General features: G+C 54.8%; 3 protein-coding genes across 4 annotated transcripts; 2 read left to right on the forward strand and 1 right to left on the reverse strand.

Moving 5' to 3' along the window:
- The first annotated feature begins 11,863 nt into the window (after positions 1-11,863).
- KCND3 (potassium voltage-gated channel subfamily D member 3) lies at positions 11,864-195,093 on the forward strand. 2 transcript variants are annotated; one of them, XM_054565007.1, is made up of 8 exons: positions 11,864-11,894; positions 18,629-19,806; positions 184,749-184,911; positions 190,582-190,683; positions 191,032-191,121; positions 192,651-192,707; positions 193,826-194,073; positions 194,778-195,093. In XM_054565007.1, the coding sequence occupies exons 2-8, from the start codon at positions 18,701-18,703 to the stop codon at positions 194,977-194,979; spliced, it is 1,968 nt and encodes a 655-aa protein (XP_054420982.1). In that variant the 5' UTR covers positions 11,864-11,894; positions 18,629-18,700; the 3' UTR covers positions 194,980-195,093. The 2 variants fall into 2 exon arrangements, with proteins under 2 accessions (XP_054420982.1, XP_054420983.1); XM_054565008.1 differs by lacking the exon at positions 192,651-192,707.
- A 7,936-nt stretch (positions 195,094-203,029) lies between these two features.
- Positions 203,030-211,627, reverse strand: DDX20 (DEAD-box helicase 20). Its single transcript, XM_054565009.1, has 11 exons — positions 211,314-211,627; positions 210,813-210,907; positions 208,938-209,106; positions 208,236-208,350; positions 207,972-208,114; positions 207,694-207,832; positions 207,535-207,593; positions 206,592-206,674; positions 206,082-206,187; positions 205,863-205,964; positions 203,030-204,654 (listed from the first exon to the last, which is right to left on the reverse strand). Exons 1-11 carry the CDS (start codon positions 211,606-211,608, stop codon positions 203,492-203,494), a joined length of 2,469 nt encoding a protein of 822 aa, XP_054420984.1. The 5' UTR covers positions 211,609-211,627; the 3' UTR covers positions 203,030-203,491.
- A 12,935-nt stretch (positions 211,628-224,562) lies between these two features.
- INKA2 (inka box actin regulator 2) lies at positions 224,563-235,833 on the forward strand. The gene is made up of 2 exons (XM_054564718.1): positions 224,563-224,653; positions 234,711-235,833. Exons 1-2 carry the CDS (start codon positions 224,597-224,599, stop codon positions 235,554-235,556), a joined length of 903 nt encoding a protein of 300 aa, XP_054420693.1. The 5' UTR covers positions 224,563-224,596; the 3' UTR covers positions 235,557-235,833.
- Positions 235,834-243,578: the final 7,745 nt, after the last annotated feature.

The following is a 243,578-nucleotide window of genomic DNA, read 5'->3' on the forward strand; positions in this document are numbered from 1 at the left end:
CATTCCATACCCTGGTGTCTTGGTTGTCCGGGGTTCGCTTCATCCCCTCGGTCCTTTGGCTGATTCCTTGTCCTCTTTCCAGACTCAGCTCAGATGTCGTCTCCTCCAGAGCGTCTTCCCTGAGCCCTCTGCCTGGACGGCGCGCCCCCTGCCCGTGCTTCCCTCGTGCTGCATCCACACCCCGACACACGCACTGGCTTTGTTACCACCCCAGCTGTGTGGCACTCGCCTCCGATTCTTCATCTCTGAAGAGAAATAATAGCAGCTCTGCCCCATGAGCTCGCTTTGAGAATGTGCAAACTGAGCTTCTCTTCACCGCCCCCCCCCCCAGGCTCCAGTGACCCCAGATGAGGTTTAGGAAGCCAGACCTCAGCGCAGAGGTCCCAGCAGGCAGGGCCTGCGCCCTCCTCGGCCACCACTGACAGTCCAGCACAGCAATTAGTGAATGTTCAGTAAGTATGTGTTAAATGAATGAATGGTTTAATAAGTGTTTGTTGAGCTAATGTTACTGGATGAAGACCTATTCATTCAATTTAAATGTTTATTAAATGCCAGGCTCTGCTCTAGGGCTCCCCTGCTAATCTTTAGGTGGGATGGGGGCGTGCAGAGAAGAAAAAGCAGACTCTCTCTCCTGGGCGAAATTGCGCCTTAAGCCAGGACTTTAATTCATTTTAATAGCATGTGAACAGAGTGAAATGGGAAGTAAAAAAAAAAAATCTTCCTAGGGAAGAGCTGTCTGTGGGTTGCTCCCCTCACACATCCCTCGACACCGTCCCACGGCGGAGAGCAGCGCTGTACTTCACTAAGGAGCTGTGTTGTGCTTCCTTTTTTGTCCATTTCAGGAATCTGTAGCAAGGAGCCAACCTCTAACGTTGAACCTGTATTTGCAAAATAACCCAGGCATCAGTTCAGTTGTCACGCGCTCACCGCTCTGGGGATTCCAGTCTGGCTGGTGGGAGGAGCGCCCATGCAGGCGTCAGAAAGGACAAGAAATTGCCTAACGTCTTTAAGCATATGGTTGTTTGGCCCCCCACCCCCCACACTGAGCCCGGCTGTCTCCATTCTTTATGACTCTGGGCATGATTTAACACGTACGCTAAAAAAATGGAAGAACAACTTCTTAAATTTGCAGTAAATGTATTGTTCAATAGATTTGATTTACTAGTTAGGAGCCCTGGAACAGCTGCCCTGGCGATATATTGCAGTGCTGCCTCCGGAGCTGGAGTCCACTGCTTCCGCCCGCTCCGATCCGCGATCTGCGATCCCCGATCCCCGTAAAGAGAGCCCTGTGACGGGGAGGCCCCCACGTGCCCGGGCACCGGCATGGATTGCAACTGCCGCGCCCTGGCCTGTGTAGCAGGTCCCCTTCTGAGTGATGAGGCCATGGCAGGTAGGAGGTGGGGGACAGGGGCTTGTCCCGTGGACTTAGTGGCATTTGCTCTGACCGGTTGGTTAGGATCAAGCAGCAGAGGCATCTGGGCATCGCGGATTGTGAGGGATTCGGCGGGGCCCATTTGCCTCCCTGGAGATGCTGCGGAGGAACTGGATGGACGGAAAGCCGGTGTGCGCACGCGTGTGCCCACGTCTGTGCGTGAGAATATGCGCACGTGTGTGTGTGGGTGTGTGAGTGTCTAGGGAAGGCCCTAGACTCATAGTTTAGAGAGATTAAGAAGGATTAGTGTCTTGAAAAAACCTCCACGAGATGTCTTTTGTTTTTGATTCATAAAGGAACGGCAAGCCCCTCCTCCCTGTTCCCTGGGGAAGACTTGGAAGTGTGGAAAGTTCTGGAGCTAGTGGGGCAGGTGCCATGGGAGACGAAGAGGAGCCTGTCCCAAGCTGAGGGCAGGAAAGGCCTCCTGGGAGATGTGTTTCCGAGCTTGGTCTGACATGCAGGCTCAGCTAAGCACCGGCGGCGGCGGGGGCGGGGGCGGTGCCCGGGGAGGACAGGGTTCCCACGGAAGGACCAGGCCCAGCGAACACCCCGGGAGAAAAGCAGAGCCCGCAGTTTGCAGACCAGCGGTACTTTCCGCGTGGCCAGAGCACAGGTGCCCGGGGCCCTGGGGTAAAACGTGGGGAAGGAGGAGCAGCAAGCATTTGCTAACAACGGGAGGCAGGCCAAGGGGTGTTGCCTTAATCCGAGGGGCGCTTATAGAAGGATTTCAACCAAGGGGCCGCATGGCGGGTTTGTGTTTTGCAAAGATGGCTTTGTGTGAAGAGTGGAATGAAGTACTGGCCTCCTTGGTTGGCCTTCCATTTCTGGAAAATTTCTTGGGCATCCCTAGCCCAGGCCAGGAAACACGGCCCTGGGCCCTCTGCTAGTGTCCTGGTGTCCAACGCTCAGCACCTGCACAGGCATAGCCCAGTGAGAAAGGCAGGAGGCGCAGTCCACTGCCAGGCAGGACCCATACTGCATGAGGAGATCATAGCAAAGCATGTGACTAATGAGGACAGGAGGACCTCAAGGTTAGAGCTGAGGGTTACATGGAGGAGGCAGGAGCAAAGACCCACAGTCTGGGGAGAGGGGGAGGCCCGTTAGGCCTGAGGCAACCTCATCGCTGGCTGGACCACCCTCAGCCCTTTCATGAACTGCACCCCAGCTTTTTGGTGGGGATCCGGGGAGAGGTACGTTGTGAATGCCAGGTCGATCAAGACAGCATTGTCCATTGGAACTTTCTATGATGATGGAAATGCTCTCCACCTGTTCTGTCCAATGGGACAGTCATTAGCCACATATGGCTATTGAGCATTTGAAAGGCAGCCAGTGCAATTAGGAAACATTTTAAATTTTTAATTAATTTTAATTTGGATTAAAATGGCCTTGCATGACTAGCAGCTATCGTGTTAAACAGCAAAAACCTATGACGTGAAATTCTTGCAGACGGTTCTATCAAATGCTGAACATGTAGGAGATTGTTGTAAGGAGTTCTTATTTCTTGTACCTGAAGCCAGTGTGGTGCAGGGCAAGGCTCTGAATGGCAGTGTAGTCGAACTTACAGTTCAGGTCCCATCTATGCCCCTGTGTTGCGCAGGGTAGGATTACTGCTTTGACACACACTGTCCAAATGTCAGTGGTTTACCGTAATGAAATAATAGCAAAATAAAAGTTGATTTTTTTTTTTTTTTTTTTTTTTTTTTTTACTCATTTCACAGTCCCACAGAGCTTCGCACAGGTCTCTGCTCCACACAGTCATCCAGGGAACCAGGCTTCTTCCCTCTTGTCCTCGAGACTCTCTCCATCCGGCCAATGGATGGAGAAAGAGACAGTGCATGCTGGATGGCCCCAGATGCTTCTTAGGGGACTGGCTTATACTGCCTTGACCAGAACTTAGTCACGTGGTCAAACCTAACTGCGAGGGGTCCTGGGAAATGTGATCTAGCTATGCCCATGAAAAAGAGGAATTAAGTTGGATTAGCATCCAGTCAGTCTCTGCCATGGGTACATACTAGCTGTGTGACCTTGGGCCTTCATTTCCTTATCTGTCAGATGGGAGTAAAATAAGAATTGGTAAAGGTTAAATGTGAAAAATGCAGAGTCCAGCTGGGAGTCGCGGTTGTGGGTCTCGCCTCTTAGCCCGGGTCTCATTTCAATGGCTGCACAGCAGCCCTGCCAACACCAAAAAGCTAGCGCCCACAGGCTCCATGGCATGGCACTTCCCGCGTGCCCCTCCTCCTCGACAGTGGACGGGGGCGGGCGTCAGTAGGCCTGTGGACTTGCCTAACCCAAGGGCTACCCCTGGGGTCCAGAAGCAGATACTGGCCGAATGTCCTTAGCAGTATGGGCAAGGGCAGGAAGGACGTTTTCCCTGGAGGGTGGGCTTTGTTGGCCATAAGCAGGGTGCAGTTACTGAAATATTTACAGATGAAAATATATGACATCTGGAATTTGCCTCAAAATTTATTGGTGGGTTGCTGATGAGGAGGGGTATAGAGAAAACACGGTTGGCCCGAGCTGGTGATTATCAAAGCCAAAGGATGAGTATATTATACAGTTCTCTCTTCTTTTGTATGTGTTTGAAATTTTCCATAAGGAAGAATTTTTAAAGAGCCATGAGGATCCTTTTTAATGAGGCTTTGCAGAGAAGTCCAGAAACCTCTTACGGCCCTGAAGTACAGGGACAGCAGCTGTATTGTCTTTGTTTAGTTGCTGACGCACCAGAGCAATGAACAGTTTTGCAGCTGGGTATCCCACAAGCCCAGGGAGGCAGAAGCGCCCAGCCCAGCCTTGAGCTCTGGAGGAAAAATTCACTGGAATATGAACATCATAGATGTGCAGACTGGGAGAGGCCTTGGCGTTCGTGAGCTGTGCCTGTTTACCAAGAGGAGGGTGGTACAAAAAAATTGGTGCACAGATCTTAATACAATGCTTTTGCATAGGTGGGAGACTTGATTTTCTAGCTGCAGAATTCAGAAACAGCCCACCTTGTTGTCTGTGGTTGCATTAAAGGGGTCAGGTTTACAAGTGGACAGTGGCTGTGGGGGCGGGGAGAGCCTCCCAGCTCCCCTGACCTCCCCCGGACTCTCATGGGTACCTAAAATCCACCTGGATTTTACTGCTTTGGCTCAAAGCTTGTGTCCTGTTAAAATGTGAATACTGGACCTCTGGACAGGATAGTCATCTACATTTTAGTTTAAATGATTCTAGCAGTTCTTGCTGAGGAGGAAGGAATCGGGGGGAAATAGGCATTTGAAACGTAAGGCTGCAGAAACAAAAAGCCACAGGATGGAGAGGAGCCAGCAGAAAAACGTGCTGGCTCAGGGAATCATGATTTGAGGTCTTAGCTAAATCATGATTTTATTTGTACTTACTAATAGGAAATGTCTGGGACATACCAGTGCCCATTAGATAGATAAAGGCAGACCACTCCTCAAAAAAAAAAAAAAAAAAAAGTATGTTCAAACTTCTCTGATTTCACACATTTCCTGAGGTCTCAGTATGAACCACCACCCCATGGAGAGAATTTGAGTGACTTTCCTAAACTCCTTCACAAACAAGCGCTGTAGAGAGCTGTGCCCAAGGCTTACAAGAGCTAGTTTCGAACTCATGTAAACTCAGCTATAATATTGTAACAGCCAATATTTGTATTTATAAAGGCCCATGAGACATACGATATATCGTCTCTAATTTGGTCCCCACAAGGCCTCCCACTTCACAGGCGAGGAAACAGAAGATCAGGGAAGTGAAGCGACCTACCAAGGTCACACAACTTGTACATTAAAGTCAAGATTTGAAGCCCCGTCTCTCCCAGCCCCATGTTCTCACCACTAAGCCTCCACTGTCCCAGGTTTCATAATGGGAGTTTCACACAATTTTAAACTTCCAAGTCCAGCAAGCTGTGGTTCTGGCATCTCTTTGAGCCAAGCCAGGGTTTTGGCTAATGGGCATGTGACCGGCTCCCACGCTGGGGTTCATGGGCAGGCACGGTCGCAGCTGCAGGCAACCAGGTACCCTGCTGACCAGATCCTGGCTGTTCCCAGGGAGCTGACATGGGGGGATGCGATAAGATATTCTGCCAGAAAGGAGAGAAGAGAGTTCCCTGAAAACCAGACCTGTTCAGGGGCAGAACACAGGCCAGGTCCCCGCAAGCAGCACCGACGGAGGCCTGTTTGTAGACCTGAAAAGGCTCGGGGTCGGGGGGGGCCTTCAGGGCTCTTTTCAAATCGATTGGCCCCACATTGAATGCCCGCACTCCCTCTCTCTGCTCTCAGGCCGGTGCACAAGATCAATCCGATGGGATCTGGAGGTTGACCAGCTGACAAATTTATTGCACATCTTCAATTACACACACTCAAGGGAGCTATGTGAATGAAAGCTGAATAAATTCCTAACACAAATTTATTGAGCGTCTGCAATGTGCCAAGCACTGAGCTAGTACTTTCAGAGACGGCTGGGAAATGGTCCTTGCCTTAAACAACTTAAAGCCAGAGAGTGGGACCACCATGCAAACAACTAAGGTAATGAAAACTATGTTTGAGGAGCGATGAAGGACTGTGGAAGCCCAAGTGGGGAATGGGGGTAGACTTGACCAATAGTCTTATGTGACCTTTGAGCTGGGTATTAAAGGTTTTAGGCTGAGCGGAAGTTTGCTAGAAAGACAGAAGGCAATAGGAAGTGACGAAGGGTATTTCTGGAAGATGGTACCACATGTACAAAGGCAAGAAGGTATGAAAGGATGCGCTTTTGTCAGGTAACAGGGAATAGATCTATGTGCTGGGAAGAAAGGTGAGCATGTGAGTGGAAGAAGGTAAGGCCAGAAGGGAAGTGAGGGAGATGACACGGTTGGAACAGGGCCTTTGACAGCAATGACCCGCTGCGGCAGGTTGCGGTACGGTAGTGAGGTGGAAGCCAGAGGAGGCTGTGTGCAGAGCCAGAGGGGCACGCAGGCAGCTGGGGGACCCCGGGAAGGAACGTCCGCATCGGCGTGAACCTGAAACCAGTGGCGTCCATCAACTCCCCAGGGAAAAGGACAGACGAAGACACGGAGAAGGGCAAGGACAGAGCCCTGGGAGCCATGAGTGCACAGGCAAAAGAAGCCACCAGAGGAGAACTAAGTACCTGCAGCCTCTGGCCATGCTCCTTCAAACTGTCGCTAGCAAAACACTGAGCCAACAAGTAGGGTGTCTTTCTTCTTCCCAGTGCCCACGCCCCCTCCTCAGCCCCGCTGTCCTCCTCCCCTTCCCTCCTCTTCCCTCACCGAGCCTCTCCCTCTGAGGGAGGCCTTGATGAGCAGAAAGCCCGCGCTGTACCAGGCTCTGCCTCCCCAGGATCTGCCTGGGTGGGAGCGGGTGTCAGGCTGGCAAGGGCTCCTGCAAAGACTGACTCCGGGGCTCCAGCGGGGCCCGTCGGTGTGGCCCACCTCTCGTTCGCTGTAACTGGCCTGTGCACTGTGGCTGATGAGATGGCACCCGGGCCTCCCCAGCGGGGTTGGGGGAGCAAGAAGTGGGGGCTCTCCCGCTCCCTCAGGAAGGACCAGAAGCATCTGAAGGCTGTGAGAGTTCAGCCACCAGGGCTACTGATGGTGGGCAGTACCTGCTGGCCTGGTTAAGCTGGGCGATCTGGGCAATGCCCAGCAAGCAACCTCTGGCCTTCCGAATCCGGGGCAAAGCTCTTCGGCATTTCCAGCACCACCGCCTCCCTCACCCTGGGAGACGAGAGAAAGGCAAGGCTCCGCTCAGCTTTGGAATTCCTCTGGAAGACGTCATCCCGAGGACAACTCAGAGGGAGCAACCCCAGCCTGGACGCACGAGTTCCCCCCGCCCTCCCCACGGACGCCAAACCCGGGAGAGCCAGCGGAGCCAGGGCAAGAGCACCCTCTAAGGGGAGACCTCCTAGCTGACTGTGGACCCTCTATCTGACTGCGGGGGCCATTCTACTCTCAGAAGAGAAAAAACACCAACGGCCCAGGGGGTGGCAAGATAGAAGGTCCTGAGGGAAGGTTTGAGGGCCAGGTGTCCGGAACAGGCTGCCCCCCAAGCCCCCCAAGCCCCCCGTGCTCCAACCACTTTCAGTTTTTCAGTGCGTCAAATGGTGGCGATATCTACAGTGCAGGTTACTGGAGAGCCAGCAAGGGGCTCCTCAGCTGAAGGCTGCTATGCCAAGACCAATGCAATTCAGGGATTTGCAATGTTGCTTTGGATCCCTCAGTGAGCCTTCCTGTGCGTGGACATTTACAGCTCCCCCTCCGGTTGGTGGCCTCCCGAATCCCTAGCTGTGTGACCTAGGGGAAGCTGCTTAACCTCTCTGTACCTTAATCGGGTGCTCAGGGGTTGAGACAAAATGGATTCTGACGACCACTGAGGAAACATTTACAAGGCCAGGTGTGGGACTAGGGATAGGAGACAATGGCAGGATCCAATGGAGAGGACACCAAGGCCAAGGGGAGACTCGGGGAATGAGGGGCCACCCCTATGGAGTCCCTCCTGGGTCTCCACTTCCATGAAGCCTTGCTGTGCACGGGCAGGTAAGTAGGAGAGGGCCGGTCCGTAGACGGCATCGAGGGTGCTGGGACTTCCTCCTGCAGCATAAGAGCGGCCCCCAGGAAGTGGCCCAGGGGCTGTGGCCCAGCCTCTTCCTTATCCCCATCCATGCGGCTCTCTATTCCTTCACCAGAAGTCTCCGTTCTGGGGCTTAGGGAATCGACCATCTCAACAAGGTGAACTTGACCCATTGCAGGCTGTGGCGTTTACATAGTTATGTGTGTGTGGAGTGTGTCTGCCCGTGTGCACATGCAATCCAGCGGTCCCGCGTCTTCCCCGGGCCGATTTCTTCACCCTTCCCGTGTGCACCCCTCCTGCCTTGAACAACAATGACGACCAACAGTTACATGAGACTCCCCATGTCCCAGGCACTAAGTACTCTACCTGTGAGAGTATGATCTCGTCAGGTAGGTAGTACTACTTATTGCCACAGTATGGCAGGTGAGGACATTGAGGCACACACGTTAAGTAGCTTCCTGAGGATCACACAGCTGGTGAGCAGCAGAGGCAGGTTCTGACCCAGGCAGCCCGAAAGTGGGCAGCCTGCAGTCCTCAGATGGGTGGTCCCACCCTTCTAGCTCCTACCCCACCCTGGGGCACCTTGCTGAAGTGGGACAGCCACAAGCAGTGAGGGCAGGAGCCACACGCTTCTGGATGCGCCGAGGCGCAGCTTCAAACAGTGAGCTTGAGCAGACCGGCCCCAGGAAACAGGGGCTGCAGACTCGGAGCTGGGCGGCTGCCCAGTGCACGCAGGGACGAGCTCTGCAGAGGGCGGCCAGAGCCGCGGGCCTACAGGAGAGTCCCACGTGCGCACAGCTTGGAAAGGACATGCACACAGACAACAGTTGTCCGCAGGAGCACTGGCTTTAAATAGAAAAGAGCCTGAAATACACCCTGAGCACGCTCTCTCTCACACACATATTCACACACACACACACACACACACACACAAAACATGGGAGGCCAGCGAGTGGCTGAACAAATGCCTCTGCTGTGTCGGTGGCAAGGGGAGGAAACCTAGTGCCCTGGCAGCTCCTGACTTTCTGTTCCTATTTAAAATGTCTGAATTGGGAGCATCGACAAGCTCCCAAATTAGCTTTTTAAATAGAAGCTGAGAGTTAAAGGAAAAGCGGCCGTGTCATGGGGGAAAAGCAAGTGAAAATCCCGGCCAGGCCAGGCCAGAGGCAGAGTGGAGCGGTGGGGAGGGGGGGCGGGGCGGGGGCTGGGTGGTGCTGGGAAGAGAGAGTGGGGCTGGGGGAGGCCAGGACCTGCAGGCAGGGAAGCATCTTCTGTCTGTCACTTGCTCACTCTTGTTTTCCAGGTCACCTGGTTGTGAGAAAGCCTGGTAAATAAAACCCACACTGGCCTAGAGTAGGAATTCAAGTCTTTCATAGTTTCCTCTAGATGTTCCCGACAGAAAGGAGAGTATAGTCTACAGCTCTTTCACTTAAATGAGAAGATGAAAGCATAGGAGGAATGGGGGCCAGATGTGTGGGCAGGGTGGGTGCCTAAATCTGTGCCCTGTCTTCAAGCAGGGCCCACAGGGTGCAGGACCAAGCAGTGTCGCGTCAGCTGACCTCTCTGGAGGGGAAAGGATGCTCTCAGCCAACGGTTCCTAGCAGCATCCCAGCTTCCGGGCAGACCCAGCTGCTGAGTGCCCCCAAGATGCAAAAACAAAGACAGGAATGCACAGGAATTCAAACCCTGGCAGAAATAAAGCACTGGGTGTTAACTCTCCCACGTTGGGCCTCGGGGGAGTTGATGACTGAGCGCCCCTCCTGGGCTGGCCCACCCAGTGTCTGAGCGCTCCCAGGGGTCAGAGCGGTGGAGGCGGCAGCCGGCAGTCCAGTCGGTAGTGAGAAAATTAACTCTTCCCCGGAGGGAGGGGAGGAGCGAGGAGGGAGCAGCGCCGGGGCCTTCCGTGAATTCTTCCCCCGTCTGCCAGGGAGTGGCAGTGTTGTTAATCATTATTACTGTATGCAAATCAGTATGCAAATCCCACACGGCTCCGGGACTCCAGGCAAATGCTAATACGGCCCACGCCCACCTCTTGAAGGGCCAATTGTGCACCTTTCAGACCGACACACTAGAGGGGGCCTTGGGGAGAGTGGGAGGAGTGACGGAGAAAGGGGCTCCCAGCTCCCGCGGGCCACAGGGGCCTAGATCGCAGTGACCTGCCCCACCTATTTATTTACTGGGAACGGGGTAGGGGGTTCTCACAGGCCAGGGCCCCCTTCTGCGCCAGGGAGGTCCTTTCCCAGCCCCTGCCCGAGCCAGAGCTGCCCTTTCAAGCACACCCTCCCCTTCTTCGCACACCTCGCTTTCCGCTCGGCCTCGCTCTGAGGCACGCATCTCTCGGCGCCCAGAACTGGGATCGCTCAAGCCGTGCGTTTCGGTCCTTGCAGCCCGGTGCCCGGCCGAGATCCCGCATCCAGGGCATCGAGGCCGGAAACACCGGGAGATTTCGAGCCGTGGGTCCGCACAGTTGGCAGGGACCGAATCCTCCGCGCGCGGCGGGTGCGAGCGCGGGAGCCTGGGCCGGAGACCACTCTCCCGAGGAGCTCGGGGCTCCAGCCGCCGGGCCCTGAGGCACGTGCCGCCCGCCCGCTCCCCGTCCTGGGCCGAGGCACCAGGCAATGGGGATCCAGGGGCTTCGCGGACGGACCGAGGGACTGGGCGGACCCGGGCTGAGAGTTCCCATCCCCAAGTCCAGGCTTAAATCTGGGTACTGCGTACACGTGGCGGGACAGGAGGGCGAATCCCTACCTTCAGGTGGTGGCCCTCGCGCTCTGGGAGGAGAGTGGCTCTCACGTGGGGTAAGGACAGAATGCGCCCCCAGTCCCCCAACCCCGGGACCTGTCCGGTCCCAGCACACTGAGCTGACAGCGCCGCGAGCCGGAAACCTTGCGCGGCGGCAGATTCCACTTCGCCAGGTGGCTGGGCTCGCAGCAAAGGCTGGTGTCGCGTGGACAGTCAATGAGAGAAAGACACCCCGATAGGTCCCCACATACCCCACGCGCACACACACTGGCTCTTCCGGCCACCTCTTCCCGGGGCCCCACCACACACGCCCCCGAGCTCACACTCACGCCTACTCCGCGCTCCGCCCCCACCCCCCAGCTGAGCTCACCTTGCCACGCTCACCCCGGTGCCCACCCTCGGCGGCACACGCGCTAACACCCGCGTCGCCACACTCCGCCACCTCCAGGCACACCCTAGGATTCCTCCAGTCGCCCGTGGAGCCGCACCAGGCTCTGCCTCGCCTCCCCGCCCCCTGCCCCCGCTCACGCGCGCGCCCCTCTAGACACACGCACACACATGCACTCACACCCGGGCGCGGGGAGTCACTCCCCCTCACACGCCCTCGCCCTGGGCACCGTTCCGCGGCGAGCCTCGGGGTCCTCCCCATCTCTCTCCCTGCTGCCTGGCGGCCCCGCGCTCCCGAGTCGGGCCTGAGCCGCTCGCCAGCGGGGATCGGTCGGGAGCCCAGGGCGCAGTCTCGCAGCCTCCCCCGGACTCCTCTCTCCGCCCCGCCCGCGCCGCGCCCCCACCGCCTCCCCCTTCAGGAGAGGGACCTCGCCAGGCAGCCCGTGGCCCGCCGGGCTCCGCTCCGCGCGGCGCCGGCAGCGGCGGGGGCAGGGAGCGAGCGAGGGAGCCGCGAGCCCGCGAGCCCGCGAGCGGAGCGGCGAGGCGGGGAGGGGACGCGCTGCCGAACCGGGGCTGGGGCGGCGGGGGAGGGAGGGGCCCGCGGACAGACGGACGCACGAACGGACCGAGAGAGGGAGGGAGCGAGACTTCGCCGCCGAGGAGGCGGCTGCTGGGCGCTCCCCTGCGCTGCCGGGCGCTCGGCGCCTCCGCGGCCCCCGGCCGGAGCTGCCTCGCGCGCGCGGGGCGCGGGGCCCGGACTTGCTTCGCCGAAGGTAAGAGGGACGCGACCGAGCCTTCTGGAGCCACGAAGTGTAAGGAGCGCGGCTCCCACGCCTGTTGCTCCGGCTGCCCACGCGGCACCCTCCCACTCCCGAGCCCGGGTGGGTGGGCGCCGGGGCGCCGGAAGGGTTGGGGGTGGGGCCGGCGCCGTGGGGGAGCAGGCAGCCGGCCCGGGGGCGTCTGTTCGCTCGGGCTGCGGAGCCACCCCTTGGCGGCCAGGCGATGGGAGGTTGGGGGGTGGGGGTGTGAACCTCTGCCCTCTTTCCATTGGCCTGCCTTCCCGCGGGGTGCCAGAGGCAGCGCCCCGGGATCCGGCGGCAGGTGGCGACGGCTTGCTCGGGCCCCCCGCTCTTTGTGAGAAGAGGAGAGAAATGGCTGAGGTCGGAAGCGGGGAGCAGTTTGGGGCGCTTCGCAAAGTTCTCCAGCCTGGCGAGCCGGCGGTGTGCCTGCCGGAGGCCGGGGGCCCGCACCTCTGGTCCTGCCCGACGCCGCTCTGCCCTGCGAGCTCTGCGAAAGGCCCCCAGGGGACAATGGGAGGCCAACGCGACCCGGGGAGAGGGATCGAAAGACTCACTTTGAGAGGTGTTTACACTGGGATGGGGCGCGGAAGGGACTGGGCGGAGAAGTTACCTGGAACCAACTAAATTCCTGCGCTTGCTTAGTGTTGACGTTTGAATCCCGTCCAAGATGTCCTGCTTTTTTTTATCCCGGGCAGCCGTGACATGTCAGCAACAGGCTGAGGTTCCGGACCTGGGATCTTAGGGCAAAGGCTCCGCTGTATTTCTTAAGAGGGCGTCTGAACTTTCTCATGATCCTAGGCACAGCGCGATCTGTTTACAAGAGCCGGCGAGGGTTGCTCTATGGTGCGTGTGGGTATTTTGCATGAATGTGCGTGACGGTTAAATTTATGCCTTATTTACTGTTACTTAAAGGGCACCTGGGTGTTTTATGTCTGTAGAAAGGGGGCCTGGGCGTGCTCGAATTCAGTGCAAAGCATGTGTGCATTTCCTCATGTGGACATGCTGGCACACGGTCAGGGACTGATGTGCTTATTCTTCCTTGTCATTACTTGAATGCAACAAAATGCAAGTACACGAGAGGCCCTCTGAGGAAGAAAGATTAGGAGCGTCTTCTCTTTTGCTGTGGAGGAGGCTGGAGACGAAGTAGCGAGAGAGTTCAGGAAAGTGCTCCGGTCAGCCTAGGAGTGGCACTGTGGGAGAAGAGGACCTTCGCGTCCCCGGCCCGCACCCCAAGGCTCCCGGCTTGGCGTCCCGTCAGTTCCAGGCCTGCCCACAGCCTGTGGCTGCAGGAGAAAGCCCCCTGGGGTGCCAGGACCCTCCGCCCCCCGCAGATGGGCCCGCCCGGGCCGCAGTGACGTGATACAAAATTGTGGAAAGTAAAAGTTTCCAGGGAGGCTCTGCGCTCCCAGCGCTCTGCCGAGGTCACTGAAGGGCAGACTTTGGCAATGTGACCGCGTGGCGGCCTTGAGCCTGTCCTCAGGTTGGGCATCAATCCCCAGGACAGGCTGTCGAGTCACTTTGCCCACTTTTGGCCCTCTCCCTCCCGAGCAGAAGCTATTTAGCAGGGCTGAATTTTTACAGCAGGGGAATTTGGTTTCCCTTTTCCAGGATAATTTTTTTTTTTTTGCCTTTGTCATTTCAGCACTCACCTGTTTTAAATGTCTCTTCCCCAGCCTGCCCCCACCCCCATCTTTCCCACTGTCAAACTCTTCTGCCAAAAACAAAAATAGCTTCAGATGTTTCATTTGTAAGGCGTCCACGTCCTAGTAAAACCTTGGCATCTGAGGCATGTGCAGTGCCATTGGCTGGAAATGGGGCCGCGCTGTTGTGGCTGTTGTAGGAATTCATACCCAGGTCGGCTCCGGGAGGTGTTGGTGCCCGTCGGGGGGCCCGCGCTGCAGGGACAGCCACCCAGGAGCCTCCTCGAGCCGGGCTGTGCCTGCAGGGTTGTGTGCAGGGTATGGCTGGTGGCGCCGTGGGCATGGCATCTAGTGGGACACTCTTCCTCCCCTTCCAAACCCTGGACACCCCCGCCCACCCCACCCCCTCCGCGACATGCACACAAACACACTCACAGAGAAAGTAGCAGTGGGGTAATTGCTCCTTTTTTTTTTTTTTTTTTTTTTTTTTTGTACATTTTATCAGGGGAACAGGGCTTGAGGCTCTAGAGACAGCCTGGCTCTTTCCTGCCCTTCTTTGGGAAGATTGTCCTGAATTAAAGCACAGGGTAAAGTTTTGGCCTTGGGACCAGAGGCTTTTATGATGGAAATGGGTGGTTTTTCCCTCCCCAGCTCTCACTTATTCACCTGCAAGCAGTGGATAAAAAGCCCATGGCCCTTGGAGACGAGGAGGCTGGTTGGGGTGGAAAAGCTAAGGAGATGGGGCTCGGCCTGGCCGGGGAGGCGCCGGGCGCTGAGTCTCAGGAGTCGGGGGAAGCGGCACTGGGAGAAAGGAAGGAGAGGGCATCGTCCTCTCAGGAGCAGGTCTGTGTGTCCGGCTCGGCCAGGAGGCCACGGGGTGTCTCCTGGCTCTTGGTCTTTGCCACTCAAATGCCTTCAAGGTCCTGCCTCTCCCAGCTCCGTTCCAGGACGAAGAAGGGATGTTTAAGGGTTTGGGGTCCAGGGCCCAGAGCCTGGGACCCTGGCCCCCTTTACCCTCAGGGGTTTGGCGGGTGGGCCCGGCCTCCAGTGGCCTTGGGTTCTGAGCGATGCAGGCTGTGGGCCCTGTTCTGGGCACCGGTCTCATCTCGAGTTCCCAGAACTGCCTCTGCTAAGAAGAGGCTCCCGCTCACTCCGTCCCCACAGCAACAAACCCAGATGCTCTACTTCCTGCTCTGCATGGCTGACACTTATGAAGAGGCCTCAGTGAGCCCTGAGCTGCAGCCTGGGTGTCCTGGATCCGGCGGGATCAAGGTTCTCACAGCCAAGTGACTCCGTGTCACCTTCTTGTCCAATTCTCTGATTTCGCAGGTGGGGGTTGTGAGGCCCTGAGGGTGACAGTGACTTGCTTTTGCACATTCACACAGAACGGACACTGGAATGCAGGGCTTCCTGAGCCACCTCTTGGCCACCCGGGATGGGGCGAAGGGGGGCCCTGCTCCCTGCTCTGTCCTGGGGCGGCATCAGGACCCGGCTGGGCTACACCTGGGTCAGGAAAGCCATTTGGCGGTGAGCTGATCAATGGCCCGTTGTAGGGAAATCGTCAACGCCTGGCTACCGGGAACAGAGCCACTTGGAAGGAAACTTTCTGGGCCTTAGTCTCCTGACCTGAAACTTGCAGGTGGAAATGCCCACATCATAGAATTTTTGTGGGGATAAATGAAATGTTTGCTACGAAAGTGCCTAAAACAGGATCCAGGGCTTTGTTAGTGCTCAGTAAATGTTAACTAAATCTGAATCAGAATGATCTGCTACCGAGGTTTAAATCGAGGGCTTGCTTCCCAGGCTTCCCGTGCTCCTTCGATCAACTAGCTGAGTGCGTGCTGTGGACAACACTTTCCCCTAGCAAGCCGAGGGGAGTGTGGGGGGTTACTGGGTGCGTTTCCTGACAATATGAAATGCACGTGGCACGCCCCCAGATCCCCTAGCAGGGGCCTGTGGATCACCTGCTGCCGTGGATGGATGATTCTTGTTCTTTCCTCAGTTCCCAAAATCAAGAGCTCATTAGGCCTGTGCTGTCTTTCTGATCCTCTCAGTGGTGACATTTACAGGGAATGTCCCTGTCATTCCTGTTGTCTTCTGTGGTGTCTGAATCAACCTCCCTTTATGGGGGAGCAGAGGAACCTGTGAATAGTCTCCTTTGCACACAGATGGGGAAACTGAGGCAGAGGTTGGCTCCTTGAGAAAACTTGACTGAGGGCACAGTCGGCCACAGGCACATAAATTGGATTCTTTTGATCCAGATCTGTCCTCAGAGCTCACTGTCTGCTTGGAGAGATTACGCCCACCTCTGCAAACCTCTGGAATATGTTAGCGAGGTGTGGAGCAGAAGCGACGGAATGCACGCGGCGTCTCTAACATTGGGGCTCGCAGTCTGAGCTCACAGGCCAAGCACCCACTGATTGCTGCACTGTGCTCCCTCCTGGCTTGTCAAGTAAAAATGGAGGCGTCCTGATCTTCACCCTTAAGGAGCTTAGGGTGGATGGGTAAAGCAGGGCCGTGGCCTGCCTGAGCCCTTGACCACGTTGAGGCTGCCCGGGTCTAAACCTCTCAGCCCACGTGTTACATCAGTTAGTACGTCTCCTCATGCCTCGTCTTCCTCACCTGCAGGACGGGGACAGCAGTGGCTGCTGGAGGGGCCGGCTGAGGCGGCCCACGTAAGCGCGTGGTGCTATGCCCGGCACGCAGCCGGACCTCCGCAAGCCTCCGCTGCGGCTCTCCTTACAGGGAGCCCTGGAGGAGAGGTGAGCCTGGCTCGGCGTGTGGTGTGGGCTCAGGCTGCCTGCGGCGCGGCCCGCGCTCCGCCCCTCCCCGGCAGCGGCCTTCCAGGCTCTCCTTCCCCGGGCTGCTGTGAGGAAGGCGTGACGTGGCCCACAGGAGACAGTGCAGTGCCGGGCCCACGGGAGCTGCTCGGCTACCGTTAGCCGTGGTTATTAGTAAGACATGCAGAAAGCGTCTATAATCCAGGCCAGAGGGTGACGGATGCTAGAAAAGAGGGGCGAGCCGTGCTGGGAGCCCAAAGGAGGTGAGAATCTCATTGCGGGATGCATCCCAGCAAGCGTGAGGGCCGGGAGGGATTCTAAGAGGTGGGCTGCAGGGGAAGGATGTTGCCAAGAGAAGGAAGAGGGCCCAGGGACCGAGCCCCACGTGGTCTGTTGGGAGCCAGCCTGTGGTCTTGCTGCCGGAGGCTCAGATGGGTGCATGGGACAAACGATGAGCTAGGACCCGACCATGGAAGTGCTGGAAGGCTGGGCCGGAGGGTGTGGATTTGATTTTGTAGGCTGTGGGGCAGAGCACCATCAGAACCTTGCTTTGGGGAGATGTCTCTGAGCAGAACAGGTTTCTGGGAGTAGGAGAAATGGGCTTGGGGGTTGAGAAGACAAGCAGGCCAGGGGGAGGGAGGCCTGAGGGAACTGGGGCCCTGCTGAGGGCAGCAAGAGCTGCTATCTCATTATTTGACGACTCTCTGGGTGGGGCAGTGAGGACAGTGGCCGAGGCAGCAGCTGGAGTCAGGGATGCCGAGAGCAAGGGGTGAAGGGCAGCTTCTGACAAGAAGGGAGACCTGGGCTAATCCTGCCCCGTTTCCCAGGTGTCCAGGTGCAACAGGCCAGTGGCAGCTCCGCAGCGAGAGGAGGGAGAGACCTGGGAGTCCTAGCAGGGCTGGGAGTCGGGAGAAGGAAGCAGGTTCGACAGGGAGAGACGAAGCTCAAATCCCACTATAAGATTCACCTCTGCCTCATTTCTCTAAACACAGAGTCAAACCAACTGCATCCCAGAGGGTCCCGAAATTCTGAGTCAGGATGGGTTCTCAGTGATCAATTTAGGATTCGTGAACGCAAGTGTGTGAACCCCAAACAGTTTCCCGCGGCTGTTACGTGTGTTTCTGTGTCACCACATGTCTATCTGCAGATGGTGTGCATTTGGGGATTGCAGAGTCATCTCACTACCGTCTTTAAAAAGCCAGATCTGGGAAGGTAAATCTGTTTCCCAAAGCCAAATATAATTCTCCGCGCCATTGTTCCCTCCGTCCAGGCAGGCGAAGGGAGCTGTGCACACCGTGTGGTTCAGCGAGCGGGGGGCCAGCTCCGGGGGAACTGCCGAAGGCGGGCTGGGGCCAGGTGAACGAGGCTGGCATGGGGAAGAGTGTTGTTACATAACCCACGGGAGCTAAGGCTGGTGGGCAGATGGAGACGGGTGGCGACGAATGGAGATGGCAGTGAGTGTGGATCAGCTTCCTCGGGGAGGGAGAGGGACAACGCATGGAAGGCAGGTGACCAAGAATCCAAGAGTCCCTTACAAGGCGGGGAAGGGACGCTGCCTAGCCTCTCAGCCTCTCCCGCATCTTTCTGCCGTGGCTCTGAGGGTCGCGATTGGACACTAGGTGGCTAGGTGTCCCAGAGAGTAGGACTCCAATGGGGACAGCCGTCTGCCTGAACTTGGGGACAGAGCTCCACCAGGCCCCGGGCCTCCTGGAGACCCCTGCCATCTCAGAATCTCCCAGCCCTGGATAAGCCCAGCCTCCTCCTCACTGGTGAGGAGTAGAAAGAAGGTCTACCGGGTCTCCTGCATCCACACCCCATTCCTGATTACCCTGGTGGGTGAAGAGTGAAATAAAAATTAACATGTTTATCCCACTTTGAAATTCGTTTAATGAGAACTCATTTACCCTCTCCCAATTTAAACTCATAATAACGCCATAACCTTTCAGAGCTGATTATTTCCTGGGCCTTCCCACATCTTCCTGCTAAGGGGGCTTTCCCTCCACCTGCTTCTGAGCCCTCCCGGAACCCGACAGTTTGTCAGACAGTCAGCAGCATCTAGTGTGTCCCACACTGACACACTGCCCCGTGCTAGGTGCCCTCCCACAGGGTGGGAGGCAGAAAAGATTCAAGTCCTCTGTCTGGGGTGGTGATTTCGGTTTAATTAATCTGCCTTCAAGACGTCCGTTAGCTGCTTCCCTCCCAAGTGACCCTTCCCTGGGTCCCATGTCCCACCTGGATGTCAGTCATGGACTCACCCAGTTCTCTGCTCTCTCCTCCTGTCTCCCAGGGGTCGCTGAACTAAGTCCAAGCTGGTGCGCACAGTGTCCGCGCAGGGGCCGGCCCAAGAGCTGGAGTCACCATGGCGGCGGGAGTGGCAGCCTGGCTGCCTTTCGCACGGGCCGCGGCCATCGGGTGGATGCCCGTGGCCAACTGCCCCATGCCCCTGGCCCCGGCCGACAAGAACAAGCGGCAGGACGAACTGATCGTGCTCAACGTGAGTGGGCGGAGGTTCCAGACCTGGCGGACCACGCTAGAGCGCTACCCAGACACGCTGCTGGGCAGCACGGAGAAGGAGTTCTTCTTCAACGAGGACACCAAGGAGTACTTCTTTGACCGGGACCCCGAGGTGTTCCGCTGCGTGCTCAACTTCTACCGCACCGGGAAGCTGCACTACCCGCGCTACGAGTGCATCTCAGCCTACGACGACGAGCTGGCCTTCTACGGCATCCTGCCCGAGATCATCGGCGACTGCTGCTACGAGGAGTACAAGGATCGCAAGCGGGAGAACGCCGAGCGGCTCATGGACGACAATGACTCCGAGAACAACCAGGAGTCCATGCCCTCGCTCAGCTTCCGCCAGACCATGTGGCGCGCCTTCGAGAACCCGCACACCAGCACGCTGGCCTTGGTCTTCTACTACGTGACCGGCTTCTTCATCGCCGTCTCGGTCATCACCAACGTAGTGGAGACAGTGCCGTGCGGCACGGTGCCCGGGAGCAAGGAGCTGCCGTGCGGCGAGCGCTACTCGGTGGCCTTCTTTTGCCTGGACACGGCCTGCGTCATGATCTTCACCGTGGAGTACCTGCTGCGGCTCTTCGCTGCGCCCAGCCGCTACCGCTTCATCCGCAGCGTGATGAGCATCATCGACGTGGTGGCCATCATGCCCTACTACATCGGCCTGGTCATGACCAACAACGAGGACGTGTCGGGCGCCTTCGTCACACTGCGGGTCTTCCGCGTCTTCCGGATCTTCAAGTTCTCGCGCCACTCGCAGGGCCTGCGGATCCTGGGCTACACGCTCAAGAGCTGCGCCTCCGAGCTCGGCTTCCTCCTCTTCTCCCTCACCATGGCCATCATCATCTTCGCCACTGTGATGTTTTACGCGGAGAAGGGCTCCTCCGCCAGCAAGTTCACGAGCATCCCCGCCTCCTTCTGGTACACCATCGTCACCATGACCACACTGGGGTGAGTGGGTGCCGGCGGCCGGAGCAGCGCCGGGCTGGGTGGGGCGGTGCGGCCCGGACGGTGTCAGGCGTGCGTCAGGGGCGATGGGGCGGCTGTCCCACCCGCGTGAGGAGGGGAGGTGGCCTCCTGGGATGAGGGAGGCATATGACTGGTTTGTTGGGGTACAGGAGTGGCTTGCTCCGAAGCGAGCTTTCTTTTGGGGTGTTTCATAGAACTTAGAAAGTTAAGTCACCATTTCTTTTTTGGGCCCTGCATTCTGTGCATGTGGGGGCGGGGGAGCAATCAGGGCATTTTTATATGCACCTGTGCACATAAGGGAGAAAAACAGGGCGGCAGGTGGGAGGAGCAAGGCTGTGGAGTTCTGGGAGTGTCGTAAGCAGGGGACAGATTTCCATGAGCAGGAGACTCTGAGAACAGTCCTTTGGGAGCCTTCCTGCATTTGCTTGGAGAGTATTTGCAGGCTGTTTTCGCTTTTGCCTTACTTTTCCCTTCCGCTGCCCCAGATGCTCCAGGGTGCAGCAGCCCCGAGCAGACTTTCTCCAAGTGACTCTGAACTTGGGCTTTCTGAAAAGCGGGGCACCCCTTGTGTTTCTTCCTCACTGGAGGAGGAGCCGTCTTGCTCTCTCAGCCAGATTCTCTGAAGGACCTGGCCTACCTGGGCAACAGTGAGATGGTCTGAGGGAATCATAGCATCAGGCACACAAGCAGCAATACCATTAACGGGAGGGAGACAGGCGCACTCGGCAAGGTAATAGGTGGCTCTGTCTCCCACACAGTGCACGGCGCAGAGGTCCCATCTCCAGCTGAGGCCCTAGAAATGTGTGTGGGGGGCTGGGATGGGAGACTGCCCATCAGGAGGCTCAGGAAGGCGATTACCATCTTCCCCCAACAGGATTAGAGCCGACGGAGGCAGCTTTGGGGAGATGTGTGTTTCTTAGGGTTCCTGCTGCAGCCGCTGCAAGCCATTGAAGCTAATGCAAACCCCCTTCACAATTCATATGCTGGGTCTGTATTTGCTTAGGCCAGGAAGCATTATTATATTGCTGATGGAGAATTCATGAAGCTTTTTATTTGGTCTTTGACAATTCAGTTGGTGGCGTCCTGGTGATTCGATTTTTCTCCTGGCTGAAACCCTGTGGCGCTGGTGTGAGTTTTTCTGTAGCGCTGCAGGTGCTCGCTTATTGGGAATGACTGAGCAGGTGACAGGACCTCTTAAAATTATTACATTTGGCCCTGGCCAGGTGGTTCAGTCTGTTGATGCATCAACGCGTACACCAAAAATGTTGTGGTTTGATTCCCAGTCGAGGTGCGTACAGGAGGCAACTGATCAATGTTCTCTCTCTCTCTCTCTCTCTCTCTCTCTCTCTCATCAGTAAAGCATATCCTTGGGTAATGATTAAAAAAATGAAATGGTTCTATTTGTCATTCTGCCACACTGGAGGAAGGGCAAGGGGTGTCATTGTCCATCTGTGAAGGCTGCATTGGATGGGGTGCTCCCTTCGCCTCTTGTCTGCCTGACAGAGGTTGCCCTGCCCCCTCCTCCCACTCTGACCCGCACACGTCTTCAAGGGGCTGCTCCCAACCCAGAGCAGGAAGAATGTCTGGTCATTTGACCTCGTCTTTCTGGGCTCAGGTGGCACATGTGGGCTTTGGGGCACCATGGGATGTGAGGGATCGGATGAACTGGAGAGCGTGCCACCGTGTCAGGGGAGGTCGGCGCCCATGCCTCTTGCAGGCTGACCCTGGCCGCCCCTTTCCCTTCCTGAAGGGGACCTCGCCCATGGCAAGGACCCGCCGGCTGTGCTTCTGATGTGACTAGTGCTCTCCAGGCCCCCTTGGTGGGATTCATGATAGCAGAGCGATGGCCCAGACGGCCAGGGGAGAGAACAGAGTGAACGTAGGCTTGTTCCAGAGGACGGCAGTGGGAACGCCAGCGGCCACCCGCCTGTTGCTCTGCACTATCAGTAGAGCAGCGTGTGTGTGTCTACCGCATGTCAGCGTGTGCCCAGCACTTTTCATATATTATCTCCTTAAGTCTTCACAACAGCCGTGCAAGGTACGAAAAATTATTTGAAGGTGAGGCTCAGACAGGTTGGGTAGGGCCGATTTCCAGCTGCCAGTCTGGCTGTCGCCTCCCTGTGCCCTTCTCTTTCTGTCACAGTCCGCCCTGAGATGACAGGCCACCCTGTCCGATCGCTGTTCAAAACAGGCTTCAGAGACGGGAGTGCTCCCCCTGCGGCACTGTTCCCGTCACACGGGGGTTTTATAAATGAAGCATTTCCTTCTGGCACATGGAAACACCACCTCCCAAGGGATGGCTGTTTCCTTAGGAAATTCCAGTGTCTTCCTGTTGCTGGGCAGACCGCGGATTTCCTTCAGCGTTCGCCCTGCAGGTCGAGGGGCGAGTCCATCATCATGGATGGACAGTATTGGACTCACGTTTGCTTTCTTGGGGGAGAGCAAGAAGGCTGTGCCTGAGAGTGAGGACGAAGAGGAAGGGAGGGGCCTGGTGGGAGAAGCGTGCTCTCCTGGCGGTGGGCTCCAGCCCTTCCCGCGGGCATTGGGATGTCTCGGAGGAGAAGCTGGTGGGCACGGACGGAAGCCTGAGTAGTGTCTTCCTTAACCGCGCAAGCGCAGGGAAAGCAGGCTTTTCCTTCCCCTCCACTATGACTCGTGTTGCCCAGTGCTGGGTTGGCTGCTTTGACTTTGACCTGAGTTGCCAGTTGGAACCATCACCAGGGCCACTGCTTGGCTACACATAGCAGGTGCTTGGCAAAATGCTTTTTAAGGGATAAGTCGGTGTGAATGGGGCACCTTTTCCTTTTTGCTTGGTCTGATACTGTTCTTAGTGCCTTCCAGACCTGCCTGTCCACTCCCTACGGTGGACCTCAGATCTGTGCTCTGCCCCAGCCCTGGCGCCCGGGGAGAAAGGAGAGATCCTTCCTCACCTGGTGCCAGGTCTGTGCCCCAAGACTCTCTGCAGCATCGTGGGGGTCTTCTTGCCCTTATTGGAGATCTTACCAATTGGATCCTGGAAACCATCATCTGCCCTGGCTCGCTTCTGTCCTGGGCACCTTCACTGGTGGCTCGTAGGCCTGTGATTCCAGAAAGCCTGTCTTCTGACTCTTTGCACCCCTCAAGGCTGTGGTATGCCCAAGGCCAGTGTTCTGGTTGCTTCCAACAGCTCCCTGCGGATGCTGAGCTCTTCCGTCTGCAGGCGCTCTCCTTCCGCTCCTTCCCCGAGCTCTTTCTCCAGTCTGGAGGGACTGTCTTCTGCTCCTTTGCAGATCGGGGCTGACTGACGGGCCAAGGGCCGTATGGCCAGCAAGGGACTTGACTCTTGCTGACTCTGGTTGCCATCTCTGCCTGCTTCCCGAGGACTCGCTGATTAGTTACTCAGGTGTCCTCCAGGGAGGGACCTCCTGGAGCCAATTACCCCCGTTTATTTAATAGCTCGACATATCTTATGCGCACAGAACAATAACAGCTCAGCCACCACCGAGGCTTGAAGGTGGCTTGCTCTGTAGCCTCCAGAGCTCGTTGGGGAGACCCCGGGGCCCGGCCCACGTGTCCCTTCTGCCCCTTGACAGTTGAGCTCCCAAATGCCCCATTAAAGGATTAATTTCTGTTCTCCTAATTGATGCTATAAATAAAACAAATCCTCATTTATCTCAGTTAACAGAGGGAAGGGATACTGCAGAACTCCCAATATTAAATAAGACCAGCACATCTTATTTTGGGAATTAGTTTGGGAATGTATTATGTGCCATAGGTTTTCTTGAAGCCGATTTTCCTCCTTCACTTCGTTTGACTTTGCTTGGTAACACAGTTGGCCTGGTGCCTGAGCTCGTCTGTGGGGGGGCTTTGGGGACGGGCGGGGGAAGAGGGGAACACTCCGGGGGAGCCATGTGAGCAAGCATCCACCAGGGCCCCCGAGGGCCAGCTAGGGGCCCAGCCCCAGGCCCGGGTGGGATGAGGTCCTCTTAGGTATCTTAGGGAGGGAATGGGCCTTGGGCAGGGCCCGGGACAGCGTGGCTCCTGAGGAGGTGGCCCGCGGCGGCCTGGCTGGCTTGCTTATGTAATGAAGACCGGCAGCCTCTGCCACCCATGCCTTGCAACGAGAGAGCTCTGACAGTGTCCAAACATCACTTTAACAAAAACAGAATCAATTTTTACTTCTTCCAAGCATGAAGCAGCCTTCAGGTCATTTGCATTTCCCTTGAAAACACTGTCCTGGAAGGGGCTTGCCTGTGGTTTTGGGAGCGGCAGGAGCCAAACCCGGAGATCGATACAGACACAGCACAGGGCGGCTGCTTGGTCAGGCTCCGGGGTACAGACGCAGCCGGTCTGAGATCGGCTTGTGTTAACCCTTCAGCCCCTGAAATCCTGGCTGCACTGCAGCCTCTAGGTCCTGCCACCTCTCATCCCAACCCCCCGTGCCTTGTCCAGGGACACTGGTCAACGGTGCCCACCTGGACGCTGGTGGGTCCCTGTGCAGGGGGTCTGATCCCAGCGCATTCGCCAGGCACGAATGACCTCAGGGTCTTCTCCTGGCCTGATAGTTTCTAAGTTCTCTGGTGCTGAAATCCCTAACGGAGGGCACAGATCTGCATCCCAACAAGGAGTCATCCGGTAGCTCGAAGTTCATCGAGTGCCTCCTGGGTGCTGGGCAGCACAGTCGGCCCTGGGACTACACAGGCCCCCCCAGTGCACGTCAGCCCACTGTAAGGTACAGGCAAAATGAATTGAACGAGATCAGCTCTCTTCCTTTGAACCAAAACAAAAGAGGGCGGAAGAGCAGTAGACCAAGGGGCCAAGAGAGCAGAGGCCGTTACCCACGCTCTCCCTGCCACCCCAGGTTCCGCCCTCTCTCGGCTTCGTGTCTGGCTAACTCCCATCATCCTTCAAAACTCAGCCCTCCAGGAGGCCTTACCGCCGCTCCGGAAGCTAGGCGCCCCTCCTCTTGACCCCATGGAGCCCTTGACTACTTCTCTGTCTTGCCACCACCCCATTTTATTAACTTTCTCTATTTATGTCCCCCCACCCAGAATATGGGCTCCTCAAGGGTAGAGGTCTGTTCCAAAGATCACTGTCTGACCTGTGCCTAGCACAGGGCCCGGCATGTGGGGGACCTCAGTAAACACCTGTTCCACCCAATAAGCTCATGCCCGGCAGACCCGTCTGCAGCCTCCCCATTTGCTAACGGTCTCCTGGCCATGGTCAAAGCCAATGAAAGTGCTGTCCAAATGTCAGCTAAACAGGATATTTGTGGGCAGGGCACAGATGGGGAGGCCACGCAGGGATGCTCCCGTTCTGATGTCAGCCTGAGCAGGGTTGGGACTTTCTTGCAAGGGAAGGTTAACCCCTTGTTCTTCCCTGTTTCTGGCTACTTGGCCATGTTCCCTACCGCAGACATGGGGGCCAGGGAGCAACAGAAAGGGAAATATAGATAAGACCCTACACAGGAAGTTTCCTCCATCCAATTATTTATTCAACAGATAGTTATTGAGTGGCTCCTAGGCGCTAGGTATACAGCGGCAAAGAAAACAGATAGTCTCCAATTGCGCGGCACTTATGTTCTGGTGGTGGAAAGCAGACAGAACATTGGTAAATAAATTCAGCCTATGAGGCGGCAATTTACACTGCAGAGAACAGGAAAGAGCGAGCGGTGAGTGGGGATACTGTGCGTGGGAGGGTGGGGAGCCAGGGCAGGTTGCTGTGTTACATGGGGTCAGGATGGGCTCTCAGATAAGATGATACTTGAGCAGAGACCTGAGGAATGTGGGTAGCTTGGGCAACAAGCAGCAAATGCAAAGGCCATCGGGCGGGGGGGGGGGCGTGCCTCGGTGTGCTATTCTTGGAACAGCAAGCAGGTTCTCACCACAGAGCCCCAAGAGCAGGGGGAGAGCAGGCAACAGGAGTAACGGGGGAAGCAGCTTGTGCAGAGTGCTCAAGGTCAACGCAAGGACTTTGCCCTTGGCCTTTTACTAATCTTCTTAGGCTGGGAAGGCAGTGGAAGGTTTTGAGTAGACCTGACTTTTATTTTAAAAGGATCACTCCAGGACCTGAGTACTGAAAACATCGCAGGAGAGAAGCTACCACAATCATTTAGGCAAGAGAGGACGATGGCCGGGACTGAGGGTGCTAGATAGCAAGACAATGTGGGAAGAGAGAGAGGCTGCATGTACTTGAAGGTAGAGGTGGCAGGTGGCACCTGCTGGTCCTGCTGCCCCGCAAACCAGCTGGAAGCTTTACCAGCCCTCGTAGCAAGAAACCAGCCCAGAAGACACAGTCCTGAACACCTTCTGCACTCCTGGGAGACACGTGGCACAAGAAGAGGCCTCAAGGTGCTGCAGGATGGCCCCAAGGCCCCGGGTAGCCGGGACCCCAGCACAGATGGATGCACAGCCCAAGAGCCCCCGTTGGAGCGTGGGCGTCTGTGAGCGGGGCTGGCAGTAAGCAGGGGCATCTGTGCCCGGACCGAGGTTTCCTTTCAACCCAGGCAGCACTTACCGAGCACCTGCTGAGGGCTGGGCACCATGCTCACCCCCCTGGGGGACAGCCTTGGCTCAGAAACTGAAACAGAGATGCCACTCTCGATGGCAGTGGCTGGTAAACAGAGGGGCGGGCGGAGAGCCCCAGCCGCAGAGGAGGGGAGGTCCGCTGGCGCGGCTGGGACAGGAGCCTTTTGGGTGCTTCCCCTGGGACGTCACATTAGATCGGTCTTCTGACCCGGCCCTTCAGATTGTTGCAATTTTTGCAAAGGCATTTCCGGGCCGGTGCCCATTCCACAGCTCTGCTCCGGAGTCTTCCAAATCAATCTCAATCCTCCTCTCTCTGTCGCTCTCTGTTTGGTTTTGTTTGGGTTTCCCTCTGTAAACACACCGATAAACACAAACAGGATTCTTCCTGAGGAGCAGCAATTATTCTGCCTGAAAATAGTGTAAATACAAGGCAGCCTGGCCCTCCCTCTCCTCAGTGTTTTCGTTGCTCTCACCCAGGAGGTCCCAGGCCACGCGAGGCTCTTGGCACTGTGCCATTGTGGCTGCGAGATCCTCCTGGGAGGGGAGAGGAGCTGAGACTTCCACCCGCCAACCCCTGTGCTCAGGCAGGTGGCCCTGGGCACCACCAGCCATTTCCAAGAAGCTGACCCTGTGCTTATATCCTCAGCGCTCGTCCTCTGCTGTTTTTCTCTTGTGGGAAGTGGAAACCGAGGCCCCAGCATCTCTTTTGGAAGGTGTGTACAGTGGTGACCTCAAACCCACATCTAATGGCTTCTTTTTCTTTTTCATTCCTCACCCGAGGATACATTTATTGGTTTTAGAGAGAGAGGAAGGGAGACAGAGAGAGAAAGAGAGAAACATCGATCGGGTGCCTCCTGCGTGTGCTCTGACTGGGGATCAAGCCGTGACCTTTCGGTGTGTGGGACGACACTCCAACCAACTGAGCCACCTGGCCAGGGCTCACTAATGGGATCTTGTTTATGACAAGCAGAAAGAAGCTACCGCGATGCCTTTGAGCACCCGGAGTTCTTGGGCAAAAGGCTCAGACATGGTGGCCTCAGGTCGAGTCCAGCCTGCTTTCCTGAGGCCCCTTCTCCCAAACCTGGCCTTCCTCCTCCCAGCACAATGCAAATGAGGGGTGGGCGGGAAGGTGGGGGCGGGGGGGGCGGGGCGGGGAGATAACAGCCTTTGCTGACCAAGACTAGAAGGAAGGAGATTGCATCGAGCTCATGTAATCACATTCCGGGTGTCAGGACTCAAATGAGTGTCATTAAACTGAATCAGAAAAATCGTTTTAATATAAGTGCCACCTCACACACAAGCTAGTTGATGGAGAGATGGATGGGGCTGGGGACGCCTCCTTTGTAAGGCGATGCTGTAAAATCCCATCACCTTCATTATTTCCCACCGAGCCAACGCATCATAATACCCATGAGCAGCAGAACAGCTTGAATTTAATATACAGAAAGTCCAATCAAACAATAAATGGATGGAACTATATAAAGAAACCATTTTCTGGGAGGCTGGCTTCATTCTCTGGGATTCAGCTCCCTGACACATGAAATGTGCATCAATTTTCCCCCACTAATGCAGCTGCCGAGTCACCACACACGCTATTTGTTTGCTTCAGAAGAGGGGAGCGTCGTCTCCCCCCCGCCCCGCCTTATCAGGCTATTGATGCAAATTTGCAAATCTCATTTTCTTGGATGTGCATCCAGTGGTTCCCAGTGGCCCCAGCAAGGTACCATCCTGATGCCAAGAAGGCTGCTCCATCCCAGAACCTGACTCAGTCCCAGTGGCACTCGGTCGCTGTCCTCTTTACACAAAATCCAATTCCGGACACTGCAGAGGGCTGGGGCACCTCTACCCAGGCGGTCACCGGAGAGAAACTGGCCAAAGGCTGGGACCGGGCTGACACAGCCTGGCGCCTGCGGTGTCTGGTAGCCCGGTCTCACCCTGAAGTCACGCAGAGCAGGCATCTCATTGAGGCCTGGATCTCTCCCACCTGCACAATCCCTGCCTCCCCATCCCTCCCCCGACCCAGCCAGCTACTGAGAGGCTCTCCTCACAGGGAACAACCTGATCAGCCAAACAGAATTCAAAGGGCCGGTCGACTCCTTAAAAACTATACGTATCGTAAAGACTATACGTGTCAGACTGAGGGGAATAATGTTCTGTGCCTGATGGATTCTCTCTCCACCATGGTTTTCCCAGCGGCATGGATAACTGAGAACTAACCATAATTACAGGCTTATAGCTGCTGAGAACTATCATTAGTTTATTTTTACTTCTTCCTGGTCACACATACTTGAGCAGAAAAAAAAAAAACAAAACGACTAGGAGAATTAAAGTAAATGAAACGGTATCAGTACCATGGACAGCACAAATCTTGATTCTAGTCAACCAAGGTTATCCAGCAACGAGTATTTGTTGGGGATCTAGAAATAAATGAGACGTCGGCCCTGTCCCCGAGAAGCCTGCAATATAGTGAGGGATTTGAATATGTTTACAAGCACACAGAAAAGAACGGGGCATGTTCCGAAACCATCAGGAAGTGTCGGCACAGAATAAAAGCTTAGTAAATATTTGACGATGAATGAATGATTGGGTCTGCGGAAAAGGTGACATTTCAGCTAGACCAACAACAGGGGGTAGGATTTTGATGTATGGAAATGGGAAATGTAAGTACATTGCAAAAGGGCATGGCGCCCGGGGAGCTTAACGAACATGCCGTTTGCTGGTGTTTAGGGGTATGAGGATAACGGTGAGAGACAAGTGGGAAGGAAAGGTTTGCTACCGACAGGGAGGACCTAAAGTGTTAGGCTGGGGAATTTATTCGGTAGGCATCAGGGAGCCACTCATGGTGTTGCGGTGATTATGCATTAGGGAGGTTTATTTGTACTTGTCGCCTGGACGCGTGTTAGAAGGAAGACCTCAGACATGTCAGCCAGAAGACTGGTCCAGGGAAGAGTTAAAGGAGGTGGGTCCTAGGATCGTCACAGCGAGAAAGGAGAGCAGGGACTAGAGTGGAAAGATCCAGGAGGAGGAAAAGTCGAAGTAACTCTGGAATTAGAAGACAGGCTGGTTAGAGATATGGAGTTGGCAGGCAGGCGGGGAGGAACGGCTTGGCAGGAGGTCGGGAGGAAGGAAGAGACAATGAACTTGGCTTTGCATCCGCTGTGTTTGCCCTCAACCCTGATGCCCTTGAGGCGGCTGGCAGGCAGGTGGGAAGGTGGAGAGCAGCTTTGCAGGGAGAAGGGGGCTAAAGAGGTGGTTTCCAGAATCGGTTGGATCAGGGAAACTGGCTGAGCTTGCCAAGGACAACATGAAGGGGAGGCAGAGGAGGGGGCCGGGGGGACACTCCCTGGCCTCCCTTGGAAATGTCGGTGCCACCTGTGAACAGCTTTGCTGACACTTCCGCTCTGCCTCTCTTCTTGGCCTGTGGACGTTCCCGTCCATACTGTGTGTCTGCTGGAGCTAAAGGTCGTATTGGTCTTCTAAGTAAAACAAGGTTTTCTTTTTAGCCTCTTACAATGATAATTAAATAAACAGCACTGACCCAGGAAAGCAAAATGTATTGATGAGCTTTGCTGAAAAATAATAATAGTAACAGGATCCTTCCATTGGCAAGTGGCTAGGAGACAAGGTCTAAATGGTCACAGACCAGCAGCGGACTGTGCCTGGCCCAGGGTGATGCCGACTCAGATTGGCACAGCTTTTGTGGGTGGCACTGGCCTGCTCCTTGCAGGTCCAGGCCCCAGGGCAGAGCCTTCAGGGACTGAGGACACTGCTAGTCCCACTCATTCCCTCCTTCTCCTTAGAGAGAAATGTCAGATGCACTCCCGGCATCCCTGGGAGCCTCCTCTGGCCTGTCCCCTCTCAGAGATGTCATCTCGGGCCCTTGATAAGCAATGGGGACAGTAATGGTTCAACAACTGAACAAACGTGGGTTGAGCTCTCCCCGTGAGCAAGAAGACACAGTCCTAGGTGACATGTGTCTCTCTGGAAAGAGAGAAAGGGAGTGAGGACTAAATCCCGCAAGGTGGGCGTTAGTTCCCGTTCTACACGTGGGAAGACCGAGACGTTGAGAGTGTAGGTAGCTTGCCCGAGCTCCCACGCTGTAGCTGTAGCTGCATTACTGGATTCAGACCAAGCTTCTGTGGCTCCTTTAGAGTTCGCTGCTGCATAAGGCGGCTCAGCCCAGTAACGGAGGCACCCTGTACACACAGAGCTATGTTTCTGAGTTCACCGAAGTATGAGGTGTGAGTAAAGGGCAGGAAAGCATGCGGGGAAGGTGGAGGAGGCAGGAATCAGGGAAGGCTTCTTGGAGGAGGTGGCATTTCAGCTGGCCCTTGAAAGAGACCAGGTGGAGAAGTTAAATGTGAATGCATTTATTTGATCCCTTATTTAACAAATATGGTGGGTCTGCGTGTGCCAGGCAGCACGCTGGAGGCTGAGGCTGTAGTCGTGAACAGAACAGACAAATTCTCTGGGGCAGGCATTCCAGTACGAGCAGCAGACAGCAAACAAATGAATACATGAGACAAGAATGAAATGTTGAAGGGAAAGCTATAAAGGAGAGAGCGAGAGAGAGAAGACTGGTACGGGAAAGAGAGGCCATCAGCCTGGCCTGGGCCAGAGGGGAGGGGTCGCCGCACAAGAGGGACAGCCACTCCTACCTCACCCCAAGTAAAGCGCCATCCACAGTCGCTTCGGAGTTGGAGCGAGGCCGGCCCCAGGAAGGAAATGATGACTTAATAGCTGTGTTCAAGGCTCTTCAGGGTTGTTCTCCAGGAGGCGGAAAAGCAGCTGTTTGCTGTCCCCCACTGAGGACGGAATGAGTAGAAATAGGCTCTCCGCGATGCTGGAGGGGCCGCTGTCCCTCCTCCGCCTCCTCAACAGCAGCAACAACAACAGCCGATGTTATCGAGCTTTTGTGATGTTCTAGGTACTGTGCTAAACATAAGTTATCGACATGCATTTCCTCCTTTAACCCTCGCGGGATCCCCCCTGACCCATGGGAGAGAGAGATTCCCAGCACCCGTGTTCTGTAGCTCAGGAAGCTGGGGCCGGCTCAGAGCCTGCAGCCGGCGAATGGCGAAGCCGGGGTTCGGACTCCCGGGGGCCTGACCAGCGCTGGCCCTTCACCTGTCACCGAACACCCAGATTTCCCCTGGAGAGGCCTTTTGGGGGAGCCTCCTTCCACAGCCTCTGCCCTGGGCAGCGGAAGGAAGACACAGTACCCCGGTCTCCGCATGTGACAGGGCCAAAGACTTAGGCCTGTTGGCAAAAGTCAGGAGGGTAGAGTGGACACGGGATTGTGACAAAGGAAAGATTGGAGCAGCGGGAGACCGGGCCAGCGGGGGGATCCAGGCTTGTCTGGGCCAACAGAGACAAGCACAGACCCACGCCACAGGCAGGAGGAGAGTCCTTCCCCAGGCAAGCGCGCACTGCGGAAGGAAGGCAGGCAAGGAAAGAAGGGGAGGGGAAACGTTGACGTAGTAATAAGGTTTATGCGGAAAAAAATCTAAGGGAGAGAGAAGGTGGTAAATATGTATAGTATGTAAAGATCCCATGTAAATATCTTTTACAATAACTGTTTAGCATCTCCTACCACCTCCCTCTCTGGAGAAAGCCTGATGCCTGGTGGCTTTGTTGCCCCTATCCTACATCTGGGCGTGGGTGACACCCCCCGCCCCCCCCACCGTGGGCCTTTGGGACTACTAACTCAGCCTTTCAGCGGCCCCCCGCCCCCCGCCGGCCCCGGCCCACCTGAGCGATGGGGGCTCAGCCCTGCAGAGCAGCTGCCGTCCTCCAGTTTCTGGAGTCGATGGAGGCAGCTCAGGTGGTGGGGCCCGTCTGGGGGGTGGGGAGCAGAGCACAGGCCACCCCACCCCCCACACCCCTCACAGGGACCTGCCAGCCTTCAGTTCCAGGAGATGAGGGAAGGGAGGGGGAGGAATGTCAGCCCTGGGGCAGGGTCACAGACCCTCAGGCCTCCATGAGGAGTCACAGTGTCCTCTTTCTTGAGCGCCCCTCCCCCGCTGCCCCCAACTCTGCTGGGTCTTGTGCCATTTTGATGTTGGACTCATTTTTCCTCTTCCCCACCATTTCTGCACCAGAGACACAGAAGGACAATGTGCCCTATGTGACCCTACTTCCCTCGTGCCCCTTCTTACCTGGCCTGTTTCTTTCCTGCCTTCAGAAGCTGCTAGACGTTCCCCTGAGACTTTTGTACCTGAAGCCTTGTGTCCTCATCTTCTGAGCTGAAGGCCCGCTCCTCTGCCCCCTCCCCCTCCAGCAGAAGCTCCTCTCTGGGCCAGCGTGGTGTTGATTAATGAAACATCCGGCACGCTCCGATCTGGGCAGGGCCCACCCCCACCCCCACGCCGCCTGTGTCTGACCTGCCTAACATTCCCATGTAAGGCCAGCTTCTCACGTGAGGCCCGGAGGCTGCAGCACTGGTGCTGAGCTGGTGCTTTCGGCCTGAGCTCCCTCCCTCCTGCAGGCCGGGCCGGAGCCCGCGGCCTGTGGGGGGCGGGGGGCCCGGAGGACGATGGGAAGACCCCAGATTAGGAGTCAGGAGATGTGGGTTGTGGGGCCGCTTCTGGCAGGCTGCTGTCGCTTCCTCTCCGTGGTCCTCGGCGCCGCCTTCTGAGGGGTTGGATTGTTGAGTTCTCACTCACCTCCGTCCTGCCGCGCACGCTGTAGGTCTCTCCCGGTCCCAAGGAAAGCTGATCCGTAGCCCAGGGCCTGGGCGCGCCGCAGCCTGGAGAACCAGCTCTGGGTGGAAGGGTCCTGGAGACCTTCCCACATCCAGTCCTTCATCTCCCAAGAGGCGGAAGTTAAGGGAGTCCTTGTCCGAAGTGGCCGTGAGAAGTGCAAGTCTGCCCGGGGCCTGGGGGCCCTGCCAGGGGGGTTGCCCCAGAGGGCTCCAGGGTGCCTGATGGCCAGCCGACGAGATCAAGGTCAGCAGCCCTCGGCCACGCAGTGCCGTGTTGGGAGAGAAAAGGGGATTATGAAGTCCAGCTCCCTGGGCACCTCTGAACGGGCCGGAAGTGGGGACGGCATCAGGCATCTGCCCCGAGACCATCAGACAGACCGTCAGATTCGTGCGCCCCGCGAACCCTAGATGTGGAAACGGAGTCCCTCGGGAGCTGGACTCCCTTCAACAGCCTTCCCGGTGGATGGCCGGGGGTCTGCCTGACAGGCAGGGCTGACCGTGGGCGCTCTGGGCTGCCGTGCATTCCGCCTTGAGGGTCAGGGATCACAGCCCCCCTCTGTGTATCGAACCCAAACCACCGCCTCTATAAGCCAGAAGGAGGAGGGCTTTGAGAACCCAGAAGGTTCTCTTAGGAAATAGCTCCGGAAGGCAAGTATAATTATGATCAGGGCGTCACTGGAGGACTCAGTGGCAAAAAGACCCTGGGACATCTGTCCTGGCACAGACTGAGAGTGACATAGGCACAGCCCTGGTGGATCCAAGTCTTCCGTGGTGTGGAGGCTTCTTGGGAGCACTGGCTCCTCACGAGGCCCTTTGGGACAATGAGCCAAGGGCCCTCGGAGCCCAGGTGGGCGGGGTTTGGGCCCTGGGAGTCCCCACCCGCACCCCCGCCTTTTTCTCCTCTCCTGTTATCCTGTTGGTCTGTCAGTGGCCCCTTCCCTTCTCTCCTCCCGTTGTTTTATTGCATGGGTTTCCTGCAGAAATGCAAGGGAATCTGTGTATCACTATCCGCACCCGTGTGGGCAGCTTGGCTCACATTACCTGCAGTTATTTGAATGAAACCAGCCATTAAGTGATCACAGTGGACTGAGGAGAGGGTGAGCGCGTGGGCCTCTCACGGGCTTCCTTTCCAGTGAGTAGGGAAGACGAGGTCTGCAGAGCGGGCAGCAGCGTGGGGCCGCGAGGGCAGGGGGCGGGCTCACAGGCCAGGTCAGGGAGTCTTCCGCTAGGGAGACCCTCTCCCTCCCATCACCACCTCCTGTGAACAGCCCCTGTTCGCGTAGGCAGCTCCTCAAAGTTGGGCACTGTGGCCCCGGACCCCAGCTCCCAGCACAGGGCCTGGCACACAGAAGGGACTCAGTGTCGTGCTGGTCCACCGCTGCCCACCAGAGCCCGCCAGCCCAGCTCGGGCCTAGGGAGAAGCACCTGCTCATGTGCGGGTCACATGACCCGAGGGAAAAAGCTTTATTTACATCACACAGGACTGGGCAGTGAGTCAGGGGCAAGTCTCATGGCCCGAAGTGAGGAGGGATGTGCCCAAATTTGGGGTGGAGTGTGTAGCTCTGGGTTGACTCCTGTCCAGGTGGGGCAGAGCCAAGGCCAAGGCGGTCATCAGTGCTGTCCAGCCCGGAGAGAGCACGGCAGAGGCCGAACTTCTCGGAGTGTGCGAATCACGTGAGCAGGTGGGCTGGCAGAGCTGGGAAGGGGAGTGTTCCAGCAGAGGGGCAGCGTTGGAGCAGAGAGGGCAGGGCAGAGGGTCACGGTGCGTGTACGTGCGCAGGAAGGCCCGCTGTAGGGACGGGTGGGGAGGGAGGAGGCCATCCCCAGGGCGAGCCCGGGCCTTCGTTGACACTGGGGCGCCTAGACCCTTGTTCCCTTTCCGTTCATGGAGGGTCAGCCTGCTGGGGGCTGGCTCTCCGTCCCACACCAGAAGCAGCAGCCTGGGCCAGGCCTGGGGCTCATGGTCCTAGGATGTGCCCCCCACCCCCACCCCCACGTCATTGCCCAGAAAGCACCTCTGTGGCTGAAGATCCAGAGACGAATCATGGGGATCTTGTCTCTATGAATTGAGTACTCATGTAAGTGAAAATGTTTGATCTTTTACTCTCAAAAAAGTATGAAATATGTCAAATATACAAAGGAAAAAATCTCATCTTCTAACCAGCGTCTGTGAAACCCCTTCTGCCCATAGAAGTGAGTGCCTGTTTTCAGTGTGGCAGTATTATTTAATGAGACGTATGTTACGGGGCTAACTTTATTTTAATGGGGGGCTTATGTATACACCAAGGCAAGTATATTTTCGTTATAAAAAAACAAGTTAAAATTCTTTTTTTTTCATGTTCTTGTTTAAAATGAAACCTGAACCAGAAAGACGTGACGGTCCCTGGATTTATCGTCCTGTGCAGGGTTGGGGGTGGGAAGGACAAGCCTCCGGGTGCGGGGTTGAATCCGCTGTCGCCCATTCCCAGCATTCGCTCAGCACACACTCCTGCTGCGCTGACCACGCGTGCCTGCTCCCGAGGGCGTGGGATGCCCCCTGGTGTGGTCGCCTGGCACGGGAATAAATCCGATGGGCCGCCATGACGCAGCGTCACGCGTGAGGTGGAGGGTGGGACCACACACCCTTCGGGCGATGGGGAGGAAGGTGAAGGAGACAGTGCTCTTTCTCCAGTGACCCAGCACCCAGGACTCCGCTCTCTGGATCCCACCCAGGTGGGGTGGGGGGACGAGGGCCTCTCTGTTTCCTGACTTTGCGAGAACAGGACTTGGTTCTGTTCTCCGTCCTGTTCTTGTGTCTGCCTCCTCGCAACAGCTAGAATTTTGACAGATAAACTCTGACTTTGTCCAAGAGGGGCACCGGAAATGTGTACTTCCTTCTTCGCTCCAAGGTGGACGGTCTTTTTACTTTAGATCCGTGCTTCCCAGTGTGGTCACCTGGCCGTGCCAGAGGGGCCGGCCAGGCTGCATGAGGCAGGAGGTTGCTGACCAGGGGCCCTGTGGCCCCGACCGCACCCAGCCGCCCCGGGGGCCGAGAGCCGTACGTGCTTCCACCTGCCCGTAACCCATCCTTGCCCACCCGTGCACCGAAGCCCACATGCTGGGAAACTCAAGTGTCCTTGGTTTCACCTCTACCTACCTGGTGGTCGCGGAGTCCCAGCCGGGCCACCCTCGGGAGTGGCCTGCTCTGGCCCAGCACTGCGTGCCAAGGCAGGAAGACAGGCAAGCCCGCGAGTCCGGTACGGTGGCGCAGACGGAGCCTCCGTGCCCTCCTCTCCCTGCCCAGCCCTGGACCGGAGCCCAGGCAGCCCTACTGCTACATAATTGCCTGTTTCCCTTTTTCCGCTGAATTGCAATAGAGTTATAAGCAGCAGGGGATCCGGAGGCGCTGACGGGTGGGCGGGACTGAAGTGGGATAAGGACGAGTTCTCCACGCCCGTTCCCTCCGCACCCCGAGGCTGCCTCGAGGAGGCAGTCGGACGATCTCAGAGGAGCCGACGGCCTGCTTAGATAGAAAACCCCTCCGCAGAGGAGAAATCCTGTGTGTGTTGTGCAGCAGCCGGTCGGGGTTCCTCTCGGCCCTGACTGCCCTCTGGCTGGAAGGCCCCTGGTCACCTTCTTAGCATCTCCCGGGAAGCCTCTCCCGCGGCCTACGCGCTGTCCCTCCTGAGAGGGTCGGTTCGCTGCCTCGGGTCAGCCAGCGCTAAAGCGGGAGGTCTTTAGTCTGTGCGACGCCCCTACCACCCAGTCCATGAAACAACTCATTGCCCACTGGGACTTTGCAGGGCTGTTTATTCTAATAGAAGTGGTAGCAAAACCCTCATGCAGTAGGCCAGGGACTGCCCTAAGTGGTCTGCATTTATTAATTCAGTTTTCACATCAGTCCTGTCAAGTAGGTGTTATTATTCTCCCGCCTTTACAGACGAGAACACTGAGGCACAGGGACATGAAGTGACTTATCAAAGTCACTTAATGGCAACGTGGGGCTCCAAACCCAGGCATCCTGGCTCCCCGGCCAACCCTCGTCACTATGCTAGATAGTCATTCTCATATTCGTAATATTCCTCATCAGTTTCTTTGAGGGACTCTGTATCAGTCAGCTTCTAATGCATAACAAAACGCCCCAGAAATCCAGTAGCTTCAGCCAGAAACATTTATTATTTTTCATGCCTCTGTGGGCTGGCTTGGTGGCTCTCTTGCTCTGGCTGGCTCCGCTGATGTCCTTGGTTAGTCCAGAGAATGGCGTTGCGTATCTGATGGCTGGCTCGCATGGCTCTTGTCTCTCATCATCCAACTCGCTGGCGCAGTCCCTCTAAGTGGCGACAGTCACAGAGTTCCCAAGAGCTACAAAAGAGGTCAAATCCCAAAGCACAAGCCCTTTTCAAGCCTCTGCTTGTGTTACATTTGCTAATGTCCCAAAGGTCCAAGCAAGTCACGTGGGCAAGCTCCGATTCAAGGGGTAGAGAAATAGGTTCTACCTTGAATCTGTTTCTTTGATGGGAGGGGCCACAATGTCCCATTGTGCTGGGAGTGAACACAAAGGGATGGGAAGAATTGGTGGCCATCTTTGCAACCTGTCGAAGTGTTCTTACTGTGAACGATGTGGCCTCAACTTCACCATGTGTGAGAGCAGAGGTTTGGACAGGCTGGGGGTCCCCATGGACCGCAGCCTGGTCAAAAGTCCACGTTGTTTCCATGGATCCCACACAACACAGCGGCTTCCGGTCCCTGGCTGTGGGGCGCAGTGCACCGGTGTGGCTGTGAGGGTCAGGGCTGGGGAAGGCAGCGAGGGGGACGGGATTCCTCTCCGGTGGCACCGACTTCCTCTGTCCCACGGCCCAAGGGGAGGGCCGTGGGCTAGTTGCTTTCTGAGGGTTGTGACTGCTGCTGGCAGTCAGGCCTGGCTTGGCCCAGGAGGCCCCGCCAGAGAGTGTGTCGGGCAGAACATGGCCTCTGAATATGGACAGACCTGGTTTCCGCCCCCAACACCGCCACAGTCTTACAGTGTGACCAAGCGGAAGTCCCCCTGCGAACCTCGGTCGCCTCTTTCGGCAAAGGAGGATAGCCGTGAGCTTTAAAAACAGCGATGTGCATGGAGTGCCTGGGCCAGTGCCTGGGCCAGTGCCTGGGCCGTGTGCGTGCCCCGCGTTGGCCGCCGCCGGGGCTCCGAGGGGCTCCTCTGCCCTTGCCCGTGGGCGGGGACAGCCAGATGAACAGAGCTGTCACTGGTAAATAACTCTTGGCTCGCCCAGGAATACCAGATGGTGTGCCGGCGACTCAGGCCAGGGAAACTCGGGCAGAAGCCGCAGGAGAACAGGAGTGAGCCTGGAGCCGCCCAAGGGCTGGGCTCTGCGGGCACCGCTCACACGGGCCAGGGCGGCTCTGGTCGGGTCCTGGGTCTCAATGATGAGGGAGCTGAGGCGGGAGCCCTGGGCCCAGCCGGGCAGCACCCACGGTCAGACAGCAGCCCAGATCAGTTTATTTCTCAGACGATGCTCTTCCCCTTGTGCCATGAGGCCTTCTGACGTGCCCCTCAGGTTGCCCAGACCCTCCTCGGTGGCTCCTCCCCCGTCTCCATACCTGGCATTGCAGCGTGTCGGCAGAGGGGAGGGGAGAGAAGACACGGTGGGCGCAAAGGGTGGCGGCGGGGAGGGAGCGTGGGGACCGCTGGCAGCCGCCCTTGGCGGTGCAGCCTGTGCCCTCTGCCCGGAGCGGAGGTCAGCTCTGAGAGTGGAGCACGGCTCTCAGGCTCCGAGGAAACAAAAGAGAGAGATGTCCCCATCCAACCAGCCTCCTCCCTTCCCTCACTCAGAGCTGCCGGGAGTGAACGAGGAAACGATTATTTATCAGGGATTGGTCAGGAAATTGGATATATTCAACAAAGACCAGGAAACATTGTGCCAACAGGGTCGGGGGGCGGGGGTGGGTGGTGACAAGGCTGCTGAGAGCACAATGGCCTCGCTGGCGTCAATGTCTGCTTTCTGAGGGACAGCCGAGGACGCCCGCTGCTTATGTGATGAGGGCAGGTGGACAGGCGCTCTGTGGCCAGCCAGCATCCCGGCCCCTGGCAGGTAGGCCAGAGAGGAGCAAAACAGGCTGGAGCCCCGGTCCCTGGGCGGAGAGGGGGCTTCGTCCTCCACGGCACCTCCCTCTTCCCCAGGACCAGAGCAGGGTCCAGGCAGCCTTGCCCGTGCCCCTACCCAGGCTCCTAGCAAATGCCCCACTGCTCCAGCAGGGAGGGCAGGAGGCAAGGCGTGCTCTGGGGGCTTCCCAAGGGGAAAGCAGGTGTTTGGATGGGGTTCCCCCAGTCACTCGCTCACCTGCCCCATTGCCCAGGCCCCGGGCTCCCCTCGGGCTCCTCATTAAGAAATAAAAAGATGAGGGCTGATGGGAAAGTGTTCTGGAAACAGTCTGTTCTGTTCTGTCCCCTGTCCCTGGAGATGTACGCTCATTCCCTCATTCCCATCTTAACGTGAGCAGGGGCTTGAGAGAGTGTCCGTGCAGTGGAGTCAGCTTCGCGTGGACAGCTGCTGAGGCTTCAGTCAGGCGACTCGGTCGTCTCAGCCTGAGGCGGGCAACACGCCGCTTCTCCTGCCCCGAACCCTGGCCCCAGGTTTCCCCAGGCGTTGCCCACCCCCTGTACCTGACTACCATCTGCTGAGGCCCATGCTCTTGGGAATCTGTCTGGGCCTGGCAGCTCCTGCCGGGAGGCAGGAAGGGGACCCAGCCCTGGCTGCTCATTGGGTCCTGCAGTTGTCCCCAGGGCCAAACCTGTTCCCCGTTTGGGGGGTGACTGAGGGCCACATGCTGTCCTCCTCAAAGCTGTGAGTGGGGCTTTAGCAAGTGCCTGGAGGATCGGCATCCTGAGCCAGAAAGGGTCTTAGATTTGGGGGCACTTCCTGTGGGCCCAGATTTCAAGCCCTAAATGGCTAAGGACAGGAGGGCCCTGGAGGGCTTGTTCTGGGGTCTGCTGTGGAAGGAGAGGCTCCGAGGACGTGGGACTCCCCGACAGCGGGGCTCTCACGCCCACCCATCTCTGCACTCGGGCTCCGAGGAAGGGCCCCCTTCTGGTGCTCTTGGTACCGAACATCTGCCGCAGAGCACCCGGCAGGGGCGGTGATGACACAGAAGACGCCGCCCTTCGCTGGTCAGAGCCGCCGGTCTCTTGGGTTTGTCGCCCTTCCCAGCAGCGGGCCGGGAGGGAGTACAGACGTGGCGGCCCCACCGGACCCAGCACGCAGGACTCAGCCAGTGGAGTTGAGTCTGTGGCTCAGTTCACGGGCACCTAGAAGCTTCCAACCCCTGTGACCTTTAGGAATGAGGAAGGCCCCCACCCGTTGACCCTGGGTGGTGGGCGGGGTGAGCCCCACTGGAGCAAAGAGAGGAACAGACCCAGGAGGTGGGGTAGGAGGCATGGGGGAGGGGCTGGGGAAGGGAGGGCCGTTCACCTAAGGGTGAGGGTTTGAGACGGAACCTCTAAATACAAAGCAGGAACTCCATCCCTACATCTCTGTTTACTTGCTCCTGGGAGGAAATCTTCAGTGTTTTGTGGAGAGTTAGGGCTGGTGGAGGAGCACGTGAAAGTGCTCCTGGGAGCGAGGGGCCAGGCGGGCCTCCCCGGCCGCCTCCCATCCAACGCAGAGGCCATAACAGCGAACGCAGCAGGCTCCCCGGCGAGTGGACCAAGTCCAGCTCTTGGGGTGTCAGAACAATCGCTCTTCCTAACTGCTGTGCAGTCTGGCGTCCTCTGTGAGTGTGTGTGCATGTGTTTCCCTTCCCCTGTATGGCTCTGTCACTGGGTGATAAAACAGAACATGAGGAGTGTCATTCGAAAGCAATTACAAGCAAGATGCATAATGGCAGCGCTGGAGAACATGGCATATGGCCTCGGGCAGCGCCGTGCGCGATCTGATCTGGAGATGTTGTCCCTCCCACCGCCGCCCTGAAACACCGGATCAGCTTCACGGAAAGGAAGAAAAGGCCGTCAAAGACCGCCCCCCTCCCCGCACCCCACAAGCTCGCCAGGTAGATGCTGGAGGCTCTGGGGTGGAGCGAGAGCAAGGGCTGCCCTGCAATGCCGACCATCAGGACAGGGCCAGAGGGAGGGAGCCTGCCAGCTCCAGAGGGTAGGACAGGATGGGGAGCAACAGGAGCCCCCAGAAACCCCAAGCTGAGCAGCTCAAGCCTGGAGGGCTTTAGGGAGCTTTGGGGAACACAGAGCGTGGAGACCAAATGGCAACGTGTTCTTATTTCCTCTGCACTGATTCTGGTGGTTCTCCTGCCTCACCCCAGCTCCAGCCGCCCCTGCTCGCCTGCTGCCCGCAGCTCGTCGCTCTGTTCCTGCTTCAGTCCTAAGGGAAGCTCCCAGGGCCTCCTGTCTGTGCTGTTTGTCAGTGACCACCTTTCTCTCCTCTTCCTCGGGACTGGCTCTGCTTCTGGGCACTGGTGCCTGGGCCCCGGGCTCTCTCTTACCCTGGTCTCAGCGCAGGACTCTGGGGGTTGGGGAGGTTTTCTGGAGCTGTGACCCCAGCAGGGAAGAGTACAGCCTGGTCAGGTTGGATGCTTTGCTACAAGTTGAACTAAGAGCCCCCCTCTGTCATACTCAAGAGGAAAACATCTCCCTACCCCAGCTGGGCCATGCACACTCGCACGTGTGAGTGTGCACACCTGAACTTGGCGTCTCTGTGTATGTCTGGTGATGTGGGGACGGCCTATCCCCAGGCTGCCCCGTCATTGGGCAGAACCTGCAGGGTCGCAAGGGTCCTTATCCATGTCCCCTGGAAAAATCCCAGTGACCCCTCCTGTACCCTGCCTTGCAGGACAGCAGGGAATAGGCAGGATGCCCGCTCCAGGGCCGCCCCAGGCTCGCCTTCCTGACCTCAGTGGGGAAGTCCTTTTCTCCTCTTTCCCACCTACTCACAGGCCCTCACTGAGAGGAGCAAATTTATATTCTAAAGGCCAGAGAGTAAGTAGTTTAGGCTTTGTGGGCCATACATTCTCTGTTGCAGCTACTCATCTCTGTTCTCATGGCACAAAAGCAGCCAGAGACAATAGATAAATGAATGGGCATGGCTTTGTTCCCATTTTATTTATAAAGGCAGGAGGTGGAACAGGTTTGGTCTAAACACTGTGGCTTTGTAAAGAGTGAGGGGTGGGAGCCCAGCACCAGGGCTTGCCCTCTACAAATGCCCGCCTTCTCTTGGGGCTCAAGTAACATCTTGCGTCAAAATGAAAACCTTGCATCAGCCCTTCCGTGCATCCTTCCAGTATATGGATGTATACACACACACTTTTCTACTTAGATTCAAACCATGGTAGAACTTGGAACTGAAAAGGTCGTTTTATTCCACCTACTTATTTTACAGGAGAAAAAAGAATACACGAAGGCATAAAGTAAAGCTGCCTGCCCAGGACCATAGTGTTAGGGTGGTTGGTGACGCGGGCCGTGAAAGAATTCACAGAGAGAAGAAAGTGTAGAGAGTAAAGTTTTATTCACTCTCCAAGAGAGGAGAGGGGCCTAGCGTGGAGAGGTACAGCAGCATGAGGGGTGGGGGCTCTGAGCTTTTATTGGATTACAATTGGATTAAAAGAGGGTGAGGGGGTGCTGCTGGGGGGCTGTAACACGAGGCTGCAGGTTGTTCCAGTGGTATCTTCGTGTGTGGCCACATGTGGCAGTCAGTCGCATTCTGCTCTTGCTCTCCAGTAATTTCCAGTCCTGGGGACATAAGCTCAGAAGAGTAAAATGGCAGTCATGTTTAACGAGGTCATAGGCCTGCTCAGCAAATGGCACCACAAAAGCAAATGATGTTGGCTTTGTCCTTCCACACAACACTACCGGTGGTAGAGGTGGGATCATGCAAAGCCCGGCAACTTCAGGGCAGAGCTTCCTCTCTCCCGACTGCCTTGTCCCAGCCCATCACAGCCCTAGAGTGGGGACAAAACAGGACCGAGCCCCAAGGATTCCCCAGGCTGGGCCAAGCAGCAGCACTGTGAGTGTGGAGTAGTTGTGGGGGCCCCCAGGGAGCTGGGGTGAAGTCCTGGAGAATGGACCTCGTTCCTTTCTGGGAAGTGGCTCTGTCTGTCTCATGCTGGGGAGAAGGAGGCCATGCTACCAGGTGCTTTTGCTATCAGTGTGAAACTATGTGAGGCAGAGGAGGCATCATAATTAATGTGCTTTGTTCCACATGCCCTCCCCGCACTGTGATTTGGAGGACTCAGCCCCCACCCCTATCCTCTTAGACATAACACTGAGTTCAGCAAAGCAAGATTGCTTCTCCTTATTTTAAGGAGAGAAGGAGGAAGGAACAACCCTAGTTGTAAATTGGTTTCTTCTCTAGAGACCGTTAATAGGATCTTCGCTTGTCTGGACCTCTATTTTCCTGTTGGCGTAACAGGGAGGTGTCCGGGCAGGGACAGTGTCCCCATTGCAGAGAAACAGGAAGGCCCAGGTCCTCAAGGGCCCAGGATGAGAGGCCAGGTGTCTTGCTTCCTGAAGTCTCCGCCTGGTCCTCCCTTGGGAAGCCAAGTGACCCATGAGTCAACCTCGACTTCGGCTGGCCTGGCAGTGGGGGCGGGGAGGGTGGGGAAAATGAGCCAAACCCACACCTGGTGTTTGGCTGCACCTGCCCTTGAAATTAAGAATGCCGCATGTCAGGAAGAGAAAAGTGGGACTCGAGAGCCCAGGCCAGGCCTGGAAAGGCTCCGGGAGGACGCTGAGCTCACCGCCCAGACCCTCCAATCAATAGGGCACGGCTATTTATAGCATCAGCCCGAGAGAAACTTAATTATGATCAAAAGGAGCTATTTAATACCGTGCTTGCCGAAGACGCAACCTCTTGTCAGTGGAAATTAATCAGCGGCTGCTGTGGGCTCCTGCCCCCTCGGGCTCCAGATCTGGGGAGGTGCCTGGTGGGAGCTGGGGCGCCATCTGCCCCCGGAGCATTGGTGACGTCGGCGCCCTTGCAAAGTCACCTAATGCGCAGTGTCTCCCTCAGGGCTCCAGATGCAGGGGGCGAGGGTCTTGGGTGCCAGCAGGGTGGGAAGAAAGGTTAGGGGAAGGGGATTTGTGACTCAGCGCAAGTCCAGCCTCTCTCTCAAGGCGTCCCATGGGCCTCCAGCCCACAAGCACCTCTGTCTCCTCGTCCTCCTGCGACATTTCCAGTTCTTCCTACATATTTTATACTCTGGCTGGAACTCCGTATGCCACCTCCTAGCCAGGGGGCTTTAAGCTTTCATGTTCTCATCTGTAAATTAGAGATAATAATAGCACCTTCGTCACAGGGTTATTATGAGGACTAGAATGAGTTGCCACCTGAGAACTGAGCCTGGTGCGCGGCAGGCAGGCAGGAAGCGCTGGTTGCTGTTCCTACCCCGGTTACTAGTGGTGTGTTCATCACCTTTGTCGTCCCGGCCAGATTGTGTTTCTGGAGGACAGAAATGGCACTTTTGTACTGGAAGTGGCCTCCCCCAGTGCTAGCCCAGTGCTCGTCCCAGAGAGAGTTTTTAATAAATGTTGGTCCATGTGATTCAAAATCTTCTCTCATTGACTCACTCATTAATTTATTCTAAGAGACTTCATTGAGCCCGCGTGTGCCAGGCCTTGCACAGGACACTGAAGATGTGAAAACCATTCAGCACAGAGGAGCTTCTGTCTCACTGCCTGCTGAGGGCATGGGCATGCAAACGCCCGTGGCGAGGCCACGCGGGAGCCGTAGTGGAAGTGTGGCCAGGCCCGCAGAGGCACGGAGGACGGCTGACCTGCCCTCCAGCAAGGCTGTGGGGGCTTCTGGGAGTAGGCAGTGTGTAGGGCCGGGACACAAAGAACACCGGGGAGGGCAGAGATTCTCAGGGGTGAGACGCGTGTGTGCGCAGAAAGTTAGTACAGTTTCCCCTCTGACCTGCCATTTCACTTTCTGCGATTTCCATTGCCCATGGTCAACTGTGGCCCAAAAATATTAAGTGGAAAATTCCAGAAATAAGCCATAAGTTTAAAATTGTACACTCTTCTGAGTAGCTTGATGAAATCTCACTCCGTCTCTCTCTGTCTGGCTCCGATGTGATTCAGATGTGACGGTCCCTTTGTCCAGCACATCCAGGTGTGTCTACGGCCTGCCGGTCAGTCACTTAGTGGCATCTTGGTTATCAGATCAGCTGCTGTGGTATCACAGTGTTTGTGTTCAAGTCACCCTTATTTTACTTCATGATGGCCCAAGAGCACACGAGTAGCGATGCTGCAATTCAGATACGCTGAGGAGACGCTTCAAAGGGCCTCCTTTAAGTGAAAAAGTGTGTGGGTGTAGGAAAAAGTGATGTACATATGGTTAGGGACTGGCTGCGGTTTCAGGCATCCACCGGGGGTCTTGGAACCACGGATAAGGTGGGGGGATGACTGTATCCAAATCATTCGGGAAAATCTTGACCAGAACCTGAGGGCAACCCCAGGGCCCGCGCCAGGCACTTCTGCCCAGGGGGAGGTCAAAAGTGTAATGGGAGGTAGTAAGCAGTGGGGGACGGGGGGGCGGGGCATTTCACAAACAGAGAAAGCAAAGGAAATGCCCTGAACGGCAAGTTTAGAGTAGAGCCCTGAAGAGAGCAATGGAATCTGAAACAAGGTGCGGGGGGACGTCTGGGGTCTGCAGCCCGGGACATACGCGGGGCAAGGATGAGCAGCCCTGCAGGGAGCTGTAGAGGAGAGAGGACATGTGCTGCGGAGTCCGACCCCCGGGCCCGAACCCCAGCTCTCGCACTAGGAGACAACTTCCCACTTGAACAAGGGCAGCTCCTCCCAGGATGAGAAAGAAGCTTTACTTTACCTCCATGGTCCCCGGGAATCTATCCATGGAGCCAGTTCTGCTGCCGCCCTGGATGAAACCTTGGCCAAGGCCATGACTTCCCAGGTCATTTGCAGGCAACACAAACAGCCTCGGGTCCATAAGGACTACGTCCAGTGCGGGCCAGTAATCACAGCTTCAAGCCCCACCGGAAGTGAAGATGTCTTCCGTGCCTGGGCTCCGCCTGCCACCAGCAGGAACGTCGCCATGGGCGCTGTTTGCTTTTTCCTCCCCCTCCGTATCCGTCAGGGTCCCAACAGCAAACAAATGGCTCTCAAAGCTGGAAAGTTGAAGCGAGTGTCATGAAAGGTCTGTTTACAAGGGTGTCAGCAGCGCTTGGCAGAGCAGACCACCTCCGAGCCTGCAAGTCCAAGGGGAAGTCAGGGGACCCGAGGAAGGGGAGCTACCTGGATAGGACCACCTGAGGGGCTACCATCCTGGGGAGAGGAGCCCACGTGACCGGGCGGGGCAAGGAGAGGCGATGACACGCCCCCACACTGGCAGCCCACACCTTGCAGGGCACAGGGCCCATTGGTGCAGTCCACAGAGACCAGTCTCTACGGGCTCAGGCCAGGAAAGGGGCAAAGGAAGCCCCTCCCGGAAGGGCGGAGCAGAAGGGCAGGGCGTGGAATTCTCATTTCAGTTCTCTAGGCCCAGCCGGTGTGTGAAGCTGACTGCTTCTCCCCTAGAGGGGGGCACTTTTGGGGTTCTTTGGAGACCCTTGCCCCACCCCATCACTAGGAAGCACCTGCAGTTCCCTTAGATGGGGTGCTCACAGCCTTGCTGAGCCCTGAGCGTAGGGCAGGCCCCCACTTCCCTCTGGGGCCCGCCACCTCCAGGCAGCCCTCTAGGCTGTCTCTCTCCAGGTGGAGTCCACTCTGGCCCTCAAGAAACATGCCTTTGCCTGAACACCTGGTACCACCCTGTGAGGCCACGTTCCTTTGCTCCACCTTTGGAGCTGCCTGCAAACACCTCACTGTCCCTTTCAGTTATCCAAGCATGAATCTCCCGAGGGCAGAGGAGCCATGGAAAATGCTCCGAGAAGCCTCAGAGCCCCCACCCTAGGATGCCCCTGAGAGGGAAGCATTCCCAGCACAGCACTGGCCCTCTTCAGGGACCAGCTTGCCGCCTCTGCATGCCTTTTTCTCCTTCTCTCCAGCCTCGTGGGTGGGGAGGGCAAGTGGGCACCTCAGACCCTCCACGGTGGCCTTGCCCCTCACTGGAGAATGTGGTAGAGCCTACTCATGTAGAGCCTTCTTGGAAACTGAGAGTCAAAAAGTCTGTCATCCAGTCGTACTGCCTTTGTGACATTGAAGAAGTACGTTACCCTCTCTGTGCCCCAGCTCCTTGATCTATACAGTGGGGCTCATGGTGCCTCATCAGTAGGGCGTTGTGAGGATTGAATGAGTTTGTTCCTATAAAGCATTTAGATAATTCCTGAAATATAGTAAGCTCTCAATAAAATGTTTTTTACATCATTATTTTCCTTTTCATATGACTGGGAAATGCGTTGGGGAGACCTTTAGCAAGAACAAGAGCCAAGGGGAGGGAACCAGAGCACCCCCTCTTCCTCGCTCTCTCTCTGACCTTTCAAGCACTGGGACAAGCATGGAAGGTTCTGGGTTCCCTCCTGTTTTGCATGAAGCATGCCCTTGGGCAGGCTTCTGCCCAATAATCTCCCTCTGGGAGGAGCTCCCTCCCTCCCTGCCCTGGGTGTGTGTGGGGGGGAGCATCGAGGGGTGTCCTTTCTTTTCTAGCACACTGGATGCCGGGGAGAAGGAGGCAGGGAAATGCAGCTGAGCCCCAGAAATATCTTATTCTTATCAGGAGTTTCAAGTCCTGGTGCACAGTGATGAAGCATGAACCGAGGCTGAATCACCCCATTGGGGCTGTCCCAGGTCCCCCAATTCCCCTGAGCCCGCCTTGCAGTTTCTTTCATTTTCTTCTTAGTACTCATTGTCTTCTGGGACGATGTGGCATGTTTATTTGGTGGTTGATGAAGCTCCCTCCTTTCTCTAGCCTGTGAGCTCCACAAGGGCTGGGAACCTTGTTTTGATCTTCATTGTAGTTTTAGCACCATGGACAGTGCCTGCCATAGAGAAGGCACTCGATGTTTGTTGAATGAATGAATGAATGAATCAATCAATCAACCGATCAATGGGTGCCCTGCTCTTCATGCCTTCAGTGTTCATTATACTTAGGGTGGTCAACACAGATGCCATCTTCACCCCACCTCACCCATTCAACCCCTTGCCATGCAACTGATCATGATGCCCAATTCTAGAGAAATCTGGGGCTCATAGACTGTCAGCCATAGAAACTGCTGGGCAGAAGGTTGGGGTGAGAAGTAGGGTGTGGGAAAGGTGGTGCAGGGGAAAGTGTGTGGCCCATGAACTCAGGCTGATCTGGCTTGAGTCCTGCCTGGGCCACTCACCAGCCACGTGACCTTGGGCAAGTTACGCAGGCCTACGGTTGTCAGCAGAGTATGTGTGCAAAAGATCTCATATAGTGCCTGCACACAGTAGGTGGTCAATAAATGCAAGCTGTTGTGACTGGGCCTTTACTAGTCTGTTTTGCCTGTAGGCCAGAGACATGGGGTCCGCTTTGCACTTATTCTCTGCCACCCCTCTAGCTCTCTGCCATCACAACATCTTGTCACCTCTCCCTTCAAATGGCCTCAAGGAAGATCCCTTCCCCTTGGCTCCCACAGCCAGTTCCCCGGGCCAGGCCCTCCTACTCGCCTGCCTGGGATTTCTTCCTGCTGCGCCCTTAAGATTCACCTTCCCCCGCCTGCTCGTCAAGGCCCGCCTCTTCCTGTCCCGCTGCTCTACCTGTGCCCTGTGCTCCTGCAGCCAGGCATGCCTGCACTCATTGCTAATCCAGTCAACATTGTGTGTGTGTTGTGTGTGTGTGTGTGTGTGTGTGTGTGTGTGTGTCTTTAAATCCTCACCCGAGGTTATGTTTATTGAATTTGGAGAGATAGAAAGGGAGAGAGACAGAAGTTGCCTCTCATATGTGCCCAGACCGAGGATTAAACCTGCAACCTAGGTATGTGCCCTGAAGGGAATCGAACCTGAGACCTTTTGGTGTTTGGGATGACACTCCAACCAACTGAACCACCTGGCCAGGGCTCCGGTCAACATTTTTAAGCACGTGCTGGGCACCAGCATGGTGCTGGGTGCAGGGGAGGGCATGATGGAGTGTCGGTCCTTGGGGGTCTGCCGTTGGGCGGGAGCTACCGCCATATGCAGGGAAGGGTCCAGTGCGGGGAGTAGATGCCACAGCGGGTGAGCAAAGGCAGGGTTGTGACCGCCCATTAGTGGGTCAGGGAATTAACTTAGTGGGTCATGGCCAACATTTAAAAACAATTAAGTAGAGCAGAAGATAAATACCCCAGAATATTATGGGATCATGCCCATAATAAGAGAAAAATGTTTCTCTACAACTATCGTTTCCATTTTCCATATCGACGCGTATATGGAATACAATATATTTCTCATTTTGGGTCATAGTAAAAAGGCTTAGAAAACACTAACCTAAGGTATATGGGTGCACCCGTTCTTGGGGGTCAGGAATCACACCGGAAAAAGGCCTGAAATGTTTGTACAAGCTCATCAGACAGGAGGATGGGGAGACAGGAGCCTTTTCTAGGCAGAAGGAATCACCTGCAAATGCCCGGGGTGGGAGATGGAGGGAGGAGAGAGCAAGCGAAGGAATGAAAACAGGATTATTTTTATTTGTCCCACAAGTCAGAAAACTTTATTCCTGCCTATGTGTCTTTCTCTTGGTGCCGTCCTTCCTCCTCTCCCCAGCCTCCTTGTCCATGTTCCTTCTAAAGCGGGTAGTGTATCCTTCCCAGCATAGCCTGATGCCCTGGCCTCCGGGACTCTGGCCACCCTTGAGTGGCCTGCGTGACTCAGTGTCCAGCCCTTGAGACTCTGTGTTTCCTGCACTTCTGTCCAGTTTTAGAATTTACACTTCATGTTCTCCCCCGGCGTCTCCTTTGAAGGGTCCCCATTGCCATGGAAGGTGGGCGGGAGATTTTGTATCATCTCCACTTTACGGAAGGGAAACTGAGGCCCAGGGACACCCAGGCTCCCTAACCAACTGTCAGTGACAGACTCAGAACTGTCACTGGATTTTCTACCCCCAGACAAAAGTGCTTTTATTTACATGATGTCAGACTTTGAACGTGGGATGCCTGTACTCACCTTACGGCCCAGGTGGCAGTCCCTTGGGGACCGAGGCCAAGTTTCCCCCTTGAATGGCTCCCACAATGCCAGACACTCGGGATGAGGCCCAGAAGTGCTGGTTGTGATTTTTTGCCCACGTTAGAGTATGACATTAGGCCCCAAAGAAAGGGTCGCTGTCATGTCTACAGCAATAAACCACCCACTGCTCATTTTCTTCTCCAGTTCTATGTGCACCTCTTCTCCGCTTGCTCCTCCTCCTCCCCTGGCCTTCCAGGAACGCTGCCCTGCATGCAGCTCCTCCCTCCCCCACCCCCCGCCCTCTCCTGCAACGTGGGGTGAGCCCTGGATGGCGGTAGAGAGGCCAAGGAAGGCCAGAGGGCTTTGGCCACAGACTTGCAGCTAATTGGTCTGAGGGTTTGCAAGCCTCCCTGGGGAAATGGCCAGCCCAGCTGAGATGAATTTCTCTTCAACACTAGGATGAAAAAAATAAATAAATAAAAGAAGTGGAAGAACTAGCAGAATAGCTCAACAGGCAGCGGGAGGGGAAGAAATAAATCCTATGCTTAAGCGTGGGCCAGGTCCCCTGTGCCCTGCTGCCTTCGCGGGCCCCTGGGGGCTGGCTTTCTGCCCCGGCGAGTCACGCAGGGCTCAGTGGGGTGCGGTCTGTTTGCTCCTTTTCCAGGAGCTGGAGCCATTTACAGATAGAACAGTACCACATGAGGCTCTGGCAGGGCACCTCCACGCCCAGCAGCAGCCCTGCGCCCTGAACCAGATCTGTCTATAAAGGCCGAACAGGTGACGGCATAGACCAGCCCGTGTGTCCAGCAGCCACGTGGGCAGCCTCTCCAGAGCGGGAAACCTGGGCTGGCCTTGGCCACTCTTTATCCCAGGGCACACTGGGAACTCGCTAGATGTTTATGGAAGGAATGAGCAGTGGTCAAACAAGGCCCCTTGCAGGCCAGGCCATTACCTCCTGTCCTCCCTCATGTCTCCCTGTCTGCTTATCTAGGCCCCTCGTGGATGTACATACACGGTCCCCATTGGAGAAATGTCATCGTACCCAAGACAAGGTTTATAAAGCGAAACAGAATAATACAACAAATAAACAAACCAAAAAATGAATCCAATGAGTATTATCCCAGCCCAGGATTTCATAGCCTGTGACGATTCTTAGACAGCTGGCCTACCATGGGCCATTCGTCAGCAGTGATAAGAATATGTGGAGTTCCTCCAAACTTTAGCATCCCCCTTGAAAGCCCCAGGTGGAGGAAGGGAAGCCCCCAGAATGAGGCCCCCCTCCTCCCGTTTGCCCTTCAATAAAGCCATTGTCCCAGCAGAGTATTGCCTCAAGAACACAGGCTCTTGTGTCTGAGAACTGGGGTTTGCATCCTGGTCTCACTGATTACCAGCTGTGTGATTTAGGACAAGTCACTTAACCTCTCTGAGCCTTAATTCCATCCTCTATTGAACGAGAATAACAAAAATACAATTGCCCCAGGCCTAAGTGAGAATTGAGATGAGGTTTAAGGACATGTACTGTAACCTCGAACGCGCTGGACTGGCACTTCAGCAACGTGGTATGAGCTTCCCCTGGGGGAGCGCAGACCCCATGAGGGCGGAGACTTGTGTTTTCACTGCTGTGTTCCCAGCACCTAGAACCTCATGACACAGAGTGACCTCTCACACGGTGAATAAATTGAGGACTGACTGGCTGGTTGCCCATTACACAGAACTGGGCAAGTCACCTCGCTCATCTCATGACACTTAGTTGTATGTACATGAGGCCATGGGGCTGCTGAGCTGACAACATATGTAGAATAGCAGCTGCCATATAGTGGACCGTGTAGCGCAGGGGTCCCCAACCTCCAGGCCATGGGCCCATAACAGTCCGGGCCTGTCAGGAGCTGGGCCACACAGCAGGAGGTGAACTTGAATGTAATGTGCTTGGATCATCCCCAAACCATCTCCTGCCCCACGGTCTGTGGATAAATTGTCTTCCATGAAACCAGTCCCTGGTGCCAAAAAGCTTAGATCCCGCTGGTGTAGGGGCCTGCTGCACACACGTTGACACTTTCAATCCTCCCAACACCTGGGAGAGAAAGGGACCCGTCCTCCCTCTGCCCTGTGCCTGCAGAGCCCAGCAGAGTCCCCCTCCCATGGTCCTGCCCTCCGTACCCGCTATCGGTGGCGAGCTGAGCACATGGCCCTGCCAGTGCACAGCGCCCCCGTGACCTTGCCTCATTGGTGGGGCCCCCGTGCCTCACTTCCTGTGCAGGGTGCAGGGTGGGGACAAAGAAAACTCCAGCAGCTTGTGGATAAACACATGGCAAACACAAAGAACCACATAACCGTCTATTCTCACTTCTCAGTATTTAATAATAATCTGCCAGTTTCGGGGGGAATGTTATAAGGAGGATGCGGTGTTCTCAGTCCAGTGAGGCTGGGTGAGGAGGAAGCAGGTTGCCAAGCCAGAGGACCCGGGGACAAGGGTGCACCCGGCAGGCTCCGGGCTGGGACTGTGACTGGCTGTCAGGGAAGGTCTGGCTGCCTCCTTCCGCTGAAGGTGAGGATGGCTCAGGCGGTACCTCTTCTCTTCTGTTTGCTCAACAAATGTCACTGGAAGCACCGAATCAGCTCCAGCCCTGCATTCAGCGCCACCGGCGTGTGAGGCGTTGGCTCGCTGCTCCGCTCAGTTTCTGTCCAGGACAGCTCCTCCCTGACCACATACATCTCTCTCTCTCTCTCTCTCTCTCTCTCTCTCTCTCTCTCTCTCACACACACACACACACACACCATGTGATCAGCCCTCCCCTGTGTTCCCACCCTGAGCATGGGTCCACCACGGCCTCCATGACACTTTGTTGCGTGTACCTGATGCCGTGGGGCCGCTGAGCTGGCGGTTTATGTAGGACAACAGTGGCCATATACTTCGCACGTGTGCGGACCGGGCCTGCTGCTGTACGTAGCAACACACTTGATCCTCAGCAACACCCAGTGGCTGGGTTGCATTCTCCCCTTTTCTCAGATAAGGAAACGGAGGCTCGTTCAAGATCACAGGGTCTGTAAGTGAAGCCAGAGTCTGTGGTGGAGCCAGGACTCGAGCCCAGTCCATTTGACACCAAAACCCATGCTCCTTCCGTCACTCAGAGGCACGGAGGGAGGCTGTGGGGCCCGCGCCCCAACGCCCTGGAGGCCCCTGCCTGGTGCATGTGCCGGGCAGCACCGCAAGGTGGCTTCTTAGCAAGCACTGCTCCCACCGCCCATCGCTGGTCATGGTGCAGGACCTCATTCGAGGTTCTCACGTGGCCGAACATACCAGCTGCTGGGTGACTCGTGTGCAGAAGCCAACCGAGGCCAGGGCTCGAAGCCCCCAGAGCTCTGAGAGACTGAGGGTGGGACACGGTGGGGGCCTGGGCCGAGGCCTGACGACCTCTGTGTAGACGGCCCCCTGGGTCAGCCACACACCTGCCACACTCCTCGTTCCTCTGGGTTCTGCTTCCAACTTCGGATTTACCAGCCATGACTTCGGCATGCTGTATGTAACCTTTCGTGAGCATCGGCGAGCTCACCTATGAAGTGGGAAACAGCAATGCCTGCTTCATGGGATTCTCATGAAGATTGAAGGGGTAGATCATATATGTCAGTCTCTCAGTAGAGAGCCTAGGGCTGGCAGTACATCAGGAGTGGGAGGTAACTGTAGAAGGGCCATGGCATATGCGCTTGACCTTGAAGGCTGCCCTGGACACCCGCTGAGAATCTGTCTTCTGTGCGTTCCCCCAGAAAGCCCGCCTGGGCCACCACGCAAGCCTGCCGCGTAGGGTTGAGGCGGTGTGCCCTGCCGGGGGCACCAGGACGGGGGTGGGCGGGAGCGAGGGTCTGCCCCGCTGTGATGGGCGCAGAGGCCAGCAGCGACCCCGCTCTGTGTAGTGCCCTGCTGCCTGTGCCCTGGGCTGCTGCCCTTCGCTCATCCTGAGCTGACTTCTGTCCCCCGCAAGGGTGCCCAGTGTAGCCGTGGAGAGGGGCTGCTGGGGTTCAGGACTCAGCCCACCACGGCCCCTCCCTCCCTTCCTCCCTCCCTTCTTTCCCCAACTGAGGACCTACTGTGTCGGGGGTGGGAGGGTCGGTGGTTATGAGTCCCAGCCCCGTCTCACAGTGTTCACGGCCGAGTGGTGGTGGCAGGCTCACGGACGGCGGACAGCATGGCCCGCTGTGTGCAGCGGCCGAGGCGGCCGGGCCAGGCACTGCGGGGCCCGGAGGTGGCTGCCACCCACATTGTGGGTTCACCCCGGGCCTCCTGCGATGGTAGCGGTGGGAACGCCCGTATTTGTTCTCTCCCCTTGGTATGCAACCGCCTCCCGGAAAGGTGCTCTCACGTTCAAGGAGGAACGTCGGCTGAGTCCCCTGCGTGTGCCCGAGGGTCCCTCACAGCAGCAGGCAGAGAGCCTGAGGCCCTACTAAGCTGCCGCAGTCAAGGGCACTGTTTGGCTTTTTTACTGTGTCCTAGCCCTTCATCAGTGGGGACTGGAGCCACAATGGCCTCTGCCGTATGCCAAGTGTGCAGCAGTAGTGGGCTCTGAGGGGGCACCGAGGGGCCTGTGTCCTGCCTGTCCCTCTCCCCAGGCTGCCCCTTGGCAGGGCCGCCCCATGGACCTCCGTGAGGACCGAGGGACTCCGGCCTCTCTCCGCCTCCCCTGCCTGCAGAGGCAGCCCCCAGATTGGATTTTTAATGTAGTTCCCCCCTCCCCTTTTGTATTTACATAATAATAAGTCTAATAAATAGTTGTCAAGAAGATGGATGAGGGCCCCATCTTTCTGTTTTCCTGACAGATTTAGTCCTTTATGAAATTCAGCAAAGCAGAGGCTTTTCTGAAGCTAATGAAAGGTAATCACTGGGAGGCCCTGGTTTAGCTTGGAGTCCTCAGAAAGAGCGTGACACTTGGAATCAGCGTCTGTGGCTTCGGGTCGTGGCCACGCCACTCCTGGGCTGCGTGGGCTCCCTGAGCCCCCACCTCCGACCCCTGTGACGTGGGTGAATTGCGCCCGCCCTGCCGCTTCATCAGGCACAGTGATCGTGCCTTGTAAATCCTAATGCATCTCTGGCCGTCACAAAGGCCCCTGGGCAGCCCCTTGCTCTCGCAGGCCTCCTTCCTGCAGGATCTAACCTGTCCAGAGGCCCCACAGAGGCACCAGCCCTGGAGCGAATGTTGGGACTCCCGAGCTCTAGCCTCACTCAGCTCCTGCCTCACGGTGCGACTTTAGACAAGTTCCTCGCCCTCTCTGGGCCTCAGCCCCCGCCCCTGGAAAATGAAGGCATTCCATAAGCCAGCGTCTAGGCTTTCTCCAGCCTCGGCAGCCTCCAGCGCAGCGGGCAGAGCTGGGTGCCCGGGGAGGCGGCAGGGCCCACCTGGGGCTTGGGTGGGGCTGGGGCGGGGCTGGGGCTGGTGCCCCCGGACAAGGAGCTGCACGTCCGCTGCCTCGTCGTATTGGCCTGGATTCTGTCCAGGCCTTTCTGCTGCTCCTGACCTCACTTTGGGGTGAAACCTTCTTACCACTCCCTTCTCCAGTACCACGGCCGCCCCTCCAGCCAGCCTGAAGCGTGGCAGCCCACTTCCCCAAGCTCCATGTCCTGTCCTCCCCGGGGGCCCCTTCCGGGGTCACCCTGCTCCCAGCAGCCTGGGCCCTTCCCTGCTCGGAGCTCTGTTCCTCCAGCTACCTGCCGCTGAACATCCCCCCTTTTACTCTCCAGCGTGGGGGACGCGGTCTGCCCCATGACCTTGTGACTTCACCCCTGGTTCAGTCGTGTGAGGGCTGGGGATAGAGCGCCTGAGAGCACCCACTGTCACACAGAAAGGAGGCTAGAAGTCCCAGCTCTGCCACTTAGTAGGTGGCCTTGAGAAAGTCGGCGCCGGAGCCTGGCCTGCTCGTCTGGAGGATGGGAAGGCTGCAGTTTTTTCCTGACTTAGAATCTCCGTTCCTTTTCCCGTTATTTTCTCCCTCATAGGCATCTTCTTAGGTTTTAGGCTGGGTTTTCCTGGAGACAGAGCCCGAGACCAAGATTTGGGGAACAACGCATGTGGGTGCAGAGCCCAGGTGGCAGGCGGGAGCGAGACAGGAAGGGAGCAAGGCCAGTCCTGGGGTCGGAGCGCTGGTTGTCCCCGGGGGACCTCTGAGGCACACCTGAGAGCTGTCACCCCTCAGACGTCCACGGAGCCTGGGGCACTTGACGCCTGTCTGCTGTCGGCTGTGCCTCGGTGATGCCAGAGCTCCACAGGCAGCAGAGCAGAGGGACCCCAAGGCGCCACCTGGCACGGACCCCAATGTCACGCCCCCATGTGCTGAAGGGAGGTGGGGGGGGTGGCCCAGTGCCCCCCACTCCATGCTAGATTCACTGCCAGATACTTTTCTTATTTCTCTAGAACTGTGCCTGGGACGTAGAACACATTCAATAAATATGTGCTTGAATGAATGAGCAGATTAGAAAAAATAAAGCACGTGAAATTCTTAGCGCAGGACTCGGCTCGTAGTCAGCATCCAATAAACACTCATTGTTTCCATGATCAAATTAAGTCCTCATGGCCTGGTCCCCTGGGCCAGGTGGCAAAGGGCAGAGACGTTTTCCTCTTGCTTCCGAGTCACCAGGGCAGCGAGCTGAAGGGTGCAGGGGCCGTGAAAAGCTGCCGGCCACGCAAGGCAGGTGAGCTGATGAGTATTGGCAATCGGTGAAGGCCCTCCCTCCATGTGACCCCCGATGGGTGGCTGACGGGGCTCTTGCATCTTGCCCCGGGGAACACTCGTCCCTGCTAATTGTGTGTCAGAGGATCGCGGGTTTGTCTACCAAAGGCATCTTCTGTTCTGCTTTCTGAAGCTCACAGACCGTGTTCCAGTTGCAACGCTGAGTCTAGAGCTGCCCCTGCCCAGGGCCAGGGCGGCGGGTCCCCAGGCCAGCTCCCTGCGGGGCTGCGGGAGCCACCTGGCCCTGGCTGCCTGTCAACTGCAGGGATCAGGATGCCATTTGTTCTAATTCTTGTTGACATTTCATTTCACACGCTGTTAAATAAACCTCTCCAGAAGGGACGGCGGAGAAGTTTGCTTTAGCGGGAGAGGAAAAGTAGTGTATCCTTTGGGGTCAAACAAGGCCCTGATTGATTTCCGTGGGGAAAACTTGAGTGGATCTGGAGCCAGACACCCCAGCACCCAGGAGCAGGGCGGATGGTTTGGGCCTGGTGCTCCCACGTCATGTTGCACAGAGGACCGTGTAGCTCCACTGCGTGCAGGGACAGGAGCGGCCTGGAAGAGAGGGGCCTGGAAGGGAGGCCCTGGCCTCCTCTCCCCCTCCCCACACTGAGGCCCTTGAGTCTGAACGGGCCTCAGACGGCTGCCTTCCTGGGCGCTGCAGTGAGTGAGAAGACATGGAAACCCCTTCCGCTTTGATGCTGAACTTGGTCTGCAGCTCTGCTGCCGCCCTGCCCTTCTTTTTATCCCTGAACTTGCAGCTGCTGCTCTCCTGAGATAAGTTGGTCAGAGCGGGGTCCCGCCTCCTCCCTGCCGTGCCTTCCTGCTGTCCTTCAAGAAGTTCTCACCGAGCACCTGCTTCGTGCGGGCGCTGAGCGCAGCAGTCAAGGGGGCAAACGTTGCCCGTGCCCTCACGGGACTTGAAGAAGAGAGACGCGAAGCAGGCCATTACAACGAGGGCTCAAACACTTAATCGGGCGTTGGCAACACCAGGGTGTGGGTGGGGGGAGATTTTTTTTAAAACACTAGCCCCGAGTTCTGATCTAACTGGGGAGGAGCGCGGTCGACCCTCGCATTTTCTCCTCTCTCCGGGTGATCAGTGCGTTTAAGAACGATTGAGTGACATTTTGGCAAATGCTATGAAGCTGCTTTGAGAGAACAAAATCGTGGGTTGAGATCTTACGGGGTGTGGGCCCGCGGAAAGTGCTCCTTGAGGAAGTCGGTTTGGCCTGAGATCAAGAGCACGCTTCAGAATTGTTCGGGGGTCTGCTGTGACTCTCCGGGGGCTCTGGCTCAAATGCAGGCTCTGACTCGGGGGGTCTGGGTGGGGCCTGAGGGGTCTGCATTTCTTATAAGCTCCCTGGGGATGCCAGTTCTGTGGTCTGGGGACCACACGTTGAGTAGCCAGGGTCTGAAGTACGGTTAGGATCGACCTAGGCGGTTGGGGTGTGGTTACAACATGGCAGCCTGTGGGGCTGGGGGACCCACCTCAGGCTCTGGGACCCCCACGGTTGAGATGTAATGAGACCATCACCCCCACCTAGAGCACACGCGGCCCTGCCCTGGCCCGGGCTTCCTTAGCTCTGGGACTCTGTTCATCGGAGAAAGAACCAGAGCCTTCCCCGCTCCCCGCCTGGCAGGCTCACCCGGCCTCTCATTCCCACCTGGGACACTTTCCACCTTGTGACATCATGGGCTGATGAGGAAGGCAGGGCCTGGAGCCAGACTGCCTGGCTTTATGTGCTGCGTCTGTTATCCCCGGAAGTACAGGCTCAAACAAGTTCCGCGTCGCCTCTCTGTGCCTCATCTCCTCGTCTGTAAATTGGGAGGATGTGGCAGTCAATGAGTTAATACTTAGCACAGCTGTTCCTGGTATGGACTGAGTCCTTAATAAATGTGGGGTGTTATTTTTAGTTGGTATTATTCGCTCCTCCTTTCCTCCGCCCCTACCAAACACACACACATGCACGTGCACACACACGTGTGCACACACGCTTCCCTTGCCTCTACCCCCTGCCCATCCTGCCGGGGAAGCCGCTGCAGAAACTTCCGGCCCGACCCAGGGCTCCGCGGCCGCTGTGCCCCTCACCCTGCGCTGTGCCTGGCTGGCTCTTCCTCCTTTGCAAAAGTCAGCTCACATCCCTCCTTTGCTCAGAACCTCGCGTCAACTTAGAGTAAAAACCGGAGTCCTTACCTGCCTGGAAGGTCCCCTGGTTCCCTGAGGTGCCTCCTCCCCGGGGCTGGGCCTTCCCCAGGGAACCCTCACCGCTTTCAGGTTTCTGCTCAAACGCCCCGCGTATGTGCAGGTCTCCCATTAGCACCTCAGCGGAATGTGCCTCTCCGCCATCGCTCGCCACCCCGTCCCCTGCACTGTTCCTCCTCACAGGGCTCGTCACTGTCACCGTCTGACATGTGTCTTTATTGATTATGTCGCTCCCGACTCTCCAAGAACACAAGGACTCCTCTGTTTTGTTTACTGTTGTGCCTGGCTCCCAGCTTGGCACGTAGAAGGTGCTTAATACATGTCTGTTAAATATAGGTCTTACACGAACGAGCAGAATGTCTGGCAGAAAACAGGCATTTAACGCATCTTGAACGAATGAATGAACATCCACAGGCTCAGCCCAGACCCTGCCCTGCGGCAAACCCCTGGCCTTCTCTGGCCCTGGATATCCTTGCCTGTAAAATGAGGGGTTCCTCCCATCGCGAACAGCCCGCGATGCTGCCTTTTTGTGAGGGCTGAAGTCAGCGAGGAGTCCCGTCCGGCGGCCTGGCCTCGCGGGGGAAGTGAGCTGACATGTTGGGAAGGCAGGTTGGGGTCAGACTGCGGGGACTGCTGCGCTTTGGGCTTCGGCGTCATCCCAGGGGCAGCGAGCAGTTACCGAAGGTCGGGGGGTTGGGGTGTGGCTCCACCAGTGTGGCACTGCCGCAGGACTGATGGGGCAGGTGAGCAGGCGGGGCCGGGAAGGGCAGTGACTCTTGACCTCCGTCCAGCCTCCGTCTCGTCACCCTGCCGACGTGTGCGTTTTCAGGCCTGCCCAGGCCGTGGAGGGAGAGGCCGGCTGACCCATTTCCAGGCTGGGGGTTGAACCGCGGGTTGAAGCCTGTCCCCTTCTCTGAAATGTTCCTGGGAGTCAGGCCGGGGAGGTCAGGAAGCCCGGCCTCTTGTGGCCTCTGGTCCTGTCCCTCGGCGGGCGGGGCTGTCCTGCCCGTGGTAGACCTGCAGGCGCGCACCTGTTACCCGGGGCACGGAAGGTTCTGAGGGGTGGGGCCCGTGTGGGGCAGCCAGCCGCCTGTCCCGGTCCCGGGAGTCGGCCTGAATTCCACGGACATGCAGACACGCCTCTCATCCTCCTGGAAGGGTCAGCTGCCTGTCACCCAGTCCACGCCACGCGCCCCGCAGGGCCCTGTGCCCCCGAGCAGGGCCGATGGAACAGAAAAGCCCAGGGACCGGTCAGGCTTCGGCAGGGTCCGTGTGAATGGGGACGCTGCGCGTGGAGAGGCTGCCAGCCAGGGCGGCCACAGGGTCACTGTGTCTGTTTCCAGGAAGGGACTGTCCTGAGCCCCTGGGAATCGGACTCACTGGGTCCACAATGTACTCATCCCACCCCTCGGCTCCCCTCCCCCAAACTGCTCCTGGCCCCTTGCTCCTCATCTCTGCAGGCGGCCCACTGCCTGGCCAGGAGGTGGCCCCCCCCCGCAACCTGCCCAGCCAGCATCTCCCTTCCCCGTGCCCAGCTGCAGCGCACCTGCCTGCTGCGTGCCTTCTCGCGAGGCCGACACGCGCACTCCCTGCCCTCTGCGCAGATCCTTGTCGTCTCCCGGGCACAGTTACTCCACCCCCTTCCGGCTGGGCTTCTGGTCTCCGGTCTCGCCTCATCCAGCCATTTCATGATGAGTTGCAAGAACATTCATGAGCCACTCATTCACTCAATAAGCACTTGTTGAGTGACTCATGTGTACCAGGAACTGTGCTAGGAACTGGGTGAACAAGAGGGCTCTGTATCTAGTAGGGGGGACAGTGACCCAAAGTCACACGGAAAATTCTCCAAGTGCAGGGGAGGTTAGAAGCACCGTGTGGAAAGGGTCGGAGGGCGAAGAGTGTTGGCAAGGGCTCTGATCAAGTCGGGGCCTCCTTGAGTGGGTGACAGTTAAGCAGGCCCTGAAGGGTGGACAGATCTTAAACGGTGGTCAAGTGGGGACTTGTCGAGGTGGCCTTCCCCTCAGGTCTGGCTGCCCCTTACCACCACTCCAGCCAGCTCTTGTCTGTCCACCCTCTGCTTCTTGGTGCCTGCTGCCTTTGCTCTTCCTGTCCCCTCTGCCTCGAGTGCCATCCCCCTCTCCTGCCCTGGCCACCATACTCACCCTCAGGCTCAGACCCCTCCTCTAGGAAGCCCACCGGATTCTCCAGTTGAGCAGTGGCATCATGCCTATCTTGTCCTGTTTTCATCCGTGCAGAGGGCTGCTTCTTCCCTGCAATGCTACCTCCTCCCTGACCCCTTTGCTCACCTACTGCTGGCATGTGAGGGAGACTTGCTAAATATTATTAGACTGAACAGCCTGAACTGAAAATCATGCCCAGGCTGCCAGGAAGTGGTCACCAGCCCAGCCACGCAGGCTCCCAACCCCGAGCGGACCGCTGCCCCAGGACACAGCTTCCCTTCACACGTGGGATCTCTCTGTCTCTTTGTCACAGCATAAGCCACACCGAGCCACCCTATGCATGCGTGTGAGCACGTGTGCATGTCCATGTGCAATCAGCAAACCCACAGAAAGCACAATTTATCAGGATAAGATATTCCCATGTTTTCTGCATGAATTAGAGCAGGCCTGTGCTGTGCATTTTGCTATTTTTGTAAGGCAGACTTGCGGAATATATTTCCCTGCAGCACATTTATTGGGATAATTACGTAGGGGGCATGTATGGGGGTGAGTAAAAAGTGGATTGGGGTGTTCTGTGCCAAGGGCGGGCGTGCTGTTCTCCCTGTGGACACGCTCGCACTCCCTGGATGCGCAGCCAGGGCTGCCGGACCCTCGGCCCCGACCCACACGCCTGGGTAGGTCACGCTGGCCCGTTGGTTCGCAGCAAAGAGCACAGGCTCTGCTCCCATGAGATGAGCTTTCAAAGGGCACGAAGGGCCAAGCACAGCGTCCAGCAGAAGGCAGAGGCCGTCAGCAGCTTCATCGTTGTCACCGTTAGTATTGTGGCCATTTTAATTATTATGCAGTATGTCATTATTATTATTATCACCAATTGTATCACCAAAATCCCCTGTTCGTTGTGCCCATTATACTCAAGATTTGCATTTCCCAGGGGGAAAGGATATGTTTTTCTCTCTGAGCAATTACAACTAAATAAAGGCCGATATCAAAATGACTTCATTCATGTAGATAGCTCTCAACATGAATGAGTAAAAGCAGGCAAGTCAGTTATCCGGGAGTGCGGCGAGCAGGTGGTTGCACAAATAACCTGAAAAGCCAAGGGTGTGGGCTCCACGGCCGACTCGGAAATCTCTCTGCAGTCAGAGCATCACTGGGTCCGGTTGGGCCAGTGTTAAAGGTTCCGGCTGACAATGCATCCGAAGGACCTTGTTGTAAGGTGGTTGAAGGTACGAAGGGTCCCACTGGCATGGACTCTCGGGGTGGCATTTCAGCGAAGGTCTTTCTTGGGCCATTGAGCACCCGTTTAAAAGCATAGGTGTTGTGTTTATGTACATGCACTGTGTTCCACACATGCTGAATGTGTGGATGGATGTGGCTTTCAGTCTGGTGACCTCCAGGGATCCCTTCATGCCTCCGTTTGAAGAAGAGGTGACACTTATCAGCCAATTGACGTGGATCAATAAACAATAATAAGCAGAATAGCTAACCGCTACTGAATGTGAATCCTGAACCAAGCACTAAGTACTCTCAGTGTACTAACCCATGAATTAGGGACTGTTCGTATCTGCTTTCCATGGATGGGGAAACTGAGGCAGGGCAGGCTGAAGCACTTGCCTAGTTTGCCAATTGGCAGGTGAGCAAATGAGGACACAGAGTTCAGAGCCTGTGCCCACACAAGCACAGGGCAGGCACACACATGTACGCACACATGCACATACCACAAGCACCCATGCTGAAAGCCTGCTCGTACCCATGCTCCCACACACCACATACCCTCAGGCACACGTGCACATTCACACCCACACACATACATGCACACACATGCACTCACATGGAAACCACTCATACATACACGCACATGAGCGCTTTCCGGCAGATTTACATCCCTTTTTCCTTCTTACTAAGAATGACATTGACATTTCCAGAACACCCACCAGTGTGGCAGGACTATAGTCTGAGATTAATGTCCGGAGTCCCTGTCGGTCAGAGGGCTGCGTTCACGGGGACTGCCTAGGCCCCCCACGCCGGGGGCTGAGGCCCCTCGCTGTGGCCAGCATCTCCTCGCTCTGGTGTCCCCGATCCTGTCGGTGATCAGCTGCCCTGACCACATGGCAGGCCGTCACTTTAAGGAACATAGAACGTGGGCTTGTGCAAGCCCCTGTTGGCCAGGCCATGCCATTGACTCAGGTGCCCCTCAGGTGCCCCCCTCAGGCCAGAGGGGGTTGGCGTGGAGGCTGGGGGCTCATGGGCGGGGGGCGGGGGGAGTCGGCATACCCCGGCCCTGCAGCACCAGGAGAATAGCCTCCCTCCAGTGTCCCTCGTGCCATTTCCAAGCTGTCCCCACACCAACAGTGGCCCAATTACAGGCTGGAAAGTGCTGGTTACTGGGAAAGAGTATAGCATGTTCTCCCCGGGACAAAAGTTGATGTCCACTTGGGGAAACTGGCGCCATCAGGACACAGGGCAGCCTTGACCTCAGAACCTGCTGTCCCTCCCTTTGAAGCTGGTACTGCCAGCCCTCGGCTGCCACAGGAGGATACACAGCCTGTTCAGTCCCTGCCACCTCCCCACACACCCAGGGGCTCGTGGGCTTGGAATAAAAATTCATCTTTGGAGCTGCCTTCAGAAGAACATAATCAAGAGAGTAAATCTTCCCCTGAAAAACCATAACATGCGTCGTCAACATCAGAGCCAAACAGAAGGGGATTCATGTGATCACACCCCTCCAGTGACGTGATGACTGGGAGGCGGCTGTGTTTTTCAGGACAGGGGCTTCTTAGCCCTGGGCGGCGGGGGCGGGGGCATCAGAACAGCTGCTTCTAGTCAGATGGGGGGAGGCAACATGGAGTTCTGGAACCCCACTCTTGCCCGTTGCTCCCCCATCTCCACAAAGAGCATTGCACAAGTCGTTTGTGCCCCAGTACTTCGTTCCCTCATCTGTAATGCAGGAGCAACCCTACAGAATTGCTGTGATGTTAGATGAAATTAAATCAAGCAATGGCTGTAAAGTGTCTAACACAGTCAAAACTCACCAAGTTTGCACTGTGTTCCGTTTTTTAAGAGCAGCATAAAGTGTGGGTTTGAACCTAGGAGAGCCTTGGAGAGGAGGGGGTGGCGGGGAGGCCTTGGCAGTTCCCGGGCGGATTCAGAAGCAGGGCTTGTCTGTGGTCACGCGGACACGGTCTCCGAGCCACATCGGAGAGGCAGCGGCCTCATCCCCATCCTACAGCGGGAGTCGCCCGAGGCCCAGCGTGGAAAAGCACAGTCCTGGCACCGGGTCGAGCTAAGGGAGCTGGTAGCCGGACCGGCCGAGACTTCCTCGGAGTATTTGCCTCTGTGACTTCTTGTTTAAAAAAAGGAAGAAAGGAGTGAGGGGGGAAGGCGTTTCCCACATGCCCCAGGCCAACGCGGTGGAGGAGATGATGACCACCTGGGGGGCCCAAGCTCCTTCCTGGGACACTGAAGGCCTGTTTCTAGTCACAGCTCTGCTGATGCCTCCTTGAGGGCCTCCAGCTTGAAGGCAGGAGCTGCGGCAGCTTGTTTGTGCCTCGATGGCCTGCCTCCCGTCCACAGTGTTTGCTCCCACAGGCAGCAGGCTTTCTTTGTCCCTCGTGTGTGTGGCCTTTCCATGGGTACAGCCTCGTCTCTCAGGAAATGGTCCAGCAGCGGGCCAGGTGGGGTCAGCTCTGGGGGGGGCCCTCCATGGACCTGAAGGCCGTTCTACATGAATCCTTGGGTCCTTCTCACTGTTGTGACCCCATGACCCTGAAGGCCCACTGTGCACATCTAACAGTAACAGGAACGCAGCCGACCTTGGTCAGGACAGGCTGTGAGGCAGGGACTCCCAAGTGTATCTAAGGCCTCATGTCCTTTAACCTCCATGCAGATCCTGGAAGGTTCTGTCGTCAACCCAATCTACAGAGGAGGAACCTGGGCCTTGAAGAGATTGTGTCCCACTGAAGTCACGCTGCCGGCATGTGGCAAAGCCCGGAGTCGGACCAAGTGTGTGTAACTCGCTACACCCCGTGGTCTCCGTGGAGCCAAGCATTAGCAGTTAGAATGGGCTGTGACTTCTAGGCACATTCCGAACCTGGAATCCAAGCCCCGCCCAGCTGCGAAGCATTGCCCCTCCTCTCTGCACCTCTGTGTCTACTTGAAAACCAGGAACTCGGAATGAAGCCAGTTAGAGCTGCCTTAGACACATGCCTCCCAGCCCCTGCCTCCCACCTTCCAACTGGGCCCTTGAAGTGATCTACCAGGAGCCACTGCAGGGAAGAAAGGCCACCCCTGCTCCTCCTGTCACAGGGCCCCTGGGAGGGTGAGGGGCCAGTGCTGAGCGCGGGGAAGGGCTGCAGGAGGAGCCTTCCTCCCAGTCTGCTTCCATTGACACCCGTTTGTTCAGTGCCCCCTGCCTGGGGCACAGTGCCTGGGTAAGGGGAGGTCGGGGAGAGTTTCCGCAGGGCTGGGGACAGAGCAAATGCTTTGATCCAAATTACTTCGGTGCTTTTATATCGTGACTGATTTTTCCGTGACAAGTACAAATTAATATGACACAGACGCCAAAAGGGAGTGCGGAGGAAATGTCTAGTAAAAGTCACCTGTGTTCCGTGGGTTTAATCATGGAAGGCTTCCTGGAGGAGGAGATTTAAAAATGGGGCTCCGGAAAGCCCATCAGCTTTGAAAGGTGCACCTTGGCCTCCTGCTTCTTTTCCCACATTCATGCTACTCCTGATGGGCGCTGCTGCCTGGAGGCCTCCCTGGTCCCCGCCTGAAGAGGCTCTTCCCCAGAGCAGCCTCCCTTGACGTCTGACAGAACGTCGCTGTAATTCTGCCTCTGCTCTTCCACCAGAATTCAGCTCCTAACAGGAGGCTCCCATGGAGCCCCGGGGGAGTTTTCTTCAACGCTGCCCCTACCTCGACCCCCTTTTTGAACTAGAAAAGAGAAGAGAGAGACTAGCATCCCCACGTTGCTGGAGGAGAAACTGAGGCCATAAGGGTTGCTTTCTTTTTTTTTTTTTTAAGCCATTGATTGACTTGATCATAGGATGATTCAGCACAGAGTCCAGCCAGAAGGCCACTTGTCTTTGTCACAGCTGGGGGCAGTCAGTGGTTGCTGAGCGGCCCAGGGCCGAGAAGCGGAGCCAGGCGCGAGCCTGGGGACAAGGCGGGCAGGAGCCAGAGGCCCCTCGCCCTGGCCCGGGGTGGCAGGAGCTGGTACATGGCTCTGTCGCTGACTCGGCTCCGCGGCCGTGCAGCATTCTCTAAGCAGTAGCCTGTGCCTTCCCACAGAGAGGGAACTGAGTGACGGCTTTCCTGTCCCTCGGAGAAAGAGCGCGGTCAGGTGTCACGTTAAACTGAGAAGGCCTTCGGGCCCCGTGAGTCTGGGTTCCGCAGTCACTGAGGCGGAGAGTGAATGAGACTCTCTTTTGGGGTCCCCCGCAGCCCCAGGATTCTTGACGGCTAACAGCGGGCCCTCCCCTGTTCACTGTCACCTCCGTCTTCAAGCCATTTTGCTGTGAATCCAAACCCAGTCCCAACACAACTTACAGTGTAAAAAACAAAAAAACCAAAAACAGTGAATTGCATCAAATCACCTCGCTTTGGCCTGCATTCCGGCAGCCTTTCTAAATCTGCCTACCTAATTAGCTTCTTCTCCTAACCCAAAATATGATTAAATCTGTATTAAAAATATCTGTGCAGAGTCGGATCAGACACACCTGAGCATTTTCTAAATTTAGCAAAGGACAATAGGCTCTGGGTTACTTTAATTGGGTGCAGGATTGCTGCAGGAATACATTTTAATTTGGATTTCCAGAGCATTTCTCTCTGTCTCCTGCTTTTAAATTGCGTAGCAGAGGAAGGGGGAGCGCGACGGCCCGTTCATAACTGCCCCCGCCCCCCGGCTTATCTTGCAGCTGAATGAACCTCTCGGCTGGTGGAGGAGGGGGCAGGCGAGAGGCGTTCCCTCTGCTCAGCTCAGCTCAGCTCAGCTCCGCCCCGAGCCCGGCTTTGACAGGTAGTGAGGCACAAGCAGGATGGGCCCGGCTGAGCGGGAGAGACAGTTGTGGGGAACCCACAGCATCTTCCGCATTGCCCAGCTTTCCCGGGGAGCCCGCAGTATTTCCCACCGCTCGTAGGAAGAGGTATCGCTCAGACTTGAGGAGTAACCTTTTAGTTGGAACAAGCACAGGAAAGGAACACTTTCGACCTGGAGGTGTGTCCCCAAGGCTCTACTGGTTTCTTTGCTGAGAAATAAACAGTGATTATTATGATAACGGTAATGACGTCCCCGTGGAGACGCCAAGGTGGACTTCTGACAGCGGGCTTGAATGAGTTCCCTGACTGTACCTGTCGCCCTCCCTCACTGGGGAGAGACAGAGGCCTGGGACTCTCGCCATCTGCGAACCACTTGGGAGCGGTCACCCGGCCGGGAACGCAGAGGAGGCCTGGCTGCCCGGGGACCAGAGGTGGGCAAGGTCGCGGGCTGGCTGCAGTGAGCATGCCCAGCTGCCCCTCAGGGTTCTCCACTCCCTGCTGGAATTCTTAGACCAGGTGCTTGCAACTGATTTTCAATTTGCAAAGCAAAACACATTTGCATTAATCGGAAAAATCCACAGGAAGGACTGTTTAGATTTGAATGCAGCTGCCGGAGCTGTCAGATTCCAAGTGTGCAGGAGGCTCTATTAACCCTGATGCCGTTGCCGCTTGTTATCTCCCCTCTGAAACGATCGTCTCGTCTGCGATGCAGAGATTTCCTCCCCTGGTCCCAGGCTGGGTGGCCTTTTCCTCAACACTGGAAGGTGGAGGGAGGGAGGGCTGTCACATGCTATGTCCCACATCCCACAGTGACATCGCTCCCAGCGAGAGCTGTGTAGGACGTGGGATGAGGTCTGTGCGGGGCTGCCGTGAGGCCCTGGGGCCAGGCCACCCGGGGTCGCCCGGGAGCTGGACTCAGCTCCTCCTGTGAGACCTCGGTCCCTTCTGCCATACCATTCCCCGCGGGCTCTGCCCGCTGCCCGCTCTGCCCTGGCTTCCTCCCTCCTTGTCTGCCCATCGTGTGCAGAGGGCGAGAGCTCATCTGACCCTCAACTTACTCAAATGTGATCAGGGTGGTGAATTTGTCCCCAAACCAATTATACGGTGCCTTCTGAGGCCATTAAGGAGCGAAGTCAACAGCCAGGTCCCCTGCCTCGGTGGAGCTTCATGGTTATGCCCTGCATTGAGGCGGAGCATGGGGCACTGGCTGTACCAAGTGTCCCCGAGAAGGGGAGGAGGAGAGAGGCCCCCTTGGAGACCTTAAAGGGAGGGGGCCCCAGGGGGCTGAGCCCCGCGGGAGCTGGGGAGCCTGCCACATCATGACCCCTCCCCTGCTCTGCTGTTCACCTCACTCAGTGGGTCTTTGTTGAGCACCGAGGTGCGAGGGGCTACTCTAGTCACTGGGGGTAGAGCAGGGCCAGCCCTCAGCGGCGTGGTGTCCCAGTGGGGTTGCCAACCTGGAGCAACACAAGCAAGAGCAAGAATCTGTCAGGCGGCGACCCGTGCTGTCTGGAGGCCTTTGAAGTAGGGCTGTGGGGTGGAGAGGGACAGCCCGGCAGCTTCCCACGGCGGGGAAGGGCCCCTTCAGAGTTGAGCGGCACACAGAAGTGAGGGAGGGAGCCGTGCTGCAATCCGGGAGGAGGAACATTCTGGAAGAGGGAGCAGAAGTGTAAGCGGGACCAGGCCTGGGACGCCTCAGGCCTCTCAGGGAGGCCCGTGTGGCTGCAGGGGAGGAAGGTGAGAGGGACTGGGTCACATAGGGCCTTGGAGGCCACCATGGTCTGGTCTTCGCCTTCTTGCCGAAGTGCTTATAACACTGTTGTAATTTCCAGCTCACCGCGTCTTTTTTCCAATGAGCTTTTGTTCTCCCAAGACAGGGGTATCATTTATCTTTGCACCTCTGGTACCTAGCACAGTGCCTGGCATACAGTAAGGGCTCAGTGTGTGTTTGTTGGATGGATGGAGGGCTGGATAAAAGAAGGGAAGTGGGGGCAGTGGGGGAAAGAAAGAGATAATGAGTCTAGGCACCGTCATTCACATTTTGTCCTGGGAAGCCCAGTCTGGTGCTCCCTCTCTCTGCCCCCTTGGGTCACAGCGACCCTGCCCTTTCACCTGTAATCCAGGATGGCATTGGCTTTCGATCACATTCCCAGCGCTGGTTTGGGTTCTTCCGGTGCGTATGACCAAAAAGGAAGGCGTGCCCATTCAGGGGGGGGTTTCCAAGGTGGATGATAAAATGACGGGCCCTTTGTGGGTCTGGGGGCCAGACCCCATATGAGAACAGTCTGCAGGCTTCCTGGTGGGGGGAGGGGGCCCTGGGCCCAGCCTCCCCCGCCTCCTCAACCCGCGATCTCCCCCACAGCCCCCTTGGAGGGAAGGCTGCCGCGCCCTGTTGGTCCTGTGTGACCCCTGAGGAGGGCAGCGTGTTGGTGACGGCGAGCGCAGGCCCCGGGAGGCTGTGTGGCAGGCCCGAGCCCTGAGGTCAGAGCTGTGAGGGAACTGTGGACGTTCCCAAGCCTCACTGGAGCTGGAATGCCGTGCTTTGCTCTCCTTCCCTGCCTGTTGCCATTCTAACAGCAGGCCAGGCTAGGAAGGGCCGCCTCCTGGTGCCCAGAGGCAGAGGCCCTGCCGGTACCTTCCGGAAACAGGCTTTAGAACCTAGCCTGTCAGCAGCACCCAGAGCTCTGGGGCAGGGAGGGAGTCAATGTTGGAGCCGCTTTGAATCCTTAGGCTCAGAACATGTGGCTGTTTGCTTTTGGTGCCCAGCAGAGAACGAGAACCGGAAGGCCTACCTGGCCCTCTGCAGGTCGGGGCTAGAAAGCTTATTCTGTGAGTTGACCTAAGGGAGCAGGCTCTGTGAACCCACCACCAGCCAGGTGACTCTGGGCTCCTCGCTTAATCTCTCTGGGTCTCGGAGCCCTTGGCTGGGAAATAGGGACCTGAGAGTGTCCACCCCATGGAGGTACTATGAGGACTAAGTAGGAGAACAGATGGAAAGCACTTAGCATATTAGTGGCCCACAGTAAGTACTCGCTAAAGGCTGTCTGTTGCCTTTTGAGTGAAGATAAATGAAGGAGTGAAGGGAGAACAGGAGGGATTGGAAGAGAGGAGACATCTCCCAAAGGGAAAGCAGGTCAGCTTTCAAGACTTAGAGCAAATGCCATTCATTTTTTTTTAATTTTATTTTTCAATTACAGTTCACATTCGATATTACTTTGCATTAGTTTCAGGTGTACAGCACAGTGGTTAGACACTTACGTACTTTACAAAGTGTCCCCCCCGATATTTCCAGTGCCCGCCTGGCACCGCACAGTTATTACAGTATTATGGTCTGCATTCCCTGTGCTGCACTTACGTTCCCGAGCCTGTTTAGTAACTACCAGCCTGTACTCAGTCTCTCCAGCTTTTTCCCACAGCGCCTCATCCCCTCTCCCCTCTAGAAACCGTAAGTCTGTTCTCTGTACCTACGAGCCTGTTTCAATTTTCTGTGTTTATTTTGTTCTTTAGATTCCAAGTGAAATCATATGGTATTTGTCCTTCTCTGACTTATTTCACTTAGCCTAACATTACCCTCTGGGTCCATCCATGCTGTCGTGAATGGTAAGATTTCATTCTTTTTTATGGCTGAGTAACATTCCATTGTACATATGAGCCATGGCTTTTTTTTATCCACTCATCTATCGATGGGCATTTGGGCTGCTTCCATATCTTGGCAATTGTAAATAATGCCACAATGCACATAGGGGCGCACGTATATTTTCAGATTAACATTTCGGATTTCTTTGAATTTATACCCAGAAGTGGACTTGCTGAGTCACAAGGCAGTTCCATTTTTGATTTTGGGGGGAAACTCCATACTGTTTCCCACAGTGGCTGCACCAGTCTGCGTTCCCACCAACTGTGCACGGAGGTTCCCTTTTCTCCACATCCTCGCCAGCACTTGTTGTTTGGTGATTTATTGACGACAGCCATTCTGACAGGTGTGAGGTGGTATCTCACTGTGGTTTTAATTTGCATCTGCCGGATGATTGGTGACGCTGAACATCTTTTCAGGCGTCTCTTGGCCATCTGCAGCGCATGCCATTGTTGGCCAGCGTGATGGTCCAGCAGCGAGGGGTGGGCACATCCTTGCCTGCATCCGATCCCCGCCCACCGTGATGTGGGGAGTTCAGAGAGGCTCCTTCTATTCCCAGGCAGCTGCCCCTAGTGCGGCAACAGGAAAGCCACGGTCAGGGGTTGAACTGGGGCTCGTCCGGGTCTGCCCTCGTCTGGCTGGACAAGCCGCTTCCCCTCTCTGGCCTCCGTTTTGTCTTCGGGAGAATGAGGGGAGTGGACCGGGTGGCCTCCCAGGTCCCCCCAGGGCTCACTGTGCCTTTCCGTGGGACAGGCACCGGGGAGGCAGAAAAGCGGTCAGACTTCAGACCAGACACATCTGGATTCAAACCCCAGAGCTGCCAGTTCCGAGCTGTGTGACATGGGATGCGTTACTTGCCTCAACTTTAACAATAGGAAGGTCTGGATGGTTAAGTGATTTAATGTATATAAAGTGTTTAAGGCCACCTGGTGTCTGGTCCATAGTCGCTCCATTGGTTGTCACCATCACTGCTGCTCCTTAACTGCTGCCCTTGTATTGTTCTTATGCACTGTCACACAGCAACGTGGCCCACCCCATGGTCCCCCGCCCAGTGGAGGGAACTTTCGTGCTATGGGCACCAAAAACCATGGAGATTCATCACGCACAACCATTTGCTATTGACGTTACGTAAAATTAACCACAAAGTTACCCTGATACATTTTTAATGGTATGCATAATTGTTTTGGATCTGCACAATAATTAGGCATAAATGGTAAGCTAGGCATGTAAATGAAAATAATTAGTATATGTAATAATTAGGGAAAGGAGGCATTTTTGTGATCAGCTGGGAGGAGGGAGGGGGCTGGGAAGGGGGATCGATGGGTGAAGGGGGCTGGGCCTGTCCTTTAATCCCACAGGAGAGGGCTGGTCCCTCTTCCGGGTCCCATCAAGGCCACCCTGCCCCAGGCTCCAATACAAAGGTGTGACAAGCCACTTACCCAGGCACCCTTCGAACACTGGGCTTGTGATATGAAAAGGAAAACATAACTGACCATCCCCGGGAGTTTCGAGGTGCCCATGGGGAAGGGACCCCATTCTGTACCAGGATAGTCAGTGCCTGCAACAGTGGCGCGTGGAAGGCCCCAACCCATGGCCATACCTGCGGAAGGGAGGGAGGGAGGCAGGCCTAGGAGTACCCGTGGGTGAGATGCGGAGAAGCAATGGGAGGATGGGAAACTGGGGGAAAAGAGAGGGAGCGAGCAGGGGTGTGGGGACCCTTTGGGAGGCTCCAGAGCAGAGGGGTGAGGCGTGCAGGCCCCTGGACTGGGCTGCTCGGCCTGACTCCCGTGGCAGGGGGCTGTCCTGTGCTTCAGTTCTGTGCCCTGTAAACTGGAGACAATTAGACTGTGATAAGGAGTAAATGTGTTAATATAGTTAATACACATACATGCTTAGCTCAGGGCAGGGTCCATCATCAGTGCTCAATAAAGCCGTGTGTATGGCCTTGTCCATAAACATTGGCGTCTCCTGAAGCTGAGTCACTTGCTTCTCAGCAGCGGAGAGATGGGCAGATGGAGGGCGCGGCGGGAGGCAGCTCTGACCCCGGGAACCCTTGGTGGAGACAGGACTTGGAGCTTCGGTGCCTCTGGTTCATTCTTTCATTCACTGAGCTCACATTTACGTTCACTGAGCACCCAGTGTGCCCTGTTCCAGGAGCTTGTGGTGCAGCCGGAACGAGACAGAACAAGTGCCCCTTGGAGCTTACAACCTGGCAGGGGAAGAGGGTTCATAAACATAAACACAAGATTCAGTGCGTCAGTGAGTGCCAAGTGCGATGGAGAGCGATTAAGTGGGGAGGGGGATAAAGAGAGCCTGGGGCGGGGGCGGGGGCACCAAGCTGGCCCAAAAGAGTGTGTGGAAGGCCCAGTCTCTCTGCGTCTGCATGCGCGTGTGTGGATGTTGACTCCGTGGCTTCTCTAGGATGAAGATTGACACCCCAGCCCAGCCTGAAGCTGCCCCCTCCCCACCGCCCAGCTTGGGGTCTACACATGGAAGGCAGGTGGCGTGAAATGAGCTGCCCAAGGTCACCCAACTAGTAATCAATTGAGTATCAGGCAGATTGTCCACACGTGAGGCCAGGAGAGTACATCCGTGCGATGGTAACCGCTCACGTTTCCTGGGTGTTGTCCAGGGGAAGCCACGGTGCTAAGCACAGGAGGACAATCTTACATCCTTCGAAGCAGGGATGCTTCTCTTCCCACTTTGCAGATGAAGAAACTGAGGCCCAGAGAGGTTAAACGTTCTTCCCAAAGCCACACAGTTAGAGCCCGGGTCTGCCTGTATCTGACTCCACAGCCTGCCCTGAGCACTGCTAACACTGCTGGTCCAAAAAACCACGAGTAAACAAGGACTTGGAGTGAGTAATGCGCCGAGGAGTGCAGCCTCCAAATTCACGTTCCCAGGGCTCGAGCCCCTGCCTGGCCACTTACTCCCCATGTGACCTTGAGCAAGCCTCGCGACCTCTCAGTGCCCCGTCTGTACAGGGAGGGTAGGAAGAATAACCTGTGACAATGTCATTGTGAACAGTGAGTGAGGTGCCGAGCACAATGCCTGACACAGAGTCAGCACTGAATGTGTCAGCTGCTATTATCAAGAAATGTAGTCATGACTTCCCAGTGCCAGCCCCTCCTGGGGGCAGAGCCAGCAGACCAGGCACAGCAGTGCGGGGCGAGCCCAGGCAGGGGGTGCTGATGGGGACCCCTAACACGGGCAGGGCCTGGGGCTGGGCCCTGGGCCCGGGCGGCGGGTGGCAGCACCCCTCTGGATCAGGCGGAGGCCCCTCTGGATCGGATGGGCCTTCTCGCCTTTGCTTCTCAGCAGGAGAACGTGACTCAGAGCCCTAGCACGAAGTGTTCCGCTCTGACAGGCAGGGATGACCTCGTTCCCCGAAGAGAGCTGTAAACATGGCCGGGCAGAGGCCCTGTTTGCAGCCGCTGTTGTACAGCGCGTCTCTGTCACTGGCATGATGCGGGCACACAGCGTGGGGATGCAGAAGGCTGAGAGGAAAGGGCTCACGTAGCCCTGAGACTGGGGAGCCAGCCCGGCCAGCTCGCCCCTTCCTTGCTCTGCCCGTTCCCCCGTCTGCCGACCGCAGAGGCCAAAGGGGCATTGAGTGGAAGGTCTGAAGCATCGCCTGGGCCTTTCATGCTGGTCCCCGCAAGGGTGAAGTGGCCCAAAACGTGGAGACAAGAGCAGTGATGGCCTCAGGTGCAGGGATCCCTGCCCAGAAGCGCTCACTTACTGAGCACACCTCCGTGTGCGTCTGGCTCCCGTCTGGCCAGGGAGGAGACGGTGATCAGAGGACGCACGTGTCCCTCTTAGGGTCATGGCCAGAGCAGTATGTTTCCCACTCCAGGGGAATTACAGTCAGGTGCATGGGAGCCCATGTCCGGAAGGCGGGCAGGTCAGGCTGTTATTTCTCAAGAGCCCTGTGCCCAGAAATAGCCCAGGTCTGTGGCGGCCGCCTCTCTGCTCCTCCTGAACTGAGAGGGCCCAAGGGCACCCTCCAGGCTGACAAAGACCTGATGCGGGGGGCGGGCATTTTCTAAACTCAAGGGGCCCCGGCCACTCCGCCAGGATGACCGCATCCCCGAGAGGCCCCTGCGCTGAGCTGCCAGCCTGTGGCTGGGTCTCCTCCGCACACATCAGCAGCCAGAACAAAAAAACTCCCGCGCCTGAAGTGTGAACTAGAAATGCTTTTGGATGATCAGGGCAGGCCTGGTCTCCGCCTCTCGACACGGAACGTTCTGCAGGGCCTCATGTTCCCCGGAACCCAGGCTGCGGCCTGGGCGTCGCGCGTACTGCTTCGTTACAGCACTTAGCACTCGCAGTGGCTCTTCGAGGGGAGGGAGCTCAAGTTATTCCCCTTTGTTTCACAGTCTCGCGCATGCAGTGCACACCAGTGCTGGGGAACGTCTGTGGAGTGGCCGGGCCGGGAGGGACGGGGGAAAGGAGGGAAGAGGGAAGGGTGACACTAGCCTACGGTGAGCCACCTCCTGATGGCTGCTCATGCCTCCATATGGATTCCTCCAGTTTAGAATCCCTCTCTGCCTGGCAGCGGACACCCCACACCCTCAGCCCAGCCCCTCTGGCCAGTGGTGCTCACATGGCCCTTCTGCCCACCCACAGCCTTCAGGGGGTGGCAGTAAGGAGGGTCACCTCCTTGCCCGAGCCACAAGCCCCGCGTCTCCACTGAGGGGCCGAGAGCTCCCAAGGAGGGGGGGGCAGTGAACACTCCTGCTGGTTTTTCAGCAACCCAGACGCGTGCTGCCTCTTTATATGGAGACACAGGAAGAGACCGCCAAGATGTTGACCAGTGTTACAATGCCAGAGGTTAGACTCCTGGGGATGAAAATGAGAGGTCATGCGCACACGCATGTGCACACACACGTTAACCTCTCCTTCCCGCCAGCCCTACTGCCCAGGTGGATCCCAGCTGAGGGACGACTGCATATCAACGTCCTGGCCCAGAAGCCTTGTCCGACCCGAAGCTGGTCAGAGAGCCAGAGGTAGTCGTAGGTGGAGCACAGAAGGATGGAAAAATACGGGGTAATCCTAGCTTTTCAGACTCAGCCCTGCGTTGTGGAATCAGATGGCAATGACTGTGCCGGTCAAGGGGAGGAGACAGGAAGCCACCTGGGCGCCCAGGCTGCGTTTGACACTGTGCTGCGCCTCCATGCTCCCACATCTACCCGGCAAGCCCACCCTCTCCATCTACCACGCTGGTTCTCTGCAGAGTCCTAGAGAGCGTGCCTTTGCTTTTGGGATGGTGGCCCTGTAAGGGCCCTTATAGTTGGTGGCGGAGGCCGGGGGGGCGGGTGGAAACTGCAGTTGAGGGGCCCGGCAACGTATGCGCACACCCAGCCAGTGGGGGCAGGGCCAGGAGAGAACCAGGCTTGTTGACTCGTGGCCTGGTGTTTGTCTGGGGCCCGCGGGGATGGTCAGACCTGAGTGAGTGTACCTGGCGCATCCCCCAACAGAAGCCTTAAAGCCAGGACCATTGTCACTGTTTCAGTTACAAAGGGGGGCACTCAATAAATATTCATTGGATAACTTCTATTGCTATCTCATCAAATCCTCACAAGCACCGTATAAAACAGGGGCTGCTCTTCTGTAGATGAGAGAACTGTGGCTCAGAGAGGTTAAGTAACTTGCCTGAAGTCCTACAAGCTGGAAACTGAACTTATATCCAGGTCTGGCTTCAGAGCCAAAATGCACCTGGCTAGGTTCTGGCGCACTTCCTGTAAACCAGGTACTGTTCCTGGCTCTCACGCACACCTACTGGATTAAACCCCCTAACCACCTAGGAAATCAATGCTGTCATTATTCCCATGCAAAGGCACAGAGAGGACAAGTATCTTTCCCAAAGCCACACAGCCAGGAAGGAACAGAGGCCGGGTGTGAGCCCAGACTTTCTGACTCAGAAGAACCCGCCGTTCACACTGTGTCAGGCACACTCAGTAAACATCTGCTAGATGAAGGAGCGGAGGTCCAGGAGTCGCTGCTGGTAGGTCTTCACCCGGCTCTGAGCACGTGGCAGGCTGCCCTGCCTGGGTCCCTCCTCTCCCAGCCACGGCCACGTCACCTCGAGACACGTGTTGAAAACCAAGTGGCTGCACGGGAACTGGCTGGAACCTCCATCTTACCTTAAGTTCCAGGCAGAGTCCCCGGGCAGTTCCTTATAACATCACCCTTCCTTTCCTCCTGCCAGTTGCCACCGGGCTCATGAATCAAAGGTGCCGCCCGTGGCCCTGGGCTCTGTGTGGCATCGCCTCCTTTGTGTGCATCTCGGACAAGCCAGGGCTGCCTGGAGGCTGTCGGCGGCTTCAGGGCAGCTAATCCTTAGAGACAGAGCTGTCTACAGAGTCAGTTTTTCAGCCGCCCTGAGAACAGAATACTGTGGCTGTTGCAGTAGCTTAAAAGAAGCATTTTTTAAATCATTGCTTACCCACAAGTGCTTCCCTGCTATCATCACCAGCAGTTACGCCTTATATATAGGTGCCCACGTTGCCCTTCCAGAGCTCAGAGCCCTGGCTCATCCCGTTAGCCTTCCTAACATCTCTGGGACAGGCGCGGACAGAGTGCTCTTTCAGCTCTAATGCAGAAAGGAAGCGTCAACTCTGAAAATGAGCAGGAGCTCCTCCCGCCCCAGGCATCAGAGACACCAGGAGCTTGGTGATGCTGTCGAGGGAAAACGTCACGGGCAACGGCTGGGAGACTTGTACTCCGAGCCTTCACTCTGCTGTTACCTAGCTGTGTTACCTTGGGCAAGTCATTCACCCTCTCTGGGCCTCAGTAAAGTGAGAAATTCGGACTTAGCTGATTTTTGACTTAAGAAGCCGCGGATGAGAGTGGTTAGGAGCACTTCATTCAGAACCTGGGGCTTGAATTCTAACTGTACCCTCCCCTACCTGTGGCCTTGGACAGCATTCTGTGACTTGCTGATCGAAGTCCAAGTTCAAACTATGGAAACAGAGAGGAAATTTAATGCAGGGAGTGGGTGAGCAGGTGACGAAAAGTGAGGAGCCAGATTGGGGCAGAGAGGTACGCAGAGACTGGCAGGAAGCCGCCGCTCTGAAGGGGACGCTCCCCTTGGCATTACTCCCCCGAAGGTGGAACTATGGCGGCTGTTCGGAGGGAGACACGGAGCACAGCAGAGAAGGGGGAGAGAGGTCCCCTGGCTTCTCGTGTCCTCTCACCCTCCCATCTTCTGCTGGTGCCTCCCACTGGCCGAATCCAGCTGAAAGCCCGTTGATTGGTACAGGAACCCAGGAGAGGTCGCAGGTGAGGGAAATGCAAGGCACGCGTCAGAGGGCTGGGGGCGCGGCAGCTCCCCGTGCCTGAGTTTCTGCACCCATAGACTGGTACTGATGGCGCGCCTGTCCGTGGTGCGGTTGGGAGCATTATGCGATAATGCTCGGAACACCCTGGATGACACACGTGAGCATCTGCTTAATGAGAACTCTTGAGTATTAAGATGCCCCGACTCTGTCCTTGGTCATTGACTAGGTGTGTGTGTGCATGTGCGGGTTGAGTGCCGCACTTCCCTTGAAGGGTGGGGGTTCTGTCCCTCCCTTGAGGAGAGAACCAAGTGAGAAGGGAAGATGTGGAAAAACATCTTTCATCCATTCAACAATGAATCTGAGGCCAAAGGGAGGGAGAGATGCAACAATAACAAAAAAGTAATCTAGGCATAGACTACAGATCAAATGGCTTTTTTTTTTTTGCAATCAAATGCTTTTGAAAATTATTTTAGAGTTTAAATTAATATGCAAAATGGAGCATTTTGTCTGAAGAGACCCAGACCGGAGCTCGCATTTCCCAGCTCACCCCCAACCCTTCTCGTCCGTCCTCTCTCCCTTTTGTCCTCGCAGCCCTTCCTGTCCCTGCTTATCTCACCTCTGGCTTCATGAGCGCTGAGCTTCAGGTGATGTGGGCCTGAGCTGTTCTTTCACACTCAGGTCATTCTGCTTGTTTTTTGCAGCTTCGTTTCTGCCCTTTTCGGGCCCTGCCCCCAGCCAGGTGACCGCAGGAGGCCTGAGCGTGGGAAGACCACCTCCTCGCTCGCTGGGACCACACCGTGCTGAGCACACCTGCCAGGCAGCCCCCGGTGCCTGTGCTCCCTCCTTTGCCCCTTCGGCTAGGGACAGTGGCAGCCTCTGGCCATTGCTATTCCCCCCTGAGTGCCAGGCATCCCTTTTTGGTCTCACTCATCGTGCCCCACTCTGTTATGGCCCTTCCATCAGAACCTTTCGGACCCTGGACCCTCGGAGATGGGCTCTGTTAACTTCCTGGCCCCGACCCAGCGGGTACAGGGGCCAGGATGTGATCAGGCTGTTCGAGGAATTCCAGGACTTTCTTCACCCATAGCCCTGGGCAAGTTACCCTCGTGAGCGCCTTTCTTCAATTGGTTTACAGAGTTAAGAGTAAGAGTCGAGATAAGGAGAGGATAAGAGATAACAATCCATACCTTGTGGGGTCATTATAGAGGCTGAACAAGAAGCAAATGGGACAACGTGTGAAGGGCACTCGGCACAGTGGCGGGCAGTAGGGGCTTGATCGCGTTAGCTGGCCTTGCTCTCTGCAGGCTCCGGGCTCTTCCTTCTGGGATCCCACTTGTGGGTGTGCCAACGCAGCGCCTGGCCCAGGGGCAGCACCCCCGTGGGCAGGGTTTTTGGAATGACGATGCTTAGGTGACGATGATACTTTACGAAGTCTCCCTCCTGGAGCCAGGAGAAGGACTGGGTCAGAGGAAGGGATATCGTGGACAGTGACCTGCCCTTCTGGAGAGGAGCCTGGAGGTGCAGATGCCTGGGGAGGAGCCCCATGTGGTCATAAAGAGGGAAGGGGCCTGTTGCTTGGGATGGCGCACCCCCCACCACAGCTCCGGGGTAGCCTGTGGGGTGCACCTCGAGTGGGCTGGAGTGGCAGAGGACCTGGGGGTGGATATGAGTGAGCCCGGGGCAGCTCCCACCCCGCCGGATGCACCGGCCCAGAGCAGGGCCCACAGTGGGGCCTCCGGCCACCCCTCCAGCTCACACGTGGTCCGGCGTGTTCAGCAACAAGAGACTGTTTCAGAAACGGGAGAGGGACAAGGAGGAAGCGCCCAGCACGGGGAGGCTAGAGCGCTGCCAAGCAAGCTGGTACTGGAATTATTTGCAGTCCATATGCCAATTTGCTTTGTCATTGCCTGGCTATTTTTAGAAGCCTCTGGCGTATCTAGGAAACCAGGATCTGTTGACTGTTTCTTCAGAGTGGGGAGTGTGATTAGTTCCCAGAGCTGCTGAAGGAATGTGTGAGGAGGGCTGTGAGCAGACGACCTGTCGTCCCCTGGGTCAGGACTCACGTGCCGATGGCACCCACACGGCTGCGCGCCCCTGGCCTCCCATGGGGCTGGTTTCTGCCCGGTCAGCCGTGAGTCCGGGGTCTGGGTGACCTTTCCCAGATGGAACATCGGCGGGGAGTGGAGGCCTCCGTTTCAGCTACCAGCTGGAGAGCCCGAGTGGGGTCCTCCCGCCTCCCTAGTGCTTCCCACGGCATCAGGAGGGGCATTTGTCCTGTGGCCTGGGGACTGAGCTGTCCTTCACTTCGTTCCCAAGAAGAAGGAAGGAGAGAGGGGAGGGGATGGTACAGCAACAACCCCCGAGCTCTTAATTGGAGCCTTGGAATATTCCTCACCTCCCCGCATCCAGGTTGGCTCCTTCGGGGACAGTTCTGTTCATTCAGAGAAAAGAGTGGCACTTGTTTCCAATCAATTGAAGCCCTAATGGCCCAAAGATGCCACCTTGGGAGGGAGAGCTGCCTGCTTCTGCTGGGCTAATCCTTTCGTAAGACTGTGGCTGGGGGGACGCCAGCATGGGTTTGACTGCAAGAACCTTAAATTGTGAGATTTTGTATTTGTTAATGTGTAAATTTGCCCAGACTGCTTCAGGGATATCGTCCAATCAGGATTAGGGCCACTTTGGTAGGAGACAAAATGAGGCACTTAGAATAAAATTCAGGGCCCTTTCCCTGGCCTCCCAGACCTTGCCTGTGGGGCCCCTGCCGCCCAGGGCTTTGGCCCCTGTGGCCTCCTTCCTGTTCTCCTGCCTGCCTAATGCCGGCCTCATGCCAGCCTCATGCTGGCCTCGTGCCCGCCTCATGTCCGCATCGTGACCGCCTAGTGGCCTCCTCGTGCCGGCCTCGTGCCCTCCTCGTGCCCGCCTCGTGCCCTCCTCGTGCTGGCCTCGTGCCGGCCTCGTGCCCGCCTCGTGCCCTCCTCGTGACGGCCTCGTGCCCGCCTCGTGCCCTCCTCGTGACGGCCTCGTGCCGGCCTCGTGCCCGCCTCGTGACGTGCCTCGTGCCCGCCTCATGCCCGCCTCGTGCCCTCCTCGTGACGGCCTCGTGCCCGCCTCGTGCCCTCCTCGTGCCGGCCTCATGCCTGCCTCAGGCCCTCGCCCTGGATGCTGCTTCAGCTTCCCCCAGGTCCTCACGGGGCAGCCTCTCCTCATCATTCAGGCCTCAGACAAGTGCCACATCTCCAGAGACGCCTTCCCTGAACACCGACTGTATCGGAAGTTGCCGCACAGCCCAGCCACGCGCCCACCATCAGCTTCTATTTGGTCCCATTACTCTTTTACTTCCTTCATAGCGCCTATCGTTACCTGTATTTATCTTACTACTTTATACTTGTTTATTGTCTGTCTCCGCCATCTAGAATGTAAGCATATTGAGGACAAGGGATGTCTTGTTGATGGCTACATCCCCTGCGTCTAGAAGAGCACCTGGCACATAGTAGGTGCTCGAGACCTTATTGCTGAATGAATTAATGAATGGGGCCTTGGGGCCAGGTGATTCCCTGAACTCAGGCCACGGACCAGTTCACAAGCAGCTCAACACAAGGTGCTATCACAGATGAGTGTCTCCCCTGCCACCCCTGGGACAGTCCCCCTCCTCACCCTCCTCAGGGCCTGTCCCCCAGCACCCTCGACACCCACAGCCCCTGAAAGTGCAGGCACTGCTGTAACGTGAGGTGGCAGCCTTGTGTGGGTGTAACCCATAACACAAAAAATCATCTCATGGCTGGTACTCCCATTCCGTCACCTACAGCTGCGCTTCCTGGTTCATCATTCGCCGTCTCCAGCCTGGAAGATTCCTTCTTATTAGTTCCTTTTGGTGACAAGGGGAATTAGGTTTTTGTTTCTTTGTCTGGGCCCCGTTCAGCCCCACAGTTTCATATTAAAACTAGTCTTTCTATTACGCGCCTTTGCTGATCTCAGTAGCAGTTTCCTTCTGCTCTTTCCAGAGTCCCTGGTACCCCCTGCACTAGCACATGGACTTACTCGCACCCAGGGCTTCCTGTAATGTACGCAAAATGTCCATGTGCCTGTCGCCCACACATATACACATAGTCCTGCTCATAGCCTGGTTCCAGAGCTGCTTCGTCTGATGTGGTCACCCTCGTTCTGTTTTGATGAGTGTTTTCTTGGCATATCTTTTTCCATTCTTTTCCTTTTAGTCTACCTGTGTCTTCGCATTTAAAGTGTATCTCATATAGACAGCATACAGGTGGGTCTTTTATTTTTCAAATCTAATATGACAGTGTTTTCAGTTGAAGTTTTTAGACCACTTGTATTTAATGTAATATGGTGGAGTATAAGTCTACTATCTTGCTTTGATTTTCTAATTGACCCACTGTACTTGGTTCCTGTTTTCTTCTTCTTCTGCCGTATTATATATTAACTGACCATTTTTATAATTCTGTTTTATCTCCCCTGTTGGCTTATTGGCCATAGCTCTTAGTTGTGTTTTTTAGTGATTAATATATACTTCACAATATGTTGTATTGTAAATATAAATATGTATTATTGATTTTAATCCAATTCTATCTTAATTAAATTCTATCATATCAAAGTCTATCTTAAAATAATAGACCGATTCATGAATAGCATGAAGAATCTCATGGCTATGTATTTTCTGATTTGTCCCTTGGGATACAGTAGTCATACATTTTACTTCTACATTTTATACATCTCCATAAATACAGTGAAAAATGTTTTGCTCTAAACAGCCAACATTTTTAGAGATTTCCAAAATGAGTAAAAATGTATTTCAATTTACCCATGTAGCTATTCTTCCCAGTGCTTTTCATTTCTCTATGCAGATTTTCTTTTATCCTGGAGAAGTTTAACATTTCTTTGTGGGCAGGACTGCTGGTGATGAATTTTCTCAGACTTAATCTGAAAAAGTATTCTGCTTTGATTTTTGAAAGATACTTTTGCTAGATATAGAATTCTAGGCTGGCAGTTTTTCCTTTCAGTGTTTGGGGCTGTCGTTTTCTGGTTTGCGTACTTTATGACAGGAAGTTTGCCAATACTGCCTTTGCTCCTCTCTATGTAAGGTCCTTTTCCTTCTGGCTGCTTTTAGGGTTTTCTCTGTATCACAGGTTTCCAGCAGTTTGTTTATGATGTGCTTTGGTGTAGGTTTTCATTTGTTTTTGTGGTTTTATGTTTACTCTTCTGGGAGTTCAGTGAACTTAGGTCAGTAGATTTACAGTTTTCATCAAATTTTGAAAAATTTTTAAGATTTCTTCAAAGGTTTTTTCTGTACTCCCTTTCTTGTTGGGGGGACCTCCAATCACACATATGTTAGATTGCTGATATTCTCTTTGCTTTATTTTGGATATTTTCTATTGCTATATTCTCAAATTCACTGACCTTTTCTTTTAATGTGTGTAGTCAGCTGTTAATATCATTCATTATGTTTTCTTTTTATTTTATTGTATTTCTTTCATTTCTGGAGGTTTTGTTTGGGTCATGTTTATGTTTTCCATTTATAACCTTACCATGTTCACATTTTTTCTACATTCCTGAGCATATTTAGTATATTCGTTGCAGTAGTTTTAGAATTCTTGAACGTTAATTCCATCACCTCTGTTATTTCTGAGTCATTTTCTATTGATTAAATTTTCTCCTGGTTCTTTGTCATTCTTTCTGCTTTTTTGCTTGCTTTGTTAATTTTTTTTTTTTTGAGTAGATGCCACACATTGTGATTTTTGTTTTGTTGGGTCCTGATTACTTTTTCCTCGAAGAGTGTTGTGCTTTATTCTGGCATACAGTTATTTGGGATCAGTCTCATCCTTTCAGGGCTTGGTTTTACGCTCTCTGAGGGTGAGCTGGAGTTGCCGTTTAGCTCTGCTACTGTGGTAGTGACTCTCTGAGGGCCCTACCTGATGCATGTGCATTTATTATAAGGTCTGTCCACTCTGCTCGCGGGAACAAAGGCTTTTTCCAGCATCACTGAAGTTCTGGAAGTTGTTTGGCCTGATTCTTTGTGGTAGTTCTTTCCCCAGCTGATGGAGTTTCACTTTTTGGATGTGCAAATCAGTATTTAGCCAAAGATATCAGGGGGTCCCTTTCAGGTATCCAGAACTCTGTCAGCCTTTCTGCCCTGAACATTTCGCTACCTCAGCCTCGCTGGAGCCTAAGAGGCTGGCTTCCCTTTGGGGTCCCCTTCTCTGGGCCACAGCCTGGAGGCTGGGTCCAGACCGCCAGAGGGTGGGATCGTAGCCCCTCCCCTTATTTGATTTCTTTCTCTTGGGGATCACAATCATGTACTGCTTGTTGTCCAACATCTGGAATCATTTCATATATTTTATATGGTTTTCTAGTTGTTGAAGACAGGAAGGTGCCAGTCCCTGTCATCTGTCATGGCTGGAAGCAGAAGTGACAGTCTATACTCTCGTTATGCTTATTTTAAAGTTAAAGAAACTGAGACACAGAGAGATTAAACAACTTGCCAAAGATAACATTACGCGTAAGTAGCAGAGTCTAGATTTGAATCCAGGTCAGCAGTCCCCACTAAACTATCAGCTCCTTGAGGTCATGAACCTTGCCCTTCTTGTTCACTGCTATATACGTGGCACCAAGTACAGCACCTGGGGCACAATTGGTACTCAATGAACATCGAATAAATGAATGAATAATAGATTGACCAATCTGGGACTGAATGGAGCTCTTCCCAGGAAGGAGAGAGAAAGCACTCGGCCTTTCTTATAATAAACCCAGGTTATATTTTTATAATCCCACGTGAATGGTCCATGCAGAATAATGAGCAAGTCCTGGCGTCTCCCAGTTCCACAAATACTCCTTGAGCTACCCCTGCACGCACCTTCCATATTCTCCTGTGTGGAAGCAGCTGCTGCTCTCTAATACCAAATCTGCTGTCTGGCTCCCGCATGGAAACATATCATTTTAATCATGTACTTGCAAGCCAGGAAGCCAATTTGCATTACAAAAGTTGAATTCCTTTCCCCAGTGGCAGCCCTGCAAAAGATTTGACCTCTTTTTCACTTTTGTCCAGAGCAGAAGGCCTGGGCAAATAGGAGCCCATCTTGGTCTGAGCCATTCAAGAAAATAAAGGTCACCTGGCATAGCACACCCCCGTCCAGCCTCCCTGCCCTACATTTTGGGGGGCAGTGGAGGAAGGGAGCCAGAATTCGCTCTCAGTGGTGCCCTTCTCAGACCTATAAATCGGTTTCAGATGATGGCAGAGCAATTGATTGAAAATTGTATGCCTATTTCCATATCTGCATAATTTTGCATATTTATTTTATGCCCAAATGAACTCATTTGGATTCTCTCATTCCTTCTCTCTCCCTCCTGCTTTTGATGTATCACGAAGGTCTGGCTCAGCCTGGAAAAACTGACTGCTTCTTCTGGTGGCTGTTTTTAGAGAAGAACTGGGTTCTTCTCAGGAGACCTCAAGGCTGGCCCTGGCCCAGCCTCCCGGGATTCACCCCTTAGCTCCACAGCCTGGGCTCTGCAGCCCAGGCGACGTGATGCCCTGGTCAGCTGCGATCTGAGCCCAGCTGTGGTGAGCGGAGGAAGCAGAGACGGTGGGGGCCTGCTTGTCAGGAAGGTTTCAAGCAGACGGGCTGTTGGGCCGCCCTGCAGACGAGTGTCTCCCCAGGGACTAAGCTGCTGTCACTGTGGGTAATTGGATTCTTGCTCCCCAGCAAGACGGGCTCCAGTAACCTTTAGGATTAATTGCTCCGGGCGACCTCAGCTGCCTCCTCTGGCTGGCTGTCTTCTCCAGTCTCGATCAGAAAGCCCCCCTTGATCAGGGGCTCAGTGTTAGGCAGTGACCATGGGGACAGGAATGGGAGCCAGAGACTTCTTGAGCTGAGCCTTGAGAGATTCCCCACAAACGCGGGCAGAGCCCCCACGGCTGCGCAGTGTTGCACCTTGCAGGCCAGGCCTTTCGCGTCCTGGGGCTGCAGGAAGGCTTCAGCTGCTGGTGGCGTGGCGTCAACAGCTGTTCTCCAGAGCAATGCCCGGCTGTCGACCTCCTTTTCCCAGGCGACAACGGCGATGGCTCTCACCCACCTAGGGGTTGAGGAGGGTCTATGAGTCCTGCGGTGAGTGAAAGGCTACGGCTGTGGCTCGCGGGCCACTGAAAATCTTTCATGCTGTGTTCGTCCCAGGGCACAGAACCCAAAACCCAGAGCCCAAGGCAGGGAGAGGGGAGACCCTGCAGTGACACCATCCCTCGCAGCACTGAGCACCTGTGATTACTCGTAGTCACCATGGCCAGCCCTGGCCCGTGTGGCTGTGGCTTCATTGGCTGAGCGAGCGTCGTTCCACAAAGTGAAAGGTCGCTGGTTCAATTCCTGGTCAGGGCACATACCTAGGTTGCAGATTCAGTCCCCAGTCGGGGCACGTACAAGGGGCAACTGACTGATGTTTCTCTCTCACATCGATGTTTCTCTCCCTCCCTTTCTCCCTCCATTCCCCTATTTCTAAAAATAAGTCAGTAAAATATTTTCTTAAATAATGGCTAACGTCTACTGAGTCCTTACCGTGAGGCAGGCGTTTAGCCTGTGCATTGCCTCATTTAATCTTCATGACAGCCCTGCGAGAGAGGTGGTACTGCGATCCCCATCTCAGGACAAACCAGGGGCAGGTCTTTCCAAGCACAGGTGCCTGTTACCGGAGCTAGGGCTTCACCCACTCTTGTCTTTGGGGGTCTTGGCAGCGGGACTTTTCCGTTTCTTTCTGAATGCGGGCGAGAGGGCAGGCGGTGGCCACGGTGACACTGGGGCTCTGTCCTCTCCCACCAAGCTTAGCACAGAGGAGAATCAGCCCCCAAATCTCTTCATAGGAATGACAGTTACAGCATCGAAGGGCCTTTTGCTGTTCTTGTTGCTGTCCACTAGTTGTACCTCCGGTCCCACTCTGGTCAATCATCCATCAACCCACAAACACACAGGAGCACGGACTCAGTGCGCCTCGGTCGCTGCAGAGGGCGACCCCCACCGTGCCGCCACCCTGCCGTCTGCGTGGCTCCGGCATTTGGTGATGAGCAGTGTGTCATTATGAGACTTTCCTGGAAAGCCTGATTGGCCACTCACTTGTTTCCCCTGCCACCTCCCCACCCCCCCAGATGGCAGTGGGTGTTGCCATGACAACATAATGGGGAGCAATCACACCTATTGTGGGGCAGGAATGTTGACGTGCATGAATGAGCATGTGGGGCTGGAGGGAAGATGAGAGAAACACAGACCTCCCTGTGCCCAGGAAGAAAGGAAGTGAATTTGGAATTGAGGAGCCTGCGTCCTGAATTTTAAGTACCCGTGTTATTACTTGTCGGGCCACATCATTCTACTGACAGTCTTACCAAAAAAAGGCACAGGACTGAGGCGTTAGACTCATTTTGAGCCAAAACTTCACCTCAAGACAAAAAAACTCCTCGCTGCTGGCTTTGTCCTTCTTTCTTTTTTCCTCCTTTCTCCCCTTTTCCTTGCGCACAACCTCCAAAAAGTAGGGAAAGGCCATGAAATGGGTGACCTTTTCACATAACCTGGGAGAAGAACGCTGATTTCTTTACTTTTGAGACACAAAATGTTGAATTCAGTCAAAGAAAAACTCAAGCAAGCCCACCGTCAGGCCGGGGAGTCGCTGGAACAGGAGTGAGCCGGAGTTGGTGGGAGGCAGAAAGGCCGCCAGGCGCGAGGCCCGGAGCCCTAACCCCGGCCCTCAATTCCGCTGCGTCTCCAGCGCAGGTAGCAGTCCCAGAGGGGGCCTCCCAGGCCCGTTGCTGGCCCTGGCGCTTACCAGCCGACAAGTATGAACTCAGACAGGTTATCTCATGTTTATTTGCCGCAATTTGGGCTGGAGGAAGATGACGTGAGCTAACTCGGAACACGCCCTAAGCGTTAGCCGTTATTTTTACTGTGCAACTCGAACGCATTGTTCTACCTCGCTGAGCCTTGATTTGCTCACGGGTAAAATGGGAACAGCATTTGCCTCACAAGCAGATATTCGTGAGGATGAAACGCACGCTGATGAGAGAGAGCGTGCCTGGTGGCTGCTTGCCAGACGGACTGCAGGCGCCAAGGAAACATCAGTCAAATGCTGGTCTGTTAGTCTAAGGGGGAAGGTAGTCGAGAGGATCTTAAAACTCCGCCACCCGTTCTTCTGTCCCAGCCCACGTGAACATATGCCTTCAAACAGCCTCTGACAGGCAGTGCTTCATTTTCTCCTCCTCAGGCATGAAATGCGTGCAGTGCTGAGCTGGGCTGAGTGCTGCACAGAGTCCAAAGGTGCAGAGAGGGCATCCTGCCGACCTCGGGCGCTGTCAGGGGAGCGGAGAGGGAAAGAAAAATGCAGGTAAAACCATAGGGGCCGCCCTGGGAGCTGCAGCATCCCCCACACCGTGAAAGGTGCGAGGCCCACAGTAGGCGAGCTGCACATATTTGTGGAATGAATGCATTTAACGAGACAGGCAAAGTAAGTAGAAATACTAAGAGAGGCCGCATATGCTGGGGACATTACAGAGGCAGCGCCCAGTGAGTGCGCGGATGGATGGTCAGGAAGGTGCGGAGGGCACGGGGGTGTGGGCAGGCTTTGGAAGGGTGGAGTCCGCCTGCCAGTCTCCCGCGGGGCCCTGGGATCCCAGGCGGCTCCCACCCACTGGCCTGCCCAAAGGCCCTTGGGTGCCGCTTGCCCCTGCATGCCCACTGCACCTGTGCACAAAGGAAGACTGCGAAGGACGGAGATGAGGTATCTGTTACCGCATAACGAAGTAGCCCAATACTTAGCTCCTTAAAAACAACGAACATTTATTATCTCACAGACTCTGTGGGTCAAGTGTCTAGGCACAGCCTAGTCGGGAGCCTCTGGCTCAAGGACCCCCGTGTAGTCAGAGTCAAAATGTCCACCGGGGCTGTGTCATCAGAAGGCTTGGCGCATGTGGTTGTTGGTCCATCTCAGCCCCTCACCATGTGGCCTGACTCTTGACATAGCAGCTGGCTCCGCCACCCCCCTCGCCCTTGCCAGCCAGGGCAGTTGATCTGAGAGAGAGAGAACGAGCCCGAGATAGACACCACAGTGTTTGCATCATCTTGGAAGTGAGGCCCCATCCTTTCTGTTGTATTCTGTGAGTTATAGGCAAGCCACTCCGTCTAGCCTTCACCCAAGGGCCATAGGTAAGATGTGACTGCTGGGAGACAGGGGTCATTGGGAACCATCTGGAGGACACAGGATACCTTCCATAGGACATAGGATGCTTTTTCTTCTAAGCCCAACAATCAGAAAGGAGAAGCCCAGGACGTTGGACGGAGGGTCCTTTTCCCTTTGTTATTTTGCACATGCATGAAGCAAATACTATCTCCTGGGTCTTCTGAGTCTGAGGACAGCCTCCCGGTGACAAGTCTGTTTCCTTGTGGAGATCAGTCAGATCCTCAGTCTTTCTTGAGCACTTGCACCATATGAAACGGGGCAGATACCACGATAGGTCACTGAACACAAGGCAACAGAAGGCCGAGGCGAGGGACGGCGGGTGGACAGCAGAGTGGAAATGAGATTGGAGATGTTGCCCCACAGAGCGAATTCTGAATCGATCCTAAAAGGCAGATGTCAGCCAGAAGTGGGGGGTGGGTGTTTCTGTTGGAGGGGGTGGGCAGTGAAAGCAGGAGTTCCTAGGAAAGAAAGGCAATGCTTCAGGGCTGTTGGAGTCTGGGAGGAGTCCGGAGTCAGGTCAGGGAGCATGGAAAACTCTGGACGCACAGCTGCCCAGCAGTTAAGTGGACAGCTGCTTCTCTGGCTCCCTTCGGACCCATGTTGATGGCCTTGGTCAGACTGGATGAAGGAGGGCTGCCCTGAGCACAGGTGCGCCCGGAATAAGGAACGATCCGTCAGCAGAACCTGCTCCCCCGGCCCCAGAGCTGGGATGGAGGGGGTGTCTCGGAGCCCAGGTAGGACAGACAAGCCAGGAGCAGGCAACAGTGTCCTCAGAGAGCCAGCCAGCTCAAGGCGAGGGCAGCATTCAGAAACCAGGTCTCTGGTTTGGTTTGATGAGACAGGAAAGAGTTGTGATGGTTTTTTCAATAATACGGCGATGTGCCAGGTGTCAGGAGCCACAAGAATACGACCACTGCCAAATACCTGACGCCAACTCTAAGTCACGTAGACCAGAGAGGATGCAGCTCCTCCTCTGGAGTGGCCTGGGCAAGGCGGTCCCTGATGTGGGCCTCACCACGTGGGTAGGGTGTCTGCTAAGCAAGGCTGTGCTGTGTCCCAGGCAGGGAGGCGGCACAAACGTTCGGGTGTGTTCGGAATTGAGTCACAGATGCTGAGCCCGGCAGCTGGGCGTCAGGGGAACGGACAGAGCAGGGTCCTCCGTACTCCCTCATGCCCTTCAGAGCAAGGAGTTCCATCTTTCTGCCTGCGCGCCCTTTCCTAGCCTGGTAGCTCTTTCTTCAAACTTCTGAGTCTAGGACAGAAAAATTAGCATCCTCTCCTCGCATTGCCCATTCAAGTAAGGGGCCGTCACGAGTACTCTGGGCTCACGGCCCCAGGCACCAGAGCTTGGCCGTGGGGAGAGCTTTGGAATGAGAGTCAAGACACCCAGGTTTCTTCTGGTTCTCCCCCCAGCTTGTTGCTGACAGCTCACACCCCCTCCCAGAGCTGCGGGGTAATAGCGGTCCTCCACTCTGGCCGCCCGCCAGGATCACCCAGCTCAGTGACACCCAGACCCCACCGTGAGGGGTTCTCCGCTAACGTGGGGGCCTCGGGCGGGGCCCAGACATCACTGTTCTGGAAACTGACCTGGGATTCTGACGTGCTCTGGGCTTCCACATGATCACTGAGGCTCTTGAAGCCTTGCCAACTTCATGGGTGACACCCAGAGGGCTGCACACCATGGTCACCTGGGGACTGACAAGCACCCTCCTGACAAAAAATCTCCAGGTCAGGGTGAGACCCAGGGTCTGCATTTCAGGACCTCCCAGGTGTTGCTGGTGCCTCATGTCCATGGTCCAGAGTTTGACAAACACCAGGTGTCCTCATCTGGCATTGGAGGGGGACAACTTGAGCGTGTGCATTCTGTCACTTACTGGAGGTCCTTGTGAAAGGCACTGAACCCCTCCTATCAAAATAGGATTATAGCAATGCCTTACAGGGGTGTGACGATCGAGTGAGGCATTGGTACAAATGGCACTATTGTGCTGTTTTCCTCTGGCCTGGGTATTTTGGGGACATGTTTCTACACCAGAGTGTCCTGCTCCATATCTCTTCAGGCGCAGCACCCAGCACCCAGACCCATGCGGCCATGGACGCTGAATCAAAGGGTGTAGAGAGAGATAATGAAGACCTGGGCCTACTCTGGAGTGCTCCTCAGAAATCCACTAAAAAAACGAGACCACGCAGTTTCTAAATCTGTCATTGGGCTGGTTGAGCTTGAAAGGCTCTGATGAGCTGGGACTGATTCATCCATTCCCAGCGTTCTGGGGAGGCACTCGGAAGACGCCCCGGAGCTGGCCGTTGACTTCCGGGATGAATCCGGCATGCATCCGGCATGACTCCGGCATGAATAACGCAGCCCGCCTCCCCCCCGATCACCTGCAGGTGGCCTGGACACAAAGCTGCTGGCCTGGAGTGGCCAGGGCAGAGGGACAAGCCCACAGCCAAGCCCCTGCCCCCTCCCCACTTGACTGTGCAGGTCACCATGGTGATTTCCTGCCCCCACCCTCCCAGTAGTCCAGGGCCCTATCAGAGCCAATGGGCAGCAGGTGCAGATAAGGGTCTCTAAGCAGGGGCAGCTGTCATGCAGCGTGCCGCCATGCGCAGCATCGATCCTCGCCTGCGCCCGTGCCCACAGAGGACAGGGAGGCTGGGGGAGGAGGGAGCCCTTTCTATATTTAGCTCCTGCACAGGCACATCCCAGTGGACGGCTTCGAAAGAGACTGACTTCCAGCCCGGCATGGGAGGTTTAACATCTTTCAGCCAGGCATGCTCTTCATGGGGCTGTTTTGCCCATTAAGTGTGTTAAAAAATAAAAAGAAACAAAACAAAACAGGTAAACAGGAAAGCAAGAGGGAAGAAAACACAACAAAGCTGATTTATAGCAACAAGGTAAACTGCTCTTAAACTGCGCCACCACCCACCGCCCCCCCAACCCCATCCCTAGACCTGGAGAGTTGGGGGCGGGGGGCAGGCAGGCCAGGACAGGTGTTAGAACAGGAGCTTCCGAGAACGGGGCTCTGCACTGGGAAGCGGGCAGTCTGGTTCCTGAGATGCTGCCCCGAGCAGAGGCAGAGCCTGGGGGCGCTGAGTGTTTGCCCCAGAACCCTAGAAAATGACCCTTCCAAGGGCTCCATATTTGGGAGGCAGCACGGGAGGAACTTGGGCCACTGGAAACCCAGGTTAATGGCCTGACAGCAGGGAGACTTGCTCTGAGCCTCTTGCTTCTGCCCCCAAATCCTCCTAAAGACATGCGAAAGGGAGGCAGCACAGCAGGGGAGCCAGAGGGCCACAAATTGCATGTCCCCTGCCTGGCCGCTCCTGCCCAGGTGGCCCATCCAGTGGCCAGCCCTGAGCTCCCTCAGCCCGGGAGCTGCAGAGAGATAAGCACCTGAGAGATGGAGGCTCTGGCCCCGGGCTTCCCGAGCTCCCAGCAACACAGGCTGGACTTCAGGGGGTGACGACGCTATGGTGTGTGCACATACGGAACGTAATGTTGTACACTTGAGACTTACATGATGCTACTACCCAACAGGACCTCAAGGCAAAAAGCTCAGACAGCACGAATGTTGAGATATTTAGATGTTACAGGAAGGGAAACTGAAGGGTAGACAGCGCGATGCATGTGCAAATGAACATGCGAAGTAGAACTGGGGCCATGGGAGGGGCCGCACAGTGGCCTGGGGACTGTGCTGAAGGCAGCGCCCACCTGGCTCAGGCCTCGCAGCCCCTCCGCAGCCCGCCCGTGAGGTTGGGGGTATCTGGCCGGCCTGGCTTTCTTCAGGGATGTTGGCCACGCCAGGTGAGGAGTTCGGCACCAAGTTCATTATCATTGTTGAAATTTCGCTCGAATCTAGCAGTAGATACCAATGGCCTTGCTGCTTAATGAGCAAGTTAAAAGGCGGGTCAGAAAGCAGGGGCTTCCTCCTGGCGGCTTTCCCTGGGGCCTGACCCGCAGCTGGCATGGGGCGCGCTGAGTGGGCGCCGTCCCCCGGTGGCTTGGCTTCATGTAAGCTGGGACATTCGGAACATTTTGGAATATTTCCCCTCCCCCACTCACACCCCTTTGCCCCCTGACTGTCTCAGGTGCACCTGCGAGGCACTGGCAGCAGGGACCCACCAGTCCCCATGTATCTGCTGTGTCTGACAGGTGTCCTCCGATACCGTAAGCTCCCAGGTGAGACCTGGAGGGGGCGGTGCTCTGGGAGATTCTGAATCTTCGGGCATCTTAATGCTTCAGAAACTAAAGCGCTGGCCATGCATCTACACATGAGGGATCTTACTCCGCTTTGCCACTGCCTGACGGGGTCGTTAGGGTCCTCAGCTTCTCTGGGGCTCCACTGTCGTTCAGATACTCTCGAAGTTCCCTTCCAGCCCTGATCCTCCACGATTCTCACAGGGCACCGTGTCCCCGGAACCAGGAGGGTAGAGGCCACTGGGGGTGGTGCTGACCTCAGGGTGTTCGGAGGGGCAGCCTGGCTCTCCGGCATCCAGCCAGGAGAGGTCAGGCTGGGGCCCCGGTCCGGGGACTGGGCCCAGGCCTGGGTAAGCACTCCTTTCCGTGGAGAGAAAGCAGCCTTGCTCACCCCTCCCCCGGGGCACTGAGAATGTGCCTCTGCCCCGCGCAGGGGCAGCGCTCTGTGTTCCGAGCTCCGCTTTAGCATTTATTGTCCTGACCCATTTTCATGAGTTCTCCTTCTCTAGTCTGGGAGCTGCTCCTCTAATTCATCCGATGTATCTCCATGTCCCCAGTGCCTAGCTAGGGACGTGCGTTGCAGAGCAAGTGAGCTGCGAATATTTGCTGAAGAAATAAATGACGGTTTTGCCCAGAGAACGCAGCCTGTGTCTGTGGCTGTGGCGCAAGCTGGAAGGCGTTTATGCTAATGAGCGTTGAGCTGGCCGCTGCCACTGGCAGCAGCGCCGTTAGGGGTAGCTTGACTCCATGCCTCTGGGTCTGGCCCAGGCCCTCACCCACTGTGGGCACAAGGGCGAGCTCAGTCTCAATTTGTTCAAACCAGTGGGAGGGAACACACCGTATCCCCTTTCAGACCCAAGTGGAACTGCTTAGGTTCTTTGGGACAAGTCACTGTTGAGCCTTAATTAGCTGGTTTTATATCAGCTCTGGGAACCCGAGGTGACTGAATGATAAGATTTTGCTTCTGACTAATCACCAACAAGAGTCACCACCTTATATTGAGTGCTTGCTCTGTGACATCACTGTGATAAATGCTTCACTTCTGCCATCTCATTTGACCCCAGTGACAGCCCTCCTGTATTCATTTAGTCACCCATTAGGCCCATATCTTTGAGCGGTCACCGTTTGCGGGGCACTGGGCATACCGTGGTGTGCCCGATAAACACCACTGTGTTCGGGATTCTCAACAACTTGCCTGTGGTCACAAAGCTCCTAAGGGGCAAAACTACATCTAGAGCATCTGTGTTCTCGGCTGCATCAGGGGGGTGGTGTGCCCACGGCGCACTGAGTGCCGTGGACAAGATAGGCCCGATGCTGCACGTGGAGGTCAAGGTCTGGTCGTAGCAGCCGTGCGGTGCCGCTAGTAACAGTGGTAGTTACTGAGCGCTTCCCGTGGGCTGGAATCCTCGTAGCTCTGGCACAGGTGTGAACGCACTTTGTCCCTGTGACGGCTCGCGAGGAAGATGCTGAGGGTGTGCCCATGACGGTGCACGGGTGATGGTACCCATGAGGGAGACAGCACCACCTCCCATTTGGGCGTGACGCTTCAGCGTGTGCAGAGCATCTCAAACACACTTTCTTTAGATCGTTTGAACCCATCAGCAGGGCTCTGAGGTGGATCGCATTCTCCCCGTTTTGCAGATGAGGGAAACGGAGACCAAGCACTTAAATAACGCGTCATGTATTAGACGCCTGTAGGTAACAGGGGCGGGACTCTGTCAGTCCCAGGTCCACTCACCTCTTCGTTCAGGGCCTCAGTTTCCCCATCTGTAAAACAAGGAAGAACCATGCCTGCTCTGTCCTGATTCCCAGAGAACAGAGCATGGTATTAAACGAATGGTACTTAAAAAGCAGCTAAAGTGAGTTGAGACCTGGGGAAAGAGCTGGGAATAGGCCCCCCACCTCCCCCGGTGTCTCTCCCTGTATTTTCACCACACCCAGTTCAGAAGAGAAGTGAGCTTTGACCCCCGTTCTTGCAGGAAGGCAGTGGATTCTGGGGTTTGGCTGACCTGGGTTCAAACCCTGCTCTGCCCCATAGCAGCTGCGTTCTTGCGGAAGGCACATCACCTCCCTGAGCCTCTGTCCCCTTCCCTCCCACCCAGTGTCACGGGTGATACCCCGCTGTGACAAGGAGAAACAAAGGCTTGCATGAGGAGCTGAGGAGCATCTGCCCTCAGCGAGCACCCGCCTCCAGGTCGTCACTTAAAATCACCATCGCTATTGTCATCTTTAGTCCTGGTGCTGCACATGCCTTAGGGCATGGCCGAGCTGCCTCCTGAACGTCTTCCTCCTGGCACCTCACCAAGCCTTCTTCGAAGACATCCTTTTCCACGCTCGCTGTGGCCCCAGACGGGAGACTAGCCAGGTCCTTAACCCTAGAAGTTCGTAGGAGGTGTGCACACCCCCGGGGACCTACCTCAGCCACCCTGCTGGGCTCTAGCAGCCCCTCCTCCTCAGCTCCCTGCACACCCGGGGGCCCGCCGCTCCCCAGCGAGGCCAGGAGGGGGGCATCCTGGGCATACGGGCGCGGGGTGACTCGGCGGCCCCTGACTCATCGCGCTGCTGAATAATCCTGGAAGGTGACTGACTTAGGGAACATGCCAGTTTGCTATCAGGGCCCGATCACTGGAACGCAGCTCCCCGGGGAAGAGAAAATGAAAAATATGACTAAACTGTCCTCCCACACAGGCTGTCATTAAAACAGCGCTCGGCATGTCACAGATATTTTTGCTCCGTCTCCAAATAATGTGCTCCTCCAACTTTAAAAAAATTTTTTTAAGTTTAATTTTTATTACTGCTTCCTCCGCCTCCCCATCGGGTGTGCACTCTGCTCTGTGAGGCCGCGGGAAGGTAAATGCATGTGCTCCTAGCCCCGGACCTGCCCCACTCCTCCGAGTGAAGGTCCGCGCGCCCCCCGCAGCCTGCTCCGCAGCCTGGTCCCACAGCTGAGGCAGAACCCCCTTCTCTCCCTCCTCCTCCTCCCCCCACCTCTCCAACACACACGTGCGCGCGCGCGCACACACACACAGATGCGCACCGGAGAGTTGACTACATGAGGGCAAGGCTCGCCTCTGATTCATCTCCAGTTCTGCGAACACAAGGCAGCTCCGGGAACACAGCAGAGGCTCAGAGAGAACAGAAGAAATGAAGAACAGAGCGCATGCTCCCTGGTGTGGGAGGGGCGCCCCGGGTGCAGGTAGCCGTTTCTTTATTCGGCTGATATCTGGGGGGCCCTGACTGTGAACCAGGCCCTGTTCTAGGCTCTGCGGATACGACTGTCACCCTGGCAGACGTATCTCCCCATGTTCAGGGAGGCCAAATACTAGTGGGGGATGGGAGGGGGGCAGGCAGGATGAGGTAAGTAATGAGTCAGGCGGTGGTCAGTGGGACCGGGAACAGTGAAGCAGAGAAGGGGGCCGGGGTGTTGGGGTCAGGATGTCACCAATTAGGCAGGGATGGCCCCTAAGAAGATGGTGATAGGGATGCCCTGAGACAGGTGCAGAGAGCTTACACGTCTCCCCTCTCTCTTTTGAAATAACGAATTCTCCTCTCTAAAGGACCATTCTCATCAGCGGTGTTCAGACATCCTGTTATTTCTTTTTTTTAAAATACCTTCCTTTCCCCCATCCTGCCACGTCTTCGCTTTTCCGTAGTTTGCAGCAAATGTACCGGAAGCAGGGCTCCTCGCCCAGCCCAGGGCACGCACCTGCTGCGCCCCTACTTGCGTCATCGGCAAGCTCCCGCCTTTCAGGCACTCAACGCAAAAGCCTGAGAGTCACTCCGTCCACCTGGCAGGAGCTCTTGCTGATCTCCCTTCAGGGCACACGCAGAACCTGGCCGCTTCTCACCATCCCCATCTGGCCCGCTGGTACGGCTGCCATTGGCTCTAGGTTACTGTGACGTCACCTGCCGGGTCCCCACCTGCATCCTGACCCCTTATCTACTTCCCACATGACCCCTTTCACACTGAAGTGAGAGCGCTTTTCTCTGCTCGGAGTCCTCTGGTGAGCCCCCCCGCCCGGCCCCCTCGCATCCAGAGGCGCAGGCAGTGTCACGGGGACCTCCAAGGCCTTCCGCGATCCGGGCCCCAGAGCCTCCCTGGGTGCGTGCAGCTCCCCTCCGGGTCCCTCCACACTCCAGGGAGGCGCCCGACCGCCCTGGGACTCGGCCCTCCGCTGTTCCTGCTGCGTGAAATGCTCCCCACTGCCCCAGGTGTCACGTTCTGGGTGCAGCCCTCCCTGACCTCCCCAGGCCTCTGACACCCCTTCTTCTGCTGTGTCCCCTGTAGCCCTTTCACCTTCTGACATGTGGTCAAATTACTTATTTAAAGAAACCTGCCCTCCCTAGGAGGTGAGTTCCCCACCCCTATCAGGAATCGGCCTTCCGTGCGTGCGTGCGTGCGTGCGTGCGTGCCGGGATAGCCTAAGCATCTGGGGCAGAACCTGCTAGGACTGGTCCTCCAGGAACGCCCAGCGAGCGGTCACTGGTGTCAGGGTCCCGTCGTGTGCCCGTTCCCTGCTCAAGCAGGGCCAGGTCCATCAGTGCGTCCGTGGGGCAGACCCCGCGTCTGTGTCCCATATTCCCGGGCGAACCTCTGTTCACGTACGGTGTGGTGACGTTTTGGCCTGGCCCAGAGAAAGCAGGGCACTGAGTCTAGCACAGCGACCCCCGTCCAGGAGCCACGCTGTCCCCGTTTACCCAGGCTGACCCATCCCACGGAGGCAGGCGCGCAGCCTGGGCTAAAGAGTAATCAGCTAACCGCTGCGTGCCTCCGCTTCCCGTGCACGGAACCAGAGAAAAGCCCTGTGTCCCCTCAGCAGCCACCAGTGAGTGACAGGAAAATGGGTTGCAATGGAACTTGAGGGAGTCCCCAGAGTTCTCCTATATGCCAGTTTCTTCTCAGTTTTCCTCTAAATGTGTGCGTGTGTGTGTGTTTCTCTTTTTGTTGCTGCTTCCCCATTATCCCTTCTCTCTGTAGCCCCTGCAGGGGTTTCTGTCTGTCTCTGTCTTAGGCTCTCACTGTCTGTGTGTCCATTTCCCTCTGTCTCTCTCCAATCTTTGCACCACTGGCCTTTGAGGGCCAGTGCTCTGCCTCCCCACCCCAGGTGCTCCCTGCAAAGTCCTCAGCTCTCCCCTCTGGCCCGTCAGGATCACCACCCATGACGCTGGCCTCTGGTCTGAGCAGAGCCTGCAGCCAGTCCTCCCGGCTCCCCGCGCTCCTGCGGTTTGCTCCGCCAAGGCTCTGGTCCTCCCACCCAGGGTGACCTTGTCCCAGCCCCACACGTCAGTCTGTCTGGGGACCCATGGCTCTTGCCAGGACCTGGGACTTCTCCCCTCTCTCCAGGGCTGACCCTATACTTGGACCTAAGGCACAGGTGGCTCTTCACGGCTTCATGCTAATTTGCTGAGTCTTGTGTGTAAATGGGTTCCCTGGGAAACCCCCAAGTTACAGACCCACTGTGCAGCTTCTTCCTCCAGAGCACAAATTTCCATTCCTGCACGTTCGGACGTGGCTTCTTGTCATAGTTAAGTACTGCCCATCATTCCCTTTTATGGCCAGCATGTCAGACAACTTTATAAAACTTAGTACCAGCCTCTGGTTATTCACTTCCATTTTAGCACGTTTTTTCTTCCTTTTTTTTAAAGTAATTTTTACTTTTAAATTACAGTTGACATACAACGTTATATTAGTTTCAGGTGTACAACCCAGTGATTAGGCATAACACACTCAGTTATCATCCCAATAAATCTAGTACCCATCTGACACCTTACATAGTTATTACAATATTATTGACTATATTCCCTATCCTGTACTTTACATCCCTGTGACTGACTATTCTATAACCACCTTATTCCCTTCTCCTTTTTTACCTATATATCCCCCAACTCTCTTCCATCTGGTAACACCAAAATGTTCTCTGTATCTGAGTCTGTTTCTGTTCTGCTTGTTTCTTTATTTTTTTAGATCCAATTGTTGATATATATGTATTTATGGCCATTTTATTATTCATATTTTTTAATTTTCTTCTTCTTAAAGAAGACACCTTAACAACTTATGTAATACTGGTTTGGTGGTGATGAACTCCTTTAGTTTTTTCTTCTCTGGGAAGCTCTTTATCTGTTCCTTGATTCTAAATGATATCTTTGCTGGGTAGAGTAATCTTGGCTATAGGTTCTTGCTTTTCATCATTCCGAATATTTCTTGCCAGGCCCTTCTGGCCTGCAATGTTTCTGTTGAGAAATCAGCTGACAGCCTTATGGGAGCCCCCTTGTAGGTAACTAACTTCTTTCTCTTGCTACTTTTAAGATTGTCTCTTTGTCTTTAACCTTTGGCATTTTAATTATGATGTGTCTTGGTGTGGGCCTCTTTGGGTTCATCTTGTTTGGGACTCTGTGCTTCCTGGACTTGTATGTCTGTTTCCTTCGCCAGGTTAGGGAAGTTTTCCATCATTGTTTTTTCATGTAGGCTTCAATTCCTTGCTCTCTCCCTCCTCTGGTACCCCTGTGATGCAAGCGTTGGTACACTTGAAGTTCTCCCAGAGGCTTCTTACACTCCACACTTTTTGGATTCTTTTTTCTTTTTGCTGTTCTGATTGGGTGTTTTCTGCTTTCTTACCTTCTGAGTTTCTGATTTTATCCTCTGCTTCATCCACTCCACTGTTGAGTTCCTGCAAATTATTCTTCATTTCAATTAGTGTATTTTCTGACTAGTTATTTTTGTATGGTTTCCATGTCCTTTTTTATGCCCTCAAAGTTTTAAGTTCATCTATTCTTCCCCTAGGTTCATCGAGCACCCTTAAAACCAGTATTTTGAACTCTGCATCTAGTAGATTGTCTCCATTTCATTTAGTTCTTTTTCTGGAGTTTTGTTCTGTTCTTTCATTTGGAACATGTTTCTTCATCTCCTCATTTTGGCAGCCTCCTTGTGTTTGTTTCTATGCATTAGGTAGAGTTGCTACATCTCCTCGGCTTGGTAGAGTGGCCTAATGTAGCAGGTGTCCTGTGGGGCCCAGGGGCACAATCTCCCTGTTCACCTGAGCTGGGCACTCCAGGTGTGCCCCCGCCCCACCTTGCATGTACACCCTCCTGTTATGGTTGAGCCTTGACTGATGTTGACACTTCAATGGGTGGGATTTGCCCTCATGCCTACTGGCTGCAAGGACTGGCTCTGACCACCCTGGAGGACCATCTGTGCAGGGGCCCATCCTACAAAGCAGGACTTAAGTCAGTGGGGCTCTGCTGCCCGCTGAGTCTGCCCCTTAAGTGTCACTTGTGGAAGTGATTGGGTGGTGCTTCAGTGTGGTCTGAAGTTATCCACCATGCACACTGGCTCTGGGCCCTCCCAGGAGGTGCAGGCCAAGGTCATCCACTGCCTGTGTTCTGCCCAGGGCCACCTTGCCTGAGCTACAAAGCTATCTGCAGATGCCTGCTACTTGTGCTGGGCTTAGACATGCCCAGGTGAGTCCAGAAGCTGCAAACCAAGACTGACTGCCATTAGCGCTGGGCCTGGGGTCACTTAGAGAGAGGTACAGGGCTTGCTGAAGCTATATGATGCTTGTTTGAGAGATTTCAGGAAAGACTGACGCATGAGCCCAAACAGGCCATTCATATGGAAAAGCCACTGGAAACAGCTCTGGTGGGTCCAAAAGTTCAGTGGGGCGGAGCCTCAGGGAATCATCAGGATGAGGCAAATAGTGTGAGCCAGCTTGATGGAGACCCAGTCATGGTGCTCACCTGCCAGCTCTCTGGGCAGAGGGCTCGGCAAAGGAACACTGGCCTCTGCAAGCACTTCTGTCTGGGAGGAAACAGCCCCTCAGCCCTCGCCCTGATGCCACACACTTCAGTTCCTCCCCATGTTCCAGCGGCTGCCCCAGTGCAGGAGCTCAGAGGGAGTGAGTCAGAGGAACTGCCTGGGACTCTAGAAGCCCTTTGTCTCCCTTAGCGGCAATACCCACTGGTTTCACAGCCAGAAGTTTTGGGGGCTTCCCTTCCTGGCCTTGGAGCCCTGGGCTGGGAGCCCTCACTCCTTGGGGGGGAACCCTGCAGATGAGATCTCCCTCCTGATTTTCATCCACTGCACACAGGTGTGGGACAAGCTGATTCACATCTCTGCGCCTGCTACCAATCCTAATGTGGCTTCTTCTTTATATCCGTAGTTGTAGGACTTCCATTCAGCTAGGTTTCAGGTGGTTCTGAATGATGGTTTTTGTGTAGTTTAGTTGTAATTTTGATGTGGTTGTGGGAGGATGCAAGTATGGTGTTTACCTACATTAACATCTTGACCGGAAGTCCCATTCTGCCAGTTTTAAATCTGGCTTTCTTGCTGGCTCTTCCTTTTTCCAGCCGGTAGAGGATTCATGGGGCACTTGGGGGAGTCCTTTCCTTTGGGGTGTTTGTTCCAGATGGAAATACCGTTAAGTCCTTGAGGACCGCAGAGCAGGCCTGGCCGGGCCCCCAGATAAAGCGCGCAACAGAGACGTATTTCTTCTCTCCCCTCTCCCCTTCCCCTTTTCTTGTATCACTAGTGTGACCGCAGCTAAGTTCTCTATTTTTGTCATTATCCCCTTCTATCTGCAGACGTTCTTCCCATCCCTCCTCAGCTCCACCTGCCAGAGGGATATTTTAAGGTTGTTGAATCCTTAAATGAGACCATGTCCATGAAGGGACTTGGGGGACTGAAAACATAATAACGCGTGTTCTGTAAGTGCCGTCACAGCCCCCTGGATCCAGGGGCAGCTCTCTGGCTCTGGGCAGTGTTTCTCATTGGCTCTCACCTTTTTGACTTCCAACTCCTCCCCCACCAACCCCTCCCAATGTACCCCCAGGCAAATGTGAGTGAGTAGGACCCTGCCTGCCTCTCATCCCATTGCCAGGCGGTCTCACACGCAGAACTTACTTTCTCAGAAGCCAACGGTGCATTCGGCATGAAACAGGCCTCTCCCATACCATGCAAGAATGTCCTAGTAGCATCATGACCAGGCAGCCTTCACATCTCTGTTGAATGCTGGCTGGGATGGACAGCTCACTCCCTTCAGGCAGTAGGCTTAGTGGTCAAGAATATACCTGTTTGGGGGGGAGGGTCACACTGAGCCACCGTCTCCTGGCTGAGTCACCTCAGGCACCTTTACTTAACCTCTGTAAGTCTGTTTTTCCCTTTGTTAAAATGACCATGAAAAATACGCCCTAGTCAGGGTTATATGAAAAATCAGGGAGATAATGCAGGGAGAAGGGCTTATCGCAGGCCTGATCTTTGTAAGTGCTCAGTAAATGCAGCTATTTTATTATCTCACAAGGCAGCCCGTGCATGGTTCCGAACTGCAACTGGCCTCCGGTAACCTGCAGAGGGCCTGGGCCTGCAGTTTGGAGCTACACAAAAGTTACCTGATCCCCTGGGAAAGGATGTCCCTTCCAAGGTCCGAAGACAGCTTTCATGTCCCCTCTAAGTCTTCCCTTCTCAGATTTATTTTTTTTTTAAAGATTTCTATTTTTAGAGAGAGGGGAAGGGAGGGAAGGAGGGAGAGAAACATCAATGTGTGGCTGCCTCTCGTGCGCCTCCTACTGGGGACTTGTCCTGCAACCCAGGCATGTGACCTGACTGGGAATTGAACAAATGACCCTTGGGTTCGCAGCCTGGCACTCAATCCACTGAGCCACACCAGCCAGGGCCTTCTCTTCTCCAATTTAAGTATCTCTAGCTTCATCACCTATCCTTTGTATTTTTCATGGTTTCCAGCCCTTTGCCATCTAAGACGCTGTCCTTTGTAGATACTTGTCAATTCCAAAACTGCAGCAAAGGGAAGTGAGTTTGGTCTGATTCGCCCAGAGTACAGATGGGACTGCCCTGGATCTGGACACTGTGAACAGCCGACGTCTTCATCAGTGTGTGTTGATGTGTGTGTGTTGATTGGTTGACTTGGCAACCTGCAGCCAACTAAAAACTCCTGATTCTCTTCAGCCCAACCTCCTCGTACTTGCCGAATTCATGTTTTGAACTAATGTAGAATGGACGTTGTGTCTGTTCCATTGCATTGTAGTTATTTTGACCCCTATTGTAGGTTGAAGATGTGCTTTTAATTTCATCACTGGAATAGATAATATATTTCCTTATTTAGAAATCAAGAACTGTAATAGGATAAACTGTAAAACTTTACCACGTACCTCCTCTGCCCAGCCTCCTCTCTCTCCCCACGTAGGTAGTGATTGCGCTTTTAGTTTCTCCTGTGTCCTTCTGGAGTTTCCTTATGCCAGCACAAGTCAGTACTAATATTGCTTCTTATACTCATCTGCTTTTTCCACTACCATAGCATGCGGCACACACAGCTGTAAAGCTTGCTCTTTCTACCTAACAGCGTCTAAGATCCTTTTGTGTCTCCAGTCTTTCATCTGACAGTTTCCTATCTACCAGACTTGGGGCGTTTGTACATAGACTAGGCATTTCATCATTGTCTTTATCGGAGTTGTTGATGGACGCGTGGGGAGCCCAGAGGCCTGTCACCACGGCCGCGCCCCAGGCTGATGCCCATCCATAAATCAACAGCGCTGGGCAGTGTCCTGGCCCATCTTGCTCCTCCTCCCCCTCAAGGATAATGCGCAAATGTGTCAAATGCCTCGCTGAAGGGCTAGATGTGCAGAAGCTTCCTGATTTATCAGTCTGGAACACTGGTTCTCAACCAGACAAGGCTTTCCTCTGGGGGACATTTGGCTATGTCTGGAGACATTCTAGGTTGTCACAACTGAGTGCGTGTGTTACAGGGTAGGGCAGGAAGCCTCTGCGGGCATCCACTGGGTAGAGGCCAGGGTGCAGATACACATCTCACACTGCACAGGGCAGCCCTCTCGCCTCCACCGCTACACACAACGGAGAACTGTCGGGTCTAAGCGTCAGTAGGTGCCAAGGTCAAGGAACATTGACCTAGAACGTTACCAAGAGGAAAAAAAAATTATTAAATTAATTTGGTGTCGCCCAGTCTTCATAAATCCTTGCTGGTTCTCAATCATCACTGTTTTTCAAAGGTTGCGTTAACACACAATTCTCTTTTGGCAAGAAAGAGTCCACTGATGGAATGAAAGGTCACGTCGACTCTCCAGTGTCACGTGGCGGGCCCTCAGACTCCAGAGGACCAAGCTCCTCCAGGGGCGCCCTGCCCCATGGAGATGGGTCAGTGTGAGGGTTTCCTCTCTGACATTATCCCTCCCGTGTCCCAGGACTGCTCACATTCCTGGTGACACCTCCCGCTCCGGCTTCTGTCGCTCCGGTGACCTGCACCACAGCCAGGAGTGACTCAGACTCTGGAGTGCTGGGAAGTGTTGCAGAAATGGCAGCAGCAAGGGGATGGGCACAGGACAGTAGCTGTTTTTCTCTCTTTAAATGTGCCCGTTTTCCACCTAGGGAGGTGCCAATGCCCCCAAATGAACATCTCAAAACCCTTGGCGAATGGCGGGGGGGAGCACTTCCCGCACCTCTTTAGAAGACTAAGCATGAAGAGAACTGAGCAGAAGCTTAAAAGGAGCTGCTGGTGTCCCCAGAGCCCATGGCCCCAGATTCCCATTGAAGACCACAGGCCCAGAGCTCCCAGCCAGGACGGGTTCACATCTGTATTCACGGAGCTCCTACGGCGTCTGCAACGCTGCCAGGGCACAGTTGGTTCAGGGCTAAATAAAGCCTGGAGCCCGCTCTCGAAGAGTTTGCAAGAAGCAGCCTACAGAGTGGAAACCATGAGCTTGGGGCAGATCTACATCCAAATCCCACAGAGATCGTAAGACTGTGTCCACTGGGCACAGCACATAAAGCCTCCAAGTGTCAGTTTCTCCTCTATAAGGATGACAAGAGCATTAGAGACCTCACAGTTGCAAAACTGAAATGAGATCAAGCATTTGAAATGCCTCATGCACGTTGTAAGAAGTCAATATTACAGTTGTTACTGAGTGCTCTAATATCCTAGTACATATATCAGACAGGCAGTAGCCAATAAGCACCACATAAAGGCACAAAGGACAGTGAACACATGAAGAAAAGTCACTGAAGCAGCTGACAGCATTTTCAAGACACTGAACTTGGAGGCCTTGGAGACCTCTCCCATGGCTCAGTAGCTGTGTAAACATGGGCACGTTGCCTTGTTTCCCTGAGCCTATTTTCTTCTTCTTCTTCTCCTTCTTTTCTTCTCCTTCTCCTCCTTCTCCTTCTTCTCCTTCTCCTCCTTCTCCTCTTTCTCCTTCTCCTTCTCCTTCTCCTTCTCCTTCTTCTTCTTCTTCTTTAAATCTATGAAATGGAGATAACAGGACCTACCTAAGCAGAGTAAATATTAAATTAATGCTTATTGCGTCTGAGGTTGAGTTTCAACCAAGGAGACTTCTTGAAGTAGGTAGCACTTGAGCTGAGCCCTGAGGAATAAGGGGGATGTTCATAAGGGCAGAGACAACCAAGAAGATGTCTCAGGGTGAGGTAGGGGCTGAGCAGGAACTCAGGAATGTTTGTGGAACTCTCCAGGAAGTTAGGGACATTAGCTATGGGTGTCAGGCCTTGCTCCACCCTCTCTAAGCTTCCGTTTCCTCATCTGTAAGCAGTAAGCTGCAAGGGGGGGGGGGGTGAGTATTCAGTGAGGTCACGTATGAACGCGGGTAGCTCAGTGCCTGGCATGTGGTAAGGGGTGAATGGACACTTGCTGTTAGACCTGCTTCTAGGCTTGATCTTGGGGCCAGAGGGGCCAGATGGGCTAGTTGCCAAGACAAGGAGAAGGCCAGCGGTTTGGGCAACAAGGAGTCATTACCAGCTTTTGGGAGAAAAGTGGCATGATCCAAATTTTTCTAACTCTTGGCAGCAGAGTGGAGGGCAAGCACGGAGGGAGGGTCCCTAGAGGCTGGGAGACCAGTTGGCCCATAAAACTGGGCCACAGTATAGTCTTCACCATTTACTTACACTGACCTCTAGAGTGAGCCAGGGAGGTTCAGCGAAGCCCCAGGCTCCCGGTGGGGCTGGGCCGGGGTCTCGGCGGGGAGGGGAGAGGCCCGGCCCCTCCCTGCTGGCCTCTCTTCCCCCAGCCTCCCTATGACAGCTGCGGCTCCCACCCCCAGTCCCTGTTTGGAGCAGTGATTAATACAGGTTTAAAATAATCTTTGTCTTCTCCCTTTGTCCGCCCCCAGCACAGCCGCTGCTCTCCTCTCATCCCCTCATCGCTCCCCCACCCCACCACACCTCCAAAACCAGCCTCAGGGCACCTTGCGCTTGGACACTGCCTACACGGTCACCCCCCCCAACACACACACTCCAGACCCAGAACAGACAGCGCACCTTCCCTTCCAAGCCCCTTGGGGGTCTGAGCCTGGGGCAAGGAGACACAGTGGCCAATCTCTCTGCTCACTAACACTGACCTCCGGCAACGAGGGACCCTCACTCCAGTGTGGCATGTCAGTCAGTTCTTCTAGACTTATGTGGAACACCCTGTGCCTCGGTTTCCCCTTTGGTCCTCTGGCTTCTTTTCTTTCCTCCCAAAACATGGCTTCATTTCCTCATCGATGCTCCCAAGTTGGGGGTTGTGGATGATGTCCTGCCATGAAACGGATGAAGAAAACCTGAGCTAAGAGAGATTAAGTGGCCTCCCCAAATGTCAGAGCAAGGAAGTGAGAGGGGGAGCCAGCCCCCAAAGCGGCAGCCGGTGTGTCCCTCCGAAGCTGCAGGGTCTCCGTTTCTATTTCTTCTGCACACCAGGCCCCCGGCGACCTGCCTCCCTCTCTTCCGCTCACTGGAGTAAACGTGGGGAGTGAGAGACAGTTGCCCCATGAGGCTGGCGCAGCGCCTTCGCCTGGCTCCAGCCGTGACATTTAGACTCAGAAGGACGTGTGGGCACGGATGAGGCAAAACAGCCAATAGTGAGTCGAAATGGATATTATGGAAATGTCAAGTTGTGGGGTATGGTAGTTCAAAGGCATGCAAAGATATCTAGTCCACCTTCCTTATTTTACAGAGAGGGAAACTGAGGCCCAGCCAGAGGAAGGGGACACTCGGGGCCATGCAGCTGCAAAACAAGCAGCTGACCTCCGGGCCCTGCTCTCTGCCGCCCCGTCCCAGAGGCCACCCTGGACTCCCACTGCGTCACAGGAGGTGTAGATGCTGCTGCCACGGTTTCTCCCTCCTGGTGACATTAGAGGTGACATCACATTAAGAGAATGTGTTTCCCTAGCACGCAGCAGCCAGAGCCGGGGTTAGGAAAGAAGGGTGCCAGGCGCCAGCGAAGCCAGCCCAGCGTTAAACCTGAGAAACCAGAGGAAAGAAGCTGCATGCAGCAGGCAGCTGGCGGGGACCTCGTGAGCCAGTGTGGCCTCGGGCAGGCGCCCACTGGGCTGCCAGGCTGAACGGTGCATCTCAGAAAACAAAAGGCACTTGCTCTGCTCTGTCTGGTGGGAAAGCACCGATGAGCTCATGCCTGTGCACAGAGAGAGTTGACAAATGCGAGTTAATCCCTGCTCGCTTGCTTGGGATTAAAAAAAAAAAAAGATGGAGGTGGCAAATATGTCACTTTGGGTAGGAGAGGGAGACAGGAGTGTGTTTGATGGTCTGGATGGAGTCAGGCTAAATATTTAATGTTCTTGACAGAGACCTGGAGGGGGCTGTCCCTTTCTCTAAACAGTGACACACAGGCTCCCTTGCTGGGAGACAGAGGAGCTGGCGGCTGAGCCTGCAGAACTGCCTGGGAGGGGACCGAGAGGGACCGGAGGGAACAGGGCAGAGGGTGTGGGTGCAAAGGGCCCGTGCAGCCAGAGGCCGGGGGGCGGAGGAGGCTGGGACCCACCGCATGCTCCCTTTATTAAAAATAGAACGGTTCATTCTTTACATTTGGGATAAAAACCTGTTGTAATTACCTAGCAGTGGGAAAGCAATTTCTGAGCAGCTTTATTGTTCTGCTCCCGAACCAAATGTGCAAGAAAACATCCACCCGGGAGTAGCAGGAGCGAAGATACCAGGCAGTAACTATGATATTTAAATGTTTCTTTCCACAGTCGAAATTTCAATAAGGTTTAAATAAACCATAAGTTGATTTCTCCCAGGATTATTTTTCCTCCTCCTCCTTTATTACTTAAGACATTGTGCTCCTGCACTGCACTTATCTGGCACTAGCAATGAAGTCCCAGCAGGAAACTTCAAAACTTTGTGCACTACCATTTGGAGTGCCTCTCCCCTAATCCATGTCCCAGAGGAGCCAGGTGCCCCCAGCTGGCCGACTGGGGTAGCCTGTGGCCACGGCTCACCTCTCAGATCCCAGAGGTGCCCTGGGTCGATCCCCCAGGCTGGCTGGCCGCTGCTCCTGCAGCTTCTGCAATAGCAGTTGCCAATTTAGAACCCAGCGAGAGCAGCTAAGCTTCTATAACTCCATCGATCGGTCAGCCCTTTGACAACCAAGACTGCATCTCAAGTATCCCGCCACTGAATCTAGCTTGGGTGGGGGTCCTGCCAGTGGGTAGTGTCTCAAATCTCACATCTCCCTTTATTATTGTCATACGTGTAATTCTTTGAATAGCAGGCGAGTTCTAGGCTCAGAGGGAGATGCAATGAAACTATTCTGCCAACAATAAATATCTAATAATAGCTAAAATGTATGTAGTGCTCCTACAGGCCAGCCATGTACTAAGATATATATATAGTCTGTCCAGAAAAAGTCCAGTCATTGTCAATATAACAAGAGTGGTTTGTGTGACATTGATGTAACCTGGCAGGCAAGGAGAGTAGACTGGAATGTGCATATGTGAACAGTGATGACTTCACTGTACTAGTCAGTGGGGGCAGCAGATGCCACTGAGTGAACACGTGTACCACGGAAACTATTCAGATGATTCAGAAGGCTTTGGGGGACAAGGCAATGAGTGCAGGGCAAATAAAAGTGTGGCACAAATGCTTCAAAAGTGGTCAAGAAGAAGGCATGGCAAAGTTGCAGCAAGATCAAGACCATGTTAACTGTGTTTTTCGATTGGGAAGGCGTTTCCATTGTGAGCACGCCCCTCCAGGCCAAACAGTTACTAAGGAGGACTACCTCGGTGTTCTTCATCAGTTGAGAGATGCAATACAATGAAAACGGCCGCAGCTATGGGCCACTGGTAATTGCCAGCTTCATCACAATAATGCACCTGCTCATGCATCATGCCTCATGCAGAATTTTTTGGTGAAACATCAAATCACCCAGGTGACTCAGCCCCTCTCACAGCCCAGATTTGATGCCCTGTGACTTCTGGCTTTTCCCAAAACTAAAATCACCTTTGAAAAGGAAGAGATTTCAGACCATTGATGAGATTCAGTAAAATACAATGGAGCAGCTGATGGCGATTCCAACAAAGGACTTTGCAGAGCATTTTGAACAGTGGAAGAGACACTGGGAGAACTGCGTGAGGTCCCAAGGTGCCTTGTTTGAAGGGGTCTGAAATGTCATTATCCTATGTACAGTGTTTCTTGTATCTTCTTCATTAAGCACCTCTATTTTTTCATAGTGTGTGGCTGGATACTTTCTGGACAGGCCATTTATATATATTTGTATCTATACATATATAAATATGTATTTATATAGATACACACACACACTAGTTCATTTAATCCTCACAACAACCTTGGGAGTGGTTACCACCCCATTTTCCGATAAGGGAGCTGAGATACAAGTAGCTAAGTAACTTGCCCAAGATCTCAGAGGGGGTAAATGTCAGGGGTGGGATGAATCCAGACAGTTTGGCTCTCAGGCTGCCCCTGGTTTCACCTGTTCAAAGCTGCATTGCAGGAACAGCAACCCTGCTTAGAATTAAAGTGTGTGAAATCTTCCAGATGAGCCAACACTGGAATAAATAAGGAAAGCTTGTGGTAGTACCTTCCTTGGAGACCGTGAGGAAGGCAGAGACACATGCCTGGATGAGAGCCCTTCCTCTTAGAGGCAGGACATTGGTAAATATGGCCACCCTGAATTGAATGTGGTCTTCCCCGGACTATCCTTGCATCTGGATATGCAATCAAGCTTCCCTCTCAAAGGCTGAGATCAAGCATGTTCAAACTTTCACACCATATGGTTCTCTTCAGCCCTATAGCACATACAGAGCTGGGAAAGAGTGAAGAGCTCTGCGCATGGACTTTAATTGCAAGCTTTGAAAAATAGGCCGTGTCTAGGAACATTTGGCCAGGGAAGTGACTTCATGCAGTTTCCTGCTCAAGGTTGCATTTCAGGGATCATTAGAGTAATCCTGGAAGCTGAAAGGCAAGAATGTGAATGTATTGACTTGGAACCTTCCCTTGCACACAGAAACCCAGCCCACCAAGCTCCAAGCCGGGTCCCCACCAATGAATATTTATGGTGCTTGTATTAGGGTTCTCCAGAGAAACAGAACCAATAGGAGATATGCATATATTTATTACAAAGCATTGGCTCGCACACTTGTAGAAGCTGAAAAATCCCCAGGTCTACAGCTGGCAAGCAGGAGATGCAGGAGAGTTAATGTGTAGTTCCAGTCTGAGTCCAAAGGCCCGAGAACCAGGAGCACTGAGGGTGTAAGTTCAAGAAGAGCTGGTATTTAATTTGGAGTCCAAAGGCCAGAAAAGACCCATGCAACAGTTCAAACCATCATTTTGTTCTATTAAGCCTTCAACTGATTAGAAGAGACCCACCCACATTAGGGAGGGCAATCTGCTTTACTCATTCTGCCATTCAAATGTCAGTCTCATCCAAAAACACCCTCAGAAACACACCCAATATAACATTTGGCCTACTATCTCGGCACCCTGTGGCCCAGTCAAGTTGGCACATAAAGCTAACCATTACAGGGCCCCTGCCTGGGTGCATTCTCTACCCCTTGTCCTCCAACCATTGTTCTAGAGGCAGGAATGTGGGAAGAGTGCTTAGGGCACCCCATTAGCTCCTCTCATGAGGCTGCCCTTTCTGATGGCCTCCTACATCTGTCATCTTTGGCTGCCAGCTGTGCAGATTAAACCATCTACAACATGATGGCGGGAGTACCTCTCTGTACCCCTCACCCCCTGCTTTTCCTCCCAGACCCCACCCTAGCAGGGGTAATGGAGCAGAGAAGTCACAAGTAGGGAGAAGGGTCCACCCATGGATCCTGCCTTGTTTGTGGCCTTGGCCTCTGCCCTGGGCACCCTGGATGGAAGGGTGCTGGAGTAGAAGCAGAGTCCCCATGCCTCCCCTTTGCTCAGCATCTGAGCTCCTGCTGACTAGAAGTCCCGTGTCTTATTAGGCATAATAGGGCCATATTGTGGCTGGCAGGAAGGAAGCTCATTTCACACTCTGGGTAATGGGATTCGGCAAAGAGACAGGAAGAGGGTCACGTGCATGCCTCTCTGCCTGTTAGTCAGAAGGCTGGCAGTGGCAACAAGCCAGAGGGGAGAAGTGCATACTTCCCTTTTCAGTAACTCAGAGGTGAGCTATTGCTGAGGTTCATATGGGTGTTCCCGTTCCATATGCAGCTGGCCTCCCATCAGCTGGCTCTGTGATGACCTTGGGTAAGTCATGTTACCTGTTTGTGCCTCAGCTTCCTCATTTGAGAAGAATGAGAGTGAATAAGAATGATACGATAGGATAGTTTGTGTGAGGATCAGATAAATTCATACACACACACACACACACACACACACACACACATTATATACACACATTGATTTTTAAATGCCCAGCACATGGCAGGGCCCCAATAAATGTTAGCAATTACTAAATCCCATCGGCTTTCTTTTACTTCCTGGGATTTGCAGATTCCGTTTTCCAAGAGGAAGGTCAAGGACTCTTTTCTCTGCTCCCACTACATGTCCTGAGGCCAAAGGACAATAGCATGGGTTTGGAGGGGTCGGGAATAATACATAAGACCCTCCATTATCACGCCTTCCTCCTGGCATGTCTAACAGAAGAGTGGCTGCGGGTCCTTGATACACAAGGTAGAGCCACATCTGTCCCGCCCTCATGGTTCCCCTCTCCCTCCACACCGCTCCCAGCCATGGAGCTCCTGCATGGTCCTCCTTGGACCTTCCTCACCGGTCATGATCAGATCAGAAGGGACTGATCAACCGCCCTTCCACAGTCAACTCAAGTGTCTTCTCCCCTTTCCCAAGCCCCATGGCCACTTCTCAAGTACATGCACAAAGATGCTCAAGAACTGAAAGCATCAGGGACCCTGGTGTGATGGAATTTCAAGCATTTCTGGATAGAGATTAAGATAACAGAGAAACCTCACCTAAGCTCCACTAAAAATCAGCAGTACTCCAAACAAAGTCGACTTGTGAGCCTAGCACGGTTCCCACAGCATAGTAGGTACTTCTCTAAATGCATTTGAATGAGTGAGTGAGAGAGTGAGTGATGGAGGTCTGAGACAGGGTCCCAGGCCACCTGTGAAGATGGGGGGCCATCCTACCTACCTGGAGGCAGGAAGATGGCAAGGATCCCAGGAGCCCAGCGTGGTGGAGAGTCAGGACCAGGGACAGCTCCCATCATCCCTCTCCCCTCCCCGGCTTCTGGCCCGGAGAAGCAGCTCTAAATTCCCCTCTGGCTTCTCCAGAAAAATTTCCCTTTGGTCTTCTTCCTCCCCTTTTCTTGCCTTCTCTGCCTTGGGAAAAGCATGGTCAGAAGAGGGAGAACTATGTCTTTTTCTACCCCAGGTTTTCTGAAAATAGCCACTAATCCATAAATCACCTTTCTTTGCCCTCAGATAAGTCCCGTGAGTGTCCTGGAGCAGACTGAACCCGCCCAGTTTTTTTTTGCTTGGGCCGGAGTTCAAATACATGCACACCACCTACAGTCCCATCCACTGAAGTCAGGACAGGCAGACTGGAAACAGAGGTGACAGATGGTGTGGATTGCATCCTGGGAATTAACACCTGTCTACAGAGGTGTTAACACCTAGGAAGTGGATAGGGCACACCCTGGGCCTGGGCCAGGGCCAGAGCAGCCACAGGGCAGCATTCAGAACCTCGCAGGCACTCGGCAAATGCACGGTTTGGTTGCCCTGCACCTCTGCCCATTCGTGAGGTTTGTCTGGAATCAATTCCACACAATGGCCCTTGGAATTAGAGAATGTCCCTGGTGCAAAGTCACTTTACAAGGTGTGGAAGCTGAGGCCCAAACAGGTGAAGGCACTTTCCCAAGGGCACAGCATGAGCCAGGAGTCCGGGCACCTAGTGCACTCAGAAATGGCAGCTGAGTGGGTTTAATTCGTGGGGTATCGATTTGACCTAAGGAAAAACGGACACGTGGGGGGCTAGTTTTTCTGCTGGTTGGATAGTCAGCTTCCCGGCCTGTGTGTTGCTGAGCTTCACTGCCGATCCTGAACGGAGAAGGCAGCGGCAGACAGGCGCGCGGGCTGTTTTTCTGCTCCTTCTGTGAATATCCATCAGCCACAACTGCATGTTGAATGGGGCTGTGAGGAACTTCAAGGCCGAGATTATTACATTTGGTACATTATACTTCTGCCAGAGCTAAAAATACCCTCCTGGTGGTTGCTAAGTGCAGGTCTAATGGTTTTCCTTAAAGGAAAGAATGGGAGTCTAGTTTCTCTGAACCCGGAGGCCCGTCGTCCGGGGAAAGGAGGGCATGGGAGTCGTTGGAGCTGGCCGTAAAGTGCTCCGGTACAGGAGCGGCCGGGGCAGCCCCCGAATTCACTGCTCCCCAGTGTCAGGGAGCATCTCTGGGGACCTGTGCCGACAGAGGCGGCGGGCTCCTGGAGGGGGCAGAGCAGGAGATGTCGCTTTCATGGAGAACCCTCCCCGGTCTGCAGGACCCCTCCCTTGGAGCCGGGCATTCTGAATTTTCATTCTTAGAAATCCCATTCTTTCACTGGCCCAGAACGGCCAGTCCCCAGAGGGGCGCCTGCAACCTAGATGTTTGAAAGGGGAAGGGATTGATTCGGTGAAATTGAGCAGGGTTTTGGAACAGCTTCCCTGCCTTCCCTGGAGACAGGATCATGGATCAATGGAGTCTCTCACTTGATAAATTTAAAGCAGACTCGCCAGGCATATAGCCACTGCAACACAGCCCGCCTCCTCTCACCTGAGCCCGCGCTCCCTCTGACTACAAACAACAACAGCAGAGTCCAACTCGGAGGCTTGATCTCCCCTGAGTGGTCCTCTTGGGGCTTCACACATTGTAGCCGCCTGTCTGGGAGCAGTTTCAATGCCTTCCTTTGGAAAAGTGTCTAGCCCGGGTCACTGTGAGCCCACATTGCCCTTCTGGAACCAGGCTGTCTCCCCAGGACGTTTGGTTCATTCTCTGGAGGCCGTTGCCATGGTTGCATCCTCCTGATTACCTTGGACATTGACATTCACGTGTGTTTGTCTTTCCTGGCACAGGCTGATGAGTGGCGCTGGGAGGTGGGTGAGGAGTTGGTTGGGTGGCGAGGGAATCTGGCCCGGAGCGTGATGTTGGAGGCAGAGTTCTCGCAGCTCACAAAGGAGAGGCCCTGGAGGCTAGTTAGATGGCGCTGTGCCCACGTGGCCAGGCTGAGAGCTGAGCTCTCAGAACAAGGAAAGATTTGTATGTCATTGTTGGGGAAGAGGTTGGTTTTCTTTTGCTCATTTTGTTCAGGGGGGCACTGATGAGCTCACCGCTCACTCACACAAGACTCACAGATGCAAAATTCATCTTCAACTACTTTCTTGGGGAAAAAAAAAGAGAGAATAGGGAAAACAAATCTTTATGAGTAAGAACTGTAAGATAGCACTTGACTCACTACACCTGACTCCACAATGCTTTCTGTCACTAAAAATCAATTCTGCCCTCCCAAGATGGAGATCTGCCCCTCAGTAGCAGATGAGCACGTTGAAGAATGGGCAAGATGTGGCAAGGCAGTCCCCCGCCCCCCAAACAAAGAGCTTCCAGGAGTGTCTTAACAAGGCAGTAACTAGTCCCAAGGTAACCGTTTTGAAAGAACAACACACTTGAATGTGTATGTTCTTGGATTTTGTTAAAACAGCCTTCCGGCCTGCAGTTCCTCGAATTAGTTCCTGCCAAGGGTGAAGGGGGGTGATTCATTCAAAACGGCAGAGAACCAAAAAGCTCACTGTTGTTTGACTTCCCATGTGTGGTGTGATGTGTAGATACTGTACATATCTCATTGCATGTTTGCCTTCCTAACTATGCTTTGCTTCAACCAGTATGGAAATGAGCTGGGCTGGCTGCGAGCACATACCTGTTAATGACTGGGTCAGGCTGCTCGGAAGCTTTCTGGGAATGTGGAGCAATGGGGAACCTCTCATGGGACTTAACATTTTATACAGACAATTGGCCTTGTGTGTAATCCACCTGGGTATAATCGAGTGTCTCCTGCAATAGGATTCATTAGGAGCCCAAGAATGAAACCTGCCCCCACCCTAAGCCCCGTCCAGTTCATTTTCTGTTCTGCTGGCTTGTGCCAAATAGTTCATGAATCTTGAGTACCAGCGGCTGCCAGGCAGGCAGCTTTGCATCAGTGGCAAGGGGACCAATCTGTGTTCGCATGTGAACCATACTTTCCCAGTGAATTTCAATAACTTGGAAATGGGCATTTAGCAGCTGTGAAAGAGAAGGTGCGTTAAGTGCTCAGAACAAGTCTATAATGAGCATCTGCTTAAAAGAGACCCTCCAGCCAGATGCCCTGGGCCTGACTGGGGCCCTGAGCTGCAGCTGCAGCTGCACATTTAAATACACTTTGCCTGTCTTCCCAGGTGGAGGAAGCAGCATCTCTTTCCCTGAGGAGTGGATCCGGCCCAAACAGGCCATCTATCATTCAGAAAGCAGAATTTCCAAGACAGACTTCCTTCTGCCCACAATCCCTGGCCCCCAAGTGGGACTACTGGTTTAAGACTCTTTCCTTCAAAAGTCTTTGTCCAGTAACTCCTGCCATCTGTCACACCATGTGTGCCTTGTCCCACATGCCATACCATCACATACCTACTTCATGTGCTGCGAGGCAGGCAGTCCCAAGGAGAGCGTGCCTCACATGTGTGCTGGCTGTATTTGTGTCTACTCCTGTCTGAGTGCCTTCATCCACCCCCTCCCCTTTAATGCACACATGTTTTAGCAGAAGGCAGAGACAGTTAAAGGCAGGCCAGGCTGGGTCACTGCTCCAGGAGACAGTGTCAGGGGTCAGTGCCCCAGGACGGATCAGCAGTATCCCTCCAACACACATGGGGCCCTGGGAGCCACAGAGGGATAAGCCAGGATCTAGCAGGAAAACTAGTCTTCATACTCTGGGAAAACCAAGCACAGCTTCAAGTGCAAGGATCAGAGGCTGGAATGACAGCCAGGCTGCAGAACCAAGAGCTGAGAGCTGAGAAGAGACAAAAGCAGAATAAAACCCATGCCCAACACTGCACCTGGCCCAGATTCCCTTCAGTTTGTATTTGTTGAATGAATGGGAAAGAAGATTCAGAGCAATCTGATTGCTCCCTAAAACTCTGCGGGCATCTTCCCTGATGAAATTGGTGAGCATGCTCAGTGCATGCACAGGAGTGGCTGGGCCAACTTAAAGAGCCTGATGTGTAGTTGGTAAGAATTTGCTCCCTCGTGGTCTCTTTTCCAAGGAGCCCAGCTCAAAACGCCATAAATGTGCTGTTGACTTATTGTCTGGCACTAAGTTTCCTTATTTCCCATTATCTCTCACCCTCATTTCCTTTAGCTCACCCTAAAATGTTGCTTCCTTATCCTAAAAAAGCCCTTTTCCTCCCTAAAATACAAGAAGAGCAGGACTCTCCCAGCTCTCTTATATTTCTGTTCATGAGTTTATAAGAGTCTTTACCAGCACTTCCCCAAGTGTGCTCTGTAAAGCACTGTCCATAGAATATTCATGGTAGAAACGTTTGCAGATCGCGTAAGTTCAGAAAATGTTGGACTTACCAAACAGAATCCAGGTACTTCCATGCACAGTCCCTTGGTCTTTAATACACTGACCAGCCTGCATTTTGTAAGAGGAAAGGCCAGATTACTTCACCCCAGAGCCCTTGCACATGGCCCTTCTTACAGGACTAGAATTCTGCAGAACACACTTGGGAAATCAACAGTCTTTTCCTTTCTTCTTCATTTCTTCAATGCCCTGGTTTCCTTATCTTTAAAGTGGGGATAATAATTGTACTCACCCCATAGAGTTGTAGTGAAGATTAAATGCATTAATACATGTAAAATGTTTAGAAAGTGCTAGGCACTTAGGAAGCATCAAGCAAAGGTTTTATTGTTTTTATTATTGTCTTTGTGATTATTTCTGGCTCTTTTTAATCGAGCTCTGGCCTTCACTACTCTGCCAAACTCGCTCCCTTGACATTTACTGGTCACTTCTCAGCCCCCAAATCTAGTCACCTCTTCTTGTCCCTTCTCTCCTTGGCCTCTGGCAGCCTGTGATGTTCCGTTCTCCCATTCCTAATGCTTCACCCTCTCTGCTTGCCCTTCTCTTGTCAATTGCTCCATCCTGCTGTCCTTCTGCTCCTCTAGTTCCACCTTTCCTCTACTTTACACACATAGATTTTTCCCAAGAATCATTCCTGGGCTCTTTTTTGCTCTTTCTCAATGCTCTTTCCTTAGGAAATCATATCTAACTTCTGAGCTACATCTGCTAATTTTGATGAAGGCAGATGGTACCCAATTAATTTCCTATTTCCAACTCCTCTCCTGAACTCCATGCTGTCTACCTTTTCCAACCATGTGCTTAATCCCTACAACCTTAGCCTGCATCCCTACAACCTTGGCCTGAATCCCTACAACCTTGGCCTGAATCCCAGCAACCTTAGCCTGCATCCCTACAACCTTGGCCTGAATCCCGGCAGCCTTAGCCTGCATCCCTACAACCTTAGTCCCCACAACCCCTCAAACTCTGTGTGTCCTGAGCGGATCTCACAGCCTGAGCCCTTTAGTGCCCTTCTCTCTTTCACATTCCCCCTTTGTCTTGGTGGCATAGCCGTGCTCTTTACCACCCAGGCGTTGTTCCTCCCTGCCTCTTGCCAGGGCCTACCTACCTCTTGGGTTACCACATTGTCCTGGACTAATTTTCTTGTCTGCATTGGCTCTGCCTCTTTCATGGCTCACCCCTTCGCCATGCCTTCACCGCGCTGACCATCTTAACTGACTTCTTAACTGACATCCCGACCACCATCCGTTCTCACCGTGCCTCTGGAAGACTCTTCTAAAAAGCAATTTTTGCCACCTCATATCCTGCTTGAACACATTCAGTTACTCTCTACTACAGTAAAATTCAAACTCGAGGCTTTTCACGGTCTAGTCTCAGCTCTCCAGTGTCCCTGCCGTGACTTCCCTTCACAAAGCCTTCCCTGCCCCCTGCCCCCCCCGACACTGAGTTCTGGATGTATCTGACATCTGCCCGCCCTCTCCTCCCCATCTCAACTGCTGCTCCTTCATCAAGTCACAGTCGCTCTTGCTAGAGGCCACCTCTTGCTCTTCTCCCGGAGGTGAGATTCCTTCAGCGCAGGCTCCATCTCTGATTCATCTGCCTCACATCCCTCATACCCTTCAAACAGGATAGGAACCCAGTTGATGTTTATTAAAGGAATAAATGGATGTATTGATGGCTGGATGGATGGCTTGGTGGCTGGATGGAGACCACCTCTTTCATTTTGCGTGTCTGTTTTCCTTTCACTAAGTGCAATCCCAAGTACCATCTTAGATAAGAGACCCTGCAGCACCATCCTCATTGACTTACATGCCTGCCATTCTAAATCTTCGGCTTGTGCTCCCCTCCCCTGATCAAAGTTCTCTTCACAAGGCACCCTCGCTGAAAGCCCTCCCAGGAGGGCTTCAAATGCCCGTGCCTTCATGATGCGTGTGTCTCCAAAATGATACCGACACTAGCCAGGCCTCTGATTAAAGCCGTAAACCTTTATTTCCCCCAGTAATTTCCTTCAGTGTCAAAGTGACCATCTGTCCTCTTCATTTGGGCTCTGAGTCTGTGGCAGAGTGACTCCGGTGCCCAGCGTCAGAATGAGGGGCGTCAGGATCGGACTGGCAGCCCTCAGTGCCCACCAGGCCCAGGGCCCCTCCACCGGGATTCTGTAGCGGAAAGCCTTCGCATGAAGCCTGAGCCCCTGGCCTGCTAGGGAATCGTAAGTGCTCATTGGAGAAAACGGAATCTGGTGTCTGGGGGAAAATATGAAATAGTAGAAGTGACTTTGGGGATCCTGCTGATGGGGGTTTGAAATTGCCGCAGCTCCCAAGAGGTGATGGAGGCACTAGTGGCCAAGAGAATGTGTTCTGGAAATGAGTTGCTGCGGCCAAGTCCTATCTTAGCCAGGGCCCAGTCAGGAGACAAGAGGCCACCCTAGGTATTTCAAACAGAAGGCATTTAATACAGGGAGTTCATCGCACAAGTGCTGGACAGCTGAAGGAGCAAAAAGGGACATTGGGGAACAGGGCAGGACACAGCGGCCCTCTCTGGAGCTAGGAGGGCAAAAGGGAGGACTTCACTGGAACCTGGAGCTCAGAGGAGCTGACACTCAGACCCCTGAGCCGGGGTGCCACCTGGCTGTGGCTGTCCTCAAGGGAGCCAACAGGCTGCTTCTGAAATGCCCAGAACAGTTAGCAGCTGGAGCCAAGAGCCACCACTGGGGAGCAAGAAGGGCAGGAACAGGAAAAAATAGGCGAGAAGTCCCTCCTCCGCTCTCCCTCCTGCTTCCCAGTCTCCTTCTAATGACTGCTGTTGGCAGAGCCCGGCAGAAAGCCGTTACCAAGGGCGGCAACGGGCCTGGCTCAGAGTAGGGAGCAGACAGGAGCTGGAGCTGGGGCAGTAGGTTAATCGTTGGCACAGCGGTTTGCTAGGCCTGCAGCCTTGGACAAGTGCCTTATCTTCTGTGCTGCTGCTTTCTCGTCTTTAAAATGGAAAGAAAAATCACACCTCCTTCCTAGGATCTTTGAGGAGGTTAAATGACCCAGCACATCGAAAACGCTTGGAGCAGCGTTTGGTACATAGCAAGCACTCGGAAATGTTCACCTATTATTATTCTGCCAGTATGTGTCTCACTTAATCTGCTTCCCATCTCGCTTGCCCCAATAACACACATAATACAGCAATCCTTGATGTTGATTTGATACAAGCCCTTTATTTCAGTGCCTCTGTGTGTGTGTGTGTGTGTGTGTGTGTGTGTGTGTGTGTGTATGTATGTGTTTTCATTCTTTTGGGAGGTAGTTTTGGAGGAGGAGGAAGTGCATGTTTTATCAGATATGAATTCCAAACCTAATCCATCACTTGCTGGCTGTACATTAATCTCTATGAATTCCAACTTCATCTATAAAAACAGGGCAACACTACCTCCTTGCAGGATTCTTACATGAGTTGATTCATGTGAAACTGCCTGGCCCAGGGTCCAGGACCCGGTGGATGCTCACTGTGTTGGTTCACACCTCTCTTCCTTCCCAACTGAGCACTCACTTGGAGCCTTGAGCTTTGAGTTCATTGACCAGATCAGCCAATGGTGTATGCAAGCAGCACTCGCGAGTTCCGTCATGCAGAGGTGGATGGGAGAGGTCTTTGAGCTCTGGTCTCGTCTCTGCCTCTCAACCATGCAGTGATCCTTGTTGGCCCTTTGTCCTTAGCTGCTCTTTCTCTGTTCCCAGTCTATCAGCCGGGTCTCCGAGATCCCTAGGAGAACGTGTGGGCTAGTGTCTGTAACGTGGCCTCCGCCCCAGCTCATTCAGGATCCCGTAGTGACACTGAGGATGGGAGAGGGCGAGGTGATGCTATGACAAAGGAGAGAGTTCAGGCTTCTGGACCAATGTGGCGTGCAGGCGGGTGGGCAGGACGCCTGGGGTCCCACGGGCTGGGGCCACGGTGTTGGGGGCTCTGCTTCTGCCTATTCTGCTGCCAGCTTGTACCTTTCTGTGTCACATGAGCTCACTGGAAAAGGCCTGTGCCTATGAATGTTAGCAGACTTTTTTTTTAAAGGAAATATTATAATAAGGAAAAGAAAAGGGGAGAACGTGGTTCTGGTTTTGGTCAGGGATTGCTGGTGGCTTACTGTGCGTGGGCCTGGGGGTAGGATGGGTGGCTTGTGCAAGGGGACCAGCACGGGACTTAAGAACAGGGGCTTTGGAGTCAAGGCACCTGGGTTTAAATCCTGGCTCCCCCCTTACCATTTGTATGACTCCAGGGTACACCCACCTAAATTCCCCTGCCTCGGTCTCCTTAACTGTAAAATGGGAATAATACCTCAAAGCGTTGTTGGAGAGTTCAAGTAAAATCATGTGAATAAAGCACTTTATCAGAATGTTTGGCGCATAGTAAGTGCTCAATAAATGGAAGCTACTGTTAGTCAGCCCGTTAAAATAATAATGGTGACCCCTTAGAGAAAGCACCCTGCGCCAGGCACTCTGCGGGCACTCCACGAGCCTTCCTCCCCTGAGGTCTTGTAACAGTCCGCTGAGGTGGATGCCAGGATCCTCCCAGTGGGCCAGTGAGCACCATGGCGTGGAGCCAGAGTGGTTCCCGAAAGGCCCCACCCTGTGTGTGTGCTGGAGCCGGAACAGAGCCGGGCCCTGTCTGGCCCCGTAGCCTCTGTTCTTTGCCCATGACACTGTCTTAGCCAACACTAGGATTTCCACTGTGCTCAGAGGGCTGTACAGAGTTCCTTACAAAATATCCAAAATTCTCATTTATTGAGGTGCCTCTGAGGCTTTTCCTGGCAGATCTGTTCTTTGAGTATTTAGGTTTTTTTCACTCTTAGGCATGCGTGTGGCCCTAGGAGAGTGGGGATTAAGTCTCAAAAAGCTAACACTTGGGCGAGTTCTGCCGTCTGGTGACAAGAAGAGCCCATCCACCCCCTCGTGGAAATGGGGGAGAGGGGTCCCCGCAGGGAAAGGATACCGAGAGGACCCTCAGGCCTGCTTTTCTTCTACCTGCACAGTCTCCCCCCGTTATTGCCTGGGATTGGGAAGCCCTGCACATTCAGAAAATACCCAGAAATGGTGATCGTAGAAATCTACCCAAGAGAATTTTCTGCATCAGTAAGTCCTAAGGCAAACCTTCCAGCTCCTAAGGAGCCTCGTGTAGTTCTCGTTAATCAGCAGGCGTGTATTGTGCACCTTCCTGATGCCAGACTCTGGACCACGTGATCTAACACGACCTCACTCACTAGCCTTTCTACCTGGGGACATGCCCAGAAGACGGAGGGCAAGAGGGTGCATGGTGTGATGGTTCCCAGTGACCAGGGGCTGAGGGCTTACTCTGGGCTAGACATCAATCTAAGCTCATATTGTTTGTATCAACTCATTAGCAACCACTATCCCCTGTCCGCAGATGAAAGAACAGGGGCACAGAGAGGTTAGGTAAGTTATCCAAGGTCACACAGATGAGTAAGGGACAGAGCCAGGACTTTAAAGCTATAAGATTATTTTTTAAAACAAGCACACAGAGGAATCTCTCCAAGAAGTTCATTTAAAAGATTGCAGTGCCTTCAAAGGGCCTCCTTGGGAGGCTGCATTCTTCACTCAGTGGCACCAGCGGCGCCGGCTGGTTGGAGGGTACTCTCTGGAAACGGCTGTTAGAGCTGACTTAGGGATTAAATAGGAAAGGCAGCTTTAATCCATTTCAGTCACACCTTGTTTTTGACCTAAAACATCACTGCTCAGCTTCTTAGGCCCTGTGTGTATATTTAAAGAAACAAACAAATCCAGAAAAACAACGCAGAAAAATTAAATGGTATTCTCTCAATTTTGCTGTAAACCCAAAACTGCTCTAAAATAATAAAATCTATTAAATCTCTTACATAAAAATAAGTCAACATATTTCATTTCCAAAATAATTTGTACCCGCAAAAGGAAGGACTGTTTATAATTGAAAAGAAATAACTAAATGTCTTTGAAGGAACTCAAAAAAAAAAAAAAAAAAGAGTCCGAGACTATTTTTGAGTAGTAGCAATGTCACTGGAATGGGTTTGAACTGCTAGAATCTCTACTCTGAAAGGTTGATTCTCTTTCAGATACATCATTTCTATGTTCTTTTAAATATAATTTCCAGTAGCCCTGGAAATTCCCCAGAACCTGCCCCTGTATTCTAGGAGAATGCACGCCTGACCAAGCCCGTCCTGGCTCACCCCCGGTGCAGCCCCAACCCCTGTGGCCATCACTTAAATGTACCAGGGGACCAGGTCGCTCCCGTGCCTCCTTTGCCTATTTGGAAGGTCCCTGTAACAAAATCGGATACGCTCAGTCAGTACTCACTCCCAACTGTGGTTTGGTTTGAGCACCCTGAAGGCAAGACATTGGCAGTTCTTTGAACTGTTGTGTGGGGAAGTTATCGTGTGGTTAAATGAGAAGACGCGCGTGAAGGCAAATGGCAGAGTATCTGGCGTACCCTGGGAACTCGGTAACTACAACAAGGAACCTGGTGCATAGAACAGCTCCAAGTCGCAGCATGGTTCGCCCGCCTGTACGCGGCAGGACCTTAGAGATCAGCACCACGGCCAGGGACATGTTCAGACTAAGGTGAATTGTTGGATTTCCTCCTGTCCCTGACACCCTACCACCACCCCATACCTGCGTCCGGTTTCTCCAATTTCCTGTCTTCTACTTTCTCCCATCTCCACTGCCTCGTATCTGGCTACAGTCTCACATTGTGCCTGTTTTGTGTGTGAGCGTCCTCTCCAAACGTATTGTCTCCTATCTCTCTCTTGCCCTTCTCTTTCCCTCCCCCTCCCCGCTACATGCACAAACGTGTAGGCAGATATGCACACTGTTGTGCTTCTCTTTGGAAAACTGGCCCTTCCTCCAGGTGTGACCTTCTGTGAGGTCAGGGCTGAGGACTACGGCGAGCCACCCTGTAGGGCACACTTTGGGGAACTGCCTGACCTTGCTGAGCCAGGAGCTTCTCCTGGGTCTCCTTTCACAGTCCCAGGAATGTCCTAGTGGAGGCAAAGGCGGCAGCAGCCAGGGACGATTGGGGTCTGAGGGGATGGGCAGGGGTAGGCAATTATTTTCAAACTACATGAAAGGGAAGATCTCCTCTGTTTGTCCATCTTTATTTAAGCCTTAAAAAGCCAGATAACTGGGTCCGAGGATAACATTCAAATTTATATTTTACTAATCAAAATAAGCAAAGGCAAAAAAAAAAATCCCAAATGCCCAAGGCCAAGGTGTCTGGATGGGGACAGTCACCTGTTGCCCATCTGGCAGGAATAGTGTCTTCGCACCTCAGCCTCTCATATCACCCAAGGCTGGCCAGCCTCTGATCAGTGTTTCATGACACTTAACCATGGTCTGACAAGAGTCACACGTGAGGACTGACCGCGAGCCAGGCACTCTTCCACGTGCTTCTTCCATAGTGACTCTTCCACCTTCACAACGGCCCTGTGTGGGTCGACTGCTATTGTCCGCATTTTACAGATGAGGAAACTGAGGCAAGTGAGGCTAAGGCCATACAACTAATAAGTGGCAGACTGAGGACTGAAACTCCAGAGCCTGTCCTCGGAGCGCCTGCCCACTTCCGTGCGACGCCAGGGAAGGCTGTGTCCCGGGAGTGGCCCCAAGTCCAGGCGAGGGCACGTCTCACGATTTCTGACACCGGTGGGACAACGGGAAGACTCACCACGTTAGGTTCAGGGCAAACCCCAATACCCGCTGTACCTTGACGTACACTTTGTCATTGTAAACATTATATTACAAAGATGGAGTCTCTCCAAATTCCCCGGGGTTGGGGCCATCAACACCGGGCCCACGGGCCAGCCGCCTGTGTTTTGTGAATAAAGTTTGATTGGAACATGGCTGTTCTATTCACTTAGTATTGTCTACGGCCTGGAAGCCTCTGCCCCACAGGGACAGAGTTGGCTGTGACAGCCTGGAAGCCTAAAATAACCAAATCCTGGCCTTTTATAGAGAAAGTGTGCCGATCCCTTTGGCCAGGAGCACCCTTTGGCCAGGAGCACCCTCTGGTCAGCGCAGCGGCCGGGAAGATCCCCGCGATCCTGGGCAGGGTCCCCAGGGGCTGTGCCCTCCCAGGGACAGCTGTGCTCCCCGCAGGCCTGAGGAAGCCCCCCCTGCCTCTGCAGCTCAGGGTGGGGCAGGCTGCACGGATGGCGGCTACCCGCTCTGCGGGGAATCTGTGGGCCGGAGTCCTTCTGCTCGTTGGGGATCTCCAGCGCGACTTCAGCCCCGGGAGCCCAAGTGGCAGAGCAGTGCAGTCAAGACAAATCTCCCGACCCCTCGGAGGCTGCCGGAGGCGGCCCCGCTGATGGATGGCACAGGGAGAAACTCTCAGTTGCCGTCTAATCTGTGCCTGAGAAATAAATTGCTCCTGTCACTGGTGTCTGCCCTGGCCCTGCAGGCCCCCGCCCCCTGCCGAGCCCTCCTGCGCCCAGCCCTGCCCTGCCAGCCTGGAAATGCTGCCTCTGGCCGTGGGGACGGAGCGGGCAGGGGCGGGACGAAAGGCGCGTACTGCCCAGCGCCCAGCAGCCCCGTCCTGCCTCCTTCCATCGCCACGCGGAAGAGCGACCTCCTGCGAGGAGGGCCGTGCTGTGGGCCTGCGGCAAGTCGTAGCACCTCAGTTTTCTTGTCTGGAAAAGAAGGTTTTTAAAGAGATCTCATAAGCCTTATTATTCCAAGTTCCTGAGGCTGTGCGGAGGGAGGGAAAGGAAAGGGATTTGCAGGAAGTTTAGAAGAACCCCAACGTCTAAACATAAGTGCCTCCATGTGCCGGATTCTCTGACCCCGGGGTGAGGGCACATCTTCATTCGAGCCCAGAGTGTAGACTCAGGTTGTTGGGGTGATCCCGGACCCTCAGCGGAGCCTCCCCTGGGAAATACTTCCCTTCTCTTTTTAAAGGAAGCTTCCCCCCGCCCCAACGAATTGTCATCTGCGCCACCTGCTTCTCCCGCTTGCCCCCCACCCGTCTGTCCCTCAGCTTTTCACAAGGCTCCCTTGACTAGTGTGCCTACCCAGTGAGGCCCTTTGGAAATGCGAGCTGGTGGGACAGGCTCTACCAGCAGCTCCTGCCTGAAAAGGGACTTCCGTCCAGCATAACAGGGAGACTTCCTTGCTCAGATCGAAACCTTCAGAGAAATGTCCCATCCATAATCCAAGAAGGCAGGGACAGATGCTGGCTGAGATCTGAGCCCCACGCTTTCTCTGGGTGGATGGGAGGGCCTCCGTCCATTGACAGCTGACATCTAGTCAACCCAGGAAGGCTTCATGGAGGAGGGGGAGTTTCAGAGCTACCGGAGGGAGAGGAGAGCTTGTTCGTCACAGGGCAGGGACAGAGAAGGGGTCACCTCCCTGCTGAGGCAGACATAATCACAGCCTCATCCTGGGCACTAAACCAGATCTGTCACTATGATTATACAGCTGCAGCTCAAGGATGGGCAGGGCTGGGAGCGTGGGTCATCCATTAGCAGCGTGGATGGGGCTGAATTCCAGGCCAGCAAGGTGGGGGTGGGGAAGACCCAGATTCTTCTCCCAGGCCCAGAACGCCTCTTCCTCAAGGGGCCGGCCAGATGACGTTGTTTTGTTTCAGGTAGAGCTATCAGCGCCCCTACCCTGCTTTTGATTGGCCGCCTCACAAGGATGACTCAAGTGCCTAAGCCGAGAGACAAGTCAGCTGGTCCCAGGGACAAATCCCAGCTTTGGCATTTATTAGTCACGAGGCCTCAACTGAGCTGCTTATTTTCTTCTCTGAGCTGCTGTTTCCTCACCTGTTAAATAGAATTCACAACAGCTGCTTCTTAGGATTTGGTGGGGGCTTTGATGAGACAACATGTGCCAATGATCTTTCAGAGCCCTGGCACTAAGGAGATGCTCTCAGTAAATTCATGTATTCATCAAACGTTTTTTAAGTGCCCGCTGTATCCCAGGCACCGTCCTGGTAGCTGCAGTTGGGAGGACGTAAGATTGTGGGACCATGTCAACTCCAGGTGTAGCTGGAGCAGGACAGCGCCAATGAGGGGTCTCCTCAGATTGTCCCGATTGTCCTTGGGGTCAGTCCGCTTTCCTGGAGAAGGCAGAGGCTTCCTTCCCCAAAGGGCCAGGGGTGGGGAAAGGCTTGCCCACACCTTCTGGGAGGAGGAGCTCCAAACTCTCATCCAATAGGACCCACCTCCTACGGCTGCTGGGAGGAATGGATGACTTGTGCCGGTCCCATGCTGAGGACAGTGCTGGCACATGATAAAGGCTTGATAAACCTTTTCTTGTGTTGTTTCAGTGGGGCTCAGCCCTCACAGCAACAAAGGGTCCCCTGGCTCCACACTTGCACTGGGGAATGGAATTGCAGCATGCAAGATGCAGGGCAGACACAAGGAAGTACTTCCTAGATTCTGTAAATTCCCTATTCTGTGGCTTCTGGAAAACATAGTCCAGCCCCCAACAATGCCCAGGAGTACAGGAAAGCAGATATTTCAAAAAAAAAATCCTGACACTCTTCTCTTGCCAGGTGGGGCCCAGTGTCCTTCAGGGCCCCCAAGAGGCTCCTACTGAGCTCAGGGAGGCAGTGAAACCCCAAAGTTGTAGGGGCACCCAGAGTCCTTCTACCCATCCATCCATTTCCTTCCCATCAGCAGCAATTCCAAGCCTTCCCCTGGCACCCTGAGGCATCCTCTCTTCTTAGAGAAGATAGTGCTTAGGCTCCTGGAGAGCTTCTCGCAAAGCGACAGGGCAGGCTGTGCACCAAGGGGCAGGGGGCGGGCTCCGGAGAACAGGAGCTTTGGAAGGGTCAGCCCTGCAGGTCCCAACTGGAATGTCTCCCAGCCAGAGCCCAAAGCGCAGCACTGGCACCTCGGCGCCTCGTCGGTCCTGCCAGGGAGTGTGGATCTGCTAACAGCGATGAGAACCAAGAAACATTTTTAAACAGGAGGCAGACATGATCGATTTGCTTTTTCGAAAGGTCACTCTGGCAGCTGGAGAAAGAAGGGGACCGGAGTTGGAAGGAGGAAGGGAGACCAGGGAAAGAGCCACTGCATTGGTGGTCCCAGAACGCTGCGCCGAGAAGGTGGCATTTGAGCAAAGGGCGGCAGGAGGCGGCCAAGGGCTTGTGCCAGGCAGAGGGAGGTGTCGGTGCAAAGGCCCTGCAGTGACCGAGGACCGGGGGGAGCCCGCGCCTGTGGGCCGGCACTGGCCTGGGGGCGGGAGTAGACGCCAAGCTCAGAGAGGCAGGGGCGGCCCGAATCCAGGGAGGCCTTGTAGGAGAGAGGGCCGCTGTCCATCTGCGCGGGACGACAGGCTTCCTGCGAGGCAGGACCCTTCGTGCTAAAGCCCACAAGACCCAGCAATCCAGCCGGCACAGCGGACCCACGGACTTTTAGGGGCCCACAAAGATGTTTTGATTTTAATATTTTTAATCAGAAGGAAAAAATGAATAATGAATATATAATAATCAATCCAGCCTGGATTTTATATGTTTTTATACCAATGCCGTCATTAAGTAGAATTATTCATATTTTTGGGGAGGAGACTATGAAAGCAAAGGACTCACAAAAGTCATAGGCAGCCCGCCGGCCCCGCCGGCTAGTCGCCCCACTCAGTAGGCCTCTGGAGGGACTCGGGATCAGGGCTGTTGACCCCTTTGACAGAGAGGAAGGCTGAGACCCTGAGGGGCGAAGGTGAGGGGGCCCTGAGACATGGTGGTGGCTGGGCCTCGGCCAAGGGCGGGGGTTGGGGTGAGATAACGTCAGGAAGCATTCAAGAGGTGGCGGTGACAGGGCCCGGTGGTGGCTTCTCCGTGGGCTGTGGGGCAGGGAGCGGCGCGGAGAGCTGGGTGTGACGCTCGGCCCGCCAACCCCGGCGGCCGCCGTCGGGCGCGCCCCTCGCCGTGGCAGAGGGGAACAGGGCGGCCGGTGTGTGGCTTGAGCAGGTCACGTAACTCTTTCAAGCATCGGTTTCCTCGTCTCCAACACAGGGCCTAAGCGCTATCTGCCACTGTTATTGTAAGAATCAAAGGACTTTTAAAAAAAAATCCCTCATAAAAGTGCCTGGTGCACAGTAGGTGCTCATAAATACACATGGAACTTTCCCAAAGGTCAAGTTCATTTCCTCCGTTCATTTATACATTCAGTCACCAAATGTTTAGTTTAGTACCTTTCCCTTATGAAAATTCTATCCCAGTGGGAGGGACTGAAAGCAAAGAAATGAACATCATACATTGTTGGGGTGAACGTGTGCAGTTAAGAAAAATCCCGTAAGAAGATGGAGCGTCGGCAGGGGTGCGGGGGGGTGCGTCTTCAGCTAGGTGGTCAGAGGGAGCCTCGCAGAGGAGGCACGTGTGGACAGGTGAGGTCCCCTTCGGCTGGGACAGCCCTTCCACCGAGAAAGGGGGCACCCCTGGCATGCTCTGGGCACCCCTGGATGGGCCCCTTCCCTAAGGCAGCTGAAGGCCCCTGGGGCCCGGGACCAGGCAGAGGTTTGCTCAGGCAGCAACAATGACCAGCTGCCCTTGCCAGCACCGCCCCCACCCCATAGTGATGAATGTTCACTTTCCCCTGCTGCACTGCGGAGCCCCAGAGGAGGGGGCGACAGCAGCTTCCCTGAGAAGGTCCCTCCATCCCCTACGGGAACCCTTGGTCTCTGGTCCCCACCCCCCGGGGCCCAGGCACCCAGGGAGCAGACAAACACCATGCAGGCACCCGCAGGGACGCCACCAAGCCCAGGGCTGCACCAGCCGCCCCCTCCCCCGGGGCGAGGAGCATCTGTAGAAGGGCCTGATGGAGTCACAGCAAGCGCGCCAGGCTGCCGAAGGGCCCACGCGGTAATGGATGGGGAGTGCTTGGTAAGCTGTGAGGCGCTGTACCGATGTCCATTTACCACTTGTAAACGAGTCAGGAGAGAAGGCATGGGATGGGCGCCCAGGAACTGGGTTGGACAGAGGAAGTTAAAGAAGCAGAGAGGCCACCAAGGCCAAGGGGCCATGACAGGCCCAGAAAGACTGGGCGAAGGTACATGAATAAACATGAGACATCCTCCAACTCCTAACTGCCATCAAGAGGTAGACAGGCAGCTGCTGGTTTCTCCCAGGCAGAAAGCGCCCTTCCCTCTCTCCCTGCCCTGCTGAGCTGCTCACCCAGGGGGTGCAGGACAGGGTGCTGCAGGGAGGGCCTCCCTGCCTCCCCAGCCCCCTCCTGCTCACTGCCAGCGGCTGGGTGCAGGCCCTTCGGGGCATGGAGTCAGTATTCACTGGCAACCCACGGCGTTGCCATGGAAATCGGCAGGTAGGGCTGGCAGCCGCCTTCCTGGAGCTGACCCCAGGCTAGGCAGAGGCTCATGATCTGCTGTGCAGGAGGCGAGGCGGCTCTGCCCAGAGGGCAGCTGGGAAAGTAGCAGGCAGGAGGCCTGGCATTAGACAGGAAGCACAGACCACCGGGCAACCCTCCGCTGACGCTTAGATTTGAGCCTGCTAATTGCACACCTACTATGTGCCCTCCCTGTGCAGAGAGTTTCTGCCCATGCTGTCCTAGTGCTACCCCAGGGGGCCTGGGCGGTCAGTGCCACACCCCACAGGTGGGGACGCAGCCTCGGTGAGGGCAGGTGACTTCACTAAGGTCACGACACAGTTCATGGTCCCGGGGCTCCTGAGACCGCATTCTGTGTTCCTTTTCTTGAACCTTCTAGAAATCTCTACCCACAGCTCCTCAGTGCCCACACCGAATCTAAAGTGGAGAGCCCAACACCCCCTGCTGTCCTGCCTCCTGCTTCTCGTCCTGAGTGGGGTGGAGGTGGGAGACCGAGCCCCGTGGCTGTTCCTCAGGGAGGGTGTCCAGAGGGCTCCCGCCAGGTCCCCTCGCCTTCCTCCCCTCCTTGCTCCCTGCTTCCGGCCAGGGTTGCCCATGAGGGGTCCTGGCAACAGCCATGAGGAAGAGGGGAGAGAAACGTGGAGGTGTCCTCATGGCTACGCCCACGAGTCACCTCGGACTGGATCCGTCCCACACTGAAGGCCAGACCTCTGCTCCAGGGGACCCTTCCTACATGAGTCACTCCCCCGGGCCCTGGGGCCGCTCCCCCGTTCATCCCTTTGGCCCAGGGTTGGTGACAGTCCTGTTTTTCTTGCTCTGGGGTCTGTGCTGTCCCCTGTGGCTTCAGCAGACCCTGCCCGCCCCTCTATGGAGGGGCCTTCGGTAGTCTTCCCGGTTACCTTGCTTTGAGTGCGCCCTCTCTCAGTGCTAGGGGGAGGAGGGGGTCGTAGGGATGCTCTAAGGTGAGATGTGTGGGCCTTGCAGACCCAGGGACAGAGAAGGACGCTGTCTCGGGCCGTCCCACGAGGAAGTGGGCCTCCAAGCTTCCCCCGCCCCCCTGCGGCCTGCCCGCTCTCGCTCTTGTAGGATGTAGGATCCTCTGAGGCCCTCCCACGCCCACCTTGCATGTGGTCATTAGCATAAGACACAGACTCTTTGCTCAGAGAGGACCCTTGAGATGCAGCTGGGGTGTGAAGAGTAATTACGGGCTGGTGATTAGTCACCCCTGGGTCTCACTTGCTGGAACATGCCTCTCCGACCTTTGGAGGGCAGATGAGATTAGTTAGCTCTTGGCTAATGGGCACCAAGAACTCGACACGCAGGAGGGAGAGAGGCGGGCTTGCCTGGCTGAGGGGGACAGAGCAGGCGGGGGAGGCCAGGAGGCTGCCAGCAGGCCCCCTGGAGCGCGGCAGGGTGGAGAAGCAGTCCTGGCCTCCGCGGGCGAGGGGACGCAATGGCCTCACTCCCGCAGCCTAGTGGGGTGCTGGGGAGCCCGTCTGCGTTTGCCCTCAGCCAGACTTCCTCATGGGCCTAAGACCTGGGCTTCCCACAGTGGCCCCGGAGGGGATGAGAACAGCCCGGCCAGTTGTCATGGAGTCTGGGCCCAGGGCTGGGAACCAAGCCTGCAGGACTGACCTCAGAGTCACAAGGCCCCAACTCTGCCTATGACACGCTGACCGGGATATACCGAGCCCCCAGGAAGTGCTAGCGGGCTTCTCCAGGAGCTCCCGCGTGCCCTCGTGGCGCAGACCAGGCAGGAGTCCGGAGGCCAGGTCCGCGCGCCAGCCCGGCCGGTAACCAGCGGGGTAACACAGACGGCACTTCCGGTGGCTCCAGGCCTTGGCGCCCCCGTCCCTGAAGCAGAGGCGACACCGGCCCTGAGATGAGCGTGTGGATGCAGGTTTTGGCAGTGGGGGCGCTGTGTTAGTAGCCAGCAGCCCCCAAGAGCAGAGGCACCTGCGTTCCAAGGGAGACGCCTGTACCCTCCGCCCTTACACCCGCTCCCCAGGGAACCAGCCTCCGCCCTGGGGCACTAGCCAGTATCCACCCTTCCCGTGCCCCCCCCCCAGACCTCTCTTCTGACTCTCTCTGCCTCTGAGCTCACGAAAGCCCCTCCGTGAGCACCCACAGCCAAAGAGGAGCTGTGTTCCTGGCCAAGGGGGGGTCTCTTGACGTCTCCATCTTCTCAGGGTGCCTTGAAAACACATCCCCCAGCCAGGGGTGCCAGGTATAGCAAACAAAAAATACAGAACGATGAATGTTTTTAGTATAACTATGTCCCTGCAATATTGGGGACACGCTTCTACCGAAAAAAAAAAATGACTTGTTTTGATCTGCAATTCAAGTTTAACGGAATGTCCTGGATTTTATCTGGCAGTCCTAACCCCAGCCAAGAAGGCTCCCAGACCGAGCTGGCAGCCTGGTGCCTGCGCTGGCGAGTGGCCACGGCCCGAGCAACGCCTGGTCCCCGGCTCGGACCCGGTGAGCCGCCCGGACCGCTCTTCAGTGCCGGGATGTCGGAGGGCCCGCGTTCTCACAGACCCCCACACCCTGTCAGGCTCACAGAACCTTCTAACAGCTATCCGTTCCCCTGATGTCTGGCGAATTAGCTTCCTCGTTCTGCTCTCTCTGTGCCAGCGGAGGGCATTGTAATTCAAAGTAGGGGGGTCAGGGAGGGCCTCTGCCAAGCTGCGATTCGAGCGAGGGCGTGCAGGCGGTGAGGGTGGGTCCGCGGGCAGCGGAGAGGAGATTGGACCCGGGCTCCCGGGCCGGCCGCAGGCCGAATCACACTCCTGCCTGCGTTTCCGCCCCCCGCGCCAGGGTGGAGGGTCGCTGGCCGCCCGTCCCTTTCACAGACATGATTTCATTTCATCCCCACATCAGAACAACCTGAAGGTAAGCTAGCTCTGTTATCACACTTTTCGGAGAGAAGAAATGAAGAGAGCCAACGCGGTGCAGTGACCGGCCCGGAGTGCCGATGTGGGGACTTAAGCCTGGTTTTTCCATTTCCACGTCCATCGAGCACAACGGGAAGCCCTCGGGTCAGGCTGTCTGGTGGCTTCGCATGGCTTATTCGGCTCCCCAAGCCTCGATTTCCGCGCCTGAAACGCGGGGTTAATACTGTGACCTCCTCTTAGATACAACATATAAAATGCCAGATTCAGTACATTCGTCCTGTTTCTGTTATTCTAAGAATAACGGGCTTCTCGTCCAATCCCCCTGGGGGACTAGAGTCACTGTGCGGCCCCGGCTGAGGCAGGGACAGACGCGCGGGGAGAGCAGAGAACGTGCAGACGGAGGATGCGCGCGCAGGCCGACGGCGGAAAGATACCGCCGCAGGCAAGCCCACCTGCGTGAGTGGCGGCGTAAACGTTGCTTCAACTGAAGTGGCGAGACTCTGTGATTGTAATCACACGGGTTTGAGGTTATGACTTGAGCAGTTTCCTTTTTCTCGTGGAGGCGCCAGCCTATTTTTTATGCATGCACAGGCGCTAATTGCGTCCCAGAGCGCGCTCCCCGCCTGCTGGTCTGGAGGTGCGCTGCCATATGCTCGGCGTGCGCGTAATTACCCCGGTGCAGCTGCAGGCCCCTCTGTCTGGCTTATGGATTCGATCTCAGTTTCACTCGCAGGCCGAGAGTCCCACGATTCAGATTTATTAAAATGATTACCCTTTAGCGAGGTGCTGGGGACAGACCGCCGATGCCCAGCGCTGAGTGTGTGCCGGGCCGGCCCTCACCGGCTCGCAGACGGGCGTCCCAGCCACACGGAGCCGGGAGCAGGCCCAGCAGAGCCTTGGGCTGCCCTGCTGGCCGTGGAGCTGTTTTCCGGCGTCAGTCATTTACGGTTCCTGGATTTGTTTTGCGATCCAGCCCCGACCCCGTCTTCTCTCTGCCGACTTTCCTCCAGCCACTAACCCCTCGCATTGTCTTTCCAATAAAGTGCTTTTGGCACCTGGAACAGGGGGTACCTGATTAATATTGAGCAGGAGACAGTTCGTATGACAGTAAGATGAAGGGATGCTCCATTACCCCTGCGGGACAGAAACCCAAGCCAGTGACCCACATGTTCCCTGACCTCCACAAATAGTCACTTAGCCAGATGGTGGCAGCTCTAAAGATGGATGGTTCAGGTACTCTTGGGGCTCAGGGACAAGAGGAGGCTATGGGCAGCCAACCCAAGGAGTTGGCCATTTTCACCGCCCTCAGTAGGTGGGCAGTCGCTCTTGACAAAGGTGTTCTGTGAGGACCTTAGAGCCTCAACAGGCTGCGTCCTGGGTCTCCACTGAGTGGCGAGCCCCCCGCCCCGGCCCCATAGCCACCGCAGCCCTCACAGTGGTGATTCATGCGCCAGCATGGAGCACTCGGCTGTGCCAGACACGCTGGGTCCCCAAGGAGCTCATGTCTACTGGGGAAGACAGATACATAAGCAAGTGGTTGCAACACAGCGGGATAAATACCATGATGCAGGCGTGTTTGGGGAGGTTTGAGCCCACAGAGAACGTGATGAAATTTGCGGGGAGTCAGTGCTGAGAGCGCCCAGACGTTCACTGAGTTCAGATGAGTTCAGGGGCAGGACCGGAGCGCTGACATTTCCTTTATTCCCCAGAGGTCTGTGTGCACGTCTATGCTGAGCATTGTGGGGCTTGTTGAAGACGTGCGATTCCCAGACTCAGGGAGTCTTTGCTTCGGGTGGAAAGACTCCCACTGCACTTGTTTTCCCAGCAGTCTTTATTGAGCGCCTACTGCACACTACAGGCTGCCCTTGACTCAGAAGACCCCATGGTGATTAGACACGATCACTGCCCTGGTCTGGCGGGGAGGCAGACAGACAACCAAAATGCACTGTTAGTGGAATCTGTCTTTCAGAAGAAGAGCATTTTCAAGGTCCAGAGGGGAAGGAACTGTTGCGTATGGAGAGTGAGGGAGAATGGCATGTCCGGGAAGACTTCCGAGGGATGGCGGTGTCCAGCTAGGGCTTTGAAGGATGATTAGGCGTTTCCAGGTCAAAAGTAACTGGTTATAAAGTCAGTGGGGATGGATGATTGTAAGGACATGAGCAGTTGGGCGATACAGGAGGCCGACAGCAGTACAAGCAAGAGATACACAGGGATCCCAACATTGAAGGCAGACCTCCTGGCGCCCCATGACTGTCATGGAGAACAAGCCCGACAGGGTTTCTCGGCCCGAGAGAAGCCTGCCCACTCCCGTCTCAGCGACTGCAGATGGAGCCCGGTGTGGCTGTGTCAGGGGGCAAGTGAACACAGAGCCAGGCTTCTTCTGTCCCCAGTGAGGTCACCAGTCACTTCTCCAGTCCCTTGGCTTCCTCTTAGTTGAAGGCAAACCCGGGGAAGTCACCTGGTACAGTGGGTGTCTGCAGCCAGTGCCAGAGCCAGCCGCGTCCAATGCGCCCACGCCCCCTGTGAGCGCTTGGCCCCTCGCCGTCCTCCCGGACGCTCCCGTTCAGTGTGCCCAGGCGGTGACCTGGTATCTGTGCATTGGAAGGCCCCACAGTGATTGTGATGAGACTGATTAATGACACATCCCTACCTTAGTCACCTGTCCTTTCACAAGGGGGAAGACATGCTCCCAGGAGAAATGAGACCCGCGGGCCAGCTCAGAGGGTGCTACCATCCCAGGGAGCAGAGGCTTGGGATGTATGTCCCCAGACACACTGGGCAAGGGGTATGGGGCTACTGTTTGTCAGGTGGTTTAGTCACTGAAGAAGAAGCTGTTTTTAGCATCAGGCCATTCGGGCTTCTGTAATCAGGGGACAGGCCAGCAGAGGTGCCAGGGGATTTGAAATTCTGCAGAGCCTGTTTGGACTGGACCAGGAGAGGGGACATTCTTGGGCAGGGCTGGCTGGAGGAGGATCAGGTGTTTGCCAGCCCAGCCGAGAAGGGGACAAGAGGAGAAGGTGCTAGGCGTCAGCAGGGAAGCACATGGTGAGGGGCCTCGCCCATCATGGGGCTCCCTGGAAGAGGGGGGGGCTCTCCTTTGCTTGAGAAAGACAAGAGCCTGGCAGGCAAGGGGTCCAGTGGCAGCTCCAAGGCACGTTTGATGGGAGGTGGGGTCTGCAGAGCCCAGGATGAGGGCCCTGGGGCTCAAATCAGGAGTCCTGTCCCAAGGGGGCTGGAGCACCAGATGGGAAATCGGGTCCCCGAAAGAAGGGGCAGAGGGGCCAAAGAAGGAGCCTTATCACAGAGGAGATGAGTCCAGGCAGGGGCCCGGGCCACCACGCTCCGAGGAGAACCAGCAAACAGAGACGCTAAGCTGAGCAGGGCCCAGCCAGGTTCGCGGATGGGACCAGGGCGGAGCAAGGGCGTTCTCAAAGGCACAGTGGGGGCTGTGCAGCCGGCGTGCGGGGGCAGCGGCTCCGTCCACCTGGGACAAACCACATGAGCTTCTCCTTGTCTAACTTGGCCTCCCGCTATCCCCTTCACGCGTCCTGGGGATCCTGCCGGAAGCTCCAGGACACCCTGCCCTGCTAGAGGGAAGCTGGAGGCCTCTGTTCCCTCTGTCCTCCCTCCCCACCTGCTGTGCACAATTAAGCCCAGGACAGCCATTAGCTCGCACTGAAGGGCCTGTATTGATTAAGGATAATTATATTTACTCTGTAGCCGCGTGAGGCCTGGTAGGAATATTTTTTTGTTAATTTGCTGCTGCTTAGCCTCAGGAATGGGGACTGATATGCTAACCAGCAACTAGATCACACACACACACACACACACACACACACACATGTCTTCACTGTTGCTGAATTACTGTAAATGCTCGTCTAGGGACCATGGCATTGTGGGCTGTCCTTCCTGAGGCTTTTATTCCAGGGGGGGAAAAAAAACCAAAAACGAAAACAAATATGGAAGTCGTTGAAGGAGGTTTATATTCTTTGGCTATTTTTATCTTTGGATGAGAGGCATTAAAGTATCCCAAAGTGCAGCGGAACACAAACACACAGACACTCTCGTGCACTGTTTTTCTCCCTCCTCCCCGGCGCTTGTGTCTTAGGGCCTAGCTTTGAGGAGGAAGGGGTACAGAGGCATCTCCTCTCTCTCCCTCTCTGTGATGTAAAACCCAGATCCTGTGAGAGAGGGGCCCTGTGCCCCTCTGTCACCTGGGGGAGGCCCCTCCCTATCCCTGCCCCGGGGCCCGGGGCCCTGCCTCCCTGCTTGCACTCCTCACACGCTCGTGCTTGCTCTCCGGGTCTCATTTCTATGTGAGCACCGGCGCGCCTGCCCCGCCGCCTCGTGGTGCGGGCCTGCCTTCACTCAGCCAACATGCTGGTCCAGGCACAGGCCCAGGCTGCAGGGACAGGGGCCAAAGGTGCCACCCCTGCCCTCAGGTGGCTCCCAGGCCAGTGAGGGAGACCGAAGGGAACGCCGCAGCCACCCTGCACACCTGGGCTCAAACCTGGGGTCCCAGAGCTGCTTTATCACCGAGGGCAAGGGACCACTTTAAGCCCCCATGTCCCCAGCTGTAACTCTTAGATGATGCCGTGACGGACAGCCCGTGCGGGGTGCGTGGGGCGGCCCGTCAGCAGCAGCAGCCATGCTGCACAAGTGTTTGCTACATGCCAGGCAGGTCTCGTGTAGACCGGCCGATCTAATCCTCACATGAAACTGAGGCGAAAGCAGAGGCGTGGAGGGGGCTGAGTGAACGGGGTGTGGCGGGGGGGCGGCTCAGGCGAGATTCAACCCCTGCGGCCGGCCCCCTCCCCCGGCCCCTGACTGCGCAGCTGTGACATCGGCTCCCGCTCCGCAGAGAGTGCCCTGGGGGAGACACGGAAGGAAGATGCCTTATACAACCTGGGGGAGGCGACATCAGAGGAGAGCCCCCGAAAGAAGACAAATGGCCTTCTTCTGGTCAAGGGAACTGAGAGTCCAGAGGCCCAGAGGTGGAAGAACACGGTGTGTTCGGAGAACAGCCAATATTTCAGTCCAGGTGGATGACAGTGAGGGTGCCAATATATCCCAGTGTGCCTGGGACTGTCCTGGTTTACACCTCTCGGCCCAGCTTCATTATAAATAGGCCCTTCCTTGCTCCCAGACGATCCCAGTCAGGACGATAAATTACACGGCCGCCGTAATTCTAGTGTGCAGGAACTGGAGGAGGAAAACAGGCTTCGCCAACCCAGCCAAGGAGCCTGCTGATGACCTGCAGGACGTGGAGACCTTCCGAGGGCTGAATGACAGGGATCGAGGCTGAGGCTAACCAGGCCCTTCCGAGGCAGGAGTCCAGGGGGGCGGTGACGCTGAATTATTAAGGAAGTAGAATCCACAGTCTTTGGTAACAGAGAAGCCGTGAGTAAGTAGATAAGGGCACAGGCTCTGGCGCCAGGCTCCGTGGGTTCAAATCCCAGGTCAGTCACTTATTAGCTGTGGGACCCTGGGTGAGTGATTTCAGCCCTCTACATCTTGTACGCATTACACAGAGTTAGTATACAAGGCCATTGTGAGCTCAGCCACTGGAAGGGCAGCCTTGCTTGAGGACGAGAAGAGACTCAGGCCCGTTTGAAGTATGCTGGGTTGGAGGTGGCGGAGGCGAGGGCAGAAGCTGGAGGGGTAGCCAGACGTGCCAAGTCCAGTGTGCAAGGGAGGTCTGGGCTGGCACGTCCAACCTCGGTCTCATCCACATGGAGCCAGGAGTAGACGCATGCAGAGAACCCTGTGAGCGCCATCCTTTTTGGTGGCCTTGGTGGGTGCATGTCACTGCCAATAGTAGAGACTCATGGGAATGGAAGACAAGGAAGTGGAGGGACGGCTGCAAAGGAAACGGACAATGGGCAACGCAGGTGCAGGGTCAGGAGAGGTGCAGTCGTCCTCAGGGGGCAGAGCCTTGAGCCCGGGAGAGGACAGGAGAGATGGAGAGGCTGAAGGAAGTGACAGATGAAGGCATAAGGGATGGAGCCGCGGCCTTGACGGGGCAGCACGGGATGAGGTGCGGGGCGTACGGGCAGGGTTAGCTCAGACGGGGAGAAGGCTGTCTTGCCTAGTGAGATGGAGGGGAGGTGGGGGCAAGTGAGGACACATGACTTTGTGGAGGGCATGCTGGCACCATTTGCTCTGGTTACAACACCAGTGAAGGGAAGGGGTCGGGTAAAGAGGTTCGGGGAAGGGGGGAGCAAATGAAAACAGTGTGTCCCGGGGGCCAGTGGGGGACAGTTGGGGATGGGAGGGATGCTGCCGTCAGGATGGCCCCCCGGACCCTGTGGCTGCCAGGGATGGTGGCAGGGCTGGGGCTGCAATGAGCTTAGGGGCTGTGGTTTGCAGTGAGCGGGAAGTTGTTGAAGACAGACACCAGCAAGAGGACAGAAGTGGATGTCTGGCATCACAAGGGCAGGCTGCTTTTTTAAGTCCTGGCGACAGGGCTAACTCTGAGGCGCCGCTGGCTATTGAGGAGGGAACCCTCCCTCCTGGAAAATGGATGTCTGCTCCCAGACAGGCCCGCGGGGACATGGTGAGCTGGAAGGCAGAATCTGGGCCCCGTTTGCCTGCACCGCATTTTCCTCCCCGCCAGGCCTACTTAGGAGGTTGTTTTAAAATGTTGGTTGGCTGAGAGTGAGTGAGTGAGTGAATGAATGAGTGAGTGGAAGAATGAATGAGTGAGTAGATGAATGAATGAATGCCTTGTCCCATCTTGAGAGGTACTTCCACCTGCACCTGTCTCTTGGCCCAGACCTGGCCTCTTCCTCTCCCTGACATGTGCCTGCCGAGCCTCTGTGATGGCAGCCACTCCCCTCTGGGGCCACATGGGGTGCTGAACGGTGGACACCAGGGAAGGAGTGTCCGCTGTTGCTCTCAGAGGGAGCCAGCGTCCCGGTGAGCGTGGACCTGCCCACCCAGGCGCTCCGTCCCCACGGATGCCAGCACAGCACGGCTGCTACCCAGTCCACCCGCACATGGGTTGGCAGTGACTCTGACGTGGCAACAGGCAGCCCAAGGGGCCGTGGTGACACAGTGAAGGGAAATACGAGCTCAGATTGGAGGAGCCCCTGCTTCCTGCAACCATAGTTCTAGTTTCTCGATCGGACTTATCCCTTCCTTCTCCCTTACTTCCCAGACCAGCACTCATGGCTTGATCAGAGAACCCCAAAATGCAGGACAGAAGGTGTTTCAATAGCCTGCGGGAGCAGGGGGCAAAATTAAACAAAATGTCACCCAGGCAAGGACCACAGCTCACCTACCCCCGGCGGCCACGCAGACGCCTACCAGGGGAGCAGGAACAGGCCGGCTTTATTTTTAGCTCCCTGGTGGGCCCCAGAGCCCTGCCCCACTTTCTGAAAACACAGAGCTCGGGGCCCCCACCATCTGGCCATGGGGAGGGACTGGGCGCGCCTTGCCTTCTCCCACCTCTCACAATGCAACGGCGGGGGGCGCGGCCTTCTCTGCGTCCACTCCCACGTTTTCCAGGCCAGGAAATCCCCGCGGTGGGGTCTCTGAGGGACTGGGGTCTGCAGGAACCACGACTGTCGTCCTGCGCCTGGGACTGTGGCTCTGGCCGGGCCTCCAAGGGCCTTGCTACGGGAGCCCCGAGCTCCAGGGGCTGTTCTGACTCGGCCGCCCGCCCCAGACCCCAGCAAGCGTTTTTTGAGCTTAAACTTGAGTTTCCTGTAGGACTGGGAACAAACAAAGTGACTCCCAGTTGAGCTCGACCCAGACAGTAATAAAGAGCATCATTTATTCATTCACTCGCCAAGGGTGGGACACAGGCCTGCGGAGATGCTGAGGATGCCAGAAGCAAGCACAGCATCATCTTTGCCCTCACGGTGCTCTCTGGTGGGTCTCCGTCCCGTAACTGGTCACAGGGACTGCGGCATCCAAGGGCCCGGCGCAGAGCGGGCGGGGTGGGGCTGGGAGAGCCGGAATTTCTTCTTCCCGAGCTGAACCTCTAGGTTGGTGGTTCCTCCCCAGCTTTCCTTTTCTGTCGCATCGCCCCGGTTCATCCCGCCTGCCGCACGTTCTCGGCTCCTACACACGATGGAATTGGGAGGCACAGTCCTGCGGGGGGCATGGGTGACCCCACCTGGGCAGAGACCCGCAGCGCTGCGTGGCCGCTCCACGGAGCCCCTAGGGTCACCGTCCGGGGTGAGGGCCCTCCTTGGATCGTTTTCTGCCTCTGCCCTCTAGTCGTCCAGGCCTAGGCTGGCCATTTTCTTCCGGTCCTTCCACACCTGGCTGGTGGTTTTGCAGCCTGGGCACCCGTCAGTGACATTTATGCCCGGTCAGAGCCTGGCTGGACTTCTCCGTGGACAGTGGCACCCTGCTTCCCACTCTCGGGCCCTGGCACCTGGAGGGGGTCCTTCCTGCCTCACGGCTGCTCCTCAGAGAGACACTGGAATGGGGCATCTAAACTAAAAGGCGGCGGCCACCTGGCCCGGGAAGGCCACCGGGGCGGGCGGGGAGCCTGGACAGCGGAGGCCTAGTGGGAGCTCAGCGCTGGGCCCCCTCCCCGTCCGCTTCTCCCAGGAGCCCGCCAGCCCGTGCCCCTTGTGAATGCCCCGCTCAGCAGGAGCAGCTCTGAGTGCAGGACACCTGGGCCCCTTCCTGGTTGGCCTTGGGGGCCCACACGGATGCCCCTATGGCCTCTCGGGTGGCTTGCTCCCCAGCTGCCTTCCGTCTCCCAGATGTGTACCCTCACTGCAAAGCCCCAGGGTGCGCCGGCCCAGGGGCAGGTGCTGGGAATCAGCAGTTGTTGGAAATGGCGTATCTGGGCAGAGAGTTGTCCCCTGGCCCCCAAAGCCCGTCCTCCCAGGGCACCTTGGCAGAGCCCCTGCCCCCCGACCACTTGAGGGCGGACCTCTCTGTTCTCTTTTCCCTCCTGAGGAGCCCCAAACAAGCAGATACTGAAATAAGACTCGGCGGGAGTGGGGGGTAACCACACGATGCAATATGCAGATGGTGTATCATAGAATTGTACACTTGAAACCTGTATGATTTTATTACCCCATGTCACCCCAATCAATTTACCATAAGGGAAAGCAGAGAGCGTAAAATGCCCAGGAAAGGCCAGGTGCACTGCAGGAAGACAGGCACGTCGGAGCAGGAAGACGGGGGACGGACAGGGGTCGCGCTGTCATGTGCGGGGACTCAGACCACAGCTGACACTGCAGCCACTTCCCATTGTCTCATGGACTCTTCCCATCAGCCCCCTGAGAGGAGCAGGATGGTCCCTGATTTACAAATGAAGGAACCTCAGAGACGTAAACTTGTCCTGTGTCATGTGGAGGGCGCATTGAGCACGCTCATTCTAGAGAAGGGACGCTTCTGGAAGAGGTGCCCACGAAGCCTCGGGAGGAGCAGCTGTCAGGTTCTCTGAGCTCCACCCGCTACCAAGGTGATTTATCACGTCGCGGGTCCTCTTGTCTGTGGGTGGAACTCCTGCCGGGAGCGCACAGCAGGCAGGTTGTACCTCCACGGGCCGGAGAAGCGCCACGTGCCGGGAAGATGTCCGTGCGCCGGGAGCCCACAAGCCAGAGGGGCGGCCCAAGTGGGGGCTGCAGCGGGCATGTGCCGCCAGGACAGAAAGGAATAATGACGGGGCTGCTGACTAATTAGACGGCTGCAAATATCCTTCTGCTAAAAGCAGAGGAGCTGATAAATTTTTTACTCGACCCGCTAATCATTTTCTCCTTTAAAAGGTAGATGGAACAGGCAAATGGGGGAACTGAGTCTAGACTGAACTGTGGACCCCAGAAAAGAATTCCTTGTTGCTGTGACAAGTGCCAGTCCCCCCGGGGCAAGGGCCCTCCCTGTCTGTGTCCTCTCTACCCAGGACGGTGCCTGGCACGCTGTGGCCGTGGAACGACGTGCTCAGCAAACAGAAAACACAGGGAGGGACACACCTGGAGGAGCCAGCCACGTCATTGAGCACAACCGAGAGCCAGGGAAGGGGCGCTGGCATGTTCCCACACAGGCCTGGGGTGCGACAAGGAAGAGTCTAGAGGGTGCAATGGAGCAGTAAGTTCAGTTCTGGGGCCCGGGGCCCCAAACGGGGCACAGCTTAGGAGGGCTGGGAAATTATAAAAGTGGTATGTCTATACCACAGTCGCAAACCACCTCTATCAAAGAAAAAAAGAGAGGCACCGAAAGCAATGACTCACATGTTTTTGAATGAGATGGCAGATGATTAATCACTCTGAGACTCTGATGAAAACTGTAGACAATTTCTCCCAGAAAAAAAATGCACATCTGTACAACATTCAGGGTATAATTTTAGGAGGGGTTGGAGACCTCATGGGAAGAAGATCTAACATAAAGGAGCCGAAAGCGGTGGAGGCCATACTCCGAGAGTGTCCCACTTGGAAGGGGTGCGGGATACATCAGAAGACAAGGGACTCCATGACAAGGGGAGGTCCCACAGGCCACCACGGCCTGCGAGAGCTGTGTTTGGAAGTCTAAGGTCAAAATTAACCATTTAAAAAAAAAAAAATCCGGACAATAACAAAACACTTTTGGTGTTTCTGGAGTGTCTATCACCAAAAGCAAGGATTCGGGAATCAGGCCCATCTGGCCTGAACCTCAGGCTTGTGACCTCGCCGAGCCTCAGTTTCCTTGTCTGTAAAATGGGCGTAATGTCTATTCACCGAGGGTTACTGTCAGTAATAACGTTCGACAATGCCGAGTCAGCACCCGGCCTGGCGCCTCGCACAGTTGGTTCAGCTCGTAGTCCCCGTTGGTGGTGTGACGACCCTCCGCTTGGAACATCCTTGCTCTCCTGTTCTGACTGTCGAATCCTTCACCACGGTCAGCTTTGGGAGATTTTTGTTCTTTTTAAGTAATGTCTAAAGCAGGAAAGGGAGTAAGATAAAAGACTGCTCCTTGGGGACTGTGATGTAATATTAACTTTGTTCAAAAGAAATGCCTAACAAAAGGGACGCCTGCTGGCACTGAAGGGCAGGAAGGAGTGTGGCACCGGCGCCCGCGTGGAGAGCCCCGCTCCCGGGAAGAGGGAGGAAAGCAGAGCCGCCCGCCTCTTGTTTTGCTTCCATCTTTGTCAACAAAGGGAACGCGTTTTGATCTGACATGTCAGGGAGAGCCTATCTGTCATCCTTAAATGTGGTCAAGGCTCCAGCCTCAGACGCCTGATGTCCCAGGAAGGTAAGAATTTGCCGCTATTAATACAATGAGGGGGACCTTGCTGGTAATTGTTGGGAAACCACATGGAACCAAGGAGACACTCAAGGACCAGAAACATCTCACTTTTCAAAAAGCAAAATTCTGGAAGAAGTTCTGCATTGATCGGCCTGATGTCAAGCTGGTGAAATTCTAAAAAGATAGAATGGGAAATAGGTTGTCTGTGTGCACTTAGAAAAGAAACAGAACCCCAGGAGCCGGCAGGGGGTCACATGACTAAAACTAAGTCATGCAAATGAAAATGATTTTTGTAGGTATTTGTTGCTAGAGTTTCAGAGGAACAGTATGGGCATACAGTTTGATTCTGGGAAAACGTTCCCTGACGTTGCTCCTTATCACGCGGTGGATCAAATGGAGAAATGGGGTACGGACCGTAGTACAGTGACGTGACTTTGGCCGTGCCCTCCCAGAAAGCCAGTGTGTCGAGAGAATCTGCCAAAACGTGGTCTGTTCAACTTTGGTAAAAGTAACACGGAAGTTATGCTGATAGATACATAGCTCCCCCCTCCCCAGAACGATAAATGGCCAGATGGCCACAGTATCCGGGTCCAAAGAGGCCTCCCCCACCGGGCGTGGTGAGCGTACGCTGAGTACGATGTAATGGAGACACGCAGACGAGTTGCAGGTAATGTCTGTGGATGGCCTGCCCCCAAGGAGGTGGACTTACCCTCCCCACTCCGCACAGTGGGGGCCGTGCGTGGGAAGGAGCAGGGAGAGTCGCTGTAGCTGTGCCGTGGAGAAACCTGACAAACACGGCCTCAGCCAGGTGGTCACGGTCGACGCCAACGGCGAGGAGACCCGTGATGGCCGCGGGAAACCCGGACAGCATGCGAGGAGAATGGCGTTTACGTGTGCGGTCTTCCTCCCCTAACCTACGACCCCAGTGTCATTAGGAGAAAATTATTAGACAAATCCCAGTTGAGGGGCATTCAACAAGATACCTGGCCAGTGCTCTTCAAAACTGTCAAGATCATCCAAAACCAAGAAATGTAAAGAAACTTTTCATAGGCTAGAGGAGTGGAAGAAGACATGAAAACAAAAAGTAATGTGAGATGTCCTAGATGGGATTCTAGGTAGAAACTAAGGACATATCAATACAGTGGGAATTAAGGTGATAGATCAATAACGGTTCATTGATTGGTTGTGGGAAAGTGTACCCCATTGACATAAACTGTTGATAATGGGGGAAACTGAGTATGGAATTCTCTGTACGATAGTTCTCAATTTTTCTGTAAATCTAAAACAAGTCTAAAATAAAAGTTTATTTTAAAATGTGATGGATGTAAGTGTGAACTCCTGCACTCAGCACAAAAAAAACCAATTTATTATGTAAGTGTATCCCGGGGGACGCCCAAGTTAAACACGGCTTAAGGGAAAGGCACCCGGGGCTTACACTGACCACAGTCTCGGTACTTGGCCCTGGGCTGCGTGGTTGTGGAAGGAGGTGACAGCCTGCAATGCTCCGACAAGACCCCAGAGCCCCAGTTGGGCAGCGGGGCGGGACTCCCCTGCTCAGACCCCATGAGGAGTCTCCCTCTGCCGCCCACATGTCCTGGGTTCAAGCCCAGGCTCTCCCTCATGCTAGCTGTAGGAACCTAGTCAAGTCGCTTCACCTTTCTAGTCCTCAGTTTTCTCATCTGCAAAGTGGGCACATAATGGAAACTCCCTCATAGAGCCAGTGGGCAGAGCGAAGCCCCTGGCCCATAATAATGACCAAGGTACGTGGATCTCTGACTGGGGCAGGGCAGAGATGTGGCCCCGGCACCTGATACTTTAGAGTACGCCCTTTTTCAAAAGGGTGTGGAGTTTCTCAGAGGGCAGCATGAGAAGAGGGAGGGATGGGGAACTCGCAGCATCTACCCTGGATGGAAGCCTGGAGCAGGGGACCCCTTGCTCCCTTGCAGAGTCAGGGCCGACAGGTGGAAGTGACGGTCTTGGTCATTCATTTCCTGAAACACTCAGTAGGTCCCTAAGCTCGTCTGGATCTTTGCTTCTTTATCCTCAAAATACAGATAAGAACGCCTTTTGGTCAACGTCCAGAGTGACTGAGAGGATAAAATACGGAGGCACACTGAATGCAAAGCAGCTGTGGTTAATCAGCGTGCATCGTTATTACACTCTCTTAAGTGTGCATTTCCTGTTGAGCCGGTTCACAAGAGGCGAGGACGAGGACAAGAAAATGCTATTTGAAATGCTTACCATTTTTTTAACTACCAAGCCATCAAGGGCAAGTCAAGGATGCAGGCTCCTCTGCGCCATGGAATCTGGGGGCAGGAGCTCATGGAGAGAAGCAGGGCTGGACTGGAGAGAACGCACAGGCCTTGGAAATCTACCCAACTTCTCTGACCCTCAGTGTGCCCATCTGTAGAATGGAGATCACTGCACATGCACAGGAAGCACTCCCGTCAGTGGTGGCTGTTACTGTGATCGGCTGCCCCGGCAGCCCTGGGGACATGGTGCTGATCTGAGCACCCCATTCCTAGGACCTGTCAGTGAGATGCCCTCGTCGCTGCCTTGGAGGCTCCTGGCGATCAGTGGAGAGAGGCTCACTCTCACAGGAGATGAATATAGGAGGCCCACAGAAACAGCCTGGAGAAGAGCAAACGGAGTCTGTTGGTCATGGAGTACGGACCAAGAACAACAATCCTTCCCAGGCGCTTTAAACCACTGTTTATGGAGCCCTGGAGAGTCAAGGTTCTGGGTAAAATCGGAGGCCGGAGGGAAGCAGGTGTTCCTGGGGAGAGGGGCAGCGGGTTGGCGGGAGAGATGGGAAGTCGTTGCAAAACCACCCAGTGGCGGCTGTGGTTTAGAAGGAAATCCAGACCAGACCGACAACAGCGCCCAACCCCAGAGGCAGCACGGTGACAGGGACACAGCAGAGGGAGCACAAGCGATTGGTCCCTCAGGGTTCTCGTTGACTTGTTGCACGTCTCAGACGACCAAAGTCATCCACCCATGTGAAGTTCGACATCAGCCGGGCATGAAGCCATGCAGCGTGCCAGCTCCTCCTTACACCAGAGATTTCTAAAGATGTTACCACGTGCCTTTGGAGAAAAACAACAGCAATGTATTCAGAACTTTTTGCAGAGCCTGGAGGTACAATAGACAGTGACAGATGGATCTGGTTTTACAGCAAATGACACAGACACTGATTTTCTGAATTTTTTTTATAAACTCAACAACAATTAAAAGGGATCTCATGCGTGCGCGCACACACACGACCACCACCAAGCAGCGGAGTTCCGGGCAGCGCCCAGCACTTAGAACGTAGATGTCCAAAGGTCAGGAGTCAAACCCTCGTTAGGTCTGGCTGAGTCCCTCCAGGTCTCCTGCCAGCACTGCCTCCGTCTCCGCAGGTTGTTTTGGAGGATGATCAGCCTGGAGTTTCTCCGAGAATGGTCCTCAGCTTGACCCTTTGATGAACTGAGCACCCTCCAGGCCGTCCAGACCACTGGGACTCAGGTTGCTACCTGTCCCTCTATGTTGGTTTGAACCCCCCTGAAGCAGATGAGTCAGCGTGTCTGTACTCAGAACAGGTCCCTGCATTTTAAGAAAGATACTGACAGACTGAAGCATGGCTACAGCTGAGCAACGTGGCTGTTTGGTGGGGGTTGGGGGGAGGGGCTGGGCAGTATCCTGCTGGGAACATGGAAGGGAGATTCTGAGAGGCCTGTCAGTTGTCTTCAAATACCTGCAGGGTTGTCATGTTAAAGATGTAATAAACTTCCTTGGTGTATCCTCAGAAGGCAGAGTTAGGGCCCAGGTAGACAAGTTAGTGGGAGGCAGGTTTGGCTTGACTCTGAGAAAGAGTCTCTCACAGCTAATCTGATTGCATGGAAAAGTAATTAGCTTCTTGTTATGGCAAGCACTCAAAGACTGGTTGGCCTCCGTCAAGATTGGTGTTGAGGGCTCCCCTCGGGATGAAAGATCGGATGAGGCCTCTAAGCTCCTTTCCCGGCTGCAGGCAGTGTGTCTGCGCGCTCTCAGTAGGTGGAGAGAGCAGAAACTGCGGGTCAGAGCTGAGCCAGGAAGAACGTAGGTGCGCATTAGAGCTGGGAGGACCTCCTCCAGGTTAGGAAGTCTGGAGTCCCGGGTTTAAGCTCTTAAGTTTTGTTGTTCAATCTCCTTCGAACTCGCGGAGCCGTAAACTGAGTCTGAGTGCCAGGACCAGACCTGGCTTGTGTTGGGCTGTTCCTCCCAAGATGCCTGCTCCTCACAAGAAAGCTCTCCCCAAATCCCAGTGGGCACGCGTACCTACTCTCATTCCCTAGAACGTGCCCTCTTTTCCAAATTTGAAGTTTGGTCACAGGAACAGGGAGAGTTGAATGAAGATACCTAACCCCTCTGTGGGCCACACCCTTGATCTGGTCCCGGGTGAGACAGCAGCGGAGATAAGGAGTGAGCCCACCCAGGTGGCCGTGTCCAGTGACTCGGAGCCCGACCCCTCCCGTCATCAGGGGTGCATTCCAACCCGTGTGTGACCGCCTTCCGCCCGCTCTTAGCCTGTGTGCTCCGGGCCCTCCACAGCCTGGACAGTTCCCTCCTGAAACAAGCCCCATTTGGGGCAGCTTCTTACTGAGTTTTCTCCACTTTTTTCCTTTCTCGGTTTCTTCAGTCCGGCTATTTTGTTCTTTTTAAAGGATTTCAGCCGCCATTGCCCCCCACCCGCCTCCCTAAGCACTTACCTGCACGCCATCTATCAGCTGTGTATTTGGAGAGATGCCCCGCCCCTGATTAGGGAGGGGATACATAAAGCAATACTGAAGGGACTTAGCTTCAGACTCCCCGGCCTTCCGTGTGGGCAGCAGAAGGCAGAGCGATTGAGCCAGAACTCAGCACCACCAGCATGTGGACAGCACTCCCATTAATTCGTTCTCTTCATCCAACAAAGGCTGGCTGGGCTTGCTGCTGCTGCCTTGACCTGTTTGCGTTTCTTCTTTTGAGCGTGATTCCGAAGAAAGGGAGAACTTGTCACAGGCTTGAAGTATTTTCTCAGGCAAGTCACTTCTCCTTTCTGGGCCTCGGGCTCCTTGTCACTGAGCCTTTGACTGCCCTTCTGGGCCACAGTAGGAAAGGCCACTCATTAAAGATACATTGGATGCCGACAAAACAAGTACAAGGGTTCCAGGCCGCTTGCAAGCAAGCAAAAGACCTATGCTAATCATGCCAGAGTCTAAAAGGTTTCCAGCATCTGTCAAGATCCAAGTGTAAACTGGCTGCTGTAATTGGGCTCTGGTATCTCTAGCAAGTTTGCCTGAAACCTCCACGGAGCAGTGGATGGGTCAGACATGGTGTCAAGCAGTGAGCCAGTTAATGTGCAAGGCAGAGAGGTGTCAAAAACTGGCAAAAAGCAAAGCCTCCATTTCTTCTCAATCTCCATAAAAACAAGGGACTGTGTTGTCACAAGGAACCAGGGACCACGGCCAGTTTGGCGACGCTCCGGTGTGTGGTCCTGCTGCTTTCCTGGCTCTCTCCCCTCTTGCCTCCCACCTACCCCTGAAACTTTAATTACCTCCTGGACCCAGACAATGCTGCGTGCCGGTGGTGAGCTGGAGGAGGGAGGAGACAGGGCCCCATAGACACGCAGAAGCCCGTCGGCTGTCACAGCAACCGTGGGGGACAGAGTGGCTGTTTCTAGTAATAACGACATCTTGGTGGGAAGATTTACCAAGGATGTATTTATCCCATTAGAACTACACCTCCCGTCAGCCTAGTTGTCTCCACATTTGTCCTCTGCCACCGTGTTCTAGGGGGTAAAGCGGGGGACACAGAGTGCAATTCTCTGTGACTTCAAGCTTGGAGTGTTTAGACGGAGCAATTGTGGGTCTAAGTAAAAAGCAGGACCCGAGACCCTCCCCCAGCTTCGCTTCGCTTGTCTTAGAAGTAATTCTCACTGCCCTGCCCTTTAAGGAAAGGGGGTGAGTTCAGAGACATTTTCAGAAAAAAGGAAAGAGGTTCCGAGAGTGGAGAAATACAAAGTTATGTAAGAGGTGACGGGAGAGGTGCATTCCTGTTTATTAAAGTTTACCTGGATTGTCAAAACCCTCCCTTTGGAAAGCTTTTTGGAACTTAGAAAGTCTCCAGAAAAAGAAGGAAAACTGAATCACCCGATCTGATCCACATTGTCACTGAGCACCGCAGGCCGGGTCCAGAGCCATGTGCAAAGCCATGGGTTCTTCCTCAGTAGGGGCTTTGCACGGGCGCGTGCCTGGCAAAGAGGCCTTCTCATTGGCTTCCTGACCATTAGCCAGAGGTAGAGACCAGTGTGAGTGAAGGGAGAGCTTGGTGGGTCTGTGCCTTTGGTCCCCTGGCCCTTCCTGAGTGAGGGGACCCCCGCAGCGTGAGTATCAGGGTAGGAGCCAAGCCCCGCGGGGTGGATTCCATAACCACACCTCGAGCCCTGTGCACAGCTGGCCGTCCTCGGGACATAGAGGAAGGAGGTTACAGGTCTGTTGAAGGAAAGGTTTGGAGCTAGTGCTACAGACACACTCAGCCGTTCTCACTCCCGGCTGCAGGAGTGTATGCACGCGCGCACACAGACGCATGCACCCCGCCCCCCCCAGAAGCCTGCACGTCAGGGTCCGGGTGAGCTGGGCTCGGAGGCGTGTGTATTTCATGGCTCCCCAGGAGCTTCGCATGGGGCCAGCCCAGCACGGACCGTGGCCCCACATTTGGGACACAGGGACTGGAGTGGTCAGTGACTTCCTAAAGCGGTAACCCCTGAGTTGTACCTTGAAGGAAAAAAAAGAAAAGAATTAGCGGACAGGCAAAGTACAGGATGTGCAAAAATCACGAAGTCAGGGGCTGGGGTGGTCAGAGCACTTGGGGCGGGAGATCTCTCTGAGCCGCAGGAGGGAGAAGCTCACCTCCGCCACCTTCCTCCTCTGAAGGGCAAAGCGGGGAGTAACGCGGTCAACAGTAAAGAAGAGGGAGCCTTGCAAACCTTCGAGGTCAGCAGGGGGCTGCCCGAATCCACCCACTGCACTTCCTCTGAGGTCCTATTTAATTATAAAATTCATGCAAATCATGCTTATTTGGAGATTTTTTTTTAAAGAGTATTTATTTATTTTTAGATAGAGGGGAAGAGAGGGAGAGACATCAATGTGTGGTTGCCTCTTGTGCGCCCTCTACTGGGGAACCTGGCCTGCAACCCAGGCCTGTGCCCTGATCAGGACTGGAACTGTCAGCCCTTTGGTTCGCAGGCCAGTGCTCCACCCACTGAGCCACACCAGCCAGGGCTGGATTTTTTTTTTTTTAAACCATGTTTTCTCTCATCTTCTAGTCTAACAGAGCAAGTCTCCATCTTTCTGGTCTCAGAAAAGTTACTGAAGACCCCAAAGAGCTTTTATTTATGTGGGATATACATGGCATTAGACATTAGAACTGTGCAATTTTTTAAGTACTTAAAAATCTGGATGTATTCATTCATTTTAAAATAATAAATCCATTGCGCCCGCCACCACTACTCTGTTCTGGCACCCATAACGCCAGAGCGCCGCGGGGCTTTCTCCTGCCTGAAGCAGGGCCGCGTGGCAGCAGGCACTCGGCTGAGCTGTCTTTGAAGCCCTGGTTCCCTGGGCTTTCTGATTGAATGCCGAGGCCCCAGACCAATGGGGAAGGGAGTAGCCAGGCACCAGGGTAGGGAAGTGGATCTACCAGCAGGCACCAGCCTAAAGGCCACGGTAGTTCGGTCTGGGGTGTGAGCATCGCAGAGCTCAAAGTCAGGTCGGAGGGGGTGCCTGGGTTTCAGGTGCCTCGTTTGTCCAGAGAGCAACCCCAGCCGTGGCTGGTGTGCCAAAGGGGCGTGAGAAGAGCTAAGAGCGAAGCCGAGTATCCAGGCCAGAGACAGAAAGCTGCGCAGAATTTGTGGGCAGGATCCCTCGTACCCAGCCCGCAGGCCAAGGCCCGTGACAGAGCCCGGAGCGCACCTGGGGTGGTAGGGGAGATGGGTCCTCTCGGGATGGACCTGGGAACTGGGATTTGCCAAGCCCCCTTGAGCAACCAAAAATGAAGACCTCAGTGCCTTCCAGCCAGGGGGCTTGTCAAGGCAGCAGCTGACAGCCCCGGAGGCCCAGGGTGGCGTTTATCGCTCGGTGGCGCGGGGGCGGCGGGGGGCGGGGCGGGGGGGGGGCGCGGTGAGGGCACGGGTTCAGCCAGGGCAGGGGGTCCTTACTGGGACAAATGGAGGCGGAGCTGAATTGTATAAACACACTCTCTTTGCCGATTCAACATGAACAGTAACGAACCCGAAGCTGAGACAGAAACCCGTAAAGTGAGACAATTATTAAGAGACAGCTGCGGTAGACGGCCGTGAAGGCTAGGTCCCGTCTTTGTTCACAAAGCCACGGGAAACTGTGTGAGCGCCAAGCTCTGGGAGAGAGGAAAAGGCCTTTGTCAGGCCGCGCTGGCAGCGCCGCCGGGTGCGGCCCTGAGCCCGGAGACCAGGCCGGAACCTGACCCCGTGGGCTCTGCAGGCGTCAGGCCACCTCCCACGGCCCCTTCCCAGAAGCTGCTCCCAGGTGCCCCCTTTCCAGGAACCCTTACAGGTACCAGTTTCCATTAGTGGGAAGGAGATAAAATAGAACAGCCTGGAAATGGCCAATCTTTTTTCTTATTTATCCTTTATCTCGGGGCTCTAGAAAAATAATGACGAGGTCCCCTGCTGGGTCCCTTGGAGCCCGATTTCTCTTCCTCTGCTCAGACTTGGCTGATCGTCACTGGGTCCTAGAGCAGGAGCGGGGGAAAAGCTAGATTTCCCGATGCCACCTGCATGAGGGCAGGGGGCTGTAGAGGGAAGTGGAGATGATATATAGATTTTGGAGTCTGTCAGAGCTGTGTGACCTCTCTGAGCCTCGGTTTCATCATCTGTAAAATGGGTATAATAATAGGACCAGTCTCATTGGAATGTTATGCACGTAGGGCCTTCAGCCCAGTGCCTGACAGGTGCTAAGCGCTCCCTGCAGGTTCACCGTTGCCATGGTGATTATCTGCGCCCTGCCCTCCCTAGGCTTACAAACTCTAGCTCTGAACTTGCAATGGGGGGAGGGATGGAAATTCTGTCTGCTCGGTGTCCTGGGGTCCCCGGGCGAACCCCGATTCCCATGCAAGACGGGCTCCTGCCGTGTGAACCCCTGAGGGTCAAGGAGCCAAGCAGGGTCCCTGGATGTGCTCACTGGGTCTCCCCCCTGCCCATGCCAACCCCCACTGCCTGCCCTCTCTTCCCGGCACCCACTGTCCTGTCCTCCCTCCGTTGTCGCTGCTCCAGAAGTCCCTGAGCCACCTGCATGCACACCTGTTCCCTTCGCAGCCCACACTACGTGCACATGTCCCCCGGCTCTGCTCACACTTGGGCAAATTACTTACCCGCCCTGTGCCTTCGTTGTCTCCTCTGAGCGCTGGAAATAGCAGCGCCAGCCTCCTAGGGCTGCGGAGGTTAAACCAGGTGATTCGGGTGGAGCACTTCGAACAATGAGGGGCCTATTTTAAGGGATCATTCGGTGTTGGCTGTTACTGTTATTGTTGTGGAAAGCCCCTGTCTCCTGGGAGGGATTTGGCTGAGGTGCCACTCCCCTGAGAAAACCCTGAATGAATCTTCAGCCTCCGGACGTTTCAGAACCTATGAATGCATTAACGGGATAAACCACCTGTGAAGGTGGTTTTGACTCCAAAAGAGTAGACCTGGCCGGGTAGCTCAGTGGGTTCGAGCATCCTCCTGTGCAACAAAAGGTTGTGGGTTTGATTCCCGGTTAGGGAACATACCGAGGTTGTGGGTTTGATCCTGGTTGGGGCACGTATGGGAAGCAACTGATCAACGTTTCTCTCTCTCTCTCTCTTCCCTCCCTTCCTCTCTCTGTAGAATCAATAAACATATCCTTGGGTGAGGATTAAAAAAAAAAAACAATAGAAAGAGCCAAGAGCCTGAAGCGCCCCTGAGGGCCTGAGCCTGGGCGTCTCTGTGTCCCCATGGGAAGGTGGGGGCTGTGTACACGGGAGAAGAGCAGGTGGGTGGCAGCAGATGCGTATCTTAGACTCTAAAGTTAGAAGGGAAGTTATCATGGTCCCGCGCCTGCAAACGCTAGGAGAAAACATAGCTCACCACAAACAAGAGACTCTAAAAATGAAATTATAACAACAAAAGTCACATAGCACTCCGAAGAGGAAGAAAACAGGACAGCTAAAGAAACGAACGTGGCTACATGGGAAATTGCTCATGAACCTAGATTTTAAAAGTCAAACTGGGAAAAATATATTTGCAGTAAATATTGGATAAATGGTTAATATCTTTAATATATAAAGAGCTCACACAAATCAATAATAAAACCCCTTAAGGCACATCGGGAAAGGGAGCCGAGGGTGCAGTAAACAATTTGCTAAAGAAGAAATAAAGCCGACGTTTCACAAGGTGGAAATTCATCACTGTTAGTCATCGTCAAAATGCAATTCAAATGAGCAGGTAGCTACTTTTGCCTGGACTTATTCCTGTCTTGTTCTTTGACGCGATTGTTATTTCCTGTTTGCTTGGGCTTTTATGTTATTTATCTATTTATTTATTTATTTATTTTGAGACAGGGAGGGCATGGGGCAGGCCATCGTCACAAGCGAAAACGTCTGTGTCCTCAGCACTTTTCCTAAAAAGCCAGCATCTTCCACGTGCTCCTCTGGCAGTCACGCGGCTCCCTGTACTAGGCTCTGTCTGTTCACAACTAAAGCAGCGTTTGTCTTTTGTTTCTGGTTTTGCTTTCGGATGTGAACTTGTCAGAGAGTCCCCAGCGAGGCCACATTAGTGTCTTCAGCTGCCTGCTTGATTGGGATTATTTGTGCTTGTGTAGCCAGAATTTCCCCCTCAGAGCCTCCAGCCCGGGGCTCGTACCGCAGCTCTTGCCTGGGCTGCTAACTAGCCGAGGGACCTCATGCAAGCCACCGAACCTTGCCCGGCCGCACAGCGCACTGCCCTACTTAGCTCTCAGGGTCGCAGCGAGGACCGACGGAGCCGGCAGTCACAAAGTGTTTGGCAGGGCATAATGCACCCACCAGGGATTGTGTTATTCAGCTCCCATTTTTCTTTTGCTTTTCCCATCAAGGAAAATGTTCTTCGGGTTGGAAAGCGTAAACCCAGCACCATTAAAAAGAGAACCAGGGCTCAAAATAGGAGCAAAGAGAGAGAGAGAGTAGTTCACTCTTTAAATGAGCTCAGTCCCCAGGCGCCTGAGGACCGGGATGGGATGCGTCGCGCTGTATTGTGTGGGGACCAGAGCAGCTTCCGTGGAGGACAGCGGGGGCTTTGGCCACCGTCACATGTGAGACACCCAGGAGAGAAGTTTAGATATTTAAAAGGAAGACCTGCGGGGGGATGGCGCTGCCTGCTTAGACTCAGCGGTCCCTCCAAGTTCCTCACAAATTGTGGAACACATCTCGACACCGCACTCGCCACCCTGCCTGGTCACCCCCGGGACGCCCCTCAGGACCTTTGAGGGACGTCGGGCACCGTCCTTCCCAGTGCAGGAAACCACACCTTCGCGAGCCCTCTCTCCAGCACCACGAGGAATGCAGGGCCCGGTAAATGGCCTAACACTGAGGGCGCCCAACACCCCTCGTGCACTTTCACGGCCTGGGCCGGGCTTGACCCACACGTGGAGACAGGCCACACCAGGCACCACATTGCCTAGCTGCCCGGCCCCAGGACCCCGTCCCAGCGCCAGCTCCGATGCCAGCTGGCTGTAAAGGGGCTGACCTCTCTGGGGGTCTAACGCCCATTGGTAAGATGCTAAATCTGTCCCCGGCCCCCGAGGCCCCCGCAGGGAGAAGAAGGGCACTCTCCGTGCCGTTCAACCGGCGTTGATGGGCACCTGCCCAGTGAAGGCAGTGCCAGTCTGAGGGGGAAAGCGAAGAGCGTGTGCCCTGGGCTGCTTAACAAACTGCCGCCGGCGGGTGGCTCAGGACCATGGGAATTTATTCCCACAGAGTCCTGGAGGCTGGAAGTCAGGAATGAAGCAGGACGGGCCCTCTGTCCGAAGCTCCGGGAGAGAAAGCGTCCCCTGCCTCTCCCGTGGTCTCTGAGGACCACCGGCCGACCTGGACGCGTAGGTGTGTTACTCCCACCTCCACCTCGTCCTCCCCCGGCCTCCTTCCCTCTGGGCGGCCATGCCCACACTCTCCTCCTCTCGCTCGCCCGCCAGTCATTGGACGAGGGGCCGCCCTCTCATCTGTCCCCATCTTACCTTGATCACATCCACCAAGACCCTATTCCAAACAAGGTCAAATTTATAGAGTCTGGGGGGTTAGGACCTCTGTATATATTTGGGGGAATTCGTTTCAACCTAGGGAGCTTCCAAAGGTAAGCGCGCAACAGCATAGCAAAGGAGAAAGGGCAAGGTCTTTAGAGCCAGTTAGGGTTGGTCTGCCTCCCCTCTCAGGATGGTGGCGTAGTCAGCTGTGACAGGGGTAACAGACTCTGCCTTGAAGAGTGTAGTATATGCAAGGCAACCAGCATGTAGTGGGCATTCAGTAAGTCGCAACTGAGATTGTTGGGACTATTACTCTTTTTAATGACGACCTGCACCAGCTGTAACCGGCAAAGTTAGACCTCGGTCTTTGAGTTCGGCTGAGAAAGGATTCAAAGCCAAGAACTTGAGTTACAAGAGAAAGTTTATTTGGAAAGTCACGAGGAAGAAGGAGTGAGCCAGCTGGGCTTCATGGATTCAGTAAAACAAGTTACGGAGACAAAGAAGGGCCCTGGAACTTAGCAGAAAGAAAGCAAGGGTGTGTGTCTTAGGGGAAGAAAGGAGGAAGGAAAGGCATGGGCATGGGCATGGGCGGGGGCGGGGGGGGGGAGAGAGAGAGAGGGAGGGAGGGAGGGAGAGAGAGAGAGAGAGATGGGTCCTTAGTCTTACAGGATTTTATCTGTTTTCCAAAGGTGAGGACTTGGAGGGAGGTCTCCAGGGAAGATCTCAATAGAATATTCCTCAGCTTTCCAGGCGCGTCCTTCCAGGGTTGAGGTCTCTACTGATGAGTCGGCGCCAGGGTAGGGGGTCATTGGTCATTGCTTCCGGTCCTGATGTCAGCCTTGGCGTCGCTTTGTCTGGTTTGGCTGCTTTTCTGGGCCTAGAGCTGAAACACTGCTGAGGCCTAGATGTTATCTCGCGTTTGACCAAAACCCTGTCTCCATGGTCAACAGATGCGCTGGGCTTTGTTTCTAAGATGATTTGATGCGGATCAGACACTCATTGTCTTGAGGGATTAATGCTTAAGGGAGTGGTCTTGCCAGGGCTTGTATGGGGGTCCTATGAGGCTTTTCTCCGGCCCCCTTGTTCCTCCTCTAAGGGGGTCTGCCCCGTGACTAGCAACAGCCAGAGGAGGAAAGGTCGGGGAGGGTCTAACCACAGGACCAGTGATATGCTGAAGAGGAGAGGTCACCAGGGGCGGGCCCCCCCGCCAATAGTTGCCTTCCCAGCTTTGCCCCGGGCGACTCTGCACCCAGCCTTTCGTTCCTGCTCTGCTGTGTCTGTCTCACTGCCAGCTATTTCATTCTCATTATTATTATTATTATTATTATTATTATTACCTGAACTGCATAGATGTATGCTACTGATCTGCATAGCCTAGCTAATAATAACAGCACAAGTATCATACTATATAATAATAATAATAAATAGGTATGCAGTTCGGCTAGTAATAATAATAATGTAGGTATTAGCATGGTAGCACAGGAGAGATTCAGGCAAATACCCCAGAGAGAAATTACAGCAGCTTATGGGAAACGGGTTCTGTTTAAAGGAAGGGATGACGTTTGAATCAGGCCTGGGAAAGGACGGGACGTTGACAGGTGGACGGGACAGGGCACGGGATTCCAGGAAGGGGAGCCGCCCGGGAGGCAGGAGAGGATGGAGCCCGTCTGGAGAAGAGCTCCGAGTTCCACTTGGCTGGAGCGCTGGGAAATGAATAAAGAGTCATGGTGATTAAGTTTGTAAAGGAGCATTTGGACCACAGAACATGAGGCGTTTGCACTTAATTCATAGTCAATGGGGAGCCAATGAATGTTTTCTACAAGGAGTGATGCAATTAAACCGCATTTAAGAAAATTAATCCGGCTCAGTGTATTGGATCAAAGCGCTCAGAGCAAGGAGGGAGCGGGGCCAGACCCCAGAGGTGACCCCGGGGCGGCGGGGGGTGGGGGGTGAGCGCATGCCCCTGGGGTGAAAGGCTGGCGGTGGGAAGTCCCCCGGGACTCCGTGGCTTGGCGCCGCCACCTTGGCTGGGCATGTACCTCCTCTGGGGATAGCTACCTCATGATGACACGGATGGCCACGTGAAAGAAGCCCGACAAAGATACACGCTGCCTGGTATCACTTCCAGGTGGGATAGAAAATTCATTTAAATGTCAAAGTCATAGAAACAGACCAGAAAAGTGATGGCCAGGGCTGGGGGCAGGGGGTGGGATAGGGAGAAGTTGGTAAAAGAGCACAAACTTTTGGTTATAAGATGAATCCAGTCTGAGGGTCTTGGTGACTGTGGTTGATCACGCTGCACTGTGTAACTGGAATTGGCTAAGAGAGTAAAACCCACGTATTCTCACCGAAAGGGAAAAAAGATAAACATGTGATCCGGTGGATGCATGAATTAAACGGATGGGGGCAGGCAACCCTTTCACCATGGGTTCGTACGTCAAATAGCCACAATGTGCACTTTAAATATTTTACGGTTTTGCTAATGACACCTCGATAAAGCTGAAGTTAAAAAGAAAAAAGACAGGGTGTCCAGCAATGGGCGCTGGCAGGTGTTCAAGAGCCTCCCCTAGCTGGCCTCTCCGCCTAAGACGCCAGCAGGCCTGTGAGCTGCTTGCCCGAGGTGCGCCTGGTCCGGCTTCTCCTGAAAGCTCTGTCCCAACGCCTGCTCCCCTCTCTGCCCTCTCGGGGACGGGGAGCACCGCATGTCTCTGCTTTGGGGAGACAAGAGCCCAGGCAGGCGGCTCAGGAGCTGTGAGCAGTCTTAATTGTTGCGCATTAACTTAACTTTCACCTCGCTCTTACTTTAGAATTCTATGAATATTTATGAGCGAGCTCTTGCTTAATGAGGAGGGGAACAGAGACATTAATGAGCTTCCCCCCTCCCCTGCCCCTTAGGGCTTGGGGTTATTTTTTTTTTCTTGTTTCATATCTCTAATCTGAATTCCAGCTAGGTGGGTCCTCGGAGGCGAGGAGACCTGTTCAGTGCTACCGTCTAGGCAGAAGCTAAGCGCGCACAGGTGGAGAGGGGCGTGTGCGTGCATGCCTGTGCATGCGCGCCAGGGAGGGGCTGCGTGTGCTCGTGTGTGGCCTCCCTGGGGACATGTGGGTGCCCCTGAAAAAGCAAAGGCCTGCCTAGGTTCAAGTTGCTTCTCATCTTGAGTTGTGTCTCTCAGAGATGAGAGAAAAAATAAGGGGGTCTTCTGTGCAAGTTGTGTGGTATGGGGCTCGGCCTCCTCCGGGCCTTGTGTCTCAGGGGCCTGTCCCAGCCTCTCCTGAAAAGGGACAGAGCCTGAGGCTGGCACACCGGCCCGTGTGAGCCGGGGACGGCTCTGCAGACAGCCAGGCCCAGACATGCCCTGCGGACCCCCAGGAGACAGCGAGGATGCTCCCTGGAAGAGCCAGCCCAGGGCTTGGAGCGAGAAGATGAACTTAGGGGGACAATGCACGGTCTCACCTGCACCCAGGAAGTTTGGAGAGCGCCGCAGTGCCCTCACTCGCATCTGTCCCCCTCAGCCTTAGCCCAGTCTCTGGGTGGGGGATAGATATGAAAAAGGGGTAGATATGAAAAAGCCCGGCAATGGCACGACTGATAGCTGAGTAGAGAAGCTCAAGAGGGGGACATCCCACCCTGGGAAGGTGTCAGGTTGTCTCTCCTGCGCCTCCCCTCAGCCTTGCCCACGTGTGTGGAAGAGAGGAATGAGCCGCTGGGAGTGCACTGGGCTCTTCTGGGGAAAGGGGCGGGGGCGGGGGTGCGCTCTGAGTCCCTCCCCCTCAACCGTCCTCATCTCCCCCAGGGGCTTGAGGGTCAGGGTGACCCCTCAACCTGACACGTCCGGTTCCTTCCGTGAATAAGACACACGTGCCTGGGCGAGGGAGGCCTGCTGGCCGCCGGAGGGCCTGTGGGGAGCTGCTGCCCACGTCCCCAGGGCGAGAGGCGGGACAGCTGGGACTCACACGCCCCTCCCCCTGCCCCGGAGGCATCGGTTGCTGCAGGCTCCGGAGCCCTGCGGCTGCACCCGTGTCCTGCTCCAGCCTTCCAAGCTCCGTGCAGGTGTTAGACTCTCTGCACCTCCGTGTTCTCATCTGTAGAATGGGAGTGTTGGTAACACCTCATGCGTAGGCTGCTGTGAGGATTAAGGGAGAGTTCGGGAACCGCTCCACTACTTCTCACAGTGTAAGTCCTCAGTGGGGTGAGCTGTCATTCCCACAGGAACCCCTGCCGCCCCCATCCTCCCTCCCTGCCTCCCCAGGGTCCCGGGGGAGGCTGCTGGCGGTAGAGGGGGGGCTGGTAGCATCCGGGGCAGGACGTTTCTCCCGGGTGAGATCAGGCAGGAGGAGAGCCCAGGAATTCCTTCCACCTCCTGTCTTGACCTCGCTGAGCAGTGGTGCTTAGGAACCGGAAACATCATGAAGGGCAATGGCTGATCCAAAGGAGAAGAGGGGAGCAGAGGGAGGGGAAAGGGAGAGGCTCTTTCAGGAGTGAAATGTGCTAAGAGCCGAAGGAGCTGCCTACACATTACCTTGGCCCCCGGGCAGCCGGGGAGGGCACCCCGCGGGCATGCCTCAGTTGCCCCGAGTGTGGTCTGGACACCCACCCCCTTAGATTCTAGTCCAGGTGCCACCACCCTGGGGCCCTGAGGGTTCAGACACATCCCTGGGCCTAGCTGTCCCTCCTGCCAAAGAGAGAGAATTAGCTGTTCCTCTGAGCCCGGAGGAAGCTGAACTGATCCAAAGTCCTCCCACTGCTTTGTGTCTTTAGAACAAAGGCGCCGTGTGCGCCAGGGCACAAAAATAGCCAGGTGTTTCTCTATTTGACAGAAGTATTAGGGCACTGGGCCTTCCCCTACGGCTGCACGGACGCATCCTAGGGACAGTGGTGGAGAAGGTGCAGAGGCACGTGGCTCAGACAGCAGAGCTGTGGGCAGGGGCGGGAGGTGACCATGGGTAGAAAGGCGGTCACCATCCTGGCAAACAGGCCTGTGTCCCGCCGCCCCTCCCCGGCAGGTCGCCTGAAGAAACTGGGGACAGTGTGTTAATCATTGTACGTCCGTTCTCCGCCAATAACCTCCGGGCCCCCAAAGCAAATCTTCATCCCAGTGACAGGGGTTTGTCTAGTAATAAGTTCTCTGCTTTAGCGTTCGCTAAAGCCAGATTAATCTGAGCAATAAGGGCATAAGAAGATGACAGAGGGACCTCAATTACTCATCGCTCAGCTAATCCCTCCTTCGGCCCCCACCATATGCAGAACTCAGGCTGGATGAAGTCCTCAAGACACGCCACGTCTTGCCATCGTGGTGGCTCAGAGGTCATTTCCTCTTATCACAGGGTAAAATCCTCAGGGTTTTCCCAGGTGTCCCTAGTGAACTTGGGGGGTCACCTCATCCACACCCTGTTTCAGTTTGTTGCTGCCTCAACTTGGGCTTCCTTGTGCGTGGCAGTTATCAGTTTAGGCATTGGGCTCCACTGGTGTGCACCATCCTAGGCTGGGCACCAGGCTGAGCTGTACCCGCATCAAGGTAGCGCCTGGCACGGGGCACGTGTGAGCCATGCCTGCTCCATCCGCAGGCTGCTGCTCGTCTCAGATGCTGGGCTCCCCGAGGGCGGGCTCTCTTCTCTGTTTCCCTCTGCCCTGGAGACCCACCCAAGGGCCCAGCACACTGTAAACCGCTCCGTTTCAGAGTGACTGGTGTGTTCAGCAAATTCTATAAAAAGTCTGACAGGTCACCAGTGTATAGATGGGACAGGGCCTCTCCAAACAGAGGGAGGGGCCCCGCAGGTGAGGCTCAATTGGTTGGCGCGTCATCCTGTAACTGAAAGGTTGCAGGTTCGATCCCCAGTCAGGGCTCATACCTAGGTTTCAGGTTTGACCCCCAGTCTGGGCATGTACTGGAGGCAACCAGTCGATGCTTCTCCCTCACATCAGTGTTCTTCTCTCCCTTCCTCTCTCTCTCTTTCTCTCTCGAAAAGCAATGAAAAAAAAAAGTCCTCGGGTAAGGAAAAAAAATTTTTTTTTCCTAAAAACAGAGAGGAAGTATACAAAGCATTCAGCATGGCTCCTGACAAAAAACAAGCACTTATCACCTACTGTTATTGTTATCTTGAGCAGGTCAGCACATGGCTCAGAGCCTCAGTTTCCTCATCTTTACAATGCGAGAGGAACCCCAGCTGCCACGGGGTCTTGTGGGGGAAGCCCGCCTGACTCCCAGCAGGCCCTTGTCAGCGCCAGCTGAGCCCTCCAGACCCCTCTGCCCCAGGCAGAGAGCGAGCGCCCCGGGGGGCGGGCGCTCAGAGCAGAGCCTCCTCACTGGCTGGGGGTGCGAGTCCTGGCCCCCCCGCCCGCCCTCGCTGTGGCTGAGCAAGCCCCGGACAAGCAGAGCCTGGGGCTGCTCACTCCCAGCGGCACAAAGCCACCCTGCTGGCCCCACATCCTGGACAGATAGTGCTGTTTACACACGTGCCCTGGCGGGAGGAAGGTCGAGGTCCTGGCCTGGAAGACCAGGCGCCCCAGCTGAGGGAGAGGAGGCGCGGCCTGGGCTCCAAGGCTCAGCCTCCTCGTTGCCATGGCTCCTTTCCAAGTCTTCATGCATTTTTTAAAAATACGTAATTTCTTAAAGGGAAATGAAATTGGATTGTGCATTAATTTGAAGGACTGTAGTCTGAGAGGGCTGGCACCAGAATTTCTCGTTACTGATGATCCTCGTTAGGGTTCAGAGGGTGATCTGGGGCCCCCTGCCACCCTGCGTGACCTCTTTCCCATAACCCCCCCACCCGAGGGCCTGCAGCTGAGCTCCCCCATGCCCCACCCCACCCCCATGGCCCTTCTCCTGCTGGACGCCCAGAGGCCTGAGCCTGCCTCCTCTGCACGCAGGGAGGGGGGAGGGGGCGTGCAGACTCCTACCTGCTCCTTCACCTGGGAACCTGAGCCACCTGCTCCTGTCTCGTGGTTCTAGGTATCAGACCCAGTCCTGTGGGGGGTGAGGAGCAGAGGATGTTGGAAGAATACCTTCTGGATGCCCCTGGGAGCTGAGCAAGAGAAACTCGAGGGACAAGGGACGGGAGTGCAGGCTCATGCGGGGCAGGGACAGGATCGGCTGGGACCCTGCCATGCCGTGCCCCGCCGCCAGTGTGCTGGGACTTCAACTCAGACGCTGGCGAGAAGCAGGACTGGGTTTGTGCCCAGTTCTCCTGCTTCTTGCGAAGCGGGTGGCCTCGGGGAAGTGATCGAACAAACGAGCCGGAGTCGCACCGTCTGTGAAACGGGGGTGCTGGGAGAGCCTGCCTCCCCGAGTCCTGTGCGGGCTATGGGAAGGCCCCAGTGAGGAGAGTGCCGGCGCAGTTCCTGGCATTCAGCGAGGACTCGGGGAACGTGCGCTGCCCTTAGTGTGACTGACCACCTCCTCGGGCCGGCCCTTGCCCTGCTCGCCCTGGAGGAAAGGCCCAGCGCAGCCTGGGCGCTCCTTAACGCTGCCGCGCTGCTGGTCGGCACGCTACTGGTCCGTGGTGGGTGCCCAGGGCCCTCACCACCATTTCTGCTCTTCCCAGAATGCCCAGTGCAGGGTGTGGCCCTTGAGACCACGTGGCCTAGGGGCAGAGCCAACCGAGTAGCCACCCTGGGTGTGAAAACCAGCCCCTGGAGCACACCGAGCAGTGGGGACGTCCTCTTCTCTTATATTATCACTGTTGGTGACAGCCAGCTGGACAGGCCCTCCCCGCACGCACGCGACTGCTCCCCGAGCATTTCCCAGGCCCCACACCACAGGAGCGCCAGCCCGCCCGGCCCTCACTCTGGTCCGGTCCCGTGACGCCAACATTCAGAGGGGCTGTCCCGTGGGACACTGCGGGTCACAGGGCCCGGGGCGTAGCTGCCTCTTCTGAACCCCTGCGCTGCGTCTCACCCCTCTCGCTCCCGGGGATCACTCCGTGCTGGGCCCAGGAGGCAGCCTGGGGGGTGGGGGTGGGGGGGGAAAGAGATGTCCAAGTCTAGATTCTCCAGAAAAATTTCTCAAAGGAAAATGCCAGTGCCGCGCACCTATTCCTGGTGAGTAACATCTCCCCAGAGGAAGTTTAAAATAGAACCCCAGTCATACCTTCGTGGAGCCGAGCAACTTCTAAAAACCGTCACCCCTGAGTCCTCTGCAGCCCAGGCTGACTGCTGGGGGCCACGGGCCACGGCACAGGCCCAGGTTGCTGGTCCCCTCAGCAGGCGGTCCTGGGAGTGCATGTGGCCTGGGAATCGGGATAGCCCTCACCCAGGGACCAAAGGATCGGCCCAGCCTCCCAGCCTTTCATCCTGGCCCCCGCCCTTAGCGAGAGCCCAGGACCAGGTATGGCAAGAACACCTCACAGGTAACCCAGTGTTCATTCATTCAGCACGTTTCTTGAGCACCTACTACATGCCAGGCACTGTCGGGGTTGCCTGGGATTGGGCAGCAAATAATAAAAATAGATCAGCTCCCGTATTAGTATAGTGCTTTAGGGTTTTGTCAAAATTCCTTGCCCTCTCTTAACCCGTTTGATCCTGGAACAATGTGTCCAAAACACCGGATCTGGGACGTCGTCACCCCGCTCAGTGAGCAGGAATCTTTTCTTCCTGAGTGCAAATAATTCAGGGTCACGGATCCCACTGAGCCAATGAGGACAGGAAAACACGGAGAGGAGGGGACTTGCTGAAATTCACACGGCAGGCAGCGAGAGACCCAGGACCGCCCTGCCATCGCGCCGGCCAGGCCCCCCTTCCTCAACAGTGTTTTACAGGAAAATATCAGCCTAAATTGAATATTGATTGTGGTGTCGGACAGTGCCGCAGCCCGGCCGGCTGTGTGAGTCAGCCTGCCTGAGGCCCGTGCTGCCGGCAGGAGCGACAGGCGGAGGCTGCAGGGGTGTCCGTGCTGAGACCAATTATTTTAGCCCCCAGTTATTAGCTTGCCCCCTTTTTCAGCTGCAGCAGCCTTCACAGCAAAAGCCCCAATTTGTGAGACCCCAGGGAAAGTCTGGCTCTTGCACATAAAATCCCAGACACACTCTAGAAAACCGATGGCCAGGGTTTCCTTTTATTCTAAGCTGCTCCGTGGAATATTCCTTGGCCTTTTCTGTTACAAAAGCCTTGGGCTGGCAGCCGCAAACCAGCTCCCGGGTCCTGGGAGGTCACGCTACCCTCGCCCTTTACAGAAATGTCTATGAGAAAACACTGGGTTTGCTGGTGAATCCGGGGCTGGAGACAGGCATTTCCACCTTCCTGGGCTCAGCTAATTGGCTGTGAACCGTTACTGCGAACAGAAGGGACGGCGCTCAGACACCTGCCACCCCCCAGCCATGATGGACGCATGGAGAGAGGTTCAGGGCACTCAGCCTGCGCCCAGCGGGGACCGCAGGGTGCAGCCTTGGGGCAGAGCAGGTGGGCGGAGCTCCTCCCACTGCGTCCCCCTCATCCCCCACCCACAGAGTCTCAGAGCCAGCGAGAGCCACTCCTGTCAAGGTGAGCGGTCCCGGCGTGAGGGACCTGCTGCCATCCTCCAGTGAGGTAAAGATCAGGAGAGGGAAATAGAAGCTAAAGGGGCAGCCAGAGACCCCCAGCTCACCCAGGCTATTCGAGAAGGAGCCACAAGTCGATTCAGGCGGCCTCTCCCATGCTGACCGCGCGGCTGTCCCCTGCTCCCTGATTAGGGGCAGAAAGGGCAGGCAAGAGGCTGCTCGGCTCATCCAGCCTCCATCTCAGTAATATCCTGTCCGCCCCAGGCGAGGCTGGACCAGGAAGTGGCTTCTTGCTGGAAATTTCCGGTGCTGCCTTTGGCGCCTGGGTAGGGCTGTGAATATCCACAGTGGCCGGACCAGATAGCAATCAGTGGGTGAAGAAGGCGCCGTGGCAGGCCGGGAACAGCGGCGCCATCGAGAACGCCTGCGTCCCTCGGAGCCCGGGAGCGTCCCCCCAGCAGGGCGGTGGCCCTGTTGTGATCATTTTGAGTCCCTGGCACTCAGCCAGGCCACCAATCAATAGTGTTTTAACTGGGGAATGGACCCTTTGTTCTCCGAGGACCCTCGATCCAACGGGTAGGTCAGTGGTATGCGTGAGCATGAGCACACGTACACACACACACACACCCACACACACACACACACAGAAGAAATGTGAGACAATTTTTTCTAACTCTAGGAAAATAATTTTCTGCCATTGAAACAGAACAGGTGAGGCCAGAACATTGGATCCTGTAGTCCCTGGGGCTCTTACCAATCAAAACCTGATGTTTCTCCTTGTCACCTACCCCACGCACCTCCCAGCACCCACCCCAGGCCCCCACAGCCCCGGCTCCTCACCGACGCCCCTAAGACTCCACAGCAGCCCAGTTCCTGGGGCTTCTCTCTTCTCTGTCTCTCCCAGAGCCGACTTGTGCCTTCCTCCTGACGCTGCAGCCTCGGAAGGGGAGACAGGCCACTGTCCTCTGAGGTTCTGCCACAGTTCTGTCTGGTTGTGTCCTGGGGGCTGGGGCTCCAAGATGACCCGCATTGGGGTGTGGGGCCCGGGGTTGTTCAGCCTCCCTGTCCCTCTTGCTCCAGTGCTTGCCCGCTTATGGTTGTCAAAGTCCCTGGACAGTGGGGGCTGCAGAACAGAGGACCGATTGCTTGCAGAGGAGACAGCAGCCTCTTTGAGGCAGGTGGTTTTGTTGTCTCATTAATGGCCATCTCTAGCCACGCCCACTGGCTGACTTGGCTCACCCGAATTTCCAGAATGAGCTTAGGCCAGAGGCTCTGCTGGAAGAGGAAAGCAGGTTCCTTGTTGACCCTGAATCCAGAAGTGGTTGCAGCTGCTCTTGGTCAGCAGTGGCCTTGGCCCAGCACTGCCCGAGGGGCGGGGGCAGGAAGTAGAACATGTTCTGAAAGTCGCCTGGCTCCCTTTCCTGGGAGCAATGTCTCTAATAAGAACCCTGGTCTTCATACAGCACCATGGCAAAGAGGAGGAAGGGGTCCGTGGGCCAGGAAACACTTGACCAGGAGACGTCTTTCGGGTGTGACTTTAGTTTTCATATTCGTTGATCTCAAGAAATGAAGTTCCTGTCAATGTGAATAAACAAGGACAAGATGCTGAGAAAACTCAGAGGAACAGAGTGATGGATGTCAGGCCAAATGAATCAGAAGAGGTTTCTTGGAACAAGAGATATTTATTTAGTACCTGAAAGAGAAAAAGGAATGAAACTAACGTCTTCTGAGTTCTTACTTCTGTGTGTCGGGCACTGAGCAAGGCCTGTGCATTTCCCACTCATTTCCATGTGCTGCATTCTGGGTAGTTCTTCCAAAGGGCGGTGCGCTGACGCTTAATCTACAGCTGTGTTTAATCTACATTCCAACCCATCCATCGAGTACTTGGTTTTGGTTGTTACGTATCCTTAGTTTTAGAATTCCTATTTGGCTGTCTTCAAAACTACTAGATCACTTTTTCATTTTCATGCCCTGACAGAATTTTTAAGCTTGCCTTTTATTCCTTTGAATCGTAAACCTCGCTGTCTGTGGGAGATACTGTGAGTATTTCACGTGCCTCTCGGTGTCTGCTCTGCAGCTTTCCTCCCTGGCTGTCCCTCATCACGCCTTCTTCCCTTGTGTCTTGGTTGTCTCTGACTCTGTACTGGTCAATGTATTGGAACACTACTGGAAGGAATAATCCATGGTGTAGGATGAGAGTGTTCTTCCTCCAGAGACCAGGGGGCGCTGCCAGTTCAGGGCCACCTTAATCTGAATTCCTGGGCCCAGATTCAAGGCCACATGTCCATGAGCGGGAAAGTCTGCCTCCGGTTCATCTTTACTCCAAGGGCGAAGCCCTCCTGGGTCCCGACTTGCAGCGAGGTGGAGAGTGTTTATTCTCCTTGGGGCAGGGGGAGGAGGGCCTGCAAAACCCACAGCTCCTCTGTGTCACTGTTATTTCTGGACCAATTGATTTTTCAAAAGCAAACGCGGTGCAGGGTACTTTCCCCTTTGAGCTCTCATGTCCGCGTAGATTACGGCCCAATGAGTCCTCATCACGTTCTTCCCTCTTTGATGATCCGGAGAAAGTGTTGGTTGTGTGTCCTCAAGCTTTGTATTTGTCCCCCACAGAAGGTTTCATTCAAACTGCTTAGCGTTCTGTTCCTGGAAGAGGATGTCCCTTCCCCCAGGCTTCCTTACAATGACAGGGCAACGTGAGTGGATAGAAATAGTCCCATTTTACAGATGAGAAAATGAAGGTTAGAAACTTTGCCCAAGTCCAGTGGTGCCCAAGTGGAAGACTCAGGAGTTGAATCAAGATTGCTCTGAGCCTGCAGTCCCTAGGTCCCCATCCCAGGCTTGGCAACGGCAGAGAAGAACAGGGAAGCGACTTAAAGCAGCCGTGACGGGCATGTGCCAAGTTCAGAGGAAAATGAGAGGCCTCGGCCCTGAGCACCAGGAGCAGATACCCCATGGGGCAGAGAGAAATCCAAAGTGAGATCCTCATGCGGTGCCAGGCCAGGCTGAGCGGGTGCCCTCCCCGGCCTGGGGGTGGGGGCTGCTGAAACAGAAGTGCTCCCTCAAGCGGCCCTGCTTTTGGAGGGACAGAGGTGACTCCCTGGAGCCGGAACACACAGGAGGCAGCTGAGCATCCCAGCAGCTGGGACCAGGCTGTGGCCGTGTGCTTCACAGAACGGAGTGCCCCGTGGACCTGGCGGAAGGCTGGCCCCTGGCTAACTCGCGTTCCTCTCTGCTCTCTTCCCGCCCTCCCGGTCCACTTCCTCCCCCGGGCAGTCTCCCAGCAGCCTCTCTGGGACACCTTGGTCCCAGACTTCTGAATTTAAAAAAACATAAACACATTCTATAACACCTCCCCCCCGCCCCCAAACCAGCTGCTGCCTCTTTGACTGCAGGAGCGGAGTGTTTCCTCTGGCTCTGCCCTGCGAGCCAAGCGAGCCGCGGACCCAAGCCCCCCACGTCCCTGCCCTCCCAACCCAAACCTTGCTCTTGAGCAGTTTGTTTGCTTCCTCCCTGAGGCTTAAGGCCTCCGCTGAGCCTCGCTCCTTAAAGGGAGTGGGTGTGCTCCCCTCTAGGACTTCCCTTTGCACTTCGTCCTATTTCTACGATTAGTTTTCACGCCACCCGCAGAGGAGCCTCATTAACACGTGCAGGGCGTGTGTCAGTCTCGCGGTGACAGGGCTCAGTGGGGACCCCACCGGCTGGAAGACAGGCAGGGCGGGCTGGCGAGCCCGTTGAGGGACGGAGGGGCGAGGGGCCCCAGCCCGGCACGGGGGGCCTGCCCAGGCGGTGACCGTGGCTGTGGCAGGCCCTGGAAGAGTTCCACCCCGCAGTGTCCCCACGTGGCCCCTCTCCAGTGGTCAGAGGCTGAGACGCATGCATCTGCCTCTTGCACATTTTCCACCTCTTTTGTTCCCTATGGGGGTTGATGTTTCAACCAGATTAATACTCGATTGAGTCATTTTTAAAGGGGCCCTTTGCGGAAGAGAAAGGACATGAATAAGCCAGGCCTGCCCCCTGACCTCCCCGGCTCCGTGCTGCTGGGGTGGCCAGAGGGGCAGGCCTGGCTTATTCATGTCCTTTCTCTCTGTAGCTGAGGATACCTCCGCCCTCCCTGTGGTCACCCGCCCTGCACAGCCCACCGCCATCAGCCTTGTGCGTGGCCTGAGGCCCGAGCGGGGAGTGCCGTGCAGGGAGGCCGGCAAGGCTCTGGAACCTTCTCAGAGCCTGGTCCGCCTGCTCTGTCTGTCCTTCCCTCGCTGAGAGCGGTAGCGGTCAAGGGCACAGGCTCCGGAGGCAGGTCGCCGGCCCGATTCCAGCTCCGCCGTCTGTGGCTCGTGTAATTTGGGGACTGTGACTTGCCCTCTCTGAGCTTTCGTTTCCTGCAATGTAACGCGTGTGGGGGAGCCTGGGCGCCGGGCCCTGCCTGCCCTGGAGCACCCCCCACCCCCGTGCTACACCTGCCTGCCTCTGCTCAGATCTAATTAAGTTCAACATGGTTGATAAGGCGAGCACGCTGCCAGGTGAGGCAAGGCTCTGATTACGAGGGGAACGGGAGCATCCTTGGCAAGAGCCAGAGAGGAGCAGGGTGGGGTGAGGGCGGAGAAGGGCTGAAATGCCAGGTCCAGGGGCAGGAGCTGGGCAGCGCCCTCCGGAGGGTGTTTACGTGTGCTTTCCAGTATGCTCGGCCCTATCTTAACACTATAGGAGGCTATAAAATAGCAAAGGGCACAGCCCTGCCCTCCAGAAGCAAGACCCCAGCCCTGGCCAGGCAGCTCAGTTGGTTGGAGCATCGTCTCATACACCAAAAGGTTACAGGTTCAATCCCTGGTTGGGGCGCATATGGGAGGCAACTGATCAATGTTTCTCTCTCTCTCTCGCTCTCTCTCTCTAAAAAAATCAATAAACATGCCCGCAGGTGAGGATGAAATGAGCAAATAAGTGAAGCCGGGCTGCAGTTGGCAGCATGGGCCCCACTCCCTGGGATGAAACGCTGAATAAGTGATAGGGGTTTGCAGGGCTGGCTGCCACGCGCGAAAATGAGCAGAGGCTTCAGGCGCCTCGGAAGCGAGGGGTGTGGAGCAGATGGCTCTTCTTTTGAATTTCATTGAGTTTTTAATTTTTTTCATTTTTACTTTTTTAAATTATAGTCTATTGATTGTGCTGTTGCATTTGTCCTAATTTTTTCCCTCTGCCCCCTCCACCCAGCACCCCCCATTCCCTCAGGCCATCCCCTCGACCTTTGTTCATGCCCGTGGGTCATGCGTATAAGTTCTTTGGCTGCACCATTTCCTTCCAGGGTACTCTACATCCCCGTGGCTATTCTGTGACTGCTTATTTGTACTTAATCCCTCACCTCCTCACCCATTCTCCCCCTCCCTTCTCCCATCTGACAGGCATCGAAACGCTCTCTGTATCCATGATTCTGTCTCTGTTCTTGTTTGCTGAGTTTGTTTTTTAGATTCAATTGTTGATAGATTTGTATTTATTGCTGTTTTATTGTTCATAGTTTTGATCTTTTTCTTAAATAAGTCCCTTTAACATTTCATGTAATAGTGGTTTGGTGATGATGGACTCCTTTAGTTTTTTCTTCTCTGGGAAGCTCTTTATCTGCCCTTCAATTCTAAATGACAGCTTTGCTGGCTAGAGCAGTCTTGGCTGTAAGTCCCTGCTTTTCATGACTTTGAATATTTTTTGCCAGTCCCTTCTAGCCTGCAAAGTTTCTTTTGAGAAATCAGCTGACAGCCTTATGAGAACTCCCCTGTAGGTAACTAACTTCTTTTCTCTTGCTGCTTTTATGATTCTCTCTTTATCTTGAAACTTTGACGTTTTAATTATGATGTGTCTTGGTGTGGGCCTCTTTGTGTCCATCTTGTTTGGGACTCTGTGTGCTTCCTGGACTTGCATAGGTATTTCCTTCACCAAATTAGGAAAGTTTTCTTTCATTATTTTTTCAAATAGAATTCCAATTTTGCTCTTTCTCTTCTCCTTCTGGCCCCGCTATGATGCAAATGTTGGACCTCCTGAAGTTGTCCCGGAGGCTGCCTCTACTGTCCTCATTCTTTTGGATTCTTTTTTCTTCTTGTTCTTCTGATTGGTTGTTTTTTGCTTCCTTACGTTCCAAATCATCGATTTGATTCTTGGCTTCATCCACGCTACTGTTTTTCCCCTGTGAATTGTTCTTTATTTTCAATTAATGTATCCTTTGTTTCTGACTGGATTTTTTTTTTTATGCTGCTGAGGTTCCCTGAGCATCCTTATAACCAGTGTTTTGAACTCTGCATCTGACAGATTGCTTATCTCCATTTTGTTTAGCTCTTTTTCTGGAGTTTTGATCTGTTCTTTCATTTGGGCCACATTTCTTTGTCTCCTCATTTTGGCAGCCTCCCTGTGTTTGTTTCTCTGTATTAGGTAGAGCTGCCTTGACTCCATGTCTTGATAGTGTGGCCTAATGTAGTAGGTGTCCTGTAGGGTCCAGTGGCGCAGCCTCCCTATCACCCAAGCTGGGTACTCAAGGTGCACCCTTCATGTGGGCTGAGTGCACCCTCCTCTTGTGGTTGAACCTTGGTTGCTGTTGACAGGATTTACATAGGCCAGTCAGCTGCAAGGACTGGCTGTGACCACTGACCACCAACCTCCATGCCCCATGGAGGATCAGCTGTGCAGGGGCAGGGTGGTGGTGCTCCAGTGTGGTCTGTAGCTGTCCACTGGGTGTGTTGGCCCTGGGGTTTCCCAGGTGGTGCTGGCCAAGGTCAGCCCCGACCTGTGTTCTGCCCGGGAGGCGCTACCTGAGCTGTAAAGGAATCTGAGATGGCTGCTGCTTGTGCTGGGCTTAGAAATTCCCAGGTGAAGCCAAGCTGTGGCTCTAACCTAGCTGCTGCTAGTGCCAGGCCTGGGGCACACTATGCCAGCTGTGGCTTGTTTGGTAGGATTTAGGGGCCAAGACCAGCCATTCATATGGAAAAGCAGTTTGGGTGGGCCCCTAAGTTAGGCAGGGTAGAGTCTCTGGGGATCTCCAAGGCTGGTCAAACACTGTTAGCCCGGTTGATGAGTCTCAGATATGGCACCAGCTTGCTGGCTTTGTGAAGGGAGGTTTCAAAAAGGGACAATGGCCTGTGCTTGCCTTGATGCCAGACACTTCAGTTTCTCCCCCTATACCGCTGGTGCCTTTCAAGCTGCTACCCTGGTCCTGGAGCTCAGAGGGAGTGAGTCTGAGAAGGTGAGTCCATGTGTGGATTCTTTAAGAGGAACTGCTTGGGGCCCCAGAAGTTTCTTCCACCAATTCAATCCCTGCTGGGTTTTGCAGCCAGAAGTTGCAGGGACTTATTTTCCTGGCCTTGGAACCCTGGGCTGGGGGGCCTGGTGTGGGACTGGGACTCCTTGTTCCCGAGACATCCCTCCCAAATTCTTATCTCCCACACATGGGTGTGGGACCAGCTCGTTCTGTGTCTGTGCCCCTCCTACCAGTCTGGATGGGTGTGGTTTCTTTAATTCCGTAGTTGTCAGACTTCCATTCAACTCGACTTCTGACAGTTCTGAGTGATGGTTGTTCTATATTTTAATTGCAATTTTGATGTGGTTGTGTGAAGTAGTGAGCCATGTCTGCCTACGCCTCCATCTTGACCAGAAGAAGACTAAAAACTTTTGATTATGGAAAATTTCCAGCATATACAGAAGTAGAGGGTGGTAAATGAAACCACCTGCCTCGTTTTGTCTGGTTTCTCCTCACTCTGCTTTTTTTCCTGAAATATTTGAAAGCAAATCCAGATATATGTCATTTTACCCATAAATACTTGCGTGTGCGTGGAATGGTGATTTTTCTGGTTTCTTCCAGCTCTGACCTAGCATGAGCATGTGTGTGACGGTGCGCATTTCCTTGAAGAGGTGACGAGAAGGTGATGTGTCCATTTGGGGTTTGGTGTACGTGGCGATGCTGACGCACGCGCATGCACACCCCGCCCCGCCCCCGCAGCCCCAAGGACTGCCTCTAACCTCTGCGGAACTATCCTTGCTGACCCCAGCAAACCTCGGCCTGGGCAGGGCTGGCTGGGACACAGCCTGGACATGAGGGTCCAGGAGAGGCTGAGAGAGAATCAGATAACAACCCGTTTCTTCATAAATTAGGGAACCAACCCCAGTGCCTGGCAAGTGCTATGCTGGGCACTGAAGGCGTAGAAGTGACCCAGGCAGGCCAAGCCCCTGCTGTCACCAGCTCCCATGGGCAGGTGGGGCTGGGGGGTGGGGGGCAGAGAGCAAACACGCTGGTACATACCGTCGGGGAGCGCAGTCTCCTCAGGGGCACACCCCCAAGGTGTCTCGCCCAGAAATGGAGCATGAGAGTGGGGCCAGCAACGGCCCAGGGACCCGGAGACTAAAGGTAGAGGCCAAAGAGGTGGGGCCCCTGCCCCCACCTCCAACCAGCCTCGAGGGCATCGGGCCACATGGAGTCCAGCCCACAGCTCGTTTCCACCTTCCCAAGCAAAACAAAACAATAGAAAACCGCTTTGGGGGAGTGAGCAAGGCTCAGAGAACGTCCGCGCTGAATCAGACCAATCCAGAAGTGCTGAGCTCGGGGCTGGCAGCAGATAAGAGACAAAGGGTTCTTCTGGGTTTTCCACAGCTCAGCAAAAATATCAAATTGGCCTCAGGAACCAATTTGAAGGGCCTGAAATAAGGTCAGAGGTGACAGTTAAGTATCTTGGGGATCCAGGAGTTGAGTCCCACCACAGGTTCCCGGGGAGCCCTGCCTTAGCAATAACTGAATTTGGTCCACCACCCCAAAAGTATCATCACATGTCACGAATGGCAGAAGTGCTGAGATTAGAACCCCCGTCTTCAAGACGATGATGGTAGATCTGTGAAGCCCTACTGTGTGTGTGCCTGGCACCGTGCCCAGCCGGCTCTCATGGAGCTTCCTGTCTAGTGGGCAGAAAGACGCTCCTCTAGCAGCGGTCAGGGCCGTGCTATGGGACGGGGCATGTGAGGCGCAGTCCCCTGTAAGGAGACGTGAGTCCCGGAGTCGCCTTGTACAGCCGAGGAGAGCTGGAGGGCGAAGTCACCGGCCTGAAGGAGCTAGAGAGGGAGGCAAGTGTGCGATCCGAAGTCCAGACAGGAGGGGACAGGGAGGTGTGGCTGACAGCCAGCAGGGCAGCCAGACGGCATGAGCAGCAGGGCATGCCTCGGGAGCTCGGAGGAGGGCGGTCGGCTGGCGGAGGGACAGGCACACTCGGGGGCCCGAGGCAGAGCGGGGACTCGGGGCACACGTTACAGGTGAGCCGACGATGTGAGCGGCCAGCCAGGGACCTGGGCGTTCCATGCAGGAGCATAACTCAGACCTCAGTTATAACTAGTTGTATATAGTTACAGAACTATAACAAGTTGTATATATAACTGCAGCTAATTATATATGTATAACTATAGTTCACACACATATAGTAAAGGGTTTTACATTCATAAAACTAGTTATAACTATGCCTATCTCACAGTTTATAAAGAGCTTTCAGACACGATGTTCGTAACAACGCCTCCAGGCGGGGGGTCATTGCGGCGCCGCTCCCCAGGAGAGCGCACCGGGGCGGGAGCTGGCGGCTGCCTGCCGGGGGCTCGCCGCTGAGGAGCGGAAGTGAGGCTGGTTCAGGGGGTCCTGGTGGGGAGCAGAGGCTGGAAGGCCCCTGGGGAGAGGCCTTCTCTGCCCCGTGGGACTGGGCTCGTCACCTGGTGAGCCCCTTCCACCTGTCAGAGCCGGAGGCCCCGAGACCAGGAAACGCAGGTGCAGTTCCGATAAAGCTTAATAGCAGAGGGAGGCCATCTCCTGGTCCTTAGAGGGGGACAGGGAGGAGAGGAAGGAGAGCGCCAGATGGGGGGTGGGGGCTGGACAGTGTAGGGTAAAGGGGAGAAGGGCCGGTCTGACCAGACCCGGAAAGGGCAGCGGGGGAGGCGGCTCTGCCCTGTGGGCAGTGGCAGCCTGAGTGCCGTGGTGAGTGGGGACACCTGGTGGCTGTGTGCAGGGCCAAGTGGCCGGAGCACTTAGCACCGCAGCCTGTCCTGGCCGAGGGCTGACTCCTCTCAGCCCGCTGTCCCTGCCTCTTGCCTGCTTCTCCCCGGGGGGGCCCAGGAGATCCTGGGGGGCTGGGAGAGTCAGGACACGGTCTGCACCGCCAACCAACACTGCCCCCGAGGCTTTGTCTGGTTGCACTTACCCACCCCAGCTTCTGCGCCTTAACTCCCTGTCCCCTTCACGACTTGACCTTGAGGAGTGCCGTGGGTCTGGCCCCAGCCATGCCCCCCTCTCTGCCCTACAGGCTTGAGGGCCTTCCCACTGTCTCCCAGGACCCAGCCCTCCCTTCTGCAGCCCGGGCCTCGCAGACAGTGAGCAAGGGCTGGTCCCGCCTGGGCTCCGTGCTGTTGAGGCCGCCCGCCCCTTCCGGAGCGACGCGCTGGCCCGGGGAAGCAGAAGCCGGGAAGCTGCCCTTGCTGTGACGCGCATATGGGGGACAGAAGCAGACGGTGCGGGGCTGTGGGGCCAGGTCTCCGAGGGAGTGTGGATTTGGCCAGATGTGTGTGCTGTTCCTCACAGCTCTTCCTTGTCAACCTCCACTTATCCCCAGGGACAAGTCTCCTGGGGACCGAGATCAGGGAGGGTGGACTGAGGAAGGCCCAGTTTCTTTCTTTTCTTTTTTTTTTTTTTAAGATTTTATTTTACTTATTTTTAGAGAAGGAAAGAGAGGGAGAAAGAGAGCGAGAGAAACATCTGTGTGTATGAGAGAAACATTGATCGGTTGCCTCTCGCACACCCCCAGCTGGGGACTTGGCCTACAACCCAGGCCTGTGCCCTAAGTGAGAGTTGAACCTGCGACCTTTCAGTTTGCAGGACAACACCCAACCCACTCAGCCACACCGGTCAGGTCAAGGAAGGCCCAGTTTCTAGAAGAGTGTGCCTGTCAAGACTGGGGCACGTGTCCTCAGCTGAGCTAGACGTGGTTGGGCCCTGGGGCCACACCCTGGCCGCCAGGAAGGATGGGACCACCTGCACCAGACAGGCAGCCTGCCCCTGCAGGGGTGGCAGACAGAGTCAGATGGGGGGCTTGGCATCCACTTATCTCTCGGCACCTGGAGGAAGAAGTGAAGGCAGCAATTAATTGTACAAGGCGGGTGGTTTGTGCAGCTTAAGTTCAGATAAAAAGTTTAATTATCCCTAAGCCCTACTACAAATTAATTAGTCTTCCATAGTAGGAGGGTAAGCTTCCCGGCTCCTGCCACAGCCCAGGCGTCGCTGTGGATTGCGGTAGGCGCTGGGGAGAGGTGGGCAGCGAAGCTCCGCGTGCCCAAGCCCCACCTGGCCAGGGACAGGCAGGTGCCTCCACGTGGCCCCCTGTGAGGTCTGCGTGTGAGCCCGCTGCCTGGGGCGAGCACCGGAGCTCACCTATACCTGGGATGTGACCTCCAGGAGGGGCTTTCTTGTCCCTTACTTTCCGCCAGTCACAGAGCCAGGGAAAGGGAGAACAGAGTCCTGACTTGCATGAGAAGAGGAAGACAAAAAATGAAAGGATACAGTTTCAAAAATTTTTTTTTTGAGGCCAGGACCTTTTTTGTTTTTCCTTTCCTCCCCCTTCTCTTCCATCAAAGTTTAACGGGGAAAAGTAGGTCGTGGATGCCATCAGTACTGTCCAGCCGGGACCCAGGGGGGCCGCTGCCCATCGCGCCCTGACCCTCATAATTAGCTGCTGGGTAGCGAGCGTTCACTGTGTAACAGGCAGGTTGTCTTTGCAACAACATTGCAAAGCAGGTTCTACTCGCTTACACAGTTCCCAGCATGTACTGAAGTGCTTTGAGCAGGGGAACGATATGCTTGGGTTTGCATTTTAAGATGCTTCTTTGTAAATTAAAGGAGAACAAAAGTGGGAAAGAGAAGTCTGGTTGAGAGGCTTTTGCCAAAGCCCAGTCTAGAAACAGTGGTGGTTTAAGCCCAGGATTTATTTATTAAAGACTCATAATATGAAGTTCTGAGTGTGTGCCAAAAGTGAGCATTTCACACGTAGTGACTCATTTAATCCCTCACAATAACCCTGTGATGTGGATACCACTATTTTAGCAATCCCAGGAAACTGAGGACAAAGAAGTGAAGCAGTGTGCCCAATGTCCCCCAGCGAGTAAGTGGCAGAGCCAGGATTTGCTCCAGGTGCTGTGACCCTCATAGTCCACACTTTCTTTTTTTTAGTCTTCACCCAAGAATATGTTTATTGATTGTAGAGAGAGAGGAAGGGGGAGAAAGAAACATTGGTTTGAGAGAGAAACATCGATCAGTTGCCTCCCGTGAGTGTCCCAACTGGGCATCGAACTCATAACCTAGGTATGTGCCCTGACTGGGATCAAACCTGCAGCCTTGTGGTATATGGGACTATGCTCCAACCAACTGAACCACCTGCTAGGGCTCAGAGTCCACACTCTTAACAGCTACATCGTGCTTCTACCATTGAGACACGGAGATGAGAGAAGGGGTGAGCCCCAGCTGACCCCACAGAGCCCTCTCCCATCCTGGCCCTGGCAGAGCAGGATGGGAAGGACTGAGCAGGGCAAAGAAACAGCCCAACCTGGGCTTTAACCCAGGCAATTCTGCCTCTTCCTACTTGAGGGATCTTGAACAAGTCCCTGTCCTCCCTGGACTTTGGCTCTTCGTCCCTACAGAGGGGTAACCCCAGCAGGAGGATTATTATGAGACCGTGTGATGCACATGAAGGTCTAGCCCAGGTCTCGTCCATTGTTCCCTCCATCCTTCTGTTACTCTCTTCTCTTCCTCAGAATGAATATTTCCGTTCCATTGAGCGTTTCCCATATGAGAGAGTGTCCAGACAGTTCACCATCCTAGCCTCCCTTCGCTGGGCATGGACAGCTCATCAAAGTCCCATGGAATGCACAGTGGCCAGAACCCCCACAGAGCAGCCCCGAAGGGGTCTGCCTCAAGGAGCCGAGGATAAGCGCCCACTCCCTTTTCCTGGAAACTGTACCCTCATCCATCCAGCCGAAGGTGGCCTTGGGTTTCAGCAGCTGCCTCACCCCTGTGTGTTGAAACTCAATCCCCCATCTTAACATGGATGGCACTTAAGCTGGTCTCTCCCACGACTATACAAGTCATTGATTATTTGAATCAAAATGCTGGTGGTGTCATTTACCTTTGTTAAAATTAACCTGGTTGGCTTCGGTCATGATTACAACCCGTTAAAATCCTTTGACTCTTATAGACCTCAATTCATAGTAGCTCTGTCCTTTAGAAGTGTGTGAAGAGTTTGCTTAAAAATAATCAGCAGTATTCTGATTATTCAGAATCATCATCATCATCATTATCATCGTGGGATCCAAATGGAAGTTTAAAAAATAATAATAATTTGTTGGTATGCAGGGCCAAAGGAAGGACTGAATAGCTAAGCCACAGGAAAGGCAAAAGTGAAGCTGGTCCTCAGGAAGAATTAGGACAGGAGCATGAATTCCATCAGGCTTCTCTTTCCATCGCTTCTCTCTACATGTCAGCAGACTTCCTCTCTCATGACAACCAGGCTTTTTCCCACAGCAGGAAAGCATGGTTGCAAACAACTCCTGAGCTTTACTTGTCACAGCTTCACCTTCTTTGAAAGAGATTGATCTGGTCTCAAGGATAAAACTCCAGGGAAGGGGAAAAGGGGCCCGACATCATTAGCCAACAAGGGAAATACAGATCGAAACCACAGTGAGATACCACATCACACCTAGTAGGATGGCTGTGATCAAAAGGCAAACAGTAACAAGTGTTGGTGAAGATATGGAGACATCAGAACCCTAATTTATTGCTAATGTGATTGGAAAATGGCACAGCACTTTAGAAAACAGCCTGACAGTTCCTCAAACTGTCAGACATAGAGTTACTGTACAACTCCTAGAGGGATGAAAACATGTGTCCGCACAAAAACTTGTTCACAGATTTTTATAGCAGAATTTATTTACAATAGCCAAAAAGTGCTAACAACCCAAATGTCCATCAACTGATGAATAAAACAAAATGTGGTATATCCATACAATGGGATGTTAGTCACCCCTAGAAAGGGTGAAGCCTGATACCTGTTACCACATGGGTGGACCCCAAAACGTGAGCACATTATGCTAAGTGAAAGTCTGGCATTCCATTTACAGAAATGACTAGAATAATGAAATCCACAGAGACAGAAAGTAGATTAGTGGTTACCTAGGGCCGGGATGTGGAGAGGTCACTGACTGATAATGAGTGTGAGGTTTCTTTTTGGGGTGATGAAAATATTCTAAAATTAGACTGTGGTGATGGTAGCACCACTCTGTAAATACACTAAACCATTGAATTGTACAATTTAAATGGGTGAATGCTATGGTATGTAAATTATGTCTCAACAAAGCTGTTAAAAAATGAAGCCAAGAGGCCCTGACCAGGTAGCCCAGTTGGTTAGAGCATCATCCTGATACGCCAAGGTTGTGGGTTCAATCCCTGGTCATGGCACATGCAAAAACAACCAATGAATGCATAAATAAGTGGAACAACAAGTTTATGTCTCTCTCCCTCCCTCATTCCCTCCCTCCCTTCTTTCTCTAAAAATCAATAAATGCAATTTTAGTAAAAAAGAAATCCAGGAAAGGAACTCACTGACCAAACTTGAACTTACTGTGACCAATGAGGGCAGGGGCACAGGGGAAGTTCTGTAAGAACCCGGTGGCCCCTCTAGACAGAGCTGACATCATAATGGTGGGGGAGGGGCACCATTCCAAGATGGGGCAGGTGTCCACCACACTGGCTGCTTGCAGAGAATTTACATTTTCCCAGACACACATCAAGTGCTTTTTCTGAATTATCTCCAAGTTATCACAACCCTCTAAGTTATAAAGCTTATTTTGTATTGGTAGAGGCTCAGGTTAAATAACTTTGCTGAGGCAGGGAGGGGTTGAGAAAAAAGAAAAAGGACTCATGGACACGGACAACAGTGTCGTGACTGCAGAGTGGGTGGTGGAGGTGGAAGACATATAAGGGGGATAAATGGTTATGGAAAAATACAATAAAAAATAAATTAAAAAATAATAACTTTGCCGAAGTCACTCAATTATTTAGTAACTAATGTGTGGCCAGGACTCAGCCCCGGATCGGACACCCGTCTCTTCTCTCAATCATTAGGCCGTGCTGCCTCCCTCTGGCTTTACATGAGCTATTGAAAACTTCTGGAACACACCGCTGGAGACCTAACTTTAGGTCCATTCTGTCTTTCATTTGTCATCACTTGCTCTTTCGCTAAAGGAGACCCTTCTAACATGAAGACCATGAACTTCCTCTGGGGCGGAGGACCCACTGTTGGTAACTTTTGAGAAGGTCCAGCAGACTGGTGATGGCCGTCCGGCCCCTACCAACCACGCTGCTGTCCCCTCCACCTCCCTCCAGCTTGCCAAGGGCATAAAGAACTGGGCCAAGAACACAGCTTGCAAAAATCACGACGCAGTAGGTCTGTGGCAGCCTCCCGATCCCCCGGCCAGTTAACCCTCTCAGAACCAGACACGAGGTTAACTTGGCAAGACACGTGCTTAGCGCACCGATACAGCTCATTTTCCCAGTGTTCACCAGCTGTCCACTTAATAATCTGTTCTCAGATTCTGCCAGCAATCAGATGGCAGGATCGATGGACGCCAAGCCTGCTGGTCTGTGGTTTCTCAGATTGCCTGTCCCCAGTCTGCGTCTTCTCGGACCACCTCTCCTCTTTCTAAATATCAACACAACAGTTTTCCATCTCTAGTCTCTTGGTACTTCTCTGCTGCCCCTTGATTTCTCAATGATCATGGTCAGTGGTACCGCAACTCCGTCTGCGTCTTCCTCTCTCTGGGCTGGGATCCAGGCGGGCTGTGATCTGAACCCACGGGGGACAGCTGGGCACTTGCATGCTCTCCGGTTCTCTCCCTCCAGCTCCGGATCCTTTTTACCCACATTTGTCCCGGCCTTTCCAACACATGTTCTCCATGGAGAAGGCAAAGTATGCGCAGGAGTTGAGTTGTTCTAGTTTCCTCCATCTTCTGTTGCCAGCAGACCACCTGCCCCAGCAGTCGGCATGGCTCTCCTCCTCATCCTTTCTGCCAGTGGGCAAAACTCCCTCTCTGTGGCCCTTAGCAGCCGTCACCAACCTCGGTCCCTCTGAGATGGAGCCTTTCTGACACTTTCTTATCCCTGCCTGCTTGTATTCTCCCATGGTCATGCGCCCAGTGGCCGCCGTTCAGTCATAGCGCCTGGAAGTCCAGCTGACGTGATTCACCTCTGCGGGGCAGCCCCCTTTTCTTCATCGTTGTGAGTATTTGAACTTGAGACAATCAGCAGTGTTCTTAGAGCTTCCCAGCAACAGAGACCGTGGTTACCGGAACACGTAGGGTGAAGCAATAGTCCCTATTGTTTATACAGCTGTGTATATCACAATAGGGTTAGGACCTAGGCTGCTCTCACCATCTGCACTTTACAGACCAGAACTGAGGTCGGGGGTAACACTCCCCCAAAGTCACACAGCTATTCGATGAACAGTCTGAATGGGGAGCGGGGTGGGTCTTGAACCCAGTTCATCTAACTCCAGAAGCCAAGTTCTCCACCACTGCCCTGGTGGCCAGTCCTGAGCAGAGAAGGCAAACCTAGCGTCAGAGGCCCCCAAAGGCGCTGTCGCAGACCCCCGTGTCGGTGGCGTGGCCGAGTCAGCTTGAGCCAGGACAAGGGGCCTGGACACTGAAGGAGGAGGAGGACACCTCTCGAGAGATGAGTCTTCTTCACAGGCTGTGAGAGGCTAAAACGAGATCATTCATTCACCACCCCGTCCCCCCACCAAATACATGCCCACCACCGGCATTGCCTCCAAAGCCCTCGGGGTCCAGGAGGTGAGGACCTCATGGTTCTGAACTGGCTCACCCCCTTCCATGTCCTCCCTGGATGAAGCCCAGGACACTGAGGTCCCCCCAGGACAAGTGACTTTGAGTCTCACTATTTCAGCAGCGACCATTCCTGGCCATCCTCAGCAGTTTCTGCTCCAGACGCCCGGAGGGCACGGAAGCCGGGAGATGGAGTCTCTGGCTCTGGTCAAAGGAGTCGGCACCTGCTCTTTGCTTAATTATGCCTTTAAATTATCTCAATAAAGAAGAGGCTAAACACTTAACCACAACGGAGAGAGTCTTATTGATTGGAGGAGAGAGGCTCTGGCTGGCCTGCCTGGGGCCAAGGGGCACCCAGGCCAAGCTGGCCCGAGGGGCAGCTGCCAGGGTGTGAGGTGCTTAAGAGGGCATGTCGGAGCCCTGAGAGGAGCCGGCACTGCCCTGAAGTGGCTCCGCGGCTCATTGGCCTGGGTCCCAGAGCTCGTGGCTCCCCTCACGCAGCGTGCTTTGTGGAAAAGAGACGAAAGAGGGAGGAGTGGGGTTTCATCTCAGCTGTGCTGAATGAAGGCGGTCCCCTACCACCTCTGAGCCTCAGCTGCTGTACAGGGGGCACAGGGTCATGGAGCTTTTGGGAGGTCAATGTGTAGAAGTGCTTTGTAAATTATAAATCTCCACATCAGTAGAAGGTGGGTTTATTATATGTTATTTTATTATCATACATGAGACCATATTGCTTTTCTGTTTAAAACTCACCCATGGCTCTTCGTTGCACTTGAGGTGAAATCCACACTCCTCATTGTGGCCCCCTGGACACTGCGTGGTCTGGCCCCTGCCTGCCGCCTTCACCCCACCTTCCTTCAGCCCTGCTGGCTCCTTAACCTTTTCTAAGCTCCTTCTACCTCAGGACCTCCACACTGTCTGTTCCCTCTGCCTGGCACACTCTTCCCCAAGGGGGTTGCCTAGCTGGATCCTCCTCAGAGAGGCCTACCCTAACCCCACTCCCCTACCTGGCATGGCACCTACATCTATTCCCTTCATAGAAGTAACCACAAGGCTTCCCCTTGTAGGATGTGAGCTCCGTGAATATAAGGATCTTGTCTGTTTTGTTCATCCCCAGCTCTTATCACAGTGCCTGAGGCATATTATGGATGGATGGATGGATGGATGAGTGGATGGATGGATGGATGGATGGATGGATGGATGGATGGACGAGTGGATGGATGGATGGATGGATGGATGGATGGATGGATGGATGGATTGATGAGTGGATGGATGGATGGATGATGGATGGATGAATGAATGAGTGAATGATTGGCAAGGGAATCTGACTTATTTCCCAAATGGACCCTCTTCCTTACACCTGTCTCTCTCTCTGCTTCAGGTATGGGGACATGGTGCCCAAGACGATTGCTGGGAAGATCTTCGGGTCCATCTGTTCCCTGAGTGGCGTCCTGGTCATTGCCCTGCCGGTCCCTGTGATCGTTTCCAACTTCAGCCGGATTTACCACCAGAATCAGAGAGCTGATAAACGCAGGGCACAGAAGGTAAGCCTGAGAGCCAGGGCAGGACGGGTGCTGGACCAGAGGGGGCCTGGCCCTTCACCTTGGCACCTGTCACAGTCAGGTGGCCAGGCCTGGACTTCCTGGGAGAACCACAGCACAGACGGCCTCTGGTTTTGAAAGGTTGCTTTGTGTCCCTTCCTACCTACCCGTGCCTGCGTCCCAGCCCCAGTCAGCTGCAAAATGCAACAAACCCCCAAATATCCAACCGCTGGTTGTCTCCCCTTTGGATATTCGGGGCGACTTCCTTGGGCCCTGGCTCCCCTTTCAAGATCTCTGCCACCACCATTCGGCAGTGCCCCGGACCCCTCCCTCTCCCAGCCAGGAGCTTCCTGAGGGACATCATCACTTTTCAATACCCGACAATAGCCTATACAAAGCACGGCGACAAAAATAAATTTGCTGAAAAGAAAAATGAATCCTCTGAAAGGAGAACATTCGGACGCCATTGAGTGCAAAGCAAATGGCACGGCAGGTTTCAGTCACCTTGGGTATCTTGGGTCGAGGCCCAGAGCTGCCGCTGAAGATCAGGAGCATAACCGTGGGTCCTGGGGAAGTTCAGGGGTGTCCAGTGTGCCCAGCGATGAAGGCCGGGCAGGGCCAGCGCCCTCCTTCACCCATGGAGCGGGGAGAAGCAGCAGAAAGCCTGGGTGCCTCTCCCGACAGGCCCACCACCGTCCATACAGAACCAAGCAGCCCACGGCGTTCGTCTGCATTGTTGGGGCATCTGGCCGGTGCAGGTTCTCAGGCCGCGACTTTTACAAGGAAAGGGGTGGACCAAGGGGGCATTCTCACCCTTTCTGAACATCTCACCCTCCGGGGGGGATCTCCCGGGCACAGTGGCCACAGGGGACCTCACTGAGAGGGTCGCTTCCGGAGGCCTGAGGTTTCCTGTCCTGACTTGATTCTTTCTTTCGTGATTCGCTCCACCAACACTCACTGCGTGTCAGGCCCCCTGCGCCGCAGCGGGGCTGCGTCCTCCCTGTGGCGTCCCTTCGCCTGCCTGCCTTCCTCTCCCAGGGTGGGCCCCGCGCGGAGGAGTCCCCGATGCCTCGGCGTGCAGCCTTTCAGGACAGATCTGTGCGCACTGACTGGGCTAAAGCCACAACAGGCACAAAAACTGGCTCCGGAACATACGCTCATTGACGTGTAATAATACTTAATAGTAGAATACTTAGGAGCAGAATGACATGATTATATGCTAAATCCCAGCATCGCCCCTCGTGTGTGACCTTGTGGTTTCCCCTCCTCGCCCTGCTGTCTCCCTCCTCGGCCTGGGCTGACCCGGGTCAGTGCTGGTGCCATGGCCTGGGCCTCCCCGTGCTGCCCCTCCCCCTCCCCGCGCCCATTTCCTGCCTCCTTACCCGCGGTCAGCGCTCCCCACCCCTCCCCCTTCCAGCCGCCCCAGAAATAGAAGTCTTATCTCTTCCCTGTCCCTCCAGTGGGCCTGTGTGAGCACGCTCGGTGCTCATTGTCGGTCCTGAGGGCGGGACAGGGAGACCCTGGGATGTCCTTCCAAATCCAGGAGCCTGGGGTCCAAAGGGCCAGCGCCTGCGGCAACGCCCCCACTACCACAGGCCAGGGCCAGGGCTTGGGCTCACACGGGTACCCGGCCAAGCAGATGCAGTTCAAAGGCATCCTCGGCTGCCACGGGGGCCAATGCTGCGCCCGCGACAGCCCCACCCAAGCCCCACTCTCAGCAGCTCCCTTTACCTCTGCTCCCACAGCCCCACCCACATCCCAGGGCATGGCCCACGTGTGGCGTGGAGCAGTGGCTGTTTCCCCATGGGACTCCGCGGAACTCCTCCTGTGTGGTTAGAGCCCGAAAGGAGTCAGCTTGGCACATTCCTCCCTCCACTGAAGAGGAGGCTCCTCCCTTCTGCTCCCCCACCACTCCCCCCATCCACCCTCCTCCTGCTTCCTCTCAAGTCAGAGTAAATGTTCACATGTTTTCACTTCCCTGGACACTCCTCAAGGGTGCTCAGCTCTGTCTCTTTCACCTTGCACCTTGGGCTTCCCATGAGAGGGGAAAAAAAGAATACAAGAATAGTGCCTGTGTCTAGACTGTCACCGTGAGCCAAAGGAGGTGGGTCCAGGGGACTCCGTAGGCCGTGGAGAGATGGGACAGGACGGAGGTCCGGGGAGCCAATGCTAGTTCTCAGCCCAGACAACACACTCAGGAGCCAAATGGCCCACCTGCCTCAGGGGTGAAGGCTCAGAGTCGCCACCGCCCCCTTCCCAGCTGCTGTGCTGGGGACAGTCACCAACACTGCTTCAGAGACCCTTCTCTCTCTGAGCCATGTGTCCTGGAGATCAGACGAGGAGGCCAAGGGGTGGACAGGGCGCACCTGGAGTGAGGGCCTCGGTCCCCTCCTCCTCCTATTTTAGAGGATCACCCCCGGGTACGGACATCGATAGCCAACTGACTGTGCACAATCCATCGATCCTGCTCAGTCTAGTTGTGTGTGTGTGTGGTTTCCTATCGCCTCCGCAGGCTCACGCGGCCACCACCACGGCCACCACCACGGCCACGCTTCCAAACAGTTTCATCACCAACCCCTTTTATAATCCCACCCTCCCGACCGCCACCCTGTCCCTAACCTCTGGCAACGCTTTGCGTGTCCTCCATTTGTAAATTGTTTCCATTTCAAAAATGTCACCCGATTGGACTCTAAAGGCGGCAACTGACCTCTTCGGAGACCGACCTTTTTCACTCTGTGCAATTCCCGGAGAGCCCGCCAAGTGTGCATCTCCGTGGTCATCCCGCTGTCTGGTGGAGCGGTGTCCAGGGTGTGCGTGCACCACGGTTCCTTTAGCCGGTCACCTGCGGAGGGACAGCTGGGCAGGTCCCATTTAGGGTTCTTGTAAATAAACCGCTCTGAACGTTCACGTTGGGTTCCCATGAGACCACCAGTCTCGGTTTCCCTGGGATTACTGCCTGGGTGCGGGGGAGGGTGTGGTGAGAGCCCTCCCGGGAGCCGGCGCTAGTTCTCAGCTTTTCCTTTTCTTCCTGTTTTCTCCCTCGGCCTAAGCCTCCCCGGGGCAGGCAGTACACACAGCCAGAAGGCGCCAGCAGCCAGGCAGCTAGGAGGGGCTTGGTGGGGATGGGCTTCCAGGTACCTGAGCAGAGACTGATCAGCGTCCTCCGTCTGGGCCCCTCCTCCAACCCTGGCATCTCCACACCCAGGAAAATACAACTCCCTGGGCTCAGCACATCGAGTCTGCAAACGTGGCGGGCAGGGACTGAAATTCCGGGAAGGAGGAGAGGCTGTTACGGAAGCAGTGTCTGGCCCGGCAGTGAGCAGACCTGAGCAGAAGCCCTGCTAGCTCCCCTCTTGTCCTGGGGCCGGCACTTCCCAGCACGTGCTCCATTTCTTGTCTTTGAAAGAGCCTAGATGATCGCAAGTTCTCTTTTAACGCTGTACTTACGGCCGTGGAAGAGAGTGAAGCTGACCTGTCCATACAACGATGGAGCCCGCTGCGATGGCTTTATGAACACACATTTCTGACCCCCATGTGGCCTCTTCCTTCCTGGACCATCCAGCGCCCGCCTGGCTTGAGCGCCTGCTCAGGGCAAAGCTGTGTGTATGTGCCGGAGATAAACACACACAAGAGCCCAGGCGCCGACCTCAAAGCCGAGCCACGGAGCCTCACGTTTCAAGTGCTGGGCTTGGCTCTGTGAACACGTTGCGAACCTCGATCCTGCGTGGGAAACGATTAAATGACACAGTACATTTGATATGACAATCTGTTGCTTTAATAGAGCCCAGGGTAAGATAAGATTAGAAGAAGTGCCACAACGAGAACAGGAGACTCTTTCATCTCTAGAAAGTAGTGAAGACAGACCCCAGACCTGAGAAAGGTCGGGTTCTAAGCAGCGCAATCAAGTCATACGCAGCTGTAATGAGCTGGATACAATTGGATTTATGTCGCACCTCTCAGCCCCCAGTCCTCACTCAAAGCAGTAACAGCCACAGCCCCCCAAGTCAGGCACTTGCTTGAATGTAGGCATTGGCTGAGGGGGGCAGCTGGGGCTGGACCCCCAGGGCAGAGAATTGTCCGGGACTTGAATGAATGTTCCTCACTCAGAGAGAGGAGAATAATAGGGCTTATTTACGATCCTTTTTTTCCCCCGGTTCCCCTTTCTTCTTTTCCATCAAAGGGAGCGTTCTTCCTCAGAAATTACAGGCCGATCTGCCAAGTTCAAGTCCTAGCCTCTTCCCTGTATTCAGAATTGTCCCTGCAGGGACATGTTGGCCACAGAGCAACCTTCCAGGAAACAAGAGGTAGAAATTGTCCTTTGTGCTTCTGTTGACAGCCTGAATCTGAGTCCCTGGCTTCCTTTTAGCAGATGAACCAGCAAAGCAGGGCAGCCAGAGGGGACACTTTTCTGTATGGGGGACAGGGTGACAAGAAGTGGCAATGGCCACCACTTTCCAAGGACACCTCCCCTGCTCGGAGGCCTTGCAGAAATTACACGTGAACTTCCCCAGAGGCAGGAGGAGGGACCCTCTGCCCCAGGAGGTGCCTCTGCATCCGGTGCCTAGGCCCTGGAGCCAGGTCCAGGAGCACAGGCCTCCAGCCGCATTTGCTCTGCACCGGCAGGAGCCCCTCCAGGCCCCTCCCCCCTCCTCTCAGAGGCCCTTCCTCTTTGGCCTCAGCACATTGGACACTGGCGGTGACCATTAGGAAGGAGAAGAGCCCCGCCCACCACCTCTGCCTACGGGAGAGATGTGGCTTGCAGTGCCCCTCCTACGGGAGGTCTACTGCGAGCTTCCCAGGGCGGAGCTGAGAGATGTTCCCTTGTCCCAGTTAAAGCCAAAGCGCTGCATGGGAACGTGCTCCAGCCTCCCCTCTGTCATACCCACACTCCCACACTCTTCCCCTCAGGCATGCACGACAAAAGAAATGCATATATTGACACATTCGTGCACATGCCCACTCCCAAAGACAGGCATGTGATTGTCAATTCATTTATTTAAAAACAGCGAGGCGCTGGGGGCACATCAGTGAACAAAACAAACACTCCTGCCCACACGCAGTTTACATTCTGGTGGGGGTGAGAGACGGTAACAAGATGAGTATATAGAAGGCAAACCCCCCTTGTAGGGAGGGCTAAGGGAGAAGCAGAGCGCGGAGAAGGACTTCAGAAGGGTTGAGGGACCCATGTGCGCACCTTTTGCTTTTCTCACAATTCACGGATACTTGGGCACGTGCTGTGTGCAGGGAAGTGCGCTGGGCCCTGAGGGAGGATCGCAGGAGGCTGTGACACGGGCTTCTTGAAGGAGCTCACAGCCCGGTTAGAGACGAGAAATAGCCAAGGGACACCGAGTCGGTATCGGTCAGGAACTTCTGGAAGGCAGGAGGGCTTTGATGCGTGTTGCTCCTGCCAGGGTGACACCGGGCTAGAGGGGTGAGTGGAACCCCTAGGAACTCTGATCATGACTGAGCTGCACTGAGTGGGGACACAGTGTCTCAGACCCAGTCCCGGGGTCTATGAACAGAGATCCGTGAGGCTGGGGAGAAGCAGCCTCCTGTCCTGCATCCGAAATCACCTGGGAACCCAGCCTCACCGAACAGCTCACAGGCCCTGATCTGGCCGGGCTCGCTGTCCTTAGACCTCACTCACTCTCTGATTTTCTCTGCCAATCACAGAAGGCCCGCCTCGCCAGGATCCGCGTGGCCAAAACAGGCAGCTCCAACGCCTACCTGCACAGCAAGCGCAACGGGCTCCTCAATGAGGCTCTGGAGCTGATGGTAGGTGCCTGGAGGACCTTGCTGGGGAGGTGGAGGAGACCATGGACTAGCTCTGTCTTCCGGGGGCAGCAGCACTCCCGCCCCAAAGCCCCATTTTGAACCTGTTTCCACGCTTTCCCCGGGTCGCAGCCCCCGCTACACACCTCTCCACGGCTTTGTCACCACCACCTGTAGGCCGGCTTTAGACAAGGCGCTCCCAGCACAAAGGCGAGCGCATTACACGGTGATCCTAAAATTTGGTTCACCTAGATCTTTCTGGTGCCCTCCTACCCTCGGTGGGGAAACGAAGGGGCTGGGGAGAGGAAGAATCACCAGCTATGTCCTCAGTCTCTCTTCCTGTCTGCCCAGGGCACCCCAGAGGAGGAGCACGTGGGCAAGACCACCTCCCTCATCGAGAGCCAGCACCACCACCTGCTGCACTGCCTGGAGAAAACCACTGTGAGTCCAGCCCGCTGCCCCTCCCCTCCCCCACCAGCCCTTCTCTGAGGTCACAACTCCCAGAGAGCCTGACTCGCATCCTCTTCCTGGGCCTGCTTCAGGAGTCCAAGTCTGTCCCCTTCAGATCCAAAAGTCATGATGAGGTCTCTAGCAACCAAGGAGAGGGGCAAGTCACTGAGGCAGGGCCTCATGTCCCCAGCAGAGAGGAGGCCACGCCCCCAGTCACTCCACACCCCCAGTCACTCCACACCCCTACCCCACCCCACGCCCGTCTCTCGGGTACTGAAGGCAAAGGCTCTGCCCATCAGTTTCGCAGTCTGATGGGCATCGCTGTCCAGAACTAGGGCTGAATTTATTATACTTGATCGCTACAGGACAGCAGAGACAAATGTCACTTTTTCCCCTATCCCTGGGGCTAAGTTGATGCAATGTGTGGGTCCCTTTGCTCCCTTCATTCCTCTTAGAACAGGAGACAGTGAGTAAAGGAGGCAACACATATACATTTCCCCAAACAGGGATTTTACTATTACCACTTCTTCTTAGTCACCCTGCCATTCCAGGGAGTTCAGGCTCTCGAAAGGCTCATTGTTTATATAGAGTCATGGTTTAGGGCATCCTAGTGGGAATGTGGAAGGTTGCCCGTGCCTCACCAATGGACTGGAAGGAAGGGCAGTGGGCCAGCCTGGACCCTTGGCAAAACGTGTCAGGAATGGTAGGGACGGAGGGGACATCAGGGTAGACAACCACAGAGACAAAGTGAAACCCTCTCCTGGTCTTCTATAGAACCTCCTTCCCCAAAGAGCCAGCCTGCAGTCAGGGCTCAGCACACTAAGGAAGAGCCTTCTAATTATCAGTGTTCCACACCCCAGCCGCCCCATTGCAGGGGACAGATGTCAGGGGACACAGTGGGTGGCAGTTGAGCCCAACAAGGACTTCCAAAATGGGGAGGTGTCCTGAAAACCCTAGTTTCCAGACTGGCCGATCGTGTCTTAGCGTCAAGCGCTGTACATGCGTATGTAGAATCTGTCGCCGAGACGCAGAGCTTGCCAAAGGGATAGGCGCAGGCCCGACTGCCCTTTCCAAGTGCATGTGCTGGGTGCAACGGGTAAAATGACTTGGGCTCGAAGGGCTGGAATGTCGGCATTGAAGGGATGAGATGTGGGATCGACAGATGGAATGCTGGCCTGGAAGGGGTGGAATGCTGAGTTCGAGGGAGAGAATGTCGGATTGTGGGGGCGGGAGATTGCGGTGAAAGAGACGGAATGCTGGGTTTCTGGGGAGGAACGCTGGGATACAGGAGGCAGAATGTTGAGACGGAAGGAATGAACGTTGGGTTTGAGCGGGGTCATGCTGGAGGCCGGGGTGGAATGTTGGGACAAAGGAGGGGAATGCCGGGGGCAAGGGCAGGAATGTGGGGCCCCCAGGGTGGAATGCTGGGATCGAGAGACTGAATGTCACCGCCGAGCTTGGGAATGCCGGAATGTACAATCAACGGTGTTTTTATCTTCTGTCGGCATGTTGTCCTGTAGGGGTTGTCCTATCTTGTGGATGATCCCCTGTTGTCTGTGCGAACGTCCACCATCAAGGTATAACTTTTTAAAAATTCAATTGCTGCTTTCCTCTCTGATTCTTCTGAGTCTGTGGATTCTCTTCATTCACCCCTTGGCCTGGTTGTCTGCATGTGCTGTTGATTCTTCCGGGGCTTCTCCTCCCGCCGCGGTCACTCCCAGCACCAGCTCGGCTGCCAGTGTTTTGTGAACTGCCCCGCTGCCTCTGATTCCCTCTTTAACGTCCCCAGGGGCTGGGGGGTGTGGGGGAGGGTGTGGAGGAACATGGCAGCAGTGCTGGTACCTGTGAGTGCCCAGGGCCACATCCGGGCCACCTCCCCAGCTCCACGGGGACTCCTGGTTGGCGTCTGGGCTGGCCTTTGAACTGTTCTCGTGCTTCCTCTCTCCAGACCTTCTCTGCGCTCCGGCAGCCTTGGCCAGACCTTTAATGCCACAGGGTTTTAGTCACCTTGAGCACACAACCATGTTTTGATTTCTCTTGGGTTCAGCTCTACCCCACCCTGATGGCCTCTAGTCAGGGAGCTATTAGCATCCCCTTTCCCTGCATACCCTTGACACAGGGAAGGAACCCTGCGGCTCCAGATGTTCATATCCAATTATCAGGTGGGGAAAAAAAACAATAAAAGAAATCATAACCCTGACAGTTTGACCCCATTAGCCTTCAAGAGCAAAGCTCTCCCAAGTCTGTGAATAATCCACTGCCTTTCGAAGCTTCAGTCTCCTGCTTACCCAAGATTCCCAAGGCTCTCCCCATCAATCCAGAAAAGACAGTCTAGCACACCCGCCACTCCCCCGGGGGGGGCCTGTCTTTGCCTCCAGCTCTGACGACGCCACTAATCCCTCCATGTTCCCTGTATCCCTCCAGCTCAGAGCTATAGATGGCACATAGGTCCCATCATGAGTTAACAGCTACAGTCCCAAGCCCCGGATCTGGCGGACGAGACTGCCCCTAAATCTTTCCTTCATCCTCGGGAGGCCTGGGGGACAGCAGCCCTCCAGGACGCCTGTCTGTGCCCCAGGCATCTGGGAGCCCTTCTCTCCAGGCCCGGGACAGACAGGCAGCCAACCCGAGCCTGGGGGCCCCTCCCCCTCCATCCTCCGTCCTCTCCTACGTCTCCTCCTCCTGCCTCCCACAGAACCACGAGTTCATAGATGAGCAGATGTTCGAGCAGAACTGCATGGAGAGCTCAATGCAGAACTACCCGTCCACGAGAAGCCCCTCGCTGTCCAGCCACCCAGGCCTCACGACCACCTGCTGCTCCCGGCGCAGTAAGAAGACCACACACCTGCCCAACTCCAACCTGCCAGCCACTCGCCTGCGCAGCATGCAGGAGCTCAGCACGATCCACATCCAGGGCAGTGAGCAGCCCTCCCTCACCACCAGGTGGGCACCTTCCATCCGCAGAGCTCAATGACCTCAGGCCCAGAACCCCAAGGGTCCTCTAGGCCTCTGGCCCCCTAATCCAGTGCATGAGCCCCGCCCCCTCCTTCCCCACCCACCTTCTTGTCCTTAGACATTAACCCAAAAGCCCTCATACACTTTGGGGGATAGTATAGCCAGGCCCAATATGTGGTCAGATACCAGAAAAAATAGCTCCCTGCCACCAAAACAAAAAACAAAAAACAAAAAACGCACAAACAACATATTCCGGTGCAAAGAATGGACCAAGGAAATCATTTTCACAACTGTGTTAGACATGGCTCATCCTAGGCTGATGTGGAGTCACGACTGACCTCCTTTCTCTGCTCATACTCAGGGCACCCCTCTCCCCCCCCCCCCCCCCCCGCCTCCGGTGACTTGCAAGGAATTCAGGGAAAGCACAAGTCAAGTGCCACAAATGACAAACAACCCGGTGGAGGGGAAAATGTACACTGAGTCCCAAAGCCCAATATCCACAACTTGGCCATTGTGTTAGTTTAGCCATAACAATGAAAATGGATAATTACAGGCAGATTACCAAAAGCAGAGTGAGAGGGACAACGAAATCGCCTCCTAGTTACCATGAGCGGGAAACGTCCTCGGGGGTCAGGGAAGCTTGGGGCGCTAGCAAGAGGCCCCACCCGCAACTCCCTCTTTTTCTATCACAGTCGCTCCAGCCTTAATTTGAAAGCAGACGATGGACTGAGACCAAACTGCAGAACGTCCCAGATCACCACAGCCATCATCAGCATCCCCACGCCCCCAGCGCTAACCCCCGAGGGAGAAAGCCGGCCGCCCCCCGCCAGCCCGGGCCCCAACACGAACATTCCTTCCATAGCCAGCAACGTTGTCAAGGTCTCCGCCTTGTAAACCCGCTGCCTGCGCAGAGGGCCAGTGCGGGCAGAGGGAGTGAAGGAGGCTGGCGTGCTGGTGGGTGGCCACTGGGACCGCTCCGTCCCCTCTCCCCACCCTCCGCACTCACACTTGTGCCTGGGAGGGACGCGAGGCAGCAGAGAGCCCGGCGGCCACTGCTGCAGCGCACGCCTGGGACGCTGCCTCTCCCGGGCCGAGAAAGGGAGGGTGGGGGGCAGGGGTGCGACCGTGGGGTAGAGGCTGCTGCCGGCCAGCACGGGGCCTGCAGGGGGGGCCTCAGACCCAGTAACACTCGTTTCTGGAGACCCCCGTGAGGAAAATACGAGACCAAGAGCAGCCCAGAGGCCGCGGAGTTGTCAGATGCAAAACAGGAAGACAATACAACACTGTGTATTTAAGCACCTTTTCAAGGCTCTTAATGGATAATATTTATTCATGGGAAAAGGTGGAAAACAAAAACACCAATGGATTTTTGTGAATTTTTCTCCATGGACCCAGTACCTTTGAACCAAAACAATGCATTTTGTGAGGGTTGACTTTTTTTTTCTCCTTTTCTAGCAAAAGCTTTTAGGCTAAGAAGTCCGTTTTTGCTTAATTCTCTCTCCACTCCCCCAGGGGGGTGGGGTCATCTGAACCTGGGCCCCCGCTGCCCAGCTGACCTGCACAGAGCTGCCAAGTGACCGCACAGCAACGTGTCCCCTCAGTTTGTCCCCGTCTCTGTCTCTGTCCCCCTCCGCTTCACCCCCTGGCCGTTTTGTCAGCTGTCCAACCACCCGTGTCTACATGGACCCCGGTGACCCTGAGGTCTGCTGGTGAACCCTCCGCCACTGCAGGCCCCAGCGGCGCAAGTGCAGCGGTGGGAGAGCAAGGAGTGAGGCCGAGTGGGAGGGTGCAGGGCCGAGGGACGACCCCGTAGAGAGCTCAGTGCTTCCCTTGTGGTGGGAACCATGGGGGTTTGCTTAGAAAGAATGACCAGGTTTGCCACACTGGGATCTTGAAAAAGGAACCACTCTGGGTGTGTGCCAGTGGAGAGGACGCAAGACCCCGGGGGACCCCGGGGCTCACCGCTCCCACCCCCCCACCCCGTGGCTCCCACCACCAAGCCCACCCAGCACCCCGCCGAGGCGCCCGGGAGCGCGCTCCTGCACAGGGGGGGCCTGGGCGGCTGCCTCACCTCACAAGGAGCAACTCTGCGTGGAGGCCTGTGTGCCTCACGAAGGCGGCGCCCAAGTGGGAGAGCAAGAGACGCTGGGTGAGCCGCACCCGGGCTGGAGGACATCTCAAGGTCTGAGGAGCCTTTGGGCCCAATGACCGAGGGTAACCGAACGGGGTGGGCGGGGGGGGGGGAAGCGGGTGACCCCCATGCGGTGAGTGATTATTATTTCTGGGGACCTGGGCAGCATTTCTGTTCAAGTGGCTTGCACCCCGCTGGGGCTGAACAGGCTCTCTGGAATCCTCTCCGTTTTCACTGCAGATCGCAGAGCGGGGGCCTCGGGGTGAGTGACGAGCCCCTCCCTGCCCTCGTCGGTCGGGCTGCCCTGCTGCACTCTCTCCAGCCTGGGCTATGGGATGCAGGCGCGTCTCAGGAGTGCCGTCCCATGCCACAGCGTAGAGGGTAGATGGGAACAGGGACACACTGCCTGCCACCAGCTAGGCAAGTGCACAAGCCGGGATCCCACCTAACGCCCCTGGCAGGCTTCCCTGTGACCCCAGCTCTGCTGACCCTGCGCGCTGTGAGAAGCAAACCAAAAGGTTATGAGGTGACGCCTGCCCACGGGTGCACAGAGGGCAGAGGAGCGGGGGCTTCCACCTGTACCTCCTTTGCTGTCCTTGTTGAGCACAGGCCAGGCCCTCTATCTGGGTCTGGCCTCCAGGATTCCCCCTGACACGAGAATGGGGCAGTGCTGGCCCTCCAAGCCTAGGGTGCAAGTAAGCGGAGAGCTTTACAGCTACAGAGAAATACCTGAGGGCCACACAAACAACCTACACACACTCCCGAGAACAAGCGCTTAAATCCTATCTTCTCACGTGCATCCGGAAGGCAGAAGACTGGGCTGGGCCCCCCTGAGAGGGCAGGCAAAGGCCTAGAAAAGTTGTTTTTCTTTTGGAAAAAAAGAATGGGTAATGGAACCAAGTAAGGAATGGCTAGGTATCTAAACTTACAAACCAAGAACTGAGTGGCACAAATGAAGGACAAAGGGGTAAAGAGCACGGCTGCTTCGCCATGCAAATGGGTGTCACAGGCGTAGAGTCAGGACTGGCCCGGCCCAGGATCTGTCTGATCGTGCACCAGGGGAGCACACTGGGGTCCCCACAAAAATTAACAAGCAGATTTAAATAATCATGTTCCAGATAATGTTCCATTCTTTGACCCTAGTGAACTAAATGTTTTGTATTCCTCCAGTCCCATTTCCGAACCCCGCAGTAGGCCAGTTCCTAAAGAGGCCGTTAGACTTGCCCCTTCACCTCCAGCCCCCCGTGTAGCCTTGGCCAGGGAGGAGACCCAGCTCACCTCTGGTCCAAAAGATCAACCCAGGAGAGCGGCCCATCCACCAACAGAATCCAGCCAGACCACGCTGCTGCACATGGAGGTCCCAAAGGGGCCCGTGCGCTGAACCCGTCTAGGAGCCTCACTCATTGGCCGTGACGAAAGAACCAGGTCTCACGGCCTTCTGGCGCAACGACCTTGAGCTTTCATAGTTTATCAACCACTTTGGCATAATAGAAGATTCCCAAAACCACCTGCGCCATTCGATCCCACTCAGCATTAGAAGGGGGTTAAAAAAAAAAAAAAAAAAAAGACTAAACTAATAGGCTAAATTCAGATGAACGGAAACTTAGAAAATAATCAAGAGTGTATCAGAACTAGAAGAGATTAAAGGATCTCTTTAATAGTTTACAGTACAGAGAGGAGGCCCAGAGGTATTAAGTGACTCGCTCAAGGTCACGCAGTCATTTAATGACAGAACACAAGACCCTTGGCGGTTAGTCTAGTGCTTTTTCCCCACGGCCTCTCACAGCAGCTATGCTTCAGAGAAGACCCGTTGAAGAATACACGCTGTAACTAGACACCCAATCTTGCGTCAGTGTCAGTACTGCTTGGACACAGCCCTCGGAAGCCACCTGGCTGTGACACTACAAGCCATCCTCTGCATAGAACCGGCTTTAGACCGTCAACTGTTGTCAACAATTCATGAACAAGTGAACAGTCAGGTTGTCTGTCAACCTGGTCTCTCAATGAAGAGAAGGCTTGGATGACATTTCAAAGAATACCTTCTGTAGTCCTTTTGATCCTTATTATGACCTCTGGTGGTAGTAGGTCAAGAAACTAAATCCTTGACTGACAAAGAGGAAGCAGGCAGGAAGCAGAGAGGAAGCTGAGTGACTTCTCGAAGTCCACAGGGCAGAACTATGACCCAGGGCTTAGACGGCGTGTCCTGGGGTTTCCGCTCCACGTCACGTTGTGTTACTCCGAGACTTGCTCCTATGTCAATACCTGGATGTCAAGGGTGTGGCTGAGGGTGAGGAAGCACTCCGTTCAGGACCACCCGAGCCAGGACCCCCACGAGCAAACTCTGGACTATTGCCCTTTCGTCTCCTCTTTTCATAACTAGTGTCGAGCTCAGGACTAACTGCATAGAATCCTGTTCAAAAGGCCAGATATTCTCAATGACAGTCAAACACATTAGTCTACAACCAGACAGGAGTGTAAGACCAGCAAATAGAAAAGTGAAATTAAGAAAAAGGATTTGAACAGAAATTAAAGTGGACAGTTCATGCTGATCTGTATTAACAAAAAGTCAACTCGTGGACATGCTAAGGACCTAGCCCAGTTTTTAAACCATGATTCCTACAGTTCAGGATCATGTCACTTATTAGAATATAGGCAGGGAAAGTGTACATTGAAACATGTACCTGGATTTTTTCCTTTTTTCTTTTTAAACTGCTGAGGTAGTCATCAAAATTGAGCTAAACTTAGATTGAGGTTATTAATGAATTCCGGTGGTCCAGACGCCCTCCCTCCCGTGACCAAGGACTACAAGGCAGAAAGGTCCCAATGCTGGGATCTTAAGGTTACTAAGGCAATATGAGTTTCTCTTCTAAACTAGTTGGCATGGTAACCACAACAAACGAGAACCTGGAATACTTTTACTTTCCCTTTCTGATTTCCTCATGAGATCTCATCATTTGCAAAGCTTTAAAACGACTGGACGAAGGAAGAACATTGTTATGACCATGAGCCTTGGAGCCCAAACAGCATCACAAAGAGCATCATTAGAACTAACGGAGAGTGGTTGTCAGCAAGAGAAACAGCTTTAAAGAGGTTCCTTTTGAGTCTTGTTTTCTATTCAGAGTGTTCTGTTTTTTCTCATCAAGTGTGGGAATGACATTTATCTTAGCAGGTTACTTATCTACACTGGATGCTGTCAACTCTAACCAGTGTAGGGCACTGACCCAAATCCTGGGGGGCTCCTTGGACCAACGGACTATTTTACAAACCTGGGAGGTGGGAGGGATGGTATATTTTTGATAACCAGACATTCCAATGTAATGTTTTCCTTAGAGGTCACTCCCCCACTCATGTTATCGTGAAAAACATCAAGTGTGTTCTTTTCTATTTTCATATAATAAATGGGCTTTGCTTACCAACATCAAAATGGCAAAGAAGAAATACTGTACAAAACTGCAGGAAGATAAATGTGCAAACTTTCTATGGGGAAAAAAAAAAAACTCTCGAGTTTCCTGTCGTCTTTTTTTGAAACTGTAGTGCGTATGTTAAAACGTGTATCATTTACAGTATTGAGTCACGTGCCACTGCTGTACCGGATGTATCCAATCTGGATTAAACTATGTGCCACAAACCCTAAAATGATTGTTTATTTTAATACCAATTCTCCTGCTATACACTAAAAATAAGGGTAAGTTGAACAAAGGGAGGCTTTCAACCTTGCTAGAAAATAGTCACAGCTCCTGAAGCTAATATAATATTGTATGTCAACTGTAATTGAAAAGACAATTTTTAAAAAGTCATACAATCTCAGAAGGGTGCTTAAGAGTCTAGTCTAACCCTCCCTCTGCGCCTGCCCTCAGCAAGGGCAGCCCCTCCAACATCCATGACCATTCCCACCTGCCCGCACGCTTGTGTCGTGATGCTCACGGACAGGACATTTGATTGCTTGTCAACAGCTCTACGTTGGGGCCCAGCCCTGTATTAGTGAAAGAAGTCCTGCCTTTCTGTATCAGCACTGGCTCTGCCAAGAGTACACTGAATACACTGCACTCCCTCAGCTAAGCCAAGGTCGCAAACTGAAAAGGAAACCCAAACTTAAAGACTGTAGAGGGTAGAGCAGAAAGCTCGGGGACCAGATAAGAGAGACTCAAGTTTAGGCTCCATCACTTACGTGCACGGCTCCACGGCAGTCACTTTGCTCTCATCTTCAGCTGCTTCATCTTAAATATGGGGGAACTGGATGAGATATCTTGAAGATCTGCTGTAACCTTAGTAATTTTGATTCAGGTAGTGAGGGCAACAGGCATTTTCAGGTCACCTTCATATGGTAACAACAGGAATCCTTTTAACTTCCCCACAACAACCAGATCCCAAACAGAACTATTGTGGAAATGGAACCTTAGGGCACACGCGTGCCGCCCAAAGGCCAGAGAGGTTGGCTGTGAAATTCATTCCAATCCCAGGTGCTCTTACCTTGATTACCCACTAGGTGTCACTACAGATCCACAGCTCAAATGATCTGGAGAAACGTAACTGGAACCCAGATGGGCTCTTTTCAGAAACGCACAGCAGCCTTAACTGAGACATGTGCTAGTTCAGGGGCACAAAACCGTCAACACACGCAGGAGAGCCAAGAGATCCTGTCATTGAGTTCCCAAGGCCAGCTGTGACTATCAAAAATATTTTCTTTTTTAAGATTTTAACAGGTTTATATACATTTAGGGGGAGGGAAAAAAAAACCTAAAAACTTCAAACTAGTCCCTTGTCTCATACAAGTTGATCCCCGAGTACTGGAATTCCTCTTCAGATTTTTTTTTAGTATTTAGGGACTGAAGTTTACCTTTAAGCCACGTGTTTTTAAAAGGTTAGTAAACTGTACTGAAATACTTAAGCTACTTTAGAAAACGATGCTTTAAAATTACCCCAAATCAGAGTTTACAATCTATTTCTAAGTCAGAATTATCCACAGCAGCAGGTTCCCCCACGACCCCTCCACAGTTACCACCCCGCCCTCTGTAAGTGACTAATGGCTGCCGGTGCACACATCTCGCACTCCAGCATTCAGACATTAGCCCGTGCACACAAGTTTATATAGAATCTATAAAAGACCCTATGTTCATAAAATAACCAGCCTTTCCCCTGGCCACAAAGTATTCTCTCTTACTAGTAACGCAGTAACTAAATCTTAGAACAGGGAAGGGCCAGTAGAAGCCTCTTAGTCCATCTCCTTCACTTTATTGATGAGAAGCACTCTGGATCCTGAGAGGCTCAACGACCGGTACAAGGTGAAAGAGAAGGCAGCGCCAGGACAAACACTCTCTCCACTACACCCCAAAGCATTCTCAGGTGAATTTACCTAAAACCTGTCTACAGTTCCTAACAGATTGCAGGGACGTGCTCCTAGACCAACAACTGTAAACCAAACAGTCTTTTCCACAAGCAAATAAATCCCTGCCCCAGTCACCACCACACCTGCGTCCCTCGCTGAGGGAGGTTACGGCTACAATTTTCCTGGCAAATGCTTATGGAAAATGAAATTATTAGTATTTTCATGTTATGCATATGCTCACCTCCAGCTTACTTTTCTATTAAAAAAAAAGAGCAAACACAAAATATGACAAACCTAAAAAGAGAATCCAATTAATTTCAAGACTAATGGGTAACCTCATTTCTAATTAAGATGCAGCAGTATCCTAATTAAAATCCCCTACCAATGACAAACTAAACTTGGTACACTGAGGGTAAAAGGGTAGAAAAAGAGAGGCATGTTCAATTATACAGCAATGACAGGATTTTATTTAAATGAGTAATTAAAGTCTCTACTTCTTAATGACCTACTGGACCTAATTGTGGATTTGCTATTTAGTATTAATTAATTCATTCTAATTTGGCAATACTGATCAAGTACAAGTAAACCCTACCACTGGCCATCCCAAACAACAGGAATCCAAGTTAAACAGAAGTTTAGGACTGGGTATGTGAGTGCTGGAGAGAGAATGGCAATGGCCTGGGATGTTTGCTCACAGCCCTGAGGGACGATGATTACACTGCCGAGACCAGTACACACACAGGAAAGAGCTTTCCTTTTCAAAACTAAACACATGACTCCATAAATAAGGGATTCTCTCGCCACAAATGCAGCTCACAGAAAGGTCTGGGAACCAAACGTGTAATCATGAAAGGACTGCCACAGGGAATGAAAGAGTAACTTCCAATTACTTATTTCTAAATCATAGGTAACACCATCTCAGAAAAACACCTGTCCCCCTAGGACTCCAGAATTACACGTAAAATCTGGGGAAAAGTCTCTAGGACACACATGATCAGGACACACAATGGGAAGAGTCTGAACAGAATGAGTTCCAGTTTCCACCAAATACTTAACACAAAGAGCCAGAACCTTTCTTAGCCCAGAAGCGTGTAGGGGAGCTCTTAACCTGGGCTCCTCAGTGGGCTCAGAGGCTCTAAAAACCCCCGGAAATCACAGATCCAGTTCTTGTTTACAGATGAGACATTTTCTGGGACGAATCTACAACTTTCATCAGATGCATAAAAAGATCCAAAAACTAAGAAAAGTTAAGAGCTGCTCCTCTTTCTGAGAAACAGAAACAGCTGCCACTGAGGCTTAGCTTTTTACTGCACTGGGAAAGAGGGGACGGCCCTCACCATCTCAGAAACAAAGCCATCGAAAGATGAACAATTTGTTCATACATGTGGCTAAGTTGGTATTTTTACTGGTAATGAATATTTTTACTGGAAGCAAAGAGCATCAAATCAAGTATCTTTGGGACAGTCTGAAGCAATGTTTACTCCTTCCTGCATAATCCTAAAAGGGGGATTTTCTGACCCACCATGTTATGAATTTCTACAAGAACAGACGTACCTCAATGAAAATGCCCAAGCCTTTTGTAAAGAACTCCGTAGCATAAGCTAGCGTTTTTCAAATCTCACCTGTTTTTATTTTTTTAAGTAAGCAGTAATATGTCTTTTCAAATGTTTCCTTTTGGAACAGCTTATAGAAGATGGCACCCCGGCATTTTTAGCTCTTTGTCCCAAAATATTTCTCTTAAGAATCTGACCCATTAAGTTTCTTAAAAATAGGTAATATACCTGGTAGGTCAAAACAATCGGAAAAATAGCGGTATCCACGCAAAAAGACTTGAGACTTCAAGTTCCTCAAAAATGCCACTATGCGCCCCTCTCCTATAGGTCAAGGAGGATGGCTACCCACAGGTCTGGCTCACTGGTACTTCAGGGGGTCTGAGGTACGGCCCATCATCACTGATGGCCACGCATCATTTCTTGCAGATAAACGGTATTCATGTGATAGGCCGCCATCCAACCCGGGTGCCTCTGAGCATTCCAGTAATACGACTGCGAAGCAGCAGCATAGTATTCGTGCCACGCCCTGTAGTAGGCCTTCCAATACTCTTCATAACCCTGACAGGCACCAGGAAAACCCACGTGGGTTGCCCCACGGCCGTCAGACCACTCATCTTCCCGGGGCTCTGCCTGCAACCGATAGGAGGGCCGCCTAGCTGCGTCTCTTCGGCCCTGCTTCACTCTCTGTTTGGCCCCCTCTTTATGCCTTGCCTTCACCTGGATTTCAGGTGCTCCTTGATGCTCTCTTAGATTAGGGGCGTCATTTCCATTCAGAGGCTGTTCCAAAGAGATACGGCCATCCACGGGGGTAGACTCCAAGTCTTTCAGCTGAATACCAGAAGAGCCTTCCACGCAGGACTTACTTCCTTTGCTCTGGGAAGAAGTCCGTGAGCTGTAAGAATCGCTGTCACTCTCAGAGTTCCCAGACTGGCTACTACTTACCAGCACCCGGACTCTTTCTTCGGGAATCCGACTTCTCACAAAACCATTTTGAGGATTCGCGGCCTGATCCCCAGGACCTGTGTAGTGCCTGATGATTTCCACAGGTTTCTCTAACCCCTCCTTAATATAGTGTTCATAATCCTCTACCAATTCTGCGAAAGTCCACGTGCATGGCAGGTGGATTTTGAAGGCAGACAGACAGGGAATCTGGGGGAGTGACACTGGCGACTCTTCTTTGACCGGGTGCTGACCACTGTTCGAGTTTTCAGCTGGGCTCTCAACAGAGTTCTTCATTTGCCCCTCCACCTGCACGGCGCGGCCCGGGGCCTGGGGTGACGCTGCGTTTTCCAGGAGTCCGCACTCTGAGTGGCTTTTCACAGGGAGCTTCTGTTTGGTGGTGATTTTTGACTTGGCTGATAATGCAGAGACGGAAGTGTTTCTACAAGAAGCCACATGGTTACCATGAGCTTTCGGGGTCTGAGGGGCTCTTTCCATTTTTTGAATTTGCTTTTTTAGCGTCTGGCCGGGTGCGCCTGCTAAGCTGTACGTGTGCACAGCCGCTGTAACCTCCACATCCCAATCCGAACATTCTTCCATAAGGCCAGGAGGAACGGGGTCTGCAAGAAAGGAATCAAAAACATTAAGTCTTGAGCTGCTCTAGATCAGTACTTTCTGCATGATTTCAGAAAACAAGTATTTTGTAAATCAGGACATAAGCTTAGAGCAATTAAAGAAATCTGTAAAAAGACCACAAAATGAGTTATTACAAGCTATTAGAATCCACAGGAACTCCTAGACCTGTGCCTAATCCAGCTTTGTAAAAAATCACTAAAGGAGTGTCCTGACCAGTGTGGCTCAGTTGGTTGGCGGTCGTCCCACTAACTAGCGAAAGGTCGCCGGTTCAATTTCCGGTCAGGGCCCAAGTCTGGGTTGAGGGGCTGGTCCCGGGTCAGGGCACATTCAGGAGGCAGCCAATCTCTCACATCAATGTTTCTTTCCCTCCTTCTCCCTCCCTTCCCCTCTCTCTAAAAATAAATAAAATCTTTTTAAAAAATCACTAAAGGGCTTAGATATAAACTGGTAAAATATTCGTTCTTATAATTCAATAACTACATATCCTATATCCTAGAAGATCATACGTATACTATGTGAGTATACATAGACAGATATATACACTAACATGCTTAAGTTAGCACATAAAGCAAATAAACTGTATTTCCACACAAGAGATTTTTTAGGGTTCTTTTGTTTTCAAGAAATCATTAATAGTTTCAAACACAGTTTCCAAGACTTCACTTACAAAGAGCAGGATGACAAATGATTCACTAAAATCAAAAGTAAACACTTAAAAATGTTCAAAACAGTAGTCAAATTACAAATACTTTTCCTTTCCCTTGGTGACAAAGGAGAACATGAGAAGAATTACCTTTATAGTAACATAAGCTGTAAAATATCTCTACTTTTAAAGAAGAATAAATTCAAACTGTGAGGCTACGAACTAAAAAGGGAAGCTAACAGTAGTAAAGCATGTTTCACTTTTCACATGCCAGTAGTTAGCGGGCAGTCTTCTCCCCGCTGCTTACTTGCTCTAAGGCCTTAGGCAAGTCACCTAACCTCTCTCTGCCTCAGTATCCTCACCTACAAAACAGACAATCACGGCACATCCCTCACAGGACGGTGGTAGGGATTAAATGAGTCAGCAAACAAAGTCCTTGGGGTCACACCTGAGACATCGTAACAGTCCTGTGTTAGACTTTTATTTTTAGTAGGCCTGTCATCATCACCATTATTAATCTGACAGCAAAATGAAACAGACGAAATATACCTGGTAAAGGCAGGAGGTTGATATTACATTTCTGGGCAATTTTCATCAGCGTATTTTCTTCTTCTCCCCGACAGCTGTAGGTCACCGCCAGGCCCAAAGTCCCTAAAGCACACAGGGAAGGCTAAGTAGCAAATCATTTTCACACAAATGACACTCCAAGTCCACCTGTCACATCACAGATCCTCCCCCTAAACAAAGCACTCAAGTTTTTCTTTTTACCGAAACGGCCAGCTCTGCCAATCCGATGCATATATGTCTCCCAATCCAACGGCACATCCAGATTTACCACCAGATTCACCTTCTCAGCATCGATCCCACGGGAAGCCTTGAATTGAAAAAGAGAGCGACTGTTTGTCTACATGAGCTACAGCATGATACCAATCTGCACTATCATATACTACCAACGTGCACTATCTTATTCTACCGACGTGCACCCCCCTCATTCTAGTATAACCAAGAGCCAAATAAAGAACAGGAAGATGTTTAGGAGGAAAGAGGATGTTTAGGAGGAAAGGAAAAGGAAATACATTTCTATGACTACTTTCAAATACAAAGATGAAAATATTAACGACATGTTTAAGAAAGTATATTCCCTAGCACTGGAAAGACGATTATCTTCTGGTATTCTTGTCAGATATACCCACATAAAGCAACAGATGAAATCTGTACATCTGATTACAGAACATATGTTAAGAGGGATTAGTCACCCAAACTGAAGAGGAAATTTACCAAATCTGTGGAGATGAGGACTCTGCAATGAAACTGCTTCAGTTTAGCCATAGCATCAAGACGCTGATTCTGATTCATGTTGCCTATAGAGACCCAAATGAACATTTATTAAATCCACAAAAAGCAGGGATCGTAAGTCCCAGTCTTAATAACTTAAAAATATACAAACCAAAGGTAACGCTGTCCTAATATGTAAATCTAGGTTAAGACCTACAGTCACAATCTTTTAAAATACAGTTAGGCAATCGACTTGAAATTCAAAAATCAATTTTAAATGGTGACTAGGTTATGCCTACAGATACAACATTGTATTTGCAAAATTATATATGAAATATAGCAGTTCTTAGGAAAATGAATGCTTTAATCAGCTGTTTATAAATTTGGCATTGAAGTGTGATCTACAGTCAAAATATTAGTCCACAAAAAATGTCTTCCACTATCTCATGCTATACCAGGCCAAGAGGCTGAAGACGAAGCTGAGATATCAATCAAAACTCTAAAGAGGATCTCACTGATCAAAAGTTCCTTGAAAGCTTTTATTCCTACTAGGCCAGAAGTAATAATTTGGCTTTGTGTGAAAATGAGTCACTTTTGCCTCCCACAAGACCATAAAACAGTCAGTTCAAATAACAATTAACATTTTAACAATGATTATGTCAAGAAGCAACATATTTTTCTCCTAAGATGACAAAAACAAACTTTGCAGACATTAAGTCCAGTTTTCTAATTTTTTTTTTATCACACACTAAGTTACTGCTTAATAAAACAGGGATACTAATACATCAAATCCCAATGAAAAATGAACCTGAAATTTTCTTTACTCTGAAGACTCAGCATAACCTCACACTCACAGGACAACTCATGAAGTGGCAGTTCTTCCTCGTGACCTGAGACAGGCTTCAGGTCAGGGCACTAAACAAAGGTTGAAGTCAGATGCACTTACCTGAAATGCACTCTGCAGGAAAGCCTTTAGAAGAAAGGATATCAGCCAAATGCTTCGCTCTACGAAAAATAACACAGGGTTATGATTTTACAGACACTGCCCCATGCCTGCCCTTTCATCTCTCAAGGTCCCCCCAGACGACCTTTTAAGGTACATTACCTGCTGTGCAAATTAGAAAAGACTAAGGCTTGATTAAATGGAATTCTGCTGAACAGTTCCTGTAAATGCTGAGCCTTTTCCTCAAAAATCTTGTGGGCCAAAGGGTACGAATTAACAACTTTGTAATACTGCTTCAAACCTATGGAGAAGAGTCTTCTGTTAAAACAAACATACTTGCCATCTCCCAATAGCACACATGAAAGCTACAGGCAAACAGGCCAGGGAAAGCTCCCGAATACCCCAGACTAGTAATATAAGTATCCAACATTGATACACACCTATGAGACTTGGGTCACTGGAGTTTAGTCTTACAAAAGTGGGATCTCTCATGTACCTTGCCAAAGCATTAGCCAAAAATTCAGGGTAAGTAGCTGATACGGCCACCATCTGCTTACTGGCAGGCAAGGAAGAATAAATCCAACTACAAAACAGAAGAAAAACAACGCCATGGAAACTATTCCGAGAGTTCTCACCACCCAGAAAAGCTAAAGACACACAATTCGGGGCACCATTTTAATAGTCAAGTTGGGTGTTTTTCTTACTTTATTTGCTCCTGGAAGCTGCCTTCTTCTAAAAGCTTATCCGCTTCATCCAAAATAAAGAGACGTATACTGCCTGGGTTCAAGTAATCAAGCTCTATCAGTTGTTTAATTCTGCCTAAATTTAAAGGAAAAAAAATGAAATATTTATGATGCACCAAATCCGTGCAAGTCTCAGCCAATGTCATCGTATTTAGAGGCGGCACTGCTGACTTGGCAGACCCAGTCCGCCTTCGTTTACGCACCGAACCACAAAGTAGAAACTGTGAGTCCTGGCCTTGCCTACACCCACTATCCTCCCCTCAGACTTTATCACCAATAGGTATGGAAAATACACTGTTCCTATCAAAAGGCACGAATGGCCACAGCACTGCGTGCTGGCTTCTGATCCTGAGGGATTCATGACTGAACGACTAAAGCCCAGAATAACCCTAATCCTCGGCTCAGCAGGGTTTCCTGCAAGCCATCTCGTCCCTCCTCTCCTCAGAGGCCCGGCCCGTGGGTGCTCTCAAACGTGCACAGGAAGGGGGAGTTCACAATTCTGTTAGTGCTCCAGTCACGTGGTCTGCTTCTCATGGGTCTAAGGCTCTGCATTTATAATCCTCAAAATAATGATCACAATTATCAAAAAGTCCAATGTTATTGTTATATTAAAAATGGTCAGTTCCTAAAAGCTCCCGTTATGAACAGGCATCGGTGTCTTACCTGGAGATCCAACAGCGATATGACACTTTTTAAGTCTGATCTTGTCTTGAGATAATGGAGTCCCTCCAATAAAGACATGACACTCTAAGCCTTCCATTCTTATTCCAATAGCTGTGATAACAGAATGTATCTGTACAGCAATTTCTCTTGTAGGAGCCAAGACCAAAATCTAAGAAAATGAAAAATACACTAATGAGTCAGCAAAATAAATACGTGAGTGGTACGTTGTATCGTGAACTATTTTTCCTTTGATCACTTTATTCATTCAACAAATATTAAATAAGAACCTACTATGTGTTAGGCAACACACCAGTTGCTGTGGAGTGAACAGTTAACAGTACAAAATCCTTGCCTTGCTCTAATGACACATTCATTCTTGAATGAGAGGAAGATATAAAATAAACAAACATAAATAATGGCAGGAAACAAAAAGTGCTATGAAGAAAAATCAAACAGGGAAGAGAGGAAGAAGCAACAAAAGGAGGAAAGGAGTCACTTTAAATGGGGCAATCAAAGAAGGTCCCTCTAACCTTTGAGCAGACACCCAAATGTACATCCCAGAGTAAAGCCAGCTGTGTGACACTCAGGAAATATGTTCAGGAAGAGGGGACAGCAAATACAAAGACCTTAGACAGCAGTGTCTTAGGTGTGTCTGAGGGCCCACGTGGCTGGACAGAATTACAGGGAAAGGTCAGAGAGCTGGCTCCAGGGGGCAGGTCAGGAAAGGCCTTGAGATTCACAAGGAGGACACTGCAAGCAGTAAAACTACTGGAGGAGGAGGGGAACCAGCCTGGTCTCCACAATGAAAAGAAGAAACGACTTAAAAAATAAGACTAGGAGAAACTATGCCAAAACTGTTAACAGCAGTTTTTCCCTGGGTAGGTGAGATTGCACTTTGTTTTCTGGTCCTTCTTAATTTTTCTGAATTTTCCCAATTTTCAAAAATGAATACGTGTTACTTCGATAACACAAAGATCTTAAATTTAAAAAATACCGACTTCATTTATGGAACCTATTCAGGGTTTTGGCATTTGCCTAGCTGCCAAATTATCAGAAGCCAGTATCTGAAATACATCTCCATTCACAAGCAGAGTAGCCCAGGTCCTTGGGAAGTAGAAGGATTTCCTGCGTGCAGGATCACCCAGGATTTGGCAGGTATGAGGTAGGACTCTAAAAACTTCACAGACCATGAGTATGAGTTTCTGGATTAAAACCCACCGTTGAAGACCCGTCATTAGGGATACATGACTGAGAGCGTGACTTACAATCTGTCCTAACTACTAAATCACAAGATAGGACTGTGAGGATCACACTTGAGTCACCTTTGTATTTCCAATGCCTGGCAAACTGTTTATTAATACTATGGGCTCAACAAATCTTCACTGAAGAAATGGTCCCCAAACCCAAATCTCCTGTTAACTTGGGTAAGGCCACCTTAGACCTACTCCAAGAGGAGCAAGAAGATAGGAGACCCATGACACATGCACGGAGCTCTGCGAACCACTGGCAGTTACCAGCAGGAGCCACAGCACCACACCGCCGGGGATGGGGAGAACCGCTAAATCTCACCGCCGTCTGATCGGCAAGTAAAAAAGAATTTCAATCTGTATCCTCAAGTAATGATGAAATTGACACACATGACATTCTCTTTAAGATGCAGTAATAATAGAAAATTCCAAGCTTCTAACACTAACAATGCACACTAGCTCCCATCCACACCCACTCAAGGGCCTCATGCCTTACTTCTGTACTTTTCACGTGGCTTAACGCAATCATTCATCAAGTTCACATCTATCTCTGTGGGTATTTCATCCGACCTGTAATAAAATCCACACAACCCCCCTCCTCTGGGTCCTCCCTCTGAGCTAAACTCACCTGGGTGCTTAAGTTTTCAAGAACAAGAGAATCCAAAGCAATAGTGGAGAATACACAGGTTTTCCCAGTGCCAGACTTTGCTTGAACAATTAAATCTGCAGAGAAAAACAAAATCTTCACTAGATAGCACTCACTTAAGATGCTTCGGTACCAAACATGAATCACAGACCTGTTAGGGTGTCCAGAAACCACTTACTTGGCACCTACCTTTTTAGTTAACTCTCAAAAACGCATGGCCATATCCAGAAACGGGCCTCGCCCCTGAACCTCTACCGTTTATCTTAAACTTAGAACCACCTGTCCGTGGGGAGAGAACCTTAACTATCTCTAAACTCAACAATGAGGCTCTATTTTACAAAAGAGGGAACTGAGGCTCCAACACGTGCGGCGCCGAGCCCCCGGCCGAGCCCCGCACAGGCGGCCGACCAGGGCCACCCCCCCCGGACCCCACCGCCACCGCCCGTCGGCCCCCCTCCGTCTCTCCGGGGTCCTCGCCCTCACCGAGCCCGCAGCGTCCCAGCGGGATGGCCTTCAGCTGCACGGGCGAGGGCCGCTCAAAGCCGGCCGCTCGCAGCCCCTCCAGCACCGGCCGCGACAGCAGCAGCGACTCGAAGTCCGCGGGCTCCGCCAGCAGTACGTCCCCCGTGCGGGTCCGCGGGCCACTGATGTCGTGGGCCGTCCGTAGGCTCCGCATGGGCCCGGAGGCGGGCTCCGAGACCTGTGGGGCCACATGCTCCGCGGGCACAGCAGTCTCCTTGGTCTCTAAGGCCGCTGTGGCTTCAAACGCCGCCGCCATCGTAGCCGCGCTACCAGATCTCGCGGTACTTTAGGCGGGGCGGGGAGCCTGAGAGAGAGAAGGAAAAAAAACTTTATTAGCACTCGCCCGCGAAAACACCGACACGCTCGGCATGGAAGAGGTGGGGAGGGACGGAAGTCGGAGGCTTAGGAAGACCGGGAAATAACTACCACAACCAAAAAAGTGTGGCCTGAAGCAGGCGGAAGCAGGACAGGGAAGGGGAGCGTACCGCTGTGCTGCCGCCTTGTGGCCTGCAGAGGGCGCCGCGCGGCCACGGTGGAGCCACCGCCCTGCCTCCCGGCCGTCTGTGGGCTGGTCCATCCGGCCCTGCGCTTGCGTCACCACCCTCACAATGCTGTCATTGTGATGCGCGCTTCGCGTCACGATTCCTGCCAGCCTGCCCTGGCTCCGCGATCACCTCCCCCCACCCTACCCTACCCTAGCCTGTTCTCACTCGCTGCCGCCTCTGCGGGCAGACACAACCCGCGTAGAGCAAGGCCACGTGCTCTGGTCTCTGTCCCCGAAGCCATTTTTTCATGTCTGCGTCCCAGCCCCTCGCACAGTACTTGGCCCACAGGGAGCTCTAATGTAAGTAATTGGAACTGAAGGCAGGAGAAGGGCTGACCCTTCCAAATTCATCTCCACTCCTAAGCTCTAGACTTGAACATCCATCCATCTTCTCGACATCTCCACGTAGATGCCTAATAGACATCCAAATGTAATGTCTTCTCTGTGTGCTCCTATCCCTCTGCCCCGCCCCCGTGAAGGGTGGTCACTTCGTTTTTAACCTCCTTCCCTTACTCGAGATTCTGCTCAAACATCACCTTCTCGAAGAGGCTTTCCTGAACACCCTATTAAGTTAGCTCTCCATTATGTCGGCTCCCCTTCCTTTCCCATCACTCTGTTCTCTTGCCTGCTCTGTTTTTCCTGCATGGTGCTTATCACTGTCTGGTATTACATGTGCTTCTTGTGTCTGCCCCACTCTATGAGGACAGCAATCCTGTTGTCTGCGGTTATCTCCAATGGAAAAGAAATGATCTGACCCAAAGTAAATACTCAATATTTATTGCATAAATTACATGCTATAACAAAGTTTAAGTCATAATTCCATTTCTGCAAACTAATCTTATTCACGATTTCAAACTTAAAGAAATTCTGCATCCAACCCCACCTTTTTCCTTTGTCCTTGTATCATAATCCCTGTTGTCATATTTCAATTGGGTGCATGAGCACAAACACACAATGACCCAAATTCCAAACCACGTAGAAGGCTTATGGGCATGATAATCTCGTTGAAAGGGGGTCCTGGAGACGCATTTTGCTTAGAAATTTAGAAAACAATGGGGAAAATGTGCAACTGTCCCTGTGAAAGAAGTGGGGACCGCTGGGGGTGGTCCGGAGAGGTTCCAGGCTCCCTCTTCGTGCCCCACCTCCCTTACCCACCCAATCCCCAAGTCCCAAACCTGGGAATTCTTGACTTCACCTGCACTACCCTCTCCCTCTCTAACACTTCACTGAGTGCAGGTAATGGTGTCTCCAAACGTTCCATCCGTCCCCCTTCTCTAGTCTCCACAGCACCTGCCCTATTTCAGGTCCCTTCCTCATCCTAACTATTGCAACAGCCTCCCGAGAGGTCTCCCTGCCACATTTCTCCTCACCCCCCACCACCCACCCCACAGGTGCTGGAAGGGTTTTTCATAGTGGGTATCTTAGGTTGTTTGGGTCCAGCTTCAGGTCAAGCCTCAGTTCTAGCCTCAGTTCCTGCTCCGTTGACCAACTTTTTAATTTCGCACCCCAGGCTGCCCTTTCACACTGCAAATAATTCCAGACTGGCTCCAGACATGTTCTTGTTCCTTGTTTACATGTCTGTCCCTCATACTAAATAAACTATGAGCTTCTCACAGAAGCGACTTTTTGTCGCCCTAGGCTCCCCAGGCCGCACTGGGCCCTTCATGGACCTGATAAACATGGATGGAGTGGCTGACACTTTCTTCGCTTAAAAAAATCCCTCCTGGGCCCTGGCTGGTGTGGCTCAATGGACTGAGCACTGGCCTGCAAACGGAAAGGTTGCCAGTTCGATTCCCAGTCAGGGCACATGCCTCGACTGTGGCCAGGTCCCCAGATGGGGGCATGTGAGAGCCAACTGATGGATATTTCTCTCACACATCAATATTTTTCTCCCTCTCTTTCTCCCTCCTTTCCCCTCTCTCTGAAAGTAAGTAAATAAAATCTTTTAAAAAATAAAGTTCCTCCTGGGTCTCCATGCTTATAGGAATGCATGGTAGAACTCAAAGAACCAGCTCTCATACCAAAAGAAACAAAAAGACTCCTTTCCCAGAAAAGAACACTTACAGTTTTTATCAGCATTCTGTTTTTATATTTGTTGGTTATGATGTTTTATAGACACAAAGGTTGCAGTAATGTTACTGGGAATAAATTGTATTGAAATAGCTAAAAACACAAATCAATAAAATGTTTTCCTCAGCAGCTAACAACTGCAATACTGTGGCTGATCACAGTTTTCAGCGCTGTAAAGATAAAGCACACAGGCAAGCAACCATTTAATCTCCAGGTAAGGTGGGGGAGCAACACGTACAGAAACCGGTCAGACTGCTGACTGCCCCCACCCTCTGCCTGTCTCCCCCAGGGTAAAATCACAGTGGGACCCCAGCTTCTTTTCTGGGAAGGCTTTGTTCACCTCAGGTACCCGGGAGCTAGAGGGAGGAAGAGATTCCTGTGGGCTGGAACAGTGGGGGTAAGACTCAGGCTCAGAGGGCATGGTGAAGTTCAGATGGTCCCATCCATTCATTTCTTTGCAGGGGAGGTTTCTGTGCCCAGAGGGAAAGAAAATAATGTATAAATGAAGACATGGGTGGGGCCCACCCGGGGTGTGAGGATCTGTGGGGAAATGTGAAAAGAAGGGAAAGAACAAACTTTTTATAGCCACTTTTTCTCATTTGACCCTCAAAGCAACAAAAGGTCTCTTTCCCTCCTATATTCATCCTTCATTTAGTTCATCTGCTCCATAGACTAGCACTATTAATAAACTTGTGCCCTGGCTGATGTGGCTCAGCAGATTGAGCACCATCCTGTGGACCAAAAGGTTGCCAGTTTGGGTCCCAGTCAGGGCACATGCCTGGGTTGTGGGCCAGTTCCCCCATTGTGGGCCTGCGAGAAGCAACTGACTGATGTTTCTTTCACGCATCCATGTTTCTCGCCCTTCTTTCTCCCTCCTTTTCCTTCTCTCTAAAAATAAAATATTTTTTGAAAATAAACTTGTTATATCAAGTTTATTGAGTATTAATACCTGGCCTTCTGGACAGAACTTATTACTTCTTCCCCCTGCTTAATCCTAAAGGGCTACCACCCAACGTGGAAAGAACTGTATTTCCACACGCCCCCATGGCCTGGGGATACCTTTTCACACAGGAATTTGGGGACCTGTGCTCTGTGCAGCCACTCTCGCCATGGCGATTTGCCTGGCTGCCTTCCAGCAAAGAACCCAGGCCACCCTCCCCCCCTCCAGACCAGACTCCCCGCTGCCCAAAGCCCACATTGATTAATTGCCCCATTTAATATCACAGCCTCAGTCTTTAGGGAGGAAGGCATCCCGTTTGCTCTTCTCCTTGTGAGAACGGGGCCCAATTCATTCCTGTCCAGGCAGCATAATAAATAACCTGCTCCTGTTGGCAGGGATTTTATTAGAGACTGATGGGACATTTAACAATAACTGGGGTTTGTGATTTATTACGTAGGGAGCTTCGTGGCGTCTCTGAAGACTGGGAATGTGGAATTTAATTGATAAAGCGGCTGTCAGCCGTAGTGAGGTGCACTCAATAGAATATGCATTTGAGGGATTCTCTTTGGAGCTGTCAGGAGGGTTTCTACTAATCATATTCGACTCCTGAGGGTGACGGTGTCTGCTGGCTATCGGGGGAGGCACGAACGCCAGGGAGGGGACTCCGAGGGGGGCCCGGGGAGGGGCGCACCTGTCAGTTGTCCAGCCCGATAGAAGAATGTGACATGAATGAGCAAAAGGCAGAAAGGATTTCACCTTCAGGATTCCCATCACCTTCAGGAGGCCTTTGTCTCGCTTCCCTGAGCTGCTCAAAAAAGAGGTGCCGAGCACCTACTTCCTGGGAAAGGAGAGGCCATGTAGGGGTTACGAGTTCATAGAGTTTATAGGGCAAAAGGAGAGATTTATTCTGGAATCCTAAACTCCCTAAACCCCGAGGACTGAGGATTCTGCACCGGAGAGCCCGCCTGCCTGCTTTGCAGCCATTGGCATTTAAATACACAACACCCTCCCTCCGCCCAGCCGAGTCACCCTCCTCCCCGGCACCTACATACACACGCCAGCCTCCCATGCAGCCTCTCTTGAGCCCCTGGTTCAGGCAGCAGCTCCTCCTGTCACTGCTGATGTCATGCCAAGGACAGGGCCCCAGAAACTCAGAGGGATGGAGTCTTGCCTTTTTGGTGGTGGTGGTGGTGTCTCCCGGCCCCAGAGGCCTCGGAATCCAGGCTGAGCACCTGGAAATGAGGGCTTGCGCTTGGCGCTGGAAGAGCACACAGCTACCTTACCCCCGGCCCACCTCCACCCCGGGCCTGACAGTGACGGAGATGGGTTTTATCGCGGAGGACCATCGGCGATGGCACAGATGATGGCACAGCTCTGTCCTCAGGCAGCCTCGAGCCTTCCCCAGGCAGCTCTGCTCCCATTTTCTGCCCCCCCTCACCCTGCCCACCCCTCAGGCTGTCGCTCAGCCTCAAACAAGGCCACCGAAGGCACAGAGGGGCTTGCTCCGGCCAGAGCTGCTTCCCTCCTTTGATCCTCCGCATCTATTCTTAGGTCCCCGGAGACTGGTCTGCCTCCCCAGTCCCTCCAGGGACACAAAGGGAGGGGGAGGCAATAGCCAGGGAAGAAAAAGTAATTGTCACTGTCTAATCTGAGCCTCGGAGGTGACACTGAGGGACCTCTGAGCAGAATGGATACAGCAACTGGTTTGATTAAATCAAACCTCTCCCGCAACCTTGTTAAATTAAACTGACAGGCGGGGAAGAGATGAGGGAGGGCAGAGAGATTTTCGCCTCAGGTGGGGGCAGGGGAGGCCCAGAGCCAGGATGGTCGGAAGACCAGCCAGTAGCAGAGCAGCCGGCCGCCTGCCCTCCCCCTGTTTGCCGACTACAGACAGGAGATGAGACTTATGGGCTCGAGATGCTCAAGTACCTGCCTGAGAACAGGCCGTGAAACTGACACCAGCGGGCTAGACCGCTGCCTCCTTCCAGGCTCCGCGAATTCCCTTGGCCTTGGCCGGCAGGCCTGCCGGCTGGAACACTGCTCTTGACACATCAAATTCTTGGATACATTTTACTTTCACAACGGACATGTAGCCGCGGGATTATTTGCCCCACGTTACAGTCAGGGAAAATGAGGCATGGAGAGTTGATAGGGCCGTCCGGAGGCAGCGGAGCCCGTCCGAGACCCCAGGCCTCCTGCCTGCCGGCCTGGCCCCCACATCGCCTCCCACGCTGTGCCATCTGGCAGAACTTCCCAGATTTAGTCCCCGGGCTGCCATCTCTTCTCCCACCCACCAGAGAAATGTAAGCTGCACAGCTTGCCTTGCGGGCCGTCTGGAAAATGCCAGGTCTCCACTGCCGTGGTGCAGCCCACCTGCAGAGCACGCGGCCAGCTTCCAAAGGCCACGAGGCCGTTCTAAGGCACTCATGTCCCTCTCCCACGTGCCCAAGCCCTTCCAAGTCATCACCACTCTGCATAATTACAATTCAGGGGAGCAGGGGAAAGAGATTGTTAGCAACACCAGCAAACAGCAACTGTAGAAGGATCACGCTGATACCCTGCTGGCTTCCTCACCTGTCACCCACTTCCTCACCTGCCAAAGCTAATTTTCCACTCACCAGTGGGTGAGAGCTCACTTCAGAGTGTCTGAGCCCCACACACACACTTACACGCATGTGGGTTCCCAGCGCCACTGTGAAGAGAGTCCTGCCCCACCCGGGATGGCCCGGGTCTCACTTCGGGGGCACTCTGATGATTTGTTTATTGACACCTCCCACCCCTTTCCAGTTTCTTCTTCCACGGGGAGGGCACCAGGATGGGGATGCTGGGAAGGCCGGTGCACACTGATGGCCAGAGGACACGTCGGACCCTGCCTGCCCCCAAGGCACACACCAGTGAAGGATCAGATCCACTGGAGAACAAAGGATGGGGGAAGGGGAGAGAGGAGCGGACTTCCAGCCACTGGCACCATGAAGGGAGCTGGGTGAGAGACCAATGTTTTCTTGTTGAAGACAAACAGCTGTAAACACCACTCACCAGGGAGAGCATGTACGAGCCACACCAGCCATGTTATCACCATGCTTGTTCCCATGGTTACTGCATGATTTTTTTTTGATCGCTGAAAAAGATAGCACACAGCAGACAGAGAGAGAGGCCCAAGGTACTCAGACCAGTACCACCAGCCTCCAAAACTCACCCTTGGGGCTGCGATTGGCCCCACCCAAACCCAACAACCCCGGTTTATCTCTCTGAAATTATAGAACAGATCATCTCTCGGGCAAGGAGCCGGATTCCTCTGGAAATACCTGCCCAAGAGGTGGAGGGGCATCAGGGCTTGACTGATGGACAAAGAAGAAAGACCTCTGGGTCTGGGTTCCCAGGCTGGTTCTGCCACTAGCTACATGAATGACCTAGGGAAAGTCACCTAACCTTCCTGGGCTGCACCTTCCTGATTTGTAAAATGATATGCTTGGCAGGAAATGCAGACTGTTCGAGCTTTAAAACTTCAGAGATCACAGAGAAGACAGGCTCAGAGAGGTAAAAATGACGTGCCCGAAGCCGCACAGCGAGGCAGCAGTGGGTCCTGGAGCCGGAGCCAAGGTGCGCCCGGCCTGGAGGGGTTCTGTCTCCTCGTCCCTTCCGCATCTGCAAGGGGGAGGCAACGGGAGCGCTGGCCTCAGAGGGCTCAGGAGGAACAGATGAGAGCCTGGCACAAGGAAAGCCTTCAGGACATGTTAGGAGCACTATTTTCAGTGGCGGGCCGGATTTTCAGCCCCACACCTCTTGACTTCTGGTCTTTCCACTGGGTCACAATTCCCTGATTATCTATACAAGGCCTGTCTCAGCTCCCAAATTCTATGATGCTAAGTCAGAAAGATTAAAATGCAAGTTATTTCCAAAACCCTCCAGGCAGAGACACAAAAGACCATTCGGGGGTTCATTATTCACTCTCCATTGCCTCAGTCACTTTCTGTGGATGATGATTCATGGGGAATAATCACAGCAAAGAAAACCTGTCCAAAGACAGGGAAGGGAGGGGCAGGAACAGCCCAAACTCCTTTGCATATTCAGCTCCTATTTTTCCAGTATGTATCTTCATTTGTTAAGGATGACAGTGTTTCTTGGCCTTGTTGGCTTTCCGCTCTGGAAACTTGAGGCTTTCTCCGGGTGCAGACTGTTGATGCTAAGAGTCGCTGCCCACCTGCCCCACCCGAAAATCCCCAGGGAGGGGGGGTCTGCCTCTGTGGGTAAGCAGAAGCCTTCAGAGAGCAGCTGTCACCCCGACACTGGCTCCCCTCAGAGTGTCCAGGCGGAAATCTCCACTATCCCCCAGCGCTGACGTCAGAGCAGGGCTAAGACAGTCCTTTAGCCCCTAAAAGCCACCAAAAGAGGCTTAGGGGCCTCAGTGAATACCTGAGGCAAACCTGAGACATGACCTCTTTTCCTCCTCCCTGTAAGGCCCCAGGAGGAGGAGCAGGTGGCCTTCTTTCTCTCTTGCTAACAAGTCTCTCCTTGGCAGGCTGCCAGCCCGCTAGAAGCTGGTGGAGGTGGCCAGGTAGAATGTAACAAAATGAGCCTTCCCTCTGAGTTGCAGGCCATGGTAAGGTTACAGGGAAGCCAGTGCTGGGCCTCTGGGGAGTCAGATGTGGCAGAATGTCCCCAGGAGAGTGCTGAGCAAGTCACTTTCTTTGTCAGTGCAGTATACCAGCGTCAGTTTGCACAAATTTCATAAGTATTTCCGTTAGCTGTGCCTTGACATTCTTCAAGTGTTTTGCAGTTGAAAAATATTTGCTTTTCCAGCAAATGTTTGCAAAATGAAAATACTTCCTTCCCGAAAAGCAAGGAAACCATTGCTTAGGTATGGTAAGCACCAGGCCACACAGCGACAACTAATTCCAAATAGGGCTCGGCAGCAGCCCATAGACTGTTTATTATTTGGATGAATCTAATTTTGCACTTAAAATTCCCTCTGAATTATTCAGATGAGACAGCCCATTCACGCACAGAGTTCTCTCAAAATACTATAGAGCAGGTCCTCGAAGAACGTCATTTCCTGAATGTTGTTTTATGAGATGCCACAGGAACTTAACTCTTGTTCATGTCAATTGGCCGATGGTAATAGTTTCCTTTTACGTCATTCAGCTAAAGTCGTAGAACCCATGGACGACGACAAGTAAGGGCTTACTGTATGGCCATTTCTTCCTCCAACACCTCCCTTCTGTCCCCCTCCGAAAAGCTCTAGCTCCTGCATGACTGACAGCTTGGTCTTGCAGCCGGGCGACTTTGTGAGGAAGTCAAGTCTGGGGGAGTGATGTCTAAGTACCGTGTGCAAAAGGGGCAGCGATGCGGTGTCCAGGGAGCCAACAGTCACTCCCTCAGTGGCCGTTGTCATCTCAGTCACCCTGCGGTGTGCAGACTAGGGCAGTGGAACGGGGTTACCTGGGAAACAGGGAGATCTCACTGCATCAGACACAGACCAACCTCTTTGGGCCTCTGTTGCTCTGTCTGTAAGTAGGGAGGACAGCACTTTATGTTTGAAGACACTGAAAGCTAAGGAGCTCTTTTTTTTTGACAAGTCTTTGAGACATCTACCTCGTCAAAAGACTTTTCAATAAAAACCCAAAATGAATCTTTCATTTGGAACCTGGAGGCCTCCCAACATGTAGGGCACTTCTTCCCCCTGCAGCCTCCCCTGGTGCTGGGACTCTAGGCGGCAGGGAGCCCATCCTCTCTCTAAGAGGGACAGAGGACGATGTCGTGAACTGAGTAGTTTATTAGAGTCCTTCGAGAAGAACTGGGCCTCAGGCCAGGCCCTCCCCAACCGCCCCGACATGTTCACAAAGTGCTCACACTCAGACTCTCAGGCTCTGCGCGGCCCCTCGGGGCCTGCTTGCCAGGCGAGGTTCTCCACCTGGAGAGACCAGCTCCAGATTGCCCCCTGAGCACATTCCAAAGGCACAAGTTCACCTCCAGGGTCAGCCTTCCCTGTTGGTGCTCAGGTGGCCTGGGAGAGCCCAGAGGGGGGCTGGGGTAATGGCTGCTGGCAGCCACACGGAGTGGAGGCATGAGGCAGTAGGGACACGGGCCCCGCCCTGGGGAGGGTGACGCGATGCTGAAGTTTCCAGGCTGCCCGTGGCTTCAAGTGTCTTTCCTTGCCCCAGGCTGAGCTCCCAGCCCTTCTGCTGCCAGTGGAGATGAGATGGATATTCTTTCCCCCCTGGGGGACCCTTTTTTTGAGGGTTCCCTAGGTCTTGGGGAGCTCCAGATGGGGGCCATGCGTCTGGCACCAGAAAGGCCATGTTCCCACTGTTTAGTTTAGGATCTGAGCTCTGTTGGGACACAGTTGGTTCTGCCTCTCCCTTTGAGCTCAGTCCTCGGTGCCAGGACCCTCAGGCTCTGGCAGCGGGACAGGGAGGGCCATTTTCCCTGAGTAGGCTGGGCAAACCCCAAGAGTTTGACACGCTGCGACACAGTTTCCAGGAGCAGCACTGTCTCCTCAGGAAAAGTACCTTCCTGATCCTTATCCCTTATGCCCACCAGCAGGGGGCAAATGCTGACATGCCTACTAAGGGCTCCACCCCAGCTCTGGAGGGCTTTGGGGAAGTATGTTCAAAACCAATCTCAAGACCTTGGATTTATTCCTCATTTCCAAGTGAGATAATCTCATCCCCCCTCAAAGTGGGGTCTGAGGGGACAAGAGGGCGGAGGCTGACCATTTGATTCCTCTACACCAAAAATGGATCCTGGCCGGTGCCCCCCCATCCTCAGCCCTGGAATATTTACCCATGTTTATATAACCATGGCAACAGGCTTTATTCTCTACCACTTACACCCTGTTTAAAAAGAGAGAGAAAAGTAGAAGGCAGCCTTTTTCCTACTCCTGCCTCCTGCTCTGCCCCAGACGACTGTCTCAGAAACAAGGGAAGGGAGCGCCCCACACGCTGGGTATGATGTTGACCTTCTTTGGAAGTGGGGGGGGGGGTAGCTAGCAAGAAAGGTGCCAATGGCCCAGCATTATGGAATGGCTTCAGAGCGTGACAGTAATTGACCTCCAAAGTCCCACAGGAACTGCACATAATAGCACCTCTGACTTGTCTGGGACCTCTCTTTCAAGCACTGAACTGAGATTATGGTCATCGATTATTTTTTTTTTCTTGCCATCTGCTTAAAAGTGGATGGATGGAATGCAATTTGGCTTGGCTGATGACATATACTTTATCTCTCAGACAGATTCCTCTTGTCCTGACTGCTTCACAGATCATTGTCAAAGTAAGAGTTCTGTGGGGAGTATAAAAGTGTTAGATTCTCATAGGTTTAAACTATAAGCAAGGGAAACTGAAGCCAGGGGAAGGAAAGCACTTGCACGAAGTCATCCTGTGTGTGGGCCAAGAGTCTGGAAGACCTGTTTTTGCCAGGAGGTCAGCCTGTACCTCTAGAAGCTTCGACGATGGCCTCTCTCACTTCCAAAAGGATTCCGGTTCCGAGCAATCAGAGATGGAGAAAGCCAGGGCTTAAGCTGGCCTCCGAAGGCTATTCAGCCACAGACCCACACACCTGTACTCAGCGCCACAGTGAGCGAGGCTCTGCCCTCCTGCTTGGGGAGCCCCCTTGGGGATCTTCGGGTGTAAGGCTTCCTTCGTGGAGTGTATGTAAAAGGCCAGGCTCCAATTTCTATCCCAACAGCAGAGGATTCGACTCCAGAACTGGTTCAGCGGGCTGAGGACGGCTGCTCCATCCTTGGGGGCGGCTCCCACTCAGGACACTCCGCGCGGCCCATGGAAAGGAGGCCCTGGCGGATCTCTCCTCGGCTCAGAGCTGCGAGGAACCCAGAGGGCGAGGGGGCCCTAGCTGGGCGCCCTTCGGGAGAGCAGAATAAATGTCATTTCAGGCTCTTCCATAGGGCACCGGTAATGCCAGCGCCGGTCTTCAGCTCCACCCCGTGGGTATCGGTTTTTCTGACCCACGCGGGATCCTGAAACGAGACCTCAAAGGCAGTGCAGGCACCTGGGCTTGATAAGAGGCCACCGAAACACCGACTTCGGACCGGGTTGTGACCCACCTGCGCCTCTTCCTTCTTTCCTGGATCCCTCAGCTTCCACTGTCCCCGCCGCGGCCCCACGGGGCTCTCCAGGCTAGACCAAAACACGTGGGCACGTCCACTTATATTTGAGGACCCGTGAGGCTATCCAACCGGACTCTGCAAAGTTGTCACATCTAAAGATGTTCATTTTCATCTTCCGTCGCTCTCTCTCACCTTCCAATAGTAAGCAAAAGCGGCACTCCTGGCTGACGCGAGGCCGCATGACCGCCGCGCCCGCAGTCTCTCTTCGCGCCTCCTCCGGGGGTCTTCGAGGTTCTGTCTCGCTCAGAGGCCCCAAATTCTGCCTGTGGCACACTGTCCTCATTAATTACCTTGAAACAACACGTGGCTAATTGCCCTAATTACTCTCGGGCCGTGCCACACCGCCCCCCTCGGGCTAGGCTGGGTGGCGCTGCGCTGGAGGTGGGGAGGGACCTGCGTCTAGGCGCGCGCCGAGGCCGCCGGGGCGAATCCGAGCTCGGCTGGGAGGAGCGCGGGCCGGCCTGCGGCCCCTCCCGGGTCCTTGGGCAGAGGCTCCACCGCCCAGGGCCTGGCTGGAGCTCGCACACGTCGGCGGCCCCCATCGGTGCCTGTTGACTAGAATCCGAGCATCTCTGAGTCCTCCTCCCTCCCCCAACCTCACAGAGCGCTTCCCCATTAGGGTAACTGAGGCCACCTGGGTCCTGGAAACGAGAAAGGCCTGCTCCCCGACTCCCTGCCCACCTCCAACCATGACGCCGTTTTATGCGTTCATAAAGAATCACTACCTGAAATTATCGGGTTTTCTTTTTACGCAATTGTCTCGTCCTTCTCCCGCCCCCACCCCCGTGTAAGTTCTTGAGAGCAGAGACCTTACCTGTCCCATTCGGTGTCCCTGCAACCTACAACCTGGCCGAAAGGACAGCTGAGTCTTCAATGTGGTAAATTAGTGAAAGGGCCGAGCGGCGGGTCCCCTGCTCCACCGGCAAGGCGTGCGCTGGGGGGACCCTACACTAGGAGGTGGGGGTAGAGCCCCCCTTTGAGTCCACCACCGGGGAAACAAACAAGCAAAAGCGCTGCCGAGCGGTGACGGATGGGGGTGTTTCTTTTCTGATCGGAGTTCGGCAAAAGGGAGTTGACACTAAGGCACTCAGCCTCTTTCTGAGGCCGCTACCCAGTGCCCCCCCCCGCGAGACGCTGCTCTCTCATTATGACCAAACAGGGCTCATATGCTTTGTTGGCGGGCGCCGGTACAGTCTGGCGTCACTATGCCCCCCACCGGGGGGGCCAGGACCAGGTGTCCCCCGGCCAGCCCCCCACGAGCAGCGGCCCCTGCCGGGTGTACACCCCAGAGGCGGGGTCCACCAGAGGGTGCCCAGCCCGCACCCCCCCCCGCGCGCTCTTCTGATTGGCTGAAGGCATCCCCGCTGAACGCTCATAGGCTGGTGCTCTCCTTCCTCCGCCCCCCGCGCGGGCCGCGCGCCGCCAGCAGTAGGGAAAGCTGCTCAAGTCCCGCAGGCTCCGCTCGGAGCTGCGAAAGGCGCGGGTCTCGGGATCCAACAGCTCGCGGAGCGCGCAGTTTCAGTCCCACCCGGGACTCTCTGGTGGAGCCGAGCCCGGCGAATGGGTGCATGAAAAAGGAGAGCGGGGAAATGGACTGCTATTTGCGCCGCCTCAAACAGGAGCTGGTAAGAGAGGAGCGGGAGTCGAGGCGGGGGGTGGGGGGGCTGCTCCCTCCGATCTGTACCTGGCCCCGCCGGACCCCGGGGGCCGGGACGCGCGCGGGAGGAAGCAGGCCAGGGAGGAGAGGGGAGATGCGCACCGGCGGGCAGAGGACAGGGCCTGTCCTGAGGGTAAAGGGCCCCAAGGAAACTTGAAGCAAAGATTGTGTGTGTGTGAGTGAGGTCACACGAGCAAGTGACAGAGGCCGAGCTAACCAAACCCAGATGGAAAGGTGCCCGGGGACCCTTACGGAGAGGAGAGGGCGCACACCGAGACGGACAGACACGCGGACGGAGTGGGACCTAGGCACCCGTGCAGAAAGAGGGGGACGCGGTTGGGGACGGATTGTAAAAGGTAAAGGGATTTTAAGCAAAAACAAACTAACTCATAGACACAGGGAAAGAGAAAAGAAAGAAAAGAGCGGGACGCAGGGGCCCGGCTGCCGGGCTGCTCTGGGCGATTGGGGGTTCGTGCGGCGGTCGGGGCGCTGGGGAGGGTGCGCAGGGCGGAACCCTGCCCGGGGCAGGAGGTCAGCCGGGGATGGTCGCTCGAGGGGAGCTGGCACCGCCTGGGGCCCCCAACTCTGCCGGGCTTGGCAGAGCTGCCGTGGCTGCGGGGCCCGCTGGGCCGGCTGTCTGCCCGGACTTGTCTGCCAGCAGGGAGGGGGCTGGCAGCTGGAATGGCGAGGGAGGGCCCCGCGGGGAGGAGGGACCCGCCTGGCAGATCGCGAGCGGGAGCTGTGGAGGCTCAGCCAGATGTCAGGTCTGGGCTTGGGGTGTGCGGAGGGAGCGTGCGGGGGCGTGGGTGGGTGCAGGGGCTGGGCCTGGAAGTAGCTCAGTGGGGGAGGAGGGTACCCAGGTAGGGGAAGGGTGCTGCTAAAACTCTGGTGGATTCTCATCGACTTCATACCCCTCCGCCCCAACCTGCCACCCTGCTCCTTCAACCACCAGAATTCAGCCGGACTGTCCACCAGAGCCTCTCTTGTGCCTTCGCCTCTGCCTCTTTTTGTCCCTTTTAGTTCGTGTCACTTGGAGTGGACTTCTTAGCCTCACTTTTTCTCCCCTCCTCCTCTTACTTTTCAGAGACAGGGGCACTCAGGCTCACAACAGCCGGCCTCGACCAGAAAGAGCCGCCCGTGGCTCCCCAGACTCCACACTTCCCACTGGGGAGGGGACGTGGCCGCTGTGCCAGAGGCCAGCTCTGGGCGTGGGCACTGAGGGGTGCAGGTGTCCTCAGTGCACTTCCTGGGCAAGTGGGCCAGGCACTCTTCCTGTCGGTCTCACTGCAGGGCCTGCCCGGCTGGGTCAACGGTCACTTCTCTGATGCTTCCTCCTGAAGGCCTTTTTTGTGGTGATAGATGGCAAAGTAACCCAGAGAAATGTGTCTGTGGTTGAGGGACAGAAGAGTCTCCATCATGTCCCCTCCCAAAGTTTTTGCATACCTCCCGGGTCAGTTTGGGATGGCTGGCCCCGCCCACTTGGACACAGTTCTGCCCTTTCCCATGCATTTGTCCAATAGCAGAAAGAAAGGTCAAGGTCAGCACAAATGATGTCTGAAGTCCAAGGCCCATGCTGAGAAAAGAATCTAACAGAATCCTCTTTTTATGCTTGGAATCTGGGACCACACCACCCACCTCAGGATCTGCCTTAATAGAGGGTTTGTGGGTGTTCCTGGCATGGGCTTGAATTTTAAAATCCTACTGATTTGCATTTTTTTGCAGCACCTTAGGTGGGAGGCGGTGAGGGGAGGAAGACGGAGCCTGTGGGTGCCAGGAGAATAAAAAAGGCAAATAGGAATCTGCACTGAGCTGAGCTCGAGGTCTTGATTTGCACCTTCTCTTGCCAAGGGCTGGAGCCCCAGTCCCCAGGAAGAGGAAGGGGAGAGGCCGAAGTCACCCAGCTCCCCCTGAGCTTTCATTTGGCCCTTTGTCTGAGCAGTTCCAGCCTTTGACTCTCTTGGAGAGGAAGCCAAACGCCTGGCCTGGGGCCCAGAATGACACTCAGATGGGAGAGCTCCGCACCCTCGCCACCCCCCACGGGGCTCCCCCCCCTCCCCTCTGCCAGCTGCCCAGAAAGGAGATGGCAAGCAGAGTGACAGGCAGAGCTATGAGAGTCGTGTTCACTCCCTGACACCTCAGCCCAGTGCTTGGTTCACCAAGCCGAGGCTCAGTGCCTCAGTTTCCCCAATGGGAGTGAAGGAGAAGGCAGAGCTGAGTGAGCCCACGCTCAGCCCGTGGCTTCTTCTGTAAGGGCCGTGGAGATTGAAGTCAGTGCAGCCCAGCTGTGGCTGAGATAGGAGAGTGTTGGCTTGTTTGTCCCTCAGGTCTGCCATGAGGCAGGAAAGGCATACAGTCGGTTTGTGTCCTGAGTTTGCGGGTGTGTGTGCGTGTGTGTGCGTACACGTGTGCATGCATCCCAGCCAGAACCTTCCCTGCCGCCCAGGAGGACTGGCTTTGCAGTGTGTACCCAGGAATGGCACTTGTGGCATACCAGTCAAGCTCGACATTTATTCCACTAAATTCCTTCCCAGAAGTGCTCATCTGCAGACTCTGCGGGGGAAAGGCCTGGAAAGGGGAGCATTGACGGGCTGTGAGCTGGTCTCTGTCGAGGGCGTTCTGCGCTCCCCTCCTGCGCCCTGGCCCTGTCCTTGGCCCAGAAAATCTAGACAAGAAGAGTCTGTTCCTGAAAACCAAAGTGGCAGAATTCCCCAATTTCTTGAAGCAGAATGTCTGCACTGTAATGAGTGAGCACGGGGCGGCCGGGGAGGCTGAAGGTTTGAGGATCCTGGCTCAATTCCGTTGATGGTCCGTGTCTAGAGAGCTGGCCTTTTGGCCCTGCCTGGAAGGGAACTGGGATCGGGTTTCAGGGACAAAATGTGGCAGGAGAGTAGCAGCAGCTGACACACTTCTTCATTAGGATGAGGGGCTTGGGGGCCGCAACTGCTCAGCAGGGAACACATCTCTCCCCCACTTCCAACCGCCAAAGAGGGGCCCTGCCTGGAACACAAGGCCTTGGAACCAGCTGTTCCTTACATACTGCTCCCTCGAGGGCTTCTAACAAAGGGGTAGACACAGCTCACGGGGGAAGCAGATGTAAGATGCTTGCAGGGCGTTCCTGTGAGTTCAGCTCAGTACGGAGCAAACGAAGCGCATGAAGGCTGAGTGATGGGGGCTCATGGAGTACGGCCAGGCTGGGAAGGCTTCCTGGAGGAGGAGGAGGAGGTTGACGGAGGCCAGCTCTTGGAAGGCCCACGCTAGCCGAGGGAGGGCGAACCCGCAGAAGGACTTCCTTCAGGCCAGGGAAGGTCATCCCAGGACAGCGTGGTATTCCTAGAGGCAAGAATCTAGCCACTGGTGGCCACACATTCAGGAGGTTCTGGCATAGGGAGGAGGGCTGGGGCCCAACGGCAACACAAGGAGGAGAAAAGACCGTGACAGAGCAGAGATGGCGGGAACAGACTTGGGCTCTTGGTGGCCAAAGAGCAAATATATAGAGGCAGAAAAACGCCTTTGCAAAGGGCCTCACAATGCATTCTCCCTTGATATTTAGAGCCGGGGCAAAGAAAAGCTTGGACTAGACAAAGTGTGTGTGTGTGTCGGGGGGAGAGGGGGGTCAGTGGGAAAAGCTGTGGCCCGAACTCACATCCTGGCTCTGTGACCCTGGCCGATGACGTAACCTCTGGGCCTTGATTTTCTCATCTGTAAAGCGGGGTTTTGAGAATACTGACTTTATACAGCTACTGAGAAGATGAAATGACAATGGAGGTAAAGTGCCTCCCCAATTGTATGTCCTTAGCGTGTAACACAGTGCCTGGTATGTGGTAGGCATGTGATAAACTCCTGATCATAGAATGATGAGACTGGGGTGTATGAGTTATTCATTCGCGGAACACGTCCACTGAGTTCATACTGTGTTTAAGGTACTTTACCACACACTAGTGCTGTAGTTATAAATATAAACATTGTAGTTATAAATATAAACAGAGACACAACCTGCCTTCAGGGAACTCACAGTTAATAAGAGAGATAATAACATTTATCAATATTACCATTTTTGATATGACAAGCGTATAATGTATTATGTCATTTAATTGCCGAAGCAACACTAAGAAATTGTACTTCCATTGTTCCTGTTTAATAATTGAGACGAGGGAGGTTAAGAGGCTTGGCCAAGGTCACAGAGCTCACAAGCAGCAGCACCAGGATTCCCATCCGCCAGTCGGGGTGCAGAACTCCCTCCGAGCCGGGGGACGGATGCAAACCTCTGATGCAGTTAGAGGAACGGGCTCGCGAGGAGCGCAGTTCCGGGCTCTGAGAAGGGAGAGGTGGCTTCCAGCGGGGGGATCAGGGAGAACTTCGTGGAACAGGTAGCATTTGAGCTGGACCTCACAGGATAAATAGGGATGTGAGCAGAAGACAAAGAGATTTCCAGGCAGATAATGAAACTACGTGAGCAAAAGGCCCAGAGATGCAAGTAATGAGGATGTTCGAAGACCGTCTAGTTGGACGTGTTTGAAGACTCTCTTGCGTTTGGCTAGAACATTGGGCGTGTGCGGAGAAACAGTGGGCAATAGGGTTGAAAGAATTGTTGAGAGCAGACGATGGGGTCCTTGAATGCCGCGCTGAAGAGCCTGACCCTTTCTATACGCACATAGAGCAGGACGCGCTGATGAGGCACGCCGTGGGCTCTAGGGGGTAGGGTGGGGTGGCCATGGGGAGGGAGGAAATTGAGGCAGAAGGATGAGGTAAAGGCCTAGGAGAGGAGTCCGTGCAGGAGAGTTTGAAGGCCTGAGCTGGTAAGGAGAACAGGGAGGTAAAATCTCGAGGTCCCTTGGGTGCCCAGGGGACTGGACTGACTGACTGCCGGGGACAGGAGCTGAAGCTGGTTGCAGAGAAGTGCTCGGTGAGGCGGAGAGGCTGCTGCAGGGGCAAGACTGGGCGCCCTTCTCGGTCGGCCTGCCTCTTGCCAGGGCACGTGGCCCCCACGAGATGACTCAGTTGGGAGAGTGGGCTCATCCATTTTACACTTCCTCTTTTCTTTCCCATTCTCCCTCTCCGGGTCTTGGCAAACTTTCCACTTTACCTTCCTGTGGAGCGTTCCAGCCGAGAGCCGGGGGCTGTGAAGGTCCCCATTCACTGGGCTGGAGAATGGGCCACTTGGCAAGAGCAGGGCTTTTCCCATTTCCGGCCCTGAACCTCCTTCTAGCTTCCAGAAGGGCTGAAAGGAACAGTGTGGGGAGCCTGGTGAGTAATGGGGGGGGGGGGCGAGGCAGGCGCACTGCCAGGTCCACGGGCAGAGCTGGAGCCCATGGCAGAGGGTTCCGGCTGAGCCGGGAGAGGGAGAGACGGGTGGACGGAGAGCACAGCTGTGGGGCCCGTCAGGGGCCTAGGCGAGGGCCTGGGAAGGGTCCTGAGGATGCCCTCCCATCCCCCTCTCCTCCCATGCCCCACGGGCCCAGCCAGTGCCGGAGCAGGGGGCTTGCTGCCCACGGACAGCGGACCCCACGCTACCCCTCGAGGGCTCAGGCCTCGAGGTCCAGGATGCTGGGGTTGTCCCTTCCCAGCCACATCGCCCCCTTCAGCCCCAGACAGCCAGTCTCTCTCCCCTCCTCGGATGATTCAGGGAAGAGACGCCTTCATTGGAAATGAACTGAGTTGGGTCTTGGAGTTCCTCCAAGACTTCATGTTCTTCTCCCTGTATGATGGTAACTTTGCACGTCCCACCGACCGTCCTGGTTTCTTTTCACAACAATCCCACGAGGCTGAGAAGTCAGGGATGCCGATGACATAGAAAGCCTGCTGGCCTGGAGGGAGGGCCCGGCTTGGGGGCCCGGTCGGCCTGCAGATGTGCCGTGTCTCCACTGGGGGCGCTCAGGGGACGCTGGGTGGGGCTCCCCGGCGCAGCGAGCTTCAGAGAGTGGCCATCTGCCTCTGGCTGGCGATACGCACTTCATCTCAGTTTCTATATAAATACTTCTATAAACAGTAGATTTCGATAAAATATGAAGTAAGAGACTAGGCCGTATGTAGATACGGTGAAAATCGAGGGAAGCCTAGGGAAGAATGTTTGGGAAGAAACGGAACCTCTCGGCTCCCGAGTTCTGAATCCCTTGAGCCGTATCTCCGGCCTGGCCACTGCCAGCTCCCAGTGCAGCTGTGAGACCAGTCCTGGCTACGCAGAGGGCCCGGGCCAGTGCTACCACCCCCACAGAGCGGGGGGCGTTATCATTTTACAGACTCAGAACCTGAAGCGCAAAAGGCTGGTGAGCCTACCCAGCGTCATGTGGCCCAGATAGTCAGCCTGACCCAGGCGGGGTCTCAGACCACAGCTCGGGGATCCTGCAAACCCCAGGGGGCGCCTGGCGGCATCAGGCTCTAGCACAGGGAGGGACCGGGCTGGTTTCAGCCACAGCGAGAGAGACTAAATTCTGAGGCGAAGGCAAATTTTAGAACGCAATATTTGGAGGCTCAGGAAGGGCGAGCGGTGGAAGATGGACATGGGGTGGGTTGGAGGGTGGATGTGAGGAGCGTGGGGGGACCTTCTGTGGCCTGTCTCAGAAAGGCTTCCCACCAGCATCCCTGGGATCGGAGAGAGGGAAGTTCTCAGGAGAGAAAGATGGAGGTGGCTGTTAGATCGTTTCCCACTCGGACTCCATTGGGTGTGATTTGGTCCCCGTCCTGAGCCAAGGACCTGAGCCACTGGGAGGCCAGAGAGGAACGGGTTGGGATTTGGGGCCGCTAATTTCCGGCCCGGGGTCTCCTCCATTGCCCCACACCACGCTGCTGTCTCTTCTCCCTCTTCCGTTCCTGAGGAAGGAGAAACCCTGGGATCTGAGAGGGTCCCACGCTCCGGACAAGACAGCAGCCTGCCCCTGGCTCTTTCTCCAGGGGTGACATCATCCCCCTCGAGGGTGGGAAAGGCAGCTGCCCCGCAGTGGGGACCCAGCTGATGCTCCTGCTGCCGGTTCCCACACTCGGGCCTCCCGGGCTGGCTGACAACGGGCGGGAGGATGCCAAGGCGGCCCCTTCCTTCCCCTCTCCTTCCACCATGAGGGATGGGGGTGGGAGAGGAGGGGCAGGACAAGAGGTGCGTTCCTCCCGGTCAGACCAGGTGGAAGAATGGAATCCTGTCCCTACGCTGCCTTACAGTCCACTGAGGGAGAAACGTTCTGGAGGCTCTTAGGAAGTCTTCAATTAAGATAACAGCCCCAATGCCCCTCTAGGCCACTCGAGGTCACATGCTGCCCCCCCCCACCCCAATCCCTCCAAAGCTGTGCGAGGGAAGAAGTGTTATTCCCATGGTAAAGAATAGGGAAATTGGAAAAGGACACTTAAATAACCTGCTGAGATCACACAGCTATTACCTGGTAGAGCTGGGATTTGAACCCTCCTCTATTGGTCTCCAGAACCCAAGATCTTAACCACTGCAGAATATCATTTTCCATGTGGGTGTCGTTTCAGCTCTTGTTTACCTAAATGGGGCCTCTGTTTTATGGGCAGCGCTGAATGCATACGGACCCACACATTCATTCTCACTGGAAAAAGGCACCAAATGTCAGCATTATTTCTGAAGGGTTTTCCATACTGGACGCGATTGAATGGGGTCGTTTCATTCCTCCCGCTGCCTCCGACCCGGGCCGTGGGCAGCTCTGGAAGGAAGCCGGCAAGCTCAGGCTCCTTGCCTCTTGGCGAGGTGAAGCCCTGAAACATGGCCCCCTCTCCCTGTGTAGGGGGGTCCTGTCTGGAGGCAGCAAGCAGTCTGGAGGGATGATTTGGGGTATTCAGTGGTACACAATATGTGTTTTATGGGTACGTAGCAAGTGCAAGGGGCTTCTGGGTAGACACGGCGAGGTCTCAGTCCCTGCCTTAGTCAGTAGATGCTCAACAAATGTTGCCTGAGTGATGGAGCATTTAGACACCTGGAGGAGCGGGGACAGGCAGGGACAGGAGTTGCAGGACACAGGGAGGAGCACATCGCACAGCACAGAAGAGGCCTGACAGGAGCATGGCTACGCCCCTGGGGGTGGGGACCCGAAGCTGAGGGGTAAGTGCCGCGACCAGAGGTGTCGGGGGGGGGGGGCTAGACCCGTCTGGTGGCTGGAAGGCCTTCTAGGCGGCTCCTGCATTTCAGAGGGTGGGGAGGCAGACGTGAGGCCTGGGACGACAGGAACGGGGCACTGGGCGGGAAAGCCAAACGCGGCCCTGCAGTCCGAGCTGGGGTGGGGAGGAAGGCATTGTGGGTGGGGGGGAGGGCGGGAAGCGGGAAGCCAGAGGAGCAGTTTGCTGGGGGAAAGGCCTGGGGGCATTGGTTGAGGGCTTAGCATCTCCTCTCACTCTGCTCTGGGTCTTCCCAGCTGCCTCCCCCGAGGAAGGGGTCAGGGAGGTGGAAGTGAAGAGGTCGGAGTGAGGGGCCACCGGTAAGCGCAGCCACCCCAGAGGCTGTGTCTCCTGCTGTTGCGGTGGCCCCGTGAGCACGTGCTTGTCCAGACAGGGGCCGATCCCAGGGCGGCCGGGGCCCCGAACCACCACTTCTTGCCGTGTCTTGGGGAAGATGCCGAGTGGGGCACTGCCCCACTCAGCCAAGGCCTCTTCGCCCCCAGGGACGGCGCACCCTGCACTGTCAGGCTCAGGAGCTCCTGCCCCCCGCCCCCTGCACAGCCAGGGCCAAGGTGGCAGGGGAGGGCTGACCCTGAGCCTGAGAGTGTGGCCCTGCAGGGCCTGGTCCTGTGCTCCCAAGCCCTCCGCCCCCCACCCCGTGGGCTTAGCTCCGAGCATCAGGATAAGGCTGGGAGGTAAGATGATCCCCACGGGTCTCTGGGGGGCTTAAGAAACAGATGGTCCCCGCACAGGAGGTTTGCCACTGGTAACCTGAGCAGATCTGGGGCGGGAGCTGGCGGGACCCAGGCAGCCTGGGCCTGGGCACGGGAACCTCGTGAATGTTATCAGCCGAAGCATCCCCTGCCCGGCCTCCCAACTCGGCCCTCACCCAAGTCCGTCTCTCAGCCCCTTCCAGCTGGCACCCGGGACGCGGGCCTCAGACACCCACAAAGGGGCTGGGGAACTGGCCCCCAATGTCCCCACTCTTGGCCAAGGCGGCAGCGCCAAGTGGGCCAAGAAGGCAGGAAGAGCCCTGGAGCCAAGTCCAAGAGCAGCTGGGAGAGGACAGGTGCTGGAGGGAGAGGAGACTGGGAGAGCTGGGCAAGGGTTTCCGCTTCCCGACCTTGTCTGCCCCCCATCCCCCCTGCGGGGTGGGCGGCACAGAGCCCTCCTCAAGCCCAGCCCCCGCTGCCAGCCAGCCAGAGAGGGCTGGGTAGCTGGGACTGGGTTTGGAGAGAGATGTGCCGTGTCTGACCGCGTCCAGCCCTGTGAGCCGTGCGGCCTCACCCCACCACGGTTAACTCGCTTGTTCACACGAGAACAGTGACAGGTAAAGATGAAAGGAGGTGGGGTGTGCGGAGCCCTCAGCGCCAGTCCTGCTACACAGTAAAGCGTCGTTGTCCTTGTCAACATCGTCATCTCAGGAAGGCTCGGGGGCGTGGAGAGGGGCACAGACGCCAGAGGGGACAGATGTTTGTGCCCACCGCCACTCCGTGCGCCCTCACACTGATCTCAGCTCACCTCTCACTGGGTCATCTTGAGCAAGTTACTTAAGGGCCTCCGTTCCCTCCTCTGTGAAATGCGGACAGAACTAGGCACTCCTTCACGGGGTAGCCGGGCAGGTTAAACATAGATTAATTTATACACACGCGTCTGCACATCCACCCACGGAGCAACGGCAGCACCTGCCATGCAAGCGAGTGGCTGTGACTGTTATTCCGTCATGCGGCCGTCCCCGTGTTCAAAGCCGTCCCCTCCCCGCCCTGGCCTGCCCTGCACTAGACTGTATAGACCGGGCAGGGTCACTGGCAGGCTGCGAGGACACGGGAAGCGTGCGTTGGGGGAGGGGGATCTCGTTCGGGCGGTGAGGGGCAGCCCCCACCCCGGCCCCCGCGGCTCACCGTCCTGGCTCTCCCCTCCCTCCGCAGATGTCCATGAAGGAAGTGGGCGACGGCCTGCAGGACCAGATGAACTGCATGATGGGGGCGCTGCAGGAACTGAAGCTGCTGCAGGTGCAGACCGCCCTGGAGCAGCTGCAGATCTCTGGGGGCGGTCCTGCCCCAGGCTGCCCTGGAGGTCCCGGGACGCCCCCGCCGGAGCCCCCTCCATGGGAGGGTGGCCGAGGTCCCGCCAGGCCTGCTGTCCCTTCTCCCTCCAGCCAACCTTCTCATGGGAGCAGCAGCAGGTGTCCACCCCCCAGGAGTGTGTGGGGGAGGGAGCTGGCAGCCCGGCCCAGGACACAGCCACCAGAGCCCCAGAGCTGTGCCCGGCAGCGGCCAGAGCTGGCGGAACCCGACGACTGGACCTCCACGTTGATGTCCCGGGGCCGGAACCGACAGCCTCTGGTGTTGGGAGACAACGTTTTTGCAGACCTGGTGGGCAACTGGCTGGACTTGCCGGAACTGGAGAAGGGCGGGGAGAAGGGCGAGCCCGGGGAGGCAGGGGAGCCCCAAGGAGAGAGGGGCCAGCCCCGTGAGCTGGGCCGCAGGTTCGCCCTGACAGCCAACATCTTCAGGAAGTTCCTGCGCAGCGTGCGGCCTGACCGGGACCGGCTGCTGAAGGAGAAACCAGGCTGGGTGACACCCACGGCCTCAGAGCCCAGAGCCGGACGCTCGCAGAAGGTCAAGAAGCGGAGCCACTCCAAGGGCTCTGGGCATTTCCCCTTCCCAGGATCGGGGGAGCCCAGGCACGGCGACAGCCCCTCTGGCGGCTGCCCCAAGGCCCTGGAGGCCGCGCCCTCGGGCTTCGATATCAACACCGCTGTTTGGGTCTGAACCCCTGAGGCCAAAAGCTGACTGCACCCGAAGGGCCAGGCCCCAGAGCTGGGCCTGGGGAGGAGGGCGGCGGCTGGAGCAGCTTCCAAAAGCCGGACTCCAGGTTCCTCTTCCCCAGGAAGGAGGGAAAGGAGGCGAGCATGTCCGGAGCAGGAAAGACAGCCTGTGTTGGGGAGAGGCTGTGCGGGCCCGGCTGGTGGGGGAGGTGGCCATGTGCCTGTGTGTGTGGCTCACTTTGGGGCTGGAGGTGACAGCAGAGGGTGTAGGGGGAGGAGACCAGGAAACCGTCTGACATTCCTCACAGCCCCCAACGGCCTCATTCGAACATTCTGCATGGATTAGGGCGCTCGGCCTCAGGCTTCCCAGAGCGGCCCCCAATAAAGACCCCCTCTCTCAGGGCCCCCAATAAAGACCCCCTCTCTCAGGGCCCCCAATAAAGACCCCCTCTCTCGTGTCCCCAGGACTGTTTGCTCCCCTGGCGAAGCGCTGCCCCAGGCACAGCTGTGGCCGCAGCCCCCCACCCCCGCCTCCGCCCTGGGAGTGGAAGAGCAGAGGGACAAGCGCCCACCCCCGCGGTGCCCGCTGCCTCTGGGCTTTCCGCCGGTCCCTGGTTCCTGAGAAATGGCTGAATGAGGAGTGTGGGTGTAAGGAATACTTGGGGAAGCCCCTTGTCTTTCCAAAACCACAGGAAAGATAATATTTGTGGCACCTTGAAGCACATTGGAAAGCCTTTTCATCTTCATTGTCTCCTTCATAAGTGAGCGAGTAAGGCAGGTGCTGGCCCCACTTTGCAGAGGAGGTGTACCCCTCCAGGGACACGCCGGCGGTCCTGCCAGGGAGGACTGAGAGCGGCAGCTGGGCCCTGGAGCCACGCGCACACGGCCCCCCAACACCCAGTCTCAGGCCCTGCACCCCCACCCAGGACACAAAACGTGTCCATTCCCCAGCGAGGCCGAGGCATGCCCGGGTGCTAGAAGCACTCATTTTCAAATCCCGAGCTCCATCGCTGGCCTGGCTCTGCTCAGGCCTAGTCCAGGGCCTCATCTTCCCACCTGACCCAGAACCGGCCCAGGGGCGGGGCAGGGCCCCGAGCCACAGCTCTGCTCCAGCAGCCACGGTGGTGGTGGTGGCGCGTGGCCCAGGAGTGAGGCCACCCCAGCCGCCCCCTGGCAGCCACCAGCCCGCCTACTCTGGCCGGGAAAGCCTGCAGGCTGGGGACAGACAATGCAGGTCCCTGTTTGGGCCAGGCAGCCTGGGAGGGCGCACCCTCTCCTCCCCACCCCTCCCGCCTGATCTGCCCTCGGCCTGATGGGAGGTGACAGCTGCAATTAGAGGCAAGACGCCTTCCTGCCCTCAGAGCATTAATAGCAAATTGGAGAAGAAAAATAACAAGAGAGGCTCTTCCTGCATCCTGGGCCCCCAGGGGAGTGGAGGGTGGAGGGGGGCCTTAGCCTGGGCAGCTCTGTAGCTCGAGTTGGGGGTGGTTAGGGTCACTCCCACATTCCCATGCAATCAAACGATAGGTGTGTGTTTTCGGGTGACGGAAGCTCCAAGAGGAAAAGGCCCAACTTTTTTCCCCCGGGGAGAGCTGTTTGCCAGGCCGCAGGCACATGTCCTTCAAGCTTCAGAATGCCCCTGGGCCGAGGTACCACCATCGCGCTCTCAGCAAATGGCAAGAAGCAGGATTCGAGGCAGGAGGCTGTCCGGCTCTGAGACCCAGTCTCTCCGGCCCTCCCAGGGGCAGCGTGCTCTGCCGCTCCTGCCTCTGCTCCCAGGGCTCGGACGTTTCAGTCCTGGACAGAGCATGGCGGGCTGCGGTTGCCTTTGCTGGTGGCAGTGGGCGGGGCGGGGGGCAGTGTGCAGAACATGTGAGTGTGAAGATTCCACCTACTGATTCCCTGCATCCTGAGAGGAGGCGCCATCCGGCTAATTACTCAGGGAGGCCCCAGCTCCGAGTCGGGAATGATTCACCAGGAAACCAAGCCTCCTCCTGGCCCCTCACAGGTAACTCCTCAGTTTTGTGGGCCGGTTCAGACCAACTGAACAAAACGTCACGAACGCCTCCCAGTGCCAGACATTGCAATAGGAACTAAGCACTGAGCAATGGAAAGGACCCAGTTCCTGCCTCAAGGGCGCCCAGTGGGAAGAAAGAAGGATTCAAGGGAAAGAAAACTCCTTTCCGTTTTAACCTGGGCCAGAACAAAAGCATCAGGACTGACGTTCGCTGCGACACCACTGAGCGCTGTCAGCCGGTGTCGCGGGCACCGTCCTCTTCGTGTCCGCCTCCCATCCTCCCTGCCGCACTTCGCAGGGGGCTCTGCGACTCTCGTTTCACGTGGAGAGGCTCCGAGGAGCGTCGCAACCCGCCCGGGCTTACGGCAGCAGAGCTGGGATGGAAACAGTTCCATCCAGGCCAGCCTTGCGCTTCTCACGCGACCCCACCGGTTGTCCGCGTCTGCTCCAAAGCCAAGGCAAGGGCGACAATGCCAAAGCCTGTCCTGGTGGGTCCAGGCACGGCCGGGGAACGGAAGGCTGACTCCCGGTGGGGGAGACTCGCCGGGCCGTGACAGAGCTGATGTACAGCCTCCTCACTACGTCAGGCTTTGCTCATGAAAGCTTCCGGCCGATTCATTCCCCCCGCCACCCCGGGGCTCCTGCCGTGACCACCAACGTGATGGAGACTGTCTCCTACTGTCTCCTATGAAGCCGAGGGAAGGGGACACTGGGAATGCCTGCGGCCTGAGCCATGTGGGGCGGGGGTGGGGCAGCGGGGGAACTGGCGGGGGGGGGGGGGGCGGTGGCTAGTGGAAGTAAGCAGCAAGGAATTGACAGCTTAATGCTGCCCCTGGGGCTCATTTTATGGTTAATTAGGACATGCAAATCAGCTGGAAGCTCATTTAATACCCTCCCTGGCATAGGGCCCTGCCTCACACCTGGCCTGCTTCCCTGGCAGGTACAGGGGCCCCTTGGTCGGTTCAGGCATCTGCTCAGGACCCCGCCTGCTTCTCTGTGGCCCGGTGGCCTGAATGTGAGTCTATCCGTGTCCCCTGACTGTAAGCAGGAGCAGGGAGAGGCCCTGCTGGGCATGGCCGGGGCCTTCCCGGCCCCCTCCTGCCTCTCTCTCACTGACCCTCCACACCTGGGGCCCCCTCTGTCCTCAAGCACTTCCACTGTGCCCACCCCTCAGGGTAAGATCTGGACTCAGACTTGCCCTGAGGGACAGAGCTGGTTCAGCTCGGTCCCCACCTCACCTCCCTGCTCCCCAGAGCCTGTTGGGGAGGGGCTCCTGTCTCCTCCAAGTCACTCGAACATTGTCCACAAAAGCACAGCCGGTGTCGCCGGGGAGCAGGGGCCTGTGCCCGCAGGTGTTGTCCCCACCGGGGCACCGAAGGTCCTTCTGCCAGCACCACGGCATGAACACTGGATGTGGAGTCAGACAGGACGTGAGGCCCCTGTCACTGTCACTGTGTGAGCCTGAGCATGTCGCCCGGACTCTGGGGGCTCATTCCCTCCATCGGTGGGACAGGGACACTGCAGGGCCACCGCAAGGCTCAAAGGGCAAACAGCACCCGACCGTACGCCTGACTGTACTGAGTGGCATACGTCAGACCCCCTGACCTTCAGTTCAGGCCTGCACTGACCCTGTGGCCCAGGGCTAAATGCTTAAAAAAAAAAAAAAAAAAGCTTTCTGAGCCTTGGTCTCTTCTGTTAAAAAATGTACACTGGCCCTATTACCTCACAGGATGCAGCCAGGATCAGAGAAGACAATAGGTGTGGACATGTTTTTGTATAGTGTAAAAATACTACCCGGGAGGGCTGTTGTTTGCCAGTGTACAGTTTTCCATGGAAGGTTGATGTGTGTGTGTGGGGTGGGGGGTGGGGATGGAGAGGGTGGCAGATGGGCCACATTCAGAAACGGGGCCTGAGGGCCTCACTGCCTGAGGGCACACTCCGGGGACACCCCGGTCTCCCTGCAGCAGCCCCGGGCCCTCACGTTCCTGGCAAGGACGAGGGTTGAATGAGCCAAGTCCTGATGGTTTTGAGGGGTCAGGCCTCTGCTCTGAGGCCTCATGGCTGGGTCTCTGCCAGGACCCACATCTTGCCTCCCACCCCCATCACCTGCCACCCAGGGGATTAATGGCCCAAAGGGGCCTGTGGCTGTCCTGCTGGAATCCACTTGGATGCCACTCAGGAGAGGTCTCAGGGCTCGGGCTGGTGCTGCCAGAGGAAGGGCAATGGGCTAAAAGGGCCTAGATGATCCAGGGCTACCCCTAACCCTAACCCTAAAGGGCAGGGGTGGAGCACTGACAGCAGCCACCCCCTCGGCACTAGTACTAGGTGTCCCCTGCCTCTCTCTCTCTCTTACCCCCCTCCAGCAAATCCTTAAAGCCATAGGATGATGCAACCCCTCCTCGAGATTCCCTCTGAACTTGACCGGCTGACTTCCTGCCCCTGTCCCTGGGCCCTTCGATCAGTCCGAACAGTCCGGACAGAGCCTTCCCCGCAGCGCCCCCCAGGCCCAGGCACACACCCAGATCCAGGCGCACAAGGCAGCATGATGAAGCCCGCCTTGCTGAGGTCCCCGCCACACCCCGGCCCTGTGTGGGGACGGCAGCAGGAGCCCGGCTGCAGGGCTCAGGCCGCTGATGCCTCGCGGCCTGGCTTCCCCTCCACAGAAGCCATTCCCTCTGGACATGCCCCTCGGAGCACGTCTACCCTGGTCCAGGGACAGGGGACCCATTGCCAACAACGATCTCCTGACACTGCACCCGGGCCCTCTCCCCGCCACACCCCAGCTCTGGGCTGTCCACCTGCCCCGTCGGCCTTCTCCCCTCGGAGAGATGCCCCGGTTTCCTCCGCAGGCACAGCAGATGCGGCCCACCCCCAGCCTGCAGCTGCCCCCGTCTCTGGGGCTGTTGCTCCATGGGGAAGGTGTCCCCATCCAAGGGAAGCCTCGGGTTCTGTTTTCTCCTCCCGCTCTGCATATGTTACGCCCCTCCCCCAGCCCCAGGCCGCCCCTAGCCCCCTCCTCATCTGCTCTCCCTGACCGGAGGCTGGAGCCTGCAGCTGCAAGGAAGTGCCCTTGGGGTCTGCGGGGACACAGGAGGGGAAGGAAATGTCTGGGATCCTGTGACTTCATCCTCACTCGCCCATCTTTCAGGGGTGTCCAGGTGTCCAGAGGCCCGGCCAGGCCCAGCCCAGCCCAGCCCAACCAGCCCCCAGTGGAGCTCAGCCGAGTTTCTGGGCACTTCTCACTCCCCGCCTTACCCTCCAGGAGAGGAGCTACTTGGCGAAGTGCCCCCAGCAGGGGGCTTTTATGCCTCTAGGTCTTTTTCCCCAGTCTCAGACTGGCGGGCTTCTTCTCACTCTCCTTCCCTGGAAGGCCCCCGGGGAGCCTTGTGCAGGCCTGCAGACTGCCCCAGGCCTGGCAGGAGCCCCTCCGGGCCCAGTCTGTCTGCTCCTCCAGACTGGGAGTGCCTCCAGGGCAGCGCCCGCTCACTCCCCGCTTGCCCCGAGCCCTGCAGCCCCAAGCCGGGCTGCCCACGTGCCCACCGCTGCTCAGAGCGAGCAGGGCCTGCGCCTGGCTCCTGGCTTCCGTGGTGGGTGAGACCAGCAGCCCAGGCCTCCTCCATTCCGAAGGCTCACTCCCCAGGAGGGGAGCTGCGTGTGGCCCAGGTCACTTGCAAGACAGCTGACGCACTCTGTCCCCAGCCGCACCTTTCCGAGGGGTTGTTTGGCACCTCCGCCCGGGCCTGTTGCTGGGGCTCCTCCACCGGGCCCACTGGAGCCTCAGGCAGGCTGTCCTCAGCCCTCCCGCCCAGTTGCCTGTCTCTCAGGTGATCACGGCACTTGTCACCCATGTCTGCCCACTCCCAAGCGACCCCGGTGCCCCCCAGGACACCCCTCCTGCCCCAGCCTCCGAGTCCTCACCCTTCCTGCTTGCCCCTTCGCACCCGCCCCCGATCTGGCTCGCCTCCCGGTCCTTTTTGGCAACGACTTCTGGCCCTGGACTTGCTCTACCCTAGTTTTCCCTTCCCTGCGTTGCCAGGGATCCCCACCCCCGCTGGGGACACCGAGGCTGCCAGGCCCTCTTTCCCCCATTGTAAGGACGGAGGACCAGGGCAGGGCGAGGGGGAAGGAAGTCGAGAGTCGGGTGTTCAGCGCCTTGCCCACCTCCAGCCGCACTGCTGGCCACGCTCCAGGCATTGTCTCCCAGGGACTGAGGGGCCAGCGGGGCACCAGGCGGACAGTCGCTTGTGTAGACGTGATGGGAAAGGGGAGGATGTCAGGCATAGATTATGTTTTAAAGTCAAAACTGCATCCCCCAAAACAAAAACAGAGGTTCTTCCAAGTAGGGTAAGTGTAGCAGCTAAAATTGCTGCACAGACTCAGCCCCCTGAGCCAAGGTGTGAAGGCTGGTAACGTCGCCCCAGACAGGCTCCCCTCAAAGCCCCCAGCCGCTCTGTAGGACAGGCTCGGGGCGAGCACGGTCATTATCATGGGGCCCCCAGCCGGACTCTCGGACGGGACAGAATCCCTGATAGAAGGTTCCAAGCATCTGTTAAGTCCATTTACATCCCAGAAAATAAGGGTTTTCGGGGGCCCCAAGATTTCAAAGCTTTCTGGCCCTAGATTCAGGACCCTGCAGGGCACGTAGGGATCAAGTATCTTCTTTAAACTTCTCCATTAAATGGATCGGTTGCCAGGAGGGCCCAACGCCTCGTCCCAGTCGTGCTCAGCACCCCCTCAGGCCCGTGGCTCTCCAAACCGCCCAACCCCTCCAACCAGAGACACTAGTGACGGAGGGGGGCGGCGGGCAGGGAGTGACAGCGTGGCTTTCCGCTCACCCTCAGGGAAGGCTTGAGTGAGGGGGCCTGGTGGGCAAGCCGGCCTCCACGACACAGCGGTGGTTTAAGGAAAAGACCCTCTTACCAGCCTTCTTAATACACAGATCTCCAAGGGCCGGGGGCCGCAGTCTCGTGCTATGACGTAGTAGTAAAGGCAGGAAAACTGGGGAGGGGCAGGGGTGGGAAAGTTTTACATGCCCAGTAGGCGCCAAGCATTCTGCGGGCAGCAGACTCATGCCAGGTGAAGCAGAGGAATCCAGGGCAAAGATTTCCCTCTTCAGTCCTAACATCTCTGAGTACCAAGGTATTCATGCTGGTCCCCTTTCAAACTGAGCTTTCCTTGGGGGACGATGACAGCCACGGGCCTCAGACATCGTCTCCATTAAAAGGGGAAAATGCACTGAGAGGTGAGGACCAGGAAGCCTGAGTCCACTGGGAGCAAATCACACTGAAATGAACGAACGCTCTGATCGGTTCGCGAAAGCCCCCGCCCCCGCCCTCTCCGAGTCTCACCTGGCAACGCTCTGCCTAATCAGATGCCTGGTCTAACCCACTCGATCACCCACTGCCTGTTCCAAGGCTCTGTGCATGACGCGTCCCCCAATCTGCTCCTCCAGTCCCCACTTCCTCGCTGACACCAACGGAAACTAGACCACCTCTTGTCCCTGTCCTCTGCACTTGCTTGCTCCCGGAACCGGCCTGTAATACCCGTTCCCGCTGTCACCTGAAGGCCTGCCTCAAACTCGCCCCTCTGAGGCGTTTCAGGTCCCACAGAACACAGGGCACCCATCTCTTCCATCTCATACCATTGTGCCTCGCTTAAAGCTTCTTCATGGTGTTTTTTGTATCAGCTCCTTGTAACCTACCGGTTCCGATGTCCATGTACCGCCCTCCCTTCCGCCACCGGCCTGCCCGTGCTCCCCCCTGGGTGTGCGTCTTCCCTTGCTCACGGGATTCCACTTCCTGTCCTCCGTAGATCACTCTCCTCAGACAGACAGACAGACAGACACACACACACACACACACACACACACGCACGCACGCGCGCGCGGCTTCACCCATTTTAATAGAGCAGCCCATGCTCCATGTCTCCAAGGCCTGCCTTTGTGTCCTCCTCTGCCTCTTCCTGACAGCGGCCGCGCCACCGAAGCCCAGCGCGGTCACCGCCGGCCGC

This window comes from Pteronotus mesoamericanus, unplaced genomic scaffold (assembly GCF_021234165.1).
Source record: "Pteronotus mesoamericanus isolate MK-2021 breed Mesoamerican mustached bat unplaced genomic scaffold, CSHL_Meso_final scaffold_99, whole genome shotgun sequence".
Taxonomy (NCBI): domain Eukaryota; kingdom Metazoa; phylum Chordata; class Mammalia; order Chiroptera; family Mormoopidae; genus Pteronotus; species Pteronotus mesoamericanus.

Bases quoted from the DNA above. Each gene is read 5' to 3' on its own strand.
- KCND3 (XM_054565007.1), top strand. From the start codon at position 18,701: ATGGCGGCGGGAGTGGCAGCCTGGCTGCCTTTCGCACGGGCCGCGGCC. The intron at 191,122-192,650 runs GTGAGTCCAGCC...GTTGTCCTGTAG, and splicing joins ACTGCCTGGAGAAAACCACT to GGGTTGTCCTATCTTGTGGA. The intron at 192,708-193,825 runs GTATAACTTTTT...TGCCTCCCACAG, and splicing joins TGCGAACGTCCACCATCAAG to AACCACGAGTTCATAGATGA.
- DDX20 (XM_054565009.1), bottom strand. From the start codon at position 211,608: ATGGCGGCGGCGTTTGAAGCCACAGCGGCCTTAGAGACCAAGGAGACT. The intron at 208,351-208,937 runs GTAAGACACCGA...CTTTAAATTTAG, and splicing joins TATCGCTGTTGGATCTCCAG to GCAGAATTAAACAACTGATA. The intron at 207,594-207,693 runs GTAATGTACCTT...TATTTTTCGTAG, and splicing joins TTTTCTAATTTGCACAGCAG to AGCGAAGCATTTGGCTGATA.
- INKA2 (XM_054564718.1), top strand. From the start codon at position 224,597: ATGAAAAAGGAGAGCGGGGAAATGGACTGCTATTTGCGCCGCCTCAAA. The intron at 224,654-234,710 runs GTAAGAGAGGAG...CTCCCTCCGCAG, and splicing joins GCCGCCTCAAACAGGAGCTG to ATGTCCATGAAGGAAGTGGG.